At 39.9% G+C, this 288,358-nt stretch overlaps 2 protein-coding genes across 7 annotated transcripts; one reads left to right on the forward strand and one right to left on the reverse strand.

The window, feature by feature from the left end:
• Nucleotides 1-2,738: 2,738 nt before the first annotated feature.
• On the reverse strand, nucleotides 2,739-53,971 carry LOC131239898 (peptidyl serine alpha-galactosyltransferase). Its single transcript, XM_058237807.1, has 8 exons — nucleotides 53,432-53,971; nucleotides 49,226-49,396; nucleotides 34,433-34,676; nucleotides 34,106-34,306; nucleotides 32,883-33,355; nucleotides 10,047-10,211; nucleotides 9,372-9,615; nucleotides 2,739-3,893 (listed from the first exon to the last, which is right to left on the reverse strand). The coding sequence occupies exons 1-8, from the start codon at nucleotides 53,722-53,724 to the stop codon at nucleotides 3,237-3,239; spliced, it is 2,448 nt and encodes an 815-aa protein (XP_058093790.1). The 5' UTR covers nucleotides 53,725-53,971; the 3' UTR covers nucleotides 2,739-3,236.
• Nucleotides 53,972-95,544: 41,573 nt separating this feature from the next.
• Nucleotides 95,545-226,590, forward strand: LOC131239899 (uncharacterized). Of its 6 annotated transcripts, XM_058237808.1 has the most exons (20): nucleotides 95,560-95,899; nucleotides 95,988-96,074; nucleotides 96,921-96,989; nucleotides 97,129-97,261; nucleotides 97,356-97,402; nucleotides 102,604-102,690; nucleotides 122,375-122,436; nucleotides 135,696-135,738; nucleotides 135,840-135,920; nucleotides 152,506-152,622; nucleotides 152,951-153,056; nucleotides 155,570-155,633; nucleotides 201,679-201,721; nucleotides 201,933-202,199; nucleotides 202,286-202,447; nucleotides 203,075-203,203; nucleotides 212,300-212,452; nucleotides 214,585-214,671; nucleotides 226,053-226,121; nucleotides 226,233-226,590. In XM_058237808.1, exons 1-20 carry the CDS (start codon nucleotides 95,768-95,770, stop codon nucleotides 226,338-226,340), a joined length of 2,046 nt encoding a protein of 681 aa, XP_058093791.1. In that variant the 5' UTR covers nucleotides 95,560-95,767; the 3' UTR covers nucleotides 226,341-226,590. The 6 variants fall into 6 exon arrangements, 5 of the variants coding, with proteins under 5 accessions (XP_058093793.1, XP_058093794.1, XP_058093795.1 ...); XR_009168471.1 differs by lacking the exons at nucleotides 226,053-226,121; nucleotides 226,233-226,590 and having other exon boundaries at nucleotides 95,545-95,899; nucleotides 212,241-212,452; XM_058237809.1 differs by lacking the exons at nucleotides 212,300-212,452; nucleotides 214,585-214,671 and having other exon boundaries at nucleotides 95,548-95,899.
• The last annotated feature ends 61,768 nt before the right edge of the window (nucleotides 226,591-288,358 follow it).

Raw genomic sequence — 288,358 nt, forward strand, 5'->3', positions numbered from 1 at the left:
TAGACTGATGGTTAAGTGTTTGTGAATAAACTCAATTGACTTATCATAACGTTATATTGGACTGATATTTGCTTATGACTATGTGCGTGATAATATATATCTGGATTGCTGTTGATTAAGCTCTGAAAAATTGTTTGAATAGTGGTATGTCTATCTTTTGAATGACCATCGTAGGCTTATTTGGTCAACCAACAATAATCAAGGCTACACCTGTTCTTTTACACCCAATACCGGTTTGTCGAAGTTCCCTTTGGTCCACCGGATAGGTTCCATCCATATTTGTTTGTTCAATTGTTTGTTTATTGCTATATATCTTGTTGAATCTAAGATAGCATGATTTTCAATAATTTATAATGGCTAATTACAATTGTTAGTGTGTAATACTGATGTAGAGCGGGTCGCAGACAGTTACATGGCCAAGATGGATCAGAAAAGGCCCGGTCGACGACAGAAGTGATCCAGACCATCGGACCATAAATCGGGCGTATCTTACAATCCGGAATAAGTTATCAGACGTAAAATATATGATTTTGGGGTAGAACAAGCTACTTTAGCCAACCAACCCAGCTATGTCGGGTTACCCAAGCCAGATTTGCGAAATCTTTTCACGTTGGATGCAACTCCTAAAGCCCAACGAATGAAGAGTTATAATCAAACTAAAACTTACTATTTATAGTAAAAACAAAATTAAAATAGGGAAACGACCGTCAATCTAGCAGTATTTCACAAATCCGGCTTAGGCAACCCGGCATAGCTGGGTTGTTTGGCTAAAGTAGCTCGTTCTACCCCAAAATCATATATTTTACGTCAGATAACACCGCCAGATTGACAGTCGTTTCCCTATTTTAATTTCGTTTTTACTATAAATAGTAAGTTTTAGTTTGATAATAACTCTTCATCCGTTGGGCTTTAGGAGTTGCGTCCAACGTGAAAAGAGCATAGAAAAATTCGGAGAACGGTTTGATGAAGCCAAATAGGACGCTTACTATTTTTGGCCGAAAAACTTGCGCACTAGTAGACATCAAATACAATACTATATACTAAATCTCATGGGCCGAGCATGGTGGTATGGGACACTATGTTTGAGTTGTCAGCCTATGCTAGGTGATGAACTCCCCATAGTATTTAATGAGCATTAATGATGATGATGAGTCTACCATTCTCTTTTTTGGTCTGGGATAACGAGCCCTTACCGTATTGATTAAGTCTTTGGGTGACAAGCCCATACCTTTTGATTGATTATTCGTATTTTATATCAGGTAACGAACCCTTATTATGTTGATTAATTCTTTGGGCGACGAGCCTGTAACTTTGGATTGATTATTCATATTTCATATTTAGGTGATGAATCCTAATTTAGATTATAGGACACGGGCGATAAGCCACGTGATCCTGTTTATTTGACTCGTAATATAGTTGTGGTATCCTAGCTTTCTTAATACGACTGTTTGTGAATGGATTAATAAAGATTTGGTTAAAGCATGCATATCATGACATTTGCAGGTAATGTTGGTGGCGAGACACATTACTATCGGTTCTATGTGCATTGCGGGTAATATTGGTGATGAGGCATATTATTGCCGGTTCTATTATTTTGCAGGTGATTTTAGTGATGAGTCATATCATTGTTGGTTCTTTCTCGAGACATGTATCCGCATATCATGACATATATGTATTTAATTAACTAGATTATAAAATTGTGTGCTATGTTGTGCTATCATTGCATGTACTTGATTGTGTTGATATTATAAGCAACTTACGAGAGTGGTAACTCCCTCTCGAGAACGGTGTTTTAAAAACCACCTACATGTCATTGATGTAGGTGCCATTAAAGCTGCCATCTTAGATAAGACTTACATGGACCTAGTGGAGAAAGTGTCCTACTTCCAAATTTTTTAATGAGCAAGCCTGGTTCCAGCGTGCTTCCACTTCGCTATTGTCATTGGAGTAGTTATTTAGGGTTAACAGACATTTAGTATATTCTTAGGCATATATATTAAGTCCCTAGCTGAGTAGACTCCATTGTTTGGTTGGATGACTGTATGGATATGTTTTTGATTGATGTGGCCCCACTTTATTTTCAGACTTTATACATTGCTTGGTTCTTCACAATTAGATTTGATGCCATTTTGATTTGATATTAAATTGCGCTTTTAAAAGATAAAAGTAACACTTGTAATGTCGGAGACCGAGTGTGTACTTTTCTTTTTATTTTACACACGCACGCACACCCCACACACTCATGCTAGTGGAATTTCACCACTATGGGTACTCAAACCCTTGACCGGGAGTTGAAACTCCTGAGAGTCTACCACCCGAGCAAGAGTAAGGACCCCTCAAATTCGGGACATTACAATAACCCCCATCTTGTCCTCCACCTCTCTCCCTTCTCCTCGGACGTCCATGTACCTTGCACATGCCATGCCCCTAGTCTTATTAACTGCAACATTAAATGCATTTTGAACAAGACCAAAACAGGCAGATGAACATTGCTTGGCAAAAAACTTATTCCAAATTGACCTTAAGCCTGGAATTAGCTATCTAAGCAGAGCCACCCACATAAACATTTGAGTTTTGGAGCTGCAGGAAGGCAGAGCTTCCCATATAGACATTCGAGCTTTGGATCTGCACAAAGGAGCAGCACAATCCATTGAAATTTGGGAGAGTCGCCCCCTGAATATTGCAACATAGAGGTTCAAATTGATGAAAATGGTACACAAAAGAGGGTCAAAATTCAATGGACAGAATCAACATCCCTTTGCCTCTGGTATTTCTTACAAGAAAATGTGAGATTATACCTAAAGTTTAAAACGTCAAAAGGGAACTCAAATCTCAAGGCCCCTGTACAATGAGAATACAGTACAGGAAACTCAAATACAACATGACATGTTCCCAAAATTGAACTGGATCATTTGGAAGTAAAACGTCAACTGGAATTCTCTTAAGAATACTTTCCAGGAACCTGACTCACATGGAAACAATAACCATCTGATCAAGATTTCTGACCCCCAAACAGGATATGGAAGCACATCAACAAGCATATGTTGTAGATCTCTGCCTATCGTCAGTGCTCTAAGAGCTCAGGATACCCGTCTGGACCATATTGCCTTTTTCTCCATGCACCAAATGTGCAGATAAATAGTTGTTTTCTTCTGTGGAATATTATCCGCTCAACACAAGCAACAGATTCCTAGGCTTTTGTAAGGTTTAGAAACCATTTCAGCACTACACAAATGCTAATCCTGAAATTGCTGAGAATTTGTATTTGTATCTGAAAATCCAGAAGAAGATCTCCGTTTGTTTCTATAAGGCTTGCTCCTCAGCCCATCCCCTTTACGCCCCGATAGTACCACTGAGATAACAGCTAAGAAGCCCAATACTGAGATAGCCCATAGGCCAACCATCCAAAATCTTAAAGAACTAAAGACTTGGTCCTTCGCATCTAGGAGCGATGAGTGGGATGCAAAATCTGGCAGGGATAACCTTCTTATTCTGCGGAAGCTTCCGTCAGTTCTCCCAAAACTCTGTGGCAATGCGACTTCCCTCTTGATCCCTTCATTTGAGTTGGTTTGGGCACTCGGGTCAAGGCAGTTCCTCCTTTTGTGGTGCAAATAGAGAGCCTTGTTCAGTGTCTTCATGCATTCAATGCTTAGCTGGTCCCTCCGTTGGATGTTTACATCTGTTGAAGCAACTGATGAAGGATCAGGTGGGTCCTGAAACTTGGCCCAGCACGTGTTTACCACATCAGTGTTCCTCCAATTAGCTTTGTCGAAACTCCAGTTTCCTACACTGAATTCTAATCCATAATGGAAGACCCTGGGTTCAACTCCTGGTCCAGGAATGTAACCTGGGTAGATCAGTATGTCACTGTTTATAGAATGCCTCAGATTCAACTGCATCAAGAGGGAATTGAACATCAACATTACTCGTAGTTTAAAAAGAAAAAAGAAAGAACGAAAATTATGTCAGCATTAAATGATTCACTGGATAATCTAATTTAAACAAACAGACAACAAAAGGAGGAAATTTCATTCACATTCAACTCATTTGTGCATCTCATTGGGCAGGTGTACAGTGAAGCTTATGAGAAAATCTAATCAGATTTCTATCAGGAAAATATGGCGCAACTTTCATGATGAGGTGCTGTTTAGATGCACGTAAAGTCGTGTACACCACTTGCTGGCAAATACATGCAATGCAGGTCATACAATGCATGACTACTTGTATTGTACCCCATTTGTCAAGCACTTGGTACATGGAGTGGTAGAACAAGTTGGGAACTTAAGATGGTTGTTAACAGGCTTAGCATTATGGTGCCTGTGTAGGAAAAAAAAACCTCTTGTTTGTGTTAGTCTTTTGGGCTACAACACACAACACTGAACTTGTTGCCCCAAACTTCTCTTCTCTCTCCCTTCTCTAGCTCCATCTCACCACTTTCTACTTGGTATTAGATCTGGTTTTGGACCTGATCGCAGTATATGATTGTGAGGCCCACTGCTGATTTAATCGGACTGAAGGGATGACATTAGTAAGGTATGGCCAGGTAGCCCTTTAAAGTAGAAATTACGGAATTTGGAAGAAAATGATTTTAGAAGAATACTGGTGCTTTTCTAGAATTTTTATTAAGTTTTTTGTGGTGTTTCAATGAAAATAGAGAAAAGTCTTTAAAAATCCAGATTTTGGCTTTCTTGTTGTATTGATTTTCTAGGGGATTTTGGGCAGATCTATCACACAAATTAGGTGATATGATTTTTTATTTTTATTTTTCTGAGAAATGGATGCCATACAACCCTTGTTTTTCATTTTTTTGCTGAAATTTACTTGTTTTCATATTCTAACGTTGTGAGGATATGAAATGAGGTGTGGATTCATGTCGAGGATAGTGATGTTTTCCTTCCATGCTTAGAGGTAATGCGAATAAAAACTATTTGATGTAATGCTTGACCCAACTTGGCATGGGAGATTTCTACAAGCAATGTAGCTTTCCTTTTCCTTTCATCATTTCTTTCTTTATTAGGCCTTTGTTATCGGTTACAGTGTAGTTCATTCATATGTTGTATACAGTGTCTTAAATAGCGAATAGCGTGAAGCGTAGCATTCACCCCTCTGAAGCGTGACGCGTAAGCTACACAATACTTCTAGATTTTTAATCAAGGATGTGATTGGTCGCGTCAATTTCATGATATTTTGCACCAAATTAGACAAGTTAATAATGAAATTTAACAACATTTCATGATATTTGGAAAATCATCCACGGCGCGATCCCGGTGGACGTCAAAACTCAAGCAAAAGGTATCTCTTTAGCATCAAAGTGTAGTTGTTGTCCCCTCCCCTCTATGCCCAGCGTCGAATCTATTGACCACATTTTCTTAATGCAGGGGCATTTTCACACCAGGCTCGAGTGGGGTCGCTTGTGGGATGCAGGGGCACACTCGGGGTAGGTGCGGCCTATGGAGGAGGTCTCGTGTTTGAGACTCCTCAGCGAGGGTGATTAATGCGCATTTCACACCAGGCTCGAGTAGGGTAGCCTGTGAGATGCGAGGACACACTCGGGGTGGGCAGCCCATGTGATTTGGGGCCCATGTAAGGGGGTTTGGCCAAGGTCCTAACCCATGCGATGTGGGGCTTGAGCTATGAGATAAAGTTATTAATTCGCTAAACTCTAACAGTTCGAGCTTTTAGAGCAAGTGGTTAATTGTCCTGCATCAAATTGGTATCAAAGCAGGAGGTCTCGTGTTCGAGACTCCTCAAATTGGTATCAAAGCAGGAGGTCTCGTGTTCGAGACTCCTCACTGGGGGTGATTAATGCAGGGGCATTTGCACACCAGGCTCGAGTGGGGTCGCTTGTGGGATGCAGGGGCACACTCGGGGTGGGTGCGGCCTATGGAGGAGGTCTCGTGTTCGAGACTCCTCACCGGGGGTGATTAAGGCGCATTTCACACCAGGTTCGAGTGGGGTAGCCCGTGAGATGCGGAGACACACTCAGGGTGGGTGCCCGTGTGATTTGGGGCCCACGTAAGGGGGTTCTGCCGAGGTCCTAACTTACGCGATGTGGGGCCTGGGCTATGAGATAAAGGGATTAATTTGCCATACTCTAATAGTTCAAGCTTTTAAAGCAAGTGGTTAATTGTCATGCATCATTTCTCCTCCGGGATCATAGCCAGGAAGGTTTGGGATATCTTCGAGATGTTATTCAACATCCACTCCATGGCCCCCGTCTCAGCATCCGGCAGGGCAAATAGATGGTGGTCGTTAGCTGGCTCATCAGACCATCTTCAAATCCTAAAGCAGCTCACTCCCTACTTCATTTTCTAGGAGATCCGGTTGGCCAGAAATGCAACACGCTTTGACGATTCCCTGATTATTGTAGCCAAGGTGACTGGCAGGGTCAAATTCTAGATTAATCTTCTCGATTCTTCCCTTCCCCACCCAAAGGTGGTTAACGGATCCTCCGCCACTACCCTTTCTACATTAGGGATGTGTGGGGCCATTGCGGATGCGAAAAGGGTCCATGTTGTTAAATGGGCTAGACCGTCAAGGGGCTGGGTCAAAATAAACGTTGATGGCTTGTCCTTGGGTAACCCAGGCCTCTTAGGTGGTGGGGGTATGGGGAGAGACAGCTCGGGGAACCTCCTTTTTGCCTTCTCGTCAAGGTATGGTTTCGGATCTAACTCGCGGGCCGAGATCGGGCGATCTGGAAGGGTCTTTCCCATTGTGCCTCCTTCGGTCTTTCTAAAGTGGAGGTGGCCAGTGACTCCAACTTTATGATTGGGACACTGCTCCAAGTTTCATCTCCTCCGTGGGCCTTGTGGTACTGGTGGGCCAGGATTAAATCGCTCATGCTAACCATGGAGGGTGTCCTATCCCATACTCCTAGGGAGGCAAATGTTGTGGCTGATGCTCTAGCCCGTAGGGGTAGTGCTGGCCAGTCGAACAGATTCTTCAATTCTCCGGCGGAACTTCCCTCTACCATTTCTAGTCTCCTCTTCCTCGATAGAGTTGGCCTAGGGAACTTAAGGGAAGGCTAGCCGTTGTCCTTTCGTTTTCTCTTGAACATGATAGGCGGGCCTGTTCCCCTTTTTTTTATGGGCCCGCCCGAATCTGCTTTGTACATTTTACTCCAATCTATGAAATAGCTTTTGAAAAAAAAAAAAAAAAAAAACTAAAGACAAGAAAAAGAATCGAAGAGCCAAAAAAAAAAAAGTATAAAGGTAAAGGAGCAACAAAACTGACTTAATACTACTAATATTATTTTACTAAAAGCATTGAAAAGATTAACAGAATTTTATTGAAAATGGAAAAATGTAATAATACTACGTAACGCGTAGCGTGGTCTATGTGGCGTGTAGGTTATGCAAATTAATCATGTAGTGTAGGCTACATGCCACTTAAGCTATTTTCATGAGCTATGTAGCGTTAAGGCTAAGCTACGCTACATAGTGTAAGCTACACGTTGCATAGCATAGCAATTCAAAACACTGGTTGCATAGTATCACACGTGTCTTCACATGTTGTTGTGGGTGTAAGCCCCTCTTAACTGTTGGAGTGTAGTTCACTCACCCGTTGTGTGGTGTTGCACATGTCTTTGAGAAGATTTTGCTGCGTTTTTGAGCTATTTGGGAGAAGATTTGTCACATGGATTAGGTGTAGTTGATCATTAACAATCACCAAAAATAAGAATTGTGAAAATTTGTTGAGATTTGGAGGCACTATATATATATATATATATATAGAAGAAATGGGGTCGTACAACCCTTGTTTTGGGTCCTTTTGCTGAAATTTCATTGTCTTCATGTTCTGATGTTGTCAGACTGTGAAATGAGGTGTGGATTCGTGTTGAAGATGGTGATTGTGTAATTGATGTTCCCCTTCCATGTTTAGAAGTACTATGCACACAAACCGTTTGATGTAATGCTCGATCCAACTTGACATGGAGGAATTATATTACCCCCCCCCCCCCCAATTTAGGCATTTGTTATCATTTGTGGGTGTTAGTCACTCACATGTTGCATGGTATCGTGTGTCTTCACATGTCGTTGTGGGTGCAGTCGCCCTCTCAACCATTTTGAGTTTAGTTCACTCACTTATTGTGGAGTGTTGCATGTGTCTTTGAGAAGATTTTGCATATGAAAGGCAATTTGGTGACTTGGTTGCTGAGTTTGGTGATGGCCTTCTATATGAAGAGAAGATTCAATGGACAATGAGAGCTCAGTCAACAAACAAGTAGCAATTGACGATCGTGTATGCCACCATGTTGTGTTTGAGGGGAAGTTGTCACCCAAGCTAATCAATATTATCTTTTTCGTATGTGTTCCAAGCTTGGCACGATCAGTATTTATTCTCCAGCTTGTTATTGTGTAGGAAAATATATGTTATTGTGTGTGTTATCCATGTACTTCTATGGAGCACTATATGCAAGTTTTGCTCAAGTCAATATGTGTGTGTATTAGTCTTTTAGGCCACAACACACAACAGTCACTTGTTGCCTCGAACTTCTCTTCTTCTCTCTCTCTCTCCCTCACCACTTTCTACTACATGTGCACATTGATTGACACAAGTAGCACATGTGATGCACTTGAGGATTGATGGTGGTACATATGGCACATGTTGGTAGTTAAATATAGATGGTTGTACATGTAGAGCATTTGGCACATTTGATGCATGCGCATGGAACATTATGTTCCTACATGCACCATAAAATACTTTTAGCATGTATTAGTCAACCCAAACTTTTGAAAAAGGATAGCCTATACTTGAGTAATGGTCATATTGGCTCTACTTGTCCTCATTTTTCTCATGTGCAGAAGGGTGCTCGGCAAATCATGTGCAAGCTGATGTTGCTAGCAAGTGCAGTACATGATTCTACTTGCATCCAAACAGCCCCTTAGAAAGCTATGGAAACTCACAAACAAGGGAGACAGCGAAACTTGAAGAAAAGGAAAAAAAAAAAAAAAAAAGGAAAGAAGCGGCCACTTTTAAGGAGATTCATTAAACATTTGCCTGAGAAAACCAATATCTGAAAAGGTTAAAAAAATCCCAAAGTTCATGATAACAATACCTATGCCAATGTGAAACCAAGAAAATGTGGAAATCAAGCATGCACACGTGCGTGAATGAATCCACCTGGGTGCATCAGCATGTGCTTTTTTCCAAGAAAAATTGAGTACATGTAAGTATGCATATGTGACTATGGATTTATGGGCACGAGGTATGTTTAAACATATAAAGTGCACATGGGGGTGCCTGCATCTGAGCGGCACATGGACACATGTAGATGCACAAGCATGTCTTTGCATGCACACATAGAAATTGATTCATGGATTTGACTTTGATAAGCAATAATGGATGACAACAACCCACATGGCACATACCTCTGCTGCACCAAATGAGTAGCCATACATCTCACTAATCCAGCCACTCCCGTAAATATCTCCAGTAAAATTAGTTGCATAGTGAGCTTTGTCAGCTCGGACCTCCTCTGTTTTGTGCAGCCACAGTAATGCAAACTTCCGCAGATCATCAATGTGCATGATTATTACACCACCAACCTTGTCACAAGCTTCAGGGTTGCGTGTATGAATCTTGGCAAGCTCATTATCGCAACCAATAAGGTAACTAGCATGCAGAAAGAACAAGTCAGGGATTCATAGAGATTTAACAGCAATTAATAATTAGGGCATGTTTCAGTGCACCACACTTGTGATCAAATGGACTTGCTAAGATAGATAGGACGCTTGGTGTCTTTGGGTAGTGATGCAGGCCAGGGTGGGCCGAAAACCCATCATGGAGAACCCAATCATTTAGTTTCTCCTCTTGGGCCGGGCCTTTATGCATGTGGATTTACACACATTTTGGCCTCCATCAAGCAGCCTGGAAAATGGCAACCATATTAAGCTGGCTTTTATCTTCTAGAAAATTTTGTCCCAAATCACAAGTGAGATAAGACTGGGAAGGCATCATGACCACTATTCAGATTCGATGCATTGAGTCCGGCTTGGGAACCGGGAACACCCAAATCTACCCTCCAGAATGTCCTATTGTCTTACTCATAGGGAGTCGAAACTGGACGGCCACGTTCTGCTTTGAACTCCCATGGTGTAATAGGGCCTCTGAGAATCATGTCTGCATCCAGAATTACTATAAACTCAGCGTCAGTCTCCACATGATTAAGCCAATGAAGAACAGCGGCTGGTTTATTAATAGCCGGGTACCTGAAAAGGCACAAAGAAGAAACATGGTTTATAGTCAGAAACATTAATCTACAAAATCAGGCCAACAGATCTTTGAGAATGATCAAAGAGATCCGGAGAAAGTAAGTGTTCTTTAATGAATCAAGATCAGTTAAGTCTTTTTTCATGCAATAATTTCATATACTTTTATTTAGTGATGAAGACATTTGAATACATGAGAGAATTATGGAGAATAATAATGTAAAGAAGTGATGATACTACAAGAGAAGAAAAAAAGAAAACGAGGGTGTGGTAATGGGCTGGTTTCAGGCTGGGGACAACCGAAGAGCAATCCATTCATCAATCAGGCCTGAGAATCTCAGCCCCCAGCCGGGCCTTAGGTTGGCCAGCAACAGCCATAAATGGGTGTGGAGGCAAGGCTCGGGTTGGCCTTAACAGAAAAAAGTTGTGAAGCTGATGCAGCCCCAGGGACTAATCATAACCAAATAGTAAACGGGGTGTGTTTCAACATTGAGGTCTTGGGTCCTAGCCCAGATTACCAATCATCAACATCATCATAATCACAGCCTTATCCCAATTAATAAAAGTTGGTTTTAAAAAATAAAAAAATTAAAGAGAGAGAGAGAGAGAGAGAGAGAGAGAGAATCACAAACCATGTGAAGGGCCAAGGGCAGGCTCAGCTAATCACGTGAATGGTGGAGGGACATAACCCTTTATTGCAAAAAGTGGTGCTATGTGACGTTTGAGAGTGCATGTTAAAATAACAATTCTACAGTAGTAATATAGTACTTTTAGTCAGGGTCAATTTAGAGTTTTTTTTTTCTCAATATGGAAACCGACAGCAGAGATTAGAATAAATTAAGGTCTAAGATTAGGTAGGGTTTTAGAGTTAAGACTTATTTATAGAGCCTTAAATACTCTTTATGGTCATGCTTGGACTGGTTTTCATGTTATCACTGGATTTTGAAGGCTTCAGAGAATTTTCTTCTTTCTTGTGAGTTCAATTGATTTATTGTGCGTTTTCCCTCCCTCTCTCTCTCGGCTCACCTTATCAAAGAGTGGAAAAGATCCAATTCTGCTATTGGAAGGCATGTCCCTCCCTTCCTATCGGGTAAGGGAGCTTCATTTCTTTCCCTTTCATTTCAGAACCAAATGGGTTCTGATATATATGATGCAGTAAAGACGCCGTGTCTTTGTGATCGGGCCAATCATGTATAGAGATTAATCAACACTGGGTTCAGTGGGTCATTGATCTCTTTGTTGCCTGATTTCTGTTGCTGGTGTGTCCCTCTGTGACTAGCCTGTGACACAGTGTTGTTGACGCTACTTGATCAGCATTGGATATCTGCATCTCTGTGACCAGCGTGTGACGCTGTTGTTGATGCTGCTTCATCAGCATCTGATATGTGCTGAATGGTATCTGAATGATATTTGCTGAATGATATTTGATCAGCATCTATGATTCCTGGACGTTCATCATATTTTCTATTTGACACTCCTATTGTTAACGTTTATCATATTGTTGCCAGACAGCCCTTGTTGATTGCAGCTGAACATTGCGGCCATCTTGCTTTGATCTGTGTTTGATGTGGCTATTGCACGCTGTCTATTGATCATTCCCTTCAACCAGTGTGACTATCCTTCTATATTTGGAGACAAGTTGGGGTTTGCTACTGAAATATTGTGTTTTGCTGCTCTGGTTGTTTGAATCCATTGTGCCTAGAGTAATTTATGGATTCCAAGCCGGAAACCTGAATAGACACTCAACAAATTTCCTGATTTTTTTTGGGGGGGTCGAGATTTATCTGCAATAGGCTTGGTCTGTCAGAATATTTCTTACATCGAAGTGAAAATTGTAGCATTTGACTGATGCTGGGCCCACAGGACTCTAACACCTAATCTCAATGGAAAGAAGACGATTCTCAAGTCATGAGTTGGCTTTATTATAATGTTATGTATGGTGATAGTGCAAAGGAAATTTCAGTTCTCTCCAATGGTCATACTAAATGAGAGGGACATACAACACCCATATGATACCTTCATGGAGTTTCAAACCATGAAACAGGGAGAGAATTTTCATGAACATTGTCTTCACTTTAGAGGGTTATTTGATGAATGGAAGCTTAATCATCCGTTTACCACCGACGTTGCTCAACAATAGTGTCGATGGGAAGAAATTGGAGTTACACTTTTCCTTGCAACAGTTTGCCCATATCTGGACCCGGTTAAGGCCCAACTTCCATGAAGCGATCCTCTATCCAATATTTTTGCTTAAGAGTGTTGCAAGTGTCAGCTCCTTCCTCCTCATATATGTTGCCTTCATCTAGTGACAACGCAACACCTATCCCAAATGGGGGCAGCAATGCACACTGTGGCTGTGCAGTGGCTGTGCAGGACGGAGTGGTGGCCGTACAAGAGGGAGAGAGCATGGGAATACTAGTGGGTAGCAACGCTTTTGTGTCTATTGTAAGAAGGCAAATCATACAGTTGATAAATTTTAGGATTTTCTTAGAAAGGGTGGTACCCACTCATCTCCTCATGCAAGTCCTGTCGGGTATATGGAGAGTCTTTTATGACTTCAACTGGTGAAAGTTCTTCAGGCACAAATGATTCAGTGGTGATCTCTTGCACTGATCTCGAGAGGTTCCTCAATAGGAACACTACTGTTGAATCTCTTCCCCTCCCTCAACCTCTCTAGCCAACTCAGGTAATGCTTTAGCTGCATCCTCTGGTTCATCACCTTTAGGTGATTGATTCTGGAGTCACCAACCACATGATAGGTAGTCTAAATCTTTTCCACAATCAACATCTCAGTTCAATGCCCTCTTGTTCCATTTGTTGATGGCTCCTTGTTTGCCATCATTGGAAAATGAGTTGTCTCACCAAGTACAAATATAGCCTTACCATCTGTCCTTTATGTTCCAAAGTTTCCCCTCAGTCTAATCTCTGTGAGTCAATTAACCAAGCTTTTAAATTATTTGATAACCTTTTATCCGTCTCATTGTGTATTTCAGGACCTTAGGACAAAGGCGATGATTGATGGGGGGTGTGAGTTACGTGGCTTCTACTATCCTGAACCAGCAAGCATTAGAGCAGTTCTCAGTGTGTCACTTCTCTACAATGGCATGATCGGTTTAGTTATCCTTGAGTCTCTTAAAAAACTAATTCCTTCAGTATCCAATGTGACTTCAATAAATTATGAGGCCTGTTAGTTAGCTAAACATTGTCAGTCTACTTGCGTGCCTCAGCTTATTAACCATAATCACACACCTTTTTCATTGCCTCAGCCCATTTGGGTACCTAGCTTACATAACTTTCGATACTTTGTTATATTTATTGATGACTTTTCTCATATGACATGGGTGTTTATAATGCGTGATAGATGAAAAGTGTTTGATATGTTTAAGTCCTTTAATGCTAAGGTTAAGAATCAATTCAATAAAGAGATTCAATGTCCTTTAATACTGAGGTTAAGAATCAATTCAATAAAGAAATTCAATTTCTTGATATGATAATGCATTAGAGTATTTGTCCAATTCATTTCAAGAATACCTTACCTAAGCCGGTATTACCCATCAAACCTTATGTGCCTACACACCGCAAAAAAATGGAGTTGTAGAAAGAAAAAACCGTCATCTTCTTAAGGCAACTAGATCTCCCTTAACTCACATGAACGTTCCCAAATGTTTCTGTAGTTATACAGTCTTTACAGCTTGTCATTTGATTAATAGGCAGCCATCAACCATACTTCATGGTCAAAAACCTTTTTCTATCTTGTTTCCCAATACTTCATCGTTACCTCTACCCGTTTATGTGTTTGGTTGCACAGCCTTTGTCCAAAAAAATAGTCTGCAGATAAACTAAACACATGTGCCACTATGTGTATTTTCTTCAACTGCTCACACACACAAAAGGGTTACAAGTGTTTTGATTTGGTCATTGGTCGTATTCACACTGGTGTCCATGTCCCCTGCCTGAACGTCTCAAGTTTTTTTTTTTTTTTTTGAGAGATAATAGAGACTTTCATTAAAAGGAAAACAAGGGAACAACCAACCCGCTGAGATAGCGAGTCAGTTAGCTCCACACAAAAGCACATTACAATCTTTTAGAGGGATAACAATAGAAGCCCATTCGAAAATATAAAACTGAACCCTTTGCACAATGGAATCCCGCCCTTTAGATTCCCCTCTAAAACATCTCCCATTCCTCTCTTCCCACACCGCCCACTAAATAGCCACAAGAGATAATCTCCAAATAATAGAATTCTGCTTTCCAAAGGAAGCGCCATGCCAGGCCTTAAGCAGCCGACCCGTCGAATTGGGAAGAACCCAAGACAGTTGAAACCAGGAAAAAATACAAGACCAAATATGGCCTATAAGAGGACAGTGAATAAACAGGTGATTGACAGATTCTGCATCCTCCATGCAGCAAAGGCAAATGTTGGGAAGAATCATACATTTTTTCCTCAAATTATCTATCATCAACACTTTGCCCTTACCTACCAGCCACGCAAAAACCGCAATCTTTGGGGGGATCTTGTATTTCCACAGCTTATCAGTCCACACTTCTTCTGTCACCTGAGTGATCCTGATGGTAAAGTTATAAATAGATTTAACCGAGAAAAGACCCGATTTGTCTGGAATCCACACCAACCTGTCAATGTCTACCTAGTTAGGTTTACCATTGCTAATGCACAAAAGGAGAGCCGCATACTCTTCAATCTCCCAATCTTGGAGATTTCTTCTTATGGGAGGGTTCCACACAATATCATTACCATGAATATCATAACTGTCAGCCACCGATATGTATCTGTTTGGAGCTAGACGATAGATGTTTGGGAAAGCACATTTAAGGGGTTGATCCCCTACCCACACATCTTCCCAAAACTGAATTTAGTCTCCATTGCCGATGGAGAATCGAATGCCTTGTTGAATCTCCCTCTTCATGCCTAAGATATCTTTCCATAGGGCTGAGGCCCTATACACTGAACTGTCTCTCGTCCACCACCCCCTATAGACTGACCATATTTACTCTTAATTAAACGATTCCAAAGAGTATCCGGTTCATTTCCAAGCCTCCATATCCACTTTCCTAATAGGGCTCGGTTCATGCTTCTGAGGTCCCTGACACCTGCGCCACCCTTGTGCACATTCTGACATACCGTCTTCCAATTCACCAAGTGAAATTTCTTCCTGTCTTCCTTACCATGCCAAAGGAAGTCCCATCTGAGTTTTTCGAGCTTGCCCAAGATGACATTCGGACATTTGAACAAAAACATGAAGTACAAGGGCAAGTTAGAGATGACCGCTTTGACCATGGTGAGACGGCCCCCCAAAGATAAGTACTTGCACTTCCATCTAGCTAGGAAATGTTCAAATCTATCGATAACTTTGTCCCACAAAGACTTAGGAGGCTTTCCTAAGCATAACGGAAGACCAACAAAGGTAGTCAGAAGGTTACCAGTCAGACAATCGAAGGAGCCTGCAAAAAAAAGAGGTCTCAACTTCTTACATGTTAACACCAAACATTTTGGACTTGGAGAGGTTGACTTTGAGACCCGATACTGCCTCGAAGCACCAAATTACCATGCGCAGATTGTTGATTTTAGACTGATTAGCTTCACAGAAAAGGAGGGTATCATCCGTAAATTGGACATGAGAGATTGGAGCGTCCATCCCTCCGATTGCACACCCTCCTATGATACCAGCTTCTTAACCTCTTTTCAGCATTCTAGAGAGGGCCTCCCTGACTATAAGGAAAAGGAAGGAATATAAAGGGTCCCCTTGCCGCAGCCCCCTTGAGCTCCAAAAGAAGCCTTTGGGGGACCCATTGAGAACGACCGAGAACATGGCAGAGCTAACACATTCCTTAATCCAAAGACACCATTTAGCCCCAAAACCCATCCGCTAAAGCATGTATTGAAGGAATTCCCAATCGACATGATCATAAGCCTTTTCAAGATCAAGCTTGCCTAGCAGAGATTTGGACCCGGATTTGTGAATGGAGTGAAGACATTCGTTCGGAATTAAAGCACTATCAATGATCTGCCTTCCTGCGATGAATGCACTTTGATTCTCTGATATAATCTTCCCCATGACCTTTCTCAACCTAGACGCTAGGACTTTAGCCAGTATCTTATAAGGGCCACCCAGCAAACTTATTGGCCTGAAATCCTTTAGAGAGACAGCACCTTGGATTTTAGGAATGATAGCAATGAAGGACACTCCGAGAGCCTTAGATAGCCTGCCTCTTTCGTAAAATTCAGAAAAGAAATCCATGATGTCTCCTCGCAGCATATCCCATAAAAAAAAACTGAAAAAACGCCACCGGGAATCCATCAGGGCCAGGGGCTTTTTCTCCTTCCGTATCTTTAACAGCTTCGAAGACTTCCTCATCTGAGAATTTGGCTTCCAGGGCGAGCGCTTCTTCTGGAGAAATCTGATTGAAGGGAAGAAAATCAAGTTTCTGTCTGCGCCAGCCTTCTTTGCAGAATAACTTGCTGAAATACCCTACAACCTCTTCTGAAATGCACTGCTGACCTTCAGTCTGCTCACCCTCAATCTCCAAGCAATTGATCCTGTTGACTCTAACACGCATGGAGGCCATAATATGAAAAAAATTTGTATTCTTGTCCCCCTCTGCAATCCATTTATGACGCGATTTCTGTCTCCACGAAGTCTCAGCTTCGCTCACCCTCAAAGAATAGTTGTGGATTAGCTGGGAGATAATAGAGACTTTCATTAAAAGGAAAACAAGGGAACAACCAACCCGCTGAGATAGCGAGTCAGTTAGCTCCACACAAAAGCACATTACAATCTTTTAGAGGGATAACAATAGAAGCCCATTCGAAAATATAAAACTGAACCCTTTGCACAATGGAATCCCGCCCTTTAGATTCCCCTCTAAAACATCTCCCATTCCTCTCTTCCCACACCGCCCACTAAATAGCCACAAGAGATAATCTCCAAATAATAGAATTCTGCTTTCCAAAGGAAGCGCCATGCCAGGCCTTAAGCAGCCGACCCGTCGAATTGGGAAGAACCCAAGACAGTTGAAACCAGGAAAAAATACAAGACCAAATATGGCCTATAAGAGGACAGTGAATAAACAGGTGATTGACAGATTCTGCATCCTCCATGCAGCAAAGGCAAATGTTGGGAAGAATCATACATTTTTTCCTCAAATTATCTATCATCAACACTTTGCCCTTACCTACCAGCCACGCAAAAACCGCAATCTTTGGGGGGATCTTGTATTTCCACAGCTTATCAGTCCACACTTCTTCTGTCACCTGAGTGATCCTGATGGTAAAGTTATAAATAGATTTAACCGAGAAAAGACCCGATTTGTCTGGAATCCACACCAACCTGTCAATGTCTACCTAGTTAGGTTTACCATTGCTAATGCACAAAAGGAGAGCCGCATACTCTTCAATCTCCCAATCTTGGAGATTTCTTCTTATGGGAGGGTTCCACACAATATCATTACCATGAATATCATAACTGTCAGCCACCGATATGTATCTGTTTGGAGCTAGACGATAGATGTTTGGGAAAGCACATTTAAGGGGTTGATCCCCTACCCACACATCTTCCCAAAACTGAATTTAGTCTCCATTGCCGATGGAGAATCGAATGCCTTGTTGAATCTCCCTCTTCATGCCTAAGATATCTTTCCATAGGGCTGAGGCCCTATACACTGAACTGTCTCTCGTCCACCACCCCCTATAGACTGACCATATTTACTCTTAATTAAACGATTCCAAAGAGTATCCGGTTCATTTCCAAGCCTCCATATCCACTTTCCTAATAGGGCTCGGTTCATGCTTCTGAGGTCCCTGACACCTGCGCCACCCTTGTGCACATTCTGACATACCGTCTTCCAATTCACCAAGTGAAATTTCTTCCTGTCTTCCTTACCATGCCAAAGGAAGTCCCATCTGAGTTTTTCGAGCTTGCCCAAGATGACATTCGGACATTTGAACAAAAACATGAAGTACAAGGGCAAGTTAGAGATGACCGCTTTGACCATGGTGAGACGGCCCCCCAAAGATAAGTACTTGCACTTCCATCTAGCTAGGAAATGTTCAAATCTATCGATAACTTTGTCCCACAAAGACTTAGGAGGCTTTCCTAAGCATAACGGAAGACCAACAAAGGTAGTCAGAAGGTTACCAGTCAGACAATCGAAGGAGCCTGCAAAAAAAAGAGGTCTCAACTTCTTACATGTTAACACCAAACATTTTGGACTTGGAGAGGTTGACTTTAAGACCCGATACTGCCTCGAAGCACCAAATTACCATGCGCAGATTGTTGATTTTAGACTGATTAGCTTCACAGAAAAGGAGGGTATCATCCGTAAATTGGACATGAGAGATTGGAGCGTCCATCCCTCCGATTGCACACCCTCCTATGATACCAGCTTCTTAACCTCTTTTCAGCATTCTAGAGAGGGCCTCCCTGACTATAAGGAAAAGGAAGGAATATAAAGGGTCCCCTTGCCGCAGCCCCCTTGAGCTCCAAAAGAAGCCTTTGGGGGACCCATTGAGAACGACCGAGAACATGGCAGAGCTAACACATTCCTTAATCCAAAGACACCATTTAGCCCCAAAACCCATCCGCTAAAGCATGTATTGAAGGAATTCCCAATCGACATGATCATAAGCCTTTTCAAGATCAAGCTTGCCTAGCAGAGATTTGGACCCGGATTTGTGAATGGAGTGAAGACATTCGTTCGGAATTAAAGCACTATCAATGATCTGCCTTCCTGCGATGAATGCACTTTGATTCTCTGATATAATCTTCCCCACGACCTTTCTCAACCTAGACGCTAGGACTTTAGCCAGTATCTTATAAGGGCCACCCAGCAAACTTATTGGCCTGAAATCCTTTAGAGAGACAGCACCTTGGATTTTAGGAATGATAGCAATGAAGGACACTCCGAGAGCCTTAGATAGCCTGCCTCTTTCGTAAAATTCAGAAAAGAAATCTATAGCCACTTTTTAATATGTTTGCTGTTTTAATCATGTCATATGATGTGTTAATCATAGTAGAACATGTTAATGTACATTTACAGATTTGGGGTGCCATTTAATAATTTTTTAATATTTTTTCTATTTACGCATGAATTTTGGCCCCTTTTTTAAAATTCGAAAAATCAAATTTTAATGGTTGTTTTGCTGTTTTAATCATGCCATTTGATGTGTTAATCATAGTAGAACATGTTAATGTGCATTTTACAGATTTGGGGTGCCATTTTATATTTTAATATTTTTCTATTTACGCATTTATTTTGGCCCTTTTTTTGAAAATTCGAAAAATCATTTTTTAATGATTCTTTTGCTGTTTTAATGACATCATATGATGTGTTAATCATAGTAGAACATGTTAATGTGCATTTTACAGATTTGGGGTGCCATTTTATATTTTTTTTATATTTTTTTCTATTTACGCATTTATTTTGGCCCTTTTTTGAAAATTCGAAAAATCATTTTTTAATGATTCTTTTGCTGTTTTAATGACATCATATGATGTGTTAATCATAGTAGAACATGTTAATGTGCATTTTACAGATTTGGGGTGCCATTTTATATATTTTTAATATTTTTTTCTATTTACGCATTTATTTAGGCCCTTTTTTTGAAAATTCGAAATCAATTTTTAATGATTCTTTTGCTGTTTTAATGACATCATATGATGTGTTAATCATAGTAGAACATGTTAATGTGCATTTTACAGATTTGGGGTGCCATTTTATATTTTTTAAATATTTTTTTCTATTTACGCATTTATTTCGGCCCTTTTTTTGAAAATTCGAAAAATCATTTTTTAATGATTCTTTTGCTGTTTTAATGATGTCATATGATGTGTTAATCATAGTAGAACATGTTAATGTGCAATTTACATATTTGGGGTGCCATTTTATATTTTTTAAATATTTTTTTCTATTTACGCATTTATTTCGGCCCTTTTTTTGAAAATTCGAAAAATCATTTTTTAATAATTCTTTTGCTGTTTTAATGATGTCATATGATGTGTTAATCATAGTAGAACATGTTAATGTGCATTTTACATATTTGGGGTGCCATTTTATATTTTTTTTATACATTTTTTTCTATTTACGCATGAATTTTGGCCCTCAAAAATAATTGCAAACACCTAAATGTAAGATATTTTCATATTACATTCATTCTAATATATCTATCATTGATAGTAGATAGTTAGAAAATTAAATATATGAATTTTGTAGTCAAATTCAGGTTATCTGGTTCATAAATTCATCAGATAGTCCGATACAACTTCTCACCAAAGAGTGGACCGTTACACCACCATAAACATGTTCCAATTTATAAATGAATGCATATTTGGAATGCTTAGAATATTCCGGATTTAATCCATATTTTTTCATATTTTTTTGACAAAAAAAAATTTTTGCACCGTTACGGGCCGTTACGCCCCCGTATCACCGTTACGCCCCCGTATCCGTATCGGTTTTGGAGGTCACCGTTACGCCAACCGATACCGATACGGGATACCTTGGGCAGAGCTAACACATTCCTTAATCCAAAGACACCATTTAGCCCCAAAACCCATCCGCTAAAGCATGTATTGAAGGAATTCCCAATCGACATGATCATAAGCCTTTTCAAGATCAAGCTTGCCTAGCAGAGATTTGGACCCGGATTTGTGAATGGAGTGAAGACATTCGTTCGGAATTAAAGCACTATCAATGATCTGCCTTCCTGCGATGAATGCACTTTGATTCTCTGATATAATCTTCCCCATGACCTTTCTCAACCTAGACGCTAGGACTTTAGCCAGTATCTTATAAGGGCCACCCAGCAAACTTATTGGCCTGAAATCCTTTAGAGAGACAGCACCTTGGATTTTAGGAATGATAGCAATGAAGGACACTCCGAGAGCCTTAGATAGCCTGCCTCTTTCGTAAAATTCAGAAAAGAAATCCATGATGTCTCCTCGCAGCATATCCCATAAAAAAAAACTGAAAAAACGCCACCGGGAATCCATCAGGGCCAGGGGCTTTTTCTCCTTCCGTATCTTTAACAGCTTCGAAGACTTCCTCATCTGAGAATTTGGCTTCCAGGGCGAGCGCTTCTTCTGGAGAAATCTGATTGAAGGGAAGAAAATCAAGTTTCTGTCTGCGCCAGCCTTCTTTGCAGAATAACTTGCTGAAATACCCTACAACCTCTTCTGAAATGCACTGCTGACCTTCAGTCTGCTCACCCTCAATCTCCAAGCAATTGATCCTGTTGACTCTAACACGCATGGAGGCCATAATATGAAAAAAATTTGTATTCTTGTCCCCCTCTGCAATCCATTTATGACGCGATTTCTGTCTCCACGAAGTCTCAGCTTCGCTCACCCTCAAAGAATAGTTGTGGATTAGCTGGGCCCTTCTATTCCACAAATCAGCAAACAGAGGAGCATCATCTGAAGCATCATCCAGCGCCTGAAGCTCAGAAATCATAGCCTCAGTTTCCTGATCTCTAGCGTGAAGGAAAGTTGCTTTCCAGTCATTGATCTTGACTTTCAGGAGCTTAAGCTTTTGAAGAATTCTGAACCTAGCGAAACCATCTACTTCGAAGCCTGCCCACCACCCTTTAATCAGCTGAGGGAAACCTTCGATCTTCAGCCAGGTGAGGTCGAACCTGAAAGGTTTCGGCCCCAGTTGTCTTTAGGCATAGAGAGCTTTATCAGCCAGTGATCAGACGTGGGTCTTGGGAGGGAGGATTGAGAGGAAATAGGGAAAGCTTCAATCCATTTCGTTGAAACAAGAAACCTATCCAATCTTGCAAGGATCGGGTTCATCCTACCATTCGTCCATGTATATCGAGCTCCCAACAGAGGCAAATCAATCAGCGCCTGATCATCGATCCATTCCGAAAATAACCACATACCCGATTTCACCCTTCCCCCAGTAGATTTCTCGTCCGAGTATCGAGTGATGTTGAAGTTGCCGCCTATCCACCACGGCCCATCAAACCTCTACCTAGCTTCATTCAGCTCCTCCCAGAAATCTTCCCTTCGATCAGCTTGATTCGGCCCATACATAGAGGAGATGAGATAGTTGCGGTTGGAATTAACCTCAACAAGGATAACCGAAACCGAAAATTCACCTATCTAGCTCTGATCCAGGGACCAAACAGCTGAATTCCACGCTATTAACACCCCATCCGCACTACCTTTAGCATTCAGGGCCACCCAAGAACCATCTTTCACCTTCCACAGGGATCTAAGGATATTGTCGTTGAAGGATTGGACTTTGGTCTCCTGCAGGTAGATAATGTCCGCGTTACTTCTGGAGCAGATATCCTTAATCATGCTTTTCTTCTGTCTGGAACCCACCCCTCTGATATTCCGTGACATGATGATCATTAAGCAACTGATCTACCCCTACGACCAACTTTGGTCGTACCCTTCTCACTAAAGAATGTAGTATTTGGACTAGCTAGGAGGCTCCGGAGTTCCCTGTTGTGACTTGTTTGAGTGTGAGCTTTTCTCGGAGATACCGACGTTGAGAGGGGCCGACCGCGCGCCTCGATGCACTGAAATAAAGCTACGAAATCTTCCGGGTTGTCACCGAAAGATAGGCCAATGAACCTACCAATGTGACCAAGGGCGTCCCGTATCCAACGTTTCTTCTAAATGCATTTCGCGATTTGGGCTTTGTGTTCTTCGGTTACCTACGCAGATCCCATACTCACTGTTACAGTCCCCACCCGCATCTGAAGGGGTTCGGCTTCCAGAATGCCTTGAGCCTCGTCTTCAATAATGCCACTACCAGCGTCTTCTTGGAATAAGGGTACAATGGCCTGATCGCATGCATCGACCGAGCAGGGAGAGTATGGCAGAGAACCGGCATAGGATTGGTCTCCCCATTCTGACGATTGAAGAAAGAATTCCGAAGATAGCTCGTCTTCTCTATCTGGGGCCGCTTTCAAAGGCGAGGAACGATCCGAATATGACGACGAAATAACATTTGGCCTTTGAAGAGGTTTGGAGCCAGGGACCACCTGTAAGGAAAGGCTCATATTTAACAACATAGATGGCGTTGAATCCAAGCCCCCTGATGAGGTACCGAGGCTGGTTCCGATGCGCTCTCTGACATCCCGCCCCAGTCTATCATGATCGTCGTTACCGCCAAAGCAACTCCCGAAGCTACAGGTGTCAGCCCGACCCTCCCTCGCGTTGCCAGCAAGATGCCCGAGGGAGCAATGGTCTCGGCTTCCGCATCGCACCCGAGGAGGCAACGTGGCGCCCTACTAACGACGCCAGCGTCACACATAAAGGCGCCACATGTAGCGTCTCGATCAGAGGAGACACCACTTTCCCAAGGTCGTTTACACGCCTGCTCTGTGTGAAGCAAGACCGGAGTACGAATTGTAAGTATTTTGTGAGGTTCCTCTGTTTATATAGAAATTCTAGGCTTAATTACAAGGCTGAATTGCAGCCATTAACATCAATCTAGGCTAATAAACAAGGAAACAATAACTGTACAAGATATATACAATCAATAACTGTACAAGATATATGCCATAAATAGATGACCTAATTATGGCTAAATATATGCTGTCCTGATTGACTTGCTGTCAGGCTAAATATATGTTGTCCATGCTGTCCTGATTAACTTACTGTCTAGCTAAATATATGTTGTCCATGCTGTCCTGATTGACTTGCTGTCAGGCTAAATATATGCTGTCCATGTTGTCCTCATTGGCATGTTGTCCATGCTGTCTTGATTGACGGATTGACATGCTGTCCATGCTGTCCTGGTTGATAGATTGACATGTGTTGTCCATGCTGTCCTGATTGACATCCCCCCTCAAATTGATGTTGGTCGATCAAGAAGCATCAATTTGCCCACAAGGAACTAATGGCGTTGTCGTGTCATGGCCTTGGTAAACACGTCAGCTATCTGGAGGTCACCGGAAACATGAGGAAGAGAAATGATACGAGTGTCTAAGGCTTCCCGAATAGAATGACAGTCCACTTCAATGTGCTTCGTTCGTTCATGGAAAACGGGATTAGCAGCAATCTGAATGGCACTAGTATTATCAGCATGGAGAGGTGTAGGTTCAGATTGGGAAAAATCAAGTTCAGCCAGAAGCCCACGAAGCCAGACAATCTCAGAACAAGCGCAGACATGGCACGGTATTCGGATTCAATAGAAGATTTAGAAACACGAGGTTGTTTCTTACTCTTCCAAGAGATCAAGGAATCACCAAGAAACATACACCAGCCTATGATAGACCGGCGAGTATCAGGACAGCCGGCCCAATCCGCATCACTATATGCAACAAGGTGAAGAGGAGAGTCGGTTGGGAAGAACAACCCATGGCTAGGGGACCCTCGAAGGTATCGGATGATATGACGAACGGCAGCCAAATGTAGATGGCATGGAGTCTGCATGAACTAGCTAACCTGCTGGACAGCGAAGGAAATAGCAGGCCGAGTAATAGTCAAATAGTTCAAACTGCCTACCAGCTGTCGAAATAGAGTAGGATCATACAGCAGATCACCCTCCTCACGACGATACTTCGTGTTTACTTCTAGAGGAGTATCCACAGAAGAAGTATCCTGAAAACCAGCTAAAGCAATCAAACCCTGTGTACTTATGTTGATTCAGAATGATACCAGAAGGATCCATGTGAACTTCCAACCCCAAGAAGTATGTAAGAGAACCAAGATCCTTCATATGAAATAAGGCCTAAAGATGCTGCTGTAGACGAGCGATCAAGTCTAAATCCGTCCCGGTGATAACAATATCATCAACGTAAACAAGAAAAAGAACAATACCAGCAGAGGTCTTACGAAGAAACAAAGAGGAGTCATATTGACTCTGCTCAAAGGAAAACTGAAGCAAGATAGACCGGAACTTATCAAACCATGCCTGGGGAGCCTGTTTCTACCCATACAGAGATCGCTTCAATTTACATACATCAGAAGAAGAAGAGGAGGTCAAGCCAGGCGGCAGGGCCGTGTAAATTGCCTCTTTGAGATCACCATAAAGAAATGCGTTTTTAACGTCCATTTGATGAAGTGGTCAGCCTTTGGACGCAGCAATAGAAATAACCATCTGCACCGTAGTCATCTTGGTGACTGGAGCAAAGGTCTCCTCATAGTCCACCCCATATTCTTTTCTGTTACCAAGTGCAACTAAGGCCTTATAGCGATCCAGAGCACCATCGGAATGCAGCTTAATCGAGTAAACCCATTTACAACCAATGGCTTTAACATTTGCCAAACAAGGAACAACATCCCATGTGTGATTGTCCTGAAGAGGCCGAAGTTCTTCGGACATCGCCTCACGCCAACATTCATGCTTAACAGCCTCGGAATAACATGATGGAATTGAAATAGAGGACAAAGTAGTATGAAGAGATGTCTGAAAAAAGCCATACCGATCAGGAGGACGAGAGACTCTAGTAGACCAGCGAGGAACAATGTCAGAACCCAAATCATCCGCAGAAGGAACAATCTGAACAGGCTCAGATGTCGGGTCAGGCTCAGGAAGAGGCAAAGTCGGTCGTCGGCGTTCATACACAAATCCAGGTTTGAATCACTCGGGAATAGGAGTCAAGTCATCAAAATGAGGAAGAACATTGATCTCAGGCAAGGATGCAACATGAGTAGAAAAGAATGATTGATTTTCAAAGAAAACAACATGATGAGAAATACGAAATCTATTAGAGCATGGATCATAGCAAACATAACCTTTGTGTGAAATACTATAACCCATAAAAGCACATTTAACAGATTGGACAGAAAGTTTGTGTCGTTCATGTGATGGCAAATGAACAAAACAAACACAACCAAAGGTATGCATGTCAAGATAGTTGGGATGCTGATGATGAAGACGATAGTAGGGAGATTCAAAATGCAAGACACTTGAAGGCAATCTATTAATTAAATAAACTGCCGTGGATAAGGCTTCCACCCAAAATTTATAAGGAACAGAAGATTCAAGCAATAACGTTCGAACAACCTCCAACAGGTGACGATTCTTACGTTCAGCAACACCATTCTGCTGACGTGTATAAGGACAAGAACGCTCAGAAACAATTCCTTTCTGCTTAAGAAAGGCATGAAATTCATAAGACATATATTCACCACCTGAATCAGACCTTAACACTTTAATGCCTGAAGAGAATTGAGTTTCAATATAAGCCACAAATTGTTGAAACATAGAAAATACCTCAGATTTAGAACGAAGAAAATAAATCCAGGTATACCTGCTATAATCATCAATGAATGTGATAAAATATTTCTAATTTGCATGAGATATAACAGGAGTAATAACCCACACATCACTATGGATCAAATCAAAACAGCTTTCAGCACGACTACCATGTGCAAGAAAGGAAAGGGATTTACTCTTACCTAATTTACATGTTGAGCAATCAAAAGAGAGATGAGAGGAAAATTGATCTTTATTACCCAAGAAACTAGAGTTTACTAAATGAGATAGAACAATAGAGTTAGGATGACCCAAATGTTTGTGCCATACTTCACCCTTATTGTTTACAATGGTACAAGCCAAAGAAATGCAAGAAGGAATGGAAAAATGTAGAGGAAACAATCGTCCAACTTTAGGCCCCTTCGCAAGTATCTTCCCCGACACCTAATCTTGTACGATAGAACCATTACGAGAAAACCCAACATTACAGTTGTTATCAACCAATTGTCCGACAGAAATGAGACTAGTAGAAAGCTCAGGAGATACAAAAACTTCTTTAACTAATGAATTAATATCCCCAACAGCATGAATAGGTAATTGACTACCATCAGCAATCTAAATGTACGATGAGCCATGATAATTCCGAACATTGGTAAGAGTGTTGGAGGAACTAGTCATATGATTAGACGCAGCAGAATCAACAAGCCAAGGTAAAGATGGTAGTGTACTGTTACCTTGAAACCCTAAGGCTGAAAAGGCTGAAATAATCATCTACTGAACTGTTTCAGGAGTAAGAACAAAGGGATTACCAGCTGTAGAGGAATTAGCAGAAGCAGAAGTACCCACCGCGGCTTGATAGGCATTAGTTTGGCAATTCTGGGGACGAGTTGGACGGTCTTTGATAAAATGTCCTGGCTTCTTACAATAATCGCAAGATTTCTTAGCACAGTGAGCAGCAATATGCCCATATTCCTTGTAGCTGAAGCATTGGACCTTCCGCATATCCCTACCCTTGCCTTTCCTATGAGCTGCATAAGCGACGTCATTAGAGGTCATGCGGTTCTGCTGAAAAGTAGCCTGTGTTGCAAGACGCTGCTCTTCACGAAGTAATTCCCCAAAGCACACATCCAAAGAGGGAGGAGGATCACGATTCATCAAATTGGAGCGAGTTGCCTCAAATTCCAGCTGTAACTTCATTAGAAACTGATCTCTCTTGCTCTGTTCATGAACCTCCTGAACAGCAGAGAGAGATGCAGCTGGTATCTTAGCATAAATAATTCAGCAAATTCACCCCACAAGTTCTGAAACCCAGAAAAATAATCTCGTATGGAGAGATCACCCTGAGTGTAATTGGCGATCTCATATTCCAACTAAAAGCTTCTGGCTGTGTGGTCCTGATTGTAAACCTTTTTTAAATACTCCCACATATCTCTTGTAGTCTTGTACGGCCTCAGATTTAGGACAATCAAAGGATCAACAGATCCTAAAATCCATGTCATGACTCTAGCATCTTTCACTTTCCACTAACCCAATTTAGAGAGGCCAGTTGGAGCTAGATCACTTCCATCTATGTGACCCCATAACTCTTTCCCCTAGACAAATAGGTGAAATTGAAATTCCCAAGCTAAATAATTTTTGCCCGTGAAGCGCACACCAAAAGAATCCGAGTTGCTAGTAAACATGGTGCCCGGAACACAGTAATAAAGACAGAAAATACTAAATCCACCTCACCACTAGTCCAAAAACAAGCCTACAACCAGCAAGCCTAAAACAAAAGGAGATCAAGATGGAGTTTCCAGCAATAAAGAAACTTCCTACCCTCAACAGAAACTGCTGAACAGCAGTTTATAACCCACCAGAATTGTCTACACCTTCCTTCGAAGTTATCGATAGCCAAGGAGACCAACAGATTAGTCCCAACCCAACCCAGAAATCTCAGAACAGGCTCTGATACCATGTAAGTATTTTGGATTGAATGTCCTCATTGTGAGGTTCCTCTATTTATATAGAAATTCTAGGCTTAATTACAAGGCTGAATTGCAGCCATTAACATCAATCTAGGCTAATAAACAAGGAAACAATAACTGTACAAGATATATACAATCAATAACTGTATAAGATATATGCCATAAATAGATGACCTAATTATGGCTAAATATATGTTATCCTAATTGACTTGCTATCAGGCTAAATATATGTTGTCCATGCTGTCCTGATTGACTTGCTGTCTAGCTAAATATATGTTGTCCATGCTGTCCTGATTGACTTGTTGTCAAGCTAAATATATGTTGTCCATGCTGTCCTGATTGACATGCTGTCCATGCTGTCCTGATTGACAGATTGACATGCTGTCCTGATTGACGGATTGACATGTGTTGTCCATGCTGTCCTGATTGACACGAATTTCATCCAGCAGACGCATGTCCAGAAGGGAGCGCTTGTGGGTCTGCATCTCTTGCTCGATCGTCACCACGTGTCCGAAGGCAGTTCTTAAAACGCGATGCGTGTGGGAAGGGGAATTCGGTAGGATGTTGGAGTGTGTAACCTGTGCCTCGTGGAGATTAGGTGATCCTGCGGTGCATTGAAGTTGTGCACCATCTTCCTTCTCCTTCTGATGCTGACCCTTCGGATTCGACGAGTGGATCTCTCTGGCTCGCCAGAGATCTCCCCACCTAGGGATGGGATCATTTTTCCTCTCCTATTGAATGAGCAAAATCAGATGCCTCTCCTCCGATGAAATCTTCAGGAATGGTGGTAGCGTCGTCCCTTTCTTCCTTCGAATCTGAGCTCTAATGACCCCCAACTCTTCCCCTGAGGTTGTTTTGGGGTCTATCTCGATAAGATCTCCCAGACGAGATATCAAGATATGAAAAAACTCTACACTCCACACGTCCAAGGGAATCGACCAGATCAGCACCCATATCTCTTCATACCCAAAGGCCGATAACTCCTCCCATTTGAGGATTTGAGACACCGGGCCGTCGGTGTGCAGTGCCCCTGCCATCATCACAAAGTCTTCATTAAATCCTGGAGACCCCTTCATCCAGAGGTCATTAAACCCAATCAATCTAATGGTATAAGACCCCGCTTTCATCCCTCCGATCTCCTCTAGCCACAGATTAACCGATTGTAAGGATGCTCCTTCCTTGGTCATAACCACTACCGACCCTCGTAGATCCATCTTGGACTTCGAGAACGAGTCCGGATTAATCTGAATAGTTGAGTCGTCAACCTAAGTAGGAGACGTCTCTAGACTACCTTTTCCTATCAGTGAATCTTTCTTAGCCCTGCAATTATCTGTCCTACCAGGATCTGCATTCCCAAAAGATTTAAGAAGCACCTCTATGAAAGAGGATGATCCTAGCTGATATTGAGGGGTAGTAGCCCACTGAACATCTTGAGGCAATTTTGCCTTTGTCTTCAGCGCAAAGATGCGCTTACGTTTGAGTTCCCAAATCTCGCTCGCTGCACCACCAGTTTTTGTCCCCCGAAACGTTCGCCATGAAGGCTATGAATCGCCTATAATAATTCCTTATCCATGCTCATCCTGACCAACACAAAGCCCCAGATAGCTCCTGTCTCTCTGTTCTTTGGTAACACAACATCCATCACTATTCCAGCTCTACCGAAGACTCTAGAGAGATTGATGGGAAGCCATCCTTCAGGAAAACCCTTAACGAACAGAGTCGGGTAGCTTGCCACATCTCTTACCCGACTGCTGGACAGAGGATCCCTCTTTCTCCTCACAGGGATTATCGTCCAATCCCCCTTCTCATTAGAATCAGAATGTGTCCCCTGCGTCAGATCCTTAGAGCCGAATGCTCTTGCTTTTTCCCCGTCCCCTATTTCTGCCGCTAGTTCCATCGTCATCTCCATTTCCATCTCTATCCGCCGCTCAGTCATCTCTGTTTCCGTCTCCATCCGCTAGTTCCATCCTCAAATTGACAGAAATGGAACAACCAATTCATGTTCCCCACCACCATCACCCATGGTGTGGCCGTAAAGGCTGTTACATAAAGGTATGGTGGCAACCATTACACATTATGAAGTCGTAACAGCCAAAAAATAACCCATAACAGCCACTACAACCCTCATAAAGGCTGTAACGATCCATTATGGGGCCAATATAATTTTTTTTTTGGATTTTCTTTCAATAAAAAGAGACTGTAATGGTCGTTATGAGAACAATCAATGGTCGTTACAGTCCGTATGATAAAGGTAACGATGGTGGCCATTACGTAACCGTTACCATTTCAGAAAACCTTGCCAACACTCTCTATTGAGGTTCTTGTATCAACACAATCACACCCAGATATATATACCTACCTATTCTACCCTGGAAAGGTACCCACTCTTACGCCTTACACCTAGTATCTAATTATGTTTTTTACCATCGCCTTAGCCCTTCCTCCCAAGCCTACACTCTAGCCTTGTCATGGGAGGTGGTTCCCTTTTCACATGATGATGAGCTAGCTCATTGTGGGTGATAGAGAGCCATGGAGGAAGAAATTTTAGCAATGCACAACACTGAAACATGAACACTGGTCTCACTGCCTCCTAGAAAGTGAACAGTTAGTTGTCAGTAGGTATACACCATAAAACACCAACCCGATGAGTCCATTTAACATTCAAAGGCGCACCTTGTTGTCAAATGGTACACTTATACCGTAGGGCTATATTATGAGAAAATCTTTTCTCCGGTTGTTAAACTAAATTCCATGCAAGTTTTGATCTATGAGGCTGGCTGGCAACGAACAAGTCATTGCCTCTTTACAAGTTAGAAGTCAAGAATGCCTTCCTCACTGGCAAAATAATTGAGGAAGTTTACATGGAGCAACCTCCTTCTCAGGGGGAGAATGGGAAGGTGTGTAAACTTTGGAAGGCCATCTATGGACTCAAGCAATCTCCTAGGGCATGGTTCGAGAAGTCTCATCGAGTTTTGGTGGATTTCGGCTTTCACAAGTGCCACATGGATCGCTCCGTGTTTGTGAAGCAGGCCTCCAAAGGAATTGTGCCATTAGTTGTCTACGTAGACAACATAATCACCATTGGAAATGATGAAGACGGCATATTAGCAGTTAAGAGCCACATCAAGGAATAGTTTCAAACCAAGGATCTTGGACCTCTGAAGTATTTCCTAGGGATTGAAGTAGCCTGGTCTGCCATGGGATCAACCTATATTGGAGGAAATATGCATTGGACTTGTTGGAAGAAACTGAGTGCAAACCATGTGACATTTCAATGGATCCAAAGTTCCAAACAGTAAACTATCTAATGATCAAAGTGAGCTGTTTGAAGACCCAGAGTGGTACAGGAAGCCTGTTGGTGAACTTATTTATCTGATTGTCACTCGATTTGATATCTTGCTTGTCGTTGTGTAGTGAGCAGAGTCATGCATCAACCGAAAGCATAACACTGGGAGGCCATCAAATGTATCCTTTGTTATCTGAAGAATACTCTAGGACAGGCCCTTCTTTACAGATCTCTTGGACATCTCAAAGTTGATTCCTATAGAGATGCAGATTGGGTTCGTTCAGTCATAGACAAAAAATCCACGTTTGAGTATTATACTTTTGTTGGAGGAAACTTGATAACCTGGAAAAGCAAGAAACAGATAGGTATTGCCAAGCCTAGTGCAGAAGCAGAATACAAAGCTATGGGCCACGCAGTCTGTGAGCTATTGTGGATTCGATCTCTCCTCCAAGCGCTTCAACTTTTCGATGCAGGGCCAATGGTACTCTAATGTGACAATTAAGCCATGTCCATATAGCTACTAACCCAGTCTACCAAGAACAAACAAAGCATATAGAGGTGGTTTGTCACTGTATTAAAGAGAAGATTGCATCCAAAGAAATCATTATCAAGTATGTTCATGTAAAGCTCAATTGGATGATATATTTAGCAAGCCATTGCACCCTTCTCAAGGATCATTTATAAGTAGGAAGCTGGACATGTTTGATAAGCTTGAGAGGGAGTATTGCAAGGCATGTGTGCATGCATTATTGTGTTTGTGTGTGCGTTATTGGGCCAGGGCCAAGCTGGGCCACTGGCCTTCTTTTGTATCTCATTGGATTTTTTTATAAAACAAGGGGGAAATGTGAAACCCTAGTCACTCTCTCCCTCCCTCCCTCCCTCCCTCCAACATGGACACTTAATCATCATCTCCACAGCTGACAGAAGCGGCGAGACATCTCTGTTGAAACACAGACATATTTACCATTAAACTAGAGGCTCGAACCCTGGTTTGCACATTTTTTATTTCACATAGGATAATCAGCAAATTAGAGGACCAATTTGAATAATGATCACCCAAGTTTGCACCAAAAACTTAAATCCCAGGTCACCCTTTGCTGGGTCTAAAAGCAAGGCCTGAGCCATGTCATAATTTGGAGTACACAAAATGGAAAAAGAAGTGCTCACTAAGCCAATATTCTGAATGGTAAACTGACTGCAGCTACAACAATGGCACAAGACCACCGAAATGGGGAAACTTACCAATCGCCTGTCAACGGATGCTGGCTCATTGATGGAACATAATGAGTAGGGGCCAGATCATGGCCTGTGTATCGCTTCAAGCCTTCATCTGTGCAGCTGAGAAGCCGTGTGATATTGCCAGGCTGACCACTCAAATGGAAGCTATGGACAAGTCCTACAGTTTGCCAATCAAAATATGGTGAACACTCTGTGGAGAAAAGTGTATGGATTTTGGGATGCGGCCTTTCCGGTGCATCAATGGCTGGTTGTTTTTCAGCCTTTTGACTTTGTGAACTGTTATGAGTTAAATATTTCGGCTTGGTAAGCTCAGAAAATGTCTTGCTCTTTAGGAAACTTAAGTATTTCGACCAAATTCGCTTAGGACACCCAACTGATGCATGGTGTAACAGAAGGCCTTCATTTAACGTGTTAATGCATTCTATGCTAAAAAATAAGCCCCGCCTTTTGTTTGGGTTGGTTTCCATCATTTGAACCTGCATAGAGAAAACAGCTATCAGAGGTTATACATAATTGGGCGATGCAACATTCAAGTGCATGGAAGGAGCCAGTGGGTGAAATAGGTTTGAGTTTGAGTCAGTTCTGTAGAACTATAATGGGCCACGTTTCTGGCACAAGCCTGACCCAAAACCTGATAAGCTCAGCCCAAACGGCCAAACCTGTCTTTTAAATTGGTCAGGTTGGTTGGCCTGTGTTCCAACCCAACCCATTGCCAACCCTAAAAGAGTCCCATATGTTCATTTCGTATTTCTTGGGTGCAAGGACATTATTTACTTAATAAAAATAAGTGGAACTCATTTTTACCCAGTTACTAAAATGAGTCATCATATGATGCTTCAACAAAATAAACAACACTTTTTTTGTCCAACCCAGCAATGGTAGAGATGGGACTCATCTTTAGGTAATCTAAGCCGCCAATCTGGGAGGCGCCATCATGTCCACGTCCCAATACCTCCCTTACCAGGATATCCTCACCATATGGTCCACACTTGATGGGGGCCCAATTGGTTGCTGGAATCATTGATTTCTCTGATCCACCATGGGCTCCACAGCATGAACTATTTGGATCACAAAGAACCAGGCATTTTAATTTTCACAACTGTGCAGGGATTTACTCAATTGCAGTAGTAGAAATATGAAGATTACATGCAAACTACTATTATCCTACTATATGACCTTTGTAATCAAAGTACTGCATGATATGACAATTTTTGGTGGATTTGTACCTCTCTAGGAAAAGGTGGAGGGGGGAAAAGATGATTGCACTGATAAACAATATCATCCTCGTGGTGGGTTAATTTGCTGAATGACCAATTTCCAACAGTAAATGGCAAACCATAGTGTAGAAGTATAGGTTCAACACCCTCTCGAGGAGTATAACCTGGGTAGATCATCAAGTCATCGCTTATCTTGTGGCGAAGACCCACCTGCTCAAACAGATAATAGAGCCAAAAATTTGAAAAGAAAAAAAAGATTTAGTATTAAAAAAAAAAAAATTTGAGAAAAAGAACTACTAACTTGTCAGAATCTTAATTTATGAAGCAATTACTCACTTCTGCAGCACCAAACGAGTAGCCATACATCTCACTGATCCACCCCTGGCCATAAATGTCACCAGTTATGTTGGTTCCCCAGTGGGCCCGATCCTCCCGTACTTCTTCCGTCTTTGAAAGCCACATAGGTGCCAAGACCCTCAGGTCATCAATATGCATAGCTAGAAGTCCTCCAACCTTGTCACAGAGTTCAGGATGCTTTGTGTGCAAACGGGCAAGAATATTATCACATCCAACCAAGTATCTGAAAGATAGTGCAAATTACAAACAAATATGCATGATAAACCAAATAAGAGGTGACAAAACAAAAAGTGGAATAAATAGAAGATAATGCGCAAGACGAGTCCAATGTTGCACGAGGGAAAATTATGGTGGAAACAATCATAAGGGGCTCTATGTAATATCAGAGGTGGTTCACACAGACGCACGCACGCGCACGCACACACACACACACACACTGGCAACAAGAGGCACAGTTACCTCTGCCAATAGCAGAAATCCTTTCCTCTGCAGTTGCTTCTCAAACTTCAGAGTAAAAGGTCAATGGCATATCTTAAATGTGATCAAACAACTATGAAAATACCACGACATATCAGAAAGTATTACAACATAGAATTATGACCAAACAGAAAACATTGATCAGAAGATGGCAGGATAGACCAACATGTCTATTAAACAAATCAGAGGGAAGCAGCTTTTCTTTTCCTTTTAAACAAGTGTAATTAATTTGGTGTGGTACACAATTTTACCTGCACACCGAATGTAATGGAAAGCTGAATATGCTACCTAGTGTTTTAAGAATTGACAATATCAGCCGATATATCCCATGATATATCTTGTATCTTACATATGCGATACAAAATGCACAAGTGGTGGGATATATCCCACATGTTCGATCCAATGAGCATTTTCAATTTTTGATCTTTTTTTTTTTGTAAATCATGTTAAATCAGTGTCAAATTGTTACAAATCCACAGTTTTTCATGTTTTACATGAAAAATCATGTAAAACAATTTCCCAATTTCCCAATTTGTAAATCATGTTTTAGGAGCTTTGATTTCGAGATTTGGAGGAGATGGGCCGAGTTGTGGAAAATTGAAAAAAATCAAAATTTCCCAATTTCTCGCAAATCGGTTGTAATCTTTGTCCAAACATAAAATCAAACATTTATGTAACTTGATCTAGTGATTCTTCTTTTGCTTTTGAATGTATTGCTTGTGTTTCCACACATCTTCTTACATTTATAAATTATATGAATATGCTTTGAATATAATTGCAACAATTCAATTAGATAACGCATAGATTAGGACCCCATACAAAGAAAACCTATTATGTGCACTTTTTTTTTGTATTGTTTTGATTTACAAGTGTGTATTGATGTCTTTTTTAACAATCATCGAAGTTTCATTGAAAATTTTGACCAATTTCCCAATATTTCCCCATGTTTCCAACAACGGCAATACATTATGCAATACAGCCGATATATCCCATGCAATAACTGATATGTATCCGTATCCCAAGGGTGTGATACGTAACACGATACCGATATTTCAAACACTAATGCCACCGATCAACAGTGTGATTGATAAAAATGAATGGAGCAAGAAACTATGCAGGAAGCCATCATACTTCCGATGTATGCACGTATGTATGTCTGTATGTGTAGGGGAATGATCCTATGTGGGTGTCAACATGGTAAGTTACCATATTGGCACCTCATGTGGGGCTCAATATGGCATTTTTATGACATCCAAACAATGCATTAGGCGCATCCACCATGGATACCCGGTGCAAAAAACCAGAGCCATGCAATCATCAGGAGGGCCACACCATTGAATCAATGGACAGCTACCCAAACACATCCGAGTTCACATGGGGGCCCCATGGCATCCAAGCCGTCTAAAAGGAAACCCACCATAGAAATTGGGCGCACCAAAAAAAAAAAGGTCGATCCATCATCATCAGGCGGGGTATCCATTAATTTCAAGTTTTTTTTGTGTTGTCCACTGTTTTCAATGGTGTGGCCCACCTAATAATGCGGGGGCATTTTCAAACTAGGCTTGAGTGGGGTGGCCTATGAGATGCAGCGGCACACTCCAGGTGGGTTGTAAGACCCTAACCCAAGTGTGCACGCCGTTTCTTTAGGTCATGCGGTCCTACCGGTCGAATTTCGGCAACCCGCGACCTACGGTTAGCGTTTACGGTCGTCCCCAAGTTCGGTCACGTCAACCCGACTCGGATCGACCCGAAACCCATGCCATCTTGTCCGTATTGGCGCCGCGGTTCCAACGCCGCGTCCCGTGCGTAAATCCAACGTGTACATCATGAGTTATGGGCAACGTTCGATTTGGGCCTTTGATGTGTGATGGTGGACCCCACCCCACACGTTTTTCCTAGGTGTTTGTGTAAGGATGATGTCACCCTATAGTAGGTTTGCTAGAAAGCCTACTAGCCTACCACCCTAAGACCTACTAAAGCCTAACACTTTGTTATTGTCACCATAGGACATCATGGTTTCTCTAACCAAGGAGAGAGAGGCAATGATTGCCTCCCTACAACTCCCTCCCTCTCTCTTTCTTCTCATTCTCTCTACCTCTCCCTATCCTCTCCCTTTGCTAGGACGTCCCACCTCCCCCAAAAATTCCAGCCCTCTCACCTCCCAACACCTCCTAATCCACCCATCATCAACCAATCTCAACCATTGAACCATGATTGTAACGTCTCGGAAAAATCCGTACAAAGACCCGAGGACCACCTCAGGTAGAAATCACTAAGGACCAAATCCTTCAGAAATTAAACGAAGGTTAATTAAGGGCTAAACAAAACCACCTGTCGAATTAGCCTGGACAACTTTCAATACAAACTGCAAGACCTAAAACCAGTAAAATCGCTAACGATACGTTGCCTAGAAATCTAGGATCCATCTCAAAACCCCGTTGCTCTCAGGAGCATCACGAAACTCCATATCGGACCTGGACCGCGCGTCGAAAGTCCGATTACCGCAAAACTATACAATTATGACCGCCTTACTGGGCTCGATGATCATCTCGGAAATCAAGTCCGAATAGTATCTAGAAACGCACAACTTGAGCCCGGAGCAAAGTGTGCAAGAAACGCGAGTATCTTTAGAAAATGAACAGAAACTTAAGTGAATTGAGTCGTTCGCTTGCAGGCCAAATCTAAGGACTCAGACCGTCAGGATTTGGCCCAATTACACCCTTGGATCAGGAAAAATTTCCAACACATGTAAGTGTACTTGTGGCCCTGATCAGGTATCGGTGACCGTTGAACTGAAACGGGTCCCCCGCGGCCAATCCACTAATCCGATCAAACCGAGATCTTAACCTGGCGTAGATCCATCGTCAGGGAATTTTTTCCAGACCGTACGCAGAAAAGGGGCCTCCATATGTGCTCCGTTGGACCGAAACAGCCAACTTTTGGCTATAACCTAAGTATACCATGGCCCTGGGGCCATTTACATTAGTCCTGGGCCTATATAAGTGCCTTAACCTACCCCTCTCATCCCATATGAATTTGGAAACCTAGGAGAGAGAAGAGAGCAAAGAGAGAAGGAAAGTGAGAGAGAAAGTGGGAGAGAGTTCCTGGGATTCGATCCCATCGCTCCACGTGCTGAATCGGTCTGTCTGTGTCGTTATTCCAGCGATTCCGACTCAGTTCTTGGGTAAGCAATCCTAACCCTAATCTGTTCTAGGGATTAAAATAGAGTAGATGATGAAATAGCTAACCTATTTCATGATATAGGTTGTCATTGTGCCGTAGACAAAGACAAAGACAAAGAGTTCAAACTGAGCTCGTTACGAGTCTACCGGCGAAAGGTGCGGACTATAAATGTTTAGGTTATGGTTTTTTAAGGCTTTCAATGTCAGTAATGATTTATGACTGGCTTGATTGCTATCACATGTGCTTAGATACGAGGCTTTCCTTATAGCATGCCTATATATAAATTATGTTGATTTATAATGCATTCTATGTGTTTGTTGAAATGTTTGAATGAATCTAGAATTTTGACTTGTGCTCGCCAGGATTATTGATTGTAAATACATGATTGTTGTGCATGTGGCAACCCCTATGTGAAAGGATTTGCCGTAATATGTGTTTTACTAATTTATTACATATGTGTGATATGTGTAGCCTAAGTGTTTGATAAAATGCTTGAATGAGGAAATGCTTGTTGAAAATGCATGTAATGAGGGCATTGAGATGGGATTCTCAGTGACCTTATCTATAGTTACAATTCCCTTTATGGAACCTATCTTACTACTACATGCTTTATGGATGAATGCCTATGCATGTTAACATGTTCTCTATGTGATCATAAAAATGCTTATATGAGATTTACATTTGAATTGGTTGCTACATGTTATCTTGACTATCAAACATGAATGCTTATTGTGTTGAGAATGACTGGGGCTACGATATAGCCCAGGCAATCGGTAATGGTTTACGATCGATGGCCGAACAGTTTACCCACAACGGATACGCCCAATGAATCCAAGTCGTACGCTGCTTGTCGATAGCGGTTAGGCCACGAGGAGTGCTTACGCGCTCCATGTCGATCAGCTCGACATACGCTCGTACTAGTCGAGCTTGTCAAGTAACCCGATTGGCCTAATGTATGTTCACCATGTATGGACACTACTGCTTGAATCTAAGGTACCAACGTACCAGTGAAAAACCCGCTTAACCTTGGTACCTCAATCCGCTAAGACTCATGAGCCAGGCATGGTGGTATGGGACACCGTGGTCGAGCTGTCGGCCTACGCCGGGGCGACGAGCCTCCTCGTAGTGACCAGTGAGCAACCCAAACTCGTGAGTCGAATACGGTGGTATGGGACACTGTATTCGAGCTGTCGGCCTACGATCAGGTGACGAGCCCGTAGTGACCTCGAGTATACACTAGGACTACGCTAAGGTGACTAGCCTTTCTTTAGTAACCTCGAGTATAAACTAGGTCTGCGCTAATGGTGACAAGCCTCTCCGTAGCGACCTAGAATTGTCTATCGTATGTGATTAACTAAAATTGACGACCCTAGATGGATCATTGTTTGGGTCAATGATATAAAGGGAGGTGCCTTAGCTTCCCAATCCTGCTGTAAGAATATGCTTATCTAAGAACTTGGCTAATCACGCACATGCACCGCATTGCATGTGCCTTTGGCGTTGGAGTTGAGCACAACGAGAGTGTTGCATGCCGCGATCGTGAGATGATGTCGCAGAGGGAGTATAGGCGAGGGCATACATCATTATCACATATTATCCTTGCATTAACAAGGTGTTGTATTGCTTTATCATTACTATTTGACTGAGTTGATAACATGTTAACCTTTGCTTTATAGCTCCACTGAGTTGATCACTCACTCCCACGTTCTGGGATGGTGCTTTAAACACCAACCAAACACTGTTGTAGTTGCAGATGATGGCGATGCTTACGTAGCGGAGCCGGACTTTTATGATGACAAGGAGTTCTCCTACATGCAGTTATCAGGCGGGTCTATGTAGGCCCTGTTCTGATCGACGGGGATTACTGGGATGCTGACTAGATGACATTACACATTTTGTATATTTTGTGAATTTTACATGTAATTAACTGACCTGGTAACATGATCATACTCAGGAGACTTACAATCACTTATATGCTTTATATACTTATCACAGTCTTCCACTTGCGTAAGCCAATTATCTCTGGAGTATGATATGCTGTTTTGGTATAATCTCACTCATGTTTAATGCACTAATACGATAAACATTTAATCATCATTATCTATGTTGCATAAGTGATGTGTTGGAACTCGGGAGTTGGGCTCCTGCTCGACCCCTGATTTTCAGGGCGTTACAATGATCCTTGAAGCTTCTTGATGCTAGTGGTGTAGCTTTGGAGTTGTTCTGATAGGTGGGTGTGTTGCATTGTTTAAATTTCAGATTTCTTCTTCCTCTTGATTCTTCATTCTCCTTCCATTGATGGAGCTTGTGGGACCCATCAAGTGATGATGGTGGCCCCAAAACTCCATGAATATGGCTCGAAGCCTATCCTACATTGCATGCATGCGCATGCAAAGGACCATTCTCCATGGATCCCTTCATGCTCCTTTCTTCCTTAGATCAGGGATCTTTGGGTCATCTAGACTCTTGATCCTTGGTGGAGATTGGATCTCCACCATAAATCTCAATAGATAGTCTTGATCATGTAGATTGTATATCTTATAGTAATAAAATGTCTATGTATGTGTGTGATGAAGGGAAGGGCCTCATTAAGGCAGAGACCCTTCTCTTGTGGTCGTTTTCTTCTCCTTTTCTTGTTAGAAGTTTCTGATCATGAGTGTGTGGCCCACCTTGTGGACAGACAAGATCCAAACCGTCCATAGAGGAAGGACGTTTTTCACAGTCCATCCCTTGGACGTGTGGCCCCTAAAATCACTAAAATGGGGTGTATGCAAGGATGATTTGGATGATGGGATGGTTTGGATGTTTGTGGGGCCCACTTGGGTGGACCACACCATGATTTTCTGGGGTTAAATCCCCATTTAAATAATGTTTGCAATTTATTTTTATCAGACATATGTTGCTATCCAGACTTTCTGGACAGATTTTGGGCCATCTTGAGGCCTGATTTTTGGTCATTTGGTGGGGATGTTGATATCATCCAATATGTGATTCTTGAAGGTGTATGCCCCACCTATAAGCCTACCAAATTTTAGCCCCAACTAACCCCATTTGATCCTCCAAAAGAGTGAGCCAACATGGGTGTTCAACCAGATTTCTGCTGTAATTTCCAACACTACAGGTTGTTGTAACCCATAATTTAAAAATATTTTCTCTGATGATGGGCCACCTTTCTGGGTCCCACCTTGTTCTAGACTTGATAAGGGACCTTGGCCCCCAATTTCATAATTTTTGGAGACCCTGGACCCACTCCATTGGGGAGCCCAAATTGGTACAGCAAGATGAATATTGCTGGAATTTTTTAACATTGCTGTATTTTTGTGTTTGAGGAGATAATTGGGCCTGGCCCATTTGGGCTTTTGTGTATATCTATGGGGCCCACCTTGTGATGATCCAGAGGCCACAAGGGGCCATTTTGTGGGGGCCAACCAACTGGACCAGCCATCCATGATAGACGTCCAGCTGGTGGACGTCCACCATGGGCTGGCCGTCCTTAGCCAGGCCCACCATGATGTATGTCTTTCATCCACGCCATCCCTCCATATTTGTGGGGCCCATGTGGGTTGGGTCCACCCTAGGTGGACGTCCCATGTGGGGCCCACTTGGGACGTGGGAGCCCACCTTGTTGCATATGTATGGGGCCCAGACCGTCCACACCTTGGACCGCCCAAGCCTAGGACGCCCCTGCCCTTTTGGGGCCGCTGCTAGGCCTGCAGTCCAGCAGCAGGCCTACCTTTCTAAGTATCAAATCCCTATCTCCAAATTGGTGGGGCCCCTATGATGTATTGATGGACACTATGGGAGTAACTCCCAAGTATTTTGACATGTTTCTGGGCCTCAATAAGTCCAGAAGATTTGGTAGACTAAAAGTCCAGCCATGGCCATTTAAATACACAATGTATGGCTGAATTTTTATTGGAATTGGGGGCCCACCACATTGATAAATTGAGTATTTGTTCCTCACCTATACCTTAGTATAATTATTTGGGCTTAATTAATGCATGTTTTGGGCCACCTTTGATAACCATTTGTGGGACCCAATGCATACCAGATTTTGGGGCTTCCTAGTGGGCCCAGGTCGGGCTGGAATGTCTCACCTTAGCGAGCCAAATGATGGGCTGACCTTCCATTTGCTGGACTTATAGGCTGAGGAAAAGGGGGATTTGGGCCCTTGAATGCCCACTTAAATGACTAGTTATTGGGCTAATGTAATGGGGCGTATTCCACCCAAAAAAAAAAAACTTGTTTTGGGCCATGTATTTGTATACTTGGGCTGCCCACTAAGTCCATCTAAATCCTTGGACTCTATGGCCTTAGGACTTGGGCTTTGGGCCTTGGTTCCCCTCCTTGGGTCATGATTGTTAGAGTTAGTATTGGGCCTACTTCCTTATGCCTTTTGTGGGACCTATGTGCATATGGTTTGGATATGGGCCTTGGGCCTAATGTTTACATGGTTTGTGGATTAGATGGCTTGAGGAAATGGTAGTTGAAAGTCCTCATTTGGACCCCTTTAGGCCTGTTAGTATCTAAGGGTGGTTAAATGCCCACCTAACTCCCTTGCTAGGCCCGTTTCCATATTATCTAGACCCTAACTTTGTATGCTTAGTCTCGTGGGCTACCCCAGGTAAATGGGTCCCCACTAAAGGTTGTATTCCTTGTAAGGAATTGGTTAAGTACCTACACCCTTCATGGTTAGGTAGAGAGTACATCTTCTCATTCGCCTCATTGGCACCCTTATTCATCATCATGGCCCACTCCCATACGCATCATATGCATGCTTGGTTGAGATATGATTGACCATGGTTGTGCCATTGTGTAGGACATGTTGGTATCTTCCCGAGGGATGGAGTTTACCCTCTTTAGCACGGTGGATGCTTGGGATTGATACATGGTTGATTGTGTGATTCATGCATCTAGCATTGCATAGCATGTAGATATTCGCCCTTGCTTCATCAGGGTCGTAGCCTCCACAGGGATATTGTGGATGGTCGTGTGTAGACACCGGAAATGATTCTTGAGCATTTGGGGTGCATAGGATATCCCTGGGTGAAAGCCCCTAAACTTCCACGATACCGAGGGGACGCCTCAACACCGAGACCAAGTGGAAAATATGAGCGCACAAGTGCCCTTATACTTTAAGGCCGCGTCTCCCACTGCAACGTGGTCGGTTGGGATGGGGTGTGGCCTTACCCGCCTGAGAGAGATGGCAATAGCTAAGCTGAGTTTAACCAACTCGTGAATGGGTCTGCTACCCTCGAGCCTCGCTGGTGATTGGTTGTCCACAGGCGGGTAGTGAGGTCTCCTACGCTCGTTTAACTATGCGGGTCTTGGAGAGCGGCAGTCATCCTGCAGCGTAGTTGACCCCAGTGGATTCCTTATGATGGAACTGTACTTGATATGTGGATTGGATATGAGGACTAGCATTACTTCGCATTGCATTTGCACCAGCTGTATAAGCCTTCTATTGCATCGCCTCGGTATGGCGTCCAGTACTCATATATTGCATTACATAGCCTTAGTACGGCTTACTGCATTCATAGCTTAGCATCGCTACGGCTAGTGGCATTAGTATCATTCATGTTTCCTCCTGCATCCTCCTATTTCTTCTGAGCACCATTGTCACACACCTTCACCGCCCTCTAAGCTTTCTATAAGCTTATGCACAATTGATGCGTGCAGGTGATCCTAGGTCGACGCAGTAGTGGTGGGGCATTGGATTGGAGCATGCTGAAGACCCGTTGTAGACTTTTCTCTTTCTTTCTTACCTTATGTATGTCCTTTTAAACCTTATGTACCCGTAAAACTTTAAATTTCTAGTAGATTTTGCAATGCGTTCCTATGGTTACTTTCTAAGACTTACTTGCTATGATCTTGGGTATGCTCGATTAAATCGGATTTATGATATAGAAATCCTCCTTGTAAAATCCCAGGATCGGAGCCTGTCTCAGGAGCCAAGAATGGGGTACTACGGAGGCTGTTGCGGCCGGAACCAGCTATCGGGTTTCTTGTGAGTCCAATCACCGAGTCCGGGGCGTGACATGGGTGGCCCGCAGAACCCATGCATTTGGGGTCCATGTGAGGCGGGTGGCTCGTGTGAGGTGGAACCCATAGATTTGGGGCTCATGAGGAGGGTTCAACCAAGAACCTAACCCATGGATTTGGGGTCTGGGCTATCAGATAAAGGGATTAATTCGCCATGCTCTATTAGTTTGAGCTTTTAGAGCATGTGGTTAATTATGCTGCATCACCTAATGATTGCATTGACCTTATTTTTGGGTTGGATGATTTTTAAGGGGGCACACCTGATGCACGGTTTGGATGTCATATACACACCATGGTAGGCTTGATGGGGACATCAAAGGACCTACTCAGGTGTACCAGAGATGGAGACGACCACCCACATTAGCACAGCTTTCTTTGTGGATGGGAGACGAGTTCCAGATGGGGCCCTCTGGGCCATTTTGAAGACCCCACATGCATTGGACGTGTATCAGGAAGACCCCACCTTGGGATGATGCATGTGGGTTGCTTAGGAGATAATTTTAGTCATAGCATTTCTATTTCGCGTCGATCCGACCGTTGGATCTTTTAGATCAGGCATCAGGCCACCAGATCTTTTAGATTTACACCCCTTGGACTCTGATCTTGCTTTCTTTATATTTTTTTTATTATCCTTAGGAGTTATTTGATGGTTGAGATTGATAATATATGTTTTAGTTTTCTTATTTTAGATAATGGGCCACTTTACTTAAGTGAGTGGCATAATTGTAATTATGTTGGATTTAATTCCGAATTTTTAATTATAAAAGCACAGGGGTGGTGGAGTTCCAACCCTAGTAGTACTATTGAGAAGAAAAAAAAAAGAGTAGAGCTCTCTTGTGTGAAGGAATTTTCCTCCTTATTTTCTAGAGTTTTTTTATTTTATTTATAAAAAAAAAAAAAAAAAAAAAAAAGACTCCCTTCCAATTAAATTGTAGAAGGGTAGAAGCTTGTTTGGTGGTGGATTCCAAGGTACATCCTTCCTCTTCCTCTTCTTCAAAAGGTATTCTTCTTCTTACATCCTTCCTCTCTGTTCTTTGAAAGGTATTCTTCTTCTTCTTCTCTTGTCTTCCTCTTTTCCTTCCCATTACAACATTCTAAACCCTAGATCTTCAATTTCTTATTTTCTCCAATTTTAAAAACCCTAATTCCAAAATCCTCAATTCTCATAAACCCTAATTTTCCTAATTTCATATTTTTCTCTTTCCTAACCCTAATCATAAAACCTACAAATATGACCATTGAGTGTGGAATGTGCCTATGCTAAATTGGAAGTTTTATCCTTCCATCGATCCTAGTTTTAATTGATTTATGTGAATTCTTAACATGTGGGCATGTGATTTAGGTTAAATCAGATTTTATTTCCTATTGTTTACTTTTAATTAATTGAGAGATTAACATCTTTTGTTAATTGAATTACTTTATGGACTCTTTCATCATCTCCATGTTACATGCTAGCATTAAATCATGTGTCCTGCATCAAGGCCCTACATGAGGCGCAAACATACGATTAAGTACATGTGTGCATGTGTGCGTACAAACACACATGCATACATAGAGAGAGTTTAATGTGGGGGCATTTTCACACCGGGCTCGAGTGGAATGGCTTGTGGAACACAGGGGCACACTCAAGGTGGGTGGCCCGCATAACCCATGGATTTGGGGCCCGTGTGAGGCAGGTGGCTCGTATAAGGTGGAACCCATGGATTTGGGGCCCAAGAGAGGGTGAAACCCATGGACTTGGAGCCCACGGGGAGGGTTTGCCGAGGACCTAACCCATGGATTTGGGAACTGGGCTATGAGATAAAGGGATTAATTCGTCATGCTCTAATTGTTTGAGCTTTTAGAGCAAGTGGTTAATTGTCCTGCATCAAATTGGTATCAAATCGGAAGGTCTCATGTTCGAGACTCCTCACCGGGGGTGATTAATGCGGGGGGGATTTTCACATCGGGCTCAAGTGGGGTCCCCTATGGGATGCAGGGGCACACTCAGGGTGGGTGGCCCGCATAACCCATGGATTTGGGGCCTGTATGAGGCGGATGGCTCATATAGGGCGGAACCCATGGATTTGGGGCCCACGAGAGGGCGAAACCCATGAACTTGGGGTCCACGAGGAGGGTTCGGCCGAGGACCTAACCCATGGATTTGGGGCCTGGGCTATGAGATAAAGGGATTAATTCGCCATGCTCTAACAGTTTGAGCTTTTAGAGTAAGTGGCTAATGGTCCTGCATCAGAGTTTTAGAGTTTTCTTCACCTCATCCTCGAATATTCTATCATTCTCCAAGTGCACAATCAATCGACAGGGCATGAATGGAACTATTCTACTACTTGTGAAATTGTTTTGGTTCTGTCCACTTCTTTCTCACCTTCGTATTGGACTCCAACGGCCACGTTGCATCAAGGTGTCCCGTATCCGTTACGTTTCGGCCATAACAGCCAATACGTAACGGTAATGGTCGTACCCGTTACGCGATACTAGGGCGTAATGGGCGGCCCCCCGATTTTGGTACCGTAACGGCCGTTACAGGGCGTAACGGCCGTTACTGCCCCATAACGGCTAGGCCGTAAAGGTCAAATAACGGCCATTTTTTTTTCTTTTTAAGCTCTATTTTTTTAGTTTTTTTTTAAACCACTTCCTTCCAAACTCTTACTAAATCCTTCTATTACTATTTTCGACCAATCTTGGCTTGGTATTTAGGATAAAAATACATTATATTAAGGATTTTCTTGAATCGAAGCTCCGTGGGCCATTTTTCAGAAATTCGTCAAAAATATGTATTTATACTTTTTATTGAATGTTTTGTTGTTTTAATCATAGAATATGATGTGTTAATCATAGTAGAACATGTTAATGTGCATTTTACAGATTTGTGGTGTCATTTATATTTTTTTTCTATTTATGCACTAATTTTGGCCCTTTTTTTAAATTCGAGAAATCATTTTTTAATGAATGGTTTGTTGTTTTAATCATGGAATATGATGTGTTAATCATAGTAGAACACGTTAATGTGCATTTTATAGATTTGTGGTGTCATTTTATATTTTTTTCTATTTATGCACTAATTTTGGCCCCTTTTTTAAATTCGAGAAATCATTTTTTAATGAATGGTTTGCTGTTTTAATCATGGAATATGATGTGTTAATCATAGTAGAACATGTTAATGTGCATTTTACAGATTTATGGTGTCATTTTATTTTTTTCTATTTACGCACTAATTTCGGCCCTTTTTTTTTAATTCGAAAAATCATTTTTTAATGAATGGTTTGCTGTTTTAATCATAGAATATGATGTGTTAATTATAGTAGAATATGTTAATGTGCATTTTACATATTTGTGGTGTCATTTTATATTTTTTCCTATTTACGCACTAATTTCGGCCCTTTTTTTAAATTCGAAAAATCATTTTTTAATGAATGGTTTGTTGTTTTAATCATAGAATATGATGTGTTAATCATATTAGAACATGTTAATGTGCATTTTACAGATTTGTGGTGTCATTTTATATTTTTTTATATTTTTTCTATTTACACACTAATTTCGGCCCTTTTTTTTTAATTCAAAAAATCATTTTTTAATGAATGGTTTGTTGTTTTAATCATAGAATATAATGTGTTAATCATAGTAAAACATGTTAATATGCATTTTACAGATTTGTGGTGTCATTTTATATTTTTTTCTATTTACGCACTAATTTCGGCCCTTTTTTTTTAATTCGAAAAATCATTTTTTAATAAATGGTTTGTTGTTTTAATCATAGAATATGATGTGTTAATCATAGTAAAAAATTAAATATATGAATTTTGTAGTCAAATTCAGGTTATCTGGTTCATAAATTCATCAGACAGTCCGATACAACTTCTCACCAAAGAGTGGACTGTTACACCACCATAAACATGTTCCAATTTATAAATGAATGCAAATTTGGAATGCTTAGAATATTCCGGATTTAATCCATATTTTTTTGGCCAAAAAAAAAAAAAATTTGCACTGTTACGAGCCGTTACACCCTCGTATCGCCGTTACGCCCCCGTATCCGTAACGGTATCGGAGGGCACCGTTACACCAACCGATACCGATACGGGATACCTTGCGTTGCATGCACAAAACCAACACATACCAAATTGTTTTTCCCCAGTGTCTAATAAATGTTCCAAGCATATTGAAATTGATTGTCACTTCATTTGAGGAAAAGTTCCACAAGAGAATCACTCACCCTTTGTATCATCTGAAGAGATCACATGTTGACATTCTCAATTGTATTCATGAGCTGAGACTACCGATATTTTTTCATTGAAAATTACAGTCTCATGGGAAATATTTAGCGGGAAAATATCATTAGCAATGCATTCTTGTGGTAATACTATATAGCACATCTGCATCAAAGCCACTTGGTAATGCAAGGTACAGCCCAATATAAGCAATCCCAATTATGTAAACTAAAGTTCAACTTTCCAGAGTTTGGGCAGCATTTTTTCTTGGTTGCTAAATCCCTCATTTCAGCCTTCCAATACTGCTATACAGCACCATAATGAAAACAACAACAATTCTATGGTATTGCATAGATTGCCATCTAGTTTACACTTCACAAAGATGGTATTCTATTGCATCTGGAACAGTTACCATCTTTGCACCAAATAATCAAGAAAAACAAATTAAAGAGACAAAACAGAAATCAATAAAAGGAAAACAAGAATGACTAATGCACTCATCAAGTAGGAAAGGAGGTGGATGCACCCTTAAATCCTTAATATCACCAGTAGTAATCCCCTACTATTGGACTAGTTAATGTGAGAGAGATACATCCTGCATCACATATAAATTTCTTTTTCATGGCAATTGAGATGCCAAGACGAGTGGACATCCCAGTATTATGACAATTACATTCACTAACTTTGGTGTAGGGGTGTAGGTGGTTAGGAATACAATTAGCTGCTCAAATGCTTCTTACATTGCATTTAGTTTATCAGTTACAGTTGCAATTAAATTAAATTTATTGATAAAAACAGTTAAATTCTTTCATGCATGATTTTTTATGATAATCAAGACAATAGAAAGCATCATAAGCTGTACCCGTAGTATGCAGCAACAGGCTTTCCTTTCTCTGCTCCAAGTTCCCAAGGTATAATTGGACCTCGGATGATCATGTCTGCATCCAAAATCACAACCCAATCTACATTATCTGCATCTTTGCTATGATTAAGCCAGTGTACAATCCCGGCAGGCTTGTTGATTGCAGGATACCTGCAAAAAAGTCTTTAGTCAGAATTACTTAGACAAATATGGCCAACCAACGGTCCAACACACTGAGGCGGGGAGGGGTTGTTGATAACTGGGAAAGGGGAAATTAACAAAAGATAAAAATGGTAGACAAGGATTTATTTGATCAGCTCAAGTGTCAAACATTATCACACAGAAAAACATAAGGTCAGGAAATCTCTTTCACAGCAGTAAAGCAATTGAAAAATGAAAACCCGCTTGAAGAAATACAAAACTAGGAAAGAAGGGAGAAAATGTACACAAAGGAAAAAAAAAAAAAAAATTTGATAGACAATATCGCATCAATTCAGTGAGCACATTTGAAGTTAAGCAATCCAATCCAATCCAAAACTGAATCAGTAAAACAAAGCAATCAAACCCAAAAATGAATGCCAATTTGAAGTCCAATTATTGTAGAAAAAGCAAAGAATTTAACAGAAAGTTTTAAAACAACAAAAATCAGTTATCTCAGAGAAATGGGAGGTGATCCAGTCCTCTGGAGGCATGGGAGGTACAGTATTTCCAAACATACGGCAAACATGGACAAGATTTTTTTTTAAAGCAAAGCAGGGGCAAGATTGGAACACTTCATTGAGTAGATCCAATAGTGAATGGGCCATAGACCAAACTCAAAATGTTTGGATGATCCTAACCCTTTCTTTGATTTGCAAACAAATGTGCAGTAACAGAAACATTAGTGGCACCTCACATTCTGGGAGAAAATGTTCATCGATCGGATGCTTATAATAGCTAATCAAGGCAACTTTTGGTTAATATCAATGCCGGTAAGATACATGGTTCTGATCATCACATGCATGTCCCATGTGTATGGTACACGATATGGAGGCACAAAAATTCTGTGCCTCTACAGGCTTTGGATCTCTTCCCCACAGAAAAAGGACTACAACTGCCTTTGGATCAAGGTTTCAGAAATGGTGTTACAACCTTACAGAGGCTAACTAGCGGCCATTGGGAAATGGAAGAATGAGAAGATGGATAGATGGAAAATGTGGGCCCATGAGCAATAACAGCTGCTTTTAACAAATAAGACCATAACATAACAACGATATATTGAAAACATCCTATGTAAATAACTGCAGCTATTCTGTTACTTGATGGCCATTATACTGATCTGATGGCCATTATTGAGAAATAACAGCAGTCATTTGAAAACTTTTAGCTGTTATTTACAGGCATTTTTTTTGTTATATAACACAAAGTAGACGTGACCAATCCCATTATGACCACTGTTATGACATTTTCCTAAACCTTGATTTGGATTCACTATCAAAATTAAATTGCAACAATAAGTCAAATAAAGTACAAACCAAATCATAAGTTCCTTAGCATTCATATTGAAGGTTGAGTTCTAAATTGCAGTTACATTACTTCCAAGTTGGACTGAATGGAATCAACTACATTTGAGGCTGCATTTTAAATAGCTTCATTATATAGTATGTAGCTTATGCTGAAATAACGGTTTTACCACTACAAGTGAAGCTAATGTCTTAAAGGGGGGTGAATAGGACTTTTCGAAATTTAATAATATAATTAACGTGCACTAACTTCCAAACACTCATGTAAAGTAATACAAACAAGAAGAAGTGCAAAGCAAAGTCTAATTAAGTGAAAGCATCATTAAGGCATTTTGTTAAACATGTTTGCCGCGATAAGTAATTCAAGTGTATTGTTCAGGAAAACATAACGGATAGGAATTTAAATCATTCAGCCCATTGCACAAGATGTTTAGTGGTTCCGCTACGTGCCTACTGCACTCCCGACTGACGCATTCTCTCCTAGAGTGTGTCGGATTTCACTATTCAGATGGTTTTAAATTAGGTTCACCATAAACCTTCACAACCTACACAAGGTTTATGTTTTTCATCCGTCGATGGCCTACACAAGGTCTTAAGAATTCCTATACAAGGATGACGATGTACTCTCCCATCAGAGGCCTATACAAGGTCTTGTCGAGTTAGGTATTTCAAACTCTGAAACCCAATCCTACACAAGGAATGGTTTTGCAGACACAACGGACTCAAAAATACTTTCTTACCTAAAAGTGGATGAGCCCCATTAAAGCACATTTGATGAAGATCTTCTCAAATTGTGAAGCATCTTCAGCTCCCTTGTACGGCAATCATATTGCTGATGTGCCGTTGAAGAAGCCGAGGTTTTGGGTCAAGGGTTTGGTGAATCCTAGCTTAACAATAATGAGTCTTTATGAGCAAGTCAAGGATTCCCATGGCTAAGCATTCAATACAATCTAGCATAATGTATTTACCAACAAGTGTGGTCGCTAGAGCATTAATAAATGTTAGAGTTCATTCTTCAATCCAAGTTTTGAATGCTCAATGAATGTCTTTAAGACATGGATTGAATGATGAACTCCATGAGAAAAGAGAGCTTGGAAAGTAGGGTATTAATTATGGTTACTCACACACAAAAGGCTCTCTCTATTTCTCACCAAATTGCCAAGAAACTCCTCTTTCGTATATGTAGAGAAGATTTGCAGTGGGCAAAAAATTGCCAGGTTCGAAGTCATCGATTAGTCTTCAATGGCATCGAAGTATCCCTTCGATGTCATCGAGAAAATTAATTTTTTCTTCAATATGTTGCTGGACAGTTTTATTCAATGCTTTCGAGTGGCATTCGATGCCATCGAAGGATTTCTCGATGCCATCGAAAAAATATCCATTTTTGACTTGAGGTTGCTTGACAATTTGGACAACAGTTCGATGTCATCGAGGAGGTCTTTGATGTCATCGAGAAAATCCAGATTTTTGCCTTTAGGTTGCTGGATATTTTGGAGTCCCAGTTTGATGCCATCGACAAGGCTTCAATGCCATCGAAGGACCTTCGATGCTATCAAGAAAATTCATAATGTTGATGTTTACTTGTTGGGCAGTTGGGTCTCCAAGCTCGATGCCATCGAGCTGTCTTCGATAACATCAAAGCCAATTCGATGGGACTTCAATGCCATCGAAACTAGTCGGTTTTTGTGTTTTTCTTTTTGAACAAACTGCTTCTCACATTCCTTACTAGCATTCTTTAAGTTGGTTTTTCCTATGGGGCTTGAGCTAGATTGAAGGTTTAAGAACAAGAAGATGAAAAAAAAAAAAAAAAAACGAAAAAAGTGATAACTTGCACCTTTTTTCAATATTTTCCAAAATGGTCCAAGTCAGTTCAATTCTTTGAATCCCACTCAAATCTTATGCTTTGATCCTCAAAATAGGCCTACATCTAGTCTAAAAATAGTTTGTAAGCTCCCTTCATGGTTGAAATGAAAAAAAAAAAAAAAAAAGTGGGAAAACAAGAGAAAATTCAAAAATAAAAATTTCAAAACTGGGCCTTTATGCCTGTGTCAGCTGTAAAGGCCCTGTATCGGTAGAATTGTAGAGTTAAATTATAATTTGTAACAGTGGGACCCATGTTTCGGTGATTGAATTGAAGCAGTTTATATTATGGGTCCAGTATGGATTACATATACATTAAAGGATGGACCCAAAAAAAAAATATCTATCATTCAATGAATGGGCAAGAATAGTTGATTGAGAAGGAAAATATTCCAACGGTGCACACTTGACCAATGAAGAGACAAATACTCAATAGGCAGGATAGAATTGTGAACTTTGAGGTTAATAAGGAAGAAATGAATCAAATTGTGAACCTTGAGATTAATAAGGAGGAAATGAGAAAAAACAATGATGCTTCTGGATGTTGGCGATGAGGAAATAGCCGTCGCATTGCAATTTGGAGAATTTTCCCACCCACTCGATACAAATTCCAAGAAACTACAATTGGGTTCTTTCCACTTTACTAGTCTAGTAATTGCAATTCACTTTGATAGGTAACACAAAAACTACAGTACATATAAAGAAGAAGAAGATGAAAACCAATTCGAAATCAAAACAAACAACACAAAATTCTATAGAGTCAATCCTCATTAACTGAAGAGAAGAAGAAGACGAAATGAAGAGAGAGAGAGAGAGAGAGAGAGAGAGAGAGAGAAGGGAATACCAATCGCCAGTCCTGGGGTGCTTGCTCATGGAAGGGACCTCAAAGGTGGGAGCAAGACCCATGCCCCTGTACCTCTTCCTCTGCTCGTCCGTACAGCTGAGGAGCCTGGTGATGGGCCCCGGCTGCTGGGCCTTGTTGAAGCTGTGGACCAGCCCCACCGTCTGCCAGTCGAAGTAATCCTGGCACTCCACCGAGAAGAGGGTGTGGATCCTCCATGGGGCCTGCTGTTTTCCATCTGCCTGGCCCAGTAATACCAAAGTTAGAAAAAGAAGCAGAGATCTGAAGGTGGGCATGATTTCATGAGCTTTTGTTGCAGAAAGAGAAAGGGAATCTGAATTTCATGAGATGGGTTTTGGGAAAGAAGATGGGCCGCTCCTTCTTCTCCAAGAGTCAAATCTTTTAATATTTTTTTAAAGGGGTAGTTGCTGAGGATTGGAGTTGGAAATGCTATTATTCTAATGTCTCTCTCTTTCAAACAGAGCTGTTGCTCTTCCTCCTGTTTTTCCTCCTTCACACTCTGCATGAGGTGGGGGGGGCCCGCATGCACGAGGACATGAAATCTGAGTGAGCGAGGATGGGACATTTTCCAAATAGAAGCACGGCACGATCTCGCACGAGTTTTTCATGTTTGCACGTATGACGCTATTCCCTTTTATTTTTATTTTTATTTTTCAAATTTTCTGCCAGATCAGATGAACCTCGACATCCAATCCAATTGGTGTGGCTTGACGTGGATTGCGACCTAGTGGCCCCACTCTGTGGGGCCACGGTGATGCATGTGTTTTATCCAGGCGTGGAATACATTTTTTTCCTTGCAATCAAGAATGTTAGGAAAAAAATGAATAGCTGGGAGTAGACAAGACCCATACATCATGGTAGCCACTTCTCTTACCTGTTTCGGTATCATTTTAAAATTTAGACCTAAAAATGTAAAATAGATCCAAAACTCAAGTAAACCGTACCAAAGGAAGCAGGGATCACGGCACCCGTTGAAACCTATTTTTAATGTCTACTACGGTATTTATTTGCCATCCAATATATTGAAAACTAAAAAGGTAAATATTAACTTAAGCCAAGATCTATGTCCTCGATGAGTTTTGGATGTAATTGTTCATTCCCCATTGTTTCCTATGGTCCATTTTATCTATAGATCTGCTTCAATTTTAGATTCGTGCCCTTGAGAAAAAGAGATGGAAAGCATAGATATAATATATATCTCGTGTTGGGCCACACAGAGTTGGATCAAGGACTCCCAAGCAATCCATGTCCCCTTGGATCATTTGGTTGAATCTAGCATCTTTCCATGGGGCCACTTGTTGAGTAATCTAATGATTGTTCTATCATATTTATGCATGTTCGCATGAGAGTCATGATTGTTTTACTATATTTTTGTTCATTTTTATAAATTTTATGATTGTTCTATCCTATTTTTGTCCATTCTCACAAGAGTCAATTAGAAAAGGATACATGTAATTTTATAAGAGTTGAATGATTTATTTGAAATCTGCGTAAATATTTAAAGATGATTTTCAATAATACAACTAATGTACAGCACTATCACATCATCCATATAGTAAGTGTGTTTGAGCAAACTGTTGCCGAGTCGATAAAAAGCCCTAGAACAATTACCAATATAAATAATAAGCTTAAAAAGAAGACTACGAAAGGTCAATAACATTGAAATGATTATAATACTTGTTAGAATGTGAGAATCATTCAAATAGTCAATTTAAAACTATAAAAAATAAGAGAATTAAGTAGAAAAAAACTTTCTATACCAACCAATTCAATTATTTTATGCTCCTTAATATTATTAGTCATTTACATTCCTTAATTTAATCAGTATTGATAATTAAGTATTTGTCAACTTTAACTGTAATTTGGATTTATAACTATACATTGGACACAGTTCAAATATCAAGTAATTTATCCACTCGTAAAGATACTCCGTAGTTGTTTCTCATGATTGACAGTAAAAAACCACTCTTTTTTATTTTATTTTAGTGAAAAATCCATCTCATGCCGAATGCAAACATGTAACCTATTTTCAGGAGAGGAATCCTGCCCTATCATAATTGCAACGTAATATTTTAAACACCACCGTGAAAATGACTGAGTACATGCCTACTTTTCCGCTTGGGTATTAGTTGCTCGATCTGAACTTAGAGCCGCATGTTCTTTTCTGATATGCCCGTACTAACCATGCCACTGACTTTGAAATATAGAGGCAACAATGATCAGAACCATTCATATCGTGGAATCCATGATATAGAGGCTACGGTGAATGCATGATCTGGGCAATATCTATCTGTCAATGAATTTTTGAGCAATGAAATGGAATTTTTCAATTGGTCGCAATGAAGATCAAAGGTCAGGATCACCGTCGAAGCGTGATTTTGAGACTGTAGCCTACTTACATAGGAGAACGAGTGTACGGACAGTTCAAACCAACGGACTAACTCAGCATCTGGGCCTACTTACACAAAAACAAAACGAACTCTCTAGGCCGTGGCCCTATGTGGACGCGTTAGGTCTCCAGACACGTGCAGCGCACCTGCTCTGATCATCCACGCGAGAAAAACTTTCATGCTCCTGTAGAATATTGCGACGCTTCACGCACATGCACACAGGCACTGTACACGTGGCATGTATGTAACTCAAAATTACACCGTACATATCATGGGCCCATTTCAGATGGGCTAATTAAACAACAGTTACACTGAAGTAATAATCAAACCAGTCTATTGGTCGACAATTATTGAATTGCGGAACGAGAAAGAAAAAGTCAAGGATCCCATTTCAACAACAGATGTCCACCAATTACTTGGACTGTCAGGTTATGCCCTCTCATCAGTGGGTCCCACGATTTGGACGGTCTAATTTGAGAAACATGCGTTCAATGTTCGATGTGTATTTGAACCATTGTACTCGTCCCGCGAGAAATTACCTACTGTACGGACCATTTATGGCTCAGGAACCTTTTTAAGCCTACTTATTTTTAGCTCCCCGGATAACCCCGCAGGAACAGTTTTTCACATGTCGAAAATACCCATACTTCGTACCAGCCACACCTTCGAACGCTGCCAGCCCCACCTCCTTTGAAAATTAGGTTTTTTCTTGTTTCCTCTCCCTGATCTTTCACCCCATCTGAAGAATCTCATTTTCTGATTACCTCTCTTCCTCTATGCCAGTTCACCCTAGTAGTAAAATTCTCCTTTTATTGCTTTCTTATTTTCCCTTTATCTGGTCGAGAATACACACTCCACACATATCATTTTCGACTTTTGTGAACTTAAGATAGAATGAAAATGGTCCTTTCATCTAAGAAGCTTCGAATAATAGGTATATTCAAATGCCTACTTTCTTTTTGTGGACCACACTATATATTGTACTATATATGTGCACGGTCCACAATCCATTTTCATTTTTTTTTTAAACACCGAATGGTATGACATGTCTTGATAAATGAGCAAATTCAATGCTCAAATAGCCCACATTGAGGATTTTTGAAACAAAAAACGAAATGAGATGTGAAACTAAACGAAGATTGAGTGAAAGAGACCAGGTACCGATTGAGTTAATAAACCAAGGACCCACTAAGTTATTGATGAAAACCACGAACTAAGTTAAAATGACCATAAATTAAGTTAAAATGACCGTGAACTGAGCTAAAATGATCGTGAACTGAGTTAAACTGACTGTGAACTGAGCTAAAATGACCGTGAACTAAGTTAAAATGATCATGAACTAAGTTAAAATGACCGTGAACAGAGCTAAAATGACTGTAAACTGAGCTAAAATAACCGTGAACTAAGTTAAAATGACCATGAACAGAGTTAAATTGACCGTGAACTGACTTAAAATGACCACAGAGTGAATGGAATTGACTGATGACTAAGTAAAATTCGACTCACGACTGCAAGAAACATATAACTCACTTCACGGTCAATTCCGGTCAATTCCCTTCACTTCACGGTCATTTCCATTCATTTCACAATCAATTCCCTTCATTTCACGCTCAATTCCATGCATTTCACGGTCAATTCCCTTCACTTCACAGTCATTTCCATTTATTTCATGGTCAATTCCCTTCACTCCACGATTAATTCCATGCATTTCACAGTCAATTCCGGCAATTCCCTTTCACTTCACGGTCAATTCCATGCATTTCATGGTCAATCCCCTTCACTTCACGGTCATTTCCATTCATTTCATGGTCAATTCCCTTCACTTCACAGTTAATTCCATGCATTTTACGGTCAATTCCGGCAATTCCCCTTCACTTCGCGGTCAATTCCATGCATTTCACGATCAATCCCCTTCACTTCACAGTCATTTCCATGCATTTGACGGTCAATTCACTTCACTTCACGGTCATTTCCATTAAACTTACGATTAATTCCATGCATTTCACGGTCTATCCCCCTTCACTTCACGGCCATTTCCATGCATTTCACGGTCAATTCCCTTCACTTCACGATCAATTCCATGCATTTCACGGTCATTTTCAGCGATTCCCCTTCACTTCAAGGTCAATTCCATGCATTTCATGGACAATCCCCTTCACGACACGGTTAATTCCACTCATTTTACAGACAATTTCCTTCACTTCACGGTCAACTCCATGCATTTCATAGTCAATTCCCTTCACTTAACATTTTCAGTCCTCAGTCAAATTCACTCACGGTCAATTTCACGACGTTCTCGGGCCAAAATGCAACATATAACTCAAAAAATTAACCGATAACTTAGTGAAATTTGGCCGCAGGCTTGTTGAATGTCACCTATAAGTCAACTACTTTGACATGGAATTCGTCAAAATGACCGATAACTGTTTGATATTGACATCTTTTTTACTGACAACCTTATATAAATTTACCGACAACTTCATGAAATTAATTGATAAATGAGTGAAACAGGCCCAAAACTTGTGAAAATTCACTTATAAGTCTTGTACTTTCATTTGAAATTCGCCAAAAACTGACCGCCGACTTGGCAAACTCATACCATACTTTATGATTTTTTACCACAACAAGTCAACTTTCACATTATGCTTCGTTAAATATTGAATGTTATCATTGATGTAATTTCTAATTCATCTTTGCAAATGACAAACCCTTGCATAAGGGATTTGGCGAGTCAACCCCCACCCTGTCATGCAGATGTTTTTTGACAAGGTGGTTCGATAGCGTGAAGCATGGTTTGGAGAAGAATAATAGTAAATTAAATATATTTAGGCAGACCTCATTCTCATTTTTATTACACATTCCATCATTTAGGTTTATAGGCATTGTTTTACTCACTTATTGAGAGATATATAGGCAATCTTGTATTCGAGATAAAGGGAAACCGTATAAAAATTTCCAAGATGGACTTCACCATAATAACAGGGCTGAAGACCGGTGACCTCTCCATACCTAATATCCACCGTTCGAAGAAGTCAATAAGAGAGATGCTTTAATGAATATCCTATCATAAAGAAACATGTACAAGAAGTGTTTAATAGGATAGTTGATAGCAATAAGCACGAAGATATCGTGAAGGTAGCCCTAATATTATGTGTAAAGTGGTTTGTTAGGGGAACCGACATGAATATTACGTATTGTACAGACTTTATCGACCTTGTGGACTCGTTGGAAGACTTTAATATCTACCCTTGGAGTAGTTTGACCTTTCAAACGATGACTAAAGGGATCGAGAGTGCCTTGATGGCATCGCATGGGCTTCATTACAATGTCATTGGTTGCATATTTCCCCTACAAGTAAGGATTCTTTCCTTATCTATTTTAATTTATAGTTTATACGAAACTATATTTATTTAAGATCATCTTGTCATTTCATTGTAATAGATATGGGCCCTTGAGAGAGTACCGGCTCTCCGAGAATGTATCATTTTATACGTTCCCTCCCAAATTCCAAGATTTATACAATATCGGGGATGGCAGGGTATTAAAGATGAAGATGATGAAGATATGACGTAATATGTCACAAAAGTCTTCTTTTATGTTGATATTTTATATTTACTTTGACATGTTATATAATTGATACATACACTGCTTTATTTTGTAGGGCATTAAAGATGAAGATGATGAAGATATGGAAGAGAGATCGGGACAGGGAGAGGCAGAAGAAGGGGGAGAGGAAGAGAGTGGTGATGAGGGAGAGGGAAAGGGAGAGAGATTGCAATTGACTAGGGAGTCGAGGGAGGATAGGGAGGAGCCAGAGGCGGAGAGGATTCAGTTGGAGAGAGATAGGGGAGAGTTGAATCTAAAGGAACGCATGCTAAAAGCAGTGTTTTCAGTAGCGCTTGTAGCATAGCGGTAGCGTACGCTACGTAGTGTAGCGTAGCGAAATCGTTACGTAGCGTAGCAAATAGCGTTTATCCCCTGTAGCGTGTGTTACAGGGGTCGTAGCGTACGCTACGGATACGTAGCGTGTAGCGTAGGTAGCGCGCGCTACCTGTCTGGTTTTTTTTTTATTTTTTCACTGCATGAAACAGTGGTGAACTCAAACCACAAGCCACAACTAAAGTTTTTTTTTTAAAAAAAAAAACCCTATTCGAAAGGGCTTCCACACCCAAACCGACACAGCCGACGCAGCTCCTCTCCCCACCCTTCCATCTTGAGATCAAAAATCCTCTTATAGGCCCAAAACGATGTTGTCGATGCTGCTCCTCTCCCCACCCTTCAATGTCGAGGTCGAAAATCTGCTGTCAGGCGCAAACCGACGCTGCTGACGTTGCTCATCTCCCCACTCTTCAATCTTGAGTTAGAAAAACTGCTTCCAAACGCAAATTGATCACTGTAGAGCTTTAACATTTGCAGTTTTCACTGATTCAATCTCATCTTGAGACAAAAATAGGTATGCTCGTTCCTTTTTTTTAAAATTTTTCGATGTACAATGAAAAGAACTTGGTAATTTCAGTTTTTTCCTCATTTTTTCCCTTTTAAAATGTCGTTTACTGTCGATTTTTTGTTATTTATACTTTTTTCCTATGATATGGCCCACGTGGGCCCCACTAAGGTGCGTGAAGGGGTGGGATGTGCATTATTTTCTATGGTGTGGTCCACGTGGGCCCTACTGAGGTGCATGAAGGGGTGAAATGAGCATTATTTTCTATGGTGTGGGCCACGTGGGGCCCACTGAGATGCGTGAAAGGGTGGATATGCATTATTTTCTATGTTGGGGCCCACTGAGGTGCGTGAAGGGGTGGATTTGTATTGTTTTCTATGGTGGGCCCATTGAGGTGCATGAAGGGGTGGATTTGCATTGTTTTCTATAGTGGGCCCACTGTGGTGTGCATATGAGTGTAAAATTAAAAAATAGAAGTATTGTTTTATATATTTTGCTTTTTTCTTACTATTTAATATTTATTATATATATATATATATATTTTTAAATTAAAAAATAGAAGTATTATGTAGCTTACGCTATACGTTACGTTATTTCGCTACATGCTACGGAGGGTTGAACACTACGCAACACGCTACCGCTATTTAAAACACTGGCTAAAGAGAGAGAAGAATCGATGAAGAGGGAGAGAGAAGTAGTACTCAAGGAGGTGGAACTAATACTAAAAGTAAAAGAAACCTTGAGGTTAGAGAATGAAGAGTTGAATGAGAGGGCAGTTTTGAAGATGGAGAGGGAAATGCTAATGAGGGAGAAGGAAGAATTGAGGATAAAAAATGAGGTATTGAAGAAGGAGAAGGAAGAGTTGGAGGAGGGTAAGGCGGAGTTGAAGCAACAGATGGAGGCGTTTCTTATAGAGAAGATGCAGTTTTGGAATGAGAAGGAGTTAGAGAAGGAGAAAGAAGAGTTTGTTGAGGAGGATGAGGAATTGGAAGGTAAGAACCAGGGGAACAGAGATGTGGATGTTCAACACTCGGATGCGTTAGGCGTTGATATATGTAAGAAATCACTGTATTTCATTCAAGTATATAAGAGGAGAACTAAGGGGCTGGTGAAGCTGTCTGTCTATAAGTGTTCTCCATTCACTTCCATCTCTGCTATTCAAACAACTTCAAGCAACGCTGCCAACACTGAGAAATTGAGAGAACTGTGTACTTTTCTGATACCCTTCCAAGTCAAGATTGATCCATTTAGGGTAATATCGGAGAACGAACTGCATGAATTGGATAATTGGGCCAACGCAAACAAAGATTCGACGGATTTTGTTTGGTTCAGGACCATATGAGAGAAAAATGCATGGGTTGATAGTATGATAAGTAATTCACACACATACATATATGGTTATTGAATACTTATATTAAATTAGAGCTTAATTTGCCATCTTTATTAATTAGGCTATTGACAAGTACATCGAATTCTTGGAGAGAATGCACAGTTCATTTCCTACTTTATATATAAAGGACTGTAAGTCCCGCCCCACATTTTTTCTAGTAACTGTATGAATTGGATCATGGTTATTATGTCATTTCATTATATGATATATGTTCTAATTTGGTATGTTGTCTGTAATAGCCATATATCGACATGTAAATGTCGGTATTGAGAATGTATCGGGATATTGGCAGCGACGAAGCGCATTCATTATTAGAAGTGGAAAAACTTACTGTTCAAGGCATTGTTAAACATCGTGAAGGGCAGAAGCCCATGTGGTAGTATGAATAGGTAATGGTGTCGTTACAAGTTATCAACGCTACGTATACCCATTTCTATAATGTTTATAATGATATCCTATCTTGTCAAATATGGACAGGCATATGTACGAGTCAACCACGCCAATAATCATTGATACTCGATGGTCATCCACCCTCGAGACCGAGAAATCGTTATACTCAATGATTTATATTCGAGGGCACTCAGTCGATACAAAAAACATATTGAGCTGATGAAGGAGGGCTTGCCTATATTATTCCATGCCGCATGAGATATGTTTGCATTGGATGGGAAGGCTTGGACGGTCAGAGAAGAGACTTACATATCAAAGCAGATAAACGGATATGATTGTGGCATTTTTGTCATGAAATATATCGACATTTTGTGCAGCGATATCATTTTTTCAGGAAGAGACTTGCAGGAATTCATTTCTAACTTTAAGAACTCAATATCTCATGATTGCCTGAGTGACCACAAAATATGATATATTTATCTTAGGCATAAGAGGAATTAGAAAATTTTGTGAAATGTTGTAAATTATTGTAAATGATGTCTTGTAAAATATTCAGGGTGAAATGATGTAAATGATGTCTTGTATATTTTGTCATGATTTTATAGTAAATGATGTCTTCTTAATAGTAATTTCATTATGAATGGTGATTTATTTGTGTATTAGATAATTTCATTTACTCCGTGGTCAATTTACTTCACTTCGTGGTCAATTCCATGCACTTCACAGTCATTTCTATTCACTTCACGGTCAATTTCATGCATTTCACGGTCAATTCACTTCACTTCACGGTCATTTCCATACATTTCACGGTCAATTTCCTTCACTTCACGGTCAATTCAATGCATTTCACGGTCAATTTCCTTCACTTCATGGTCAATTCAATGCATTTCACGGTCAATTCCCTTCACTTCACGGTCATTTCCATGCATTTCACGGTCAATTTTCTTCACTTCACAGTCAATTCAATGCATTTCACAGTCAATTCCCTTCACTTCACGGTCATTTCCATGCATTTCACGGTCAATTCAATGCATTTCACGATCAATTCCCTTCACTTCATGGTCATTTCCATGCATTTCATGGTCAATTGGCATCATTTCATGGTTAATTCCATGCATTTCATGGTCAATTTGAGAAATCAACTTATCAGGGCCAATTATGAATCCAAATGGTTCCAAAGAATCACTCAATCAATCCTAACAATCCTATCTAGAACATGTCACCCTATGCATGTATTGGGCCGTCTGATTGACATTAATTTAATGTTATCCCATGAATGCTATATCAAATTGGAAGTCCAGATTGAGCAAGTGGACTATCTAAGTGCCCAAATGCAACTCTGATCTCTATAGTTTACTTTGTTTTAAGCATTAGATCATCTCGCATATATAATTATCAATTCCCTTCACTTCACCATCAATTCCATTCATTTTACGCATTTCGCGGGCAATTCCATTCACTTCGCGGTCAATTTATTTTGAAGTCAATGAATTTCACTATATATCGAAGAACCTTCGACATATGATTCTTCGCCATATCAAACGTAATTCGATATGATTGAATAAGTGAAAAAAATGTCTAAAGACCTTGTGTTCAGTACAAATGAATTCTCGATTACAATTCGATATCATTGAATGTCAGTTAAATACATGGACCTTGAGTTTTGAACAAAAGTTATAATTTTGAAGGGCTCTTCGATGTCATTGAAAACTACTCGATGTTATCATCAGTGAGTCTCTTCATTAAGTAACGAATATTTTCGTAACTAAATCAGTTTCGTCGAGCAATTGTCTCATGAAAAATTCACTGAATTTTACGATATATTGAATACACTTCGATATGATATTCTTTGATATATCGAATTCCATTCGATATATAGAAAAAGACCCAAAGCTGTCCAGACAGTTTGTGTTCATTTAAAATGAATTATCGATGTTATCAAAGACTACTTGATGTTATTGAGCTTAACTTATCGATAACATCGAAACCTATTCGATGATATCATACTAAACCACTCACTGCATTCCACGATGTATCGGAGCTTCTTCGATATCATATTGTTCGATATATCGAACGTCATTCGATATTATCGAAAATGACACAAAACTGTCCAGAGACTTCGTGTTCAGATAAACGAATTTTTGATGATATCGAGTGGCATTCGATATATATCGAAGATCGGTTCGATATCAATCGAAGTGTACTCGATTACAAAGACCTTGAATTTATTGATGATGTCAAAGCTAAAATTATCAAGTGCTCTTTGATATCGAAGTTACTTCGATATTATATTCTTCGATATATCGAAGTCCATTCGATATATTCTGTTCATTTAAAACGAATTTTTGATGAAATCGAGTGATCTTTGATATATCGAAGAACAGATCGATATCACTTGAAGTTTACTCGATTACAAATTCCTTGAATTTATTGATGATGTCAAAGGTAAAATTATCAAGTGCTCTTCGATATTATCGAACACTACTCGATGATATCGAGCTTAAGTGATCAATAACATCGAAGTCCATTCGATGCTATCGTACTAAACCATTCACTGCATTTTACGATATATTGAAGCCTCTTCGATATGATATTCTTGGATATATCGAAGGCCATTCGATATATCAAAAAGACCCAAAACTGTTTAGAGACCTTTTGTTCATTTAAAACGAATTTTCGATCATATCGAGTGACCGTCGATATATCGAAGGACACTTCGATATCACTTGAAGTTTACTCGATTACAAATACCTTAATAAACTATCAAACCTTTTGTCCCGACCGTTGGACTCCCTTCGATATATCGAGTGACCTTCAATATTTCGAAGAAACGCATGTATTTATAGCACAACGTGTCCACTTCACTTCATTCACTCCATTTCCTTCTTTCTCTGCGACACATCCACTCCCAGAAGCTAGTGGAGGTGCATTCGAGTCATTTTCCCGAGCTTTTAAGATTGGTAAATCGTTTTTGTTGTTCAATTAATCAAAACTCTAGATTTTCCTAGATTTTCCTTTAGCTGGTAAATCGTATTTGCTGTCCTTTTCTCCAATCTCCTATATTTCCCTTTAGTTTCTTTGAGAATATCATCTGAGTTTTCCTCTAAATGGGAAAAGACAAGAGTAAATCTGTTCATCAGGGAGAATCCTCCAATCCCAGGCCAAAATGTTCACAAACAGTTGCCAGGCGAAAGTTAGCTCAACCACCGACCCAAAATGTCTCTCTATCATGTACAAACGATCCAGCCCCCGATCTTGAAATCCCTACTATGCCACCACCTCCTGAGACTCTATGTGAAAAGTTTAAAGCAAGGAAGATGGTGTATGAAAGACAAGTTGACAGGTCTTGTCTAGCTCCATATGGGATTGAACCAATACTCAAGGCCATTTGCTAGTCTCATATGCTTGACTTTGGTGGAGTGACACGAAATGAACAAATATATAAGTTTTTAGCCTACTGTCATTCACCAGTATCTGACCCCCCGGCCATAAATGTCACCATTGGTCAAACCACAACTCACATCACTCCTGCCATTATCGGTCAATTAATCGAAATTCCTACAAAATCCCAAGGCTTTGCAGAATACGACTTCAACTCACTTGAAGTTCGTTCAACTCACTTGAAGTTCGTTAAAAAATTACATAACATCTCTGCAATGGGCAAGACATTCCATGGCATGAGAGTAATTCCCTGCGTGGCACCCACATGTCTATATAATTTCGCATTCTTCACGCAATTTTTTCTACAAAGGTCTATCCCAGGGGTACCAACAAGTCTGATCTTATCCCATTCATGTTGGGGATTCTCTATGCCGTCAGCCAAAGAGTGGAACTATGTCTGCCTACTCTCATGTTGCATCAGTTGGCTGTAGCAATCCAATCCACTAGATATACGTACATTCCATTCCCTCATCTTATCTGTCTTTTGTCCCGACATGTGGGATTGCTTCCCACCAGTGACCATCCTCGAGAGCCTTGCAAATTTACCAAATTAAACATCAAAAGAATGGCTCCACTTGACAAAACAACTTCCTCTTCCGCACGTCATCAGAATGATACTATGGGCGAAACCGAAGCTGAAGGAGCTGAGACTGAATCAAGGAGCTGACACTGCAGCAATGGACACCGAGGTAGGAGAGACTAGAGATGAGAGGCAACAACACAATGACGCTTTGTTCTCGCCAGTCCCACACACCCGTCATCATGCTGGCCACTGAGAGCGTCGAACCTCGATTATATATCAACTTCGACAACAAGATGAACTATTGTTGAAGATTGAGGAGATTATAGGTGCAACGCAAAGAGGACTCGAGCGAGTAGAGAAAAAGTTGCAGGACCTAATATCGATGATCACATGCAGACGAGGTGACACTGTCCCACCCGAAGCCGGTCCTTCTGCCTCGCCTGATGCTTAGTTGAAAATTGTTGTTAAAGAAGTTTTTTGATTTTTTCGATATTGTATGTCCTTAAAGGGCTTCTTCTTCTTTTCTTGGATGATGATTATACTACCCAAACTTGGGGTAGTCATTTGGTTATTCCCTTCAAGTGAATGAATGATGATATCTGATGGTACCTTATCTGATTGCCCTTTATATACAAATCTTGCCAATGAACATACCATTTTAGGATTTTAGGATGACTTCATTTGTTGATCTTTTGATCTATTTCATTTTGTTGCTGATTGATTTAATTATGAAGATTCTGTTCATTAGCACGGATTTAATTCTGAAAATTCTGTTCATTGGCACGGATTTAGGATTTAGAAAAAGTGATACCTCAATTTCACTCACTTATGTGCAGATATTGAATGAAAGAGAAGTATGAAAGATGGTAGCTAAGGGGTTGTTTGCAAGTGTCAATTTCAGGGAACTTGGATTAAAAAATGCCCCTTTTAAGTATTTTATATTTGATATGCTATAATTTTCCCGCCTCAAATTGTTATGGTAATTGAACACTATGATACACCCTAATTACAAAATGGATTCTGTACATGTAGTTACAGCAGGAAGTTCAAATTCATACTAAATTACAATAGGATGTCCAAAGTCAATGAGTTGGGGGCCCTTCAATCCTGGCCTAGCAGCAAGAGCAAAAGTTTTGGATTTTATTTACTGTTGAAAAGTGAATCCGTAGTTCTTACAGTGGAACTCTGAGTTTACAACTGGTGCATGATTCTTTATTGTCGCTTAAACTCATGTTAAGGACTTCTTAAATAAAGCAACTATGCAGTGATATGCTATGTGTGTTTTGTAAATAGTACAAGGTGCTTTACCAATATTTTCAACTATGTAATTCTAGGCGTCGCTTGTATTACCTACATTTCCGATTATCAACGATATTATCGACGATATCGATATTGTTTCTGTATCCTTGGCCAGCGAAACTTGTAGCGATACTAATATTTCCGGTTATCAGCGATATTATTGATGATATCGATATTGTTTCCGTACCCTTGGCCAACGAAACTTGTAGCGATAATGATATTTTCGGTTATCAGCGATATTACTAATAATATCGATATTGTTTCTGTATCCTTGACTAGCGAAACTTGAAGCGATACCGATATTTCCAATTATCAGCGATATTATCGATGATATCGATATTATTTCTGTATCCCTGGCCAGCGAAACTTGTGGCGATACCGATACTTCGAACACTGGTCCCATGACTTTCTCCAGCTAGAAGGCCTGACTCAAATAGTTGATGAGTTTTTATAGTTGAATGTGGACCATATGCAACTCCAACGAATTCCAAGACAATTCCCTTCAAGTGACTGAATTGACCAAGAAATGCATGGAATTGACCATGAAGTGAAGGGAATTGACTATGAAATGCATGGAATTAACCGTGAAGTGAAGGGAATTGACCGTGAAATGCATGGAATTGACCGTGAACAAAATGTCTTATTGGAAATTTGAATCGTAGTGGTAAGAAATTCACAATTTCAAAGAAAGCAACATATGTATTATAAGAAATATATACCATTCACAGTCGTATTACAAAAAATGTATAACATTCATAGCTGTATTACAAAAAAATGCACTACAAATTACATTATTCCAGAGGTATTGGAAATTTGCAACTCCGACGATCATGCCCTGTTTGTTTGCAACGTTCGCATTTTTTTATTGTTCGTTCCTCTCAACGGGAAAGGATCCGTGCCTTCTTGGGTCTTCTAGCTGACTTCATCTATAGCAGGGGCTTGATACTTGAACAATACTCCTTGAATCTAGAAGATATTTCCCATGGATTCTTGTCTCGTACTAGGTACACGGAATATTCATACGTGATCTGGTAATTCCTCGCCGTGTACAACAGGGAGCAATACGAATAATAAGGAAGATTATAAGTTATACATGCTGAAAGAACATGAAAACAAGGGAATCCCTTTGCTTCAAACTTGCGACATGTACATGAAAGCTCATTGAGTTTGACAGTATCATTGTAGTCTCCCACAATATAATATTCATCCCAAGAAATTATATGGCAACGAACTTCTCATGCCTTTAGTATGAGATCCTTTAATTATTTCTCGGCCCACGGTGTTAACGGTCCAACGAATAATGATACTGATTCTCTTCTCTTATAGAACATCTCTTGAATTTTCATTTTGACCGTCTCTATCAGCATAGTCATGGGATATTCTCGTGCTTCTTTGAATAGAGCATTAACACACTCAAATATATTTGTAGTGAGCAAATTGAATCTTTTTCCTGAGAGGTTTGAAGATGCCCACTTTTCATACATTATTTCCCTCAGCCATGCATGTATCGGGGGGTTGGCAAGTTCGATATCATGCATTAACTTTTTGAACTCAGCCCTCCTACAAGTCTTTACAGCTTACCAATAGTAGATTTCTAACGACTTGTCATTAAACGTGTTCACCAAGTTTTGGTATATATGGTACGCGCAGTAGCCATGGATTGCTGCTTGGAAGACCTAGGGAACTTCTTTCATTAAACCTTTATGCCGGTCTGATATGATCACAAGATCAGGTAAATCCCCTAACGAATCGCTAAGGTAGGTAAGGAACCAGTTCCAACTGTTGCTGTTCTCTGATTCTTCGATTCCAAAAATGACTAGAAAGATATGATTGTCGCCATCCAAAGCCGTAGCAACGAACAGAACACCCTTGTACTTACCTTTTAGATGCGTCCTGTCAACGGCCAAGACCCTTCGCAGAGATGTTTGAAAACTTCTAATACACTGTCCGAGTACAACAAAACATCTCTCACACCTCATCATCTATTGATTCACAAGCAAGGCAGTCACTGTCCCCGGGTTTGCCATCCTCAACTCATGCAAGTACATCAGGAGTTCTTTGTAAGGGTCTTCATAAGACCCCATTACGCGATCGATTGCAATCTCTTTAGCGCGTCATGCCTTCTTATAGCTAACAAGAATATTATACTTCTCTTGCATTGCCAATATAATGTCCTTTGGCCTTAATCCCAGGCGTTGCTTAATGCGATTGACAACTAGTTCACTGGCCAGCTTACTGCTTGTTTGCCGATGATTGCTCTTCATTCATGACATTCCACATGTATATATGGACCTGTAAGTCTTAATATTGAATATCACCCCACCATTCACCCTAGATGCGTGTACCCTCTATTCATACTTATCTTTCATACATGCTACGGTGAATTTCTTGGATGTGGAATATAAGACCTTGTATTGAAAGTTGTTGCGAATTGCAAATTGGCTCAAAACATACTTATACTGGCTCTTGTCCTTAAACATTTGGCCAACGGATATATCAATGAGGTCACCAAGTGTAACGCCCCGATTTCTAAAACCCGAGTACGAGACTCGTTTTCAAAAATTCGGGAGTTAATGAATCAGAGAAACAGCGGAATGTAAACTCAGAGTGCGATAGCCAAAAGAAGCATGCATATTCATGAGAGCTTAAAATTTGACCCGCTCAGCTGGGGGGTCTTAGTTACAAAAATCCATATGTCCAAAATACCAAACCACTAAAATATAAAGTATCAACTACTGATTAACACCAAAATACGCCGCTGCATCCTGATGCGGCTCGACATCGTAATACTCCTCCTCTGGCTCCATGGTGGCATCATCAAGGCTGGCATCGATACCTTCTACGTTTGTCCCTGCATGTTCTGTACGGTTGGATAGTTGATGGATGAGTGGCCAGCTCAGTGTGAATTCCCCTCAAGATTACACATATCCGCCTTAGTAAACATAGTTAAAAGGAGAACAAGCAATAATCCAAAACAGACAATATGCAGTCTTATTACATGCATGGATGCATGAATGCACATCGGCCTGGGGATGCACATCCAGCCGGACTTGGGCTCGTCACCCATGCAAATCATCGACCTGGGAAAATCCTCCAGTCGGACAGGGGTCGATAGTCGATGGTCTGGGAGCTAGCGAAACGATACCCCAACAACTCTGGGGCACGTGCTACAGCATCCAGAATTAGCCATCCGTCATCGCCAATATGCTATGAATGCATGATTAGCGGCGTTATTAATCCAATTACAATCAGCCAACTTAAGCAACTCAATGGTCACTACGGGGGGCTCAACACCCAGCGTAGGCCGACAGCTCGAGCATAGTGTCCCATTACCACCATCCCCGGCTCATGAGGTCCTCCACCTTGGGATGTTCTAATAGGGTACCTTGATCAAATGACACCGGTTCAAGGTCCCTATTTCCACACATTTGTCTAATTGCACCCCAAGTGTGGCTTGCATACAATCATGGAATCCTCCATGTGTCGCAACAAGAGGTTATATACAGAGGCAAATCATATTATCATGTGACAATTCATGGCATGTAAAGAAGTATCAAGAGTTTAACAACTCATGGAGATAAATTACCAAGTCATGTGAATAGTGATCAAGGGTTAACTAGCATGTGAGCCTTTCATATAGTGGAAACAAGTATCACAATAATGATAATCTAGTGCAAACTAGGTTTAGCTAATTAAGAAATGGAAAGCTCAAGGGGAAAGTCATCACCTGTATGATAGTGTTCTTGAACTTGGTCTGAGCCTTCTTGTGGTTCGGGGTTACTCGAAGGATTTCCTAAAATTTACAATTTACGTATGTCAGGTGTTTCTACGACTTTGTACAAAGTTCAAAGGAATTCATCATCGAGGCCTTATGGGCTTTGTGTTAGCTCCAGTTTATTCACCTAAGTAGGGTAGCCCAACTGGGCTCACTACTATAGGCCGAACTGGGCCCGATTTGGCCCTAGGTGTTGGGTCCAAATTTGACCCAAGTGAGATTGGCCTGTGCATCATGTTGGGTAGACGGTGTACATATTCCATAGGCCAGTGAGCTCATCATGATGTTTTAATTTCCATTCAAGCCGCTCATAAGGTCTCAGGGACCTAGAACAGGGGAAATTTAATTACCATATTGCTCCCAAGACTTTTGTGACATGGTTGGTTTCAATACAGGGCGTCTTCGATTTCCACTAATTACCGCACTGAGGTCCTCCTGATAGATCTGTCTTATTTTGTCTCAAGCCTTCACCAGATGGGATGGACGGTTTGGATTACTGCACACACACCAGCGTGTGGTCAACTGTCCAATTATTTGGGCGGTGTGGATCACAACATAGACGTCATGGTGAGGCCTACGGTACTAGCTGACGTCATTAGCTGGCGATGTGGCTGGCCCATCGTCCATGTGGACGGTCTAGATTCCACGAAAGTGTCAGGTGGGATTATACCAACGTGGGTCTCACACGGGGCCCACTACATGTATTTAACATACTATGCCCCTGAGATATATATAAATATTAAATATCCATGCATCTACTATATATTTAAATAATACATTACCGTTACATACATTGCATATTTAAATATTATATTTTCCAAGCATCTAAGCATCTGATATCATGCCACGTGGGTCCCTCATGGGTCTCTCATATATATATACCATGTATGTATATCACCTCAACGTGGGTCTTACACGGATGTGGGGCCCATATAGTATTTTATTACACTTATACCCACTGGAGAGTACTCCTGCTAATCACACGATAGGTGGGTCCCACTTACCCTGCTGACATCAATCAACGGTGAGATCCACCGTCAAAGGAAAATGGTTGGACGGCTGGATGTAACGTTATCATAAAATATTATTTTATGTATTATACTCTCTCCTCTTTCTTTCTTTTTTTTTTCTTTTTTTTTTTAGGCAGGACGTCAGGGCCTGAAGAAATGGGTGGACGGGTAGGATGAATTACGGCATCAAGGTGGGATGACCCACCAACTGTTGTTAGGTGAGGCCCACTTGCATTTTTACAGGGCCCACCTGCATTTGGTGAAGCCCATGTGCAGCCCTCCTTGGTCTTTAACGTGTACAGCGCCCTACTCCCTGTCAAAGTGGAAACAGCCACCGCTGCAGACCACTTTCGAAGGCTGTTTCCGGCCCGATCTTGGCTCAAGCACAGTATCCAACCAGGCCATTTTTCAATCCATCTCAGCGCACAACGGGACACAGTGGCAGCCACCACTATCAGCCAAGGGACGGTCCTGAGCAGAGGCACTTTCTTCCTGATTAACGGACTGTTTTCACTCTATCTTTTGGTGCATGTTGCAGCTCAAACAGAGCTCGTTTTCAAGATGCTCTCCCCGCCATTTTCAATACGTTTTCTCCTGTTTCATAGGCTATTTATGTGGCTGATTACAGGCCGTGTTCTCAGCTAAGAAACCCATCGTTTACATGTCTGTTGGGCGTCTGATTTTGCTCCCTGTGTGGCCTACCTCTGGGCCATTTTTTTTGGTCTGGTTTAGAGCTTAAGAAGGTCCTGTTTGAGGGCTGCTCCAGGGCCGAGTGTCAGCCCACAGCTGGGGCCATCTTCATGTCCGCACTTAGGCTGGTTTGGCCTTAAAACAGAGCCTGCACGAAGGTCACATTCGGCCTTCAAACAAAGCCTGTTTTTGGCTCCACGAATGGTCCTTGTTGATGGGTGTCTTTCAGCCAAGGTGAGGTGTGATGGGGCTTAGTTTAGGTCTATCTTAGAGTTTCTTTAATAACAAGGGAGGGAAAGATTCTACCTTTCACTGTTGGGTCCAATCCGAACTCTGGGCTGGCGCACAAGTACCCACTGCTTCCTACTCCTTCCTCTCCTTTCTCTCTCTTTTCTTTCTCTCTGCCACTCAAGTGGTGTGACTGCAAACTCACACTGACTCGGCTCGGTCCATCTTCCACGGACTGAGTGGGGACAGTGCGCGTTGAGCTCACCAAACGCTCACCCTATCACTCTGTTTTCTCTCTTTTCTCTCACTGCTAACCTCTTCTCTGTGTGGAGGCTGGGAGGGCTGAACCTTACCTTATATAGGCAGAGAAGGAGAAGGCTGACGGTAGGTGTTATTGTAGCCTCGGGAGACAGTGGCTGCGTCGCCGCCCTCCCCATCCTAAAAAAAAGAGAAGTTTCAGACCTTCTGCCTATCCTCATGATGGGGAATGGACGGTCCATCTTCATCTCTCTTGTTCCTATAAGCAGGTCTAAACCCTTATATGGTTTTGATTAGGGGACCCATGTGAGTGAAATGGACGGTGTGGATCGTCCGGAAAATGACCAGGGTGGGCCACCTAGAAGCTCAAAGGTCGATTCTTTTAAACAGGGCGCTGGCGGGAACGTTCCTGAGAAATTTGTTTGTAATATGGTTCGGTTAACCATGGTTTGTTATTAAGTAATCATCCAATACACCTTGTGCATTATTATTTGAGGTGTACGTGCGCCTAGCTTTGGGGGCTCATCACGACTCTGGTGCTTGATCCGCCCCACTCAACTGTCTTGGGGACTGATCATAAGGGTCCCAGCCCAATTTGGGGTGGGGCCAAGGCCCAGGTGGGTCGTATCATGCCTTTCAGGGCTGAATTTGGCCCGAATGATGTGATCTGTTGGTTAATTGAGTTCGATACTTGTTTTCAATGATTAAATATGTGTCTTCAACGCAAAGATACCCTATTGCCTATCCGTTGACTCTCGGGGATTTAGTCCTTGAAATAATGCCAACACAAGTGGTCTTAAAAAAATGATCTAGCTCAGGTTATTTGATCATGCTTACCTCTTTGATTGGTGTGGAGTGTAAGTTGAGTCTCCCGAGTTGTGGCGGATGGTCTCAATGCTGCTTGAAAAATCCTAACCTGTGTGTGTTAAGTTAAGTCATTAGGTTAACGGGTCTCGAGTTTTAAAAGGGTAACACCCGAGTACTGAAAGTACGGGGTGTTACACCAAGTGGATATGAATATAGTGACAGGTCTACATTGGTAAAATCAGCATCCTCAAAAGGCATAATGAGAAGACCGGTGGTGAAGTCTGATGTTCGAACCTGCTCGGGCAATGGAATGTCGCTTCAACTTACGTTTCTATTGTTGGATGTTGAGGGCAAATCTACTCAAGGTGATGTCGTATATTCACTTCTAAGCTTAAAGTCAGCCGACACGCTCACTTGACTTGTCATGAAGTTTGATATTTGAGCCGGCTCGGGTACTGGAGTGTTGCTTAGAGGAACCTGTGAAGTTGATGTCATATATTCATATTTCAAGCCATGTTGCTCACCTAAACTTCCAACAGCTGGGGCGTCATGTTCGAAACCACTGTAAGCCACCGGGTCTTCGAGTATTGCCTCATTAACGCATTGCATTGTCTCGATGAATAAACGGATGTAGTGATCTGAAACCACTGTATGTATTCAATATATAACATTCACATCGTATTACAAAAAAATGCACTACAAATTTACAATCGTATTACAAAAAAATGCACTACAAATTTACAATCGTATTACAAAAATGCACTACAATTTTACGGTAAAATGCGTGAAATTGACCAAGTAGTGCATGAAGTTGACCGATCAATTTAGTAAATTGACTGGGAACTAAGTGAAATTAACAGCGAAACTTCGTCAAATTGACCGCGAACTTCTTGAAGTTTATTGGATAACCACGTAAATTTGACTTAGCAATACATGAAATTGACCACAAACTTGTAGGTAATTTCTTAAGAATTTACCTAGAATTTAAACTTCTAGGTAATTGACCGTGAACTCCATTCACTCCCTTGCACTCAGTGAAATCCGTGTTCGAGAAAAAGAATAAGAGTGAGTTGATGTGAAACACGTTCTTCAGAGAAAAGCCTACAACATTTCACATTTATCAATGCATTCACGTCTTCTCAGAAAAAGAATGCACTTAGCCTTGAGGAGAATGCAATATGGAAGATGTAATGTGATAGTAGGATGGAGATTATATGGAGATTTAATGAAGAAAATGGGTGAAAGGAAGGAATAGGGATGATAGAGATGAGTTCAGAAGTGTATTTGGGTGTAAGGGAGAGAATGGAGTGAAATTTATAAAGCATGGGCATTTTCGATCTATGAAAAGTTGTCCGTATGGCAGGAGCTTATTCTTGGGATGTAAAAATAAGTGGGCTTAAAAAGGTTCGTGGGCCATAACTGGGTCGTATAGTAGGAAATTTCTCGTTGCACATTATAATCAGTTTATTTTTATTTTTATTGCACATTGAATTACAGTTGTTGCATACGACCATGCTCCAAAAATTTTATTTGTGGCCTACAAATATATGGTTGGAAAGAAATACCATGATGGTTGTGTATTCCACCGGGGAGCATTTTGGGGCCTCGTTCATCAAACAGCATTTTGGGGCCTCGTTCATCAATGGTTGTGGGACAGACGGTCACAAGGTATCATTATTGAAAACCCGAGTATATATCCAAACCTGTTTATGATTCCTCTTGCCCAAGTATCAAACAGGTAAACCTAATGTGCAGAATACCATTGAAACAATAAAGGTTCATACCCATGCGCTAAAAACTTCTACACTTTAATATATTAATTCAAACTTAAACTTTCGGATTGTGGGACCCAACTTAGATGGGCTGTAAACCATAAACTACACTAAAACGATGTCCTATTTCGCCACTTGTCAAAAATATAATGGATGGTGGAAGTTAAAAACAGTGGTCACACCAGGTCCTCAGCGAGTGTTTTGGCAATTCAATCAAACAAGACCACATGTGTAAGCAAGAGCCTGGATTAGTTATTCGTATGAGGGTAAAATACACAGGTGTACCAGAGTATACTTGACTTAAAAGTTTTAATTGAATTGCTTATGTCCCCCGCTGAGATGGATAGATTGGAGGCGGGATCGGGATCCAGTTATCCTCTTAACTATGAGTTTGCGCTCTGATCAATCGATTTGTAAAAGGGTAGGAGTTAGTCCTTTCGAATGAGGTATTTTTTTTTAAAAGCTTAAGACAATAGATATGAGTGTACAGACTTAAAGGATATTAGGCGGATTCTGCCCCCGCAATGCCCACGCCCAGATCCTGCAGTCAGGGTGGTCGACTTGTCTATCTAGAAAACCATGTCGTTGCCTTAAATGACAATATGAACTGACAGATGCAGATTTTGAAGAGACAAAATTCACATCCCGCCCACGAGGCAGAGGTCGACGCTTTCATAGAGCAATCTTGACCTCCACGGGTCCTCTAGAACCTCTACTGAGCCATAATACAACTGGGGCAGCATAGCCACGCACCTACTCACAGTGCAAGAACTACTGAGCTCGACGACTATGATTTACGTCATACGCTGGAGAACAAAAGACGTGGGAAAGCCCCTAAAGCGATAGGGGAAAACAAAGTCTTCGAGAGGCAAAACTCAAAGAACTAAGGGATCATATTGGCGACATTTGCCAAACCTACCACACACAAGTCCCGACCTCCATCGATGCCATGATGAAAGAAAAAGAACCACCCTTCACCGATGACGTCATGGGAGCTCCACTCCCGCCTAGGTTTTGGATGCCACAATCGCCCCCTTATTTTGGGTCTGGTGATCCAGTCGAGCACCTTGAATCCCTCAAGGAATGCACAAAGCTTCATGGTGCTTCGACATCGATACTATGCAGAGCTTTCTCCCTGACCTTATTAAGAGCGGCACGAAAGTGGTACCAACAACTAAAGCCAAAGTCCATCAGTTCTTTCACACAACATATAAACATCATAATGGACCAAGGATGGTTTTAAATATACCATTATCATCACTGTTTCTAGCCCACGTGAGACTTGAACCTCCCTCAGATTGCGCCCCACGGCCTAAATGAATTGGAAAAATGGATGGACAAAATGGATATAACATATGCATCGTGATGGAGCCCACAAGTGAGCCGTTTTAACATAGAAATGGTTGAAACCTAGTTGTCTTCACGTAGAAACGGTCCACCATTTTCATGTGAAAATAACCTAACCCCACACAAGCATAAGTCTGGGTGGCCCAATCCAAGGAACTTTCCAACATCCAGAACTGTAGGATAGATGATTGGAAAGGAAGATGCACAACAAAAAATAAAAATAAAATTTTAATGTTAAAACACTCACAAATGTTGAACGAATGGCTTAAATCTTCGGGGTAACTCCTTTAATAACTCTCTCTTATCTTAACCTTTCTTTCTCTCTGTGTCTAATTCCGAGTGTGGGTACTCCTTTAAATAGATGGATTGGGGGTGACAAATAAGGGGGTAAAAGATAATATTTGCCAAAGCCACACCCATCTAAACTTGAGCCAGACACAATTTTGCCAGGCTCGAGCGAGTTGAAGTAGTAGATAATTTATGGAAATTAGGGATTATTCTCTTTTGCATATCTTATCTTAATCCGACTCCATCTGACCCAAGAGTGGTCTAAGTAGTATTATGTTACCTGTGAAAATGTTTTTGTTGGGTTTTATGTGAACCCTAAAGTGTCTATAATGGACGAGATGGTATTTTTAAAGGCCTATGTGTAACTATAATTCAAAGTAACATGTGTGCATTTCCCATAAACAAACTAACCGATGGTTTTTAATTGTACCACATATGCTTCGTAATGACCAATTTATTTTGATCTTTGAGCGGCCCACTTGGCAGATATAAGTACGATATATGGTAAAATAATGGGAAAAAATTAAAGGAATTAGATGGTTAGAACCTTGATCAAATAAATGGATTATTGTACTGTCAATTTTATAAATGGACAAGCACATCGTGGACTTTTGGGGTGATCTATGTATATTGATAGATAAAAGTGATTGTTCACATGTATAGGTTATCTAAATCATTGTTCTGTCGATATGTTAAGCATATCCCTTCGTGACAAAAAAGATGAACATATTTGAATCTTAATTTGGTGTGTCAATGAGCGGATATGATCAAATGTTAGTTGGTTTATTATGATTGGGTGCAAAATCGACATGAACGATTAGATATCTTCATCTAGTGGCGAGTAGTTGATTGGACGGTCGGTTTTTGATAAACAAAAGAGAATACCATGGTACGGGTTTAATACATAGCATGTCTGAGATCAATATATTGAAAACTCAACTGCTAAGATATTTGAAAAGAAAGATTCGAGGTTTACAAAGAGGATTCTCAGCATAGACATACACAGAGATAGGGAGAGGAGCATATTACAGTTGTCTCAAGCTAAATAGCTTGAGAAGGTATTGGTGAAGTTTGGGATGGACCAAGCTAAACCAGTTATCACACTCCGTTCTACTCACTTCAGGCTTTCTTCAGACCAATGTTATACTATAGATGAAGAAAAGTAGGTTATGTCTCATGTGATATATTTGAGCGCAGTTGACAGTTTGATATATGTCATGGTCTCTACAAGCCGGATATTTCACATGTAGTCGATGTTGTGAGTCAGATACATGTCAAACCCTGACAAGTATTCACAACCTTAAGTATAGGGTCACGATATATTAAGAATCTCGGTAAAACCGAGGTCGAATCCACAGGGACTGATCTTGTGCATTTCTGAAATTGACTAGAAGAAGATGTAAAACTAATTCTGAAGTGATTGAGAGAGTAATTTCGAATTAAGTAATTAAAACTAAGAATTTAAAGGTGGGAACTAGGGTGCCAAGGATCCACTTGTAGTGATCAAGGAGCCCTCTTGCTTGATTCAAGTAACATAATTAGAATTGGAGTCCTATCTTATCCAATTGCAAAATATATTAATGAAACCAAATATGAACTTCCATTGACCTAATTCTCAATGAAAGAGAACTATAATAATTGGCAAGGATTCTATCACCAAACCATGCCCAGGGGACAATGGCAAACAACAAGATTTACCAATCCCATAATCTGAAAGCAGGAGAATTGTGAAGATTAAGAAAGATTCCATCACCCTACCATGCCTAAGGGACGATGGCGAAAAACAAGACTTATTAATTTCACAATCTCAGATCAAGAAAGAAAGATACTCAAAGCTATTGTAGATCTACTGTAATTTAGTCGCAATAAACCATTAAAAACTGAAAGTATTCCTTAAATGTCAAATTAGAATCTATGGAGTTCAACATAAACATGAATCAAAGCAATAGAAATATCCCATCAAGTTACAAGCTTCACCTCTTAGCCCTAGCTAAGAGGATTAGCCAACTATAGATATGATTGGACCAAAGTCTCTTAAGAAAAACATGAAAACAACTAAGGAAGAAGAAGAAAAACTCTTGGCGACGACTTCTCCACTCCTTAAACCCTACAAGATGCCTAGGAACATCCTAGGGAGTTTTATTTTGTAACACCCCGTACTTTTTAGTACTCGGGTGTTACCATTAAAATCAAATCTAGCATGAATGTATGATAAAACACACATAACCTATAACTTTCTCAAAATAGACTTCAGTCTGCGCAATTTCACAAAATGACCCAGAGTTTAGAATATACTTTTTTAGGATGATTTCAGGATTCCTTTTCTTCATTTCAAATCTTTGATTCTCTTAATTCTTCACTTGATTTTCTTGGATCTTTGGCATGTAAATTCTTCGATCTTGGTCTCCTAAGATCCATCCCTTGCCTTGGTGATTCTAGCATCAAATCCATGCTTTTAGCACCCTTTTCAATCCAAGCTCTTAAATTCACCTTGCAACACAAATATGAGTAAAATAGAACATTAACCATTATCATGTTCATAAAACCAAGATATAAATGGGGGATAATATGCAATATTTGACCCTCAACACAATCCCCAACCAGCATTTTGCTAGTCTCGTGCAAAGTATGCGAAAAATATTTCGAGAACTACAATATAATTTCTATAAGCTCAAGTAGTTTAAACAAAAAACAATCCAGATAATAGAATTCTAAAATACATCAATGTTGTGCATTACCTTCTCCTAAACTCTAGCACTCGGTAAGTTTTGTAATCAAGTTCAAAGCGTTAATCCTTCAATTAGAACAATTCTAAACATTGAGTTCCATGGGTGTATAATGAAGTTTAGACTTATTACAATCAAAGGTTCAATTCGTCACTTTTATAATAACATTGATAATTAAAAGAGTATTCAAGACATCTAAAACCTAAACTGACTCTTACCTTACAGTTCATGTTTTTGTTCCCTCTTTTATCCTCCAGCTTTTGATTTTTCCATCGATGGCTTTCACGCTCTGTCAATCTTTTTTAAAGATCTTTAATAAATATCTTTTTTTGACGACAACTGTTTTTTTTTAGCTGAGTATTTTCTTTTTCTTTTTTCCTTTTCAATACTTCCCATTAAACATGATGGGCAAATTCTCCAAGTTGGTTCCTTCCATGCTTAATAATCATCAAGTTAACAATTCAATATCAAACTGACACTTTAATGTGTAAGTTGGATGTGACATGTGAAATCATGACTCAATCAATGTTTAAAACTTCTAATCGAGGATCAATGACTTAACTTAATTTTGAGATCTCCCAAGTGACTAAAATCCAAGAGATATAAGGCATCAACATTAAGTATCTTGTAATTCTAATTTATGGATTAACTTCGAGATTACTTAAATTTACAGAAATTTCATAAATTTAAAATTTTCTCAATTTTTCACAACATTACCCAAAGACTAAGAAAACGACTGATTAGCCTGCCTAATCCACACCCCCCAACCTAAAATCTACATTGTCATCAATGTAAAAGAAATAAGCATTGAATGGAAATGAGGCAACGAAAAGAAAAAGGGAAGTGGTGGAAAGGTAGTACTTGAAGAAGGAATTCTGATATATTTTTAAAAAAAAATATCTCAATGTGAAGATGGGTTAGCACAAGAATTAAACCATCAGAAAGTAAACTTTCCCAAATCAGAAAGTAAACTTTCCCAAACAGCAAAAAATAAACTATCTTAAACGGCGAAAAATAAACTATCCTAAATGGCGAAAAGCAAACTATCCTAATACTAAATTCTTTAAAAGTAATAAACCTGACTAAGAAAATAGGAAAAAGCTACTTAGTCATGTTGCAAGGTACTTCCTCCGGCCAATATCTTGATAAATTTCTCAGTAGGTTTCGTAACAAGATCATCTTAAAGCCCTTTTTGCAATAGGCTTGGATGCCCTAGAGCATGATTTTCCGTAGAAATTTGTGGACCTCAGCATAAAGTTTCCTTTTAATCTCCTGAGGTATCCAAAGTACATATGATTCACCTGAGACAGAGAAAGTTTTAGAGTTAGCGTAACATAGTGAATCAGATACTACATGTAGATAAAATTTAGAGAAATTCTCAATAGGTGATGTAGTCTCCTCATGGTTTCGGTTCAACTTTCAGTTCCTCCTCCCTTAATGGTAAACATTCAAGATCTGTGGAAGGAAGAGCTTCAGAATAAGGGTTCTCTCGGTAGTAACAACTATCGAGGTATTATTTTGTAAGGTATCCATTATTTCTTTCATTATAGGATCATTTGAATCTGCAAAATATACCAAGCGATTTTTCAGAGAGTTGAGATAATCAATTGTGGATCAGTAGCCGTATTGATGTGAAGACTTTGTTCATTGTTACTACTCAGTAGAGGCATTATATCGTCAAAGTGTTGACGGCTCAGAAGGTGGCCTTAACTGAGTGGTTTCAAATTCCAGAGTCATCTCGGGCAACTTGTCCATCTCCCTAATCATATTATAATCTAAATAAGGGGAGTGGTCCACACACGCCTTAAAAGAGTCCTGCGGTTTACTTGGAAGGGACTCTTCCTCCACATGTAAATCAAACGTGTCAGATGGGTGGAGTAGATCATTATGGTCGACAATGTCCTGTATCTCGTTATCACTTTTCTAAACCATGATTGAAATCAATTCCAGTGATTCTTGGGCTGTAAACTCGTGATTCTTATCCCAATACTTATCATCTTCCAAATCAATACAGTTCACAAGTAGGATGAGATCAATTTCCTCACACTGTTTTCCTAGGTTGAGTCGAGGCTCAAATAAACTAGTCACTTCCTCCTCATTGAAGTCAATTATGTCATATGACCGGAGCGTGTTAGTATCATTATATTTGACAGACACCCATATCTCTTGATCATTCCTTTGGACGGTCATCGAGACCAACTCTTCAGAAAATTGAGTCGTATGCTCGTTAACACAATCCAACTCTTCATTCTTAATTTTAGTAATCTCCATAAATGAGTTAGGATCACTTTCCTCGCATTGTGCTTATTGATTGGGTTGAGATTGTGATAACCTAGCCTCTTTAACCTTATCGAAGCACAATTCAATCGCTTCCAATGATTTCATTATGCCTGCGACAAGTTGGTTGAACTGTACTTGATAGTCCGTGAAATTTAAACGTGAATCCTCTTGGATCGTTTCTAGTTGGTTTTTAAAGGTAGGGGATCCATGAGAATAGTCACTATAATCAATTGTTTGTTCATCTCTCCAATGTTGATGTTTCCATTGATCACAGTTGTATGGGTCATAAGTGGGACAGTCTAATGGTTGTTGGTACATATTATCACCCATAATATAATCTCTCATTATTTTCTTCTTGTCTGATGGGTGATAATAGTTCTCACTCCCCTAATAATGATAATCCCAACAATCATGTATTGTTTTCTTAATTTGTGGGGTATAATTATTCTCCTACCTATGATTGCGTAAGGACTTCTTAACTAGTGGAGCATTGTATTATAGTTGGTTCTCGATGATGGTTTCAGAAAATTTTTGAGACATAGGTTGTTTCCTAACATAATCATCTGACAACCCTTCACAATTTCTCGCATTCTCTAAAACTAGCTCAGCATACTGACGTTCCCACTCTTGCATATGCATGGTGAAACACTAATCCTGAAACCAATCTTAAAATAGAAGAAAAGAAAAATTCTACAGCAATATAGAAAGTAAGTAAAGGAAAAGTTAGAAAGAGTTTACCGGTCTGGAGAGTTTTATGTTAGGATCCTACAAAACAGAAAACAATGTTAGTTTCTAAAAATAAATCAGAAAAAATCCTAACCTAAAAACAAAACAAAAAGTTAGTCCTAAAAACAAATTAGTTTCTTAAAAAAAAATTAGGTTCTAAAAATAAATTAAAAAGGCTTTTAAATCTAGAAATAGAAAGAAAAGTTAGTTTCTAAAAAACAAATTAGGAAAGTTTTTAAATCTGAAAATAGAAAGAAAAGTTACTTTCTAAAAACAAATTAGGAAAGTTTTTAAATATGGAAATAGAAAGAAAAGTTAGTTTCTAAAAACAAATTCAGAAAGTTTCTAAATCTGAAAATAGAAAGAAAAGTTAGTCTCTATAAACAAATTAGAAAGAACCTTAACTTAAAAATAGAAAGTAAATAAATCTTAATTTTAACCTAATTCCAAAACTAATCAAATTCAGAAAACGCAGCCATTAATCCCTAGCAATGATGTCAAAAACTTGTTCACAACCCCAAGTGTAGGGTCGCGATATAGTAATAATCTCGATAAGACTGAGGTCGAATCCACAGGGACTGATCTTGTGTGTTTCTGAAATTAACTACTAGAAGTGTAACTAGAAGAAGATGTAAAACTAATTCCCAAGTGATTGAGAGAGTAATTGTGAATTAAGTAAATAAAAATAAGAATTTTAAGGTGGGAACTAGGGTGTCAAGGATCCACTTGTAGTGATCAGGCAGCCCTCTTGCTTGATTTAAGTAATACAATTAGAATTGGAGTCCTATCTTATCCAATTGAAAAATATATCAGTAAAACCAAATACGGACTTCCATTGACCTAATCTCAATGAAGGAGAACTATAATAATTGGCAAGGATTCCATCACCAAACCATACCCAGGAGACAATGACAAATAATAGGATTTACCAATCCCATAATCTGAAAGCAGGAGAATTGTGAAGATTAGGAAAGATTCCATCACCTTATCATGCCCAAGGGACGATGGCGAACAACAAGACTTATTAATTTCACAATCTCAAATCAGGAAAGGAAGATACTTAAAGCTATTATAGATCTACTATAATTTAAGTCGCCATAAACCATTAAAGACTGAAAGTATTCCTTAAATATTAAATTAGAATCTATAGAGTTCAACATAAACATGAATCAAAGCAATAGAAATATCCCATCATGCTATAAGCTTCACCTCTTAGCCCTAGCTAAGAGGATTAGCCAACTATAGATATGATTAGATCAAAGTCTCTTAAGAAAAACATGAAAACAACTAAGGAAGAAGAAGAAAAACTCTTGGCGACGGCTTTTACACCCTTTTTCTCCACTCCTTAAACCCCACAAGATGCCTAGGAACATCCTAGGGAATCCTATTTATAGTTGTGGAACTCCAACTTTGGCTCCAAGTTGGAAAACTCTAGAAACCGCCTCAAATTTATGCAGTTTGCTAAAATAGACTTCACTCTACGCGATTTTTCAAAATAGACTTTGCTCTGCGCAATTTCACAAAATGACCTAGACTTTCAGAATATGCTTTTTCAGGACAATTTCAGGATTTTTTTTCTTCACTTCAAATCTTTGATTCTCTTTATTCCTTACTTGGTTTTCTTGGATCTTTGGTATGTGAATTCTTCAATCTTGGTCTCCTAAGATTCATCTATTGCCTTAGTGATTCTTGAGTATTAAATACATGCTTTTAGCACCCTTTTCAATCCAAACTCTTAAATTCACCTTGCAACACAAACCCGAGTAAAATGGAACATTAAGCACTATCATGTTCATAAAACCATGATATAAATGGGGGATAATATGCAATATTTGACCCTCAACAGTAAGCAGCATTGAGAAACAGTGGTGATTAATTTTAGGCCCCGACATGGTATATGTGTTTTATCTACACCATCTATCCATTTTGTAACTAATTTTAGGGCATGTGCCCAAAAATGAGGCAGATCCAAATCTCAAGTGGACCACACCACAGGAAACAATGGTGATTAAATGGCCACCATTAAAAACTTCTCGAGGGCTACAAAAGTTTTATATAAAGTTGATATTTGTGTTTTCCCTTCATATAGGTCCGTGTGACCTAATCAGCAAGTACGATGGCAAATAAATACTACATTGGCCTAGGAAGTTTTTAATAGGGCTGTCAATAGAGTTGGGTGCGTGACAACTCAAATCGGCTAACTCAACTCGTCCGACTCGTTCAGACTCGACTCAACCCGAACCGAATGGGTGAGTCAGTTTGAACCAAGTAGGGTTTGCCCAATCTGAACCGGTTAGACTTAACTTGATCAGAAATCCAACTCCACTCAAGTTAAGGTGTGTATATGTGTGTATATGTGTGTGTGTCTATATATATATATATATATATATATATATATATATATATATATATAAAACTAATTTCTATTATAACTAACCCTACCATTGCACCCGACCCTGACCCGATCCCAAACTCTCTCCCTCCCTCCCTCACCTGCTCGTCTTCCAAGCCCGAGAGCCACACACGCTGCCGCCGCCACCACCTCCTCCTCCTCACACTCACTCCCTCCCTCATCTATCAAGCTCGAGCCCCGATAGCCACTCGATCAATAGTTCGCACCCACCCCACCGAAGATGCTTGATTAGTAGTCCGCACCCACCCTACCGCAGCAGCTCGTCAAGGTTTAAAGGTAATTTACTATAATTTAATTTTTTTAATTTTAATTTGGGAGGGTGCGGCTAGGCTGGCTCGGGTGTGGCTGGGTTGTCTGTGGTGCGTCTGGGCTAGCCTAGATTGAGCCATTTCTAAACCCTAAACTAACCCTAAATCCAAACCCTAAACTTAAACCTCAAACATAATCCATAAACCCTAAAACCTAATCCCTAACCCTAAAACCTAATCCCTAAAATCTAAACCCTAACCGTAAACCCTAATCCTTAAACAACCCTAATCCCTAATTCCTAAACCCTAAACCCTAAACCCAAACCCTAAAACCTAAGCCCTAAACCTAAACCCTAAACCCCAAATCCTAAATAGCTAACGTGTTTTATTTTTTTGAAATAAGCAATTAGTGATTTATGGATTACATTGCTTATTGCTTACTTATTATTGTGCATTAAATAGTTAGCTTAATATGATGTGGTTTATTTTTGTGAATTAGACAATTAATTACCCATTTGAGGATTTCTATGTGGCCAAATATAGATATAGTGTGTTTTTAGTGAAATGAAATTGCTCAAATAGTCCCATTTTAGACAATTCAAGGTCAAATAGACAAGATAGTTTCATATAACCTATTTAAATGCTCGTGCTTGATTTACACTCCATCTGTCTATTTCTCTCTATATGTGTTTCTTCTTTTTTATTTCTCATGTCAAATATCTTCACATTGCTTGGATATTTGACATGAGAATGAGATGGAAGATCAACTTATCTAAAGAGACATGGGGAAGCATTTTAGTGAAAATATGAAAGTATTATAATCTATCCAACCTTGGATGGGTGACTAATTTAGGGTTTATTATAAACTTTTAAGGCATTATAGTGCTAATATGATTTAGTGTCTTTCAATTAGCAGATGACTAGTGAGGAAATTCTTAATACCCCCGGCGGTTTGTCAGTCACTTCACTAATGATCTTGGATGAAGGATTAGGTCTATAAGATGAAGAGGTGCCCATTGAGATTAGTACCTCACAGAGTTCAATAAAAGGGGAAAAATGATTAGTAGTGTGGGAAGATTTCGAAGTAACCATTAAGAATGGCATAGTGAGGATATGGTGTAAGTACTGCAAGGTTCAACATGCTAAACAAGTAGATGGGTCGACCACAACTCTGAAGAAGCATCTTTTGAAGTGTCATAAAAAAGGAAGAAGCCATACTTTAGGCCAACAAACATTTTCATTTACCCAATCTTTGATGGGTCCATTGCAAGGTACATTGTCCACCTATAAGTATAACAAAGACCATATGAATGAGTTGACGGCTAGATTTATTATTGTCAATTAAAAAACTATTTTAGATGGTAGAGAGTCATTTTATCGTATTAGCCAGAGGCCTTAACACCAGATACGAGAAATTTTTCATACAATAATAAAGAGAGTGTGCATGAAGATGTATGCAAGCGAGAAGGTCAAGTTGAAAGGACATATGAAGTCGGTTTCCAGAATCAGCCTGACATTAGATTTGTGGATGACATTCAATCAACGAAATGTGTATATGTTACTAACTATCCACTACGTTGATGTTGAATGGAGGCATTGTAAAAGAGTTATAAACTTTCGCTATCTTTGCCTCCTCATGCTGGTTTGATATTTCATATTGCATCTACAGATGCCTTTGTGGAGTGGGGCATTGAAAAGAAAATCTCTTCGATAACTTTAGACAATACCTTTACAAACGATAACGTAATAACAAATTTGCGGAACCAGTTTAAGGCCACTAGTGACTTGTATTTTGGTGGAAAAATATTTCATGTTAGGTGTTATGCCCACATCCTAAACTTGCTTGTATAAGATGGACTTACAATAATTGAGCCAACGATTGAGAAAATAAGAAAAAGTGTGAAGTATATACGGGGGTCACCTTCGCGATTAAATATATGGAATGTGATCGTGAAACAGTTGAATTTGTCTTATTAAAAAACGATGAAGCTAGATGTTATGATACATTGGAATCTACCTTACGAAATGTTGGATTCAGTATAGCTTTTAGAGATGAATTCTCTCATTATGCGGAGTGTGATAGTACATATCAATGGTTGCCTTTTAATGATGATTGGACAATAAATGAAACAGTTCACAAGTTCCTTTCAATTTTTTATGACACAACGTAAATCTTTTCAAGAAGCAAGTATCCAATAATAAATATATTTCTACAATAATTTTGGAGAGTAAAAGATGTTTTGTACAAAAGCTATAGTGGACCAGACTTTTTACAATTAATGACTGTGGGTATGCAGTTAAAGTTTGATAAGTATTGGTTTGAGTGAAGTATGGTAATGGCTATTGCAGTTGTTTCTTAATAAAAGATGTTCATGTTTATATTCATTTTTTAAAAAGCTATATGGTGAAAAGAGTGCCACTGAAGTCGATAAGATTCGTGATGTGGTTGAAAATTTGTACAAATTTTACGTAGAAACTTTGGGCCGCAAAAGATAATACCACAAGTTAGACTCCTCAAGTGGGTTATAGTTCTAATATTGATGCACAACGAAACACGATCAGCGATTTCATCTATTTCATTACACAAGTTGAGATTCAAACACATACAACCTAAACAGAACTTGACAACTATCTCAAGGAGACACTCGTAAAGTAAAAAGGCGGCGAAGAATTTGATGTTTTAGACTAATGGAAGTCAAAAGCTCATGAATCACTGTGAGAACCGCATCCCAGACCGTACCGTTCCGTAAGCTTCTGCGGTCCTCTCGATCGAATTCCGGCAACTTGTGACGCGTAGATAGCATTTGCGCACATCCCTGAATCGTATCTCGTATTCAAGAGTCGGCTCAATCCGAGACTTGCACCCTAACGACCACGATTCAGATGCCGTGTCTCGCATGCCAAGGCGATACCCAAGTCAGGAGTTGTGGGCCTGAGAATAAATCGAGGAAACACTGTGGGCAACGTGTGCGTTGTTTCCAGGAAGATTCCTGGTTGAGAGAATGGAATCTCTACTCATACGCCCCTCTTTCCACCAAGTCAACCAAGACCTTACCTCTCCCATACCTTTCATGCCAACAAGGCAATGCTACCCATACCCCATCTCATCTCATGCCCAAAAAGTCAATTAGCCCCATCCCTCACCCATACACTCCATGTCATCCATCCTTACAACTCTCATTACTCTTTCATTTCTCTCTTCACCCAATTCAAGCAATTCCCAAAGGAGGAAACGTCCATGGCTTCCAAGGAGAAAATGAGAGGAGCTAGTGTGGCTCACCTTCCTACCTCCCATCTCCACCATCCAAAGATCATCTCGACCGTTGAAATCATTCCCTTGCAGCTCTAAGACGCGTTGGTGGAAGAAGGAAGAAGAGATCAAAGGTGGGTGTCTTTTTAGGATTAGAATTGTATTTTGCTTGGATTAGATTATTTGAGGGCCCGCATATGGTGGGACCCACCTTGATGTATGCTTTGTATCAAAGAGGGGCCCATAGTGGCGGGGCCCCTCCGTCATCACCGATCTCTCTCTTTCTCTCTCTCTCTCTCCTCTCTCTCTCTCCTTCTCTATGATCGATGACCCACCTATGCTGTGTATTTTATCCATGCCATCCAACAAGTGGGCCACCTTGATCCCGAATTGGGGCCTACATGATCAAACGGTCACAAAGGCCTGGATGAAAGGGAAAAATACATATCAGCTTGATCCAAATCTGGTGGCCCACTACGTGGGACCACCATAATGTATGTGCATCATCCAGCTTGCTGGACGGTGGGCTGGACACTGGATATATATATATATATATATATATATATATATATATATATATATATATATATATATAGTATGCATATATTATAATATTATAGTATGATATAATATAATATTATATACACACACTTATAGGTGTTTATCTGTATGTGTGGGCCCCATGTGGGACCCACCTGTTTTGGGAAAGGGGATTGGCTGGCGTACGTTTACAGCAGCTGTATACCTGCTGTATTGATGTCACCCAGCAAAGTGGGATCCACCTTGATATATGTTGTATATCCCCACCGTCCATGGGCTGGGACAGTGGGTCTGATCGTGAAGTGTGTGTTATATACACACCGTCCATCGGTTTTAAATCCGAACCATCCATCTGCCAGGGACGTGGGTCCCACTGCTAATTAACGTCAGTGAGCTCCATGACCACCCATATGATATGTGTGTTATGTCCAAGCCGTCCAGATGGTGGGACCCACCGCTGGACTGACGTCAGCAAGATCTGTGGGTCCCACGTGTGGATGTGTTCCATCCAAACCGTTCATCCATTTGGTAAGCCTGTTTTAAGGCTTGGGACTAAACTGAGGTAGATTCAAATCTCTAGTGGGCCACCGCGTGGACACCACCATGATGTATTATTTCATCTACACCGTCCAGATTATGCTGGACAATGTTGGACAATTTTTGGATGGTGTTGTCCAATGTTTGGACGTGCTGGACAATGTTTGGACGTGCTAAGTAATATTTGGCTGGTGCTGATTTACTTGGGCAATCTTTGAAAGGTGCTGATTTGCATAGGCAATGTTTGGACAGTGCTGATCATCATTAGTGGGCCAGGTGCCCCATGGAATGATAGTGTACAGTGGTACACATGTTACACCTACAACTATTGAAATGATTTTTGATATGGTCCAAGCCCACTTGAGGCCCATTGGTGCGGCCCATTGATACGGTCCACTTGATGTATATGAGGCCCGTTATGATATGTTTGGGGCCCATGGTTGTGGCCCATATGATGTATATGAGGCCCAATGGTGCGACTCATTGATGTGGCCGACTTGATGTATATGAGGCCCAATATGATATGTTTGGGGGCCATGGTTGTGGCCCGTTATGATGTATATGAGGCCCAATGGTGCGGCTCATTGATGTGGCCAACTTGATGTATATGAGGCCCAGTGATACGGCTCATTGATGTGGCTGACTTGATGTATATGAGGCCCATTGGCGCGGCCCATTGATGTGGCCCAATGAGATGTATTTCCGGCCCATATGATGAGGTCCATTGTGATATATTTCTGGCCCATATGATGTGGCTCATTATGATGTATTTAAGGCTCATAGGTTGTGGCCCGTTGTGATGTATTTGTGGCCCATTTGGTAAGGCCCATTGTGATGTATTTGTGGCCTTTAATGAGGCCTATTGTGATGTATTTCTGGCCTATGGATGCGGCCCATTGTGATGTATATTAGGCCCAGGTATGTGGCCCATTGCGATGTGTATGGTGATGTATATAAGGCCCAAGAATGAGGCCCCCTGTAATGTATATTTGAGGCCCACTTGCGATTTATTGAGGCCAATGGGTTGTGGCCCATTATGATGTGTATTAGAACCTTGTGCCAGGCCATGAGCCCACTATATGTTTAGGCTTTAGCTCTATGTGGGCCACTCCTTGGGGGCAATATTGGTTAAATGTCCACATTGATTGGCAATGATGGTTAAATGTCCACATTGTGACCTTCCCTTAGGCCTTGATAGGTCCATTCTCACCGATTCCGATTATCGAGGCCAATTGTCGAGGCTGATTCCGATTGTCGAGGTCGATTGTCGAGACCGATTCCGATTGTCGAGGCCAATTCTGATTATCGAGGCCGATTCTAATTATTGAGGCCAATTCCAATCATCGAGGTCAATTGTCAAGGTTGATTATCAAGGCCTATTACGATTGTCGAGGCTGATCATTGAGGCTGATTCCGATTGTCGAGATCGATTATCGAGGCCTATTTCGATCGTCGAGGCCGATTCCGATTATTGAGGTCGATTATCGAGGGCGATTCCAATTGTCGAGGTCGATTATCGATGCCGATTATTGATACTGATTATAAGTATGTGACAACATAGCATTATGATACATGCCCATACGCATTATCTGCATGTTTGTTATGAGATGTTATTGACCATTGCATATGTCATTGGCAGGTTATTATATGACAGTATGTGACAGCATAGCATCATGATACATGCTCATACGCATCATCTGCATGTTTGTTATGAGATGTGGTTGTTATGAGACACCCTGATAGGCGGAGATTGTCTCACGTGAGAGCGCGGTATGCGCAAGATTGATACATAACTGGATTGTATGACTCATGTGTCACGCCCTAAACTCGGAAAAGGGGTTCACAAAATTCCCGATCGCCGAATCTGGCTCCAACAGCCTCTGTAGTACTCTATTCTCGGCTCCTGGCACTCGTATGCCTGATTCCAATCCTAGGATCTTACAAGGAGGATTTTCAGTATGATTTTTTTTTGTAATGGAACATAACCACAAGCATAACCAAGTCACAAAATAACATCATCACATATCCACTATATCAAAAACTTTAAGTATAATGCGGAAAGGAAAATACAAGGTGATAAAAAAGCTCTAAAATAATCCGATACGCACTCTTGCCTCAGTGCTGCTGCGATACAATAATGGACCCCATAGCTTGAGATGCTATGTACTATCATCCCGACTTCACACTCCAGCTTGATCATTTCATTCGCATCGCATGTTGGATTACATCCGCAGGCATATGACATTTTGGATTGCTATGTTTTTGCACTTATATGGCCTAAATGGACTTAACAGGATTTACATATTGCATTGTACCATCGGCATATGATATTTGGCTCTCTATGACTCCTCATTTGCATAGCTGATCTGTACTGTGTACTCTGATATTATATGACTCATGGACTGGTTAGTATTTTCGCTTAGTCTGACATCATATGATTCATGATCTTGCCAATATTTTCGACATTGTATGATTACGGCATTGTATTGAATACTTGACACTTACCTTGTGCACACACTTACACCACTCTCTAAGCTTTCTATAAGCTTATACACGATAGATGTGTGCAGGTGACTTTACGTTACAGCAGAATTGAGCTTGGAGCGTGGAGCTGTCTTCTGGAGCTTTGATTTTTGATATATGTATTTCCCTTTCAGCACTGTATTCAAATGTTTATATTAGTGGATATGTGATGATGATGTTGCCTTTGTGATTTGGGTATACTTGTGGTTATGCTTCTTATGAGATAAATTGATGTTAAAAATTCTCCTTGTAGGATCCCAGGATCGGAACTCGGTGTATGCGCACTGAGAGACGAGAATGGGGTACTACGGAGGTTGTCGGTACCGGATTCGGCGATCGAGAATTTTGTGAGCCCGGTTTTCGAGTTTGGGACATGACAATCACAATACCTTGTGCTCTCATTAATAGCATAAGGCATATTATCAATTACAATTTCAACTTTAGCAGCATAATTTGCTTTTAGTATGGGGAGTAGGGTTGTAAACAAGTATCAAAGTTCACTTACACTAGAATTAGTTGAAGCTCTCATTTGTACATAGGATTGGTTGCATCAGATCTAGGGAAGAAAGAACTCTGTTGATGAGGAGTTCGAGGAAGAGGAGAGTGAGGAGGAGGTTGAGACATTACTTGCAACAATTGCATGAAGCAGGATGGGACACTGCCTTATATTTCCTTTGTATTTGCTTACAACAATTTGACGGTTATTATTTGTGGGCTTGAATTGTAACATTTGATAGGTGGATGTATATTTTTTTATGCTTATTACTTATTAGTTTATGTATTTTAATGTTTATTTTTTTTATATTTTTCATCTTTTCATTTATGCTTTTAATTGACTTAATATTGCTTAAATCTCATACGGTTTGCTGGTTTGATTTATTTATTTTAATTCCTTAATTATTTATGCTGCATCAACCAAACCAAATATTATTTCTTTCAAAATATACACTTATAGATATCTTATTGGAAAATGATCCATCGGTAAATATTTGGGATTATGGAGCCCAAGTCTACTCATAGGATGGAAAGATAAAGTTGTAATGCAAATTGTGTGGAAAATAATTTGTAAACAAAACAAATCGGTTAAAATTACATCTGACTTGCCGAGAAGGAGACTGTCCCATGTAGCAGAGCTCCTCCAGAAGTCCAAAATTTATTTTGAGCTATTCTTGACTTAAATACAAATGCTTTCACCACCCATTCTCCTACAACCAATACAACTAGTCATAGAAGATATAAGAGTTGGCCTATTATAATTGAACAAGGGTCAAGCAGATGAACTGCCCCCATAGTTAGTAGAGAAGAAGAAGACACTATTAAGAGAACCAGAAGAACATGATCATAAAAAAGTTGTAAAACGAGGCTTGAAATAGGCATACATGACTAGACAACAACATCAAGCCCCTTCGAGATAACATGATGCCGAAACAGGTATGAGTATGAGACATAAGTCAAGCGATAAATCATCAAAGTTTATTAAAAGTCTTACGACATTTATAGGCGATTGGAAATCTCATACAAATCGGATAATAAAAAGAGAGTGAAAAAACTTGTTGAATTTATGAATGAGTACGATGAAAATGCATCTCTACCACTTGATTTAGCAGAGGTAAACAACTATCTTTTAGACACCTCCAGCTCGGACTCAGCCCAGAGTTCTCCCGCAGTTTAAGCCGTTAAAAGATAACCAAATGATGATTTTGACAATGATGGTGGAGGGGGTTACTATTATTGACAAGGTCACTCGGGTTGCATGCCACAAAGGCATTCATCATATAGAGGATATTAAATGAATGAATGGTATATTGGTTTATATGTGTAACTCCATATGAGATTTTGAACATGCTTTTAATTTTTAACAGTGTTTATTTAGTTTGTTCGTTTTATAGACGTTGTTTATTTACTTTTGATTTCAAAACCGGATTAAGTTGGGTTAAACCCAACTCGGTTCAACTTGACTCGATACATACCTCTAAGAGGCGTTTTCTTTGCATTATAATATGTTGTAAATGCAATTGGGCTCATTTTAATTTTTGCATGACTAATCTCATACCGCTAAATGAGAGAGGAAAGGAGAAGTGGTCGAAAAATGTAGATTTGTTTCATACACATAATTTTGATAATTGAAACATCAGTGGCAAATCCAATAGTGCTTTTAAACGACATCTATATTTGAACAGGGTAGGTCATCAATTACTTTTAAACTATTCATTCTTTTTGTATAAGAGTGAGCCACTTAATGATTGCATCGAGCCATTCACCACTAGCATAGTCTAGACACCCCAGTGCTAGATTTTTAATCCTAGGCTCATTCGTCAGGTCAAGTGTTTGAGCCCAAGCCCTTGTCCTAGACAGCCAGCCTGGCAACCTGATCTAACTCGGTGCTGACTTGACCCGACTCGGTACTTCTGATTAGGTCGGACTCGGTTCGAATTAGTCTACCTGAACTCAAATTGGGTTAGACATACAGGATACTAGACTCAGTACCAAGTCTGGTCAAGTTTAGGTCAAGCCTATTTCAAAACCGGATCGAGTCGGGCCAGCCCTAATTTGGTCCAACTCAACTTGATGCCCTGCTCTAGCGGTCAATGGGCCAGCCCAGGTAGGTCTCTACCCGGCTATTGAACACTTTTGGGCTGGGCCTATTTAAATTTTTTATGCATCATGCCTGAGCCCGGCCCATGGATACCTCTAGTTTTTTAGGGTGGGCGTTCCGTCACCACTGTTTTCTGCAGTGAGATTTGGATCTGCCTCATTTTCGGGCTCATGCCATAAAATGAGCTGAAAAATGGATGGACACATACATCATGATGGGGCCCACAGAACACCGTCCAGTAACACATCCATCACGGTGGGCCCTACTGAGCTTAGGGTTGCAGGAATCCCCTTCAGCGACTGACTGCAGGACATCCGCGTCCGGCCGTCTGTGAGTCACCAGTCTCTCTCTCTCTCTCTCATTGATTTGAACTGGGAAGGAGCACCGTTGCAGCTATTCACACCAAAAAGCAGCAGCAGAAGAAGAGATGGGGAAGAAGACGAAGAAGCCAGGAAAGGGTAAGGAGAAGACGGAGAGAAAGACAGCAAAAGCAGAAGAGAAAAGAGCCCGCAGAGACTCCAAAAAGATCTCTCAAGAAGACGACATCGACGCCATCTTAGTACTTCTCTCTCTTTCTCTCAATTCCATCACCACTTGTTCGATTTTCATTGCTTCTGAAATCTGAAATATGCGATTTCTGTCGGCAGTTGAGTATACAAAAGGAAGAAGCCAAGAAGAAGGAAGTCCATATCGAGGAGAATGTCCCAGCGCCGTCCGCTCGTTCCAACTGTTCTGTATGTCTTCGCTCTTTTTGTTTTTCTTTGTAATTTTGATGGGTTAGGAATCGCTCAATGACTATTTCTTTTTCCGAATTCTTACGTCCCAATGACTATTTCTCGAATTAAGATGATCCCAGCCCATTTCGTTCGAGCAATTGGTTATTTTTGATAGGACATGTATAATTATGCTCCACCTAGTGGCAATTCCATTCAGGGCAGACGTGGCCCACCTTTTGGTGGTCCGGATTTTTTTATTTGCTGGTGGATGGCAATTCTGCAAAATGTTCCCCATGGACAATGGATAGTTAGGAAAATGTAACCAATGTGGTCCACGTCCTATACGAAAACAATGCCTGCTGATTGGATGCATGAGATTGCTTGATGGACAGTCCTGGTCCATTGCGTATTTTCAGTTGGGCCCACTAGTTGAATGATCTCGATTGGAGTCATTGAGATACCTACAGGCTCTACTGTCATCAATTAGTGCTGAATTATTTTATAATACCTCTAATCAGCATGGATGCAATATATGCACTTTCTTGTTGCTGGTTTTGAGAAGAGTATGTATGGAATGGCAAACTGCCAGAATATCATTTCTTGGGAGATACAATTGGAAGCCAGTGATTGGTGTGAAACTATCACAAGTTTGTTCTTGAATGCAACACACCCTTTTCTTCCATCTCTGGTTTTGCAGCTGATTTTGCTCTTGCTTCTTCTTTTCATCATGCTTTGTTTCTAGAAGCTGTATGCACTATGCATAGAACAATTCGCAGCCTCTTCTATGGAATTATTTCAATTACTGCTCTTTTGAACTGAAAGCATCACGGCATTTAAGACCTGACGATTTTATATTTCATGCAGCTGAACATTAATCCTTTGAAAGAGACGGAGCTGATTCTGTATGGGGGTGAATTCTACAATGGTAGCAAGGTGTGGGCTTTTATGATCTTTAGAATATGAAATATGTTGGATGATTGTTTTGAATGCGATTAGTCTTTTTATTTTAATGTTTTATTTGAAAGACAAATGATGTTTTTCACTTAGTTACTGACCAAGTTTGTTGCGGTAGACATTTGTATATGGTGACCTTTATCGGTACGATGTAGAAAAGCATGAATGGAAGTTGATTTCAAGCCCTAATAGCCCACCGCCTCGGAGTGCGCATCAAGCAGTTGCTTGGAAGAATCATCTCTACATTTTCGGTAAAATTTATAATGGCTCAATCATTGCTTCTAGTAACCCATTGCAAGTAAAGGGATAAAATGCTGTATTCTTTTCCTTTGGCTTTTACTGTAGGTGGTGAGTTTACTTCCCCAAATCAAGAGCGTTTTCATCACTACAAGGTAACTTCTTGGAGCTAACATGTTCTTCTTATCCCCCTTTTGCTAGCACTTGCCCTTGGCATCTTCTGGGTTCTCTTATTCCTAGTTTATTCACAAATGTAAAACAACTTATGAATTCAATCAATTTTCAACAAACTCCCAATAATGAATCAACTACAACATCAAATTGATGGCTCTTCATCTACTTGAGATGGGCCTAATGTTAGGATGAGGTCCTGATAAACCTGGGACTGAGTAATGTCCACTGGAGGTTTGTAATGCCCTGAAAATCGGGGGTCGAGCAGGTACCCAACTCCCGAGTTCCAACGCATCACTTATACAACATAGATAATGATGATTTGATGTTGTCCATGTTAGTGCATAAAACATGAATGAGATTAAGCTAAATCAACAAATCATACTCCAGGGACAGTTGAATTTACGCAAGCGAAAGACTGTGATCAGAGTATAAAATATATAAATCACTGTAGGTCCCCAAAGTATGAACGCATTGCCAGGTCAAATATTTACAAATATTGTTTCAAAATACAAAATATCCAAAAAGTATTGGTCCACTACAAGTATAAGCCCTGAAGCCCCGTCGATCAGAACGGTCTATAGAAACCCGCCCGAATACTGCATATATGAGAATGCCTCCTCATCATCCTCAAAGTCCAGCTCCGCCTCGCAGACTGTGCCATTATTTGAAACTACAACAGGGTCTGGTTGGTGTTTAAAACACCGTCCCGTAACGTGGGAGTGAGTGATCAACTCAGTGGAACAATAAAGCAAAGGTTAACATGTTATCAATTCAGTCAAGCAATAATGATAACGCAATACAACAATCAGGTCCTAAGTACTCTTGTTAATGAAAGAATGATATGAATTAATGATGTGTGCCCTCGCCTGCGCTCCCTCAGCGACTTCATCTCACGATCGCGGTATGAAACACTTCCTCAGTGCTTGACCTGCTACGCCAAACGCACACGTAATGCGGTGCATGAACGTGATTAGCCAGGTTGCTTACTTAGGTTTATTCATACAGCAGGATTGGGAAGCTAAGGTACCTCCCTTATATCATTTCCCAAACGATGATCCATTCTAGGGTCGTCAGTCCTAGCCAGTCTCATACGATGTTGCGGTTACAGGTCGCTACAAAGGGCTCGTCACCTCGATGCATGCCTGGTTTATACCCTTGTTACTATGGCGAGGCTTGTCACCTCAGCGCAGTCTTAGAGTATGCTCGAGGTCACTACGAATGACTTGTCACCTAGATATAGGCCGACAGCTCGAATATAGTATCCCATACTACCGTGTTCGGCTCACGAGTTTGGGTTGCTCACTGGTTACTACGGGGAGGCTTGTCACCCCAGCGTAGGCCGATAGCTCGACCACAGTGTCCCATACCACCATGCTCAGCTTATGAGTCTTAACAGATCGAGGTACCATGGATTAACGAGTTTTCACTGGTGAGTTTGATACCTTAGATTCAAGCAGTAGTGTCCATACATGGTGAACATACATTGGGTCAATCGGGTTACTTGACGAGCTCGACTGGTACGAGCGCACATTGACTTGATCGACATGGAGTGCGTAAGCATTCCGCGTGGCCTAACCACTGCCGTCAAACGACGTACGACTCGGATTCATCGAACACGTCCGGTGTGGCGAAACAACCTCAGCCACCAACCCAGGACCTGTTACCGATTGCCTGGACTACATCGTAGCCCCACTCACATTCCTCACAATCGCACTGACATATAATAATCCAAAACAGCATGTGACAACCAGTGTAAATATAAATCTTACTTAAGCATTTAAACAACCACATCATACACATGTTATCACATATAAGCATTTCATCTATAATCATGTAGTAGTAAGATAAGCTTCACACAGGAAACTGTAACTACGTATGATGGGGATCGAAAATCCTATCTCAACACCCTCATTAGATACATTACATCAAGCATTTTCTCATTCAGGCATTTTATTAACCCCTTAGACTACATATATTACATACATGTAATATATTAGTTATAACCCATATTATAGCAAATCTTTCCATATAGGAGTTGCCATACGTACAACAATCAAGTATTCCCAATCAGAAATCATGGCAAGCACAAATCATAATTCCATACTCATTCAGACATTTCAACAAACACATGGAATGCATTTAAAATCAACATAGTTCACATATATGTGTAATTTACGGAAACTCTTATATCTAAGCACATGTGATAGCAATTAAGCCAGTCATAAATCATTACTGACATTGAAAGCCTTGAAAACTATAACCTAAACATTTCTAGTCCGCACCTTACGCCGGTAAACAAGTATCGAACTCAGTTTGTATACCGAGTCTTTGTCTACGGCACAACGGCAACCTACAATATGAAATAGGTTAGCTATTTCATCACTTACACGATTTGAAACCCCAAAACAGGTTAGGTTTAGGTTTTTCTTACCTAAGAACGGCGTCGGAATCGCTGGAATAGCGATACGGAAATTGTGGTTAAGCACGTGGAGCGTCAGGGAAAGATCCCGACAATTAACTCCCACTCTCACTCATTTCTCCTCACTTTCTCCTTCTCTTTTCTTTCTCTTTTCTTCCTAGGGTTTGGAAATTCGTATGTGGTGAGAGAGAAGTGTGTTTAGGCCTTTATATAGGCCTAGGTCTGATGGAAATGGCCCCAGGGCCAAGGTATACTTAGGTTACATCCAAAGGGCGTCTGTTTCAGTCCAACGGTGCACTTCTGGAGGCCCATTTTCTACGTGCGGTCGGACTTAAGCTCCCTGACATTGGATCTAGGTCAAGCTGAGTTTTCGGTCCGATCGGATTTACAGATCGATCGTGGCGGTCCAGTTTCAATTCGACGGTCACCGGTACTCGATCAGAGTCACCAGTGCACTGACAAGTGTTGGACATTTCCCCTGATCCGAGGGTGTAATTGGGTCAGATTCTGACGGTTTGAATCCTTATATTTGGACCTGCAAGTGAACGACTCAGTTTACTTAAGTTTGGATTTATTTCTTAAAGGTATTCGCGTTGCTCACACACTTCGCTTCGGGCTCAAGTTGTGCGTTTCTGGTTACTATTAGGACTTGATTTCTGGAATGGTTGTCAAGTCCAACAAAGCAGTCACATTCGTATAGTTTCATAGTTATCGGACTTTCGACGTGCGGTGCAGGTCCGATACGGAGTTTCGATGTGCTCCCGAGAGCAACCGGGTTTAGAGATTGATTCTAGATTTCAAGGTAAAGTAGCGTCAATGATTCTACAAGTTTTTGGTCTTGCAGATCGCATTTAAAGCGATTAGTGCTAATTTCACAGGTAATATAGTTTACCACTTAGTTAATCCTCGACTAATTTCTAAAGGTTTAGGTCCTAGGTGATTTCTGCCTGAGGTGGTACTCGGGTCTTTGTACGGATTTTTCCGAGACGTTACAAGGTTAGGTATTAAAATACACAGAATAAGAGGATGGTTGGTAAATGCATAGAGAACATTATATTACAACAAATTCCTCCATTAGTTCCATATTACTGGCTCTGAATTTTGGTTGATTATGCCATTATGTAACTGCTTAATTTTTATGCATTCCCATAATTAAAGATTGTGAGCAAGAATACTTCGTTGAAGGGCTTGGTTAGTGAATATGCGTCTCTTTAGCAGTGTTATCAGAATCGTACGATTCATGATATGAATCGTACGATTTATATCATATCGTATGGGTGTACAATTTAAATTGTACACCCAAATCGTAAATCCTAAATAATCGTATGAATCATATGATAATTATATTGAATGGTATGATAATTGTAGATTGCATAAATGGGCCAAAAAATTACTTAAAAATAAAAAATTAAAATTTTAATTTTTTATTCAAAATTTTCTTCTTTCTTTGTACCCTTTTGCTCATAAAACATAAAAACGGCACTCCCCTATTAAATATATCCTCATTATTTTTTCTTTTGAGAGAGAGAGAGAGAGAAGAGGAGATTTGTGGATTTTGATATTCAAAAACCCAAACAAAGAAATCAAGATACTATTCACAATGGAATTGAATGCCATTTTTTTCTAACATGACTCTACACTCAAGAAAGGTACAAAAGAACAAAATTATTGAAGGACTCTTGTATGTTTTTTAAGGTAAATTTTTTGAAAGACAACAAAAAAGGGAAAAAGATGAGAATCCTTTACTATCATGATATGTATACAATATATATTTTCTCAATTGATAATATCATGATATGTATTACTTTTTTGGTACATGTTGATGGGAAATGGATGATTAATGAGTTTTCAATCTTTTCTGATTTGCTCATATTTTTTCATGTGTTGTATATATTATTAAAATCAGAAAAAATCTTATGATTTACGATACAATTGTGGTTCAATACGATTCAGCCCCATTTACGATTTGTGATACAATAACGATTTTGACAACATTGCTCTTTAGGGTCACATTTAGTGTTTGGTCACAGTAACTAGTTATTATTATTAGTATATTTTTTAACGAGTAATAGTTTCGTTAAAGACGAATACTGATTACTTTAATGGTGGGCTTGCCTCTCTCACAAGATAAAATGCAAAGCCAATACCATCTCTATCCATATGGTTAAATGAAATATTTAACCAATAGGAGAAACACCAAAGATTAAGACCCTACCGCTATCAACTTTCAATGGCTCACTAAAAATGAGAGTTGCTCAATCTCTGTTGAAGACTGAATAGTTCTGGTTATGTTCCCTCATCCAGAGTAGGCACCATCCCTTGTCCTATTGGGTAATGAAGGTGACAAAGCGTACATTTTTTCTTTACTTGTGAAATGTTTCCCTTTTATTACCAATCACAATGTAGCTAAAGTATTATTTGGCTTGCACTCTTTTTGCAATTTGAATTTCTTTATTTATTATTTATTATTTATTTGAGAAAAATCGAAGAGCTAGTGTCCTCATCATCTTTTACTTATGACTAATTAGACTGCATTACCTTTCACTAAACACAACATGTTTTTTAATTCCTTATATTACTTCTCCTCAACATGTTTTTATTTTATTTTATTTTCCGCTGGATTCGATTTGAAAGATACGGAAATGTAATTGCTTAGATTCCTATTTGCAAGTTGATCTTTTACTTGGAGACTTAGCAATTATGTTTTCTGAAACACTGTTGTCATCATGGTTTGTTTGCCGCCTTATTTCTTTCTTGTTACAGGACTTTTGGATGCTGGATTTGAAGTCAAATCAATGGGAACAACTACTTTTGAAGGGTTGTCCAAGTGCACGCTCAGGCCATCGCATGGTATGTTTTGTTTTGTTTATGATTAAGTAAAGCCTACGCCGTTGCATGGTATGTGTTGTTTTGTTTATGATTGTATAAAGCCTATCAAGTTATTGCGTGCATCTTTTGAGAAAACAGTTTAGTTGATTTCTGGGAACTGTGTAACAACTGTAGTTTGTAACCTGAACAACTTTCATTTTGAAATGAGTGATTTCCAAATCAGATATGCATGTCAGACATGTGATTTAACTGGTTTCTGAAAGGAGTAGACATGCAAGTATCAAGCTTTGAGGCTCATGTAACAAGGATATCTCCATTCATTACTCTCCCTACACGTCATGGATCGGCCGGTGAAAGCAAGCCCCCTCTTGTGGAGATGACCAGCAATGGGGATTTTGACTGACAATTGGGATTTTCTTAGCCATGGTGATGCAAACGAAAAGCTTGAACTCTACGCAGGTGCGAATCTTCTACACCTTTCAATGGGAGGTGTGTAGCCGTTTTGAATGGAAACACATTAGAGAAGGATTTGGTAGAGAACTTGCTGTCCACCGACCATTCCAAACCTACCTATCCTTGGCTGAATGACCAAAGTCAAACTTGTGCAACCTGGAAATAAGCTTGGAGAATGACTCAGTTTCTTCCTTGCACAAATTTCTTCTCAGCATCAGCTTTCTTTTCCCTGTGAGAAATACCTCCACTGATGTAGCCTATTGAAGGTAATTCAATCCATTGAGTTTGGTCAATGTAATCTGGAAATTCATTGACTCAGATGGAGATAGAATACGTAACTTGGCTTCATTCTTGTATCCATAAGTTTAGGGAATGAAATAAATTACCAAGAGGAGAATACTTGATTTGAACTTACCCAAAAAGTATATTAGAATCCGATGTACATGCACGGCAACGGACACGATGGTTTGACACCGCTTCTTGCTTCAATACCTTGACACACTCTGCTTCTTCAGCACTAGTCATACCCACGTTCAACATGTATAAAAACTTATTCAAAAATGACCGTCGCTCTGGCCAGACGTACGATATTGTACTTTTATCCATTACAATAGATTTAGCTGAAAGAGGGCATCACACACCTTCACAAGCCACAAGTATGCAACCCACCAATATTACAGTGGGATGAGAGATTTGTATAGATCAGCCCCCCAAGAAGAGGTAGTAGATGACAAAGGAATCAATATTGGATCACGTGGGCTCTGATACCATATGTCCTTGGAGAAGGAAGAAAGGACGCGCGCGAGAGAGAGAGAGAGAGAGAGAGAGAGAGAGAGAGAGAGAGAGAGGTGGGACGTCCCCCGCTCTCCCAACATGTCCTGCAACTAAACTTAAGTAAAAATAGGCTAAGTGAAGAGAGCTAAACACATAGTAATGGGCCGAGATATGGTTCGTTACACATATGTTCATTGCTTGTGTTATATTATTTGTATTGTATAACATTTGAATTATAGGAACTCATTTAGGATATAAGTGCATCACTTATGGCTAACATCGCATATTTAGGTTTAATTGTAGGGTTTAGGTTTTAGCATAAAAGTTCGATTTGAATTATAATAGTTGAGGTTTTTTGGTCAAGTTAATGAAATCTTTAAGTTTTTTTTTTTTGGGAGACGACTGAAAATTTATTAAGAATCTGCCCAAGGGTGGGAAAAGTGAAAAGGCCGAGCTAAGAGTCCCGGGGGGGGGGAGCGCTTTGACTATACCAAATTAAAAATTAAATGCGGTATTTAAAGAAATATAAATAAAGATAGCAATTAAACAATCCCACAATGCATAAATGTAAAGCAACCTCAAGTGTACAAGTATTGAGAGGTTGATACAGATGTTGTTCTAAGGACAACCTTACACCAAAAACCAATGGCTTATGGTAGGACAACTTGATTCCTAGAATGGTCTGTGTATCAAAATCTCAAACCGATACAAAGGAAGGAAATAACAAAGCTATTACAATATTCCCACACTTGCATAAAAGAGATTACAACATTCTCCACAAATGCATAAAGGAAAATTTCAACATCCACAAAATGAAATAATCAATCAATCACCACAAGACCAGAAATTATAGTGGTTCGCTTGTGTGTACACCAACTATTTAGAAAAACAGCTACACAACTACTCAACTCCTAATATCCTCACACGGTGGATATTAGCGTTCACTATGAAAATAGGTTTTTCAAGGTTCACCTAAAACCCTCACAATTGTGTCTTTTAAGTGGGCTTACACAATTCAAAAACCCCACACTCTGAGTTTTCTGATTCACCTCAGACAAACCAAAAGAAAGAGATTTTTCTGGCACAATCTCAATGAAACCAAAAGAATGAATTTACAAAACAGTAAAATACTTATCTGGATATTTTCCTTTTGATGCAGATCGGAAGAACCAACTCGGAGTAGAAGTTCAACGTAGATGTTCAATGTTCATACTCACTTATGAAATGGTTCTAAGTTCGAAATTGATTTTAAATTAAATCACTTTGGGCTAGCTTGATTTGATTTTGATTCCAAGAAATGGGAATATTTCAATTCCTCTTTCAAATCAAATTGGAAGGCAGAATACAAAATCAAATACAAAAAGCTAATTAAAGAGAATATGAAATGAGCACTAAATAGCTTAAGAGTATCACTAACTTCTCTCAGAGCGGCGTATTGATTTTGCTTGAATTGGATATCAAACTCTGAAATTCGTGCTCTATTTATAAGTGCAAAAATCGCATCTTCAACTGGTCCTGAGGTTGGCTCGACTGGTCGAAGGACCAACAAACTTTTGAAAATTTGGGCGCGATAAGATCAGACCGTTCCACAACTGGTCGAAGGACCTGCTCGACCGGTCGAGTGGCCTTCATGACCGTTCGAGTCCTGTCTACGACTGGTCGTGTGAGACTCAATTTAGTTGGTGGACTTTGAGTCGAGCCTGCAGGATTGGTCGAGCACTGTTCACACGATCGGTCGAGCAGTCTCCAGGACTGGTCGAGGCTTTAACAAAAAATTCCGAAAATAAGTAACAGACTTAGGAGTGGTCGAGGATTTCTTGGACTGATCGAGCTAGTGCTAGGACTAGTCGAACATAGTCTAAGACTAGTCGAAAAACAGACTATGCACTTATAAAGTGACCCAATTAAATTATGTATTCAAAATGACCTATCCTATGGTCAATCTAGGGTCATTCATACCTTATAAGAAATATATGAACATTGAATCTTCTTTTGCTTCAGTTGATAGTTGTTCTTTGAAGTTCACGAAGCTTGAGATCTTGACATATGATGAAGCTTGAAATTGAAGTACTTGACTTGTATTCCAACTTGAACTTTGAGTACCAAAGTAAAGACCATTGCCTTGCCTTTAGATGTAGCTTTGAAACTTTGAACTTTGAAGTTTGAAGGAGTGAACTATGTACTTGAACCTGTATATCTCTTGATCTTGCATTTGAAGTTCTTGAGGTAAAGACCTTTGATCATGTACATGAGATGCACAGTCTTAAATATGTAGATGCGCTACACAAGACACAGATTCCAAGAGGTTTTGGTACTACAAAATTTGACAATCATAGGAGCTAGAAAACATAGCACTTACAAAAAGAATATAGCCCGACAACTAGGACAAAAACCAAGAATCAAGATCAGCAAACTTTGTTACTTTTACATAAGGGGCCCATTCTAAAATAGTAAATTTCACTAAACAAAAATCTCTTCAATGGAGGGGTTCTTGTTTTGGAAGCATCGACTGTTGCGGCCTTTCCAGATAAACCATAAGATTCCCAAAGCGACAACCCTCCACACAGGTCTCCAAGAATTACCCATAGTAGCTCCGTGCAAAGCCCATAAGAGATGATCAATAGATTTCTGCATCACCCAAGATATATGGAAAACCAAGATGAAGTGATCCCGTACTCTGTGCGCGAAGGAACAATATATGAAGAGGTGATCAACCGACTCCCCATCTTCCATACACATCAGACAAATGTTGTGGAGAAAATTGGATCTCCTCTGAAGGTTATCTATGGTTAGAACTCTCTTCCTCCCAACAAGCCAAACAAAGGCCGCAATCCTCGGAGGGGTAAGACTAATGGTGAAATGGAATGGGAGGCATGGATGTCTGCTTAAGAGATCAAACTATAAAACGATCTTATTGAGAAGACGCCAAACCTAAGAGCTTTCCAAATCATTGAGTCTTCTCCTTGAGGTGACGGCATGAAGGGCTTCAAGTAGACAATGAGACTAAGAAACTCCTCAAATTCCACACATGGCATATTTCTCCGACATGAGGGAGACCAAACAATCAATCCATCCTCTATGGAATAGCAACAATCGGCAAAAATAAAGTTGTCTGTAGCAATACTAGCAATACTCAGAAATAGCTCTTGTAAAGCCCTATCCCCACACCAATGGTTGACCCAAAAGAGATCCGATTCCCCTTTCCAAGAGAAAAGGAAACACCTTCACAAAACTTATGCTTGGTGGTGACAATCACCTTCTAAACATGAGAAGCTCGATAGCAAGAGGAGGGTTTTATGCTCCAATTGCCCACAAGGGTGCTGTATTTAAAAACCAGGAGATCCTCCACAACTTCCCCACCTTCGACTCGAACCTCCAATGCCACTTACCAAGAAGAGCATCATTTATAAGGCTCAAATCTTTCAGCCCAGTTCCACCCTCGTTAATAGGATTGCAAACTTTCTCCCAATTGAGTAAGCTAAATTTTCTGTTTTTGTCAGTCCCTTTCCATAAGAAATCTCTTTGTAATTTGTCAAGCCTGTCCAACGCTGATTTCGGGCATTTAAAGAGTGATATATAGTATATTGACATGTTAGAGAGCCGTTTTGATAAGAGTTAAGCGTCCTCCCAACGAAAGATACTGGCGCCTCCAAGAAAACTTCCTTTCAATTCTTTTGACAACCTTATCCCATAAGTGCTTAGGAGGTTTCCCAATATAAAGCGGCAAACCAAGGTAGGATGAGGGGAAAGTGCCACTTTTGCACCAAAGAACACTCGCAAGCTGAGATAGCTCTTCCTGGTCCACATGGATTCCCAACACCTTGCATTTCGAAACATTAACACGTAGCCCGAAAACTGCTTCGAAGCACACAATAATCTTTCAAAGATTATCAACTGCTAGCATGTCAACATCACAAAAGAGAATCGTGTCATATGCATATTGGAGGTGACTAACTTGCACCCCCACGCTTGCCACCTCGAACCCCTTGATTAAGCCCCATTTCCCTCAGCTTTTTGAAGCATCATACTGAGCGCTTCGCCTACCACTACAAAGAGATGTAGAGATAGAGGGTCTCCTTACCTAATACCACGAGAGGCCTTGAAATAACTGAAAGGGGATCCATTAATCAAAACAGAATAAGATGGAGAAGAGATGCAAGATTGAGTCCGACCTCTCCATTTTGAGCTACAACCAAGCCTCTTAAGCATGTAGCCTAAGAATTGCTAGTCGACATGATCATATTCCTTTTCAATTTCAAGCTTGCAAAGTAGACCTCTCTTTCCTTCCCTGTGTCTGGAGTGAATGCATTCATATGCAATAAGGGCGCTATCCAGAATGTAGCCTAACATTGAAGTCATTGATTTTGGTCAAGATATCAGCAAATTCAACCTCTCTTGCACCCATAACTTCTTTTTTCCATGACTAAATTCTTTCTTTGAACAATTTGAGCTTGCGGCCGAGATGAATCCAATGAAACCTTCACCTGAAGAGAGGACCACGATTCCTTGATCAAATCCTTGAATCCCTCAATTTTCAGCCAAGCCAATTCAAATCGAAAAGGTTTGGGGCCCCAATTAGCATCCGCCACTTCCAAAATTATAGGCATATGATAAGAGATTACATGTGTGAGACCATGTTGATTAACCAGTGAGAGTTTTTGCAACCAGTTGTGCGATACCGGAAATTTGTCTAGACACGACATATAGGTTTGTTCAACCTGATTGTTTGACCAAGTGAAATTGGCCCCTCCCAAAGGAAGATCAACCATTTCATGAGAAGCTATCAAGTTGGAGAAATTTTGCATGCTAGTAGTAACCTGACCCCCTTAGGCTTTTCGAAAGCGAATTGCACAACATTAGAGTCGCCTCCCACACACCACAGAAGATTCCATCCTTATCTGACTACAGGGAGCTCGACCCACAGCTGGTCGCGGAGAGACAGAGAACATGGACCGTACACCACAAAGAAAATCCAGTGAAAATCAAAGACAACATCTCAAAGGACCAGATATATTGAATGGGAGCCAGAAAAGGAGTCTACCAATTTCTGGAGATCTGTGTTCCAAGCAACTAAGATCCCCCCCGTAGAGCCAACAATGTCCAGAGAAACCTTGTTAGAATTTGGCCTACTCCAAATAGAATTCAACATACCTCCATCGATGTTTTGAAGCTTCGTTTCTTGTAGCGAAACAATATTTGCCTTTTGACTTCTTGTAAATCTTCCTCACTTGGGCCCTCCTAAGCTTGCAGCCCAAGCCCCTAACGTTCCAAGAGAGAACTAACATTGATCACCAGCCCTGCTCGTTCTTGTCCTCTTGTTGCCGTTAGCCTTAATCGAAGAGTTGTAATTGATCAAGCATTTTAAGCTCAATAGTTCCCTCCAGCCCCTTGGAGACTTCTTGACCTTTGACAACTGTTCTTCATGGATCCTTTAGGCTCCTTTGAATGAATTGAATGAAGTCGTAAACATCTTCCTCTCTAGACCCAAAAGACATGCCAACCATACCACCTAACTTGTCGACAACATCCTGGACCAACGAATTTGGGCTTGAGAGGATGTTTATCAATTTTCTCAATCGACCTGTCTATGTTGAATATTTTTTCTTGTATAGCCAAAAGAATGGGTTGGCTTTAGAAACCATTTAAGGAATGAGGCGTTAAAGAATGAAGAAGACTTGGTTTTGTTGGTTGTTTGTAAGCCTAAAGTTAAGGTTCTAGGATTGTGGGGAGGACTGAGGTGGTGGTTGTATTGTGGATATGAGTTGAGGCTTTTGTTTTAGATCTTGACTGTTTATACAGTAAAGACGCACCTTAATTTCAGCATGGAGTTTGTGGATGGGGATGGTTCCAATTATTTGGAATGCATTTATGTATTTCACAGGTTCAATGACATGCATTATGCTAAAAGTGCATTTGGTTCCTTGATTTTATTCAGTCGGACGTCTAGGTTGGTGATTTTACATCTCTATAACTTGCCATGGTTACCTCTTCCGACTTGTCTTGAGCTGATTTGTGGTGGATATCTTAGAGAAGTGGATGGTAGATGTCACTCCTAGCTTTAAAGTTGCTTGGGGTGGAATAGTGCTTTAGAAGATTTTTGGTCCCCTTTTGACTCCATAAAGGATTTGAAGTGGCCTGGCTGGAAATTGATAGGTTCAATCAGTTAGTTGCGGATTGGTGGTCCTCCTTTGAGGTTGCTGGATTCGCATGTTTTAGACTCAGTCGAAAGCTTAAGATGCTGAAAGATAAAATTAAAATCTAGAAGAAAGAAGTGTTGGGGGCTAGAGAGGTAGAATTTGACTCTATTTTGCTAAAGATTCAAGATCTTGATGCAAAAGAAGAAGCAAGTCTTCTTTCAGAATAAGATTAGGAAGAAAGAATGGTGTTAGCGGCAAAGTATGCTTCTTTTGCTAAGGAGGAAGAAATTAAATGGTAGCAAAGATCTATAACCTTATGGTTGAAAGAAGGAGAGAAGAATACTAGTTTCTTTCACTCTATGGCAAGCACAAGAGCTTGGGTAAACAAAATTTCCTCTTTGGTATTGAATGGTGCGAGAACTACATATAAAGGCGAAATTGGCAATTCCATTATCTAGTTTTATGAGAATCAGCTTTCTTGTGACAAGTGGCGAAGACCGAGACTAGATAATTTCACTTTTCCTCATCTTTCTTAGAAGAAGCAGATTTCCTCGAATCTCCTTTCTCAGAAGAAGAGGTTAAATCCACTCTTAATTTTGTGTGGAGGTAGCCCCTAGGCCCGATGGCTTCCCGATGATTTTTTTCCAAATTTTTTTTGTAGTTTGTTAGCAGGGATGTGATGGACTTCATGTCCTTTATTTTATTTTTTGGCGAGAAGTCATCTTTCTAGTGACTTGGGAGCAACCTTTATAGTCCTCATCCCTAAGATTGATGGTGCAGAATTGTTGAAAGATTTTCTCCCTATTAGTCTTATTGGAAGTCTATACAAAATTCTAGCCAAAATTGATGCAGGACTTGAAAATTAACTATGATATGCAAGATCTCAGGCTTTAGATCAAACTAATTCAGAAACATTCACATAAAATTTCTACATCCCACACGAAAGTTCAAACATTCAAGCAAGGGGGATCTGTGCGGGTCTAGGCCTACACATGTTAGGGCTGGATCAATACAAATTATGAACCAAACGATACTCAAAGGGAAGTAAAAATCATCCACACATGCACAACAATTAGTCCCTAATCCAAGGGATTCACCAATTCCAATTCAGAGAACCCTAGGGTAAGAATAGGGGCAAATAAATTGAAAGTAATGCAATCTAGGGTTAGGATTAGGGAGAATAGGTATGAGAGGAGTAACATAGGCAGAAATTTGAACATGTAGATAGTCCCCGCGTACGGATAGTGAGCTGGGCTTATCGCACGTGCGCAGGGGTTTGGCCGCACGTGCGAGGGGGCGACAAACGTGGAAAGCGCCTCCTTGGCTCTGGTCGGCCAGGGGAGGGCTTCAAAACCCCTAAGTTTCGTGTCGATTGGATGCGCGGTCTATGCGTGGTGCTCCGCCGAAGTTTTAGCCCTCCTGCAGGGCCAGAATCTGAAATTCTGCTGAAGAGAGGAAAATTGATGCAATAAATGACAACTTTGTAGCGCAGATGATTGTGGGAGATGAGAAGGGTAGATGGTGGAAGATGAGAGCAAATCGGGATACATGTGTCTTCGCACCACGGTAGTTAACCTTTCGAAGAAGGGAGGGCTTTGCACCCAATTAGGTTTTCATAACTTCGAAAGGAGCAGGAAAATATAGCAATTTTTATTAATCTTCATTGAGAAAAAAGTCTACAAGGGGTGCTTATTTATAAGAAAATCCTATACCCCTAAAACTCGCGCCATGTGCGCAACATATTATTTGGCGATGAAGTAAACACAAATAATAACCAATCAAAGTAATCTAAACCATCCATGATATTCTAAATAATATTAATAAGCAAAACCTAAAATATGAGACTAATCAGACTAGTGGGCCACGATCATGAGATCCCATGATGGGCTTTACTTGACTATTGGGCCCACTCCAACGAACCAAAATTCAATCTTCTAACTAGGAGGCCCTCTCTGGACATCGTCATTGATCTGGATCGATGGTGGGGCCCTTCGTCTTCTTGCGTTCGTGCGTAGGGGGGAGCGTGCATGTGCGCGAGATGCCTCCATCAATTCTCCCTGGCCGCGAAGGTTTCGCCACTGGTGAAACAAAACTCCTGAACTGCTCTAAGATGTAAGGATCAAGTCTCTGAAGCTCTTTCTCAGCGAGCCACGTACTGTCTGAAGCTGGACGTGACTTCCACTTGACCAAGAACTTCTGAAACCCGCCGTTCGACGTGGATATTATTTGATGGTCCAGAATATCTTCTATTTCCTCTCTAGGTGTGGGAAGGGTAGGTATGAGAGGTAGAGGTTGGGAAGATGGGTCGGGACGGGTAGGTATGGGAGGTAGAGGCTGAGAAAATGGGTCGGGAAGGGTAGGTATGAGACTAGTAGCTGAGAAGATGGGTCAGGACGGGTATGTATGGGAGGTAAAGGCTGGGAAAATGGGTCGAGAGGGGACCATGGATCAAGAGAATGGTCTGGGGAATCAGGATGGCTAGGTGATAGGCTGGACAATGTATCAGTGGTCCCCTGAAATGCAACTAGATCTTCCACATTGAATGTGGAACGGTGGAAGATTTACCACATATGCATTGAGACCGTTTCGTTTTATAATTTTGAATGGTCTAGCGTTACGCGCGTGTAATTTACGAATGGCTCCTTGAGGATACCGCTCTGACCTGATGCGGACCATCACAGAGTCCCTTACATTGAATTCCTTGAAACGTTTATGTTGGTCTGCAGAAAGTGTGTAATGTTCATTACTAGTCATGGTCTTCTGCCTGATTTCTTGATGCCATGAATGAATGTGATGCGCAAAAGACTCTGCAGACTTTGACTGCCTATGGGACAACGACATAGGGATAAGATCAATAGGTTTCCTAGGTTTATAACCCATAACGACTTCACATGGACCTAGACCTGTGGACCTATCGACAGAACTATTAAACGCAAACTCGGCTATAGGTAGTATGGTGTCCCATGTTCTGGTGTGCCTTATATCCCTCACATGGGGAAACTCATCCGGTAGATCATCAGGAAAGACATCACGAAACTCATCCACTACCAGAATGGCCTTAGTGGGTAACTCTACACCGGCCTCTGGTGCACTCTCCCCAATGGTGGGGTTTGTCCTGGCGGAGGTCTTTAGTTGGGTAATGCGCACATCAAGTTGTTCAAAGCATTAGTTTATATGTTATTCCTAGCGCTTGCCCAAAGACTCAAACTGCTAGGACAACTTGTTTAGTGACCCTTGCAATTGTTCCATGTTTAGTGTAGGGTGCAAACCAAAACCACGACCCGTACGTGTGGGCGTACAACTGCTAACTCCACCTAAGAACTTTCTACTACGACTATATGCAATTAAACGGGACTAAATGGTCCTATGAGACTCTATATAAGGGAAACTATGCAGTGTTACCAAAATTCAGCAATATAGTTGTCAAAATATAAGATTTTTTTTTTTTTTTTTTTAAAGAAACAACCTAGTTTCTAAAAACAAAAAAGGAAAGTTTCTAAAAACAAATTAGGAAAGTTTCTAAAAAAAACAAATTAGGAAAGTTTCTAAAAAAACAAGTTAGAAAAGTTTCTAAAAAAAACAACCTAGTTTTTAAAAAAAGAAAAAGGGAAGTTTCTAAAAACAAATTAGGAAAGTTTCTAAAAAAACAAATTAGGAAAGTTTCTTAAAAAAACAACCTAGTTTCTACAAAAAGAAAAAGGGAAGTTTCTAAAATTAGAAAGTAAGTTTCTAAAAAAGAAAAAGGAAAGTAAACTAGTTTCTAAAAAAAGAAAAAGGAAAGGAAATTAGTTTCTAAAAACAGATTAAGAGAGTTTTTAAAAATTAGTTTCTAAAAACAGAAAAGGAAAGTTTTTAAACGTATAAATAGAAAGCTAAGTTAATTTCTAAAATAGTTCAAATAAGGGGATAATAGAAAATTTCAGCAACTTATGTCAGGGTTTATGGACCTCTAAACAGGCATATATGATGAGAATTGATGAGTAATGGACATAAACAAGTAAACCCTAAACATGTAATGCATTCCCCTATAAGAACCCTAAATTCTGATACCAAATTTGATGCAGGACATGAAAATTAACTATGATATGCAAGATATCAGGCTTTAGATCAAACTAATTCAGAAACATTCACATAAAATTTCCACATCCCATACAAAAGTTCAAACATTCAAGCAAGGGGAATCTGTGCGGGTCTAGGCTTACACATGTTAGGGCTGAATCAATAAAAATTATGAACCAAACGATACTCAAAGGGAAGTAAAAATCATCCACACATACACAACAATCAGTCCCTAATCCAAGGGATTCACCGATTCCAATTCAGAGAATCATAGGGTAAGAAAAGGGGCAAATAAATTGAAAGTAATGTAATCTAGGGTTAGGGTTAGGGAGAATAGGTATGAGAGGAGTAAAATAGGCGGAAATCTGAACCTGAAGATAGTCCCCGCGCGCGGATAGAGGGCTAGGCCTATCGCACGTGCGCAGGGGTCTGGCTGCACGTGCTAGGTGGAGTCGAACGCGGAAAGCACCTCCTTAGCTTTGGTCGGCCAGGGGAGGGCTTCACAACCCCCAAGTTTCGTGTCGATCGGATGCGAGGTCTGTGCGTGGTGCTCCGCCGAAGTTTCAGCCCTCCTGCAGGGCTAGAATTTGAAATTCTGCTGAAGAGAGGAAAATTGACGCAATAAAGGACATATTTGTAGCACAGATGATTGTGGGAGATGAGAAGGGTGGATGATGGAAGATGGGAGCGAATCGGGATAGATGTGGCTTCGCACCATGGTAGTTAGCCCTTTGAAGAAGGGAGGGCTTTGCACCCAATTAGGTTTTTATAACTTCAAAAGGAGCTGAAAACGTAGCAATTTTTATTAATCTTCATTGAGAAAAAAGTTTACAAGGGGTGCTTATTTATAAGAAAACCCTATACCCCTAAAACTGGTGCTATGTGCGCAACCTATTACTTGGTGATGAAGTAAACACAAATAATAACTAATCAAAGTAATATAAACCGTCCATGATATTCTAAATAACATTAATAAGCAAAACCTAAAATATGAGACTAATCAGACTAGTGGGCCACGATCATGAGATCCCATGATGGGCTTTACTTGACTACCGAGCCCACTCCAACGAACCAAAACTCAGTCTTCTAACTAGGAGGCCCTCCCTGGACATCGTCATCGATCTAAATCGATAGTGGGGCCGTCTGTCTTCTTGCGTTCGTGTGTTTGGGGGGGGGGGGGCTGTGCATGTGCGCGAGATGTCCCCCCCAAAAAATTCTCTCTTAAGATTTAGGAGTGTGCTCTCCAATGTCATTTCGGAAAATCAAGGAGCCTTTGTTGTGGGTAGACAAATTCTGGATAATGCCTTTATAGCTCATAAATGCATCGACTTTAGGCACAACCGCATAGGGAAGGGACAAGTGGTTTTGGTTTGCAAGCTTGATATAGAAAAGGCTTATAACCACGTTGATTGGAAATTCTTAGATTACATGCTGGATAGGATCGATTGTGGCCCAAAATGGAGAGGCTAGATTCATTCTTGTATTCATTCGGCTTCTTTCTCAGTTTTGATTAATGGATCTCCTTATGGTTTTTTCAAAGCCTCTCGTGGTCTAAAGGCAAGGAGACCCTCTTTCCTCCTACTTCGTTGTCGTCATCGAAGAGACGCTTAGTAGAATGCTCTATAAAGCCGGGGAAAATGGTCTAATTTTGGGATTCGAGATTGCAAATGCGGGGGTTCAAGTCAGCCATCTCCATTATGCGGATGGTATTATTCTCTTTTGCGATGCGAATACAAATTCAGTCGGCAACCTTCGAAAGATAGTGGTGTGCTTTAAAGCAGTCTTGAGCTTGATTGTTAATGCATCTAAAAGTGAGATGTTGGGGATTCACGTAGATAGCGAAGATTTATTGCATCTAGCTAATATTTTTTGTTGTTAGAGAGGAGGCTTCCCCTCTTCCTATCTTGGCTTACCTCTTTGTATTGGAAAACCGGAAGCACCCATGGGATAGGGTAATCGAATGAATTGAAAGCAAGCTCTCCGCCTGGAATTGTCGCTACCTATCTTTAGGGGGTCTTTTAACTCTTATTAAAACAACATTTTCCAACATGCCGATATATTTTGTCCCTCTTCAAATGTCCTAAGTTGGTTTTGGATAGGCTTGACAGGTTGAGAAGAGAGTTCTTGTGCAGAGGGGCCGATGATAAGAGGAAATTTAATCTCCTTAAGTGGGATGATGTTTGTAAGCCAAAAAATGAAGGGGGAGCCGAATTGAAAATTTTGGGGTTTATGAATGTGGTTCTTTTTGGTAAATGGCATTGGAGATTTGGTAACGAGGTGGGTAAATTATGGAGAGAACTCTTGTTCTCCAAATATGGTATTCAATTGGGAGGGTGGAGTATAAGGTCCTCTTCCCTTTATCGGACCTCTAAAGTTCAGAAGTTGATCATTTCAACGCAGCATATGTTCTGCAAGGGTGTGGCCTTCTTGCTTGAAAAAAGTGAATCACATTCACTTTTGGATAGATGAGTGGTGTGGGGATTAGCCTTTGCAAGAGTGGTTCACATCAATTGCTAATGTCGTGGTAGACCGGTCCATTCTCGTTAATTGTTGTTACTTTTTTTTTGTGGTGGGATTTATATTTGGTCCCCTTCATGTCGTAGGAACCTCTTCGATGATGAGCTCGACAAGTTTATTAGATTGCTTGACTTCATTAAGCTCTTTGCTCCTTCGCCTTGGGAAGAAGACTCTTTGATTTGGAAAGCCCAAAGTTCGGGGACCTTTTTGGTGCACTCTTTCTACGGATTGATCTCCAAGCCATCCACTCCATCTTCCTTCCCTTTTCATCATTGGTCTTATGGTGCCCCTCATAGGGTCAGAAAAGAGTGCTAACTATCGACAATCTTCGATGAAGATCTCTCATTCTTCCTAATATATGACTCATGTGTACGAGGAATGCTGAGTCTATCGACCACCTCTTCATCCATTGCCCCTTCGCTTGTCAAGTGTGGGACCACTTCCTTTTTCTCTTCCATACCTAATATATGCCCGAGTCGGTTGACCATCTTTTGTGGTCTTGGGATTGAGGGGTCGTGGTTACTTCTCATAAAGCAGTTTGGGGGCTGATTGCAATGCCAATCTTTTGGTTTCTTTGGAAGTCTCAAAATGGTTGGTGTTTTCAAAATAAGGATTCTTTAGTTGAAGAGGTCATTTACCTTGTCAAAGTAGTGATTTCATTATGGGCTCCTTATGTAAAGGCAATTAATTCTGCCAATCTTTCCATTTTACTTTCTTCTTCGCTTTGTTGTTCTCTTCCTCGCTTTTTAGGCATGCTTCTAATAAAATTTCAGTTTTCTTTCAAAAAGAAAAAAGAAAAAAGAATTTAAATGTTAGAGAGTAATATGTTAATATCTTCATCTGGTCGTGAGGAGTTTTGTCTTCAAACTCTTCTTTTTTATATTGTCTCTCACATATCACCGAATTTTGAGTTCACGGTTTTTGTGATAATCATTCTTCTTTCTATCCATTTTCTTTGTATAGGCAACGAAATTCCATAGACTGTAATTTGATTCATAAAATGTTAATGCTTTCTCCTATTTGACTTAAGCTTTGTACTAGCAGTGATCCATATGCTCCAATTTGAGAGGGTGAAAATTATATGCTAGTGTATATTATATAGGCACTTTAGTTTTCTTACATTTTGCAATTAAATATGTGCCCTATGCCCATGATTTCTTTGGCTATTTGACCCATTCTAAATCTACTACACCATTATCAATTGCGTGGTTACCATTAAAAAACATTTTGTATGTTTCTCTCATGTATTGATTTTCTTCGTAATTTAGATTAAGAGCTCCATAGATTTTGCTTTCTATAGGGTCTGTTTATGATGCAACCAAATGGCTACACAAGCCAATTGATAAGATTTGAAGAATCCACCAGTATCCCACACGTGCACACTCCACGTGTGCACAAGAAAATGCCCAGAAAATGCCCAATTTTTTTTTTTTTAGCCCATCTCTAATTTCCTTTTCTTTCATATCACTATGTTAGTAAATAAGTTATCTTGGAATTTTCTTGCTTAAGTGCTTTCTTATTTTAAAGATTCTCTGTTAGAAAATAAGCATTATTTTTCCTATTTTGGAGATCTATGCTATATAGGAATCCTATTTTGGAGAACCTATTTTTAGAGTGATCTCTAGTATAAACTAGAGGGCTGTTGATCTTGCTCACAGTCATTGCATTCTTTTTTTTTTCCCTCTTTTGTGGTTTGAGCTTCAATCTGGTATGTTGAGTCTTATTTCAATTCGTTTCTTCCCTGATCTAGTTGTATTAAATTGATATCAGAGCAAGTTCTATTCTTAGGAAATTAAAAGAAGGTAATTTCCTTATCTCAATTCTTCGCTTTCATCTTTCCCCTCTTCCTCAATCTTCATCTTCCATTTTTTATTTTTTTTTGGTTCTTTTTTTCCCTTTTCCCTTTTCCCTTTTCCCCAAATCCTTCAAACCCTAATTGTTTAAAACACACACACACACACACACATCAAACCCTATCCGCACCCATCTCTAACCCTACCAAATCCTGATCCTATTCCAACCCATCAATTCCCTTGCCCCTTTTTTTTCCCTTCCCCAAAGCCCATCCCAAACCCCAAAACCTTTAGATTGGAACTCAAGCCTAAAGTTCACCCTATATTCTTTCATGTTCTGTCTTAAAGATGTCATGGATAAAAGATGTTCATATGCCTCGTACAATTATCCCTATTCAGACTCCCATGCCCTTCCATTTCCATTTGTGTTATTCTTATCCGAGTTACTTTGATGATTAAGAACGTCCTTCATATCACCCTGAGTCATACCCATCTTCATATGCCCCTTATTGGCGATTCCTTTGAACACCCCGCTCAATGTTATGAACGATGGTAGCCGCATGTTAGTTATTCAAAAGCCTCCTATTGCATGGTGTTAACAGTTGGGTATGGGTCCATGGCCCGCTTGGTTTTGGTTATGGGCCTATGGTCCACAAGTTTCATAGCGTTTTTAGCCTTGGGATATGCTGGACAAAGTTTATGGTACAAGGGTATTTTTGTCATATTTGCTTTTTATTAGTTTAATAAAAGGGGGTGGGGATGTGTAACCCTAACCCATTCATTTCTTCCTTCATCTTTTCTTCTCTTCTCTCATCTTTTCTCTTTCTTTCTTCTATTTTTCAATCTCTATACCAATCTACACAGAGATAGGATGACTAAGAATGTTCAAGAGATGCGGGAAGAGAATCTATGAGAAGTCAAGAAGGAGATTGGAGTGTTCAAGGAAGATATTGCAAAAGAATTCAAGGAATTGAAGGAGGCTATAAGAACTTACTTCAATCCCTTGATTGAATAAGAAAAGTGCTATGGACTTCAATCCATTCTCTGGAGTTCCGTAGAACGTCATGTTTGAAGCAAGTGTGGCAACTCAAGAGGAATTCACCACTGGCTTAATTGATGGATCCATGAACACACTTATTGATGGATCAACAACTCGATCTAAGAAAGCGCCAATGAAGTTGGATGATCAACCATCAAATGACACATTAGAGGAGAATGAAGGATTAATAAGTATGGATGATTCGATAATTGAAGAAATGGATAATTTCATGATCACCATGGTACCATCTCAATGTCAATCAAGGGTCACAAATCGAAAGCCAACTACGACGAAGGGGTCATAATTGACATCTAGAACATGGAGGACCACAAAGACGCGAAAGAAAATATGGTGCGTATTTCGACGCTGTATTATCAAGGTGTACCAAAGCAGTTACTTTTCGGCCATAACAATTGATTCGTATTGATAACAACCATGGTTGTTACGTGATACGGGTCTAAAGTAGGGTGTGGGGGAAAAAAGGGATCGTAATGTCTGTTATGGCCCCTGTATTGGCTGTTACAGCAACCGTATTGGCTGTTACGAGTTATAACGGTCGTTATGACCCCTATATTGGCCGTTATAGGCTATAACAACTGTTACGGCCCTATGGCAGGCAAGTAAGCGAAAAAAAGAATAATAAAAAAATTACCTCTTCTTCTTATGCTCTATTGCTGCGGGCCTGCGGTGGTAGTTGTTGTCGTGCTGCTTCTTCATCATCATCATTTGTAGGCTGTGCAGTTCTCAACCCCCCAACCCCACCCCACCACCACCCCCCCCCCCCCATTAAAATAGAAAGCGACATGAGTTGATTTTTTTAAATAGTTTGAGGTGTAAGATGCTCCGTGCACTTACACCCGTGGGGTTCACCTTGATGTATGTGTTGTATATCCATGCCGTCCATCAGTTCTTCCAACTCATTTAGAACATGGTCCCTAAAATTAAGCGGACCCAAATCTCAAGTGGACCACACAGTAGGGATTGAATTTCCACCATTAAAAATTTCTTGGGGGCCATAAAGTTTTATATCAGGTAGCTATTTGTGTTTTCCCATTCATCTAGGTCTATGTGACCTTATCAACAGGTTGGATGGCAAATAAACATTACGTTGGACCCTAGGAACTTTTAATGGTGGGTGTTCAATGACCACTTTTTACTGTGGCATAGTCCACTTGAGATTTGCATCTGCTTCATTTTTCAGACCGCGCTCTCAAAAGAGTTGGCAAAAACAGTTGTATGACATGGATATACAACACATACATTGAGGTGGGCCTTATGCTCAGGGCCTTACACATGTGGATTGCCTTCTAGTGCTACCAGTAGCCAGTAGCTATTTGACAATCTCCGTGGGCCCCACCATGATGTGTGCCTTTTAGCCATGTCGTCTATCCATTTTTCTAGATCATTTTATGCCATGAGCCCAAAAATGAGGCAAATCCAAATCTTTGGTGGACCACACCATAAGAAACAGTGGTGATTGAATGCCCACCATTAAAAACTTCTTTGGGGCCACAAAAGTTTTGGATCAAGCTGATATACACACTTCACATGTGTGCACAAGAAAAGGCCCAGTTTCCTTTTTAGCTTCTCTCTAATTTCCTTTTCTTTCATATCTCTATGTTGGGAAATAAGTAATCTTAGATTTTTTTTTTTTTATTTTCCTTTTTTAGCCCATCTCTAAATTTCCTTTTCTTTCATATCTCTATGTCGGGAAATAAGTAATCTTAGATTTTTCTTACTCAAGTGCTTCCATCTTTTATAGATTCTATGTTATGAAATAAGCATTATATTTCTTATTTTGGAGATCTTGGCTAGCTAGGAATCCTCTTATTAAATTATATAGATTATGCTAAAGATTAAAAGCACTTGTTATAAATAAGGCTTAGGCCTATGAAATAAGACATGGTTGAATGGTTTTCTCTTTGAGCAAATTCTCTCGTCTTTTCTCGTTTTTTTACAGTAATTGTTGAAGGGGTGGAAGTGATCCCCCTCTTTGTGGTTCAAACTTCAATCTGTTACTGTTGAATTTTATTGCAATTAGTTTCTTCCTTGATCTAGTTGTATTAGTTTGTTTTGCCTATTTCTCTGGTAATGTAAAGTAATTGTGTCATCATTACTGTTTTACCATTCCAAAGCAAACGCAGGAATGGCTAGTCAAATGCAGATGTTTCAACAGACAAGTAATTTTGTGTTTGGATTGTGAATTGCATCAGTATTGTAATGTAAAAGTGCCACAATCTTTTACAATGTTTGTTGAAGCACGTAATTCAGCAGTGAAATGCATTTGTAATAGGAGACGTGCAAATGAATTTGTAATCATTACAAATTTACCATGTATTGTAGTCCAAACACTTGAACCAGTGTATTTTTCCTGTTGATTTGACATTTCAATAATGTAAAAGTATCATCATTCCGATTTTCCCACGCCTATCCAAACACGAGAATTATTGGTCAAATTACTGTCCTTTTCAGGAGACAGGTATTGTAATTTGTAATCATTGCATTTTTACAATACAATTCAGATGTAATTCGTAATCCAAACAGTATTACACTTTTCCTTGTAATTACTGTAAAAATATCCATTCAAACAGCAACATCAATTTATTTCAATGATAATTTGACATTGAAGTAATGTAAAATTGCCATCATTGCAGTCAAATTCAGTTGTTGTCAGGAGACAATTAAAGTAATTTTTAATAATTGCTCATTTCCTTTACATTACTCTGGTAATGGGCAAAACAAACAGGCCATTGCATTTTTGTTTTTGGTTTTTTTGGTTCTTTTTAGCATTCTATTGCCTTTACCTGTGTTATAGTTTTCATGATGGGGTTTTACATGTTCCAAATGGTTGATATGCCTGATTTTTCTGAGCAATATGTATTTTCAGTGAAGTTTTCTTTCATTTTCTTATTTGTTAATTTTATGTGTAACAGGTACTGTACAAGCACAAGATCATTGTTTTTGGGGGCTTTTATGACACTCTTAGAGAAGTAAGGTTGTTATTTCAGTCCTGTGAAACATAGAGTTTTGTAAAGGTCTCACGGATCATTTTTAACTAAATAGATCATCTACAAATTTACAGATTGTTGGGCGTTAGATGTGCTGTTGCGAACCAATGTCTAAATGCCTTTTCATTACTGTTTTCTGCATGTCTCCAAGTTTGTTCAATGTATTTAACTGTATCTCCACTGATTTCAGTCTATTTGCTTGTTTGTTGGATCAGAATGTCCATGATCATTTAAGTCACTGCATTTTTCTGTCCATGGTAGAAAATGGCAAGATCCAACTGGATACATTGGAGTCATGGAAGGGGCAATCCATGGTTCAGCTTTATGCTAGATCGCTTCTGTTATGCAGGGAGTTATGGAAACTTGGACAGTACCCACACTTTTTTTGAGAAATCGGTAATTTAATAGTTATGATAGAAGGGTGTTGTTTCATGAATATCAGGTTTTAACACTCATTTTTCTCAACCAAAAAGGAAAAAAAAATCATAAAAAAATACTAGTCTCTATTGGAGTCTATATGTTCTCAGTTAAGAGTTTTAGAACAAAAAATCTGTGTTGTGGTCAGTATGTGCCAAATCGGTTACGTATCGGCCGATACATAACGGTAACTGCATATACTGTTACGCGTTACGGGGTTGAAATAGGGTGGCCCTGAAAAAGCAAACCGTAACGGCCGTTATGACCGATACAGACCATAACAGCCATTACCCCGTATCGGTGTTTTCAGAAAAAGAAAAAAAAACAAAAACTGAAAAGAAAATGAAAAAAAAACTGAAAAAAATCCAAAAAAGAAAAAAAGAACTTACCTTCTTCGATACTTCTTCCTCTTCTGCTGGCTGCGGCTGTGGATGTGGCTGCGCATGCTGGTGCTACGGCTGTAGCTGTTGTGGCTGCGCATGCTGCTGCTATGGCTACAGTTGTGGCTACGGATCCTCATCTGCTTCCGCTTCTTCTTCTTCCTCTTCTTCTTCTTCTTTTTCTGCGATGCCCTCTCCCCCCCCCCACCTTTTCTTTTTCTCGTTTTTCCCTCTTGCTTGCTCTCTTCTCTGTAAACGAGAGGAGGCTATGTGGTTGTTTCACAGCCATGTTAAAAAAAAAAAAAAAAAATACTCCGGTGGTATTTCATGCTAAATGCACACACTGTTTTATGGGACCCACCTTGATGTATGTGTTGTATATCCATGCCGTCCATCAGTTTTTCCAGCTAGTTTTAGGGCATGATCCCTAAAATGAAGCAGATCCATATCGCAAGTGACCACATGGATTGAATTTCCACCGTTAAAAACTTCTTGGGGGCCACAGGTTTGCATCAAGCTGCTAATTGTTCTTTTCCCTTTCATCCAGGTCCATTGGACCTTATCAACATGTTGGTTGGCAAATAAACATTATGTTGGACCTTGGCAAGTTTTTATGGTGGGTGTTCTATGACCACTTTTTCATGTGGTGCAGTCCACTTGAGATGTGCACCCGCTTCATTTTTGGGACCATGCCATAAAATGAGATGGCAAAACAGATGTACAGCATGGATATACAACACATAAATTGAGGTGGGCCCTATGCTCACGGCCTCACCCACACAAATTGCCTAGATGCAATCGCTACTGTACGGTGCTATCTGGGCCCCATCATGATGTATGGGTTTTATCCACGCCGTCCATCCATTTTGCCAGATCATTTTTTGGCATGAGCTAAAAAAGGAGGCCGGTGGACCACATCACAGGAAACGGTGGTGATTGAACGCCAACCATTTAAAAATTCTTGGGGGCCCTAAAAGTTTTGGATCAAGCTGAGATTTGTGTTTTCCCTTCATCCAAGTCTGTATAACGTAATCAACAGGTTGGATGGCCAATAAATATTACAGTGGATTGTAGGAAGTTTTTAATAGTGGACATTGAATCACAACTATTTCTTATTATGTGGTCCACCTGAGATTTGAATCTGCCTCATTTTTCAGACCATGCCTTAAAATGCGATAGCAAAACAGATTGACCGCACGGATATACAACACATACATCAATGTGGGCTCCACGTTTAGGGCCTCGCCCACTAGTGGTCTACCTGAGATTGTATGGAGATGTTAGTTACCATATGCTCTCTTCGATACAGCTTTCTCACCAAAGAGTGGACCGTTACACTACCATAAACATGTTCAAAATCATAAATGAATGCATATTTGGAATATTTAGATTTTTCTAGATTTAATGGATATTTTTTTGACCAACAAAATTCTGACCGATATAGGGGGTGTAACGGCTGTTACTCCCCCATATTGGCCGTTACACCATTACACCGTATAGGTAACGGCGGGCACCGTTACGCCCACCGTTACTGCAATGAGACACCTTGGTTGTGGTAGTGATGTGGATTAGGTGATTGCTTAGCACATGAAGATTCTTTTCTAAGAAAAAGAAATCTATTTTAAGAAGGCAATTTAATGATCCCTTCAATCATTATGTAGTAAAATGAAATTTAGAGAGGAGAAATATGTTAATGATTGATTTAAAATTGAGCCATCCCCACTTCTGGGGCCATGCACTCATTCCATGAGAATCCAGATTGCCAAATTACACTGTTATTCGATAGTGAGCACATGAACCAAAATGATCCAATGATGCAGGTCAAAATTGGGTTAAGATATCAGGAAGTCTTGACAAAGAAAAAACATGGGAACTTTCCCAACTAGAAGAATTGTTCTCAAGCGTTCTCAAGGACCACGAAAAGACTGCACACGTTTTGGCATTTTGTCGATCACCAAGAATGGTCTTGGTTTTATACTAGAGAGAAGATGAAAGTTTTCTTCTTTTCTTACAAAGAAAATAGCTTTGTTTTTAGTATTTACTGTGTGTAAAATAGAAGGGTGAACTCCGTTATATAGAGGAGAGCCAAGCCTACTTTAACCTCTCTTTTTCATGTGGGACTAAAGAGTGGATAGAGATAAATCAAAGCAGCTAAGCATAAGCAAATAATTGTCAACATCACCATAGCCTTGTCCCAGCTATTCAGTGACGGCTTTACGAATCATGTTTCACAAATCAGTCCTATGTAAGGTCCTATCCTCAGCAAATGAACAAGCCTTCACATCCCTTGTGTCTGCTCCAATCCAAGTTCTTTAGGTCTTCCTCTTATCCTTTTTTTAGGCCTTCAGCCCTAATCAATAATCCCCTCATTAGAAGAGCCATTTCAGGCCTTCATTGCACATGAGCCAACCATCCACATTAGTTTATCTCTTGTTGGGACTACTCTTAGGCCACTTTGCATAACTTCATTCTTAATTCTATGCTTGTCTTCCACACATCCATTTTTCTGTGCATCTTCCCACACATTCATCTCAACATCCTCTTCTATTACACTCAAATCTGTGCTAATGTTGCTTTCTAACTGCACAACAACCTGTTCCATATAGCATGACTGGTCATGTAGCTATCTTACAAAGATTTCCCTTTAGTAGGCCTATGACAATACTCAACACTTCATGCACCCTGCTCTAATTCTATTTGAAACATCCTTATCAATCTCGCTATCCACTTGAATAATATAGCTAGTGTTATTGGAATCCTATGATTCACGATATGAATTGTCATATCGTGTGGGTGTATGATTTAATCTTGCACCCAAATTGCAATTCTTATCTACGATAATTGTTGATTACATAGATGGCCCCCAAAATTACAGAAAAACCAAAAAATTGTTTACTCATTTTTGTTCTTTCATTTACCCCTTTGCTTACAAGACATGGAAAAGGCCCCCTCCCCTATTAAAAATATGTTCATTTTGAGAGCCGGTGGGGGTTGAAGTGGGCAATAGATACATGCATGGGGAGGGGGACAGAGGGAGGGCTGCAATACTTTATCGTCATTGTGGTTAGATTATAGTTGCACAAATCGTGAGGCAAAGTGGGCAATAGATACATGCGTGGGGAGGGGGAGGGAGGGTGGCAATACTCAATCATCATTGTGGTTAGATTATAGTTTCACAAATCGTGAAGTGAAGCGGGCAATAAATACCTGTGTGGTAGCGGGGAAGCGTTTGTTTCAAAATGGAAACAAGTATAAATTAGTTGGGAATCGATAGTCCAAAGTGCAATTTGAAGTGAGGGAGACACCCAGTTAGAGGGATCTTGTAGCTTAGGTTTAGATAACATCTTGGAGTAGGTGATTTTGATCCCATACTTTGTAATCCTTGTGTTTGGTTTAATTATAACATGGAAATCATAGATGTTGGTCATATTACAGAGATGTTGAGCATTGATCTATAGACCAACCATCATTTGGGTCCCACCTAGGGCTGTACACGAGTAGAGTTAGCTTGGTTAGCTCACTCGACTCGACTTGAAAAAGCTTGATTCGACTCGGTTCGAAACTTAGTTCGAGCCGAGTCGAGCTGATTTTTTGAGCTTGAAAAAATTTTGAACCAAGTGCAAGCTTGCCCGAGCTCGACTCGACTAGGATCGAACCCAACTCGAATCAAACTCGGATCGAACCAGTTCGGTGACTCTGTTACTTTGATATTGCTGTTGCTTACCAAGTGTTTGATGAAATGACTCAATGAAGTGTGGCTGGTGGCAAGGAAGGTACGTATATGAAACAAATACCCTATTTTTCTTGATTTTTATGTTGCTTACAAGGTATTTGATAAAATACCTATAAAACCATTGTTGCTGTTCTATATACAGTGAGATTTGGAAAGTGTAGATCATGTGTTTATGAAAATGCTGCACAGGCGAACTCGGCTCGAACTGGCCCGAGTTGCTGACCGAACCGAGCTGAGCTGGCCAGTCAGGCTCGAGGACCTAGCCGAGCCGAGTTCAAGCTGGGGTTAGCAAGTGGCTGAGTCGAGTCGAGCTGTACCAAGCTCGACTCAGTTCAACTCGTGTACACCTCTAGTCCCACCCTTGATTGACCATCCCTCCCTCTTGATACATCACCTTTGGATGATCCTTAATGGTAGTAGGGAAATGGGTAGTCCATATTGTTCATGTTACGATGGTCCATATTGACCATACTACAAATGATGATCCAGACCCTCTATCATGCGGGTCCCACCTTTAATTGCCTATCCCTCTCAAAAAATTGCTTTATGGGATGATTCTAACCATCACCAATGTCCCAACTTTTGCCCATCGCTCTCAAAAGAGGGTAATTGCTAGTAGAATCAAGAATGGAAGTAGTAGTTTTTTTTTTTTTTTCTTTTTTTTTTTTGGGGCATTGTGATTCCCTAATTTTGGGGAATTGGGAATTTGAGATGCCATTAGGCATTTGCATATATGAGGAGTCGGGATTCCTGAGAATCTAAATGCCCGCAATCTAAACAGCCTCCAAATTGTTGGGACGAAGGCTGAGTTGATGATGATGATGTCAAAAACACATTTTATCATGCTTATCGAGCTCCTTTGGCATTGCATGCTCAAACCCATAGTTGTTCTCATATTCTCCTTTTTGGTCATGGTAGTTAGGCTAGTGCAATGTTGGATGTGGTTGTGTTGGCATGCTAGTGGTTTTCAGTAGACATATTGTTGGGTTCCTAGCTATTCTTTGCAGCCAACTACTTGAGCATGTCCTTCCTGTTTTTGGTTCAATGGTGGTACATATGTCCCTTAGTGCCAACTTGGGTGCTATGTTTATTACCTGATATGAGGAAAGTCTGTGTGTGTGTGTGTGGTTGCCTCGTGTTCAACAATATGTCTAACTATTGGCCCTCCATGACCCTACTTCACTTGCTTGCCCTTAAGGTCTATGTTTGGTTTGGCCCATGGTTAATATAGTTTGGGACGTCATTGACGCTGAATTGTTGTCAATGTGGGCCTTTGACATGGTTGGGTTCTAGAGCCTGGTAAATGGGGAACGGTGATGCCCGTAAATTGTTGCCAATCCACAATTTAAAAGTTGGCGCCAAATTGTTGAGAGAAAGAGTAAGGTGATGATGTGATAAATGAAACACAAATTCCCACTCCTTTTCTGATGGACCTTAATACCTTAGTAGAACAATGCAATGACCCTTCTCTAGAGAAATCCTTGGAAAATTTTGCCACTTTTGCCAATGAAGAGATTGGCTTGTAACACGAGGATATGGTTTGGTGCATTGTGGAGTCCTGAGAAAGATAGGAAACTTAGTTGCGTAATCCTTCTAACCATGTAGTGCTTGTGCTTTAGATTGACTCACGCTCCCTCTCCAGATTGTTGTTTATACTTGCTAAGATTTTGAAGCAGACACTTTGCTGCTCCGGCATTCAAATCTATGTCGCTTCATGCAACTATAGTCGGGGGATAAAGGGTGGGCCTTTGTCATGCTTTGTGCAACTATAGTCAATGGATAAGGTGGGCCTTTATCATTAATAACCAAAGAAGCCAAAATGGTTTCACATGGCCTGATGCAATAGTGAATGATTTCATAGTTAGAAGCAATGTTTTAAATATTGACGATATCGGCTAATATATCCAATGATATATCTTGTATCCCACTTGTGCGATACAAAACACACTAGTAGTGCCGATATTATCCCACATGTTCGATTCGGTGGGCATTTTCAATTTTTGATCCTTTTTTTTTTGTTGAAATATGTTAAATCAGTGTCAAATGGTTACAAATCCATTGGTTCTACATGTTTTGCACAAAAAATCATGAAGTTGGAGCTTTGATTTCGATATCCATTGGTTCTTTATGTTCTCAATGTTTGTTTGTTTTTTTTTTTTTTGAAAATTTCCTTCAACTAGCTATCAATTGAGACTAATTTTGAAGTATTTAGGAGTATTTGATGAAATGATCATCACATACACTCTAATTTCGAAATTCGAGTGTAGGTGGTCTGATTTGGGTAATTTTCAAAATTTTCTTAATTTCTCCCAAATTACTTGCAATGTTGCAATCTAAACATGAAATCAAGCATGTATAAGGGCTAATCTACTAATTTGTTAAGTCTTTGTCAATTTTTGAAAAATAAAAATAATTTTTTAATTAAAAATTAATAAAATTAAGTTATTATTATTTTTTCTAAATTTCCCTTCAACTAGCTGTCAATTAAAACTAATTTCGAAATATTTTGGAGTGTTTGATGAAATGATCATCACATACACTCTAAATGTTATGCATTCAATTTGAATATAGTTGCATTAGTTCAGTCACACAACGCATAGCATAGAACCCTATACAAAGGAAACGTATTATGTGCACTTCTTTTTTGAGATATTATGATTTAAAAATGTGTATTAAGGTCATTTTTAACAATCCCTGAAGTTTCATTGAAAAATTCAACCATTTTTTCAAAATTTCTTATGTTTCCCATAAAGTGAGATAAATTACCCGATACAAACGATATATCCTGTGCGATAATGGATATTTATCTATATCCCAAGGATGCGATACGTAACGTGATACCGATATTTCGAACACTAGTTGGAAGTTAATGTTGGAGTGTCTACATTTCACATAGGAGCAAGGTATATCATAATGGTAACAATGGCTGTAATGGTCACCGCCTTACTGTTACAATACGACCTGTAACCTAGGTATTCCATAATGGTAATGGTGGCCATGATGCCTTTTGTTTTTTTTTTTTTTCGAAAAAAAACTATTTCAGACCCATTACGGGCTGTTACAGGTCCTTCCGGGACTGTTACAGGCAAATTTTTATTTTCCTTATAACAGCCATTCCAGCCCCATAACGTGTAACGGTTACAACTTACAACTGCCCCATAACACGTAACAGTTACAACTTACAACTGCCCCATAACACGTAACGGTTACAACAGTTGGCGTTGCTTCATGGCTGTTACGTATCCGTTTTTGCATACCATGGCTATAACGACCATTATGTAACTGTTTTGGCATACCATGGCAATAACGACCATTATGATTTTTCGGTCTCGTAACGGACAGTTACAGGCCAATTTTTTTTTTTCTTTTCTGTAAAGTGTAATGGTTACTACTGTTACCGTTATGTAATTATTTTGGAATACCTTGTCTTGGAGCACCCTTGAATATCTTTTTTTTTTTTTTTAAAGGGTGAATCTGTGTTCATATCATTAATCAACAACACCTGTACATTCGGGCTCCCCTTTACATAAAACAGGGGGCCTATCATAAGAAAGCAAAAAACTGCACAAGGGAACCGAAAACATCACCGCATCTTAATCGAACCTAGACCAACTTTATCAAGAAAGATGGAACCTCTGACCTGGTGTGGAAGCTCTGATAGTTTGTCGAACCAAGAATAGGACTGGGAGCCACTTCCTTGCCTGGCCATGAAATCTGTCGGAGAGTTCCCCTCCCTCAGAATGTGCACAAACTTGATTCGACCCTGCATCTTCAACTGGTTTATCCTGAAAATCCATGCTTTCCATTTCCATCCAGGCTGCGTCACACCATTAATCATATCTATCACTTGCCTTGAATCCGATTCGATGATGATTTGAGACATGCCCCTTTGAAGACCACGGGATAGACCATCGTGAATCGCACGTAAATCAGCAGCAGTGTTAGTCTCTAAACCATGACCAACAGAAAAGGCGAAAATAAAGTCACCCTTTTCACCTCGACAGATTCCACCCCCACTTGATCTGCCCGGATTTCCTCTATCTGAACCATCAACATTGACTTTAAACCAACTTGGCGGAGGTCTCTCCCACTTAACCACTAAGGCACGACCACCATTAACATTACCAGAATTGGAGATAGGTACCTGCGGCCAAGACTGCCTTCCCAGATCCATGTTACCAACGTCCTTAGTTGAGCTGTTGACATAAGCAATCCACCACCTGATTTTAGCAATAACAGTTGCCGAGGACACCGCCGCCGTTTCAAAAATTGCTGCATTTCGAGCTCTCCAAATCTCCCAAATTATAATACAAGGGGCCAGCATGTGTCCTACCATCTTCCTGGGCTTCGACGATACCACCGCCCACCACTGATTTAACCGAGCCTCAATCGAATTTGCAGCCATGACCGTAATTTGAAAACATCTACCAATAGCAATCCACACGCGCTGCGCTAAACTACTAGAAACAAACAAATGGACAGCCGATTCCTATGCGAATACCTGGGGGGCTTGGACGTCTTGAAGTGTGCAACAAACGCATCTGGATGCAAGCTGAACACCGCGAGATTGCACTGCACAATCGACCGGGACTGCCTTTTGTAAGACTTTCCAAGCTAGAAGCGAGATTTTGGGCGGAAGTTTCGCATGCCAAACCCATCGAGACCAACTCCGACCCAAACTCGGAATCCTACTCAAAGCCCAGGCAGATCTAACAGAGAACTTCCCATCTGGAGTGAATGACCAGATTGGCGAGTCTGTGTCCCTTGTAATACAGTATCTGGCCTGAAAAATATGGTCGATCACCCTCTAGGGGAGGAAGAGCCATGCAGAAGAAGGGGGAATAGGACCAACTGATCTAAACACATGACGCACTTGGAGGTCCAACAGTCCATCCGACACGTCAGATTGAGTAAGCTGTGAAAGCGGCCCAAAACCGGTCCAATTCTCCTTCTAGAAGTTACAGTTGCCAGTTCCAATTTGCCAGAATACTCGGGATTCCACCATAGGGATGAGATCCATGATGCACTTCCACAGAGGAGAGGAGGGACGCGTTGATCTATCTGACATGCGAGAAGATAAATCATGTTGATACTTGGCCTCCATGAACGATTTCTATACATTCTATGCAAGACTATTTTGGTAAAAGGTTATTGTTGCAAATGATTTTGTTCTGATTTTGTTTATAGGGGTTATTGAATTATTACTTTAGGGACCTAGCTGTTGTTTTACTTTTTTGTTTTTTCATTAGTTTTGAGTAGGTTTTGGGATTCGGGTTTAATTGTTCAAGATAATTCCTATTTTATTTAGGGTTTCTTTTAACTTTAATCAGTTTTTAATTATGCTTTGTTACTAATTGATATGGTTTAGAGTAGTGATGTAAGTATTGGTATTGATGCATGTATCACACCCTTGGGATAAAGAAACATTTTGGGTATTGCATGGGAAATATCCCTTTATCATATGATGTATTGTTGTTTTTGGGAAAATTTTGGATATTGGTCGAAGTTTTCAATCGAACTTTAGGGGATGTTAAAAAAGACATCATTACACACTTAGAACTCAATATCACAAAAAAAAATTACACATAATAAGTTTCCCTTGTATGGTTCCTAAACCATGCGTTGTCAGACAGAAGTGTTGCAACAATATTAAAAATTGTTCATATAATTTATAAATCATATTAGACATGTATGAAGACACAACCAATACATTCTAAAGCCTCTAACCACTTTAATGTGATTCTTCCACACTCTAATTGCAAGTTAAATGGGTGAAATGGGGGAAATTTTGGATTTCCCCCAATTTCTTCAAATTTGAGGATCAAAGTGTGGCTGATGTTAAGATCAACCAACACTCGTAAACACATAAATATTAAGGCTGGATAACATCTGGTCGATCTTTTTTCAAATGATTTATTAATAATTTTTGATAATTTTTAATTAATTTTTTTGTTCAAAAATTCCAAAAACGTCAATCTGTAGGTCAATCTTTTTTTAAATGATTTATTAATAATTTTCGATAATTTTTAATTAATTTTTTTGTTCAAAAATTCCAAAAAATTCCATCAATCTGTACATCTCTAACCACTCAAATGTGAATTTTCCAAATTCTAATTACAAGTTAAATGGGTGAAAATTTCAGATTTCCCCAAATTCGCAAATCGGAGGTCAAAATCCATGATTGATCATGCAAAACATGCAAAATCATGGATTATGATAATTATTATACTGATTCTAAGTGATTTAAAGAAGACCACTGTTTAATTTTCAAAAACTCAATGATTTCGTTTCTGGCCCATCTGCTCTTCGATGTTGATTTCCGCACCCAATTTCTCTCCAAATGGTTGGAAAGGAGTTCTCAAAATCATCTTAGGAGGGTAATCAAAGAAAAAAAATTGAGAAAAAGGGATTTTTGGAAAAATTGCAAAGGGGGCTGATGCTGTTAGGTATCGTTGAAAGTATCGACAATTTCGATGATATGAGGAAGTTTTAATTGCAATATTGACAAAATATCGCAATGTATATCTTATCAATACATTGCAATATTCTAGGAAATATTGTGTGATATTCAGAACTTTGTTAACTTCATATGGGTTTCATATCACCCATGTGTGAGCAGCTGATACGATCGATACTCAAATCAGTGGTTCAGAGATTTCGAGAATCTTTAATATTAGAAATTCTAACTTGTCAGGTTTCTATTTCCCTATTTGGACTGTGACTAAAACTTTGAAGAATCCACAAGTGGTTGTTTGTGGGTTCAATGACATATGGTTATTTGAATATAATCTAACATCTTTTTCTTTTCTTTTCTTCTTCTTATTCTTCTTCTTCTTCTTCTTCTTCTTCTTCTTCTTCTTTTTTTTTTTTTTTGCATTTCTTTGTGAAACTATAACAATGGTGACTTTTCTCATGAGTCAAACTCTTTCTCCGGTCCTTAGATTTGATGACATGTTGAGAAATGGATGTCTTATTATCCTTCACTGTCAATGATTTCCAGAAGCAGGTTTCCATTCCTTTTGTTTTCCGTCTCAAATAGATAAAGAGGCACAGGGGGTCACAAACCTTCTTGCAAGGCAACGAGTGATAAGAGGGTAACTCTGTCACATGACTCACATCCTCTCCTCCTCTCTTATAAATCTTTTTTCCCCCCCTGTTTCTAACAAATACAATTTGTTGGGATTGGGATGATCTCTCTCAGCCCCGTCCTCTTGTTTCATCTTCTTGTTCTTAAAAAAAAAAAAGAGAAATTTGTGGGAAGCAAATAAATATTCTAGGATATAGGCTAGCTCCTACTTGAAAGGTCCTATAGGGGGGAAAATCAATTACAGATGTGCCAGTTCATATAACAGGAAGAGGAACATACAATGGCACTAGATGAGAATTTATGGCACCTACCTCCCTGATTGATAAAATCGTTTAATAAGTCCAACTTGAAAAGTGATTTATTTATGTAGCGGGGCATGTACATGTCATGAGGGGTACAAATATCATATGTATTCAGTTAGCTGGTGTTCAGAGTATTGGTATCATTACATTGTATCGATGACTGGGGATATGGAAACGTGTATCGATATTGCTGATATTATCGCTGATACTTGGAAAAATATCGTCATTTGAGGGAAACATTAGGGTAACTTTGGGAAAAAGGTGGAATTTTTTAGTGAAACTTCAGGAGATGTTAAAAGACATGTTTACACTCGTAGGAATCATGGTATTGCGAAAAACAACTATTCATAGTAAGTTTCCATTTTATATGGCCCTAACAATGTGCTGTAAAAAAAATCAGTATAAAATAAATATAAGAATTCGTAGCCAATCAATAGATTGGCTGACACTCATTAATATATGAAATTTCCACATTAATTAACAGTGAAGATCACATTTGCCAACATAAAAATGGAAAAATTAGGATTTCCCCAATTTCCCAATTCTTCACTGAAATGTTAAATTTTTTTCGCTTCAAATCCATGTAAATGCATGAAAATCATGCATAGATTTGGATTTCCATTCCAATCCATGCTAACATTTGGAAAAAAAAAGAAGAATGAAGTTTGTTTGGATTTTTCGTCACCTTTTGAGTTCCAACCCATCTTCCTTACAAGTTGGGATTTCTCCCCAAATCCAAAGTTTGATTTAATAAAAACCAAGAGTGATCGAAATCACTTAAAGAACAAAATGCCAAAAGAAAAAACCCTAAAAATGGAGGGTTGGAAAAATTTTCAATTTTCTTTCAATTTTTGCTTATTTACAGATTTCTTCAAGGGCCAATTATTTATCGATGTTTCCCTGGTATCGGATATATTATTGCTGGTATCGGGGATATTATCAATGGTATTGTGATACCAGGGAACCTTTATAAGGGATTCTTCTCAAAGTATCACTAGTATCGATAATATTGCTAAGTATCACCGATATTATCGAAAATATTGGCATTATTTGAAATGTTTTACACTTCCAGCATTTTCGGTATTCCCGAAATATCGGCGATGTTATCGATAATATCGCCAATAGTTGGAACACTCAACTTATAGAATTTATTTGCTCCTTCAACAATGATTTTCTTTGGTTTCTTTGGCATTATAATCAGTTGTATTTTGTTTACCTTGCAAGGCTGTTTTTTTCTAATCAATAATAAAAATATATGGGTGGTACTTGGATAGGTTTCTCTTTTCTATTTAAAGTTTATAAGAACTTTGGCCATATATATGTGCAGGTATTATAATGATTTGCATGTATTTGATCTGGATCAGTATAAGGTGAACATTCTTTGCTTCTATAGTAGAATATTGCACTCAATTTCCTTTAATGTTTGTCTTCTGTTTGTTATTTATCATGTTTCTGTGATTGTACACTGTAGTGGCTAGAAATGAAAGGCAAGCCTGGATGTATGTGGCCAAGTGCTAGGAGTGGTTTTCAGTTTTTCGTTTTTCAAGATGAGGCAAGTCAACCAGAAATATTTTCATTCTACTTGTGTTATCTACTATTGATGGAATACTTCATGTCTTTTATTCTGGTTTGCTCATTAAAAAAAAAAAGAAGCCTTTCGATGTTTCTGTTGATCCACCGAAGTACTTTGTTAAGATGTGCTGGATCATGCTTCCAGTGCATTTATGCAGCTGCTAATTATCTTTCATGAGTTTTGGGTAAATTTGGAAAGACTATTTGGGATCTTGTTGGCATTTGTAGGAACTGTGGAATAGCAGATCAATTATCTCCAGTGCTCTATTTGTAGTTTGTTTCTTAGGATGATGATTGTTTATTACTTCTGATAACGTTTATGATACTACTATCTTAAAAAAAAAAAAAAAAACGTTTATGATACTGCTGACACACATGCACGCACACGAACACGCACATACATGCTCAGATATATGTGTATTCGTGCTATTTTCTTTGTTTTTCCTCTCTAATTTGATGTACAGTACAGATCAAAAGGTACCCTCAAGCATTAATATTTTTCATGATGTGTGATGATTCATCCGTGGGATGAGATAATTCCTTTCTTTAAATGAAAGGCTTCACCTTTTACACATGGCGGGGGTTGATAGAGTTTGCATTGTTAATTGAAGTGCAATTTAGTCAGTTCATAACCCTATCATCTTTGCAACATGGAACCATGATTTTCTCTCCTACTCTCGTCAAAGGTTTTCATGGTATTAGAACCAGAATGTTGAAACTTTTAACTCGGATAAAAATTCCTACACCCAGTTTCATAATTATCTTCTCAGTGATACCTTAACTTCTTCCTAATTGTTTCTTCTTCTTCTTTTCGAGAAGGAATGGCCACCTGAAGATGTTAACAACCATATGGATAATGTCAGCTGATGTACAATGTCTCTGAAATTCACTCCTGAGATACTACACAATAGAGAATAACTTTCTAGCATTTTTCAGTACATATTCATGATTTTTTGCTTTCGTCATTGGTGGAGTTTCTGTTGCTTTTGGAGACAAAAGAAACAAGATATTCTCTTTTTGTGTTTTTGCATTTGAATCCTTAATTGCAGCTTTTGCATAAAGGTTGGGGCATCATTAATTACACTTGATGATCTGATGCATCATCATCCTATTATTCCACTCTACAGGAAGTGGATTGTTTGTTATGGTTGCTTGCCCATCAAGGAAGAATTCTGATTCCGTGTAAGCTAGCAAATATTGTTGATGAGATTTGTGAGCTTGCTAATGAGTAATGATAGGTAGGAAGTCTCCCTTAAAGAGTATGGGGTACTCTTCCAAAAAGGTCTCGGGACGTTTTTGTGTAATGGGGAAACTCTGTGATTTACTTGATTGATTTTTTTATTATTATAATGAACTATCATTTGTAAAAAAAAAAGTTGTGGATTGTTCTATTCACAGCCCATTTTGATTTTCATTAAAAGGGACTGTTGAGTGTTGATGCTATTCAATTGCTGAAAGACACACCTGACCTCAGTAATTCACATTGGTCGAGTTTCCCATATTCATGGTGGTAATTAGCAAGCAACGGGCTGGCAACTAAAGCCAACCTGAAATAGTTGGTTCACAGCTATGATGATGATATTTTTGATTCGTTTTCAAAATAAATTAACTTGATCAGCGAGAAAAAAAATGTGGGTGGCTATCCTCTGTTTAGTATGTGATTCCTATGAGATTCTGTAAGACAGAAACTAGCCACTATGAACAGGTCTTGCCCTGTAGCTTCCATTTTCAGGTAATGGTCTCCACTGCTAGACATCTAGTGTAATGTCTTGAGCAGATTTGTTTTAGGTAGGGTTCGCCGAGTTGGAAGCTTGATCCATGACTCCCCCAATTGACCATATTTTGATGCTTCATCGAGTAAAAAAGTGTAGATTAGGTAAGGGTACAAAAGCAGTGTCTCTGGTGAGTGTAAGACAAACTAGTATGAACAGGTCTTGCCCTGTACCTTCCATTTTCAGGCAATGGTCTCCACTGCTAGACATCTAGTGTAATGTCTTAAGCAGATTTGTTTTAGGTAGGGTTTGGCGAGTTGGAAGCTCGATCCATGACTCCCCCAATTGACCATATTTTGATGCTTCATTGAGTAAAAAAGTGTAGATTAGGTGAGGGTACAAAATCAGTGTCTCTGGTGAGTTTTTGATGACGTGGACTACCAAATGTTGATAGATTGGGCTGATGTACTTGCCGAGGAGTTTTGGAATGGATTAGAGCATGGAAATGAGCCCAAATATCTTCCATAATGGGCCAAATCTGTAGACCCATCATTGAACTACACATTGTGGCACCCATGGTATACTTTTGGTGGCATTTACATAAGTTACGAATTATGGTTTATTTTTTGACGAATTTTAGTTTATTTTTCTTTAAATAAAGTAGATAGGGATATTTTAGTCATTTTACTTTTAAATAAAGTGTGTAGGGCTGAGATTATAACATTTAGTCCACAGTTTATGCTTAATGTGAGGCCCAGATTAGTGCTAGGGCTTCTCTTTTATTTTCCTTCATATTAAAACTCAATAAACAAAAAAAAAATTCCAGGAGCTTTTGAGACATTTTTTTTTTAATCTTCTCTTCAAGCCTTGGGCTAGGGTTTATGTAAGTGCATGTTTTCACAAGTGGGACATATGATTTAAGCCATCAAAACTGGTGAGAGCTTCGATTATGTCCTGGTTATTGCATTAATTTTCCTTTCTTTTCAAGCGGAAGAATCTCTATTTTTAAATTGAATGTGTTTGGGCATGATTTGGTCTAGGGTTTGATATAATTGCTTGTGGTTAACGATTCTCATTCGTTAGCTACACTAGTTTTTTCATGACACAATGACTCGGCTGAGTTGAAAGAAACTCATCCAAGTAACATTGTGTTGTGTTGTGGTGATGGTGTGCCATATAGGCCGTTACAACTTACAGGGCTATAAAGGTCGTTACGTAAAGGTAACAATGGCAACAATTACATATTACGGGGTCTTACAGGTTGTAACGGCCGTTAGAGAAGAAATGACCCGTAAAGGTCGTTACAACCCCCGTAACCTCCCGTTACACTTCCCGTAAAGGCTATATCATCCCCGCAATGGACCGTTATGGGGCTGATATAGGTTTTTCGGATTTTTTTTTTTCAATAAAAAACGAGACCGTAATGGCCATTATGGCCCTCATAACGGCCGTTACACCTTGTATCGTAAAGGTAATGGTAGTGGGTGTTATGACCACTGTTTTAAATATCGACGGTATCGGCCGATATATCCCATGATATATCTTGTATCCCACCGGTGCGATACGAAATGCACAAGTAGTGCGATATATCCCACGTGTTCGATCCAGTGAGCATTTTCGAATTTCGATGCTCTTATTTTCTGTAAATCATGTTAAATTAGTGTCAAATTGTTACAAATTCATGATTTTCATGTTCTGCATGAAAAATCATGGATTGGGAGCTTCGATTTCGAGATTTGGAGGAGATGGGCCGAATTGCGAAAAATTGAAAAAAAAAAAAAATCCAATTTCTTGCAAATTGTTTGCATTCTTTGTGTTCAAACATCACATCAAACATGTCTGTAACCTAATCTAGTGATTTCTTCTTTTGCTTTTGAATGTATTGCTTATGTTTCCACTCGTCTTCTTACATTTATAAATTATATGAATAGACATTGAATATACTTGCATCAATTCAGTTAGACAACGCATAGATTAGGATCCCATGCAAAGAAAACCTATTATGTGTATTTGTTTTTTGTAATGTTTTGATTTATAAATGTGTATTGATGTCTTTTTTAATAATCACCGAAGTTATATCAAAAAATTCAACCAATTTCCCAATGTTTCTAGCAACAGCGATACATTACACGATACAACTGATATATCCCATGCGATAACTGATACGTATTCGTATCCCAAGAATGCGATATGTAATACGATACCGATATTTTGAACACTGGTTACGACCACCATTACCATTATGGAATACCTTAATATGATTAGAAAACATGAAAGTTACCTAACATGCACCTTAAAAAAAAGGTTACCTAATATGTGCACTATGAATGCTATTCTATAACTGTGAAAATATGATATATGATGTACTATTTTTATGATGATAAAAATTGTTATTTGTTTTATTTGAACTTTTCCTCATTTTCATCTCTCTTTCTCTTTGTTCTTCAATTGGGGTTTGCAACTCCAGTGATGATTGTACCGGGTTGGGCAGTTGGACAAGAAATGACGATTAGTGTGAGGAATGGTAAATGACTATAGACTAAGGGCCTGTTTGGTAAAACTTATTTTCAGCACTTATCACTTAAATAGACTATTTTCAGTGATTTTTTCTCATTCAGACCGTTTGTTTGGTCACTTTTGACCAAAATATCCTTAAATTCTTTTGTAAATGACAAACTTTACCCTCTTGTAAGTGACTTTCATGGAAGCTTTGAAACAACTCAGATTGCGAAACACTTGTGATGAGGACATCCGAGCTCCTTTTAGAGTTTATTAGAGGAGGAGAGCTGCCCTAGTTTCTTATGGTTAGGTGATCATTACATGGAGCACAATGGGCTCAATTCGATTTCATAGCCACGTTGAAGACCCCACAAGCATGATCGTGCATATTTGAAGACCCCACACTTGGAAGATGCATGTGGGCTGCTTAGGCCCCGTTTGTTAAATCTGAAGTCTAAAGCCCGAATCTAAAATTTGAAGCCTGAATCTGAAATCTGGAGGCTGAATCTGAAATCTGAAGTCAAAAAACTTGTTTGGTAATTATGGCTGAAGTCTGAAAATTAAGTACTGAATTTGAAAAACCTGTTTGTTAACAAACATCTGAAATGTCTAAAATATGTTAATTTGACACATTTGCCCCTTTCTCCTGTTTGGAAATGTTTTACATTATAAAGAAATTATTTTTTATTAAATGAAAATAAATTATTCTATTTAATTCAAATAAGCTAAAATACTTAATAGAAAATTAAAATATCATTATTCATAAAAAACTATAAAAAAAAAATTAATGATTTGCATGTATAAGTGTGGCGGCAATTTCTTTTCACATATTAGACATAATAGTTTGTTCGAAGTTTCCAAATACTCCTTCCACTTCAGGCATATCATTCTCAGATTTGATATTCATCTCCGAAAGAACATTTTCATCATTGTATTGTTGGAAGAGTGGATCGGAGATGGATTCTTTTCTGATGTAGTTGTGTGAGTCATGCATGCAATAACCGTCTCTTTGTGTCAGGAAGGAATAAGGTGCCATCCGCTTCAAAATTGCAAAACTTGCCTTCAACACGCCAAAAGCCCTTTCGATTACATTTCGTAACTTTGCATACATATGATTAAAAACCTCCTCTTTACTAGTAGGCTGCCCACCACTACGAAAGTCACCCAACCAATACCGAACATTACGGTATGGTGCCATAATTCCTCTTGTGTGAGTGTAAGCAACATCAACCAGATAATATTTATCTATATAAAAACAAATGACATTTTAACAAAATTTCAAGTTATAATTTTACCAAGTTATATGAAAAAACATTAAATATAATTTTACCAACAAAATTCTCCAGCTATGACATATGTAAAAATCATATTAAAGTCAATTCGTATGGCTGTACAACTGTATGGTCAACCACCTACTCCCCCTTTTCTTCTTCCCTCTCTTTGACCTTTCTTCCTATCCCTTGAACCCTATCTAAAACCCTAATTCCTATTCATCTCTAAACCCTAGTCTTAATTTTCCTAAGCCCTACTCCCCAATTCCCTATAAAACCCTAATCCCTATTTCCTATAAAATCCTAAATTCCCAAATCCTTCCAAAGCCTTAATTCTTTTCAAATCCCTAACCTTATATACACAAACCCTAACCCTAGATTCTCATATCCTTAATCCTAGAGAAACCAAATCAACCCCTTTGAATTAGGCCTAAGCCTATAATAAAGTGGAAGTTCTACCTTCCATTGATCCTTTGAAATTAATTTTTTATGCCGGCTTGGCTTATTCCTAGGACTACTTCAGCTTATTCCTAGGACTACTTCAGCTGTACTTCACTCGGCTCGACTCGACCTTCCAGCTCAAAACTCTAGCTTAGTTCCACTCAACTACTTGAGGCAAGCAAAACGCGTCATGTGACCATAACCCAGATCCAGTTTAATCCAAATCATGCTCTGATACCATTTGTAACACCCCGACCCCTCCGGTAAGATATTGTCCGCTTTGGCTGGCACAATGTCCACCTTCACGGCTTTGTTCTCGCAGGTGGAAGCGGTTAGTGAACCACCCGTAAAACGCATCTTACCCTTGAAGGGCAAAGCCCCTCCCTACCGTGCTGGTTTGGTGATGAGCCAGCTATCAAGGAGGTGGGTGTCCAGTCCCACATCGGAAAGGGAATGCCTGAAGATCTAGGCTATATGTGGGGCTTCGGCGATACCATTTGTAACACCCCGACCCCTCTGGTAAGATATTGTCCGCTTTGGCTGGCACAATGTCTACCTTCACGGCTTTGTTCTCGCAGGTGGAAGCGGTTAGCGAACCACCCATAAAACGCGTCGTACCCTTGAAAGCTGAAGCCCCACATATAGCCCAAATCTTTAGGCATTCCCTTTCCGATGTGGGACAGGTGCCTGCCCAGCCAGGCGTGCGCCTGTCCCACATCGGAAAGGGAATGCCTAAAGATCTGGGCTATATGTGGGGCTTCCGCCTTCAAGGGTACGACGCGTTTTGCTGGTGGTTCTTCGCTTAACTGCTTCCACCTGCGAGAACAAAGCCGTGAAGGTGGACATTGTGCCAGCCAAAGTGGACAATATCTTACCGGAGGGGTCGGGGTGTTACAGTTATTGTTTATTTGATTTCTTAGATTTGTAGTAGGTTAGTATATCTAATGCTTTGAATTGCTCTTTAATCCATTTATAATTTCTTTGCATCATATTTAGTCTAGATCATAAGTCTTGCATAAACTCCCCAGGGAGCTAAGCCTAATTTTGGGAGTCAATCCAATGCCCCTGCTGGTACTCAAACCATTAATAGGGATGTTAAGGGCAAACGTCTAACTAGTACCTCGAGGGTAGGTGAATAAGTGTGGTATTACAACTGCCAATGATATGGTCATTTCTCATACCGGTGCTTTGCGAAAGAGCGAAATAAGGGCCTTGTGATTGGCAAGTTTGATGAGGATGCAGATGATTAGGGCAATTGTGAAGAAGAAGAATATCAGCCTAAAATTAGTCCTAGTGATGAAGAAGTTGAAGGAGTTGAGACCGTGCCATTTGCAGTTGTCAGATGTGCCTTGGCCCAGGCTAAAGAGAGTGATTATTGGCGCAAGAATTCAATTTTCCATACTTGCGCCAAGTGTGGTGATAAAAACTACAAGGTGATAATTGATAGTGGCAGTTACACCAATGTGGTCTTTGCTAGCATTGGATCTCGTTTGGGTTTGAAACCCATCCCTCACCCTCAGCCTTATCGAGTTTAATGGGTTAATGCGTCCTCAAAACCGATTTCTCAGCGGTGTCTTATTCCCATTCAGTTTGCTTCCTACAAAGACATGCTGTGATGTTTTGCCTATGGACGTAGGCCACATCATCTTGGGCAGACCTTGGTTGTATGATCGTGATGTGACACTATTTGGCCGTTCAAATATGTGTTCATCTATGTATGAAGGTAAGAGAATAAAGCTAAATCCTCTTCCACCCAAGAGCACCGCACAGAAGGAGGACGTCAGGAAGGGTAATTCAAAAGATGTGAGGTATTCCAAACCTAAGTCTCTCTAAATAATAAACGCCAAATAATTTGAAAGGGAGACTAAGGCTGATTCGATAGTGTATGCCCTCGTGGCAAGAGAGGTCACACCCGAGGTTAGCATAGAGCAATGTTTTAAATAGCTACGCTATGTAGCGTAGTTCAACCTTAAAACTATATAGCTCATGAAAATAGCTTTAGTCGCATGTAGCCTATGCTACATGATAATTTGCATATGCTATGAGCTACATAGGCTACGCTACACTCGACATACTTCACATCACAAGTTATTTTTCATTAAAACGTTAAAATCAAATAATATTTTCAATGATTTGTTACATTTTTCTATTTTTAATATTTAATGCTTTTAGTAAAAATAATACAAGTAATAGTATTAAATCAGTTTTGTTGCTGTTTCTTTACTTTTATACTTAATGATTACCCTTTCCTATTAGTTTAAGTTCTGTTTGGTTGCACCAAATATCATGAAAATTTGTTAAATTTCATTATTAATCGATGTAATTTGGTGAATATCATGGAATTAGTGCAACCAAGTGCAACTTTGATTAAAAATCTAGAAGTAGCATGTAGCTTACGCCTCACGCTTCAGAGGGGTGAACGCTATGCTATATGCTATTTGCTATTTAAAACACTGGCATAGAGATGCCACCGGAACTGATTCCGGTGGTGGAGTTTAGTGATGTTTTCCCTGAGGACCTATCGTATGAGCTTCCACCCATGCGGGACATTCAACATGCCATATATCTTGTCCCCGGGTATGAACCTCGCAAAGCATGTGGAGTTGAAAAAAGCAAGTTGATGAGCTTCTTATAAAAGGGTTCATTAAGGAGAGTTTGAGTCCATGTGCCATGCTAGCCCTCCTCACACCTAAGAAAGATGGCACTTGGCATAGCCCGGCCATAAAGAAGATCATGATCAAGTATCGATTTCCTATTCCGCATCTTGACGACATGTTGGATGTGATGGCCGGTGCCACGATCTTTTTCAAGATTGACCTCAAGCGGATATCATTAGATATGTATTCACAGAGGAGATGAATGGAAGACAACCTTCAAGATGAAGGATGAGCTATACGAGTGGTTAGCCATGCCTTTTGGCTTGGCCAACGCTTCGAGTACGTTCATGAGAGTGATAACCTAGGTGTTGAGGCCCTTTATAGGTAAGTTCCTGGTGGTATATTTTGACGACGTCCTCATTTATAGTACCTCCAAGGAACAACACATCCACCATTTGAGGCAAGTTTGCGGGGTCCTTAGGATAGAGAAGTTATATGCCAACCTGAAGAAGTGTTCTCTCATATTTGACAAAGTTATTTTCTTAGGGTTCATTGTTTCATCTGAGGGCTTGTCTGTAGATCCCGAGAAAGTCAAGGCCATAGTATATTGGCCCGAACCGTGGAACATTCACGAAGTGCGTAGCTTCCATGGGTTAGCTATCTTCTATATTAGTTGGTTTATGCCTTCCCTAGCTTTTTATGAGTGGAAGTAGATTTAAGGAGAAATCTAAATAGGAAGTAGGGAAGAATGAGGAGAGAGAGAGAGAGAGAGAGAGAGAGAGAGAGAGAGAGAGAGAGAGAGAGAGAGAGAGAATTAGTGAACATATCAGCTAGTTGCTCTTCGAACAAATGAATGGAGTTTCAATTTCCTTAGTGACTACCTTTTCACGAATGAAGTGATAATCTATCTTAATGTGTTTAGTGTGCTCATGAAACACAGGGTGCCAGCAATATGAAACTTGATTGTCATTTTAGAGAGGAATAACACCAAGAGGAGGGTAACCAAAATCTTGTAGTAGAGTGGGGAGCCACATGTTCACACGTGGCATGCGCCATCGCCCTATATTCAGTCTCTATAGTGGACCAAGCAACCCTGATTGCTATTTACTCTTCCAGTTGACCAGATTTGCACCCACAAAGGTGCAATAGTCCGTCGATCATGAAGACTCCTGACACAGTCAACATCAAAGTAACCAGAGAGATGAAGATGATCATGTCGATGAAATCGTAAGCCTCGACTAGGAGCCAATTTCATATAACAGAGAATTCGATACACAACAGAAAGATGAGCCATACGAGGAGCATGCATAAACTGACTGACGATGCCCACCGCAAATGATAGGTCAAGCCGTGTAATGTTCAAATAAATGAGATGGCCAACTAAGCAATGATACCTGCCGCGATCGGATAAGAGGTCTCCGTCATCAAGACCAAGTTTCTGAACAACATTCACAGGAGTAGCAACAGGTCGACACCCAAGCATGCTAGTCTCTAACAAGAGATCGAGAGCGTACTTTTGCTGCGATAGAACAATCCCAACCTTTGACCTAACAACCTCAATACCAAGAAAGTAGTTAAGAGTACCCAAATCTTTGATTGCAAATCACATTTGAAGAAAAATATTTTATGGTAGTAATGTCCATAACATCATCACCAACCAAGACAATATCATCTACATAAACGAGTAACACCATAATCCCAGAAGTGCAGTGACAGATGATGAGAGAATGATCCGATTGGTTGCAAACAAAGCCAAAGTCTAAAAACACTGCTAAACTTGTTGAATCAGGCCCTGAGGGATCGCTTAAGACCAATCTTCGAAATATCAGTGTCACGTTATGTATCACACCCTCGGGATACATATACATATCGGTTATCGCATGTGATATATCGGTTGTATTGCTGTTGTTGGAAACATGGGGAAACGTTGGAAAATTGGTTGAATTTTTTGATGAAACTTCAGTGATTGTTAAAAAAGACATCAATATACACTAATAAATCAAAAAATTACAAAAGATGAGCACATAATAAGTTTTCTTTATATGGGGTCCTAATCTATGCAGGTCTAACTGAATTGATGCAAGTATATTCAAAGTCTATTCATATAATTTATAAATGTAAGAAGACGTGTGGAAACACAAGCAATGCATTCAAAAGAAAAATCACTAGATTAGGTTACATACATGTTTGGACGCAAAGATTGCAACCGATTTGTGAGAAATTGGAAAATTTTGATTTTTTCCAATTTTCCGCAACTTGGCCAATCTCAACATCTTAAAATCAAAGCTCCCAATTCATGGTTTTTCATGTAAAACATGAAAAATCATGGATTTGTAATAATATGACATTGATTTAACATGATTTTAAGAAAAAAAGGATCGAAAATCGAAAATGCTCATCGAATTGAACATGTGGGATATATCCCACTACTTGCGGGTTCCGTATCGCACATGTGGGATACAAGATATATCGGCCGGTGTCGTCGATACCCAAAACACCGCTTAAGACCACAGATAGTCTTCTTGAGACGACAAACCCAATTTGAGCTACTGATCATGGAGAAACCCGGTGGCGGATCCATATAGATTCTTCAGTAAGATCTCAATGGAGAAAGGCATTCTTCATGTCCAGTTGGAATAGTGGCAAGACGGATTTGTAGCCAAAGATATGATCGCATGAACTGAATTAAGTTTAACCACTGGAGAGAGTCTCGAAGTAGTACACAACATAAGTTTGAGTGTACCCCTTGGTGACTAATCGAGATTTATACCTGTTAATTGATCCATCTAAAAGGAACTTTATAGTAAAGACCCAACGGTGCCCAACTATTTGCTTTCGCTTAGCTAGGGAACTAGCTCCCATGTATCATTTTGCTCAAGAGCTTGCATTTCTTCCATCATAGCTTGCCTCTAGTCAGAACTACTAAGGGCCTCCTTCAGAGTGCGAGGAATAGAGGAAGATGAGTCCGTGGCAGCAAAGGACCTAAAAGGAGGAAAGGATAGGATGACGAGTACAAGACTGACTAAGCTTGCGTAAAGCAATTGGGAGATCATTAGAAGAGGAAATGATAATACTTGGATTCCTATTAGAAATGGATGGAATGATGGCAGGTTGATTGGTGGAGGATTTCTTCCTTCGCTGATACACAAGTAATGGATTGAGAGGGTCAGAAGGATGGGAATCCTCATCCAACAAGGGGATTGGAAGAGGTATACTTTGTGGTAACAGGGTCTCCCCATGATTGGTGAGATGATTATGTAGCAAATGTCCTTCAGATGAGAAGTAGGGGACATCCTTAAAAAAGGTGATATACGTTGGCATATATCTTTTGTGAGTAAGAGGGTTATAACATTTATACCCCTTATGGGATCGTGAATATCCTAGAAAAACACATCTTTTAGACCGATGACTTGTCATTACTGCCATCAACTTTATGAACAAAAGGGAAAGGCTTTATCATGAGGATGTAAAATTTTAAAGGAAGATTTATTCTGTAGAATTCGCGATGGTAATTCGATTAATAAGAAAGATGACAGTAAGTAAAGCATCATCCTAGAAATGTTTAGGAATACACATACCAATGAGAAGTGCGTGTGTAACTTCGAGAAGATGACAATTCTTCCTTTCAACAACACCATTTTGTTGACGAGTTCGAGGACAAGAAATTTGAGATAGAATATCATAATCCTACCAAAAAATCAAGAAAGCTTTTAACATTTATTCATCCCCATTGTTAGAGCGAAGAATCTTAATGGGGCATTGAAATTGAGTAGCAATTTCATTATGAAAGGCCTTGAACATATCAAAACTTCATGTTTGAATTTCAAAAGATAAATCCATGTCTTGTGTGAATGATCGTTGATAAAGGAAACAAAGTATTTGTACCTAAAGATAGAATCAACAGGCTCATGGCCCCAAACATCAGAGCAAATCAACTCAAAAGGTTTAGACTTCCTCTTAGTTGAATAGGGAGGAAACACAATTATATGATGCTTAGAGAATTCACAAGTGTCATATCATATTGGTTTTATGGAAGTAATAGAAGGAAAAACAAGCTTCAGTCTTGATAAAGATGGATGCCTGAAGCGATAATGCCATCCAAATATAGGCTCCCTATCTAATGACAAAGCACTCATAGGACTATCAAGGGAATCGTTGAGGAAGTAAATCCCTCCACGTTCATTGCCCCCATCAATTGTTTGCTTTGTTTGGAGATCCTGAAAGACACAATAGGAAGGAATGAATGTTATGGAACATTATAATGATTTAGTAGGGAAACTGACTGACAACAGATTCAATGGAAACGAAGGAAAATGGAGAATGGAAGATAACTGCATGTTAGGAGAAAGGGTGATGGATCCAGTTCTAGATATGGGAAATGGGTTACCGTCGGCAAGTGTAACAAAACTAGACTGACTAGTGGGTTTATAAGATTGAAAAAGATGGGAGCTTACCAATAATATGAGAGGTGGCTCTAGAGTTGATGACCCAGGAAAGAGATGAGGAGGACACATGGAGGGCGGCACCTAACTGGGCTAACCTAGCATTGGAAGAAGAGATTGGGTCACTAGAATGGCGGTGCGTCAAGGCATCATACGATTCTTGAGAGATGGTAACCAAGTCACCTGAAATAGTCATTCCATGGGGCAATGTTGAAGGTGCTTGAGTCTTCTCAGAATCAGAGGATATGACACTAGCTATATAAGCTCCTGCCCATGAAGGGCACCCAACGATATCCCAACATCGATCAACCATATGGTTAGAGCCACCACGAGTACAAGTATGAGAAGAGCCACCATGACCACATCCACGTCCACAAAAAAACATGATTCCCATGGCTGCCTCTGTCAAGAGGTCGACCCCTGGCTCGACTACCATAGCTAGGAGCATGATTGGTGCTTGGGGAGCTCCAACTTGAAGGTTGGGAACTAGCACCAAAAGAAGGATGATCACTATCTATAAATGCAAATCTATCAGTAGTGATAGATGCAACAAAAGATGAGATTATAACTCTCTGAACAACATAATAGACAACTGACAGAGAGGGGAAGGGCTCCATAGTTAAGATCTGACGATGAACACTTTGATATTTTGAATTGAGTCCAGAGAGAAATTGAATGATCCGAGTCTCTTGATGTTGTTTTTGAATGAGTTTATGATCTTGAGTACAATAAGATGGGAGATGATTGTACATATCCAGCTCATCCCACATACCACACAAGATAGTGAAGTGCTCTTTTAGGCTTCTAGATTCTTGTTGAAACTTACTTATGTTTGAAATCAACATGTACACCCTGAATATATTGCAACCTTCAAAATACTTGTCTCGTTGATATCCCATATCTTCTTAGCCGATGTTAGAAACATAACAAAATTGCTTATGGTACTCTCCATACTATTTTGGAGCCAAGCCATGATCTAGTAATTTTCCATTGTCTAGGTTTTAAATCGTTCGTCTGTTGAATTTGGAGGGTCATCCAAGATATAAGAAAGTTGATCCCTTCCCAAAAAAGCTTGATGGATTGTGCCCATTACAAGTAGTTGTTCCCATTTAAATTAACAGTTGTAATCAATAAGGAGTGAGAATTAGAGGTGTACACGAGTCGACCTGAGCCGAGCTTTGCCCAGCTCGTGCTCGACTCGGACAGCTTGGGTCTCAGCTCGTGCTCGGCTTGGCTCTGCCTTCGAGCTTGGAATAGCAGCTTGTGCTTGGCTCGGCCAGCAGCTCGGTCCAGTTTGAGCTAAGTTTGAGCTGAGCTCTGACTGTACCAGAGACTCCGTCTGACTGTACCAGAGGTTTGTTTGGCCAGTGGTCGCTGGTCAGATGGGTTCGGACTATACCAGAGGTTCGTCTGGCTAGTGGTCGCTGATCGGATGGGTTCGTCCGACCAAACCAGAGGTTCGTCTGACTGTACCAGAGCTACCCGGCCAGTGGTCGTTGGTCGGATGGGTTCCGCTACTCATATGGACGCTACTTGTCGAAAAAAATGGAGAGGGGAGGACTCACTTTGGGAGAGGAGGTTGTCTAGACAGACGCTGGAAGGAGGAATTTCGCCGGGCGGTGGAGAACGACAAGAGTATTGGGCGAATGGACGGCCGATTTGGGCGAAAGGGAGGGAGAAATGGGTTAGGGTCGGGCGATTTGGGTGCTGGACGCTCACTGGGTTAGGGTTGCTGGGTTGGGCGACATGGGTTAGGGTTGGGCGAATGAGGGTTTTTTTTATAAAACCCTTATATATGCACTTAAAACTCGATCGGAGTCGAGCTCAGTACCGAGTCGAGCTAGGTCCTGCTCGGACTCGACTTGAAATGTTCCGAGCTCCCAAAAAATGGCTCGACTCGGTTCGAACGGAGTTTTGATCGGAGTCGAGTCGAGCTTTTTCGAGCTAAGTCGAGCAAGTTATCGAGCTAACTCTGCTCGTGTACAGCTCTAGTGAGAATCGAAAGGCCACATAAGAGCTCTAGTAGTGAGTTTGTCTTCCATGCTAGGTCGAAAACGGGGGCAGATATACAAACAACACACCAATTATCCAAATCACACAAAAATGGCAGATACACCCAACTTTTAGTCTATAGCCAAGGGTGTACATAGTTGAGATATAAGAAATCCCCACATAACAAGCTCAAGGCTGAGAGGAATAGGTAGAAATATGTTAAAAAAGATGCTGGACAACAACCTTCCACAAACACAAGTGATTTCACACAGAAAATCCCCAAAAATGGTTGAACCGCACCATAAAACCCCCCAAAACCACAAATAATCCAATCTTTGAGCAAAAAAAAAAAAAAAAAAAGACCTCTTATGGGTGGTCAATTCTAGCCAAACTGACCAACCCCATGTTGGCCTTCCTCAAGAGAAACTATTTTGATTGGAAGAAATCTCGAAAAAACTTGATATGGATCATTTCTGAGAAAAATCCACAAAAATCACTATAAATCTTCTAAAATCAAGATCCATCAAACCATAGCCTTCATTTACCACATGGTCGTACAGATGGTACACATGCTGATGCCAGCTGTACGATAGCTGATCTCAGCAAAATGGGATGGCCGGAAACAAAATAGCAAGTTGAATCTTGGCTTTGATATCAAGTGGAAGTAGATTTGAGGAGAAATCCAAATAGGAAGTAGTGAAGAGAGAGAGAGAGAGAGAGAGAGAGAGAGAGAGAGAGAGAGAGAGAGAGAGAGAGAAATAGTGCTCCAGCAGAGTATACAAGATATGTACACACACAAAGGTACAAAATATACATGTATGCTCAATATTATGCTCTATTCATGGATAGTGATATATGAGTACTTGATGACAACTCAGTTACAACATGTATTTTGGCATAAATTAAGCATTTCTTGAGCAAGTAGTTGATTTTGTCTATTCATGTTGTTTGTGTACCTACTGACTGCACTATTCCTGTTAACTTTTGACTTGTTTCCCCCAGTTTGTGGAATCTAAAGATAGAATCTTGGCTTTTATTCAGATTTGGAAGCCGAAGGTCTACTTGGGGAGGGGATCCTGTATAATCGGGATTAAACATAATCCCGATTTTAGTGGGCCCCATGCCGTCCACGTAGAATTCCTAGCGCTATGCCGCTTTTCTTCATATAAATGCAAGTAGCAGAGTTTTAATTTTTTTCCCTAAAACTTCGGTAATTGCAATTATGCGGAGGAAAGCGACAATGAATCTAACATGGAAGGCATGGGGCCTACCAAATTAGGATCAGTCTTAATCCTGAAGTAGTAAGATCCCATACCAAAATTGTCACTTAATTGCTATGTAGAATCACATTTGGATCCTGTTTGTAACCATGAGTCGAATTCCATCTCTTTCTCTCTCTCAAAAAATAAAAATAGACCATTAGTTGGGTTCCTTCTAATTGTGTTGGTATTTGATATTCTAATATTTTATTCATGATCATGTTGTAACATCTTTTCCTATGGTTTCCTTCTATGACATTTCTGTTACAATTTCTAGTTCCAAAACCTTATGATGAATTTTCATTAGAAGCAAAAACTATACATCTTTATTGGTTACAGCTTTCATGTGCAGATATTTCTATATGGTGGATATTCGAAAGAAGTTGCATCTGATAAAATTACCTCTGAGAAAGGAATTGTTCATTCGGATATGTGGTCTCTTGATCCAAGGACTTGGGAATGGAACAAGGTTCTAATGCTTTAAACTTCTAAACTTTCTTCCATATGGCCAATTGACCATATGATCTTACTGTTTTCTCTATGTTCAGTGTTGGACTTTTGGGGTTATTGTCCGCTCTTGGTTCTTTGAGTTCCTCAAATTTATGAATTAATGAAAATTTAGTTCTCAATGTTAATGAAATCTTAGTGAAGACTGTTTCCATTATGAAGAAAATTTTTTCCTCTTCTGATAGGTTGACTTATTTTGACTATCATGCAACTCATTCCATACCATGGTTCGTTTGTTATCTCCTCATCATATCTTCTACTAATGGAACAAAAATTCCCTTGATTATTAGGTAAAGAAAAGTGGGATGCCTCCTGGACCTCGTGCTGGATTTTCCATGTGTGTTCATAAGAAGCGTGCTTTGCTATTTGGTGGTGTGGTGGATATGGAAGTCAAAGGTTAGTTCTTCTTCTTCTTCTTCTTCTTCTTCTTCTTTCATTTATTTATTTTTATTTTAAATTTAAAATTTAAATTTGGAGGATGGAGCCACTCTACATAGTTCTATTAAACTTGATTGTCCATATATATTGTTTACGAGCTCACTAAGGATCTTCCCTGATGTTTCGATATTACTGCAAAAGCTTGTGGTGGTTTATATCCCCTAGGAGGAGGATGATAGGAGAGTTTGGTTGTTAGGTCCTTATGGCCCATTACACATTCATTTAGGAAGGGGAGGGCGAAAAGCATTCGAATGTAGCCTCTGTTGGAAACCCATCACCTCCCTTGATAATATATCGTCGGAGAAGTACTAATTGCCAACACGGTGGCATACCAGGACTAGGGTGTCGGCTCGAGGCCTACCTAGCGGACCTCCGATGTTCATAGCCTAATGAGGGGGCATGCACACCACAAAGCAGATAAAGCAAAGTTCCACAAGCATTGTCGTGTGTCAAGTGTTGAAATGTTTTAAAAAAGAAAGAACATTATGATTGTACGGGGAAAGACCAATTATGTTTCTTGGCCTTTTTTCTTATCAAAAGAATTTCCTACTTGTGCTATAAAGTTTGGAAATAGTTGTTTGAAATAAAATTTGAAAAAACTTATTCCACTATGCTTTGTTCTTCTCCATTTCTTGTTGTTTTTATCGGATAGTTATAGATTTTAATTAATTTGATTTGTGTATATGATGTTCGTTATTTGTTACAAATGCTAATAAGTTGATTGTGTTAGTTGCCTTTCTTTAAGTTTATTAGATATTATTAGCTGGCACCGGGATGCACATTTTTGTGTGTGTGTGTGCACGTGTGTGCGTGTGTGGATGTAACACTAGTAAGCACATGGTCGCTTGTATGCTGATGCAGGACCAATGCATGAACTAAGTAACATGTGAGATCAAATAGCTGAATTAAGATATTTAACAAAAAAACACAAACATCGCTATAATCATCGCAAATATCATGGAAATTAAAAGAAAATCATGCATAATCTTAGCCTAAGCTACCAACATCGTAACACAAGATCATTAAATAAAAAGAAACTAGGATCTAATGGATGTAGGGACATCCAATTAGCATAGGGTATAGTCTATTTCAAAATAGGAAACCTAATATGGCATAGAGTGAAAATTAGGGTTTGGGTAATTTGAGAAAGTAGGAAAATTAGGAATTTTAGGTTTAGGGTTAGGGTTTCGGGGATGGAAGAAAGGGGTTTTGATATAATGATGCTAGGAAACCAAAAGGGGCAGGTGGGATTCACCCGTGTGGCATGGGAGGATGGGTTTAGGTTGGTTAGGGTTTGGATTGTGGATGGGTATGAGAAAGTAGGGTTTAAGAGAATACGAAGATCTGGGATAGAGATAATGAAGAACCTGAAGAAAATACCTGGATAGGGGAGAAAAGAGAAGATGGTGTGGGGATGGAGACCTCGCACCTCTGTTGATAAAGATTAGCTTCGCTCCAATCTTCCTTCCAAATCGCATGAAAGTATCTTCAAATCGCATGAAGATGGGAGAAAAAAGCAAGAGCTTTTTATTTTCTCTCTATCTTTTTATTTTTACTTTTATTTTTATATCACAAAATCCAATGGGGTTGGATCTCCAATCCCCTGTGCTTTTATTATTAAAAATTCAGCATAATTACAACTATGCCACTTAATTGAAGTGTCCCATGGTCCAAAATAAGAAAACTAAAACATTTATTATCAATCTCAACCATCAAATAAATCCTAAAAATAACAAAAAACATAAAGAAAGCAAGATCAGAGTCCAATGGGCCCAGATCTAAAAGATTTGGTGGCCCGATGGCCTAATTGACAAGATCCAACAGTCGGATCGATGCAAAATATCAATCTTATGACTAAAATGACATCCTAAGCAGCTCACATGCATCATCCCAAGGTGGGGTCTTCCTGATGCACGTCTAATGCATGTGGGGTCTTTAAAATGGCCCGGCGAGCGCCATCTGGAACTTGTCTCTCATCCACAAAGAAAGTTGCGTTGATGTGGGTGGTTGTCTCCGTCTCCGGTACACTTGAGTAGGTCCTCCGATGTCCCTGTTATACGCTGTGTTGGTTCTAAGGTTAATTAACAAAGATATATTTAGATGCATGTAATGCTGTTGAACTGGAGTCAAATATTGATGCTACTATGCTTGCTTTATTGTAGTTTGTGAACTTTCTTGTTTGATGACCAAGCTTATGTCAAACATTTGGAATTATTTATATTTCATAGTTATTTGTTCCACCAATAGTCCAGGAAATTCATTTCACCTTGCAAATGCCAACATTTCTTGCTTTGGGTTTCCGGTACTCATTTCATGCTTCTGGTTAAATGCTATTCCTAGTTTAAAATGAGACATTTTGCATCCCTTATGTTGTTTCCCTTATTCAGTTTCTCAGTCTGATAACTTCAGCTTAAATGTTTTTACTTAATTTCATGCCTATGTTCCTTATAATTCTGTGCATATTTTTGCAGGTGATGTGCTAATGAGTTTGTTCTTGAACGAGCTTTATGGCTTCCAGTTAGACTGCCATCGATGGTATGGCCTTCTCTTCTTAGTTATTTAGATTTTTCTGTGGCATATGCGACTTTAGATCTGAGCAATTTATTTTTCTTAAATTTTATTTATTGAAACAATTTTAAAAGGAAAAGAAAAAGCTAGTATTAACCAAATCTAGTTAAATGATCAATGCTCTGAATATCAATTGCGAAGGGCGTATCAGTCCCCACCCAAAATAGTCTGTATCGGACATGTATCCGCACATGACAGTCTGTATCGGCTGATATTGTTTTTTGCCCACAAAATTATGAAATATTTCATATAAATGAAAAAGAAAGAGAAGCAAAAGAATCTCTCTCTCTCTCTCTCTCTCTCTCTCTCTCTCTTGTTTTGAACATGTATTCAATCATTTATTGGACCATTCTATGGTAAGAATGTTGTCTGTTGGCATGCCATTGAAAACTGAGTTTTTGAGACTTGGGACTTCTAAATTTGGTGTTAAAGCATTTGGGAAATAGGTCTTAATTTTCAAGGATTCTTATCAATTGATAAGAAATTATCAGCTATTATCTATGATCTGTCTTCATGGCTCAATCTATCACCAAATACGAACTAAAATTTAGAATTTGGAGTCTATTAAAATGTAAGCGATTACTTTTTTGTTTTTGAAAGATTAAATGTAAGTGATTACAGTAAAAATAAAGTAATTATATGCACGTTATTACATTTTATCAAATACTGGGTTATGTGGAGAGGGGGTGGGCCTTGGCAGCAGTAGGGCTGTGTAACATTGAAATTTATTTGTTTAATATGTTCAATTCTAACTGATATGTAGTTATTATAAACATGACTAGCACATGAGTTCCTCTTCCCTTCAATTCATCAATTCATTCTTCACCTGTTCATGTTGCCTCTTAATTGCCCAACACTCCGTCGCATATAGCATAATGGTCTAATAGTTGTCCAAAATTCCACGTGTGCACTGGGTGGTAACTGATGACAGTGATGCAAGAAATCTGCTGAAATCAAATCTGAACGGTTTCAAAGCAAATCCTTATCCAAACTTCATCAAATCCACTACCAAGCTTTAGGAAAACAGAAAATAAATGACTTCAGATGGAATGAGACAACCTACTGGCTGCTATGCTGTAAGGCCCGTCCCCACAACACATGATATTGTCCGCTTTGCCGAAGCTCACTGATTTAAAACGTGTCATGCCTTTTAAGGAAGGAACCCAACGTATAGCCACCACAACTTCGGATGACGCTTCCGATGTGGGACAAAATTCCACCTTCACTGTGTGCACAACAGCCTGCCAGCCACACAGCAGCCTGCCAGCCACTTTGGGGCCTGCCCACATGTGCGCCCGCCCACGTGTGACCACAGTGACGGGGCGTCACATATGCTACTATTCACAAAGCAAGTAACCCCACTTCTTCTACTGAATAGGAACACATGCTAGAAAACTCTTTTCTTTTATTCAATCATCATAACTACCCACAAATGTGGCCCTTTGAGGCCCTTCTATAGGCTGTATACGGAATTCTAGATTGTTTTCCAGATTCGTATCTACATTTTCTTTGTAATCTAAATGATAACAAATCCCTTATTTGCTGTAAAACTTCTGTAGTAGAAAATCTAAATATCTAGAGCCCTATATTATTAAAACTGTTGGATTTCTTTCCTTATTGTCTGGGAAAAAAAAGAAAGAAAGAAAAAAAGAAAAGAAAAAGAAAAAGAAAAAGAAAAGAAAAGGAAAAAAAAAAGAAAAAAAAAGAAAGAATAGAGAAGAATGCGATCGTTGGTTAGAAGCTGAAGGCCAGCTGAGAGAATCAGACAAGGTAATTCTCGACACCCTCATGGGTTTGGTCCGGTGATTGCGAACAGAGACTCTTCGAAGGAGAATGACAAGTGGAGTATGTCAACCAGTAAAAGGGGGCTTCTCTTTGCCTCCAGCCAAACTCTGAGCGAACCAAGTGGAGAAGTATGCACGATTTACTTGGTGGTCATGTTGAAATTCTAGGGAAAGCTCCTCGTTCTTGAGGCAAGGATACTGAAAGAGGGGAGAAAAGAAGACAGGTGGACAGTTGTCACGAGAAGAAAGTCAAGGGTGGTCTGTCGTCTTGAGAAGAAAGCCCCAAGCTCTAGGTATGCTAGATTCTCTACCCTCTTTGTTTCCAAAATCCCCCTCAATTGGGACATATACATGCTCTCCTGTGTTTTCCGAAAAATGGGGGAAATCAAGGAGGTCGTCCTACCTTGTAGGAAAGGGACGACGATACACATGGGACTTGCATTCATTCAAATGGGGTCACCGAAGGAAGCCTCCGTGGTCATCTCTTCCCTCCACAACTTGGGGTTGAATCTCAGTTCAGAAAGCCCGGTTTGGGGCCCAATCGGAACAGTTGGAGGCAGCTTTCCGCTCATCTCCCTCTCCTACTGTCTAGTCCTCCGCTCAGAGGATAGTGCATGCTCCCATCTTAGGGGGCCGGGTTGGCAACCGCAACGACAACCTCTCACACTCATACTCCCTCTTGGACGTACACCTCCAACTCCGAAGAAGGTCTAGTCAGCTTAGTTGACTACTCCGTGATCATAGAGGCGGAACCGTTGCTTGCTCATAGCCTAGTTATCCGGAGCAGCCGCAGTGGTTCCCTATATGATATTCAACATTGCCTTATGTCCAAATGTAACTTGATTGATGGATTTTACGGCTTGAAGCCTCTCTCAGAAATGGAGTTCCTCTCCTCAATCTCGAACCAATCCTACTTAGACCTCATTGTGGCGGCTGGAGCTCTACACCAAGATGGTCTCGTGACCTTCATTGGCAAATGGGTGAACTTCTCCTCCTTTCATTTTTCTGATGTTTGTCTTCATTTCTTTGGAGTTCCGATAGAGCTATGGAACTTAGAATTCTGCTAGCCCTTAGCTCTTTCCTTGGAGAGGTTTTGCCTTTTGACCTGGCAACAAAATTGGGGTGGGAGCTTAGATCGGCTTGCATTCAAATTAAAAAGAAAAATCTCGATCTCTCACCTTCCATTTTCGTCAAGACAGGTGGTGTAAAGGTCAAAATTTTAGTGTAGCCGGAATCAGATAGTGATAGTAAAGGCGGAATGCATGGTGGTGACACCCAACTATTGATCTCACTAGAAGGAGTACAACAACTTGTGTGCTCCGGCATCACACCAGAAGCCCATGTGACTCATCTGCCCAACACATGTCCATGCAACGTGTCGATCATCCCCCCATCACCTGCCACAGCTTCGCACTCACACCCTCATACATTCCAATGACTTTACATCCTAATCCCAAAGGATGCGTGTCTCCTTTCAGCATCATTGATCACACCCCTCCCTCCATTAGAGAAATCTCCACCCAAGATTGTCTCCCCACACAAGACTTGTGTGACCATCGACTGTGATTTGAGGGATTATACGCTTGTCCTCCCTTCTTTAATTCCCCACCAAAACGACTTTACAGGTGGCTCTTCTAGAGAGCTTGATGGAGGGCTTGAGGTTTCTCCCTCGTTGGATATTAATAGACTTGCGTAGGCTTTCGTCACCAATGTCAACATCCCCCCCTCCCCATGATGCGTGTCTCCCTGTCATCAGCTTGACCCATCTCCATCGTCATCTCGAGTTAATTTTGACAGCGAGGGACTCAAGGGAGAGGAGTAGATTGACGTGGATTCAACTCCCTACTCCTCGCCTCTCTTAACTATTCATCTCGTGCCACGAAATCTCCTCACGACGTGCCTAGCCTCTCATGCCATCATATCCTCACATGCGTCTTCACCACGTGTCCAACCATTTTAGTATCCCGCCCAAGTCGACCGACCAACTTCCTCCAGTGTTTTTGGTTTTATTCCTTAGTTAGAATTCCCTCACTTGTTTCAACCTCTTCCCCCACCTCCAGAAAACCACCACGCTCAATCACAACACCCCCCATGCTTTCTCACTCCCTCTCGGAAATTCCCAACCTCCATTCTCTCCCCTTCAGTGGATTGGGCTATGGTTCTTGTTGGGGGAAAAATAATACGACCTCTGAAAAGGAACCAACTCTACAGCCAGCACAGACCCAATGGGCTAAAACCACTTGCAAAACATCTACTGGCAAAGAAAGGCCGATCACAAAGTAGGTCATCATAGCCATAAGTCCACCCAACAAATGGCCGATCTATCGAATAAGTCGGCACAACTACATGTCGTTTTAGGTCGGCTATAGGTTGACCCGATTGTAGGTCGGCCATAGGTCGGCCATAGGTCAACACTGACTCCAACGAGGTCAATAGCCATTGGAGTTCAACTAAGGTGAATGCTGATTTGTCAATCAGCTCGATACTACTTCCATTATATCCGGCACCTTCGTCGCCCGATCATGCCCCGAACGAATAGTCCGAGAATCTCTCCTACATCCCAAAGATCTCTCCCAAAATCTTTGGGAGATAAGATTAGATCCCGGGGATCCCGGACGACCGTAATCCCGGGAAGATCCTCGGGAGATCTGAATACTCATGTGGGAAGATCTCCGGTACAACAGGAGTCCTAGTGGGGGAAGGCTTCTAACGGTGTTATCTTCTCTACTAAATGGGGAAGATTTCCCGCTCGTATGATCTTCCTCTTGACTATTTAAGGGGATCCTTAGACAGCGAAAGGTACATTCATAATGCTTAATCAGATACACGACTGGTGACTCTTTTCTCTTAGATCATCTTCTACAAAGACCAAGTTCCGGACTTAGGCATCGGAGGGTCCTTTTCTCTCGCTTTCTCCTGTGCAGGTCCTCAAGGGTTCACCAAGGAGGGTCTACTTGAAAATTGTATCAATAGTTCCTATTCACCATCCTATTTCTCCTAACTCTTTTATTATGGATATTCCTCCTATTCAAGTTATACCAGGAGTGTTGACGGCCTCCTTAGCTCATTAGCCTTGCTCCCCTGTAGGATCCGAATTCAATCTTGGCCAAATGCAATGATCCCCAAAAGGTAAAGGAAGGACTAATGGACTTTGGAACTTCAGTAGGCTTATCTTTTAGGGATAAGGAGGAAGACTACATTGCCCTCATGCAGTTCTTTGAGGAATGCGAAGCCAAAGCTACAACGAGAGTGAGAAATACTAGATCTCCTAGGGGTCTGAGAGAATTGACCAGTCTAGAATCCTCTATAAGCTATGATGATTGTTCAAGCTCGCGACCGACAAAATGTGGCTAAAAGGACGGGTCTGTTGGTTAATGAAGATTATTTCTTGGGACGTCGGGGGGTGGGGGGGTGGTGTTTCCTTTGCAGCCCTCGTCGTTCTTAAAAGTCCCTCCAGATTTAGATGGATTTTTCCTCCGTCTATTGTCCATGCTCTTCTTCTTCAAGACATGATTTGAACGCCATTAGATATAAATGGAACCTCCCTTGGTGCATTGGAGGAGAATTTTATGTTACTCGTTTCTCTTTTGAAAAATCTAATGGTTCTCATACATATCTAGAAGCATGATACTTTTTTCGGATTAGGTTGGTGGGAATAATTTGATTGATCTTCCTCTCATGGATGTTAAATTTACTTAGTCTAATTGTCAATCTCCCCCCAATCCTCTCTCGCCTTGATAGATTTCTGGTTTCCTTGGACTAGCTGGATTCCTTCCCCTTGGTCTCCCAGCGTGCCTTCCCCCGCCCAATCTTTGACCACTGCCCCATCCTTCTTGAATCAGTGGAGGAGAGCTAGGGTCCTAAGTCCTTCAGATTTGAAATATCCTGGTTCCAAACAGAAGGTTTCTTTGACCTTGTCTCCTCCTGGTGGACCTCCTTTCAAGTTACTAGTAGCTTGAGTTTCATTTTGAGTTGGAAGCTGAAAAAGCTCAAATCCAACTTGATTAAATGGAGAAAGGAGACTTTGGTGGACCTTGATGCTGTGGCTTTTAACTCCCTCTCTGCTATTCAACTTTTAGGGCTTGTTTGAATTTCCAAACCAATGGTAAATACATGGGAAATGAGTAATAATGATTTCCTTGAGGAATTATAGCAGCAATACCAATGCTTGATTTGACGTTGGCTTTTTTTGCAAAAAAATTGATAATACTATGAAATATATGTGGGGCCCACGGTGATATATGTGGCTTATCCACACTGTCCATTCACTATCCCAACTGAAATTAGGGCATCATAAAAAAAATGAGGAAGATCCGAAGCTCAAGTGGGCCACACCACAGGATTTAGGAAATCAAATAACTACCTTTAAAAACTTTTTGGGGCCACTGTTTCCTTTGGTGTGGGTACCTTGAGTGTTGGATCGCCCTCATTTTTTGGCTCATGCCTCAAAATGTTATGCTAGAATGGATGGACGGCACAGATACATTATATATATATCACAATGGGGCCCACAAATTTAAACCAGTCCATTTGGACCGGTTTTCCAAGCGGAAATACCTATGAGTTTTCAAACAGATGTGAGAGTAATCATTTCTCATTTGCCATGTATTTACCATTGGTTTGGAAATTCAAACAGGCCCTCAAATATTGAGGAAGAATCATCTCCTCTCTCTGAGAAGAATTGAACCCTAAGGGACTCCCATAAAGCGGACTATGCGAGAATTTCTCATAAGCAAGAGGTTCAATGGAGACAAAGATCCAGAGCCACCTGGCTGAAAGTAGGCCCCGATTTTTTAGTTAAGCCAAAATGATATGGGAGTTGATTAATAGAATGAAAACATCAATCAATCTTCTTTGGCCCGGAGAGTTTGTCATGGTGGCTTACCATGTAGGGAAAAAAGTGGTCCATATTAATGGCTTCTGTATCTCCTTGCTAGATAGAGTTGACCTACAACATAAATGCTAGAAGATGTCACTCTCTTCTAGTCTCTAATGTATCCGCATTTATGGTCGGAGACAAAAGAACAACATTCTTCCATGCTATTGCCAATGCCGGGGCACGTTCTAACACAATACATTCTATTACAGTTAATGGCTCTAAGTTAGAAGAGCAGAATTAGGTATCTAATCACTTTTTCTCCTTCTATTTATCTATCTCTTCTTCCGAATATTTGTCGACACCCAATCTGGACAACCTGTAGATCCCTCACCTTTCGGCTGAGGTCTCATCTAGTCTTAAAATTACTTTTTTAGAGAAGTAAAACATGCAGTTTTCTCCTTGGCTAGCGACAAATCTCCAGGTCCAGATGGCTTTCCTCTCGCCTTTTTTAGAAGTTTTGGATCTTAGTTAAAAAGGATTTAATCACTTTCATCTCTAAATCTCATTTCATTGGAAAGGTCTTGTGTGCCATGGAACCTCTTTCATTTTCATCATTCCAAAAATCGAAGGGGCTTTTGAGCTTAAGGATTTCCAACCCATTAGTCTTTTGGGTACCCCTAATAAAATTTTGGTTAAACTCCTTGCTTCAAGATTGTGACCTGTTCTATCTTCCATCATCTCTGATGCTCAGGGGGCTTTTCTCGCTAATAGAAAGATATGGATTGTGCTCTGTTGGCCCATGAATGCATAGACTCTCACCATAGATCCGGGGAAAGGGGTCTAGTTTGCAAACTTGATTTCGAAAATGCCTTTTACCATGTTGATTGGAATTACCTTGATTACATTTTGGGTGTATGATTTCAGACTGCCATTCTTCGGCTGCGTTCTCAATCTTGGTTAATGGCTCCCTTAAGGGATTCTTTCACGCTCCTAGGGGCCTCAGACAGGGGGATCCCCCCCCCCCCCATTCTCTTTGTCATTGCGGCGGATGGTCTTAGATGTATGTTGTCTAAAGGGGCCTTCGTAGGATACTTCAAAGTCTTTAATATAGCTAGATCCCACCCTTCTATCTACCACATTCAGTTTGTCGATGAAACTTCATTATTTTGCGAAGCGTCAGAGACTGCTGTTCTTAGTCTAAGAATGATTATTAAATGCTTTGAAGTAATTTCCGGGCTCAAGATTAATCTTTATAAAAGCGAGACGTTGGGCATAAACATCACTAATGGTTCTCTTTGTTCACTTGCAAATATTTTTTATTGCAAAATTGGATCCTTCCCTTCTAAATACTTAGGCTTTCCTCTTTGTATTGGCAGGCTTGCCAAGCACCTTTAGGATGCTGTTATAGAGAATGGAAATGAAGTTTGCCCCTTGTAAGAGCAGACACCTCTCTCTTTGGGAGGGCATCTTACTCTTATCAAAATTTCCCTTTCAAACCACCCATCCTTTTTCTTGTCCCTATTCCGATGCCCAAAATCCATTATCCAAAAGATAGAAAAATCATAACTTTCTTTCGAATGGTAGCATGCCTCATCACAAATTAAATATGTTTAGTTGGTCTAAGGTCTATAGATCTTATATAGAGGGAGGGGCTGGGATCAAAGTCCTTTTACTTGTTAATTCTGCCTTTTTTTTGCTGGGGGGGGGGGGGGGGGGGGACATCGTAGCTAAATAGCTAAAGATGGTGTCGAGGGAGTTGGTTGGTTCACAAACTACCTTCCCTTTATAGGGCTTCTTACATCAAGAAAGCTATTTCATGTGTTAGGGGGTCCATAGAGGGAGTCTCTTACAGCTTGGGAAGTGGCAATAAGATCATATTTTGGTTGGACGATTGGATATTAGATAGGCCCTAGCTTATGTATTTCCCAATTTGGCCAACATCTCCCCTAGCATCTTAAGATCTATATTTGATTGTTTTTCTCCTGGCATAAAAGTGCTGTCTTAATCATCCTCCTTGACCTCTTACAAGGGATGCAACCCACTCTAGATTTTGACGACAACCTCTCCTGGACCCTCTCCTCTTTTGGGACTTCTATAACCAAGACTCTCTACACTTGCCCCCCCCACCCGCGTTCACCTGGTTTGTTGGTTAGAGGGAGAACTCTAACCACAGATAACTTACAAAAGGTGTGGAATGATCCTCCCTAATGTTTGCCTTCTCTGCCTAAGGAATGTAGAGACTATTCCTCATCCTTTCCTCCTCTACCATTTCTCGTCAGCCATCTAGATAGATATTTGTTCGAAATTCTTTGTGACCTGGGTGATGCTAGGATGCATCTTTCTGTTGCACCCTGAACTCGGTGAACGGGCTCTCCAACTTACCGAACTCCGAATCCGGTGCCGACAATGATTTTTTTATTTTTTTTCTTCTGAATGGTATGCAAGCACAACATGGCACAATCTTAATATGAAATATCTGTAGAGTCTTTCATTGAATACATTGTTCTCCTTACATTCCCAACAAATTACAAAATATACACCGTGTGGGACCCGTTGCCACCATTGTGTATTTGTTTTATCTATGCCATCCATTTATAAGCGGACCGTGCTGTAGGGAATAGTGGGATTGATGCTCACCATTAAAAATCTCCTAGGACCCACTATAATGTTTGTGAAAGTCCACCATTTTGCCCAATCATGTTAGGACATGATTCCAAAAATGTGGCTGACCCAAAGCTCTATGGGGCCCGCGATTTGTGATGTTTATGTGCCATATAAACCCTTCATTAGGTCACTAGGACTTGGACAAAGGGATAACACAAATACAGCTTGGTTCGTAGCCCTTTAGCCCACCTTGGACCCAACATGACATCAATACTTTCTCCATGTATCAGATGAGACGATATGCCCACTAGCCATGAACCTCACCTTGAGATATGCATTTTGTTTACGACATCCACCATGACTCGATCACAACGTATGTTTTGGACTCAATTAATGGAAGGTGTGGACGACCCTATTATATATGGTTGATTGTGATGTATGGTTTTGATGCTTGTGATGAAATGTGTGGTTGTGATGATGTGAATTTCCTCGTATCATGTATGTTCCATTCAGCCCCATTTGGCATTGTAATGTAATAAGGGTGTTGAGGTAATTATTATCTCTTGTAGTGATTATGCTATGCACCTTGTGAGCCCACTTATTCTATTTGGTGCTCGAGGGAGGCACTCGGCCTATGGGCTATAAAATAGTCCCACATGTTACGGAAATTGGGCCTATGGAAAGCTCACTTGTGTTATGGGTCTTTATTAAGCCCACTTGTTCATAGGCCTTGGTTAAGCTTGTTTGCTCGTGGGATTCGGGCCTTGAAGCCAACACATAAAAGGAATTGCCAAGGGCCTGGGAGGTTGCTTCCGTGATCAAGTGTGCTAAATGCGCAATGATGAATAATTTGGTGCACTTTATTATTGCAAAATGAAACCCAATGACTTGGGCACATGGCTACTTGAATGTCGTATGTAGATGATTCGATGATAGTCGGATCCATGCATGAATAGTACATGATATTTGTCTAGCATCTGTGTAGCATAGCATCCCCATGCATACATCCCGGGAAGTGGAAGACCGGACTTTAGCCCTCGTGGTCAAAGGAAATATTAGGTCGTCATGATTGGCCCGTATTGTATTGGAGACGCATGATGCAGTGTTTATGGTGGCTCTCATGGTGGCCAAGTGTATGTTGGATTGCATGATTGTCAGGCTACTTATCTTCGTGATGTGGTGATGGGACCCAAAGCATTGATATATGGTATGTTGCCGGGTTGCCCATTTGTGTGACGAGGTGACAAGACCCAAGGGGGTGCTCTGCCCAAGATTGATTCCTAAAAGGCCGGGCGGCCCATCGTACACGGTTTGGTGATGAGATTCGATGACTGTATTGTATATGAATGGGCGGCCCATCAATTTCCCCAATGTGGTGACGAGACCCATGAGTTGTGTAGATGTTTGTTGACAGCACTCGTGTTGGTCTAATTGAATTTGTTGAATGGTTAAATGTAGACTGGGAACCATGTGGACACCTCGGGGGACGTAGGAGTAATCTTCTTCTTTCTGAAGAAGCCTCTGTTTCCTAGCTTAGGGAGGTTATTGGGTCCCTAGGGCACGACACCCAATAATTACCCCAATTGGCCATTGGGAAGCCTTCTGTCTTCATATGCATACGTGCTGCGAGCAGGGGAGAGTGGTGAACCTCCTATAGGGGAATGGTGAATTGCGCCCATCCCCTGACCTTATCAGGATGGATGTGAGGCTGTCCTTTCTATTGTTATTTGGTGTATTTCGGAGAGGTAGTGCATAGCATACATCTATGCATATGCACGCATCTTGGCATTCCATCCGTTTCCTCTCAGTAGCATATGTTATATGTGGTTATCTGCGCTACTCTGTTGGTTGTGAATGCTACTTGTTTATGATATGATATGATTGTCTGCGCTGTAATCTGACTGTCATTGTTATGCCACTTGATAGAAGTACCCACTAAGTTTTCAAGAAAACTCATCCCATTGTTTCCTCTTAAAAGTGTTAGGGAGAGGTCGTTAGTGAAGACACGTGGGTGCAATTCCTTTTGTTTTATGTTCTAGGAGGGTGATGTATATTTTGTAATATGTTGGGAATGTAAGGAGGACAATGTACTCAGTGAAAGACTCTACATATATTCCATGTTTAGATTGTGCCATGTTGTGCCTGCATGCCATTTAGGGAAAAAAGTCACTATCAATACTGGATTTGAAGTTTGAGCAGTTGGTGAGCCCGTTCGCTGACTTCGGGGTGCCGCAATCTCTACTTTCTTGCATGCTTGGCACAACCTTGGTCTTGTTAAGGACTCTTTTGCTCTGTGGAGACTTTCAGGGTTAGCCTCCTTGTAATTTGGTGCAAAAGGAATCTGCATTGCTTTTAGAACTCCTCTAATTCGCCTCTTTCTTTTTCTGCTCATATTGTTAGGGATGTATGGGATTTGTCAATTAGTCTCTCTCTCAAAGACAAATCCATTCTTTGGGTTAATGTTGTTTCATTTTGGTTTAGCAGCCTTGATGCCCTTCCTGGTCTCCCCGTGTTTTGTTTTGTTGTGTTTTCTTTTCAATCATATTCATCCTTAGAAAAAAAAACCTACATATCTCTATATTCTTTTGGTTTATAGAAGACCCTATTTATGGGCTAGCAATTGCAATTGTTTTTAGAAATATCATATCCAAATGTGATTCCTTCTAAGAAAATAGGTCCTTCTAGATGTATGAAACCTTGCAACTGTTGCCTTGTAATAGATACTTCATAACGGTACCTCTACTAATCATCTAGAGGACCAGATGGTTGCATATGATTGTGCAAAGCAAGGCATACCAAATCGGTTATGTTTCGGTTGTAATGGCTATGATCGTCATGCGATATGAGTTTGACTAATGGATATGATCGGTATTGCATCAGCCGATACGGCCATATTGTATCCGTATCAGCCCGATACAAAAAAAGGACCCGTATTGGCCTGTATTGGCCGATATGGGTCGTATCGGTACCGATACGGTCGATATAGGCTGTTACGCCCAGTGTTCGAATTATCTCTGATATTATTGAAATATCTCCGATATTATCTTTATCTCTAGCTCAGCGATATCGATAACACTGGTAGTGATACCGATAACGCTCATAGTATAAAAAATTCCAATTATTAGCAATGCATCACTAAGTATGCCAACATTTCAATATCGCTAATGTAATCGCCAATATTTTCAACTATGTAAATTCTAAGTGTCGCTTGTATTGCCAATGCATCAATATCGCCAATGTATTGCCAATATTTTCGACTATGTAAAGTCTAGGTAATGCTTATATCATAAGTGTATCGACGATATTTCAATAATATCACCAACGTATTGATATCATCAAAATTTTGTTTATTGAAAAAAAATTATTTCAATTTTTTTTCATAGGCACATGGTTGTATATAGTGTTCAATTTGTCATTGATAATATTGATAATATCTCGATGTTATCGATATCACAACATGCATGATATTTAGATCGCAATCGTTTGTTTCCTTTCCAATTGTTGATGATTTCTTGGTGAAATATCATGTATTGTTGATAACTTGATATTTTGCAATAACGATGGATGTTTGAATGGAAGGTTGGATGGTTAAATAGGACGGATGGAATGGTTGGACTGATTTCTTACAACAACAAATGCTTTTAAGGCCCTTCTTGCAATTTTTTAATTTCTAAATATGCAAGTATGTACATTTTAACATCTCATGAAGTTTAGCTGAAAATTCGATCGTTTTTCCCATGTTTCCTTGCATTTCCTATTATCAGCGATATTATCGGTGATATCGATATTGTTTCCATATCCCTGGCAAACGAAACTTGTAGCGATACCGATACTTCGAACACTGGTTACGCCTGATACAGGCCGATATGCCCATAAAAGCCCAATTTTGAAATTTTTTTTTTCAAAATTTCACTCGTCTTCTCTCTTTCTTTTTAATATTTAAACCATGAAAGAAGCTTAGAAACTCATTTTAGGCTAGATCTAGACTTGTTTTGGGACAAAAACAAATGATTTGAATGGAATTTGACAAATCGAAGCGAAGTGGACCATTATGGGAAAAAATCAGAAAGAAGGGTAAACTTTCACTTTCTTTTTTATATTTTCATTTTCTTTTTGTTGTATTTCAATGCAATGGGCCCTAGTTCACCAAATCATGTTTGATTTGTGTTCAATTAGGGCCCATTTAGTTGATCTTTAACAAGTCAAATCGACATACAACATTCTCATCAAAGAATGGTCCGATACACCATTGAATACATGATTAAAACACAAAAAAGATAGATTCGTGGATATCTCATTTTTTCCTATTTTTCTAATATTTTTCATATTTTTTTTTTGCTTAATTTTTTTTTACCGATATGGGTCGATACGACCCCGATGCCGATACACGACGTCGCATCATATCATATTTTTATGCCAGGTTGATTCACCAACCGATATCGACATTCAAAACGATGGTTTGAATCGAGGCTGGACTGAAATTTCGGGTTGTAACAACTATTACAGAGGTTGTAACAATGATTTTAAAAAAATAAAAATTGAAAGGAAATAATACATACCTTCTTCATCTTCATCTTCTTCGGCTCTCCTTCTTCTTCCCTCCCTCTCTCTCACTCTCTCTTTACCCCACTATTTTGTTTTAAAATCCGACCCCCCCCTCTCTAAACAAGAAAGATGTGGCTTTTTTTAGATACTCCAGTGGCATTAAATGCACTTTGCACTGTTTTGTGTGGCCCGCCTTGATCCCTAAAATGAAGTAAATCCAAATCTCAAGTGGACCACACAATAGGGATTGGATTTTCACCATTAAAAACTTCTTGGCGGCCACAATTTGGGTCAAGCTGCTATATGTGTTTCCCTTTCATTGAGGTCCGTGTGATCTTGTCAACCCGTTGGATGGCAAATAAACATTACGTTGGACCCTAGGAAGTTTTAAATGGTGGGCATTTAATGATCACTTTTTCCTGTGGTGTGTATCTGAGATTTGTATTTGCTTCATTTTTTTTGGATCATGCCCTAAAATGAGCTTGCTAAATAGATGGACGGCATGGATATACAATGCATACATCAAGGTGGGCCACATGGTCAAGGTCTCACCCACTAAGCTGTTACTCATATCCCAACTAATCCGTTTCCTAAAAAACTTGTACACTTGGCAAATATTAATTAAAAAATTAACTAATTAAATTACGGGCCTCATTGTTGATAAGTCACAGTCCCAAAATTAAATTGTTTGAATGATTCTAATTGTTGATTTGTAGTCACTTGTTTTTTAAAATAGGACCATTGAATTTTTTTGTTCTTCATCGTCCAATAACTATCCATCAATTTGGGGCCAATTGCATTAGTGAATTGAGTGCCATAATTTTTTAGATTTATTGGAGGAAATGATGTCAAATGGTTAGGAATATGCACTTAATGGAATGGGTGCCATAGTTTTTTTTTTTTTTTTTTGTTTAATATATATATATATATATATATATATATATAAAAATAAATAGGACCATTGAATTTTTTTCGTTCTTCACCGTCCAATAACTATCCATCAATTTGGGGCCAATTACATTAGTGTAATGACTCATGAGTGCCAATAAATTCCATGAATTTGTGGCTGATTTGGGGCATCGAGCAGTCCCCTAAATCAGCCCAAATCAACGACACTATTCATCCAAATTTAATTTATTTTTTTGTTAATTTTATTAGGGGAAATGATGTCAAATGGTTAGGAATATGCACTTAGTGGAATGAGTGCCATAGTTTGCATGAATTTGAAGTCGACTTGGGGGCATTTGAGTGGCCCCCCCAAATCGGCGACACCATTTATCCGAATTTATTCTTCTTCTTTTTTCTTATAATTACTTAGGAGTGATGGAAATGCCTAGGGATATGCATTAGTGGGATGAATACCATAAATTACATTAATGTCAGAACTATTTTGGGGCATTCAAATGACTACCTAAATTGCTGACATTAATTTTTTTGGAGGGTTAATGGAAAACTTTATTAAAGGCCTGCTAGCATAGCTAGGCGGGAAAATAATACTAAGGTGAGAAAAAGGGACAAAAGATTTACATCCCTAAGACCATCTTTACAAGATCTGGATCTACACTCAAAAGGGCTGACCATTCCAAGATGAAAATTTTAATGTTCAGCACAATAGAGATCATAGATCCCGCGGAATCCTAGAACCACCACCTATTCCTCTCCCCTCATATGGCCCACCAGATTGTTGGAAGAGACAGATTCCAGATCGGCTTCATCTTCTTGCAAGCCCCATATCTAGACCAGGCCCAAAGGAGATCAGAAGCTGACTTTGGTATAACCCATGGCACATCGAAAATGGACAAAAAGAGGGCCCACACTTTGGCAGTAAAAGGGCAATATTAGAAAAGACGGTCCACGGATTCAACATCTTGCTCACATAAACAACACATGTTGGGGATAGGCATAGCTTGCTTTTGAAGGTTTTCGATAGTTAGCACCTTGTTTCCACTAACCAACCATAGGAACTTTGCCACCTTGGGGGGCGACACTATTCATCTGAGTTTAATTTTAAATTTTTCTTAAATTTTTTTGGTGTGAGATGTTTTGGTATTACATTCATTCTAATATATTTGGTGTTTATATTACATAGTTTGAAAATTAAATGTAGGAGTTTTGCTATCAATCCCAGGTTGTTAGGTTCATAAATTCACCAGATAGCCTGATACAACATTCTCACCAAAGAGTGGATCGTTACACTACTGCAAACATGTTTAAAACAAAAAAAATGAATGCATGCATATTTGGAATATTTTCATTTTTCTGGATTTTCTGGATATTTTATAGAATTTTTCAAAAAAAAATAAAAAATAAAATCCCCCAATAAGGGGGCATAATGACTGTTACACCGCCCTGTATCGGCCGATACGGAACACCATGGTGTGAACTCCTAAATTTACCATTAGTTTGCTGTAAGTAATCCCCAGCTCTATAAACATTCTAGAGTTACCAGTTTGCTGTAAGAAATCCTCACTTGTATCAACATTCCCAAATTCGTGCCATTGCTTATCAGAATAGAATCTAACAGAAAATTTATCCATGAAGTAGTTGATCCTCATAAAAAGAGTGTACTAGCCAAAAGTAAAGCATATGTTGTGGAAAAGATAAATGATTATATGTGTTCCATCCAATTGATCTTGTGGGCCCTATGGATCCATCAAAATGGGGTATCCACCATTTTGATTGATCCATAGGGTCTACAGGATCAATTGAGGTTGCTACATGAATCCTTTTTTGCCATTCCACTCTGTCAAGGGCCATAACTTCAGCTAGACCATAGGTCATCAAGTCTTTTCTTGCTACCTCTACCCATGTCCCTTTGGGCCTTCCCCTTGCCCTTACCTTTAACTTGTACTCAGTGATTTAAATATCAATATTGATGCATATATCACTCCCTTGAGATACAAATACATATGGTATCACTATGGAAATATCGCATGTATCACAAATGCATCTCTCCTTTTGGGAAATGTTAGTAAATTGGTCGAATTTTTCAATGAAACTTCAAGGGATGTTAAAAAAGATATTATTACACACTTTGAAGAAAAACGATCATAAAAAACAAGTTCACATAATAAGTTCCCTTTGCATAGGGTCTTAAAGTATGCGTTGTCTAACTACATAAGTGATGCAATTCCACTCAAAATCAGTTCATATAATTTGTAAATCATAAAAGTCATGTGTGAAAACACAACAAACACATTCAAAAGCCAAAAAAGAAGTAAAAAATATGGCCTCAATACACCCGTGTGGCTATGTCTCTACCCATATAGAGTTACATGACTGCTCAGAGTCCCCATCTCCATGGGTGTGGCCATAGTATTGCTTTTCCACGAATCGTCAATATTGTGCCCATGTCATAGTAGAATGATACCAATTAAGATTCTCACAAATTGCTTATATTCATTTTTTCCGAACTAGATCAATATGCCTATCCATGGATACTATGTAGTCGTCATCGTCTGTGGCTAATGTGGATTTGGAGTTGGATATGAGATGGTTATATATGCAACCTCTAGATGCATTTGCCCATAGTTGTACTCTGGATATCCCTGCCTGTAAGCATAGTCTTGCTTGTATTGACTGCATTTGTATACTGTAATTGTTGGAGTCGCTCGTCGCATATCCATGGGGTCTATAACCATATCTATTCTGTGACACAAAACTAGAGCTGTCTTGCTCATCATTAACGTCCATGAACTCCATGCTCCCTGTTGAAGAATCCTCCTTAGCACCACTATGCCGCTTCTCGTGACGATCATACTTATTCTTTGGCTAAGAAGCTTGTGTTGGGATAGGATGAGAACCATGGTATTCATCTTGGGTGGCATGCCCAAATTCTCTCTCCAGTGAACAAGCTAAGAGACCTTTGACTATGACTCTCGCTATGAACATCATCATGGTCGTCACACTTGTCGCCACCGCCATCATCACCACCACTGGTACTCGTGTCGCTCTCGGTGTCAGAGAGTGTGGCCACCACGTGTCCTATGTGATAGTGATGCTGGGCTGCCTCCAACACTTCTCATCAATTGGTTGAAAGCTTCGTGGGGGGCGCATCTTGCCTCCTCTACGGTTGTATCAACGTTAATGCCCTATGATGTTGCCTCCTTTACCATCTTCAGATCCAGTCGACCATATGCTTGATCTAGGTCAGTTGACTCCCACTTGTAAAGTGGGTCATCTATATCCCCTTCATAAAATGCATTTTAACTGATCATCATGTTATAGTGGCATAATATTATCTTTTGGAGCCTCACGTAACCTGGCAAATTTTTGCTTGTTCGTTTGGATGGGCAAGAACGTGATCCAATTTAGTTCACACGGTGATGATAGACACTGTTCATGCAAGCATGGGAATAGGTAATCACTGCAAGGTCTCGTAGTCACTTTCATACATGGCCCACCAATCGCCTAAATCTTTATTTTTTTTTCCTGTTAGTTCCATATGTACTTTTAGAGCATGAAAACTAACTCTTAACTAAAATTCTGAATGCTTGAACTCACATGGCATCTTCGTCTTCCTCAACTCTCTCGCGGCTTCACATCTAAACATTCCCTTCACATCTTGAAAGGCAACAATCTGTTGATGATGTTTAATAGTAATTGTCAGTATAATGTGTTGCAGGAACTTAGATAAGAAATATATGCAACGGTTTACCTCTTTCCCAAAATGAGCTTTTTTCCAAAGAATTGGGGAACAACTTCTATACTTTGTGCATCGCCCTCTTTAATTCATTATCCTCACTGAGTCTATGATTGTAGTGGTACTTGGGGTTTAAGAAGTATGTTGAAACCCATCACCATGCACATATTTACTTATTAGTGTCAAGAAGATAACCATTCCGGTCCATACTATGTAAGCAACCAATAAAGTATTGAAACGTATAAAAAATTAAATCTAATTAGTTACCAGCCTTGTGAAGTGGCCACTTGAGAGTTCTGTCCCATTAGTCATCAATGGTTGTGTGCACCTATTAATATGCATTCGGTGCTTTAGCCTTGATGACGTCTTTCATGCACTGCGTAGACTCATACATGTAACATCAATGGATTTCTCGTTATCCATCGTCTTTAACACTTTATATATGTGCTCCAGAATACCCACCATGACACGTACGTGGTCCTAGAAAGAGTGGATCATAATAATCCCCTCAATCGTAGTCATTTGTTTAATGTCGCTGTTATTCAAATCCACACTCTAGAAGCAAAGAGCTCTCTGATTCTTGCTTGTGTTTTTGGAGGCTTTCTAAGGCAATGGAATTAGTGGCAAACCTTGTCACTTGCATTTCTGCTAATAGCCATATGTGATTGTAGATGAAATTTGTTATTGCTTGAGCATCAATAATCACACTCCTGATTGCCGGCCTGTCCCCTATTGCCTTAAGCATCAAATTAATGCAATGGGCTACACACGGGGTCTACGAGTCATGCTTCCTTATCAACTCCTTCCCTGCCTTCACGAATGCACTCCCATTGTCCATAACAAACCGTACTACATTCTTCCTCCCCACCTCTTTCATCACATTTTTCATTAGGTGATGTATGTAATTTTTGTTCTTAATATTATTCGACGTATCAATGGACTTTAAAAATACGGTCCTCCCTCTACGCTAGATATAAAATTTATGATGGCCAACTTCATTGGGCTCGTTCACCTGTCAGACATTAGCATGAACTCTTTAAGTCTCCCTTGACTAAGGTGTTCCATTACGGTAACGGTGGGCGTAACGGTCCCCACCGTTACTGATACGGATACGCCTCGTATTGGCCGATATAGGGCCGTAACGACCGATACACGGTGTGTAATGGTTGATTTTTTTTTTTTTTTTGTCACAAATATCTGGAAAAATATCCATTAAATCCGGAATATTCTAAATATTACAAATATGCATTCATTTATAATTTTAAACATGTTTATGGTGGTGTAACGGTCCACTCTTTAGTGAGAAGTTGTATCGGATTGTCTGATGAATTTATAAACCCGACAACTTGGAATTGACTGCAAAACTCATATATTTAATTTTCTAACTATCTAATATCAATGATAGATATATGAGAATGAATGTAATATCAAAATATCTTACATGTGTAGGTGTTTGCAATTATTTTTCATAATTTATTCTATATTAAGTTATTAACATACCTAAGGAGTGAGGTCTCCAGAGTCCAGACTTGCATAAATTACAATGTTCATTTTATTTTAAAGTCTTCAACATGTCAGAGACTTCTCCTATCCTATGATTCCCATCCTGTCATCCTCAAGTCAAGAATAAAAATAAATAAATAGTAGTGTCTGATATACTCCCCGACAACTTGATTAAGGATTATTTGATTGGTTGTCAGGGAAGTTATTTTAAGTACAAGTTTGGCAGTGTTAAGTATGTGCTTGCTTGGTGAATGTGTGCGTAATGGACTAATGGGTATATAACAATACTTTAATAAAATTCTATACTTACAGTTACCATAATAGAATTCATGAGTCACCACTCACCACCAAATTGAATATCTGCTTTATTGTGGTTGCTCGACGCAACCTCTACATCATCATCGTCATCATCAGGCCGCGACTGTGGAATAGGTGCTGCATATCCTTAATATCCAGTGCCAGAAGGAAAGACCAGGTCAATGAAATTAGAGGATGACTAATCCTGACTACGCAATGACTCTGACCTCGAGTAAGGTTATCTACCAGTGCCCGTCGAATAGCCGTATTGGGGCCTGTACACAGGCTGTTGAGAATCTTGAGATTGAGAATGTGTCTGTGATGACTGATGAGTAACTTGGATTTGGATTTAGATATCTATAATCATATGGATATGGGTAAGGACTACTCCAGCATGAATGTGATGGAACGTGCTTAGTATAATCATAATCCTATTGGCCATAAGAATATCCATCATAATGCCCAGGACCACGGGCCTGCTGATGTTCCGGACCTCCCGATACACCACTAGACCTAGCCTCATCCTGCTGTGTGTATCGTGACTCAGTGCACTCATAAGTCTGACCTCGTGTACTACCTTGTTGATGTTCATCGGCCTCGTGATCTGTAGACGACTGTATGATGTCCTGAGCAACACCAGAAGTTCAGCACCAGGGGCATCATCACCATCATCCGACTCGGTCTCGTTGCTACTATTGCTCGTACTCTTCCGTTGAACTTGAGCTGGACTTTGCAAGAAAGCTGCCCCTGTTTCTAGGTTCAACACAGCTACATGACTCTCTTGCTGCGCTGTGCGTATTATTGGGTCATCAATTTCCAATTCTTCACTATCCTCTTCAATATGTTTTTCCCTTTCTTCCAACCAAGGTAGAAGCGGGTCATTCTCATCATGAATATTGTCCAAGTTTATTGGATAGTAATCCGTGTCACCGACACCTGTAATGCTCCTATGATGTCATCGCATTCTTGTCCTCATGTTGTTGTGCATGAAGACAAGTCTATCCAACGTCTTAGTCTGCAATCTATTCCTATTCTTTGAATGAATAAGTGCAAAACAACTCCAATTCCTTTCGTAGCTAGAAGAAGTTGTCTGGCTCAAAACTTTTATTTTAATTTTTTGGAAAGCCTTTGTACTCTCTCTGAAATTCATCCACCATTCGGTCGGTTACAACCTAGATATTGCATGATGTGCAAGAGCATCTCCAAAGCTACCCTGGCGATTTTCAAATGTATCTAATTCATTCAAATCCTTTATTTGCATATCTAAGTCAGGCTCTAATTTCTTTATCACATTCTTTAGTCCGACACGAACTTCATTATCCGCAACAAATGATTGGGCATATCTGTACCTAGGAGTAACCTGCTGCATGAAGATCGTGATAGAGTTGTGTTGTCTATCTTTTGTCGATCATCTTCCAATAAGACTCCTAGCTTGTATAATCACGTTGAATTGCCAACTTCGCCTTATCCATGGCATCATAGAGGAAGCCCATGGTAGGTGCTTCATTGGTTTCAACAAGGCGGAGTACGCTCAGTAGTGGCTCCATCACCTTTAGGATTCTCTTGACCTTCTTCCAATATTTGTTGTCCCGTATAGTGTTCACAACTTCAACTGGTGTCCCTGATGTCTTCTTCCTATGTTTTGTGTTGAGCCAATCTCGGGAAACGAACATCTCACTCAACTCTCTCCTATGTCGGTATAAACTCTCCAAGGCTATAAAGTTTGTTGCGAATCTAGTCGCTGCAAGCCTCAACAATTCTCATCCCTTTGTGAACTTCCTCATTATTGCGACTACTTGATTATGGTCGTAAATAAATGTCGTCACTTGTCTTGCCCTTTCGACCATTTCTCTAACACTCTTCTTCCCAATATCTTCCAATATAAGATTAATACAATGGGTAGCATATGGTGACCAAAATATATGTGGTCTCGTTATCATCAACTTATGTCCTCCAACCTTATATGATGCTTCGTTATCTGTCACAATCTGCACCACATTCTCCTCTCCAATCTCATCCACTACTTTATCCATTAGGAAAAAAATATAATTAAAATTTTTTGTCGGCCAAGGCATCAATTGACTTATGGTACACAGTTCCCAACTGGCATTATACCATGAAGTTGATCATGCTGCGTCTGATTAGGCCAGTCCAACCATCACACATGATCGTGCATCCTCTGGCCTACCATATGGGTTTAAAGGTAGCCATGAATGCTTTCACATCCACATATTCTGCATCTCTGTCCATTTCCCCATAATCTCCCTAGCTGTGGGAGCTTTAATTCCTTCACCTACTTCTGTTGCTGTATCAATTACCACCTGCCAATATGGAGAATTGGCCACGTTAGGAGGTATGTTGGCATGTATAAATAACTTTGTTGCCGCCCTACTTAGCTTCTCAACCGAAGTACTCCACATTTGTTTTATCTTCTTTTGTTTAGTTGATTCTTTCTTAAACAGGATTGGATCAATAAAGGGTCTCTTGGGCTCATTTACTTCTTTGTCCAAATGTATAGGGACATCACGTGAAGATGCCTCCCACCGGCTGTCAAACATACGCCGTAATCCATCCAACCTATCCGCACCCCCACCCCCACCCCCACTTGCAGATGCAGTCGCACTCCCGACTGCACTCCCACTGCCCCCCTGTATCACCTATAGACTCCCCGCCAAACATGCGCCGACGTTCTTCCTCTTCACGAGCTTAACGCAAGCTCTCTCTCTCTCTCTCTCTCTCTCTCCTAATTATAGGTACTTTTCGATTTGAATCTTTGTCAAAATCAATAATATCTTCATCACAAATGCCCATATATTCATGACCAAATACCTCCTATCGGGTTGCCTCTAAAATCTCATATTTCTTCTTCTGCCTAGCAGCATGTTTACCCTTCGACTCATCCAAACTGGCTTGCATTAAGGTCATTATCCCTTTTGGTACTCTAGTACATCCCACAACTTGACCCTTTTAATGTGCCAAATGTTGTTTGAGTTGCATAATTCCACCAGTTATTAGTCTGTCACAATAGTTGCACTTCATTTGGTGCCTAGTACCGCCTACCCTCTGACAATGTTGTCATGCCAGACCCAGCCATTTTCTTAGTTTAAATACAGTTTTTATAGGAGAATGAATTAATTAATTTAAATCTCAAAACTTAATGTAAATAGATTAATAACATAAAGTTCAAACTTCTAAATCTAATCAATAAAGAAAAAATTATGTTCTAAACCCTAAGAAGCTCCAAAACCTGTACAAAATAAGAAAATATAAACATAAAGTCACTAATCTGAAAATTTAAAAAAATACAAAAAAATATAAAATTAGTAGCATAATCTGTTAATTGCACATTAATATGTTATACTATAATTAACACATCATATTCAACCATTAAAATAGAAATACAATTAAAAAAAATGATTTTTCGTAATTTTTAAAAAATCGGTTGAAAATAAATAAAAATAAAAATAAAATCACTAGCATAATCTATTAAATACACATTAATATGTTCTATTATGATTAACACATCGTATTTAATCATTAAAACAGAAATACAATTAAAAAAATGATTTTTCGTAATTTTTAAAAAATCGGCTGAAAATAGTGCGAAAATAAAAAAAATAAGAAACTAAAAAATCACTAGCATAATCTGTTAAATGCACATTAATATGTTCTACTATAATTAACACATCATATTCAACCATTAAAACAGAAATACCTTTAAAAAAAATGATTTTTCGTAAATTTTAAAAATTGGCCGAAAATAGTTTGAAAAAATATAAAATCACTAGCATAATCTGTTAAATGCACATTAATATGTTCTACTATGATTAACACATCATATTCAAACATTAAAACATAAATACATTGAAAAAATGATTCTTCGTAATTTCGAAAAATTAGCTGAAAATAGTTCGAAAATAAAAAAAATATAAAATCAGTAGCATAATCTATTAAATGCACATTAATACGTTTTACTATGATTAACACATCATATTCAACCATTAAAACAGGAATACATTGAAAAAAATAATTTTTCGTAATTTTTAAAAAATTGGCTAAAAATAGTTCAAAAATAAAAAAATAAAAAAAATAAAAATAAAATCACTAGCGTAATCTGTTAAATGCACATTAATACGTTCTATTATGATTAACACATCATATTCAATGATTAAAACATAAATACATTGAAAGAAAATGTATAAATACCTACTTTTGAAGATTTTTCGAAAAATGACCCATGGAGCTTTGAATCAACAAAATCTTTAAAATAACTTATTTTAATCCTCAATTTCAAGCTAAGAGTGGTCGGAATTTGCAATAGAATGGTTTAGGAAGAAATTGGAAGAGAAGTATCAAAAAATGTCAAAAATCGGAACTTAAAAAGCCAAAAAAAAAGAAACCGTTTTTTGTCTGTTACGTCCCTGTCTAAGAGCTGTTATGAGTCGAAAAATGAGGGGGTCACCGTTACGACCTCGTAAGGTGTAACAGTACCAGCCATTATCGTTAACGGCCAATACGTAATCGTTTTTGTATACCTTGCCCACAATAGCCTTAATTCAGTGATATAACGATGCATAACAACAACATCATCATCTAGGTAAGGCTCAATAATCTTATGTGGTGTAGGTCGCACCACATCCTCGTCCCCATGTTGCACTTTAATGGTCATATTCTTGAAGTGTGAGCCCACAACTACCTTAGTTGGCACGTGGTCATTTGTATAAGTCTTGGCCACATTTTCTTTCCCTCTTTTTCATACCCCCTCCACACCACAAATCCTTCAACTGCTTCTGCTTCCCCCTTCTTTATATATTGATGGATTTGAAGGTACATCTAGCATCCGTACACTACTATTGCGACACATAGTACTTAGCCCCCAACCTTCCCTCCTACTACCATCACCATGACTCCCCCCTACTCCACCGTGGCCCTTCACTCCACTCCCCCCACGAGCCTCCCACATAGACCCCTCAAAAGTGGGTGTACCCACTTCCTACCGCCTCATCTGGTCCCTATTCCAATCCTCCCGCAAAGACTCCTCAACAACCCGTCTATAATTGGCCATCTCTTTTATTGCTACAAGACCTCCCACTGTACGTATAAACTCTTCCCCGAACTCTCTCTCACACTTAGCGTGCTTATCTCTCATTTTCATCTATTTCTGTAAGAGCTCCTTCATCTGTGTTCTTACCTCTTTCGGAACAAGTGGGTAGTACATAATGTTCTGATACCCCCCTTGCTCGGTGTTTCTTCAAATAGGACAACCCATCGTTTTTTGAGATATGCCTGCAATACTTGCACTTGGACCCATGGAAATTATTGGGAAACATGGTCTAGTGTTGCTAACCAATGTTGGGTTGCCTCCCCTTTTTACACATTTTCTACTTGCATGACCATATTAGGCAAAAAAAATATTATGAATAACGAATGCTATCATCTCAAATATTTTCATAATTTTAATTATTTTTAAATTAAAATTTAAATAATAAATATAAAAATCACTAATATTTCTATAATTCATATCATTTAATAGCACATTGAATATATTAGTTACTTGCGCTAAATCTATCTAATCGATGCAGTTCTTGGTCTTGCTGCACATGAGGAAATCATTTAAGTCTACTTTCCCTTAGCTTGTTACCTATTGGTTGTTCACAACCCCAAGTGCAGGGTCACGATGTAGTAATCACTCAGTGAGACCGAGGTCGAATCCATAGGGACTAAACTTGTACGTATTCTGAATTTAACTAGAATCAGAACTAGAAGAAGATCTAAATCTAAATCTGAAATATTAGACAGAGTAATCGTGAATAATTGTTTAAACTATCAATTAAAAGGTGGGAACTAGGGTGCCAAGGATCCACTTTTAGCAATTGAGATGCTACCTTGCTTGATTCAAGAGATCCAACTGGAATCAGAGTCCTATCCTATCCAGTTGGAAGAAGAGACGGTCAGATCTCTAAACTTCTCATTGATCCAGTCCTCAATGGAGGAGAATTGTGATGATTGGAAGGGATTCCGTCATCCAACCATGCCTAGGCGACAATGGCAAACAATAGGATTCACCAATCCAACCTTCTCAAATTAAGAAAAGAAGATATCTAAAGCTATCGCAGATCTATTGTAATATAAGTCACAACAAACCATTGAAAACTAAAAATATTCCTTAAAATCAAACTAGAATTCAATGAAGTTCAAAATAAACATGAATCAAAGCAAGTAAACATCCCAATCACACTACAAGTTTCACCTCTTAGCCCTAGCCAAGAGGTTTAGCCAACCATAGACATGATTGAACTAAAGACTCTTAAACAAAACGTAAAAATCAACTAAGGAAGAAGAAGAAAAACTCCCGGACGGTGGTTCCACCCTTTTGCTCTACTCCTCAAACCCTAGAATATGCTTTGGAGCATCCTAGGAGCTCCTATTTATAGTCAGGGAACTCCAACTTTCGCACAAAGTTGGAAAAGTCCGGAAACTGCCTCAAATTTACACCGTCTGCGCAAATTCCGTGTAACCCTTGACTAGTTGAGAGGAGTCCTCGATTGGTCGAGGGTCACCTTTGACTGGTCAAGGATCGGTTGAAAACTCATAATGTTAGCCATGCTCATCACTTCAAGATTGGTTGAAAACTCAGGTGCTGATTCCGAACTTATCCTCTTTTCCTTCTTTTTCCAGTTTTTGATTTTATATTGATGGTCACTTTTTATTTATTCCTTCTTTTCAGTCTTTCAGAATTTTTCATTCTTTCATTCTTTTTCATTCTTTTTTTCATTCTTTTCACCATACATGACCTTTTTGTCGATCTCTTGTTTTCTAAATGGTTCCTTTCATCTTTTAAGGTGGATAAAATTCTCCAGACTCAATTCTCATCATCTTTCAATGATCATCATAATAATAATCAGAAATTCTAGTACCATTTACAGAAGGCAAATTGAACGTGTCGTGTGATTTGGATTAACATGATATTCAAACTTCCTCTTAATCAATTGAATGTGAGAACCATAAGTGATAGGCTACCTAGTTGATCAAACTCCAACAATTCAAAATTCGATTTTTATCTTATCATCATACTCAAAGCATTCCTAAATACACAAATTATCAATTTCCAAACAGGTTTTATCTTGAAAAATTGAAAAATTTCCACAAATTTTGCTCAAAACTAAGAAAACGCTGATTAGTTTACCTAATCCACACCCCCAACCTAAAATCTACATTGTCCTCAATGTAAAAGATATGAGCATGTAATGCATATGAGACAACCAAAAGAAATGAGTAGTGATGGAAAGATAGTACCTGAAGGAAGATTTTAGACTTCTCCTAGGTTCTCACCATGAAATGGGTTATCACAAAGACTAAACAAATGGAAAGCAAACTATTCTAGTCCTATGGAAGCAATAAATTCTAATCCTAAACTAAGAAAGCAAGGGATAGCTACTCGATCATGCATCCTGATGATAGCATTGGCAGTGGCCAGGAACGGCCAGCGTAATATGATCGGAATTTGAGCGCTTACATTTGAAACTGAGTGTGTCCAAGACAATGAAATCTATTGGATAATAGAATCTATCGACTTGGACCAACACATTCTCTATCATCCTCTCGATATTCTCGTTGAGCGGTCGGTAAATTGCAATGTTGTCTTGGTGGGTTTCAACTCACCAAGACCTAACTGTTCATACACCGAGTATGGTATCAGATTAACACTTGCCCCAGTGTCTAGTAGTGCTTTATCAACCCTGAAGTTTCCAATCACATATGAGATCGTAGGACTTCCAGGATCCTTATATTTTGGGGGAGTGTTTTGATCGATTATGGCTCTCACTTGTTCAGTCAAACATGCTTTCTTATGTGCGTTCAACTTCCGCTTTACCTCACACAGATCTTTCAAGAATTTGGCGTAGGATGGGAACTGTTTAATTTCATCCAACAAGGGAGTGTTGATCTTGACTTGTTGAAAAACCTCTAGAATATTTTGATTCTCACGTAGCCTTTTTGATGTGACGAGACGTTGGGGAAATGGGGCCATGAGTTTGTATCCTTGCAATGGCTTTGTCATATGGAGCATTGCTAGATTCACCACCATCCTTTGAATTTTTAGACTCCTTAGATTTCTCAACCTTCCTTGGAATCTCAGTCTATTGCGTTTCCACTTCTCAGGGTGGTGATGGTTTTAACATGTTCCATATGTTGAGTTGAAGAGTTGAGATCACTTATCTCAAATTGTCCTTTTGGGTTAGGTTGAGGCTGGGTCGGAAAAATCCCGATCTCCCTAACATTCAATTGTCTCAAGTCTTGCAACCAAAGTTCTAAGCTCATTCATAGCCTGCAGTTGCTCCTGCCTAAATGCATTTAATGTATCTTCAAGGGTTCTCTTTGGTGGAAGTTCACTAGATGGCCCTTGTGGATAATTGGTTACATTTGTAGTTGGTTCATTTCTCCAATTAAGGTTTCGCTCATTAGGAATGTGCGTGTCAGAATTTGGTGCACTAAGTAGCCGTTGAGACGCGTTTGTAGTATCTGCTTGAACGTGAAACACCTCTTGAAAAGCTGGGATTGTAAGACAATCTTTGATTGGGTGTACATTGCTCTCACAAATTCCACATACAGTTTCGACGACTGCTTTGGGCTAAGTTGATTCCTTCCTAGATTCCAAGTCCTCAATTTTTCGTGTGAGAATTACGAACCATACGTTAATATCCTCCTCCTCCTTGAGTACATGTATTCCTATCTCTCTTGGCACTTCCTTGGGAGTAATAGCTTGGTTTGATGTGTCCCATGATTGAGTGTTTTCAGCTAGCATGTCAAAGTAATCTCATGCATCTTTTGGTTTCTTATCCATGAACTCGCCATTACGCATCATCTGTACGGATTGACGCATGTTTGGACTGAGTCCGTCATAAAAAAGATCAATTGTTCGCCAAGTTTCGTAACCATGGTGTGGGCAGGCAAGAAGTAAGTCCTTTAACCGTTCCCAACATTCAAAGGTTTCATTATTTTTCTAGGAGAAGTTTATTATTTCCCGTCTAAGAGCGTTGGTGATGCAGGACATGAAAATTTAAATATGCTATGCAAGAGTTCAGGCTTTAGATCATACTAGTTCAGAAATAATCACACAAAATTCCACATCCCACAAAAAAAGTCAAGCATTCAACAAAGGGGAATCTATGCGGGTCCAGGCCTACACATGCTGTGGCTAGATCAATTAAAGTTATAGACCAAACAATGCTCAAAGGGGAGTAAAGTCATCCACACATTCACAGAAATATTCCCCCAATCCAAAGGATTCACAGGTTTCAATTCAGGGAACCCTAGGGTTGAAGAAAAGGCCATAAAATTGGGGATTTAGGACAATCTAGGGTTAGGGTTAGAGAAATAAGGTAAGATAGGAGGTAAAAAGAGGAGAGAGTGAACCTGAAGCCAACTCGTGCGTGGACAGTAGGCCAGGCCTGACGCACGTTCGCTGATGGCTGGCTGCACGTGCGTGGGGCCCACAAACCCCAAAAGTGACACCTTGGGTCTGGTCGGCCAGGGGTGGGCCACACTCCTACCAAATTTCAGCCCGATCCGACGTCTGGTCCATGCGGGGTGCTCCGCTGAAGTTTCAGCCCTCCTGCAGGGCCAGATTCTGGAAATCTGCTCTAGAGGAGGATTGGCTGCAAAGTGGTGATGGATTTGAAGGTTGAATGGCTGTAGGAAAAGTTGGATGTGGATGGTAGAAGGTGGGAGCGAATCAGGATGGGTGTGGCTTTGCACCACGGTAGTTAGCCCTTCGAAGAAGGGAGAGTTTCGCACCCAATTGGATTTTCACAACTCGGAGAGGAGCAGGAAAACGTAGAAATTTTATTCAATCATCAATGAGAAAAAAAAAGACCACAAGGAGTGCCTATTTATAATAAAATCCTATACCCGAAAACTCGCGCCATGTGCGCGCCCTCTTACTTGGAGACAAAGTAATAAAAAATAACAACTAATCAAAGTATTCTAAACCGTCCATGATATTCCTAATAACAATAATAAGCAAAACTCAAAGTACTAGATCCTCTCGAATAGTGGGCCACGATGATGAGATCCCATGGTGGGATTCACATGACGATCGGGTTTACTTCAAGGAACTAAAACATAGTCCCCTAGCTAGGGGGTCCCCCTTGGGTGTCGTCATCGATCCAGATTGATGATGGGGCCCTCCTCTTTGCGTACGTGCATAGGGGGCGTGCGTATGCGCGTGATGTACCCATCAGTTGGTTTTATGAGCTGGGAAGAACTTTTTAAGGAACTCCTGGCTCATCTTTGCCCATGTGCCAATGGATCTAGGCCTTAATGAATGAAACCATGATTTGGCCTTTTCTTTTAGAGAGAATGGAAATAATTTAAGACTAATTGTATCAGAAGGAACATCATTAAAATGTATGGTTGTAACAATCTCTTCAAATTCTTTAATATGCATATATGGATTTTCTGAATGAAGTCCATGGAAGTTAGGAAGTAATTGAATTATCTCAGGTTTGAAGTTCACGTTTCCTGTATTGATTGGGAGAATTATGCAGGAAGGTGAACTTGTTCTCACCGGTTGTAAATAATCTCGTAAAGTTAGAACCGGTGGAACCAGATGCACTTCATTCTCATCACGCACCGTCCTAATAGGTGGTGTGTGATGCACAGGATCTTCATCAACCTGATGTTCTCGAGCCATGCTCTTAGATGATATTTCAAAAATATTTGAGGATTTTCTAACTTGTCAATGGATTTTTCATCCAAACCTTCTTCTCTCAAAGGTCTCAGAGTATGGTCCCTTACTCATGTGGGCATGAACCACACCAAATTTTTAATTCTATTTTCTAATTCCTACAACAAGTATGGAAAGCAAGTAGAGGGAAGAAATTACCGGAAGAGAAGAACTAGAATTGATGTTAGAAGAAGAAAGAAGAAGGAAAGAAAACAATTAAAGATGAATCCTAAAAACCCCAAATTAGAAAAATTCAAAAAATAAGAAAAATCCTAACCTAACTAACCCTAATCTTAACCTAATTCTAATACCAATTAATCTCAGAAAACGCAACCGTAGTCCCCGGCAACGGTGCCAAAAACTTGTTCACAACCCCAAGTGCAGGGTAGCGATGTAGTAATAACTCGGTGAGACCGAGGTCGAATCCACAAGGACTAAACTTGTACGTATTTTGAATTTAACTAGAATCAGAACTAGAAGAAGATCTAAATCTAAATCTGAAATATTAGAGAGTGATTGTGAATAATTGTTTAAACTATCAATTAAAAGGTGGGAACTAGGGTGCCAAGGATCCACTTGTAGCAATTGAGATGCTACCTTGCTTGATTCAAGAGATCCAATTGGAATCAGAGTCCTATCCTATCCCGTTGGAAGAAGAGACGGTCAGATCTTTGGACTTCTCATTGATCCAGTTTTCAATGGAGGAGAATTGTGATGATTGGAAGGGATTCCGTCACCCAACCATGCCCAGGGGACAATGGAAAACAACAGGATTCACCAATCCAACAATCTCAAATTAAGAAAAGATATCTAAAGCTATCGCAGATCTATTGTAATATAAGTCACAACAAACATTGAAAACTGAAAATATTCCTTAAAATCAATCTAGAATTCAATGAAGTTCAAAATAAACATGAATCAAAGCAAGTAAACATCCCAATCACACTACAAGCTTCACCTCTTAGCCCTAGCTAAGAGGTTTAGCCAACCATAGACATGATTGAACTAAAGACTCTTAAACAAAACATAAAAATCAACTAAGGAAGAAGAAGAAAAACTCCCGGATGGCGGCTCCGTCCTTTTGCTCCATTCCTCAAACCCTAGAATATGCTTTGGAGCATTCTAGGAACTATTTATAGTTTGGGAGCTCCAACTTTCACACAAAGTTGGAAAAGTCCGGAAATCGCCTCAAATTTACGCAGTCCACGAAAAATCTGTGTAACCCTTGACTAGTCGAGAGGAATCCTTAACTGGTCAAGGATCACGCGAATTTAAAAGATAATGTTGCTGGAGTTCGAGCTGAAGTTTCTTAGGCTAGTCGAGCCAGAGCTTAGGCTAGTTGAGATTTATGCAAATTCACTTCAAATCTTCAAGTCTCTTCATTCCTCACTTGGTTTCCTTGGATCTTTGGTATGTGAATTTTTCAATCTTGGTCTCCTAAGATCCATCCTTTGCCTAGGTGATTCTTGAGCATTAAGTCCATGCTTTTAACATTCTTTTCATTCCAAGCTCTCAGATTCACCTCGTAACACGAACACGTATAAAATATAACATTAAGCAGTATCATGTTCATAAAACTAAGATATAGATAGGGGAAAATATGCAATATTTGACACTCAACATTGGTGCTACTCCTAAATTCCCTCCAATGCATTGATTTCTAATTCTTTCCTTGTTTTTTCTCTCATCCTTCTCCGCATCCTAATTTCAGCTACACTCATCCTATTGACATGCTGTTCCCTAACTACTCAACATTCCATCCCATAAAACATGATAGGTCTTATACAGTGTTTTCAATATCTTGCGATATCACCAATGTATCCCACGATATATCTCCTATCCTAGCTGGGCGATACGAAACCTAGTATTAATATCCATTTTTCATGGTATCGTGCAATATATCGCACGATATTGCGATATATCGTGGATATCACAATATCATGCGATATATCTGCAACCCTCCTGTTAAGGCATAAATAAATGAAGAAGGGATTGAAGCAAAAGAAGATTGAGAAATAGAAAGGAAATTGAGAAAGAAGAAGAATGAAGTGACTTAAGGGTGGTTTGCGCAGGTCCGCGCAAACGATATCCGTTGCGCGGGTCCGCGCAACGAATTCCAGAACTGGTTCTTTGTAAAAAGGTCTCAAGCATTGGGAGGGTCCCATGGTGCCAAAATCGAGGTGCCACACGTGCGAGGGCCTATAAATACCCCCTCCCCTCCATTTTGACGGATTGAAGATTTTGGAAAGGAAGTGGAGCAAGGAAGAAGACTGAAGGTAAGAGAGAGAAGGCTCCGGTGGTTTGCGCGGGTCCGCGCAACCAGACTGCCCTGCAGTCTGTGAAGTCAAGGAGCGGACATGCTGCTGAAATGGCTAAGTCTTTAGACTTCTTCTGTTCAAGCTTCAAGGGGAGAAATCAGTAGAAGAGATCAATCCAGTAATTCCTCCTAAGTACTAGGAGATGACCGAAGCAGGCGCCGGAATGCTGCCGAAATTTCTATCTCCTTGGAGATTAGTTGATCGATTCAACAATTCCTCCTAAGTATTAGGAGATGACTGAAATAGGCGTCGGAATGCTGCCGAAATTTCCATCGGACTATCTTATCTAAATTTGATTGATTGTACTTTGTTTTTCAGAATCAAGGGAATCAGAGGATGTAAATGAACGCAGAATAAATGTGATCAATGTTCTCTTATCAAATTCTTTGTTAACATTGAATAAATTCCCCAAATCAAACACATTTGTTTTCTTGTTGAAACAAAATGGCGACTCTGTTGGGGAACTTTTTCAATGGTAACTTAGAAAATATTCAGAGAACATTTATCACTTTTTGGCGTCAGCTAGACGCCAAAATGGCAACTCTCAGTGGGAACATCCTCCCCTTCATCTCTGAGATGGAATGTTTTATCACTTAGATGCTAATTGCGATTTCGTATATGAAGGTAAGTAGAAAGCGTCAGAGAAAACAAAGTCTGCTATGATCAAGAGTAGGGAATTTCACGTGATGGACGGAACGATCTCTGTTTCGCCACTAGCTCAACAAGATGAGGGAGGATGGAGGATAGTAACATCCAAAAGATGAAAAGTTCGATCTACTCCCGCAAGAAGCATCATCTCACCAAGTACTGGGTCAATTATGCGAAGTGTCATGAGACACAGTCCTGCTTCGGTTATACAAACATCTCATTTGAGCAAAACAGAAAGGCCCGTCACTCCAAAAGGTTTTTCGATACCGTCAACTATAACCGTAAAGACATCTTCCACAGAATCATTGCGAGTTCAGAAAAATAAAGGGAAGGCGACCGTAACCAGCAAATGTTCACTCACAACACCTCTTGCAAAAGATTTCAAGCAAACTCATGCATTAAGAATGCCATAATTTGAGTCAGCTAGTCCTTCGAAGCGACAGTATGCTGGTTTCAAATCAAATGATAGTTCATCCTCTTTAATAGCGTCAGCAGGGCGACGCTCGTTTTCTCCCTCAATATCAAGACAATTGAAGTATAAAGAAACAGAAAGCCTGTTGATAGATATTAATTAGTCTGATCAGTTTTCGTTAGATGAACATGCGGCTGAAGAAGTCCCTAATATTCCGACAGCGACTGTTGTGAACAACATTGAACCGCAAAAGAAAGGCCACAACCGCAATCGGTTAAATTTCAAGAACCGACGCCTAATATTACTCAGAATATAACGCAGGAAGAAATTCGACAGAAGGTCATTGAAGCCATTCATTTAGAGAAGAAGCAAGGTCAGAATAAAAAATTTCGATATCTGACACCATATCCTCGTGAAATAGAAAAGATGCCATTTCTCGCTAATTTCAGACACCCAGACTTTCAGAAATTTAATGGGAACGGATCACCGGAAGAGCATATGATGCATTTCATAACAAAGATGGGAAATTTCTCTAGAGTTCCTCAATATTGTCTATGATTATTCGGATCTTCTAGTAGAAGAAGATTTGATGAGGATAATGTGAAGAAGAAGATTTGATGAGGATAATGTGAAGAAGAGATGAGAATATTGAGAGAGGAGGAGGAGAGTTTGGGAGAGATGATGTGTGTTAGGCTTGCATGCCCTAACACATAATATTTTATTATGAAAAAGCATATAGTACACTGCAGGGGAATAGGGAAGTGTGCACATGCACTTACACTAAAAGGACACTATAAATATAATACACTAGTATTCTCTATACTCCCCCTCAAGTTGGAGCATAGATGTTGATCATGCCCAACTTGTCACGAACACGATGAAGAGCATCTCGACTCAAGGATTTTGTAAGAACATCAGCAAGTTGATCCCCAGATCGAACAAAAGGAGTGACAATTTCCTTAGAAGCAACTTTCTCCCGAATAAAGTGACAGTCAACCTCAATATGCTTGGTTCGCTCGTGGAAAACTGGGTTACGAGCAATATGGATAGCCGCTTGATTGTCATAGTGAAGAGGAATAGGACCCGAAGGAGGATAGCCAAGTTCTTCAAGAAGATTGCGAAGCCACACAAGTTCACATGTCGCATGAGCCATAGCACAATATTCAGCTTCAGCTGAGGACCGGCTGCTTTTTGCTCTTCCAGGTTATAAGATTGCCACCTAGGAAGGTACGAAGCCGGATGTAGAGCGGCGATCAAAAGTACTACTTGCACAATCAGATCGGAATAGCCCGAAAGATGAAGATGACCATGCAATTGAAAGTAGAGGCCAAGACCGGGGCTGATTTTAAATACCGAAGTATGCGGTAGACAGTCGTGAGATGAGAAGTACGAGGAGCTTGCATGAATTGGCTAACAACCCCACCGCAAATGAGAGATCTGGCGAGTAATAGTCAAAGTAAATAAGCCGGCCTACAAGTCGTCGATACATCTCGGGATCGGTAAGGAGAGCACCACATCTGGTCGAAGCTTCCGTGAAGTATCCATGGGAGTGGTAGCAGGCTTGCACCCTAACATGCCGGTCTCCATGAGAAGATCGAGCGCATATTTTCGTTGTGACAAGACCAATTTGGATGATGAGCGAGCAACTTCAATTCCGAGGAAGTAACGAAGAGGACCAAGATCCTTGATTTCAAACTTGGTCTTCAAAAAATCTTTGACCTCCCTCATTCCAGCAGAATCACTACCGGACAAAACAATATCATCCACATAGACAATGAGAACCATGATGCCCGTCGATCGACGACATATAAAGAGAGAATGATCAGCATGACTACGAACAAAGCCAAACTCCAAGAGAGCGACTAAATTTTTCGAACCATGCACGTGGAGATTGTTTGAGTCCATAAAGAGCCTTCTTCAACCGACATACAAGTGCAGGGTTGTGAGAAGCAACAAAGCCAGGAGGTTGATGCATGTAAACTTCCTCTGTAAGATCCCCATGGAGAAATGCATTCTTAACATCAAGCTGAAACAAGGGCCATGATAAATTAACGGCCAAGGAGAGCACAACACGAATTGAATTAAGCTTAGCCACTGGAGAAAATGTCTCGAAGTAATCCACACCATGAGTTTGGGTGTAACCTTTAGCAACAAGACGGGCTTTATAGCGATCAATTGAGCCATCTGGAAGAAACTTGATTGTATAAACCCATCGACAGCCAACAGGCTTATGGCCTACAGGAAGTGGCACAAGATCCCAAGTATGATTCTTCTCAAGAGCAGACATTTCTTCCATCATCACCTTTGTCCAATCAGGACTCTGAAGAGCATGTGAGAGAGATCTAGGAATAGTCTGTGATGAAAGGGAAGCTGCAAACGACTGAAAAGACGGTGAAAGATGATCATATGAAACGAAATTACTAATGGGGTGTTGAGTACAAGATCGTGACCCTTTGCGCAAGGCAATGGGAAGATCTAAACTCGAGTTAGGAGAGTCACCTGAACCAACATCCAAAGTAAGCGGAAGGGTAGATGACTGAGCTTGTGAAGATTTATCTCGACGCTGATACACCCGAAGAGGCTTAGGCTCAACCATATCACCAACAGGATGCTGAATAGAGGGGAGAGGAGTTTTCCCATGATCATTAGTGGAAAGAGGATAACAGTTATACTCCCCCTGACGCGCAAGAGGATCACAGAGGGATCGGCCTGGAGAGGAGAAAAAAGAAAGATCCTCAAAGAAGGTGACATCGGCAGAGACATATTTCTTGCGAGTCAATGGGTCAAAGCATTTATAACCTTTCTGACTCCGAGTATACCCTATAAAGACACATTTAATCGCCCTGGGACTAAGTTTATCATTACTCCCATCCAAAATTTGAACAAAGCATGTACAACAAAAAACTTTAGGTGGTAGAGGAAATGGGTTATCATGAGGATACAAAATAGTAAATGAAGATTTATAAGACAGAATACGTGAGGGTATACGATTAATAAGAAAAGTAGCAGTTAAAAGAGCATCACCCCAAAAATGTTTGGGTAGATGCATACCAAGTAGAAGGGTGCGAGCAACGTCAAGAAGATGACGATTCTTTCGTTCTGCAATACCATTTTGTTGAGGAGTGCGAGCACATGACGTCCTAGATAAAATACCACGTTCCTGCAAGAAGGACAGAAAGGCAGTAGACATGTATTCTCCCCCATTATCAGAATGGAGGGATTTGATGGAACAATGAAATTGAGTGCACACTTCATGATAAAACACTTTAAATGCATCAAATACTTCACTTTTAGATTTCAAAAGATAAATCCAAGTCATGCGGGAATAATCATCAATAAAGGTAACAAAATATCTAAATCCAAAAGTCGAGGTAATCGGAGCTGGTCCCCAAACATCCGAGTGAACCAGAAGAAAAGGTTGAGATTTCCTCCCAGAAGAGCTAGGAGGAAACGTAGCACGATGATGTTTAGACAATTCACAAATATCACAGCATAATGGTTTAGTGACAGGTAAGGAGGGAAATAAAAGTCTCAATCTAGCAATGGATGGGTGGCCTAAGCGGCAATGCCACCGAGTCATGGACTCTTGATCTAAAGAAAGGGTATTAGAAGCGGCAACAGGTGTATCATCGAGAAGATAAACGCCTCCTCGCTCATGCCCCCCACCAATCACTCTCTTCGTCTGTAGGTCCTGAAACAAACAATAAGAAGGAAAGAAGGTGATGGAACAATTGAGTGATTTAGTAAGAGAGCTAACAGACAATAAGTTTAATGGAAAACGAGGCACATGCAATACGGAGGACAAAGACAAGGAAGAAGAGAGAGGGATGGAACCAATCCCAGAGATGGGAGATTGGGTTCCATCTGCGACTGTGACATACTGAGTGGGAGAAGAATAAGAATAAGAAGAAAAGAATTGCAACTTACCAGTCATATGGGAGGAAGCTCCAGAGTCAATGACCCAGGAGGTAGGAGAGGATGACGCAAGAAGGGCGGTACCTGACTGGGCCGAAGCTGCATGAGAAGGCTCAGGAATATCCCGAATGTGAAGCCGCATAAGGGCATCATATGCCGCCCGAGAAATAATAAGAGACTCTCCTGAAGTGGACTGCTCAGCTGTTGGGGTGGAAGACTGTGTCGCAGAAGCAACAGTGGAAGCAACAGAAGCAGCGGCATAAGTAGGACGACCATGTAGCTGCCAGCAATAATCAATAGTGTGATTAGTTCCACCGCAATGTGAACAAATGCGGGAACCATCACGTCCTCGTCCACATCCACCACGACCACGAAGACTACGGCCGCCGTGACTGCGATCTAGATCGCGGCCTCTACCACGACCACTAAAACCAGAAATGCGCCCTGAGCTCAAGGATGGTACCCTAAGACCAAGGGAGTACTGATCGCCAACAAGATGTGCCGAATGCTCGGGTGGCACAAATGAATGAGAAGGAAGAGTAGAGATCATAGCACGCTGACACATGGCATAGACTGTCGTCAATGGGGGAAGAGGATCCTGCATAACAACCTGATCGCGAACGTGAAGATAATCAGAACTCAACCCAGCGAGGAACTGCATGATACGAGTATCATCCCGTTGCTTATGAGCATGTTCATGATCCTCTTTACATTTGGAAGGAAGAGGCTGATACATATCCAACTCATCCCACATACCCCGAAGCATCGAATAGTAATCTTTTAAGGATCTGGAGTTTTGTTGAAACCGACCAATTTCTTGAATAAGCTGGAATACCCGTGAAAAATTCTGAGATTCCGAGAACATATCATGAAGCGTATCCCAAATGCCTTTAGCCGAGGATAAAAACATCACTGAGTGGCTAATCGAGGAATCCATGCTATTCAACAACCATGCAATAACTTGATAATTCTCCTTTGTCCAAGACTTGTAGGTAACATCTGTAGAGCTTGGGGAATCATCCAAAATATACGACAACTTGTCACGGGCTCCTAAAAATACTTTTACAGATTGTGCCCATTGAAGATAGTTGTCACCATTCAACTTAATGGAGGTAATCTGCAAGGGGTTAGATTCAAGAGACCCTATGCCAAGAGATGAGGGCCATTTGTCAGCCATAATAGAGTCCAAGAGAAATAAACCTATGCCAAGAGACCCCCTATGCCAAGAAAGATTGATTCAAACAACTCTATCTCACTCAATCCTTCAACATAACAAGAGATAAACCTCAAACAAATGTCAATCATCCAAAATACCATGAAACGCAGTCAAATAGGGCCTGACCGAGTGAAAAACGGCCCAGCCGCACGCCCATTTGAGGTTAAAAACCTCTCAAACATTGATTTTAAGTAAAAAATCCACCATGGATAGCTTGGGAGGAAGATTTCGGTCCATCTTGAGCAAAGAACCGAAGAAAAGCTTACCGATTTGAGGTAGATCGAAGAAAAACGGAATCTGGAACCGATTTTCGAATTTCTCTATTTCGCCCAAAATACCATGAAATGAGGTCCAATAAATTCTGAAAAAATCATGACAAATCTTCTAAAATCAAGATCTATCAAACCCCTAAACTTTTAGCTCAAACGAAGTCCATGGTGTCCATACAACGCTGACATCGACCGTACGGCTGCTGACGTGTCGCCTCTCAACCTGTTGGATGCGGAATGCCTTGAACTTTCTCTGATACCAAGTAGAAGAAGATTTGATGAGGATAATGTGAAGAAGAGATGAGAATATTGAGAGAGGAGGAGGAGAGTTTGGGAGAGATGATGTGTGTTAGGCTTGCATGCCCTAACACATAATATTTTATTATGAAAAAGCATATAGTACACTGCAGGGGAATAGGGAAGTGTGCACATGCACTTACACTAAAAGGACACACTATAAATATAATACACTAGCATTCTCTATACTTCTCTGATAGGAAGAGCTTTCAGATGGTATTCAGGTTTAATTCCAGAATCTATTCATACCTGGGAACAGATGCAGGATGCTTTTATGTCAAATTTTTTCTCTTCGGATCGAGAAGTTAGTTTGATCGAATTGGCCTCTATTCGTCAAGAAGAAAATGAATCAGTTGAAGAATTCATCAGTCGATGGAAGGACTGGGCAACATCATGTCAACATCCTCTGCGGGAATCAGAACAAGTAGAATTATGTTTAGAAGGCCTGAGATCAGAACTGGCATGCCACCTAATTAGTAAAGATTGGAGAACTTCTAGTAATTTTGCTACGAAGGTTTATGCTCTTGAAAAGATGATGGGAATAGTGTCTGCTTTTCAGTCAAAATCAGCCTACATAACTCGAAAAGAAGAAACTAAAGAAGATTATCAAAATGTTGAAAGAGATAGCGATGAAGAAGATAGAAATGGTCGTGCGGTTATAATGACATATAAAAGGTCCAGGCAAAATAAAGACCATATGAAATATGCATTCTCAAGAAAAGATATACTTCCTATGCTGAATCAATTGTTGGCTATGAAGCGTATTGAATTACCTCGGTTAAGACACCTCGAAGAAATTGAAAATACAAGAGGAATGGATCATTGCCATTATCACCGTAAATTTGGGCATCATACGGAAAATTGTAATTCCCTCAGGAAAAAGCTACAAAAGATGATTGATAAGGGAGAAATTGCGATGAAAAGAGCATGACAGAAAGAGAAAAATGGAGAAAAATGATAGAAACTCAATAAAGAAAATTCTGGGGGCATCCGCGTTAAAAGACGATAACATGCTTCGTATGGTGAACCGTCAGTAATTGACAAGATCGAGCTGTCATAGCCTAAATACTCAAATGAAAAGATGCGAGTGAGGCAAAAGATGTAAAGCCGCGATAAAAAGCATATTTGTTGCAGATATGCATTGCAATACTTGCCAGTTCAGGAGATGACCGCTATTTTGATTTCGAAAGGTATCGGTATGATACTTCCAAAATCAAAAGGGGGCAAGACAGGTGAGTAAAAAAACTGTGAAATGTATTTCTCACCATGGAATGTATTTCTTTTGTATATGAATAAAATGCAGGCTTTCAAGCATATCAAGTCATCACCAAATGCGAAGCGCCAATGACAATCGCCAAATGCAAAGCGCCAATGACAATCGCCAAATGAAAAGCGTCGATGATTATTGCCAAAATTAGTAACTATCACTATTGTCATCAATTGCTGATACAAAATTATCTTATCTCACCTTATTGAAATTGATATCATCGCCAAACTGATACACTATCCTAACCATAAGCATTGTCAGAACATATCAGCAGTGGCGATGTATCAATTATTGATTCACCATTCATGGCAGTGAAAAAAGCAGTGGAATAAGCCTATATGGCCAACCACACAAATCTTACGATAGCGATGGCAAATGATCATTTAAGGCAGCCTAGCCAAGCCTATATGGCCAACTACGCATAAGACCTACAAAGCTTCAACGATTTAAAAAGCCCAAAATTGGCTTGCCCGAAATCGGCGGTAAACTATCTTGCTCCTTGAGCCCTGCCCGAAATTGGCGGTAAACTATCTTGCTCTTTGAGCCCAGTGTCAAGTCTAGTTCAGTCATATCTAGTCGTCTAGTTCAGTCAAGTCTGGTCGAGTCAAGTTCAGTTCAGGTTAAGTCTTGTCCAGACAAAGTATGGCCAGTCAAAGTATACTAGTACCACTGCTCAAAAAGCATAAACTATATGTGCAACGTTCAAAATGTTGCAGATACAATTAGAAATGCTCAAATATGCAATTGCCTAATGGAAATTTTAAATATTGAGTAAAAAAAATATATGTGCAAAAATGCGTTTCTTTTGAATCAGGTTCAAATTATAGCGACAGTAAATGCCTTCAAGATATTGGTAGTTATCTATTCAAAAGTTCAAGTCTTCAAGGTCAATTAATATATTGACAAGAGCCGTAAGGTCTTTTCGTCTCTCGTCTTCTTGATGAATAGAGAAATATTATCGCACAAGATTCTCAAAAGGCGGTAGAGAATAAACTAGTGAAGAATTATCATTCTCTCCCGAGTAATATAAGGATTCGGATATATTCTTCAGATTCGTTAAAGGAGCAGTAAAGATTATCCATCCTTCAGGAGTGTCAGCAGGTTTCACTTCGGAAATATTATCTTCTAAAGAAATCTTTATGCGACATTGTCCAGGAAAAGGGGCAGGATCTATGTCTTCATCAGTATTCTATGCCTTGGTTTTTCTGATAATCTCTTATACACGGTGGAGAAATTTATATGCCGATATCGTAACTTCTCACTATCCTAGTAATGATATCGCAAGACTCCAAGTACCAGATCTGATGGAGACAAAGAACAGACGGAATCATCATCAGTAACTTCTATGTCCTTTGAAAAGCTAATAAGTGAAAATTGAGAGAAGTCTTGTCTATTTTTCAGAATCAGCAAAGATCCCAGGCAAAGTCTATGAAGAAATGCTAAGGAGCACAAACTAGAAAAGACTCGACAAAAGACTCAACGGTTGAACCTTTGGAGCTGGAGATAATATCTCCAAGAGCACGATTTAATAAGCAAAAGATGCAATGTGAAGCACGATGACAAGCAACGATGACAAGCGCAAAGATGAAATGATTAAATCATTATCATTTTGCGAATATCACAATCAGCCTAAAAAGAAGAGAAGTTTTCAATATATATATTTTAAAATTATCAATACTTCATGAAGCTAAAAGTGAAAAATTATAATGTCTTGAGATACTAATTCCGATTAATTTGGCAGGAAAGATCATCATTTGAAAAGTTGGGTTATGCAGATCATGAATAAAGGAAACAGTCGAAAAGTTGTTGCGGCAGGAGCAGCATTAAAGAACAACTTTCTAGACACAGAATTGAAGGAAAAGTCGCTGGAGTTGATCAAAGAGACCATTGTAGCAGCAACGGTGTTGAAAGATAGTTCTCTGATCAAGTTGCTCAAAGACAAAGTCGTCACAGCTGTTACAGTGGCAAGTTTCAATGAAAAGAGAATTTCATCTTCTCTAGTGAAGCATCCGCTCGATACTGCTAGCAGGGGGCATTCAAGTCTTCCGTTTAAGCGCAATCATTCAAATCTTTCGTTTAAATGTGAGCATTCAAGTCTTCCGTTTGAACGTGATCATTCAAGTCTTCCGTTCGAGCGCAATGATTCAAGTCTTCCGTTCGAGCGCAATCATTCAAGTCTTCCATTTGAACGTGATCATTCAAGCCTTCCGTTCGAACGCAATCATTCAAGTCTTCTGTTCGAGCGCAATCATTCAAGTCTTCCGTTCAAGCACAATCATTCAAGTCTTGCGTTTTAACATGATCATTCAAGCCTTCTGTTCGAACACAATCATTCCAGTCTTCCGTTCGAACATGATCATTCGATCTTCTAGACAAAGATGATTATCTAGTCTTCCATGCAAGCATGATCATCCAGTCATCCTTCAGTTGCAGTTCATTCAGTTCTTTGGTCGGAAGAAGATCGATCCTCCATTTGATTTTATGAATCAATCAAAGAAGGATCGAGGGGGCATCTGTTAAGGCATAAATAAATGAAGAAGGGATTGAAGCAAAAGAAGATTGAGAAATAGAAAGGAAATTGAGAAACAAGAAGAACGAAGTGACTTAAGGGTGGTTTGCGCGGGTCCGCGCAACCGAATATCCGTTGCGCGGGTCTGCGCAACGAATTCCAGAATTGGTTCTTCGCAAAAAGGTCTCAAGCATTGGAAGGAGGGTCCCATGGTGCCAAAATCGAGGTGCCACACGTGCGAGGGCCTATAAATACCCCCTCCCCTCCATTTTGACGGATTGAAGATTTTGGAGAGGAAGTGGAGCAAGGAAGAAGACTGAAGGTAAGAGAAAAGGCTTCGGTGGTTTGCGCGGGTCTGTGCAACCGATATCCGTTGCGCGGGTCCGCACAACCAGACTGCCCTACAGTCTGTGAAGTTAAGGAGCGGACATGCTGCTAAAATGGCTAAGTCTCTAGACTTCTTCTGTTCAAGCTTCAAGGGGAGAAATTAGTAGAAGAGATCAATCCAGTAGTTCCTCTTAAGTACTAGGAGATGACCGAAGCAGGCGCCGGAATGCTACCAAAATTTCTCTCTCCTTGGAGATTAGTTGATCGATTCAACAATTCCTCCTAAGTATTAGGAGATGACTGAAACAGGCGTCGGAATGCTACCGAAATTTCCATCGGACTATCTTATCTAACTTTGATTGATTGTACTTTGTTTTTCAGAATCAAGGGAATTCGAGGATGTAAATGAACTCAGAATAAATGTGATCAATGTTCTCTTATCAAATTCTTTGTTATCATTGAATAAATCCCCCAAATCAAACACATTTGTTTTCTTGTCGAAACACCTCCTTTATAAATACGTAATGTATCGTGCGATATATCAACATCGAGTGTGATATTGAAAGAGATAAAAAGATACCAACGGTGTTTTGTCTGGAAAATCCTATAAAGTTCACAAAAATCATTTTTTTTTTCTTTATAAAAAAAAAACACTTCTTCCTAGTACATTGTAAGGTGATTTCAACCAGTCCACTTTAGTTTGTTGGAAGGAAATTTTTGAAATTTCTCTGAACTTACGATCGGAAGCGTCTCAAGGATGGATTTTAAAAGATGAGTATTTTTTAGTTTTGAAATTTTTTTTTTTAAAATTTTTATTTTCCGTTTTCGTATGTTGTAAATAATATCAAATGGTAAGAAATCAATGATTCTTTATGTTTTGCATGAAAAATTATGGATTTTGACCTCAAATTTCAAGATTTTAGGGAGATGGGCTGACTTGCGGAAATTTGAAAATTTCCTAATTTTTGTACAAATCAATTGCAATCTTAGTCTCCAAACACGAAATCAAACATGTATATAACCTGTTCTATACATTCTTGGTAATTTGGGGATTTTTTGAAAAAATAATAATTAATAATTCTCGATTAGGACCCTATACAAGGGAATCCTATTATGTGCACTTGTTTTTTGTGATTTTTTAAAATTTATTTTTAAGTGTGTAGTAGTGTATTTTTTAACAATCCTTGAAGTTTCATTGGAACATTCAACCAATTTCTCAATGTTTCCCCATGTTTCCCAACAACGGTGATAAATTATGCAATACAACCAATATATCTCATGTGATAACCGATATATCTTGTGCGATAACTGATATGTATCTGTATCCTGAGAGTGCGACACGTTATGCAATAATAATACTGAAAACATTAGTCTTATAGCCATCCTATAAAATTTCCCTTTCAGTTCGAGTGGTACATGAAGATCACATAAAGCCCTAGAGGCTGATTGGATATGTGGGTTCGACAGTCAAATTTAACCGTTGATTTGTCTAGATCTGTCATCAGGCCATGGATCTAATCGTGCTTCTTAATCAAGCTAATCTGGACCCTTGATATGGTCTAAATATACACTTTGGAACAGTTTACTGGTCCAGATATTTAGTCTGGATTGCTGGGTGGTCCATACTTCAACCTTCAAGTTTGGATCTTTAATCAGGATCCTTGGATGGGCCTGATCTTTAATCCGCCAGCTTGCAGGGCCATCTGGGGCCATTTGATGGATGTATGGTCTGGATGCATCAGCTAGCCATCAAATTACATGGGAGATGGCTATAGAACTGTTGTTAGTATCCTATATATCTTTTTATCTCATCATATTTGCATAGTTGCATCAGCCGAAGAAGCACATGGATGTGATAGACGAGAACTTACTGCAGTGTTTCCTTCTTACTCTCTTCTTACTGGTGTGTTTTAGGTATCCTTTGGAGCTGCGGAAGGATAAATCAACCAAAGATAAGGTAGTTATGTAGATAGCTTTGAAATGCTGAGCATGTGCTCAGGTCATTCCATCCTCAAAGTTTTGACAGAAGTTTCTTGATGCATTGATTGTAGTTGTTAGCTCATACTTTTACATTGTTATTTCCTCGTAGGCAGATTTAGTCATTCCTTTGATTTTTAGTTTTCTGATGTGGCTGTGTTTTTTTAATGTTCCCTGAATTCTCTCCGTAGTCAAGAGGGAGTAAGAGGTCAGGCCAACAATATAATGACTGCCCTCTTGATGACAATAATGGTCAAAATGATCCCGAGAAGGCCGATGCAATTGGACGAGATGAGAACTATGAAGCAGCACCTGATAAAGAATATGGTGTTCAAGATGTTTCTCACAATATGACGAGGAATCTTACTTTTGATGATGGTGGGTGTGCCAATGTATCCGATGAGAAGCGTCAAGAACAGAACACTAGTTCTGATATGCAAACATGCAATTTATCTGAGGTTGGTTACTCTTGCTGATGTTGACCCTGTATCTTATACATGTTTCTTCTTCAATAATTAACTTGTGAAACTTTTGCAACTTTTAGACAGTGAAGCCTTGTGGAAGAATCAATGCTTGCATGGTTGTGGCAAGAGATACCTTGTACATCTATGGAGGCATGATGGAAGTTAAAGATCGTGAAGTTACCCTTGATGATCTGTACATGCTTAATCTCAGCAAACTTGATGAATGGAAGTGCCTTATACCGGTGTGTTACCTTTCATTTCATACTGTGCTCAGGATACTCATGGTTTTTTGTTACGTTTCATCCTTATATGCTGTTCAGTTGATGACAATGTGTTCAAAGAAATTATTTTTTTATGCCATAAACCACATGAATATGACCACTTATTATCTGATGTTTTAGAGCCGATAAATAAGATACCCTGTGTCACCCCCTTGAGTATTTTCATCCTTTTCACAATTGTGAAATGACATGATTGAAAGTTGAAACATCTGTTAATTACTTTAATTTTGTATCTTCTTTGGGAGGCTTTTAGTCAATTTATTGTTCTTAATTCTCATACCAATCAGTGTTTTGAATTATTTATCAGAATGCGATGTATATTTCCAGCATTTCTTGGAATCCGTTTTCTGCATTCATCAGGTTGAGGAAAGAACTTTCTATATACCATATTATATTATATTATGAAATTCCATTTGTTTGGCAAAGATCTATGCACACATTATCAACCACGTAAATGAAGAGCATGCTAGTGATGATCATGGTAAATAATGATATCTATGCCAGGGGCACTCATTGCTTCTTGAATCCTTATCTTGCGAAAGTTTACTCTTTTCCCTTTAACTGTTTCTCTTTCTTGCATGCTCTCAGGCGTCTGAATCTGAATGGTTAGAGGTTTCGGAGGATGAAGATGAGGATGAGGATGAGGATGATTCTGAAGGGGAACAGAGCAATAGTGGAAGTGACAGCGATGAATCAGATGAGGAAGATGGTTTGGAGGTACCTCTCCATTCAGGTTTCTACCCCAGCATGCATATGTACATGTTTGTTTTCTTGTGATCTTTTTTCCCCAAAAATGAGATCCATTATTTCCCTTGTTGTTTGTTACCTTTCAAAAAAAAAAAAAAAAAAAAAAAAACCAAAAACAAAACAAAACAAAATTCACTTCTTTTTTTAATCCTGAATCTGTTCAATGTTGCATTTGTGTTTCAGAGGATCTAAGAGGGTAATTGTCCAACTTTGATATTCTCACTATTTTTTTCTATCAATTTTGGGATGTCTTTTGTAGTTTTTTCTAAGAGGTAAACATATCAATGTATGATTGCTCATTATTATTATTATTATTATTATTATTATTCTTTCCAAATGTTCATTTACTGAATTTTAAGTGATATTGGTTATTTCCATTTCAATCAATCATCACAATAAAAGTGAACCCTATATGCTATTTTCTCTTGTGAGTTTTGGGAAGGAATTTTTTCTATGCTGAGGTAATACCAATGGAGCACAAGAGTGGCCATAACCAAAATATCCAATCAATGGATTACTCATTGATTGCATCCATTAAACTATCTGATAAGTTAGTGGACCCACGTGATGTAGTAATAAACATTGTTTGAAATATCGGTATCGCGTTACGTATTGCATCCTTGGGATACAGATACGTATCGGTTGTCGCACGGGATATATCATTTCTATTGGGTAATTTATCGCACTTTTTGGGAAACATGGGATTTTGGGAAACATGGGGAAAATGATTGAATTTTTCAATGAAACTTCAAGGATTGTTAGCAAAGACCTTAATACATACTTTTAAATCATAACATCTAAAAAAAGAAGTGCACATAATAGGTTTCCTTTGTATAGGTTCCTAAGCTATGAGTTGTCTGACTGAACTAATGCAACTATATTCAAATTGAATGCATAACATTTAGAGTGTATGTGATGATCATTTCGTCAAACACTCCTAAATACTTCGCAATTAGTCTCAATTGACAACTGGTTGAAGGGAAATTTTGAAAAAAAAAAAAAATATTTTAATAATTTTTCTTTTAAATTTTAATAAAAAATGATTTTTATTTTCCAAAAATTGAGAAGGACTTGACAAATCAGTAGATCAATCCTCATACATACTTGATTTTATGTTTGGACTGCAACATTGCAAGCAATTTGGGAGAAATTGGGGAAATTTTGAATTTTCCCCAATGTTCCCCAAATCAGACCATCTACACTCAAAATTTGAAATTAGAGTGTATGTGATGATCATTTCATCAACTACTCCTAAATACTTCGAAATTAGTCTCAATTGATAGCTGGTTGAAGGAAAATTTCGAAAAAAAAAAAACCCGGAGAAAATGAAGAACCAATGGATATCGAAATCAAAGCTCCAACTCCATGATTTTTCATGCAAAAGATGAAGAACCAATGGATTTGTAACAATTTGACACTGATTTAATATGATTTCAATGAAAAAATGGATCAAAAATTGAAAATGCTCACCGGATGAACATGTGGAATATATCGGCACTAACTGTGCATTTCGTATCGCACAGGTGGGATACAAGATATATCGTGGTATATATCGGCCGATATCGTCGATATTTAAAACATTGGTAATAAATGACGACCGAATGACATGAACGTGAACTTAGTGAGCTGTGACTGATTTCCAGAAAGGTTGTTTGGTTATGACAGAATTTAGGGATTTTTTTCATTGGTGTTAATATTTTTATTAAAACAGATGGATGAGATTAGAAATAATGGATTGTTAGTTAGTTAGAATAGGGTTTCTTTCACTTTCAAATATATGTGCATGTAAAGATTCTTTTATGAATGAACTGTGAACCGCTAATAAGCAAAGTCTTGGTTAATCCTATGTTTGAATTTATTTTGGGGTTTGATGCACTTACCGGTGGTATGATTAAATTAGCACCTCTAGGTTTTATGTGGCTTCAAATCAAAACTATGAATCAGGTGTCAGAGCATATTGTTTCAATTCATCTGTCCTGCATCAGTTTTGGTACTAGAACCAGTTCAATTCCATGGGATGTATTTGATGTCAATGATACCATCGCTTCAAGTGGTGATCTATTTGGTACTAACTTTTTGGTGTAAGGCTTTTGAGATGGTAATTAATGGAAACAGGTTTGAGAACTTCTCATCCCTGAAGAAGTGGTAATGTGATTGTCCAAGTGGGGATATTTTCTAAGGTGGGTAAACATCAAACTTAGTGATACATGTTAATGTGTCACTTTTGGAGGAATTATTTTAAATATGTTTGGTACATTGTCAGAAGAACCACTGCTATATTCTTCTTGAAAACTGTGGATATAAGATCAAAACATTATCCATGATGAAAAAATGAATACTTGGTCATTCAAGATGGATTTGAAGGAATTTGTCATGAAATCATTCACTAAGAAGGCCACTAGTCCCAAGAGGCCATCAGAAGAAGAGTTACTTGAGAAATTGACCGACAAACTGAAAGAAGTGCCAGTGGACGAATCTGTGGGTGGATCTGCTAATTGATCTATGGGTTTTTTGATGGATCAATGGCTGGATAGGGAGGAAAAAGGGGAATGATCATAGAGATCGAAAGACAAGTCGATGGATTGAGTAATGTACAGATTGATGACAAAATTAACTGTTCTATTGACCGGATGTATCAACAGAATGAATGCGTTGATCATGCCCCAATGATCTGACAAATGATTCATGGTCTAAATGGGAGATGTGATCACAATGACTACAGTCCATTATCGGATGGAAAAATCAGCTGTGCACCTTATCATGGAGTATGGTGACGGGCAGGCCAATCTAACAGGTCTGGCCTGAATAAAATCTAGGCTGAAGCCAACCTCTGCCCTGGTCCATTGACAGCCCTAGAAGCAGGTATACTATGAAATAAATGCAGGCCAAGTCAATGGACATGTACAATGGTTCTATCTGAACAATAAGTTTCTTCCAAACAGGGAGGAGTGGTGCAGTCCAAGAGTGGCCATGATCAAAATATTCAATCAGTGGATTAGGTCCATGAAACTTCCTCAAATTGGACATTGAAAAGGCATACGATCACTCTGATTGGGGTTTCTTATACTATATGTTTGACCGGATGGGTTTTGGCGACAAATGGAAACGGTGAATGCGGGCCTGTGTCGAATCGGCTCATTTCTCAATTCTCCTAAATGGTACTCCCAAAGGCTTCTTTCGTAGCTCCAGAGGGCTTCGCCAGGGCAACCCCCTCTCTCCTCTCTTATTCCTCATGATTGGGGAAGTATAGATACATGTAAAGAAAGTTTTAGTTAATCTTGTGTTTGGATTAATTTTGGGGACGTTACTCCAATTGGTGGTGTGATTCAGCCAGGAGTTGGTTTGATGTGACTTCAAACCTAAGCTTTGAATAAGGTCTTAGAGTGTTTTACTTCGATTAATCTATCCTGCATCAAATACCCATTTCACCTGTAGGCTAAAATAGTTCTGAATATTACACAAAGTATAAAGAGCTAGAATATATATATATATATATATATATATATATATATATATATATATATATATATATATATATATATATATAAATCTAGCAAAAAGAAAAAAAAAAAAAAGGGTGTAGCTTAGCTAGAATATCTTCTTCAAATCTTCGTTCACAGACTTCTTCAGGCAATGTTGAAAAGATAATTAGCATCTCCCAAGTTGACTGTGCTGATCAGATGCAATCAGTGTTCGAAATATCGGTATCGCGCTATGTATCGCACCCTTGGGATATAGATACGTATCGGTTATCACACAGGATATATTGTTTGTATCGCATAATGTATCGCACTTTTTGGGAAACATGGGGAAGCATTGGGAAAACTTCATGGATTGTTAAAAAGGACCTTAATACACTTTTAAATCATAACATCTCAAAAAAAAGGTACACACAATAAATTTTCTTTGTATAGGGTCCTAAGTTATGCGATGTTTAACTAAACTAATGCAACTATATTTAAATTGAATGCATGACATTTATAAATGTATGGAAGACGTGCATGAAAACACAAGCAATTTATTGAAAAGCAAAAGAAATAAAAATGGATAAATATACATATAAATGATAGGGACGTTGTGGCCTACTGTTTCATGCGCTAGAAACTTAGGTAGGGCTCACTGTGATGTTTGTGAGAAAACCATCCTACCCACTTGTTTTGTGAGCTCATTTTAGGACCTGGTACCAAAAATGAGCTGATCAAATACTCAAGTGGGCTAAAAATGTGTATATTTTATATCCAAACAGCCCGTCCATTTGGCAAGCTAGTCGTAACGCTTGAGACGAAAAATAAGTCAGATCCAATTATCAAGTGGACCACACTGCAAAACGTAGTGGATGATTGAACGTCTACCATTGAAACCATTTTGGGGTCACAAAAGTTTCGGATCAATATGATATTTGTTTTTCCTCTTCATCCAGGTATGTGTGACCTTATGAACAGATTGGATGGAAAATAACTGTTATGGTGAGTCCTACAAACATTTTAATGGTGAGAATCATTGTTCCCACGACTATTTGTGGTGTGGTCCACTTGAGCTTTGGATATGACTTATTTTTGGGCTCATGATCTAAAATGATCTTGCCAAATAGATGAACGGGGTGGATATAATAAATACATCATTATGTGGCCCATGTAACTTTGATATCATTTGAACCATTCGTATAAGTCGGAGCGCCAGCGCTTGTCTTCACACCATACAACCTGTGTGGTACAACAGCCAGTCTTGTGGGGTCCACCTTGCTGTATATATATTTTATCCAGGCTATCCATTTATTTTTTCATATAATTTAAGAATATTATTCCAAAAATTAAGCAAATTTAAATCTTGGGTGGACCACACCAGAAAAATTAAGCAGATCCATATCATTTAATGGTAAGTGTTGAATAATCACTGTTTGATGTGGTGCGGTCCACTTGATATTTTAATGTGTTTGATTTTTGGGATGACGTCATAAAATGGGCTATAAAAACGAATGGATGGAGTGGATCTACAACATATCATCAACGTGGTTCCCACAGTAAGCGTAACACCCGATAAGTTGTTTCTCACGTAGCACCGATCCACCAAGTGCATTTACGGGTGCATTTTATTTTATGCACTTAGTAAACACCGTGGGAACCACCGTGATTTATATATTTTATCCACTCCTTTAATCCATTTTAACAGATAATTTTAGGGCTTGATCCCAAAATTGAAGCATATCTAAAGCTCAAATGGACCGCACCAGGGTAAACAATGTGAATTGAACATATACCATTGAAAATTTCCTGAGGGCCACTGAAGTTTTGGATCAAGCTTATATTTATGTTTTCCCTTCATCCCTATTTCTGTGATCTAATAAACATGTTGGATGACAAATAAACATCACTGTGGGGCCTGGAAAGGTTTCAACGGTTGACATCATTATTCCCACTGTTTCATATGGTGTGGTCCACTTCAGCTTTGGATATGCTTCAAATTTGGGATCAACCCCTTAAATGAGCTGTAAAAACGGTTGGACGGCGTGGATAAACCACATACATTCACGGTGGGCCCCACGGAGTTTCATCAGTACGTTAAAGCGTAGGAGTAACTCAGTACGCAATTGGATTTCTAAAGGGATTTCAGCAGAGGAAGCCGCATTTCGAAAGAGGGAAGAGGTTCTGGAGATTCCGAACCCTAAAAATCTCAAATCCTCTCCTCAATATGCCCGATTTCTCGCCGAAATCTCGGTTGCAGAAATCCCTTCGCCGAAATCTTCGTTGCGATGCGAAATCTCCATTGCAATGTGAAATCTCCGTTGCATTCAAAGAAAAAATAAAGGGGGAAATCGAAATTACCGCTGTTGATGGAGTGGCCCATCAAATTCGACCTCCGATCATGCAATCTGAGTCTACAGGTACTAAAATCCTCCTCCAGCTTCTCCTCTTTGTTTTTTTTTTTTTTTTCTTTTTCTTTTTTGGTAATTACGAACCCCACAGATCCAACGACGAGTGATAGTATCGATGATATCCACGATATCGATCATAATGAGGCGATATCCTACGATATATCGCGCGATAGAATCATTTTTTCTCTTTTTTTGAACTTCCGAGTGGTTTCGTGTCACTGGACAGCGATAACGATAATATCGGCCGGTAGTATGAATATTGCGAACACTGGATGCAATTAGTTCAATTTCTTAGAATATACAAACAAGGATTCCATTATAAGTAGCACAAGAATTAGAGCAGATAATACACAATCTCTCTTTTTAGTCCTGTTAAGAAACTTTCGGGAATTCTTGTAGAGAACTGCATAGGACTGCCAGCCCTATGGTAACTGTAGTTACCTAATTACCTTAGGTTCTCGAGACAACTAGATAACATAACAGCTGTAACTTGGACAACCTTCTAAACCTCCAGCCACAATTCACCCATGTACATTCCAACAAATACAGCAAACTTTATTGGACAGCAACTATGCACAATGCCTGATAGTGAAAACACAACCCTCTGGGCTTTTGTTTTCATCTTACGTTTTTTCTGTTTAACCGCCTGCATTTTAAATATGTAAGATGGGGATTGGTTTAGCATTTTAGCACTTTTTCTGCAGCTTTTATTTCTTTATATGACCAAGTATCCTCCAACATAAGCATCTCTTCCTATGGATGCTTCCTCATTCATTTACTATATTGAGGATTTCCTTGAAACTTCTTTATTCTTTGGTGTTCAGAGCTGAACTGATAAAGCCCACATTGGTGAGGTAGCTAGTGCAGTTTGAACCTATCTAGAGTGGATCCGATGATCAAGATTCTACTTGCACAAGAAAGGAATGATTAAATAGTAGAAAAATCACTGATTTTTTTGGTATTTTAAAATTGTATCCTCACGATTATAAGGAGAAATGTTGGCTCTTCAACTTGTATAGTTGCATGTTTGGCCTATATTTAATTGCTCTAAACCTATACACCTGAGTCATAGATAGAGCTCGGAATTTTCCCAGTGTCAACCTCCCAATAAACCCTCTTTTCAGATTGCAATGTTAGTAAGCTGCTCCTTTTTATATTTGTGATATTTCCAAAATTTCATCACCCATTAGAAATGATTTTCACTTTCATCCTCCTGTCCACTTGGTTCATGCATGCCAAAAGAAAAATTTTCTACCCTGTGTAAATATTTCTACCATTACTACAAAATTAGCTCCACGTGAGTCTCTGAACTTCAGCCTTCTTATACTATCTATCAGTAGAAAATGTGATGCATTAGATTGAAAATTATCAACTTTCCTTGTCTCAATATAGATGCTGATTGAGTTGGATTCTTCATTCCTGACTTTAGTGTGGCAAGCAGAGGCTCCCCTAGAGTTGCAGCCATCAAGGGTAGGCTGATGAGAGATGAGAAACTGCTCGGTACTTCTAAAGGATTCTTCATGCCTAACATGTGCACTATGTGTGAGGCTGATGAGGAATCTGCTCGTCAAATCTTCCTTCACTGTTTGGTGTGATCTGCTTTGTGGAACCATTTTCTTTGCCTCTTTGACATAGAACGGATCTTGAGGGAGAGGCTTCTCAAGTTGGTTTTCAATTGGGGCAGGGGTTCCTTCACGATGAGGTGATGTGGAGATTACTCCCTTTAGCCGTGTGCTGGAGATATGGAAAGAACGAAAGAGCCGCAGCTTCAAGTACGAGCAGATCTCGTTGATCCGTCTATTCAACAAAATCAAAGCCAGTAGCATTTAGTGGGCCTTCAATTCCCAATATGTTATGGTTGTTCAATTTCAGATTTGTGCTCATAGTGGAGTAAAGAGGTGCAGACTGAGTGCCATTAGCTGGCTGCATTTCTATTGTCACCTTTAAGTTCTGTCCTGCACTTTGTTGTTTGTGGCCCATGTGTCTTTTGGGTAAATATTCTTTTAATCTTGTGAGATGCGAGGTCATGTTTCTATAGTTTTTTTTTTTTCTTTTTAGCTTGCTGTACCGGGAGTTTTTCCATCTTCTGCTCCTTTAAATAAATTTTTGTTGCTTGCTCAAGAAAGAAAAAGAATGAAAGAAAAGGAGGTCGTGATTGCATGCAAGCGAAGGGGGCTGTCCATATGCGCAGCCCCAGATCTTTCTTTCTTTTGGGGGATGAAATTTTTGGTGCATGTGTGTGTGGAAAGAGAGGTCAAATGGCATAAGCGATTGCATGCGAGCGAAGGGGGCTGTCCACATATGCGTTGCACAGACCCCAACTCTTTCTTTCTTTAGGGGGAAGAGTGATGTTTTCAACATGCTACTCTTTCTAACTATATCAAACAATTTCCATTAATAAAACATGTAAATCTATTGGAAAATACAAAAGACGCATGTTCGATGAAATGGTTGTTGCTATCTGCTGGACATTTCCACTCACTATTCGTACTCGCATACATAAGAGACATCTAGTGTGGAGGTTTTAACTTCGCCTATTGGGTGTAAGAGTACTAGCAATGTTTTTGTAAGTTGGTTCTAGGTACAGAGAAAAGAAACAGGTAATTCTAAAACATCATAGCTATTTTCTGATTATCCATATGAACTTTATCATTGAATCCTTAACCCCTTTCAAGTTTCAAGTCCTATATCTAGCTACCTAACAGTAATTTTGTGCCTCTGCAATACATTCTCTTAATTTTGTATTGTTGTGAAATGCTTTCCCAGCATTGTTTTCTGCATGCATAGAAGTACCCAAAATTTTTAGACAACTTGATGATAGTCTTCAGCATTTTATCAGTCATCTTGCATGAATTGAATGGATCTAAGAGTAACTATTTAGCTAATTTGACCTTTCAGAAACATGAGTTTTGGTTTCTTACTCATTAGTCGTTATTTCTTGGCTCTATGACTTTATTTCTGGCTTCTATTCATTTATTAATAATATTGGCCTAATCTTCTGTTATGATAGGTTTCTGGTATTTGCAAGCACGTTTCAAAAATGGGAATGTGTTGATGATATTCCATTGGAAAAAATTCTGTTTTACTCCCATAATTATCATTGATATTCGTTAAATGTTTGCTTCTGTTATTTAGAAATTGGTTGAAGCAACGTCAGTTCCATTGATCTCTCATGTTTTTGGCATGTTTGGAAGACAATGGATGAAGGTGAAAGAACTCTCGAGGTGGGAGATGCTGTTGCTATAATTAAGGGTGAGGGGAAGAATCTCCGAAGAAAGGAGAAACGAGCCAGGATAGAGCAGATCAGAGCCAACCTTGGCCTTTCAGATTCGCAAAGGACTCCAATGGTAATTCCTGTTTTCAATTTTTATCAGACTGTTTGGCAAGGAACTTTTTTCTTTTTTCATTGCTTGAATATATTTAATGCAACTATATTCTGAAGCACATGTAGCTATTTATAAATGAGGTTGTTAAAGAACCAAATTTGTTTTGGTATCATGTCATTCATTATGCTTATACTTTACAAGTGAGAATTTTAGTCCCAAGTTGGTTGGAGTTATGTTTCGAGTCCTTCCCCTTTTCTATAGCACGTGGTTTGTGTGGGGGTAGCTATTGCAGGACTGAAGGGTTCTTCCTCCATTAGAGTGCCCCATTATATTTGCATCGTTCTGTTAGATTCCACATTTAATTGTTTGCGTTGTTAGATAATACTTATGCACGGAAAAATAGTTTTTTCAAATTCTTGTGTATGTTGGCATTTTGTGCGTCTTTCATATTTAGTCTTTGTTCAAGTCATTCACCTATAATGCCAATATATAGATACAATTACAGGCACCAAAATGTGGAGTGCTCTTAGTGGTCCATTTCAACATGCTCTGAATGGTCCATATTCAATGTGCTCTGAATGGTCCATCTAATCACCTCAATGGCATGATTTTCCTGCCATGCACTCACTGTTAGTTGGAGGTACCGCATGGCTGAATCTCACACCTACCTGCCCTATCGGCTCTCATGCAGTAGCATTTCAAGATCATGTTCCCATATTGCATATGGGTGTATATGTGCCTGGTGTAAGACATTCACATATTGCATGTATAATTGGGGGAAACATTACATATACACAGAACGTCAGAAATCATGAAGAGGTTGCTGATCTCAGCCATTCATCAGGGAAGAGTACACTGTAAACACTCCATGGACCAAAAATAATGTCGGTCTGGTGATAAAAGCAGTCAAACTTGTATGAAAAAAAATGGGCAGTTAAGGAAAAATAAAGTCCAGCCCAAATTCAACTTACATGTGTGGCTCACTTGATCAGTGTGCTACCCCAATTTTTTCATTTTGGCATGTTCACAGTGTGCCGTACCTGATGAATGGCCTGGATCTTTGACACATTGCCATGTGCACTGATCTTTGGCACATGTTCCATGATGTGCTATATTACTTCAAGCCTTTATTATGATTTATTTATGTTAAAGAATGTGATATAGATATGGGCCTTCATAGGCCCACTTAGATGGGTTATTTTTGTCTAGGACATGGACAAAATTTTTCATCAGGTTTCTCTATGGTCAGATATCGCAAATTTCCCTTGGCCGTGAGAAAAACTTGGATTGACTTGGACCATTATAAATAATTTATTATATTTAACTTAATAGAGGTTATCTAGAACCCCAAAAAATCATATGGATTTATAAGTCCAGATTGCGGATCTCTTCTTATCTCCATAACAAATAAAAGAGGAGTACCTCACAGGCACAAATGCGAGCTAACCTAGAACAATTGATGAGCATCATTCTTGAACACTTCACACAATGGATGCGTCACTTCTGACAGAAGAATCAGCCCACATGTCCACTGCTTCCAACCGGCCACAAAGAAATACAGTTATGAACACAACATCCAACACAGATAAATAGCCCACAGGTTTGCAACAATCACACGTGAGGTGATATCATTCAAGAAAGCTTATGTTTTCATTCGCGTCCACACATACGGAACAGTACAAAAGGTCTGTCACACAAAAGAAACAAAAAAGAATCACTAGGTTTATTGAGAAATTTTCATCACAAGCAAGATAAGGGACACCGAGGGATAAAATAAAGAAGAAATAAGAAGATTTGGAGAAGAAACAAGGAAGCTCTAATACCAGGTAAAATGGTAGAGAGGGAGGGAGGGAGGGAGAGAGAGAGAGAGAGAGAGGGAGAGAGGGCTGAATTAGGTTCCCCCCCTGCTTTCTTCTTTTGTACTATGAAAGTTTAATAATCACAGAAATGCCATTAATAACAAAAGCAAATATCCCTTCTATGTCCTAGACTAAAATAACCCATCTAAGTGGGCCTATGTATGCCCATATAAATGTCACATTCATTAACAGTTTTGTTTTACACCCAAGTGTGCTTGTTAAGTTGGTGTCTGGGTCTTCGTCCTAATGCTCTATGGTCCACTGTTTTATTTTATGACTTTGTCTTTTTTGAAGCCTGGTGAATCTCTCAAGGATTTTTACAAAAGAACAAGTATATACTGGCAAATGGCTGCGCATGAACATACGCAACATACTGGAAAGGTCAGATTTGTCTTTTACATTCTTTTGTTTATCCATTATTGTAGTTGGGAGAATTCTCTCTAATGTTGGGTTTGAAAGCATTTTTCTTGCAATTTATGTTTGCGTTAGAAACATGAATGGTATGAATCTTGTACCACTATAATATTTGTATCATTCTTCATGAAGTAAATCACGATCCTTGAATTGTGTAGAATGTTGTGGTGCGAACTGTTATCATTATAGTTTTAATTTCGTATTTGTTTTATATCAATGACTGAGTTCATGATCTTCTACAAGATGTGCTATGAACTGTGCAAAGTATTCAAGATTGTAACTGGAAATACAGTGATTTAATAAACTGATAAGAACTAGGATTAATGAAAGGAAAAGTTTCGAGAGATTAGCCCAGAGCATGTAAGGTTCTTTTAGGGCAGTACTTTGAGTTGAAAATCCAAACCTAGTTTTTCATGTTCTAGAAAATTCAAAATAGTGCAAAGCTGTGTTCAGTTCATGGGGAAATTTGAAATGTTAATAATAGGACTAAGATAATTTTGGCATATTAGAGGATGTTTGTTACCTGTGTGGAGGAAAGCGTGGGCTATTTTTTTATGGTGTCACTAAGGGAAATGATGTTGTGATCTCCATTATGGCACATTGATGCGCTATTTGACAGATCGGGAGTATTGGTCAATATATCGGCTGATACTACTGGTATCGCAGGTCACCAGTATGAAATCAGGGGAGTGTCACAAAAATTACATTGTATCAATATGATTATATCGTCGATGCATGCTGATATATTGTGATATCAATATTATCGGACCATATCAATAAGAAGTATGTGTTACAATGCATAGTATGTGAAAATCAAATGGGAAAGAGAGAGGAGAGAAAGGGAATGTGAGAGGAGGGAGAGAACTTGCTTAATCTCCCTATCTCCATAATCCTTTATTTATATAAAATCAGACTTGTAGGAAGAGGTATTTAAATACAATAGGAGACCTTAAGAGATGAGAACAGAAGTGTAATAAGGAAATCTAAGCCTAATTGGAAAAATTAAGGTACACCGCAGGTGGACGAGAGTGCGTCCACCGTAGTTGAACACAATTTGTGTACACTAACACTCCCCTCAAGTTGGCGCATGGATATCATTCATGCAGAGCTTGATACTGATGGTCTTGAGGCACACTGTTGATGTGGCTTTGGTGAAGACATCTCCCAACTGATCTTTTGAACGAATAAAGGGCGTGTATAGAAGCTCAGTCGACTTCAATGTACTCTGTGCATTTGTGGAAGACTGAGTTGGATGCAATATGGTTGGTCACTTGATTATTGCAATGTAATGGAATTGGGGAAAATGTCGTGAATCCCATGTCCTGAAGGATGGCCTTTACCCATAATAATTCACAGGCTGCATATGACATTGCACGATATTCGACCTCGGTAGAGGAGCAAGTGAAAATGGATTGTCTCTTACTTTTTCAAGTAACTAGATTTCCTGTAGCAAACATGCAATACCGTATAGTGGAGTGCCGATTAGAGGAAGAACCAGCGCAATCAACATCGTAGAAACCATTGATGTTCAAATGACCATGATTTGAATAGAGAAGACCTCGACCGAGTACCACTTTAAGTAACAAGGATCCATTAGATTGCTTCAAGATGATGGCGACATGGTCGTTGCATAAAATGACTTACAATTCCAATATAAATTAGGCGAGTAACGCTAATATAAATTAGGCGACCCACTAGTCAATAATACATGAATGGATTATCAATTTCGGTTGGTTCTCTTATGCAATTTATGATTTACTTGAATAATATGTCAATAGGGTAAGCACCAAATAAACTAGCCTAAGATAGATTGTCTAGCACACACTTCTGTTGGGATTATAAGATTCCATCTTTTGAGCAAGCCACTTCAACTTCAAGAAAGTATTTTAGCAGCCCTAAATCTTTATCTCAAATGACAAGCCCAAGAATTTCTTAACATTTTTCCATCTTTGTTGTGCTCATACCAATTAGAATAATATCATCAACATATACGACAACAATTATTGTGTTGCCATTCATATGTTTTATAAACATAGAATGATCAAGGCATTTCTTTTGAATTCAATGTTGGAAATTGTATTAGCAAGCTTTTCAAACCAGGCCCAAGGTATTTGTTTGAGGCTATACAACGCTTTTTTTTAAAGATGACAAATTTTGATAGTCTACCCCATAAGCCAAAAATCAGGCTGTAAAAAGGATGTAGAAATGCATTTTTGACATCTAATTAATGCAGCGACCAATTATGATTCACGACGATGGACAATAGGATGCAAACCAAGTTTAGTTTCGCTACCGGCACAAAAGTTTTTTCATAATCTTTACCATACTTTTGAGTGAAGCCCTTGACAACTAGTCATGCTTTGTATCTGTCTATTGATCCATCTGCTTTGTATTTAACGCTAAACACCGATTTGCACCCAACGATATGTTTTCTTGGTGGGAGAGTGACTAATTCCTAAGTATTCTGTTTTCAAGGGTAGACATTTTGTCTACCATAGCTGCTTTTCATTTAAGGCCTGTTTGATTTTCAAATTACAATGTAAATATGTTGTAAACCAGTCATCATTACTTACAATGGTAATTACAACTCTTACTCGAAAGAAGATGTTGACAGGATGGGCGTTTTGGTGCAAAACAGAGAGGGAAAATGATTTTGGGCGCAAAAATTATAGGGCCCACCGTGATGTATATGTCATATCCATGTCGTCCATCCATTCCATCAGCTCTTTTAGGGCATGAGCCTAAAAATGAGGTAGATCCAAAGCTCGTGTGAACCACACCACACTAAACAGTGAGAATTAAACGCCTATGGTTGATAACTTCTTGGGGGCCATAAAAGTTTTGGATCAAGCTGATTTTTATGTTTTCCCCTTATCCATTTTTGTATGACCTTATGAACAGGGTAGATGACAAATAAACATTAGTGTGGGCCCTAGGAATGTTTAAGCTTTCAATGGTTAAGGACCTAAGGTCCGTTAGGACCACTGTTTCATGTTGTGTGGTCCACTTGAGCTTTTGATTTGCCTCATTTTTGGACTCTTGCTCTAAAATGAACTTGTAGAATGGATGGACGGCATGGATATGACATATTCATCATGGTGGATCCCATACTTTTTGGCCGTATAGAAGTGCATAAGATTCACATAGGATTTACACAGTTTTTGAGACAACAATCCTCCTTCAACCAAACAACAGTGACAAGCGATTATGCCCCATTTTCAGGCATTTAGAGTGAGGTTGGAAAAAATCAAACAGGTGCTTAGGATCATCCAGTGCATCTGCAATCTTAGTCGGTATAGAGATAGATGATATAGATGAAAGGTATGACCGATAAGATGGAGAGGGGCATTTGAGACATAGTTACCAATGCGATGATGTGTATAACGCCGAGTTCCTTTGTGAAGGGCAATTAAGAGATCCACTTGTTCTGGTGCAACCGTCGAAGAGTGGTGTTGCTTGGGAAGAGTAGGGATTTTCTTCCTTCGAGAGTAGAGCATGAGATCTTTGGTTGGAGTGGAGCTTGTTACATCTTGAATATGAGAGTCGTCTATGACAAGAAGTGGAAGAGGAGCAAGATGTGTACTATCTTGTGAATTGAAATAGGGTACATTTTTAAAGAATGTTTCATTCCTAGAAATGTATCCTTTTCAATTTACAAGGTAGTAAGTATCCTTTCTGAGGGTTTGAGTATCCTAAGAACACATTTTATTGATTGTGGCCCTAGCTTGAAGCGGGATGGTGAAACAATGTGGATGAAACATTTGCACCCAAACACTTTTGGTGGTAGGTCATAGAGGCACATGAGGTTGCTAGGTTTGTAATGGATAGTTACCTTTGAGAATATCGGTCGGAGTTTGATTGATTATATAGGCAGCAAGAGGAACAACTCCATCCCAATATACTTTTGGTACTGACATGCCTATCAGTAAAGATGAGGTGACCTCCAATAAGGATAGTTACCTTTGCGAATATCGGTTGGAGTTTGATTGATTATATAGGCAGCAAGAGGAACAACTCCATCCCAATATACTTTTGGTACTGACATGCCTATCAGTAAAGATGAGGTGACCTCCAATAAGTGTCAATTTTTACATTCAGCCACTCCATTTTGTTGTGGTGTACTAGGGTACGAGGTTTGAAATTTTATACTGTGATCTACGAAGTATTTTTGTAAATCATGGTGTAAATATTCTTTGATATTGTTAGATAAAAAATGTTTTAATTTTGGTATATTGTATTAAGTAGAAACCATTCGATGAAATATCTTTATAATTAATGGGACCACATCACTTATATTGTGAAAAATCATCAATAAATGATAGGAAGTATTGGAACCAAATACAAAGACTACTAGAGCGGTCCCCATGCATCAGAATGGGTAAGTTGATGATTTAATATCTTTGTATTACTCAATGGAGAAGTAGTTCAACAGTGCTTGAATAATTGACGAGTTTTGCATTGTAAGTTGTCAATTTTATTGAACTTTCCAGGAAACAAAAGACATAATGGTTGCAAAGATAAATGACGTAGACGGTTGTGCCACTGGGTCACCCAATTTTTAATTTCAATTGCATGAAACTGAAACATTCGCAAAACTGGATCATCACAACTACCACCAATCACCTTCTTCATTGCTAAATCTTGAATAACATAATGGGATGGATAAAAAATGACACAGCAATTCAATTATTTGGTGAGGGAGCTTATAGGAAAAAAAATTAGATGAAAATGATGAGAACACGAACTACTGATGAGATAGACAAGGATTTAGAAATACGAAGACTTGTGCTTCCCCAGTGCTTTATAGAAGGAACCATCAGTCAATCTAATATTACTAGAGATAAGAGAGTAGGAAGTATATCCATCAGTTGTACCTGTGATATGATTAGATGCCCTTGAATCAATGATTGAAGATGTCTGAGAAACATGATTTGCAGTTATAGAAGTAGTTGACTGCCTTATCTGGCCAGTAGCTGAGATGAAGGCTTCAATGGCTTCCACTTGTTGTAGCTACTGATTGTTTTGTCCCTTAGGTTTTGGTCATTATGGGTGAAAGTTTCTTTAGTGGTGCTCAAATTAGTAGTAGACTTTGTCCTAATATCCTTTGGCCGAAGGTTGGGATGAAGAACCCAACAATATTCTTTTAAACGTCGTCTCTTTTCCATAATGTGTGCAATGGAGTTTATCTTTGTCCATGTTTCCACGTTTAGTTCCTTGCCTCTTAGCATATTTAGAGTCTGTAGTCAAGGCTGGTCTTTATGGAAGTATGGTTTGAGAGGCATTCCATTGTCTAGCCTCTTTGTATATGTAAAGTTATGTACAAATTTGAGGCTAGGAAGAGATTCTCCCCCACAAATTTGTATACATTGAGGTTTGAAGTCCGATCGGAGACCAATGAGGAACTTAAAGGTTCTAATTTATCTTATTTGATTTTTCAGATCTTCCAATTCCGGAGTTGTTGATTGATAGTTACCCAGTTCCTCTCATTTTTATTTTTTTTTGTTCAAGTTAACAAAGCACTCTTCCACAGTTCCATCATCTTGTTCGAGATTATTAATATCTGTGGAGTTGATAAAGGTGGCTAAGTCTTGATGGTGAAATTACATTTTTGCTACTTTATCCCATACATCCTTTGCGATTTTCAAAAGATAGAGACCACAACTAATGTTTGGTTGCATCGAATTTCGCAACCTAAACATTACAAGCCAGTTCTCACATTCCCATTCATCAAAAGTGGGATCATCATGATTGGGTTGTTTCTTGTTTCTTGTAATGCATCTGGGTCATTTCTGAGCTCCACTATACATTCGGGTTGCCTGGGACCATAATTTGTGCTATCTAGTCTTACTGTAGTGATTGTAAGATTAGGGCTGTCCATTTGTCCAAAAGGAATCTGAGTGTGTTTATTATCTCCCATAATAATAATAATAATAACTTTTTAGAGATGATAACGTGTATGTGGAAAGGTCATGGGGGTAGACCTAGTGCCTGTCGGCATGACAGATTTGGTACCAATAGAGGCCACCGAACCTGAATATAGTGTTGGAAAGAAAGAAGAATAGGGGATCCAACAACGCTGGTAGGATTCTGGCTTAGATCCGGTACTTCCGGCAACAGTATAGAGGTCCAAGCTAGATTCTGATGACAGTGAAGGAATCCAGACGCAGGACCTGGTGGTTCTGATGCAAGTGGAGGAAAAATCCGGTGGTCCAGAGTTTACTTGCTCAGATCTGTCACTAGTGGCAACAGTGGAGGTGGATGCTCTTGATTCAGACAACAACGAAGAGTTCTTAACTTGATTCCGATGACAGTAGAGTCCAGGCGCAAGATCTGGTGGTTCCAATGCTAACAGAGGAAAAATCTGGCAGCCTAGAGAGGTTTCCCACTCAGATATGGCACTTCCGGTGATAGTAGAGGTGGTTGCGCTTGATTCCAGCGATGTTGGAGAAGCCTTGAGTCAGATCCAGAGGTCTAGAGAGTTTTCCGACTTAGATCTGGTGCGGAAATAGGGTTTTCCAATATTGATTCCGATGACGATAGGCAGTTCTGGACCCGAAAAACTAGCCAGCAATGTTGTCAAAATCGTTATCGTATCGCGAATCGTAGTAGGGGTTGAATCATATCGAATCATTGATCGTATCGTAAATCATAAGATTTTATTATTATTTATGATTTTCTTAAAAATATGAAAAATATAAATAAATTAGAAAAAAAAATTAAAAACTTCGCAATCATCCTTTTGCCATCAATATGCACCAAGTAATACCATGTCATGATAGTGTTAGAGGATTCTTATCTTTCCTTATTCTTCCTTCTTTTTGTCTTTCCAAAAGATTTCCTTAAAAAACATGCAAGGATCCTTGAATTATTTATGTTCTCATTACCTTTCTTGAATGTAAAATCACATTGGAAAAGCAGCATTTGATTTTGCAGACCGACAAAAAAAGATATGTTGATTTTTAACCATCATTCCACAGTACATAATAAGTCAACATGATTGTAACCATCCATAAAAACATTCCAGATAAAGCATACATCAATTTGGTGTCCCCAATTAAGAAGTAAGAAATCGTTAAAAAAAATGCTCTATAATTTAACATTGAAGAGAAGATATATCATTTAATCTCTTATAAGAACAAAATAAAATAATTTACCTTTTCTAAACAATTCTTTTCTATTCTTTTGAAAGGTTTTTCTTTTTTCTTTTCTTTTTTCTAAATGATTCTTAAAGCCCCCACCAATTTAAAAACATAAAATGAAAGGGAAGTGAAGCTTAAAATAGAAGAAAACATATATAATTTGAATCGTAAATCGGGTTTTGAATCGTAAATCGTAGGATTCAAATTTAAAATAAAAAATAAAAAATCGTAGGATTCATAGAAAAAGGGATTCAAATCGTTTTGCTTAAGATTTGACTCAAATCGTAAATCATTAATTGTAAGTTGTAGGATTTTGACAGCATTGCTAGCCAGAAGATGATTCCTGATAGAGTTGCAGTTGAAGAGCTACGATGCCACTTTCCAAATAGGATAATCGATGGAAAATCCCTTCCGATTTGGGTCAATAATGCATTATACTTGCATATGTTGGATGGTGATGGAGGATTGTCTCAACTTTCACCACCTTACAAAGAAAAGAAGAAAGAAAAGCTTTGATCAACTTTCAAAATTGAGGTGGGAAGGAGAAGAAGAAAGAATCTGAGAAAGAGGAAGAAAGCTTAGAACAGGAATGGATTTGTACAGCTCCGATACCATGAAAATCAAATGGGAAAGAGAGGAGAAGGAAACATGGGAGGAGGGAAAGAACTTGCTTAATCTCCCTCTCCTTAATCCTTTATTTATATAAAATCAGACTTACATGAAGAGAGTTAAATAAATAGGAAACTTTAAGAGATAAGAATAAAAGTGTAATTAGGAAATCTAAGCTTGTATCTGAAAAATTAACGTACACTGCAGGTGCACAAGAGACTGTACACCACAGCTGCTATGTACACCACCGGTGCACACAATCTCTGTATACTAATAGTATCAATTGGTACTTCTGATGTTTCACAAGTAGTGTTATTAGTGATATTCACATATTCAATAAAAAGATGAAAAATCTAAGAACGGCTTATCTCCCTAAATTTTTGTTGGGGGTTGTGTTTCTTGGTTTATGTTAACAACTCCACTCAAGTTTTCACATCAAAAAACAAATTTGGTGGAGAAATTGTGATCCAAGTGTGGATATGGGCAGGGACCCTAAAGTGAGAAAGTTTATTTAGTTCATTTTCTTTTTTAACAGATTAACAAGAAAACAGGTAGAAATCCATATCTATGCATGAGTTTTATGCATTGACATGGATTTCAAGCAGAAAATTTTTATTTCGAGATTGAAAATGGGAAGGGATTGAGGAAATTCGAAGTCTTCTATTTCCACCCCTTAAAATCCCAATATGTGGAAAATAGGTTGATTGATTTTGCTTTATTGCTTATATTGTATGACATTGGAATCATGTGAACTCATTTTGGATATAGATCCATCACTTATGGGCGAGAATACTTAGGTTGTCTGTTAAACAATGGGAAACTTGGGCATGGTTTTTCTTTTTTACTTTTTCCTTTTGTAATGTTTTGTGTTCTAAGTATGTAATCATGTGTCCTTTCTCCTAAAGTTTTGGAGAAAAATTCCACCATTTTCTTAAAGTTTCCCTAATGCTTTCCTTAGATTGTGATACATTATGCAGTACATGCGTTATTTTCCGAGCTTCATACAATATTTCCGTATTCCTAGGGTTCAATACATAGTGTGATAACGATACTTTTCTGTGGGTGGTAGCATATCACTATGATATCAATTGACAGTTCCTGTTTTACACAAATTTTCTTTAATTTTCATGGATTACCTGGTCTCTTCCATGTCACTTTGGCTACAGGATCTGCTATGTTTCTTGGAAACTTTTAAACAGTAGGAATATTCTAACCCAAAACAAAGGCTGGTTTGGATGCATGTAACGCTGAACCTAAGTTCCATTGAAGCGAACTCCATAGAAAGGGAAATCTTTACTTTTACAGTCTATTCTGTGGAATTGAGCTCAAGTGGGCAGTTCTGTGGAACTCTTGGAGCACCCAAATGCTTGAACCCTCAAGTTCCATGGAACTCCAGTTCTTAGGTGGAGTGCTCCAAGTATCCAATAGACCCCTGACATTTTCTCTTTAACCTCCAAGGAACTATTGGGCCCTGACACATAAGGAGTGAATCCTGTCCTGATGCACATATACTATAATCATCACCATAACCATCCACGTTCATCTGTGTGTGTGTCGTATCGGCCCCAGGGGAAAGAATGGGCCATATCATCTTGTATCATATAGGGCGTATCGGCACTGCTACAGGGCCAACGCGGCCATAAAGGCTCAAATTTGATTTATTTATTTTTTCAAAATTTCTCTCATTTTTCCTCTTCTTTTTTCATTTCAACCACAAAGGAAGCTTAGAAAGTCATTTTAGAGTAGATCTAAGCCTATTTTCGGTATCACAATAAAAGATTTGAGTGGGATTTGAAGAATCAAAGTGGAAGGACATTATAAGAAAAATTAGATATAAGGGTAAACTAGGGTAAACTATCTCTCTCTCTCTTTTTTTTTCTTCGTGTTTGCATCTTCTTTTGGTTTATTTCAGTGTAACAGGCCCTAATTCACAAAATCTTGCTTTATTTGTGTTCAATTAGGGCCCATTTGGTTGACTTTCAATAGATCAATCTGACAGACAACTTTATAAAATCTCAAAGATCTCATTTTTCCCCTTTTTCTGATATTTTTCTGTAATTTTGTGCTTAAAAAAATCACAACCAAAGAAATCCAATACGGGCCGATCCGATACGCGATGCCCATGTTGTATTGTTTTTCAGCCAGAATGATATGGCTGCTGATACCAATATTCAGAATCATGATGCCATGTCTATGCAGCATATATGGTGTATCCTTGCCTTGTCTTGCTATGATGGGTCCTGAATCCTGATGCATCTGGACCCTATAATTCCTCTTAATTTCCAACAAGATGAATGCCACAGATCCAGCAAGGCACAGGAACAGAAGCATTGCTGTAGTTATGATTTAGCCAATCAAAAAAAAAAAAAAAACCTAAAATTAGGCGGAACAAGCATGTAGATTGGCACAAGAACATGACATTGGAAATGAACCGCTCTGGAATACAGCTTTTAATGGTCTGCAGTCTGTGTTTCCAATAATCTCCACATTGTTCTGATATTGAAAAACTCCATCCTTTTCCAATTCTTTGGTTAGTTCACAGAATTTTTTATTAATAACAAGCCTACTTTTTGCATGTCAGTGCATTCACACACTAACATGCTCCCATGCATTACTTGTATGCTGCAGCTACCTAGTAATAAGGTTAAATTTTTGTTCTTCACCCATTGTTATTCTTGTTTGCTAGAAGTTCAGAATAGGAGCACTAGTTCAGGTCTTGCTGCATATAATATGCACTCACAAACCATCAATATGGTCATATCTGTTTTCTCAAGAAAATCTATGATCTCTGCCATTTTGTGTTTCTATTTCTTTTAGTTTTTCTATTCAGCAATACTTCCAAGTAGACATCATTCTAGAGGGAAGGAGGGAGGGTAGTAGTATTATATAATATACAAACATAGTATTTATCAACAAGAGTGTAAATAAATTCTGGTTTGTAAGAATTGAGATCCAGGTTGCAGATGACCCATTCCTGATCGCTCGATCCAGAATCAGTAACATAGGGCGGTTGGTGATTTTGGTAACATTGGGTTAGACTGGTTGGCCTGAACCACCCACTAAAATGGATCAGGATCCAGTCCACGCTTTCGAACATTGTTTCATCCATTGCAGGAATTATAGGATCCTTGTGGACCAGGACACATACATCTTGACGTGATTGGTCTTTACAAGTGGGCCATTGTTCAGTGATCCAAACCATTGACATGAAGGGCCGCACTGTGGATGAGCATAGCCTCTTTTTATCCCCCAGATTGGAAGATCTTAGCACTTTGATCCATTGCATACAAACTAAGTCAGTTAGGAAAAGAAATGCGGAGGGACCAGAAAAAGTCCGAAGACCAGATGACTAGGATATTCTAAATCTGAAAGGTCTTAGGAGACATCCCCTATCCACTACGGGACCTGGTCAATGGTTTTGATGGCGGAACCATGCGACCCACTTTTATGGACTGTCTGCATCAGGAACCTATTATAATGCCTCCATTTTTATTGCCCACATCTTGTTCATCTCCACAATATGGTAACACCACTATGCCATTTTAAGTCATAATATCAATTTTTTTTTTCTAAAACTTGGGGTGCATTTTGAAACTGTAGGAGCTACGTAAAGATGGTTTTGATCTTGCTGAGGCTCGATTCAAGGAGCTGAAACCGATCCTTGATGAGGTGACTATTCCACTTACAACATTGCAGCTGCAGAGCATTTTGACTGATGAAAAACCATATGATTTGGTGTTGTTGGGGATTCTTATTTTATTATTATTGCATGTGTTGCAGTTGGCTGTATTGGAGGCGGAGCAGATAGCTGAAGAGGAAGAAGCGGGAGAGACAAGTTCAAGAAAGAGAGGCAACAAGAAAAACAAGCATCAAGCTTCACAGAGGTAGCTGTATCTCCCATTTCAAAAATATTCTTGCAAATTTTCTTATATAGAGTTAAGATATCAGATTTTGTGCAGACAAGAATTAAGATAGTGTTTATTGAGTGATGCATCTTCCAATATTTAATCTTTTGAATAGAGACCTGAATTGGTCAACACATCGTATATTGTGATATTTGTCAGATGAGCCCTTGACAGGTATTGCATTTGGATATGCTGATATTAATGTGTGATGGATTGTGAGCAATGTTATGTCACCGGCGAGAATGAGAAGTACCGGAATATCCCTTTATCTAGGCCCTCCCAAACAAACCGACCGAGACCTTCCCGTGCACTACCCCGCATCTCACAGGTCCCACAATGTGACCCACCCCGTGGCCATTCTGCATCTCACATACCTCACCTCGTGGGCCATCCCACCCTAGTGTGGAGATGCACCTGCATCATCCACTCACACTAGTAAGGAGACTCGAATACTGGTCTCCCGCTTAGATATCACTTGATGTTGGGAGTATCGGCTAACGTACCAAAAGCTTTAGAGCTGTTGAGAAAGCATCAAAATATCTCTTTATCCAGGCCCTCCGAGGCAAACCGACAAAGACCTCCCTGTGGGCTACCCCGCATCCCCCATCCCACTAGTCCCACAGTGGGACCCACCCTGTGGCCATTCTGCGTTTCATAGACCCCACCTTGTGGGCCACCCCACCCTAGTGTAGAGATGCACCTGCATCAAGCTGGTCCTATCCTTATGCTTTCCTTGGTTTATTTTGGTTCTACCATGGACAACAAGCGGTCCCCCGTTTCCCCATGCCATACCATTGGGTCACATGAGGTTCTCTAAGCCACACATTATGGGGCACTACCTATCCCCATGCAAGCAGGCCTTTCAACAAGTGTGTGATCCCATCTTTTTTTCAGATGTCACATTAGATCTTCTGGTATAAATCCGGTTTTCCAATCATGTTGGTAGTGGTTTTAGAAAACAAATAGATGGCTAAAACGAAACATCAGGAGAGTGATGCATGCCAGGTGGGATACGAAGTTTGGTGGTCCAGCCGTCCATTTGTTTAGTATTGTGACTCACTTGAAGAATGAAATGGCTTGATATTTGTCCTGGAACTAGTAGGACTCTAAGTCTACTAGTGAGTTTTTATTCACCATTGCAGGTAGAGATGTTTCATGGAAATTAAAAAAAAAATAAAAATTGTATAGCTCGCTCTACTATAGAATCGGAACTAGTTGCTCGTGTAGCAGCTGGTGAGAAAGCAGAATGGTTTAAAACTCTATTGATAGATATACATTTCTCAGTGAAATCGGTATTAATATTCATTCACTATGATAGTTCGACAACTATGGAAAGATCTAATAATAAGTGTTATAGTGGAAAATTCAGACAAATCCATTTGAATCATGATTTTGTAAGACATTTGTTAAAAATGGTATTATAGCTTTACATTTTGTAGGATCCGATGAGATTATAGGATAACCATTAACTAGAGGCCTAGTTAGGGAGAAAATCTAGAAAACATTAAAGAGAATGAGACTTAAATCTATTAAAAATGAGTCACTGGAGATAGTTGTCAGTGCACCTTATTTGTCAATCGTGTGAGTCCACATGTCACGTAATCAGTTGAGCCATTGAAAACTAAATACCGAAGATGCAAAAGGACGTGAAGCATCAATGAGCAAAGAATATGTATATATATGAGCTACCTCGATATATCTAATCGTTGACTCAAAACAACCTAAACTTCGAGATGATCTTAACTCTAATAGGGAAATCTTTTATTAATCATCCATTAGCTTTAGTAGCCTTAATTGAACATGTTTAGATTAGCTTTAGAGGTCTCGAGTTGCTATAAAACAACTACACAATTTTATGCTACCTTCGGTCCCATCGAACCCCTCATTCAGTCTCACCGAAAGTGCTCAAAACAGGACAATAGCAAAACCCTGAAATTCATGTAATTCGGCTCTAGTTGAAGAATCCTTCAATTGGCTTCAATGCGATTGAAGACTATATTCGGTCCGACCGAATATGTAAAAAATTGTCCAGCAGCTTTTGTGGGTTTTCCATGGGTTAATTCAGTATGGTCAAAGCCAATTTTGATTCCTTTATAAAGAAGATCCAGTCTTTGGGCATTTTGATGGGTTTTTGGTGCAATAGAAGCTTACGTGAATCCCCACTCATATTCCACATCCTAAGCCTCTAATTCCATGAGATTTTATTCGTCTTTTTGAGCTTTACTACTGATTCCAACTTCAATATTGAAGATAAAGTTAATCTCTACCATTTCTCTAGAGATTAGACCGAAGCTTATTGGCATAACCCCTATTTAAATTCTTTAGAAGACCAATTTAGGAGAATTCCTTAGGATAACAATCTTCCATTAGTTGTAGGAGATTTCACCATCCTCCCATAACCTTGGTTACCTTAATGGAGCATTGCATGCAAGGGTTTGATCTTGGAGCTGAAGCATTGACAACGCATCGACATCAAAGATTAGGAAAGTAAAATGAGAGCTGAATGAAGCACGAGAGAGCATTGATCAAGCAACCCAAGAAGTTGCGTCAAATGAGCTCAATTCGACAAGTGTCAATTAGTGAATCCATATCCTCTTTCCTTGTGTAGGATTGATGGTAAGAGTTTGTGACACACTGTTATGATGTGCGGTTGCATATGTGCATATTTATGCCTTGATTGCATATGCGAGAATATGCAATCACATATGTGATGTATGCGATTTCATTCACTCAAGCTCTCCTATACTTTCATACTTTCAAATCTCTCTATCTTACATTCTCACTACTTTCAAACTATATTGTCGAATGTTGATGACTTGATGTTTAATTCATTATTTAATTGGTTTTATTTGAGTAAAACCAATTAAACATATAAAATTAGTTATCCATCAACTTAAGAAAGTTCTCCCTACATTTTTTTTCTCTTATTTTTCTGGGGCAGTCATCTAAGGTAAGACAAAATAATAACTCTCTTGGAAGAACGTTATTATTGGCCACAATTGAAACGAAATGTAGGAAAGGCAGTACAACGGTGCCACATGTGTTAGGTATCCAAGGGACGGTCACAGAATATTGGCCTATACACTCCATTACTTGTCCCTGACGGCCCTTGGGGGGATATATCTATGGACTTTATGCTAAGACTCCCACATACCCAACGTGGTGTGGACTTAGTGTTCATTGTGGTCGATAGATTTTCCAAGATGACCCATTTTTTACCGTGCAAGAAAACTCTTAATGCTACGCATGTTGCAAATATGTTTTTCCGAGAAGTTGTTCGGTGACATAGGGTCCCGAAATCCATCACCTCATATTGTGGCATTAAGTTCCTCAGTCACTTTTGGAGCACTTTGTGGTGACAATTTGACACTAAAATTATAGTTCAATAGTGCATATCATCTACAAACTGATGAGTAGACCAAGGTAGTGAATTGTACACTTAGAAACCTTATATGATACATCTCAGTAGATAAGCCCAAGTAATGAGACTTGGTGTAACAACCCACGCCCATACTGTATGATATTGTCCACTCTGGGCACAGTCCGCACGGTTTTGTTCTCGAGGTCGCCCCCAAAAGGCCTCATATAGTATAGGGTGGTAACTCTACATATAACCACCACAACTTCAGACGACACTTCCGATGTGGGACACAGTTTCACTTTCACTGTGTGCACAATAGCCTGCCAGCCACACAATAGCCTGCCAGCCACCTTGGGGCCCGCCCACATGTGTACTCGCCCACGTGTGCCTGCCCACATATGACCATAGTAACGGGGCGTCACAATATCCCCCACCAAGGGCAGAGCTGTCCTCGGCTCTGATACCATTTGTAACAGCCCACGCCCACATTGTATGATATTGTCCGCTCTGGGCACAACCCGTACGGTTTTGTTTCCGGGGTCGCCCCCAAAAGGCCTTATACAGTATAGGGTGGCAACTCCACATATAACCACCACAACTTCACTGTGTGCACAGTAGCCTGCCAGCCACCTTGGGGCCCGCCCACGTGTGCCCGCCCACATGTGACCACAGTAACGGGGCATCACACTTGGCCTTGACTCAGACAGAATTCATGTTTAATAACATGCTAAACTGTTCCACCAGCAAGTCCCCATTTGAAATTGTGTACGAACCAGTGCCTTGACATATTCTCGACTTGTTTCCTTTGCCCAAACTCCCGGGTATAAGTGTTGCTGCAAAACATGTGGCAGACTGAATCATAAGTGTATACGCTGATATTCAAGCCCAGTTAAAGGAAGCCAATGACAAGTACAAGGAAAGGGCTAACACGCATCGATGTCTCAAGGTATTCAATCTGCACAGAGAGATTTCCAACTGGGACTTATAATATGCTGAAGAACAAGAAGATTGAACCAGTGCATATCCTCCGTAAGATCAATGACAATGCTTATGTTGTTGATCTTTCTGAGGATATGGAGATCTCACGCATGTTCAACGTGACAGACATATACGAGTATCATGAACCGAATCCGGAAGATTCCTCAAGGATAAGTTCTTTTGAAGTAGAGGGGACTGATGTAAAATGGGTCATGGATTCGTTCATGGCCAAGATGGACTGAAGAAAAGAAGCCAGGAAGGATCGACTACGCTCAACATGGTTCGACCAGTTGGCCTTTGTGGTCAACAGGTCCAAATTCTGCCAAAATTTTCAAATTGCTTGTTGGCTGATTTCTGCTAGTTTAGAAAGGTTGAAATATTGTCCACAGGTCTGTTCTGTAGGTCGAAATACTGTTCACAGGTTTGTTCGAAAAGTTGACAAAATTGTTCAATAGGTTGAAATATTGTTTGACAAGTTGACAGAACAAGTCGACAGGTCAAAAATCACATAATTTTCCATTTAAATCTCTAGACACTTTTTGGTTGTTTCGACTATTTGACTGGACATGTTGACAGACGATGGAAATTTACACATATTTTTTTTTGAATTTGTTTCCTTATTTAATTAGAACTCTTTAATTATGTTTTTAGGATTTGTTTAGGGTTTATTTAAAGGGTGTTTAACTCATTTTTATTCATTTAATCTATCAATTAAAACTTCTTAGAAATTCTAATTCTTCTTGTAGATTTGAGATTTTCTTTTGTGGATTAAAGAGCACCTTATAAATTCAAGGTATTTATCAATCGATGATGATGGTGATCGACCACATCACGTCCTTCCCTGCTTCACCAAATAATAGATGTGTTGAGATACATGTTTATTTAAAAAGGAGCGGTAGATATTGTCAACCATCCAATACATGTCCACAACAATCTATGTCACAAGGTAAATCTAATCTTGGAGCGAAAGTGTTTGTCATGACCCGCATGTGAATTTTTAAGTGCCTGCGTATCATCCATCACTCTCCCAGTGTATTAAAGTTTCTCTTTTCGTAACATGGTGCAAGAGAGCTCCGTGGGGTTACTTCAAACACGAGAAGATCACTGCCCATATGCAACGCCCCAACATGTATGGTTAATGCGTAAAATATCACATCTATTAGATAATTCCGTGCATATATGATATGTGGCAATTAAAATGACGGTGCACACCTGAAACCTCTAAATTAATTCAATGTAGCCCACCTTACTTTTAGACAGATCATGCTGTATTTTTATATTTAGCCTCATAGTCATGGGATAACCCAATGAATGGATTGAATGGCATATAAACAACATGGTGTGCCCAAGAGGGTATTCCCATCCCCTTTGTTTCATGTTGTGTGGCACACCCGATTTTTGGTTCGTACTCATTTTATTGTAGTGTGGCCCACCTGAGTTTTGGTTCCTACTCATTTTTAATAATGTCCTAACACAAGCTTTTATTAGTTGAGTCTTGATGGGCTTAATATGCCAAGTCGAAATGAAGAAGAAGATTGGAGAGGTCCTCTTGTGGGTTATCTTCAAAGCCCATTGACTAAAGTCAGCGGAGATTTAAGGAGATTGGCCATTAATTATGTCATGATCGATGGTGAATTGTACTGAAAAGGGGCCGATAGTGTTTTGCTAAGGTGCTTAGCCAAAAGGGAAGCCTTGCTGGCAATGGGTGAGGTTTGTGAAGGGTTATGTGAGTCTCACTAGACTGAGAGAAAAATGAAGCTCACCTTTAGGTGTTACGGGTATTTCTAGCTGACAATGATGGCCGATTACATTCGATACGCCAAAGGGTGTGATGCCTGCCAAAAAAATGGACCGATTCAACATGTGCCTGCGATCGATATTCACTCAATAATCAAACTTTAGCCTTTCCGATGGTGGGCAATCGATTTGATAAGACAAATCCATCCACCCTTAACGTGCATGGATTCTTTCATCATCGTAACTACCGACTATTTCACCAAATGGGTAGAAGCAAGACCCTATGAAAGGGGTCTGCTACAGAAAGATTATTGAATTCATTGAGAATAACATTATCCATCGGTTCAAAATTTCAAAATCAATTACTATGAACCGATGTACCGTGTTCTAGGCAAAGGAAGTAAAAGTCATGGCCAATAATTATGGAATCAAGATTTTACCTACCACGTCATATTATGCATAGACTAATGCATAAGGTGATCAAGAATATTTTGAAGAAAATGATCGAAGAAAATTCTCGTGAGTGGCATAGAAAATTGTCTAAGACACTTTGGGCGTATAGAAATTCACCTCGTACTAGTACTAAAATGAGTATGTTTGCATTAACATACAGACACAATACAGTGGTGCCTTCAGAAGTTACTATGCCATGATTGAGAGTTGCACATCAAGCTGAGTTAACTCCTCCTGAGTTCACAAAAGCAATGTTGGTTGAGTTTGAAGGATTGGACGAAACTCGAATAAAGGCCCTGAATTTCATTATCACCATCAAAGTTGTTGTTGCCTAGGCATATAATAAAAGGGTGAAAGGGAAATCATTCGGGGAAGAAGATAAAGTCTGAAAAGTGGTGCTACCAATGGGTACACAGACAGTGCCTTGGGTTTTAAAAAAAAAAATGGTCACCTACATGGGATGATCCATACGTTGTCATTCAAGTCCTCAAGGGTGGAGCTTATCTCTTACGAGACTTGAATGGAAAAGTTACAAAGGCTCCGATCAACGGTCGATAATTGAAAACCTACTATCATTCCTTATGAGAGACAGTGTGAGACCAGGCCGAGTAGTATGAAAAGACAGAAAAACGTCCAACTATAGACAACAGAATGAAGAAATTTTTTTTTTTATTATTGCAGGAAGAGAGCCTTGGGTCATCAACCGTTTAATTTTATGTATAAAGAATAAAAATAAAAATAAAGTACAATTGACCGATTGGCCAATTCAGTTATAAGCTACCCTGTTGTCCTCGAACTCCTTGAGAACTGACTCATTGGCCTTCCAAGCCAATGCCTGCCTGCTCCTCCATGGTGGGTGCTCGGTCGTGGACTAGTGAAGAAAGTCTATCACCATGTCAAGGCGGTGCTCGATCATGTCGACCTCATTCTTGGCCTCCCTCTCGCCAACACCGCTTGCTCACAACCAAGTTCCATAGAGTTCTATCTAAGACTCGATGAAAGCCAGAAGCTCTTAAAAGTCTGGCTGATCCCATCTGAGATGTAAACGTGCGGCCTCTGAGAGATCGATGGTTAGATCGTTGCATTAGGCTTCCAACGATCACAACATCACCCTATCAAAGCAATGCCGACGAGCCCAGTGCAATCGACCCTTCCAAGCGGTATCATAGTGGGTCGAGAGAGACTTGGACTCAGCACATATGGTTGCCTGCTCCCTCAGTGGGCATGCACATCGTTGCAGTTCCAAGTTAGTCTTGGAATAAGCATCCCCAAGATGTTGCAATCTAGTGAGAACCTCTAAGATTTCTCGTAGAGGTTCATCCAACCTTAGCCTCTTAGCGGTAACTGAAGGGATAGACACTATGAAGGAGAGGGGACTTGGAGAAGTACTCAATCCCCTCGCTGAAAATCTCCTTCAAAAGGGTTAGTGATTGTGAGTAAAACATTGTAGGGGCCATGGAGTTTGAGGTATATAATTGAGCAGAAGCAAGAAATGCAATACAAATATAAGGAGAAGTGATGCTTTTATAACGAGGTGTGACAATTGGGATGACTGAGTAAAGCAGTGCGATGCCGATTTGATTCCTAGAAGGTTGGGATGCGTGGCCACAATAATGTGGATTCCTTGGAAAGCGATGTGTGAATCCCTATCCACATCGACCCAATCAACAAATGGTTATAGTTAAAGAAGGAAACAAAAAGACTAAGTACTAGGTGGTCGAGCTTTGAAGAAGAAATTCTATCGATTCAATGAGGATCGTCAACAACCCATAGCCCGGTCGACATCACTACTTTGCATTTGATCGGTTACAAAGGTAATCATCCAATGAGTCTATTAGCCCAATTCATTTGATGAAAGGAGTAACGAAAGGTTTTGGTTGGCTGATACCCCATTCTCGAGTCCTAGCGTCCATATGCCAGATTCCGATCCTGGGATCCTACAAGGAGGATTTTTTTTTTTGTATATATATTTAACTCGTAATAAGCATAACCACAAGATTACCCAATTGACAAAGGCAACATCATCATCACATATCCACTAATATAATCATTTGAGTACAATGCTGAAAGGGAAAATACATATATCGAAATCAAAGCTCCAAAATACAACTGCACGCTCCAAGCTCAACGCTGCTGCAACCTAACACCTGCACGCATCTATCGTGCATAAGCTTATAGAAAGCTTAGGAGGTGGTGTAAGTGTGTGCACAAGGTAAGTGCCAAGTATTCAATACAATGTCATTATCATAAAAACTGGAAGTACTGGTAATCCATAAATCGTACAATATCGGAATAAGCAAAGATACTAGCAAGATCATGAATTATCTGAGTAAGCAGAAATACTGACAAGAGCAGGAATTATCAGAGTAAACAGAAATACTCACAGGATCATAGATCATACGATAACAGAGTAAGCGGAAATACGAGCAAGTCCATGAGCCAATCAATATCAGAATACGCAATATATAACAGCTACGCAAACGAGGAGTCATAAAGAGCCAAATATCAAATGCCGAGAATGCAATGGGGTATAGAATTCCTTATTTGTTCACAAATACGTCATCCATATCTAGACCATATAAATGCAGAAGCACAGTAACCCAAGATGTCGTATGTCGCGGATGTAATGCAATATGCGGTGCGAATGGAATGACCATGCTGGAGTGTGAAGTTGGGATGGTAGTGCGTAGTATCACAGGCTATGGGGTCTATCACAAGGGACTTCTATCCAAACCAGTCCCATACCTAAATTTGGATAGTCAGATTCAATGTGGTAAACTCCTGATCTCAGGTTAGTCGCGCGCCCCAACCGAAATCCTGGCCATTGCGAAGGCACACGTAACAACTAGTTGCATACCACCAACCCGAGTAGATAGTGAATGAATGAATGCATGAATGAGTATGCAACTCCTGCTCACTAAATCCACATATCGGTACAGTTCATCTCTGGGATCATCACTGAGGTTTAGTACACTTCAAATGACACTACCGCCCTCCTAGCCACACAGTCCAAGTGAGCATAAGAAACCTCACTATCCGCCTGGCTAATAGTCTGTCAATACCTATCCGGCACGTCGATAGCGGACCCATTCACGAGCTGGTCAAACTCAGCCTAGTATTGCCCCCTACCCTCGGGCGGGTAAGGCCACACCCCCTCCCAACCGACCACGACACAGTGGGAGACGCGGCCTCCTGGTATTTGGCACTCGGGCGCTCATGTATCCTCTCGGTCTCGACGTTGGGGCATCTCCGGCCACGGAGGTTTAGGGATTTTCACCCGGGGACATCTATGGCGCCGTATGCTAGAACCAAACATTTCGGTGTCCTATTTGGCCATCCACGATATGCCCGTGGAGGCTACGACCCGATGTCGCTAGGGCGTATAGTAATCATAATGCGAGATGCATGAGTCATAAAATTCGTCATGCATCGATCCTGCACATACCGTGTGCTCATGTGAGATAACCTCCACCTACCAAGGAGTCTCATAACAACATGCTCAATGACATATGCAATGATCAACCACCTCTCATAACAAACATGCAGATGATGCGTATGGGCATGTATCATGATGTTATATGCTGTCACATACTCATAATTGGTATCCACAACCAGCATCGATAATCGACCTCGACCATGTGGACACTTAACCAACATTGCCCCCAAGGAATGGCCTACATAGAGTCAAACATATAATGGGCCCGCGGCCTCACACAAGGGCCTAATATACAACACAATGAGTCTTACTCAAAGGCCACATATACACAACAGGTGGACCCTGCTCATGGGTCTAATACATATCACAATGGGCCTTGCCCATGGGCCATGAATACATCACAATGGGCCTTGCCCATAGGCCTCAAACACGGGACATGTGGGCCCTACACATGGGTCTTGAATTCATTAAATGGACCATGCATCATAGGCTTAATACATATCACAATGGCCCTCAACTACGGGTCACATATACATCATGCAGGTCTCGACAATCGGCCATGGCAATCGAATTCGATACTCAGAATCGGCCTCGACAATCGGAACCGGCCAATACAATCGACCTCGACAAATCAACACCGATAATCTACATCGATAATTAGCACCAACAATCAGCTTCGATAATCAACACCGACGACCGGTCACATAGACAAGACTGGGTCCATAGATGAACATCTGATCAATCATAATATAAAGATCAGCCCTCGACCATGGTTTTATCAAATCTGGTAGCATGGAGCCATCCGTCCATGGTAAATGGGGCCCACTTATTTGGGTTAACCCACTAAGAGAATGATGAGAATGGGCCTGATAAGGCTTAAGGAAGGGTCACAATGTGGACATCCAACCATCACGCCCAACAATGTGGACATTTAACCAACATTGCTCCCAAGGAGTGGTCCACATAGAGTCAAACATAAGATGGGCCCAAATATCCAACAAGTGGGCCTCAAATAGTCATCACAGTGGGCCTTACACATACAGCACGTGGACCTACACATCACGGTGGGTCGATACATTGGGCCGCACGCCACACCAATGGGCCTCAATTCAACAAGTGGGCCGCATCAATGAGCCGAAATACATCTCAATGGGCCTCATCACAAGAGTAGGAATATTTCACAATGGCCTCACTAAATGGGTCGGAAACACATCTCAATGGGCCACGACGTATGGGCCGAGTATATATCACAATGGGCCACGACCCATGGGCCGCAACCCGTGGGCCTCAAATACAAGTGGGCCACATTAATGGGGCCCATATATAAACCTCAGGTGGGCTCTGCTCATGGGCTTCAAATACATAATATGTGGGCCCTACCCATGGGTCTTATACACATCAAATGGGTCACGCGTCATGGGCCCAATACATGTCACAATAGGCCTTGCATCAATGGGCCGCACTAATGGGCCTCGTACACATCAAGTGGGTTGTATCAAATAGGCAGCACTAATGGGCCTCGACCCTTGAGCCCTGATATATATCATAATGGGGTGCCTACCCTGGATGGCGTGGATAAAAATACATCAAAGTGGGCTTGACAAATGGGCCACAACATACATCAAAGTAGGCCTCATAACATGGTCATACATACATCAAATGGGCCACACCAATGGGCCCCATATATATCAAATGGGCCACACTCAAATATAAGTGGTGATAATGATTTTCACTACTAAAATTTTCAAGGCCCGCCATAACATTTATTTCCCATCTAATCTAATCATAAGGTCTCAAGATTTCAAAGATAGCCGTTCAATCCTCACCGTGCACTATGGTCCACTTGATAAATAAATCTGTATTATTTTCATCCTAAACCTTAAAATCATTTTTTCCAAAAATGGTTGGACGGTTGGATGAAACACATGCATCGTGGTGCGTCCCATTGGGATGGAAGGCATAGATAAGTCACATATCCCGCTATGGAGGTCCACAATTGTGGACACAACACATGCATAAATGGGTCTTAAGTAAGACCCACCAAAATGTTTATTTTCCACCCATCCTAGGGCCCAACATACTGTCCATCCAAACTGGGGCCAACATGATGTTTATTTTCCATCCAAACTAATCTGGTGATAGGGTCACATGGGCCTAGGGCCCGCTATAATATTTATTTGCATCCAACCTAGGCCACTGTAATATTTATTTGCATTCAACCTGGGCCACTGTAATATTTATTTGCATCCAACCTGTTAATAAGGTCATATAGACCTGGGGCCCACTACAATATTTATTTATTTATTTATTTATTATTATTATTATTATTATTTTAACCTGTTGATAGGGTCACACGACATTGGACCCACTACAACATTTACTTGCATCCAATCTGTTGATAAAGTCACATGGGCCAAGGGCCCACCGCAATGTTTACTTGCCATACAACCTCTTTATAAAGTCACGTGGACTAAGCCACTGTAATATTTATTTGTCCACCAAACTTTTGGTACGATTATGTGATCTTGGGGTCCACCATGATGTAGTTCACAAATCCAACCCATTCATTGTGTGTGTCCCACCAATTTAAGGGTCCAAACAGAGTTTCAGGTGGATCCAAGCTGCATGTGGACCCCAACAGTTGATTCCATGTGGCTTGACATACCACCGCATGAAAGATGATGGTGTGGGCCATACGAGAACGTTTTATAACTGATTTTTAGAACCAACGTATCAAATAAAGGGACCTATCAAATGAATGGCGTGGATGTAGAACATACATCATGGTAGGGTCCACCATTGGGGCCAATGGGATCCTCCCTACTTAACGTTGGACGTCCAGAGAGTCTGGACGTCAATGTACATGCATGCATATATATTTATATTTTTTTTAATCCTAGGTGGGACCCACATTAACCAGATCTACTCCGTCCATTATATCTGTCCCATAAAGTTAGGGGTCCAAACCAAGTTTCAATCACATCCAAAACTCAAGGAGGCCCCACCAGATGATTTTATATTTTTAGGCATGTTATCACATGATTTTAGATGGTATGGCCCACATGAGTTCCGTATACTTTTTGGGATGGACGGCTGGTCCATGGGGACCCATCAAATGCACGGTTTCGATGTTCAAAATGCATCACGTGGGGCCCACGGCTGGAGCCGTGAGGTCCAGCCAAGCCGTCCGCCCGCCCATGCAGTCTTCTGACAGCAGCAGCGTTGCTGCCTTATGATTCTGTGTTTTTTTTTTTTCTCTAAATCCAATTTTTCTAGGGAATTTCTTAGGTGGGGCCCTCATCAGGAAAATCTATCCTGACCATTGCATCTCACAGCTCAATATTGACCAAACAAGACCAATATTGAGTATTTTTCAGCATGTAGAATCGTTGGGTGAGTTTTCAACGGTAAAAATTTCCATTTCCTACAGTATGGCCCGCTTGATTGTCAGATTAGCCTCATCTTTTGGCTCAACGCCTAAAATGAGATGAGAAGTGAAATGGGCGGCGTGGATTTTATACATACATCAAGGTGGGGCCTGCATGAGCAGCCCACCTCCAAATACTATTCTTCTTCCTTATTAGTACACCACCATTTCAGTGCACGCACACCACTTTAGCCACTCTCTGTCCAGCGTCCCTTGGACGTTGGACCATAGGTATAACACAATCATCATAGTGGGTCCTACGTGTAGGTGGTCCACGTGTCACCAAGGTGGGTCCCACATGAACGTGGCCCACCATATTTAAATCAACTTGATATTTGTGTGTTTCCATCACTATAAAGTAGGGTCCACATGACTTGTACGGTTGGGATAAAACATACCTCAAGATGGGATTCATCCAAGTGGGCCACACATCGCAAAAAAATGAGAGGAAAAGAAAGGAGCACCCACCTCGAGATCTCTTCTTCCTTCTTCCGCCAATGCATGATAGAGCCCCAAAGAAACAATTTCAATGGCGGAGATGATCATTGGATGGTGGAGATGGGAGATAGGGAGGTGGGCCACACTAGCTCTCTCATGGGAGCCATGGACGTGGGTTGCTCCATGGAGGGATTGCTTGGAATGGAGAGAAGTGAAAGAGAGAAATGATGTAAGGGAGTGATGGGAGAGAGGGATGGTGAGGTAATGGGAATTAATGAGTTGACTTATGGGGAAAAGGGAAGGTAAGGTGGTATGGTAGGGTGATGTCACCCCTAGGGTGACATCATAGTAATTAATGTTTTTAGGGAAGTACAACAATAGGGATAGGTGGGTCCCATAATCAAGCGATCAACGGCCTAGATAATGCACGGGCCGGATCTTATAATCTGAGCATCGTATTGACGCACAAGACGCATCGTCGGAACCGCGGCGACGGCACGGTCAAAATGACATAGGTCTCATTTTGAGTCGGCTCGGGTTTACAGGATGTGACTCAAGAGCATGCGTCAATGCTATCTACTCGTCCCGGTTCGCCGAAACTTGACTAGAGGGAACCGTAGAAGTTTATGGAATGGTACAGGCTAGGTAATCATCCAATGAGTCTATTAGCCCAATTCATTTGATGAAAGGAGTAACGAAAGGTTTTGGTTGGCTGATCATTTTGAATATCTTGAGCAGCGGCCGATTGAAGTGGTAATGCCATTATTCAATATTCTTGAATGATGATTCAATAGGGAATATGTTGTTCTACTTTAATGGACAATATAGATCATGGAAAATACCCGAACAACATGAAAGTAAATAAAAGTAAACTTTATTCAAAGTAAGTAGGCCATCGACCACATTACAGGGATAGACAAAGCAGGAAAAGCAAAGTGAGAAAGGAAAGCAGCCAAGCAATGCAGGTGTTTAGGCATGTTTTGCCTTTATTTCTTCAAACTCCTCGAGGAGTATTGCTTCTCGACCTCAACATGCTCTTGCTGTAATTTCCAATCAGCTCCCTCTTATATGAAGATGGGTAGGAAATGCAAGAGCTAATCAACACAATTGCCATGTGAGGAAACTCTACCCTCGACCTTCCTCTTCTTGGCAAGGCTCGCCTTCAACCAAGCCTGGAATTGGCAATATGCGAGTCGATGAAATAGAGGAGATCCTCTAGGACGGCAGGGTCTTTAGGAGCATAAGAAATGCTCCTTCTCCTTGATATCATTGAGCAGCTCGGTGCTTTGTGCCTACAGCACATAGAGAAAGGTAAAGTTGAACCGGTGAATCCTGTTCTACTGTAGTCAGTCATTCCATGCCAATTCGTAAGCTTCATTTACTGACAAAGAATCCTCCCATGCCGCGACTTGCTATCGTAGATGTTCAGCAAGCTGCTCGAACTCGAAGATGAGGTATAAGTAGCGATTTTCCAGAAAGTACAGGTTCTTTAGTACTTTCATAAGTTCTCCAAGCACATCGTCCAATTTTGCAGCCTCCGAGGCCTCTCTGAGGAAGAAGTTGGTGTCAAATAGCAGCGAGGATTGGCTAAAGTCGATGAGACCCCAATTAAAGATATCTTTAGATAGCTCTTTGCGCCATCAATGAAGGAGGAACTTGGGTTGGTGGCCATGGCTGAAGAGTTAGGGAACTTCGGAGGTTGCTTGAGTTGCAGCATGAGTTCAGAACGGGGTCCAATGTGATTTAAATAGACAATTATGGAACCCAAGTTTGATGCAATTATGGCGGGCAAAGATGCTTCATGTTCTTGGAAAGTTGGGACGTGCAACCTTCGTGTCTATTGTTTTGGAGAGTTATGCACGACTCCTCGTACTCCGAGCTTCACATCACCAATATATATTTGGAGAATAGAAAAAAAGAAAAGAAAAAAGAAGTGCTAAGTACAGCTACCGATAATAAAAGAAGGCTCGACAACAGATTTCATAGGTCAATAGATACAATACGAAAGGAAAAAGAGCTACAATTCAAAGGTAAAAAACTATTGAATAACAACATCTATTATCTCCAATTGACCCCTCATCTTGTGCAAAACAGCCTTGTGTTTTAAGACCACTTGTCAAACCCAACCAATAGCTTCTGTTTGAGCCTTAGTAGACATGGCCAAGTCCCTAACCGTTTTCCTCTTTCGATCGGATTCAACACTTTTCTCTTCGAAATCTCTCTTCAACATCATCGGTTGTGCTTCCAGAGTAACAATTTGTACACTCATGTCTTCTAAATCGTCATATGAATTCTTCAGAGTTCTGTGTGGCTAGCCAAAAACTTCTCGACAATATCATTGGCTGTAGCTACTTGTGATTCTTCTATTACGTGCTCAGCCTCGAAGCGCCCAATCATGGTACAAATCTTGTACTTTTCTCTAATGTATTCCAAGAAATACCTGAGTGTTAGCAGCTTAGTCAAGAGGTTTGCGTCCGAGTGAGAGAGAATTCGATATTGATCGATCGACTCGGTAAGCTTATCAATTGTCTCGATCAATACAATCTCTGACAACCCCGAATGTATAAGGGTCTGGATCTCTTCCTTGAGATGTTGTAACTCAGTGGAAGGGGCATGAGACTTGGCCATTGTGACATCGTTGATAAGAACCTATCAGAGGGAAGAGATTATGTCTTCAACTGGGAGCGAGTCTTCGGTCGTTGTAGTAGAAGACAAAGCATCATTGGTCGGCATCAGCACCGATACTGGAATTGGTGTGGAGCAAGGGAGGGAGATATTGGTCATTAGGACCTCCTCCATTGCCTAGTCAAAGATGACTACCTTGTGTGTTGCGCTTTGCCGAAGAGGCTCTTCAATTTATGTAGAAAAAGATTTTACGATCAAAAGAAGTTTTTGAACAGACGGAGGAATGGGTCAAGGAGAAGATCCTCTTCTAGAGTTCTGAGGAGTAACAGTCAGGGGACGCTCATCTTCTTCCTCATCTTCTCGATCAACAACAATGGTTGGTGTTTGAGGGATGTTGACCATATATTCAGAATCTGTGATGACGATTGTAGCCTCCGGAGAAGGACGAGAAGGAGGGGCTTCAGTGCTAATGACCCCTTCAGAGTTGATAGTTTGCACTTCATCTATCTTGGGGATATCGGTTGTTGGCTACATTTATTGTAGCGGTTGTGCCACAATGACTTGCTTTTCCGTCGCTAATACTATTTGAGTAACTACAAAAAGGGTTAGAATCAGCAAAAAAAAGAAAAAGAGGTGAAGGACTTGGAATAGTTATATAAGTGAAAATGCTCTCTACTTAAATCATAATGGACAACGAGGGTGATGAATCGTCTATCCACAGATTGAGAATTTTTTTTTAAACCATCGTTATCGCTCGAGTAGAAGTTGGGAATGGTGGTGGATTGAAGTGATAGAGAGTAAGGTATTTCTCATCGAACTAAAGATCAAGATTATTTAACCTTTCCCTATCCTGCCACAATTTATTGCAGCATTTATTATAGTGAGCTTCTCTGTGACGTTTTGGACCTTCTTCAATTTCTTTGAAGTAGTCTTCAACGGACAGCCCTGGCCAATATTTGGTTTTGAAGTATTTTTCAAAAGAAGACAGCCTCGGTCAAAGAATTACCTTATTGTCGTCATCCTTTGTTTGCAGTCGGCAACGACCAACTTGTCATTGTTGGCTGAGAAGGCGGATTGGCACATGTGAAGACTAGAGTTGGAGGTTGCGGGGTAGGGCCAAGAGGAGCTCCTAAGTTAAGGATCCTCTTTGGGGCCAATGGAGATGGTTGAGGTGGTGAAGATTTCGGAGGAACATGTCATTTCACCATAGTTTGTTGGCGCTTTGGTTGAGGAGTTGTCTCGATCGATGGAGCTTGCGGGACAGTAGTAGCGGCCGATTTGGTCTTCGTCTTATTCAATTTTTGGCTAGGAGTTGTGGCCGATTGAGGCGCTACTCTTTTCCCCTGCAACTCCATAGAAGAGAGGAGCTAAGTTATGATGACTTGAGGAGTTTTATTAACCAACCTTTTGTAGTGACTCTCCCACCAATCAGCGTAGGTGTCCATCATCTAAGGCTGATTCAGATAGATGGGAAGATTGAGAGTCAGATTGGTTAAGTAGAAAGTAGAATGAAGAGAATGATATAGGTCAATTTGATCAGCTATCAGCTGAGTGAAAGGAGGTTGGTTACAAGTTTTTTGGATGAATGGACATGGAATGCATTATACAAGACCGAACTGACGGGCAAGCAGGTTTGGACAATATTGTTCGATTCCAACCTTGGCATTCTTGTCAGCATCTATTGTGCCGCAATAGGGGAGATCCCTACAAATGAGGTAGCTCTCTCAAGCTAGGTGCATCTGAGATGCCTCCTTGCTGTCTTCATCCTTGTATCGGCTGATAAACCAGGCTGGACCAAACTCTCTATCATGAAAGGGGGTGAACAATCAACTGTATTTACTTTTATTAAGAAAAGAAGAATAGGGAGTCCATATAAACGAAAAATGCGTGGATCTCCTAAGGAGAATGATTGATGAAGTGACCGTAAGAAAAATAAATGATATCAGATTGAATGGGGGCATGTACAACGGAAATAATCGTAGATCCACATATGGAGAATCCATAGCGATCATCCTCTAAGATATAGACATTTAGTGGTAATTTCAAAAATACATCTGTACAGGTGGCCAAGTACAAAAGGTGTCAGAGCGAGTTTTCGACCTTGTGCAAGCATCTCGACTAGTTGAACATACTCATTCGTGATCTGGAGAGCATTCACGCAGAGTAAATGTCGGCAGATCCAAAGTAGTAGGAAGGTTGTGTATTCTTCGTAATTGACCAGGCCTTCATGTTTGCAGTACACTTGCATGAAGTGTGAGTAGGCCTTAATGACCTTATTGACAAAGTGTCTTGGTTTCATCTGAGCGAATCTTGGGAAGATTGTCTCGTCGAAGGGACTGAGTTGGGTCAGAGCTGCAATGTCCAAGATTATTGGACTCATATGGCCGCATCCGAAGAAGAAAGTGTTGGCGGATGGGCTCTAAAATGTCGACATCGTTGTAAGCAGAGCAGGGTTCGACGAATATTCGTATATGGAGAGTTTGATGCATTCATAACTGACAGAGTTCCTCTATGTTGCCTCATATTGGGAAGAAACGTGAGTGAACCAAACGACCCATTCTGATAGTGGTTTCGACTAGGATCGAGGGTTCTTTAGAGCATTGGATAGCTCAGGGACGGATTCAGATTGGATCAATATGGTTTCACCTGGTGAGTGATTGCCTCTAAGTGCAGAGGTTCATAAGTAATATCCTGTGAATATAGGGTTGATCCCATAGGGAGATAATCTATGAGAATAAGAAAATCAAATGCAAAACTAACTAAGGAATGGAAACTAAATAGATTAAATGATTTTAAAAGTATGAAATTCAATCGAATTAAAACAACACCCAAGCTTCAAAGTTCCACACATAGGTTAATGATCAATAAATGATGACTTTGATAACACAACTAGGATTCAAGCACTATGGTCGGCCTAATCGAAAAATAAAACAGTTTAAATATTTTAATAAATGATATAAAAGATTAGAGAGTCATGGATTAGCACTATTAATTTATATTCTCAAATGTCAGTGATTTTAAGCATTCAATATCCATGAGATAATGTATTAAAGAAATGTACCAGGTTGATAACATCTCCCATCTAAGAAATCTAATTGATGCAGGTTAAGCCTATCCATCAATATGGATCTCACATGATGAAAACATATGGATCTCACATGAGGATCAAAAACCGAAACCTAGATAATTGATAACATGCATACAGTATTCATCTCATCATTAAAAATAATCAATCATCATAAATTATGATATCATTAAACCAATGTGTTTCCCTTCTAGCTTGGGCTAGAGGGAACTAAAAAAACTTAACTAAATTGCAAAATAGAAAAGCAACAAGAAAGCAAAAATAAATAAATTAAAAAAGATCTAAAGGACTTGTAAAGATCTAAAAACCCTAGATCTTGCGCTTGAATGTTCTGAATGATGCCTAGGAATGTTATGGGAAGCCCTAATTATAAATGGGGAACTCCCTCCTTCAAATTGATTTGAAAAATCTGGAAACCACCTCAAATTTTCTCATTCTGCATAGGCTCCGTGTAAACCCTTCGATGACATCGAACTGCTTGCGATGTTATCTAAGACTGGCTTCGATGTCATCGAAGACTGTATCCAATTTGTCCAGCAACCAAACTTGATTTTCCTGTAATTCTTCGATGTCATCGAAGACTGACTTCGATGTCATCTGAGCTTAGATCTTGTGAATTTCTGCATTTCTTTCCTTTTCCACTTGGTTTTCTTGACTCTTGGGGTCTTAAAATCTTCAATCTTGGTCTCTAAAGGTCCGTTTTTTACCTTGGTAATTCTTGAGCATTAAATCCACACTTTTAATATTGTTTTCACTCTGAGCTCTCAAGTTCATCTTGCAATACAAACATGAGTAAAACATAACGGTAAGCAGTATAATGTTCATAAAACCAAGATATAGATGGGAGAAAATATGCAATATTTAAGTCTCAACACCCAGGCAGTTGGGAAATAGAGGGTCCATCATACTGACATCATTAGTATCAATCTAAGGAAAGAACATTGGTCCCATACAATAGTAGTCTTCAATCGGTGATTTGAAGACTATTTCATTGGAGAATTTCTTAGAAAGAGCGTTCATTACAGTGACCAGGTTGTCTTAGTGGAAAGATGAGGCTGAGGATGATAAGGTAGCCATTGTTAAGGATAGAAAGAGAAGGAAGCGTGGAGTGAAAAGAGTGTTTAAAACGACGTTTATATCGGCCGAGAATATGGATTATTTATTAGGCCATTATTATTATTATTATTTTTTGTACAATACGAGTACACGCGATGCAACGGGGTTAGCCCTTATTTTTAAAAAAGGTGGTTAGAGCTAACATGTAGGGGTACATCAGTCAAAGATGGTTGCTATGACATCGCCACGTGTGTCAAAGGACTGTTTCATTAATGAGGGGTCGCATGTCGCTTTCAACTTTTTTCAAAGGTTTAGCGACGTGGGGGCAATGTTCATCCCCATTGTTGCCAATTCCTGTGAAAGCCAATCAGAGTGGGTTGTGTGTGATCTGCATGGATTTGCGTGGTGTATTTAGAAATCTTTGGGAATATACGAAGAGGATTCTACGATAATACAACTAGAGTGCATTGAGCGATGCCACGTCATCCACTAAACGGTCGATTGAAGAGCAATCATGTAGAAGCAGTTACTAGGACAGATGACATGAGTAGAAGCAAAGAGGGTTAAAACGTGCTAAATAGTTATAGCAACTATTAGAACATAAGAAGCATCCAGATGGCCGGGTTAAGACTATAAATAGCAAAGGAATTTAGTAGGAAGATTTGTGTCATACCAACACAGTGAAACCCAACATATCTTTCAATTACCCATCTTTCAATTACTTTAAATATTGCATGATCTTTTTTACATATTGTGCGAGTGGCTGAATAGATAACCAATCTCATTATTCAATCTCGATCATATACTACTTATCTGCCTACCTTAGAGCTTGGGGTAATAGTTGTTGGGTTTGAATTGAGGCTACAAATTCAATTATGGCACGCCTGCACTTGTCAAGTGGCAGAAAACGAAAATCCAACGTCAACTGGACTCACATACAAGTTGTTCCCCACAAGTAGATCCACCGACCTATATCTAATAGAGGTCGTCAAACCCGCCCGAGTAATGTTCATGTTTGAGTCCTACCGAGTCTACACCTATTCTGACTCAGTAGGACTTAAAAAATGGGTCGACTCGACCGAGGCCCAATTGGACTACACAAGTCAGCCAACCTTGACATTGAGTTAGTCTAGTTTTGGAGCTTTTGAACAATGATTCACATTTGTTGTAAGATGACTATCAAGCGATGGTGACATGAGGCGTCTTTCACTTGCTTCAAAGGCATGGATGGGGTCAACACAACAACCAGATTCATACTTGGACAATCTGGGTGGGCCCATTGCATCATACTGTAACGGTGGAAAGTATACACTGAATATTCAGTGTATAAGCTATTCACAGGGACACTCGTCATTTGAAAAACCCTGTATATTCATTTCTTTACAACGAGAAAAAGTGATTATATATATATATATATATATATATATATAAAGTTTCTTCATTTTCTTTTGGCAGGGCATAACAAAGTCGTACTGGTGGGGCCCATCATCCGAGCTAAGTGTGTGTGGGACCTTTTCTTCTTAAAAGAGTTGCCCCTTTCAAATTCGAAAAATATACCAACGGATACCTGGAGGATTTCTATATGATTGTTTGACACATTATCTTTTTCTCATGTCCTGTAGATAGCCTGCCTCTCAGTTGGTATAAGTGGGGCCCATGTTTCGGTTGATCCATACTGTTCAAAGAATGAGGAAGGCATTTCTCTTTATTGCATTGAAGAGCGTGGATTAGAGCCTCTAAAATGGATTAACAACCCAATTGCATTACAGCAGAGAAAATAGGACAAAAACCCAAGAAAATTCTACGATAAAGAATAATAAAATATCAAATATCCAGCAATTCCCAATCTCACTACACTTCCCTCCTGATTTTGGACATGCCCAACGGATCGATTTCTTAATCAATTTGAACCGTCCATTTAATGTGGCTCATTCATCTAGAGAGGAATATATTATGATCCCAGAAGACAGGATATGCGTACAGTACCCTGGAAGTCTTGAGTTTGTAGTTTTGTACATCTCGAACGTTGATGTGGTGGGCCCCGCCATGGATGGAGGTTCTAAAAAACCATTTGATTGCAGGCCAGCTGTAAGTAAACGGTTAAGAAGACGATGGAAAAACAGCCCTGGTTGAGCAAAGGGAAAACTTTGATAGTCTGGCAGAGGGTGGCGGTTGATACACAAGGCACTTTAGAAATTGCATACGTGTCACACTAATAATTTAATTATGAGTCCCGTTTTAGGTATGTCATGAATCAAAGTTACTTTTATTTTATTATTTGACTACCGGATTGGTGGACATTTATTGGACGGTTAAAAATGCAAAATATGCAACGGTATTATTTCAAACAAGCTGCTGTACCCTGTTTCTAACAGTTTATGAGATAACCAATTAGAAAAGAAAACGTATCATTGTGTGGAAATGTAGAGCGTGAAAGATCTTTGGAGATATTTTAGAGCTCTTTTTACATAATCACAGCTGTCATGGAACGGGATGGTACACGTTAGCTGATAATGGAGAGTGGCCGAAAAGTCCAAGAAACATAAAGCAGTCAAGCAGAAAGAAAGGTTAAAAAGAAATGTGCCAAGGGGAGAAGAAAGGAGCTGGAAAACTAACGTGGTGATAAATTAGCTATCATAACCGTTGAATAAAGAGAAAAATACCTAAGAGATAGCCGTGGAAGAGATTTATACATGACAATGAATCTAACAAAGCAAGTTGTCTTACACCAAACCAATCAAATTATCTTATCATATCTTAGCTCTATCCTATGAGTAGTGATAATTCAGTAGCCGTAATTATTAGTGCATTGATGTGTGCACATTATTTAACAATCACTTGTGTCTATGTGTCAGGGAGTCGGTTGAGCCCTTTGAAGTTGATGACCAAAGATATAAGAAGACATGAACATCGAGAAAGTAAAGAATAAGTAAATAAGGTACCTTGGTGACCCTAACCTTAATCCAAAATAACCCCAAACCTTTAAATGATACTAACCTTAATAGGTAAACCTAATTGATCATTCTTATCCTTAGGAACCTTAATTGGAACATGATAAATAAGGCTATAAGAGGTGCAAAGTTACTATAAATGTATATACCCACAACAACACTTTTCGAGTGGTCTCCGATCCTATCAACGGCCTATCGATGGGTCTCAATGGAATCGAAGACATTCAATCAATGAAACAATCTAGCAACCAATCTGCCTATTTTCTAGATTTTTTTCATCCCATTGAAGAGGAGTTCGATCGTTCGAAGGCATCGCTTGATTAATTGATAGGAGCTGTATCTGCCTAATTTTTCACCGTTGGAGCTCGAACTCTATATAAGGGCTTGGTTCTTGGGCATTTAAATGGATTTTTGGTGCAATAAAAGCTCTGATGAAATATATGTATGCATGATTAGATGAATGCTAGGAATTGAACAGTTAATACATCCCCCACACACATATACACTATTGATTACAGACTAGTTGCTTAAATTGGAATATTATATATGTAGTGTATATGATCGGACCCACTATTGGCTTAGAAGCCTTAGTGTTACATTGCCTTAGTTTAAATTGGTACATTAGTTTAAGTAGACAATTATGGTTTAATTGGCAAAAATTTTATTAGTCATATTTAACCCCTCCCCCCTTCCCCCAAGGACATAGCCACTCATTCCAAAGCTTCTATAAGCTTCCATGCATAGTCTTAGTATCCCACCATGTAATTTCAGTAATCTTTAGTGATAATTTAGTAGCTGTAATCTTTTGTTGTAATCCAAGTCTATGCTTTTGTGCTGGACTATTCCTAGTATTAATACAATCAATTCGTCTTTCAGTAAGGCATCTTACAGCTTCTCTTTATGATCAACCATAAGTATTTCTTTTTTGTTTGAATGTTTTTGCTTATAAAATTCTTTCATACGAAAGGCAAGGTACAACCCATCTTCAGAAGAAGAACCCCACCCTCCAATAATCACCTAATCTTCTTAATAACTATCTTATGAGTGCCTAAATGGGCGATTGATCTTCTCAGGGCTTCGTCATATATGATCACATTCAACGAATCTACCTATCTTGGCGTTTGGGGTTATTTTGTTCAGTTTGAACCAAGTTGTACAATCGGTTTTGGCATGCCCACACACACCACATGTGACTAAAACAAACTGAGTGCCAACAATTTTTGGCACGCCTGGCGAGACACCATTTTTTTTTATAAACATACTAATGCAATAGTAAAATATGAGCCAAATAAATACTCATAATATTTCTGTGGCTAATGAACCTCTTGCACCAGAGGAGGAAATTCAGGTGTAGCCAACACCTGAGCTGTTAAATTCACAACCAAACCAAGTGTCAAATCCTCCAAATCAAGATAGGACATCTTCATTACGGACTAATCCTCTTAAGATAATGTCAGCTAGGCTACTAATATGCAAATAGGGATTTAGCATATTACAGAGTAGTCACAAGCTCAGGCTAAGCACTCATGAATTCAAGATGAAACTTTCAACAGTTGAATGGCTAGTCAGACTAAGAGTTTGAATATGATGATGGTTATTTTTGCTGAAAGAATACTTGTCGTGCCTCAACAAACTATTGAAACTAGTTTTGTCAGAAATCTTGCCCGGTACCACCAGTGCTTTTTTAACAATGGAACATACATCCTGCTCCAGTATAGGAAGTGCGGAATGTTCCTCCACCTATTGAGTTCAGACAACCTGAAAGGGAGAATAGGAATTCACTCCTAAGGCCAGAAATTAAGGAATACCCAATGGATAGCCTTTCCCTAAAAATATTTCTCAGAATGAGGAACAACACCTGATAGGTTTTGAGCCACCTTTGATGGCTGAACCTCACCATTTATACAGTGACTAAGTTTTACAACCGATCGAAGAAGTGGCAGGCCAAGTTCTTGAATGAACAACTACTCCATTCTACCTCAAAGCTTATCCTAAATGGATCAATTGGCAATATCCATTGCCGAGAAATTACTAACATGATTTTTCATTATTTATAGGTGACATCGGTCAATCGATCATACAACACAGGTCGATTTACCATGCACTATGGAGAACTAGCTAATAATGATTATTACAAATTGCAACTGTTTGGCCATTCTTTAACCGCAGTGGCTTTCACTCGGTACCCTAATTTTTTGTCGAACTCCATTCAAATGTGGTAAGAAATGGAAGAGAAATTTCATACCTAATTCTTTTATACGAATGGGGAAATTTTTATAGCTGATCTTGCACGCTTTCAGTAGTTGCTAGGTGAATGATGTAAAAACTATATTGGTCAGTTTAAAAGAGAAAAAAGACAATGCAAAGTAGTCACGACTAAGGCTGAATTTGTACAACTCGCCCAAGATGATTTGAAGTATAAACTCTGTAAAAATTTTATTGAAATTCAGTTTACAGATTTATATGATTTAACTAGAAAGGTATATCGGTATGAAACTTTCCATTAAGAAGGAAAAAGGCAAAAGAACTCATCAATTGGGACGTACTACTATGATCCTAACTACGAGGTGCTAGTGGCTGAAGTAGCAACCAAGCAGACATTCGTTTGTTCAGTGCTAGTTAAGAAGAAGTAACTGCGTCGGCCACACAAAACACTCAAAGGATATATACATTTGATATTACCTGGGTCGATGGGATCTTTGATATAATAATGGCCGGAAATTTTATTAAAATTCCTATCAACCATAAAATACTCATGGTTGAAGAATTGAAAAAGACTGAGTATTGCAAATGGCATGGAAGTCGTTCCCATTCCACTAAAAAATGTGTTGCTTTCAAGAACGTCATCGAAGATAACATTGACTGATGATTGCTTAAATTCCCTGAGAATGAAAAAAATGCAATGCATATTAACGCCGATCCATTTCCACTTAACATAGATATCAACATGACCATGGTCATTCCTGAAAACTTGGTTTGACCGCGACAAAAAGTTGATTTTGGGCCTTGTGATGACCAGTTTTAGGTGCAACAACCCAACAAATGATCTAGGATGCCTTCGCAAGCACATATGAGCACAATAGTACAGTCAAAGCAACATCGTCCATGGACCACATGTCGCATTTATGCAAGTAATGCACAATGCCAATTCGACTGATCAGACAATTTCCTCAACTGAATAGCCAAACAAAACCATGGGTCATGTAAAGGATGGAAAATGACTCTTATCACTAACAGAACAATCGATCGTCTTCAACCGGCTTTAATACTACGACATAGAATGGTCAAACCCCTTCCTACCCAGGAAGAAGTTTGGAGGAGGGTTAGTAACCCTAAGTTCCCATCCATGCCTAAAAGAATGACCCACACTCAAAAATGGTGTTCGCAAAGGCAACAAGCTGCTAAGCAAAGGCAACTAGCCACAGTAGAGAATCAATCTCAAAAAATGGCTACTCGACCATGGCCGATGACAACGATTCTGCAGCTAGGTGATTAACAAATAACTTTGAACATTATGGATTTGACTGTAGAACCTATTTCACATGAGTCAGCTTTTAAGAACCAACAATCTAACAAAGAAGGTGCTGACCCTGAAGGATTGTCTAAATACCTTAGAAATTCATGCTTTTCCGGCGATGATCTATTGATTGAAGAACTCCTTGTAAAAGAAAAATTGTTGGAGAAACTTCACCTAATCTGGATGAAAAGAGATCAGTTCTAATAATGAAAGACATTGAAGAATGACCGAATTTGAAAATGCCTGGGGGGGCAATGTTTGAATCATGTGATACAGTATGGGTCACTTTCACTACTTGTAATGGACTGCAATATGGTACTCACCTTACCTTGAGTTCTCAGACTAAACCATCTCAGCCAAGCAAGATGGAAGGAGGATGAGGAGGAACTTAGTCCTCCTATAATCATACAATATGGCTCCTTCCATTTTGAGAAGAAATTTAAGAGTGCATTGACTGTCATCGTTGAGTCAGGCATTGTCAGGCCCGTATCCTAGTCCACACCATTCTATAGACTCTCGCGATCCTCCTCGTTGAATTCCGGCAACCCATGACCTGTAATCAGCATTTGCGCGTGACCCTAAGTCGTATCCTTTAGATTTGAGTCGGCTCGACCCGAGACTTGTACCCTTGTGACCGCGCCGTCGCCATGGTTCCAATGGCGCGTCTCGCGCGCCAATGCGATACCAAGCCAAGAGTTGTGGGCCCGCGTTTATTTCAAAAAAACACTATGCATTGCAAATCCCGAGAAGAGAATCTCTACAGTCTATCAAATCAATCCCATCAATTAATCAAGTACAACACCCATCCATTTCTCACCAACAAAGCATGACACCTCTCTCTCTTTCCGATCCCCAAAGTCAACCATTCCTTACAACAACCCATCCCTCTCTCCTTACATCTCCTCTCTCTCTCATTTTCTCCACCATTATTTCAAGCACCAAGAGAGAGTGGATGTTCAAGCTTCCTAAAGAGAGAAGCTAGGTGTGGCCCACTTCCTACCCCATAATCTCCCATCTCCATCCTTCAATCTTCATCTCCCACCATCAAAGAAGAAGCCAAGGAGCTTAACTTTCCATGAATCCAAGAAGAAGAGTAAATGGTGGGTGATTTTAGGATATCCACCATTGATTTTATTTGAGGGCCCACTTGTGGTGGGACCCATTTAATGTTCGTGTTGTAAACGGAGAGGAGCTCATAGTGGCGGAGCTCCTCCCTCGCGCACACACCATCTCTCTCTCTCTCTCTTTCCCTCTTTGTGATGAAGTGTGATCCACCTGATCTAGCTAGCCTAGATGAAGGGAAAACACAAGTATCAATTTGATCAACTCGCGGTAGGCCATCATGCGGGACCCACCTTGATGGCGTGCCCCATCTAGGGTCGGCCGTCCGCTAGACGTCCAGCATCCTTAGACGAAGAGACAACACAAATATAAGCTTTATCCAAGGCTGGTGGATCCCACACGTGTGGACCACCTTGATGTACAGCTTCATCCTCACTGTGCAGCTACTAGACGGTGGGTCTCCACCATAATGTATCTGTTATAACCAAGCCGTCCAACAGCTTAAGTTGCAGATGACGTCAGCAAAGCTTTGTGGGTCTGAGATGCGGTACGTGTTATAATCAAACCATCCATCTGTGTGGGGTCCACCTTGATATATCCGTTGTACACGTGGACCCCACATGATGTATATGTTTTATATCCACATTGTCCAGTTATTTGGACGGTTGAAAAACCCACCATGATTTATGTGTTTTATTCCCATCGTCCATCTGGACGGTGGGGGCCACTGTGATGTATTTGTTATATCTATGTCGTCCATCCATATGCATGGACCCCCTCTAATGTATGTATTTTATCCATGTCGTCCACCTTCATGGGACCCATCTAATGGATGTGTTGGATTTGCACCGTCCAGCCTGTTATCAGGTCTGGACGGAAGGGAAAATGCAAATATCAACTAGATCCGAAGCTAGTGGGCACACGTGTGGCCCCACCTTGATTATCTATTGTATTCCCACCGTCCAGTCAGGTGGACGGTGGAGCCTACCTTGTTGAGATGTGAGGAATCCACACCGTCCAATCCCTGGATGGTGGGACCCCCTATGATGTAAGTGTTTTAACCATGCCGTCCAATCCCTGGACATGGTCATGGATCCCACCGTGATGTGTGTACTCTACATACACACCGTCCATTTTAGAGAGATCATTTTTGGACATGGGCCTTGGAGCTGGACAAATCTAGCCAACCAGTGTTGTCCAACGACAGCAGGCCCATCTGAGATGAATGTGTTTTACCGCCCAGGCCCACTGTTTTGGGTGGGAGTGTGGGGTCAGCCCACCTTATAGACGACCCACTATAATATATGTATTTTACCCATACTGCCCTTGGGGCTGGCCCAAAGCTCAAACAGGCCCACCATCAACTGGACTATGCGTCCAGTAATCTGCAGGGCTTGCTGTGATGTATGTGATTTATCACTCCAGTCCATTCAATTCAGGGCCCACCTGGATAGGTTCCACACCCCTGGTGGACAGTATACAGGTGGGGCCCACCTTATTTAAGTGTTTCACCCAGGCCATCCAGCTAGTTGGACGACCAACAAGACAAGGATGTTATTGGACTAATCGTCCAGCAGCCGGCCCATCATGATGTATGTGTTGTATGCAAGTTGGCCTGCCGTGTGGGGTCGACCATGATATATGAGTCTTATCCACACCATCCACAGGCTGGGAAGGATGGGATCCACCTTCATGTATATATTCTATATCCACACCATCCATTTGTTAGGGACGGTGGGACTCTTGATGCATGTATATGAGGCCCATATAATGAGGCCCGATGTGATATATATGTGGCCCATGAGTGAGGCCTGATATGATATATATGTGGCCCTTGAGTGAGGCCCATTGTGATGTATATTGGGCTTTTGTGTGAGGCTCATTATGTTGTATGTGAGGCCCTTAAGTGAGGCCATGGGCCCCACTATATGTTTAGCCCCATGAGGGCCACTCCTTGAGAGCAATGTTGGTTAAATGTCCACATTGATGGGCAATGATGGTTAAATGTCCACATTGTGACCTTCCCTTAGGCCCTTTGTTAGGCCGATTATTGAGGGCGATTATCGATACCGATTATGAGTATGTGACAGCATAGCATCTGATACATGCCCATACGCATCATCTGCATATTTTTTATGAGATGTAGTTGACCATTGCATATGTCATAGGGCAGGTTGTTTTTGGGACTCCCTGATAGGCGGAGTTGTCCCACATGTGTGCATGGTATGCACAGGATTGATGTATGATTGGACTGTGTGACTCATGCATCTCATATTTTGGGATATGACTACTACACGCTTTATCAATATCAGAGCCGTATCCTCCACAGGCATATCGTGGATGGCCAGATGTGACACCAGAAATCTTTTTCTACATGGGGTGCTATAAATGTACCTGGGTGAAAGTTCCTAAACCTTCGTGGGCAGGAGACGCTCCAACTTCTAGACTGAGTGGATACATGAGCATTCAAGTGCCGAATACCGGTAGGCCACGTCTCCCGCTGTGTCGTGGTCTGTTGGAAGGGGGTGTGGCCTTACCCTCTCGAGGGTAGGGGGCATATCTAGGCTGAGTTTGACCAACTCATAAATGGATCTACTATCAACATGCCGAGTAGATATTGACTGACTACTGGCCAGGCGGATAGTGAGGTCTCCCACTTGTAAGTTGCGCGTCTAGTGGGCGACGATCTTTGTAGAGTGTACTAGACCCCAGTGATGATCCTAGAGATGTACAGTACTGATATGTGGACTTACTGAGTAGGAGTTGCGTACTCAGTATTTTACTCATTCATTCATTCATTCACTATCCACTCGGGCTGGTGGTGTACAACTAATTGTTATGTGTACCTTCGCAATGGCCAGGATTTCGGTTGGGGTGTGCAACCAACCTGAGATCAAGAGTTTACCACATTAAGTCTAGCTATCCAAATTTAGGTATGGGACTGGTTTAGATAGAAGTCCTTTGTGAGCCTGCGATACTACGTACTATCATCCCGACTTCACACTCCAGCTTGGTCATTTCATTTGCACCACATATTGCATTACATCCGCAGCATATGACATTTTGGGTTGCTATGTTTTTGCATCTATATGGCTTAGATATAGCTAACAGTATTCATGGACTCGTCAAGATTTACATATTGTATTGCATCATCGGTATCTAATATTTGGCTTACTAGTTTCCACATTACATATCTGATCTACATTGCTTCCTCAGTATATGATATTGGCTTATTATGTTTTTGCATTGCATGGCCTGGATAAGGCTGATGGTATTTATGGACTTACCGGTATGTTTCCGTATTGCTCTGATATTGCATACTTAACACTTACCTTGCGCACACACTTACACCACCCTTTAAGTTTTCTATAAGCTTATACACAATAGATGCGTGCAGGTAGTGTTAGGTCGCAACAACGTTGAGCTTGAAGTGTGCAACTGTCTTCTGAAATTTTGATTTTCGATATATATATTTCCCTTTCAGCACTGTATTCAAATGTTTATATTAGTAGATATGTAATGATGATGTTGCCTTTGTGATTTGGGTAAACTTGTGGTTATGCTTCTAACAAGATAAATGTACATTGCAAAATCCTTCTTGTAGGATCCTAAAATTGGAATCTTGCACATGGGCGTTGGGAGTCGAGAATGGGGTATTACGGAAGCTGTCAGCACTGGATTCGGAAATCGAAAATTTTGTGAGCCCGATTTCCGAGTTTAGGGCGTGACAGGCATGCCCTCTGAAAGGTAGTTATAGAAAGGCTTGGTCACACTATGCCTTAACATCTGAAACCGTTATACATTTTTGTCCACTTGGAAGGATGTCTAGTCACCAGGGTCCTAGTTGACAATGACACAGTTGTGAATATCCTCCCTGCCAAAATGATGATGAAATTAGGAAAAACCTTAGATGATATAATTCCGACTAAAGTTACGTTCAACAATTTTGCTGGAGGGGAAAGACAAACAGATGGTGTCTTGGCCATCGAATTGACTATAGGAACTAAGAAGGTGTTGGCTGCTTTTTTCTTAGTTGACACTTCATCAAATTACAATGTCTTATTGGAAAGATACTGGATACATTTTTTCTCATCAATCCCATCATCCTTACACGAGTTCTGATTCTTTTGGAATCAAGACAAGGTCAAATTAGTATTGGCTAATAACAAACTATTTTTAGCCACATCCAATGTGGACGAAGCATATTTTTATGGAAATGAGTTTGGACTGTACATTTTACTGGAAATGATAAATATGGATGTCTAACTAGGATAGACACCATAATTAATCCAGACAATATAGTGCGTGATATTGTTACTCTACTATACCTAAATAATGATCTATCGAAGGCTATAGTGCCTTATCAGGTAGTTTCGCACTGCGCTATAGGATAAGTTCCATGATGAGTCCCTCATTAGCCAATAGAAGAAAGACCGAGTTCACGGCCAGAATATTGCAACTCGAGGAGAGGTTGAAAGAGTATGGCAATGGATGGTTCATTGACATGACTGAAATAGTAATACCAGTCAATGAGGTAGCTGAGGATGACATAGAATTGAAGGATCTTAAATGGGCCACATAAAAGTTAGATGACTCTCAAGCCCAAGTTCAGGATCATCTTATTAAAGTGAACTTAGAGACATAATAAAACCCTAAGCCTACTTTTATCAGTAGTTTATTGGAGCCACAAGTCCAAGATAAACTCTCTCATTTAGTCAGAGAATTTATTGATTGTTTCGCATGGGGTTACCATAAAATGCCTAGACTAAACTAAAATATGGCCGAGCACATGTTACCCATAAAAGAAGGGTATCGATTGCATAAGCAATCGCTCAGAAGAATGATGACTGAAGTTACTCAGAAATTAAAAAAATAAAAATAAAAAAATCGAACGACTGTTGAACGTAGGATTTATTAGAACCATCAAATATGCCGAATGGATCTCCAATGTGGTTCCAGTCATTAAGAAAAATAGTAAGCTCCGAGTCTATATCGACTTCAAGAACTTAAATCAAGCCACAACTAATGATAAATATCCAATGCTTATGGCTGATCAATTGATCGACCGAACAGTTGGATACCAAATGGTTTCCTTTATGAATGATCATTCAGGGTATAACAATATAAGCATTGCACTTGAGGATGTACCAAAGATGGCTTTCAAATATCCTAGACCTTTAGGGACTTTCCATTGGGTAGTGATGTCATTTGAGCTGAAAAATGTAAGGGCTACTTACTAAAGGGCCATGAATGCAATTTTCCATGATATGATTGATCATTCATTAAAGTATACATTGAAAATGTAGTACTCAAATTGGCCGACATGGTAGAACATTTCGCTCACTTGTGAAAATCATTTGAACGAATGAGGGTTTATGAGCTAACGATGAACCCCCGCAAATGTGCTTTTGGTGTATCAGTCGAAAATTTCTTGCAATCATGGTACATCGGCCAGGAATTAAAATAGACTAGAACAAGGCTCAAGAAATTATAGATGCTTGACCATCGAAAAACAAAATAAAATTACAACATTTTCTCGGTCAAGTTAATTTTATGCACATGTTCATTTCCAACTGTGCAGGAAAGACTATCACATTTTCTCTATTTGTGAAGTTGAAATGAAGAGATGAATTTAAATGAGAAGCAGAACATCAGTTAGCATTTGAACAGATCAATTAGTACTTAATGAAGCCACTGATGTTAATGCCCCCAGTCAAAGGTCAGTCGCTTTTGTATGGTGCAGTCGCTGGAAAGTCGATTGAAGCATTACTAGCACAAGACAATAATGATCGGAAGGAACGAATTGTTTACTATTTCAACTGAATGTTGTTAGATACTGAGAGATGGTATTATATAATAGAGAAATTATGCTTATCATTGTATTTTGCAGTCACTAAGTTATGACATGATTTAATGGCCAAATCAGCCAATTTAATTGCGATTACTGATTTGATTAAATATATGTTAAATCTGTCAATTTTGAATTGCTGAATCGGCAAATGGGTGTTAGCATTATCTGAGTTTGATCTTAAATATGTACCTCAAAGAGAAGTAAAGGGACATGTCATAACAAATTTGACCATCCATCTGATATTGAAAGTCAACTTCTTTCGGAAGTATTGGACCTATACATAGTACATTTGTCGCCTTAGAGATTAATATTTGATGGTTCAAAGACCAAGTTAACAGGTACAGGAATTATCCTTGTTGCACTAAATGGAAAATGGTAGGAATTTTTATTCTAATTTGAATTGGAATACACTAATAATCAGGCCGAATATGAAGCTTTGATAATTGGTTTAGAAATATTAACGGAATTGGGTGCTATCGATAATAGGTGATTCGCAATTGGTAATAAACCAAATAGTGGGTGTCATGCCCCAAACTCAGAAACCGGGCTCACAAAATTCCCGATCGCCGAATCCGGCACCGATAGCCTCCGTAGTACCCCGCTTTTGGCTCCTAGCACCCATACGCAAGGTTCCGATCCCAGGATCCTATGAGGAGGATTTTCAACATGAATTTGATTCGTAATAAGCATAACCAAGCATAACCCATAAACAACAACCGACACTTCATCACATAACAAGAGAGGGTTGAATCGATAGGCTTGATAGCTGAACGATAGAAGATTGCAGACCAAACTCGAAGTCATACTCTGATATATCCTCGAGCATCCTCCACTCCTGAATCATCATGGGCCTCGCTTATGGGGCATATACGCATCATCTACATGTTTATTATGAGATGTGGTTGACCATTGCATATGTCATTGGGCAGGTTGTTATGAGACTCCTTGATAGGCAGAGGTTATCTCACATGAGCGCACGGTATGCACAGGATTGATGCATGACTGGATTGTATGACTCATGCACCTTGCATTGTGTGCCCTATCAACATCAGGGCCGTAGCCTCCACAGGCATATCATGAATGGCCAGATGGGACATTGGAAAGCTGTTATTAGCATCGGGCTGCCATAGATGGCTCTGGGTGAAAATTTCTAAACCCTCTTGGTACCAGAGGATGACTCCAACGTTGAGACCGAGTGGATACATGAGCGCACAAGGGCCGAATACCAGGAGGTCATGTCTCCCACTGTGTTGTGGTCAGTTGGAAAGGGGTGTGGCCTTCTAGCGTAGGGGGCATTGCTAGGCTGAGTTTGATCAGCTCGTGAATAGATCCGCTATCAACATGCCGGATAGGTATTGACAGACTATTAGCTAGGTAGATAATGAGGTTTATTACGCTCACTTGGACTGAGCGCTTGGGAAAGGGGCGGTGTGTAAAGCCCGTATCTTAGATCGTGTCGTTCCCTAGGCTTCTGTGGCCCTTCCGGTCGAATTTCGACGACCCGCGATCTATTACTGACATTTACGTGCGATCCTGAGTTGTGTCTTGTATATCAGAGTCGGCTTGACTCAAAACTTGCACCATTGTGACCGCACCGTCGCCGCGGTTCCGACGCCACATATTACGTGCTGAGGCGATACCCGGGCCAGGAGATGTAGGCCCACGTTCAATTCGAGGAAAACACCGCGCGTCGTAATTTTCAAGAGAATCTCTATCCTAAATGTCACATCAATCCATTAATCAAGTCTAAGTACACAACCTTACTTAGCCATTCCCTTTTCACCAACAAGGCATGGCACCCATTCCTTTTTCACCCAAAAGTCAACATGCACCATGCTCCCTCATCCCATCACTCCATCCATCACCTCTCCTCTCTCTCTCATTCTCTCTCTCCATTCTCCCAAGCAACTCCCAAGGAGAGGAAACGTCCAAGCTCTCCATGAGAAGAGCCATGTGTGGCCCACTCCCTATCACCCTATCTCTCATCTCCACCCTTGGATCATCATCTTCACCATTAAAGGAACATTTTTGGAGCATTAGAAGGCTAGTGATGAAGAAGAATGAGAGGTGGGTGCTTTTCTCTCTCTCTCTCTCTCTCTTTTTATTTTTATTTTTGTGCGATGTGTGGCCCACTAGAACGGACCCCGCCTTGGTGTATGTCTCATCCACACCCTTCAGCCATTTTAATGGCCCACCTGAGCAAGGCCCACCTCTTATATGTGTTAAGCTTAAACCATCCAGTGTCCAGGACGCTGGACGTCAAAAAAAAATATTAGCATGATTCAAGTCCTTTTGGGTGAACTACTCGTGTAGACCCCACCTTGATGTATGGGACTAATCTACACCGTCCATTTCATTCCCTACTTGATTTTAGGCGTTGAGTTGAAAAATAAGGCCAATCCGATAATCAAGTGGGCCATACCATAGGGAATAGTGGTGTTTACCATTAAAACCCACTTTGATTTTTCTATTCGCCCAAAACACGTCCCATATTAGTCTCATTCGGTCGATTATGGGCCATAAAATCCAATGGCTGGGTTGGATTTTTCAGATGTGGGCCTTATATGTGGAAAACTACGAAATTACACAAAATAAAAAAAATGTGAAACATGCAGCAGCGCCTGCTGCAACGTCAGCAGCACAGGACGCTGCTGCCGTGGACGCTGTTAAGGCAGGGACTTGGTCCCACTTATGTAGGCCCCACCTTGATGTATGTATAAAATCCACACCGTCCATTTCACTTCTCAGCCCATTTTAGGCATTGAGCCAAAAGATGAGGCTGATCTGACAATCAAGCGGGCCATACCATAGGAAATAGCAATATCACCCTTGAAACCCACCTAGATCTTTCTATTCGCCAAAAATAGGCCCTATATTGGATTCATCTGGTCGGTCTTAGACCGTGGAATCCAATGGCTGGAGTGGATCTGCCCAATGCAGGCCCCACCTATGAAAATCTATAGGAAATCAGATTAAAAAAAGAAGAAGAAGAAGAAGCAGCACTGACGTTGCTGCTGGACGTGCCTGCGCCTGACGCACGGACGGACGAGGCAGCCATCACGGCCCCAGTTGTGGGCCCCACCCTGATTCGTTTCGACCATCAACACCATGCATTTGATGGGTCCCCTCATACCAGGAGGCCGCCCCAAAAATTTACTGTATATGGCACTCAGGTGGGCCACACCATTTAAAATCATGTGAAGACATGCCTAAATATATAAAAACACTTGGTGGGGCCTACCGGAAATTTAGATGCAGCTGAAACTTGGTCTGAACCCTCAGCCAAGTGGGACACACATAATGGGTGGGCTGGATTTGCGAACCACATCGCGGTGGGCCCCTGACTGTGACCTTATGGTCAGTTTGGATGGCAAATCAATATTACAATGGACCAAGGTCCACGTGACCCTATCAACATCACGGTAGGACCAAGGCCCATGTTACCTTATAAACAGGTTGTATGGCAAGTAAACATTGCAGTGGGCCCCTGGCCCATGTGACTTTATCAACAGATTGGAAGCAAGTAAACATTGCAGTGGGTTCCATGATCATGTGACCCCATTAACAGGCTGGGAGAAAAATTGGGAGAAAAATAAATATTGTAGTGGGCCCCAGGTCTATATGACCTTATCCACAGGTTGGATGCAAATAGATATTACAGTGGCCCAGGTTAGATGATAAATAAATATTACAGTGGGCCCAAGGTCCACATGACCTTATGAATAGATTGGATTGCAAATAAATATTACAGTGGGCCCTAGGCCCATGTGACCCTATGACCAGTTTGGATGGAAAATAAACATCATGTTGGCCCCAGTTTGGATGGACAATATGTTGAGCCCTAGGTTGGGTGGAAAATAAACATTTTGGTGGGTCTTACTTAAGACCCATTTATGTATGTGTTGTGTCCACAATTGTGGACCTCCATCACGAAATATGTGACTTATCTATGCCTTCCATCCTTATGGGACCTGCCATGATGCATGAGTCTCATCCCAACCATCCAACCATTTTGAGATTGTTATAAGGCCATCTGTTGAGGCTCATCTTAATGTATTTGTGGCCGCCCACTAAGGCCCACTTTGATATATATATATATATATATATAGGCCCAATATGATGTATATAAGGCCCATCTTAATGTGTGATTCCGCCATGATAAATGTATTGTATATCCGCACCATTTAGCCTGCTGGATGGTGGGACTCCCCCCTCGATGTATGTATTTTATATCCGCACTGTCTACCTATCTTGATGGTGCAGGGCCCGCTTGCTGCATGTAATGGGCCCGCCTACACTGTACAAGCCCACCATGCTGTGTGTACTTCACCCATACCTTCCACTTGTACGGCCCGCATAGATGTGCGTATTTTGTATCCACCCGTCCATAATGTTGGGATAGTGCTGGACAATGTTTGGTTGGCGCCGATTTACATGGATATGTTTGGACAGTGCTGATCATCATACGTGGGCTATGGGTGTAATAATACACATGTTATACCTACAACTATTGAAATGATTTTTGGTGCAGCCCATATAATGAGGTCCACCTTGGTGTATTAGTGCGGCCCATTGTGACGTATGTAGCCCATTATGATGTGTTTGGCCCATGTGCGGGCCATCTGTTTGTCTTGCTAAGTCCATGAGACGTGGCCCACTGTGATATATCTGAGGCCAGTGGGCAAGGTCCATTAGTGCAACACATATGATGCAACCCACTTGATGTGTATGAGGCCCATTGATGTGGCCCATATATTGTGTTTGAGGCCCACGGGTTGCAGCCCATTATGATGTAATGGGGCCCATGGGTCATGGCCCATTTAGATGTGTGCTCGGCCCTTACGTTGTGGCCTATGGAGATGTGTTTCTGACCCATTTGGTGAGGCCATTGTGATATATTTCTGCTCATATGATGAGGACCATTGAGATGTATTTTCGGCCCATGTGAGGCGGCCCATAGCGATGTGCATTAGGCCCATGTGATGTGATCCGCTTGATTTATGAGACCATTGTGTGAGGCCATGGGCCTACTATATGTTTGGCCTTATGTGGGTTACTCGTTGGGAATAATGTTGGTTAGATGTCCACATTGTTGGGCAATGACGGTTAGATGTCCACATTGTGACCTTCCTTTAGGCCTTGATCGGCCGATTGCTGATTATCGATCGAGGCCGATTACCGATTCTTATTTGTTGTGGCCGATTGTCGATAATTGATCGATCCCAATTGTCGTGACCAATTGCCGATTCTGATCGACATGACCAATTACCGATTTCGATTGATGTGACCGATTTACCGATTCTGATTATCCATCAATTTCGATTGTTGAGGCCTAATGTGATGTATATGCGGTCAGTATTTGACGCCCGTTATGATGTTTATTCAGCCCGTGTTTAAGGCCCGATATGACGTATATGAGGCCTATGTGGTGAGGCCCATTGGGATGCATTTAATGGTTAGGAGATGGAGTCCATTGTGATGTATGTTAGGCCTATGTGAAAGGGCCATCGTGGTGTGTACTACACTATTGAGAGGGACCTATGGTGATGTATATTTGGCCCTTATATGAGGCCATGGGTCCACCATTCCTTAAGGGACAATGTTGGTTAAATGTCCACATTGTTGTGATTGATTGTCGATGCCGGATATTGATACTTATTATGAGTATGTGACAGCATAGCATCATGATACATGCCTATACGCATCATCTGCATGTTTGTTATGAGATGTGGTTGATCATTGCATATGTCATTGAGCATGTTGTTATGGGACTCCCTGATAGGCGGAGGTTATCTCACTTGAGCACGCGGTATGTGCAGGATTGATGCATGACTGGATTGTATGACTCATGCATTTCACATTATGATTACTGTACGCCCTAGCGACATCAGGGCCGTAGCCTCCATAGGCATATCGTGGATGGCCAAATGGGACACCGAAAATGTTTGGTTCTAGCATACGGGCGCCATAGATGTCCCTGGGTGAAAATTCCTAAACCTCCGTGGCCAGGAGACGCCCCAACGTCGAGACCGAGTGGATATATGAGCACATGAGGGCCGTATACCAGTAGGCCGCGTCTCCCACTGTGTCGTGGTCGGTTAGGAAGAGGTGTGACCTTATCCGCCTGAGTGAGGGGGCAATGTCTAGGTTGAGTTTGACCAGCTTGAGGAATGGGTTCGCTATTAACGAGCCGGGCCCGATATTGGCAGGCGGATAGTGAGGTCTCTTCCACTTACCCAGTTGTGCGCTCGGATAGGGGCGGCAAGCTGGCGTAGAGTGTAATAGACCCCGGTGATGATCCCAAAGAGGAACCGTACTGATTTGTAGACTTATTGAGTAGGAATTGCATACTTATACATTCATTTCATTCACTATCCACTTGGGCTGGTGGTGCGCAACTAATTGTTGTGTACCTTCGCATGGCCAGGATTTCGGTTGGGCGCGCGACTAACATGAGATCAGGAGTTTACCACATTGAGTCTGACTATCCAAATTTAGGTATGGGACTGGTTTGGATAGAAGTCCCTTGTGGTGGACCCCATAGCCTGCGATACTACGTACTATCATCCCGACTTCACACTCCAGTATGGTCATTTCATTTGCATTGCATATTGCATGATATTCGCGGCAATACGGCATTTTAGGTTACTGCGTTTCTGCATTTATATGGTCTAGATACGGCTGACACTATTCGTGAACTCATCAGGAATTGTATATTGCATCGCATCCTCGGCATATGATATTTGGCTTTTTATGACTCTTTATTTGCATGGCTGTTCTATATTGCTTACTCTATCATCTTATGATTTATGATCTTGTCAGTATTTCTGCTTACTCTGATAATTCATGATCTTGTCAGTCTTTCTGCTTATTCCGATAATGCACGATTTATGGATTACCAGTATTTTCGGTATTGTATGATGATGGCATTGTATTCAGTATTTCTGCTTACTTTGATAATTCATAATCTTGTCAGTCTTTCTGCTTATTCCGATAATGCACGATTTATGGATTACCAGTATTTTCGGTATTGTATGATGTGGCATTGTATTGAATACTTGGCACTTATCTTGTGCACACACTTACACCACCCTCTAAGCTTTCTATAAGCTTACGCATGATAGATGCGTGCAGATGATGATAGGTTGCAGCAATGTTGAGCTTGGAGCGTACAGCGGTCTTCTGGAGCTTGATTTTTATTTATGTATTTCCTTTCAGCATTGTACTCAACTGATTATATTAGTGGATATGTGATGATGATGTTGTCTTTGTGAATTGGGTAATCTTGTGGTTATGCTTATTGCGAGTTAAATGTATAAAAAAAAAAATCCTCCTTGTAGGATCCCAGAATCGGAATCTGGCATATGAACGCTAGGAGCCGAGAATAGGGTACTATGGAGCTGTCGGCACCAGATTCGACGATTGAGATTTCTATGAATTCGATTTCTGGATTTGGGGCGTGTCACAGTGCCATTTAGAGTGTACTAAACCCCGGTAATTATCCAGACTGAGAACTGTACTGATATTTGATGCTCTAGTGATGAGCTACATTAATATATGGATTTGGATGAGGTTTGGTATGCTTGAGTTGCATCTTGCATCGCATGGTCTTGATATGGCCGATAGCATTCATATCTTGCACCGCATAGCCTTGGTACAGCTGATTGCATTCATGTACCCATCTGTATGATTCTGCATTACTCGGATATTACATTTTAAGCACGTTCACATTACGCATATACTTACACCACCCTCTAAGCTTTCTATAAGCTTATGCACGATTGATGCATGCAGGTGACACAAGGACGTAGCCGTAGCCTCACCGCGGTAGGAGCGTACAGTTAAGCTTCAAGAGTTTCCATTATTATCATTATTTTGTATTTCACTTCATATGTATTGTACTCAAAGTTTTTTTTATCATAGTGAATTTTGTGGTAGTGTTCTTGTGGTTATTGTTCATGAGTTATGCTTATGATTATGCTCATTATGAATCAAAATCATGTTAGAAATCCTCCTTGTAGAATCTCAGGATCAAAACCTGGTGTATGGGTGCCGGGAGCCAAGAATGAGGTAGTACGGAGGCTGTCAACGCAGGATTCGGCGATTGGAAATTTTGTGAGCCTGGTTTCCGAGTTTGGGGCGTGACAACCAAGCATAACCTACAAACAACAACCGACACTCCATCACATTTCCACTATGATAAAAAAACTTATAAGTACAATGCGGAAAAGGAAATATAAAGATATACAAAAGCTCCAAGATGATCTGTTATGCGCTCCTGCCTCAGCACTGCTACGATCCAACGTCACCTACACGCAACGGTCGTGCATAAGCTTACGTAAAGCTTAGAGGGTGGTGAAAGTGTGTACGCATTGTAATAATATAATTATGTAATATCAGAGTAATGAAGAATATGCTGATGAATCCATGAATACTATTGGTCATACCAAAGCTATGCGATGAAAGGCATGAATGATGTCGGCCATACCAAGGCCATGCAATGTGAGACGCAACTCAAGTATACCAATTCTCATCTGAGTCCACATATCAATACAGTTCAATTCTGGAATATCACCATGATCTAGTACACTCCAAACTAGATTGCCGCCCCATCGCGCGCAACAAGGTGAGTGGAAGAGACCTCACTATCCGTCTGCCAATATCGGGCCCGGCTCATCGATAGCGAACTCATTCGTCGAGCTGGTCAAACTCAGCCTAGCTTTGCCCCCTCCTCTCGGGCGGGTAAGGTCGTACCCCCTTCCAACCAACCACAACACAGTGAAAAGCGTGTCCTTTTGCTAATCGACAATAAGTGCTCATGCATCCACTCGGTCTAGACGTTGGAGCAACCTCTTGGTACCATAAAGGTTTAAGGAATTTTACCCAGGGACATCATAACACCTCATGTAGAACAAGATTTTTGGTGTCCAATCCTGCCAACCACGATATGCTTGTGGAGGTTATGGCCCTGATGTCGCTAGGGCATATAGTATTCATGTCACACAATGCGAGATGCATGAATCATGCTATCCAATCATACAACAATCATGCCCGTACCGCGTGCTCATGTGGACAACTCCCCTTATTAGGGAGTCCCATAACAATCCGCCCAATGGCATGTGTTATGATTAATCATTCCTCATATCAAGCATATATATGATGCGTATGGGCATGAATCATGGGGCTATACTAAGTATGTTATATGATGACGATGTACCCTCCTCTTATATCAAGGTTGAGCCTAAGTGGCCTACCCAAAGCCTAAGGATCCGAAAAGGGTTCTTTCTTCATACTATTATATAGCCCTGTTAGATGCCCTAGGGGGCCCAAATGAGTCCTAGATGGACTCCAAAATAAAAGAACTAATCCTACTTACAACTGATGGGAGCCCAACATCTTGGGATAGCCCAATGAGAATAGATGGATCATACAAATGGGGCCCAATAATTAGGGTCAACCCACTTAGAGAATGATGTGAATGGGTCTAATAAGGCCTAAGGGAAGGTCACAATGAGGACATTTAACCATCATTGCCCATCAATGTGGACATTTAACCAACATTGCTCTCAAAGAGTGGCCCACACAAGGGATTCATACACAACACAATGGGCCACACATACATCGCATTGGGCCTTACTCATGGGCCTCACATACATCACATTGGGCTTCATATAAGGGCCTTACATATAACATAATGGCCACGTCCTATGGGCCTCGAATACATCATAATGGGACTTGCCCATAGGCCTCAAATACATCACAATGGGCCTTGCCCATGGGTCTTGAATACATCACATGGGGCTCACCCATGGGCCTCAGATACATCTCAATGGGCCGTGCCCATGGGCCTCAACACTGGGCCTCATATATCAAGTAGGCCGCATGACCTGGGACACACCATAAATAGCAGTGGAGATGAAGACCAAAGATCATCTGGACTATACCGCAAATAGCAGTAGAGATAATGATTTCCACAGTTTAAAAATTCACAGAGGCCCACATAATGTTCATTTTCCATCCAATCTGTCAGGAGGTCACCAAGACCTGAATTAAGATGAAAAACAAGTTTCATATTGAAAAGGCCAAGCTATATGTCCTAGAGGGGGGGGGAGGGGGTGGTGAATAGGACTATGCCAAATTTAAGCTTTAACAGCAAAATAAAAGAATATGATAGCTAATTAAAAGAAATCAATTGACAATGCTGAAAATGAAAAGCAACCTCAATAATCAAGAATTGAGAGGTCGATACAAATGATGTTCTAAGGACAACCTTACACCATAAAAACCAAGGGTTTATGGCAGGACAACCTTATTTCTAGAACGTTCTTTGTATCAAGAACTGAAACCGAAAAGGAATGAATAAATAACAATGACTTGAAATAAATTGCAAGAATTTAAATCTAAATTATTACAACATTCCCCACTTACTTGAAATGAAAATATTACAACATTCACATCCACACAAACATTCCACAATTCTGAATAATAAAAGATAGGAAAAATTAAACGAACATTCAAACCACAAGACACAAGAAATTATAGTGGTTCACCTGCGTGTACACCAACTGTTAAACAACAGCCACACAGCTACTCCACTCCTAATATCCTCACACAAGGGATATCAGCGTTCACTATTAAAATAGGTTTCACAGGTTCACCTAAAACCTTCACAATTATGTCTTTTTAACTTGAGCTTACACAATACAAAAACCCCACTTTCTAAGTTTTCTAGCTCTCCTCAGATAACCAACATAATGAGATTTTTCTGACTTAACCTCAAACAAAACCAAAATAATGGAATTTACAATAAATGTGAAATACCTGGATTTCTCCTTTGTAGCAGCCCAAAAGAACCAATCGGAGTAGAAGTTCAAATGTAGAAGTTCAATGTCTAATACTCACTTTGAAATGGTTCGAGGTTCTAATTGATTTTAAATTAAACCATTTGGGCTACCTATATTTGATTTTGATTCCAAGAAGAAGGAATACAACAATTCCTCTTTTCAATTTAGATTGGAATATAAAAACAAAATCAAATTAAATAAGCTAACAAAAGAGAATTTTAAATATGCACACAGTAGCTTAAAATGAATACAAACTTATCTAAGAGTGATGCCTTGATTTTCCTTGAATTGAATTATCAAATTCTGAAATTCGTCGTCTATTTATAGATGCAAAAATCACGTTTACGACTGGTCTTGGGAACCCTTCGACTGGTCATAGATGAAACGAATTTTTAAATTTTTAAGCGGGATTGAATCAGACAGTTACACGATCGGTCGTAGGGTGTCTACGACTAGTCGTAGAATACCCACGACTGGTCGTAAGACTCAAAGATTGGTTGCTATTGTTTGAGTTGAAGAACTAGGACTGGTCAAATGACTAGTCGACACTGTTCACACGACTGGTCGAACAGAGTCTAGGACTGGTCGTAGATGAACAGAAAATTTTAAACAATTACAACAAACTTAGGACTGGTCCTAGATTTTCTAGGACTGGTCGAGCCAGTGCTAGGAGTAGTCGAACAAGGTCCAGGACTAGTCTTAAAACAGACTAAATACTTATAAAGTAATTCAATTTGAATTACGTATTAATTCAAAATGAACTACCCTAAGGTCAATCTATGGTCTTTCATACCTGGAACATGAAGTAATTGAAATACCATTTCTTCAGATGATAGATGACCTTAGAAGATTATGAAGCTTGAGATCTCTATTCTTGATGTAACATTGAGCTTGAGATCTTCTAGGGCTTATCTTACACTTAATTTTGTGTTGTACTTCCTGTAGCTTGAATTTCACTTGACTTGGGTCTTGAACAAGATCACTTCTTTGTAGCTTGTACTTGCATTTCTTGAAATGGATTGAAGTAGTTCTTTGTTCTTGACTTGAAGCAAAGTGTTTAGAGCGGTGATGCAATGTCTTGATCATATATACTAATGAGCTACATAAGACATAGATTGATATTTTTGCACCACAAAATTTGACAACCAAAGGAGCATAAAACCATAGCACTTACAATCTCCCCCTTTGTCAAATTTGTGACAAAACACACTCTAATAAAAATAAGAGAAGCACAACATGCTCAATAAAGAATCATGCACCAGTTATATAAGAGAACCAGTTACCGCCTGGTTAAAGAATCATGCACCAGTTGTCATTAACTAGCATAAATTCTTCCTTACTTATTTACTCCCCCTGAGTAGCACACATATAAAAAAATTAATGCTACTACCCTTCAATACATATTCCATTCCAATTAATACTTGAAATCTTCTCCCCCCTTTTGTCACAATATGACAAAGGAAGAAATCAAAAGGATAATTAGCAGGAGAGTAAGAAATGTATGAACTAGTCAAGATATAAGCAAGTTAAAAAGTCCACAGAATATAAGCTAGTCCAACGCGCTCCACGACCAGTCTTGAGCTGTCCTCGACCGGTCATACCACGACTGGTTGTGTACAGGAAAAATAAGTATTTATCATAAAAAATTATAATTTAAACACATAAAGTATCAAACATATATACACTATGATACATGCATGCATGAATAATCAATTATGAATGCACATACCAAGATCAAATTTTAATTTATTAAACCTGCGTTTGTTGAGCGGTTTAGTGAAAATGTCAGCAAGTTGAGTCTCAGTCAAAATGTATTCCAAAGATATTATCTTTTCTTCCACTAATTCACGAATATAATGATACCTGATGTCAATATGCTTGGTACGTGAATGTTGGATTGGATTTTTTAAAATATTCATCGCACTGGAATTATCACAATATAATATCATTGATTCCTGTGCAATTTCATAATCGCTTAATATATGTTTCATCTAAACAAGCTGAGTACATGCATTTCCTGTTACGATGTATTCAACCTCAGCAGTTGAGAGCGATATAGAACTTTGTTTCTTACTAAACGAAGAAACTAAACAATTTTCAATATAAAAACAACCACGACTGGTTGATTTCCTATCATCGATATTACCAACCCAATCAGCATTAGAGTACCCAGCCAATTGAACACTAGTATCATATGGATACCAGAGACCCAATTTAGCAGTACTCGCGATATATCTCATAATCCACTTAACCACAGTTAGATGTGACTCTTTAGGGTTAGACTGATATCTATCGCAAATACCAACTATTAAAGCAATATCAGGTCTAGTAGTAGTTAAATAAAGTAGACTACCAATCATACTTCTATACAGTTTAGGATCCACATCTTTAGCTGTAGAGTCCTTTGAGAGTCTTAAAGTTGTACTTATAGGAGTATCAAAATTCTTACTATTCTTAAATCTGAACCTTTTAATCAAGTTCAAGGCATACTTGGTTTGAGAAATAAAAATACCATCAGGTTGTTGTTTTACTTGCAATCCTAAGAAATAATTTAACTCCCCAACCATGCTCATTTCGAACTTAGATTTCATTAAATCTGCAAACTCAACAGTCATGTTAGTACATGTTAATCCATAAATAATATCATCGTTATGTTTCTTAACAAAGAGCGTCTTATCGACACTACCCATTTTAAAATTATGACTTAGCAAAAACTTAGTCAATTTTTTGTACCATGCCCTGGGAGCTTGTTTTAGACTATATAGAGCTTTTTTAAGACGGTATACATGATCAGTTCATTTAGGGTCTTCAAACCCTACAGGTTGTTCAACATATACTTCTTCATGTAAATCACCATTCAATAAGGCACTCTTTACATCCATTTGATAAATTTTAAATTTTCTAAAGCATGCAATGGATATAAAAAGTCTGATTGACTCAAGGCGAGCAACTAGGGCAAAAGTTTTATCATAATCAATGCCTTCTATTTGAGTGTACCCTTGTACAACCAGTCTTGCCTTATTTCGAATAATATTACCAAGTTCATCAGACTTATTTTTGAAAATCCACTTTGTTCCAATAATATGTTTATCTATAGGTCTAGGAACAAGGTACCAGACATCATTTCGAACAAACTGATTAAGTTCTTCCTGCATAGCTACTATCCAGTTTTCGTCAGAAAGAGCTTCTTTTATATTTACCGGTTCAATCTAGGATGTGAAGCACACGTAATTACATGTCTTCTAGTTGTCTACGAGTGTGCACACCAGTTAGAGGGTTTCAAAGAATTTGAGTAGTTGGATGATCTTTAACAGTCCTCTGTTCAGAATTATTTTGACTTAATGAAGTATCTGGTTTGTCAATCAAAAGAACTTCATCATTATCTGAACTAGAGGCAGGTGTATTCAAGTGATCATCAATGACCACATTAATTGACTCTTGAATCACACTGGTCCTATTGTTCAGAACACGATATGCACGACTGTTTAAAGAATATCCTAAAAAGATCCCTTCATCACTTTTTGTGTCAAATTTTCTCAAATTTTCATGGTCACGCAAAATATAGCACTTGCTGCCAAAAACTCGAAAGTATTTGACAGTAGGCTTCTTATCAAACCAAAGTTCATAAGCAGTTTTATTATTAGATTTACATATATAAACTCGGTTAATAATATAGCATGCAGTATTTACGGCTTCAGCCCAAAGATTTCTAGGGAGCTTCATACTATTCAACATTACATTTCTCATTTCTTGAAGCACTCTATTTTTCCTCTCCACAATTCCATTTTGTTGTGGTGTTTTGGGAGCAGAGAATTCATGCGATATTCCCTGATCGCTACAGAATTTCTCAAAACTGCTATTCTCAAATTCAGATCCATGATCACTACGGATTTTACTGACTTGAGAACCTTTTTCAGTTTGAATCCGTTTGAGCACTCTTTTTACTTCATCAAGGGTTTCTGATTTATCCCTTAAGAAGGCTACCCATGTAAATCTGGTATAATCATCCATGATCACCAGAATGTATTTTTTCCCACCTTAACTCTCCATCCTGGTTAGTCCTATAAGATCCATATGGAGAAGCTCGAATGGTCTCGATGTGACATTAGAGTTCACCTTTTTGTGAGAGCTCCTTATTTGTTTGCCAATCTGGCATTCGCTACATATTTTGTCTACTTTTTGTATTTTAGGTAGACCTCTTATTAGTTCTCTTTTGCTCAGTCTATACAAATTACGGTAATGTACATGTCCAAGACTTTTATACCACAAATCAGTCTCATCAGTGTGGACCATGTAACACATTTCACTAGATGAGCTGGATTCACTAACAATATAGCAGTTTTCAGAAGTTATGCGACCAGTTAATATTATTGAACCCTTATTATTTAGAATTTCACAACCTTGGTTAGAAAATCTTACACTATGATTGTTATCACATATTTAAGATATGCTTAACAGGTTGTGTTTTAGTCCCTCAATATATAAAACATTCTTAAATAAGGGAAGGTTATAGAGTTAAACCATACCTTGGCCAATAATCTTATATTGCTACCATCACTAAATGTGACTGACCCATCAGTCGTATCACTAAGGTCGGTGAAGAAAGCCTTGTCGCCTATCATATGCTTAGAGCACCCACTATCAAGGTACCACTTTGAATGGCTTGTAGCTTTGAAAGTAGTGTGGGCAACCAAGCAGGTAACCTTAGGAACCCATTTCATAACTGTTTTGGGTTTAGGAGTATAGTTGGTCTTTTTCTATCTGTTGTTGTAAGAATAACCTACTGAGTTAGATTTTAAGAGCTCCTTAAGTAAATCAACTATTTTTTCAACTAAAGGGTTTCGGTTTTAAGTTTTATAGTTGATATAGTTGCTTTTAGGTTTTTGAAAAGTTTTAGCCTTTTTAGAAAAACTTTGATTAATACTTTTCCCTTTTGAGTTAGAGGAGTATTCCTCTGTTTAGAAGGTATATTCTTATCATAGCCTAACCCGGATCTGTCGCCACATTTCCTAGATCGATAAAAGTTTTTCAAACTTTGGATCTCCTTGGGTATACCTCCATGTATCCTTTAAACTCAAAAGTGAAGAGTTTTCAAGCTTAAGTTTATCATTTTTAGATTTAAGCTTTTCAATCAAGGAGGTTTTAAATTCTAAATCACATTTCGTCTTTTCAAAACAATCTGAAATATGGGATTTTTCTAAAATAAGTGATTTAAAATTTTCTTTAAGCTTTGAAAATTTTTCTTTCTGTAGTTTAAGTTTGATAGCAATTTTACAACTTTCCTTGTATAAGGCATTGTAGGCATCTTGAAGATCATCTTCATTTTCACAGTTACTATTCAGATTTTCTTCACTTGTTGAATCATCGTTATCTGAAAAAGTGAATTTGGCTAGAGTCATAAGGGCTTTAACTTCATTGCCCGTCTCATTTTCAGAATCTTCTGATTCAGAAGTAGCTTCAGAATCAGAGGATTCATCCCAAGTAGCCAACATGCTCTTCTTTTTGGGTTTGTCCCTTTTAGGACACTTGTTTGCCAAATGCCCATATTCTTGGCAGTTATAACATTGGCTATCTTTTAAAGATTTTCAGGTTTTAGTTTTAGATCTTTTCTTATCATTTGATTTTTGAAAATCAACCCTCTTTTTACTTTTGAAGATCTTGTAAAACTTTTTTACTAAAAGCGCCATATCGTCTTCAGAATTCTCTAAATCAGAATTTTCTTGAGAAATACATTTAGAAGATTTAAGAGTGATAGATTTGCCTATAGGAGCTTTAAAATTTAATTCATAGGTTTGTAAAGACCCAACTAGTTCTTCTACCCTTATATTGTTGGTATCACGAAGTTCCTGGATCGCGGTTACCTTAGAGTTGAACCATTCAGGAAGTGAGCGTAGTATCTTTGCACACACTTTACTTTCTGGGATTTTATCACCAAGACCCCACATAGAGTTTACAATGTCATTCAATCTTGTATAAAAGTCCAAAAACATTTCATTTTCTTCTATATGAATTTCCTCAAATTTGGTTGTGAGGAGTTGGACTTTAGATTTCTTGACAATTGATGTACCCTCGTGTGTCATTTCTAAAATATTCCAAGCTTGCTTTGCAGTATCACAGGATATAATTCTTTTGAACTCATCCGGTGATAGTGCACAAGTGATTGCATTTAGTGCTTTTGCATTGACACTACTCTCATTTTTCTAAAGAGTAGTCCATGAGAAATACGGTGTTACTCTCATCAATTTTGAACCATTGATACCAGTCACTTCAGTGGTAGGTGGGATCCATTCAGTCACTGTGGATTGCCACACACTCTCATCCATTGATTTGAGGAAAATCCTCATCCTGGCTTTCCAATAGGCTGTAACGCCCTGAAAATCGGGGGTCGAGTAAAAGTCCAACTCCCGAGTTCCAACGCATCACTTATGCAACATATTTAATGATGATTAAATGTTGTGTATTAGTGCATAAAACATGAATAAGATTAAGCCAAATCAGCAAAACATAATCCAGGGACAGTTGTAATACGTAATCGGAAGACTGACTCAAATATGTATAGCGTTATAAATCAGTATAGGTCCCCAAAGTATGTATGCATTGCCAGGTCAATAATTACATGTATTGTTTTAAAATACAAAATGAGAAAAATGTAATAGTCCACTACAAGTATAGCCCTGAAGCCCCGTCGATCAGAATGGTCTATATAAACCCGCTTGAATACTGTATATATGAGAAAACATCTTCCTCGTCTTCGAAATCTGGCTCTGCCTCGCCAGTCAAGTCTCCATCTGCAACTAAGACAGAGTCTGGTTGGTGTTTAAAACACCGTCCCGTAATGTGGGAGTGAGTGATCAACTCAGTGGGATCATAGAGCAAAGGTTAACATGTTATCAATTCAGTCAAATAATAATGATAAAACATACATATCAGACATTCCTAGATATTCTTATTAATGCAAGGATGAAATGTAAACATGATGCATGCCCTCGCTGTAATGACCCAGAAAATTTCGTACAAAGACCCGAGTACTACCTCAAATTCTTTAGAAGTTGATTGTGGGTTAATTAGCGCTAAACTCAATTGCTTGTGAAATTAGCATCAATCACTTTAAATTTGATCTGCAGGACTCAAAACTTGTAGAATTTTTAGCGCTATGTTACCCTGAAATCTGGGATTCAACGCTAAATTCAGTTGCTCTCGGGAGTACTTGAAATCTTTGTATCGGACCTGGACTGTGCGTCGAAAGTCCGACAGTGATGATCTTAGACATTTATGGTCACCTGGTTGGGCTTGACCATCACCTCAAAAATCAAGTCTAGATGATGTCCTGGGTCGATTTGCTTGAGTCCGGAGTAAAGAGTGTGAGAAAGCTGAGAAATTAAATATGAAATTATGAAATCTAAGTCATGTCGCTTGCACGCCGATTCTAAGCTTTCTGACCATTGGATTCTGACCCAATTTCACCCTCGGATTAGGGAAGATGGCCCGGGCATGTCATAGTGCTTGTGGACCTAATCGAGTTTTGGTGACCGTTAAATTGAGATTGGTCCGCCACGGCTGATCTGTAAATCCGATCGGTACAAAAACTTAGTTTGACCTAGATCCATAGTCAGTGAGCTTAAGTCCGACCGCACGTGGAAAAATGACCACCGGAAGCACTCCGTTGGATCGAAAGAGACCCGATTTGGTTATAACCTAAGTATACCTTGGCCCTGGGGCTATTTTCATCAATGTTAGGCCTATATATAGACCTTAAAACCCTCACTCTCTATTCCATACGAATTTTCAAAACCCTAGCTAAGAGAGAGAGAGGAAAAGAGAGAAAGTGAGAGAGAAGTTGGTGAATCATCTTGAGATTCTTTCTTGTTGCTCTGCATCCCTAAACCATCACTTCTAAATCGTTATTCCAGCGATTCTAAGTTCATTTTTGGGTAAGTTAATCAAACCCTAGTCTATTTTAGAGCTTAGAATAGTCTATGTGTTGATCTAGTCGCCGTTGACGAAGACTTATCGTCTGAATCAGATCGGTGCGCTTTTTCTGGTTTAAGGTGCGGACTATATTCGTATAGGTTATGGTTTTCAAGGCTTTCAATGTCGGTTAATGGTTTATTATTGTTGTGGGTGCAATTTCACATGCTAAATGTGATGTTTATATTGCGTTCCTGATATATATGAGATAAATTGAGATTTGTGTATTCTATGTATATGTAGAAAGTACCGTATATGTATGAAATATGAACATGTGTTTGCCATGATTAATTATCGTGTACTTGTGCTAGTTGTATGTGTGTCAACTCCTTGGCAAAAGGAATTGTCCAAAGGTGTGTTATCACCAACATACGTCATGTATGTTGGAATATGTAGTCTAAGTGTTTGTAGAAATGTCTGAATGGTCTAATGTGTAATATATTATCCTATATACGGGCGTTGAGAAGAGATTCTCAACTCTCCTATTGGTATGTATAATTTCCTACATGCAATTTACATTCCTTGTTAGTTAAATTCAAGCATTTCTTATATGTACATTCATGTTAAGTTTATATTCTTTAAATGCTCACATACTGTATGATTTGAATTGTTGTTCCATTACTGTTCTAAATTGTTGATATGAATATCTGTTATAGTTGAATATGTTTGGGACTATGAATTGTCCAGGAAATCGGTAACAGACCTTAAGTTTGTGGCCGAAGTTGTTTTCGCCACGTAGGACGTGTTTGACGAACCCGAATCGTATTAGGGTTGTTAGCATGGTTTGGCCACACAGAGTGTTTGCGCACTCTATGTTGTTCAACTCAACGTGCGATCGTGCTAGTCGAGTTTGTCAAGTAACCCGATTGTCCCGATGTATGTATACCATGTATGGACGCTATTGTTTGAATCTAGGGTACCAAACTTACTGATGCAATCCCGTTAACTGTTTTACCTTGATCCGCTAAGACTCATGAGCCGGGCATGGCGGTATGGGACACCGTGGTCGAGCTGTCGGCCTACGCTGGGGTGACGAGCCTCCCCGTAGTGACCAGTGAGCACACTAGACTCGTGATCCGATTATGGTGGTATGGGATACTATATTCGTGATGTCGGCTTACATTGATTGGTGACGAGCCCTTTATAGTAACCTCGAGCATACCTTGATAATGCATTAAGGCGACAAGCCTTAGGGTAGTAACTAAGGTATGATAGGCATGCATTGATTAGTGACGAGCCCTTTGCAGCGACCTAGAACTATATGATCGTATGAGACTGCCAAGGACTGACAACCCTAGAATAGATCACTGTGTGAAAATTGATATGAGGAAGATACCTTAGCTTCCCAATCCTGATGTATGAAAAGGACTAATAACAACTTGGTAATCATGTTCATGCACCGCATTGCATGTGCGTAGGAGTCGTTGGCACTGCGGGAGGTTGTCATGCGTACCATAAGATGAAGACGCTGAGGGAGTGCAGGCGAGGGCATGCATCATTTCTTCATACATCCTTGCATTAACAAGAGTAATTAGGATGTTTTTGATTGTATTTCCTTATCATTACTGCTTGATTGATTTGATATCATGTTAACTTTTACTATATAGTTCCACTGAGTTGATCACTCACTCCCACATTCTAGGACGGTGTTTCAACACCAACCAGACCCTGTCTTAGATGCAGATGATGACGTGACCCCTGAGGCAGAGCAGGAGTACGAGGATGATGAGGACGCATTTTCTTTTATGCAGTTTTTTGGTGGGTTCATGTGAGTCGTGTCCTGATCTATGGAAATTTTGGGTTTTCTTTTGTAATGGATAATGTCATTTTGATACTGATATTTTGGTAGCAACACTTGTAATTATGACCTAGCAGAGTATACATATTACAGGGACTTGCACATGTACACATATATTTCTTTAAGTCTTCCGCTTGCAACTTTCACTTATCCCTGGATTATGTTTACAGTTTGGCTTAAGTTATTCCATATTTTATCCACTCATACAGACAACATATATCCGTCATTAAACATGTACTCTGATTAATGCAAGGATGGAATGTAAACATGATGCATGCCCTCGCCTACACTCCCTCAAGCAACACCATCTTACAGTCGCGGCATGCTTTCTTCCCTCTGTGCTCTTCAACTCGGGGCACATGTAGTGCGATGGAATGAGCGTGATTATCGAGTTATTATTAGTCCCTTTCATACAATAGGATTGGGAAGCTAAGGTACCTCCCTTATATCAATTCCCAAACGATGATCCAATCTAGGGTCGTCAATCCTAGTAAATCTCATACGATGATATGGTTTTAGGTCACTGCAAAGGGCTCATTACCTTATTAGTGTAGGCCTAGTTTGTACTCTTATTGCTACGTAAGGGCTCGTTGCCTCTACGCAGTCTTAGGGTACGCTCGAGGTCATTATAAGGGGCTCGTCACCTTATCAGTGTAGGCCGACAGCTCGAATACAGTGTCTCATTCCACAGTATTTGGCTCACGAGTCTGGGTTGCTCACTGGTCACTACGGGGAGGCTCATCACCCCAGCGTAGGCCGACAACTCGACCACGGTGTCCCATACCACCATGCCTGGCTCATAAGTCTTAGCGGATCGAGGTACCAAGGTTTAAAAGGGTTTTCACTGGTGAGTTTGGTACCTTAGATTCAAGCAGTAGCATCCATACATGGTGAACATACATCGGGTCAATCGGGTTACTTGACGAGCTCGACTAATACGAGCGCACGTTGAGTTGATCGACATGAAGTGTGTAAGCACTCCGTATGGCCTAACCACTGCCGACATCCCAAGTACGGCTCGAATTCATCGATCGCGTCCTATGTGGCGAAACAACCTCAGCCACCTATTCAGTGCCTGTTACCGATTGCCTGGACTATTCCGTAGTCCCAAACACATTCAATTATAACAAAAAATCATACAAGCTAATTAGAACAGTAATGGATCGACACTTCCAATCATACTTGCATATGAGCATTTGATGGATTTCAACTTAAACATGAATTCACACATATGTAGACCCTAAGTAAAATAGACAAAGAATGTAAGTTACATGGAGGAAATCATACACATCGTCAAGATAGTTGAGAATATCTTTTCAGCGCCCATATAACGTACAATTTATTACACACTTATTCATTCAGACATTTCTACAAACACTTAGACTACATATTCCAACATACATGACGTATGTTGGTGATAGCACGTATTAGGGCAAATCCTTTCATCAAGGAGTTGTTACACATACAACAAGGATAATCACATGACAATTAATCATGGCAAATGCAGTTTCAAATTCCATACGTAAACGGTCTTTTCTACAAATACATGGAATACACTAAACTCCAAATAGTTCATACATATCTGAAACACGAAACAAACGACGCATTTAGCATGTGAAATAGCACCCACATCAGTAATAAACTATTAACCAACATTGAAATCCTTGAAAACCATAACCTATATGTTTATAGTTTGCACCTTACGCCGGTAAACGTGTAACAGATTCATTTTAGACACTTAGTCTTTATTAACGGCAGAATAGCAACCTATAGGATGAATTAGGTTAGCTATTTCACCACTTACACTATTGGAATCCCTAAAACAGATTAGGGTTAGGATTCATTACCTGAAAATGGAATTAGAATCCCCGGTATAGCGATACAGACAGGTGGATTTAGCATGTGGAGTGATGGGCTCGGATACCAGGAACTCTCTCCCACTTTCTCTCTCACTTTCTCTCTCTTTCCTTCTCTATTTGCTCTCTTCTCTCTCCCAGGGTTGTAAAATCGTATGGAATGAGAGAGAGTGGGTTTAAGGCCCTTATATAGGCCCAGAACTGATGGAAATGGCCCCAGGGCCAAGGTATACTTAGGTTATAGCCAAATACGGGCCGTTTCGATCCAACAGAGATGTTCTGGAGGCCCCTTTTCTGCATGCAGTCGGAGTTAAGCTCCCTGACCATGGATCTAGGTCAGGCTAAGTTTTCGGTCTGATCGGATTTGCAGATCGACCGTGGCAGACCAGTTTCAGTTCAACGATCACCGGCACTCAATCAGGGCCACAAGTTCACTGCCATGTATGGGAAATTTCTCCTGATCCGAGGGTGTATTTGGGTCAGATTCTGACGGTCTGAATCCTTATATTTAGCCCATAAGCGACACGACTCACTTTACTTAAGTTTAAATTTTTATTTCTAAAACATTCACGTTTCTCACACACTTTGCTCTAGGCTCAAGTTATGCATTTCTAGACACTATTAGGACTTGATTTCTGAGAGGGTTGTCAATTCTAGCAAGTCAGTCATAACCATATGGTTTCAAGGTAATCGGACTTTCGACGTGCGGTCTAGGTCCAATGTAGAGTTTCAGGGTGCTCCCGAGAGCAACTGGGTTTTGAGATGGATCCTAAGTTTCAAGATAATGTAGCGTTAATAATTCTACACATTTTGAGTCTTATAGTTTGTATTTAAAGTAGTTCGAGCTAATTTTATTGATTGTTTAGTTTTGCACTTAACTAAATCGTGCCCTAATTACGATAGAATAAGGTCCTAGGGCAGTTCTACGCCCCTTTCTGGTACTTTTAGTTAGTATATTATTTTAATTATTTTTTTAATAGTTCATCATCAAGTTCACTTCATCCCTACCAAATTTTATCAGAATTCCTATTGTAGAAAAATTCTAAAAATTCCAGAAGCAGCAGCTGTCCAAACTAATTATTTTCGGATAGTTGTCACAACGACCTATATTTAACTATATTAAGTATTTTATTATATTTTTTATTTATCTTTATATGAAGAGACTTATCAAGCTTCAATATATCTTTCGAATCACCTAAATCAGATTATAACGAGGGAGATATGACTTTTCAAAGTTGGATGAAAGTCACAGAAATTTGTGAAAAGCGGATTGCCCGGCCCGATGCGGCCCAACCGGGCCCGCTGTACAGATAAGGCCTCGCTGAACTGGCGAGCCCCTTGCCGGTCGCTGGACTATGGAGCGATGTCCTCCTCCTCCCCCCCCCCCCCGGGGGGGTGCCGGATACATGCGGGACCCACCTCAGGTCCCCCCGAATTGTGTTATTTGGGCCCCCGAGTCTGTCGAGACATTATCGGGTCTCATTTGTAAACCAGAATGAGTTATTTGATGTGCAACATATGATTTTGGGGTAGGAGAAGCTAATATATCTAAATAATATATTTATTTCGTAAGATTCCAAAGGGTTAATAGTCAAAAGCCCATTTTATTTACGTATTTATCATTTATAGTAAGTTTTAGTTTAAGTATTGTTCTTCATCATTTAAACTTTAGGATTAGTATCTAATATGAAAGTACTTAGAAAAATTTAAAGAATAAGGTAGTGAAAGGTGAGATTTTTGAAGGAAATGAGAGATTTTGAAGGAAATGGGTTGAAAGGGGATTTGAGCGACTTTGGGATTGAGTTTTTGAGAAGTAATTAAGGTGTTAGTATTGACCCATTGCCTAAGTACATCTAACTCCAAGTTGGTAAAAATCCGGGGTGTTAGATAGGCATAGTTGGAGCCATCAAATGGTGGAGGCCTAGTAACTAAAAGGCTATCAAAATTTGACATCTTATTTATAGCTTAGATCGTTAGCTCAGGAAATGAATCCAAGAATAAAGAATTAAAAGTGAGCTATTAAGCTCTGATACCACTTGAAAAGGCCAACCTATATATTCTAGAGGGGGGGGGGGGGGGGGAGGGAGAGGGTGAATAGGACTATGCCAAATTTAAGCTTTAACAGAGGAATAAAAGAATGTGATAGCCAATTAAAAGAAATCAATTGACAATGCTGAAAATGAAAAGCAACCTCAATAATCAAGAATTGAGAGGTTGATACAAATGCTGTTCTAAGTATAACCTTACACCATAAAAACCAAGGGTTTATGGCAGGACAACCTTATTTCTAGAACGTTCTTTGTATCAAGAACTGAAACAGAAAAGGAATGAATAAATAACAATGAATTGAAATAAATTGCAAGAATTTAAATTTAAATTATTACAATATTCCCCACTTACTTGAAATGAAAATATTACAACATTCACATCCATACAAACATTCCACAATTCTGAATGATAAAAGATAGGAAAAATTAAACGAACATTCAAACCACAAGACATAAGAAATTATAGTGGTTCGCCTGTGTGTACACCAACTGTTAAACAACAACCACACAGCTACTCCACTCGTAATATCCTCGCACAGGGGATATCAGCATTCACTATTAAAATAGGTTTCACAGGTTTACCTAAAACCTTCACAATTGTGTCTTTTTAACTTGGGCTTACACAATCCAAAAACCCCACTTTTTGAGTTTTTTGGCTCTCTTCAGATAACCAACACAATGAGATTTTTCTGACTTAACCTCAAATAAAATCAAAATAATGGAATTTACAATAAATGTAAAATACCTGGATTTCTCCTTTGTAGCAACCCAGAAGACCTAATCGGAGTAGGAGTTCAAATGTAGAAGTTCAATGTCCAATACTCACTTTGAAATGGTTCGAGGTTCTAATTGATTTTAAATTAAACCAGTTGGGCTAGCTATATTTGATTTTGATTCTAAGAAGAAGGAATACAACAATTCCTCTTTTCAATTTAGATTGGAATATAGAAACAAAATCAAATTAAATAAGCTAACAAAAGAGAATTTTAAATATGTACACGATAGCTTAAAATGAATACAAACTTATCTTAAAGTGATGCCTTGATTTTCCTTGAATTGAATTATCAAACTCTGAAATTCGTCGTCTATTTATAGATGCAAAAATCACGTCTACGACTGGTCTTGGGAACCCTTCGACTGGTCATAGATGAAACAAATTTTTAAATTTTTAAGCGGGATTGAATTAGACAGTTACACGACTGATCGTAGGGTGTCTACGACTGGTCGTAGGACCTTTACGACTAGTCGTAGGACTCAAAGATTGGTTACTGTAGTTTGAGTCGAAGAACTAGGACTGGTTGAATGACTAGTCGACACTGTTCACATGACCGGTCGACAAGAGTCCAGGACTGGTCGTAGATGAATAGAAAATTTTGAACAATTGCAACAAACTTAGGACTGTTCCTGAATTTTCTAGGACTGGTCGAGCCAGTGCTAGGATTAGTCGAACAAGGTCCAAGACTAGTCTTAGAACAGACCAAATACTTATAAAGTAATTCAATTTGAATTATGTATTCAAAATGACCTACGCTAAGGTCAATCTATGGTCTTTCATACCTAGAACATGAAGTATGGACATTGCAATACCATTTCTTCAGATGATAGATGACCTTAGAAGATTGTGAAGCTTGAGATCTCTATTCTTGATGTAACATTGAGCTTGGGATATTCTAGGGCTTATATTACACTTAATCTTGAGTTGTACTTCCTGTAGCTTGAATTTCACTTGACTTCGGTCTTGAACAAGATCACTTCTTTGTAGCTTGTACTTGCATTTCTTGAAATGGATTGAAGTAGTTCTTCATTCTTGACTCGAAGCAAAGTGTTTAGAGCAGTGATGCAATGTCTTGATCATATATACTAATGAGCTACACAAGACATAGATTGATGTTTTGGCACCACAAAATTTGACAACCAAAGGAGCATAAAACCATAACACTTACACATATTAATCCAAGGCTTCTGTGACCCAAATGGTTTCAATGGTAGGCGTTCAATCCCACTAATTGCAGTGTGATCCACCTGATAAATAGCGTGGATATAGAATAAATACATTAATGGTAGGTCCCACCGTCCAGCCATCTGGACGGTGTGGATAAGACCCATACATCATGGTGGCCCTCACAGCACCGTCCAGATGGACAGTGCAGATAATAAATACATTACGGTGGAATCCACACTGATGGGCGGTGTGGAATACAATTCATACATCAGTGGGCCCCACGGAGCTTATTAACGACACTGCAGTTGAGGTTGCTGGTGTGGGGTCGACGTCAGATAGATGGACGGACGGTTGGGATATAACCTACCTCGTGATCAGGCCCACAGACCGTACTGGTGAGGCCCATGCAGATGGAGGGCGTGGATGAAATACATCAACGAGACCCACAGAATTAGTTGGCGTCTAGGGCAGCAGCAGCTGCCTGCTACATGGGACCCACCGTCTAAATAGACGGTTAGGATATAACATATACATCACGGTGGGTCCCGGATCTTGTTAACGTCCACAGTAGCTCCCAACTGCAACGTTCCCATCGTCCAGATGGATAGTGTGGGTGTAAAATACAAACATCACGGTGAAGGCCCACTTGTCCTGTTGACCTCCTACAACAGGCATGTGGTTGGTGTGGTCCATATAGATGGACGATCCAAATGAATGGACGGGCAGGATAAAGCACATACAATCCTCATAGGGCCCACCGTTCAGTTGGGTTGGACGACTTGGATTCCAACACATCCATTAAGGTGAGGCCCCATGTCCAGTGCACTGCACACGTGTGGGCACATCAAGTGGGTCCCACCGTCCAGGACGCTGGATGGTGAGGACGGCACATGCATCACAGCAAGCCCCATAATCATGACGACAGGGATGCAATCCATTCACCAAGTGGGTCCCACCATCAGGACGGTTGGATTCACACATAAATATCAAGGTGGGGTCCACGGCACATGGGAAAGAGAGAGATCAGCGGTGATGGAGAGGCCCTACCACTATGGGCCCCTCTTTGATATAAAACATACATCAATGTGGGTCCCACCATATGTGGGCCCTTAAATCACAAAAATAAAAATAAAAATGTAGATCCAAGATCACCCACCGTTGATCTTCTAGGTCTGATGGAATGCCGAACTCCTTGGCTTCGATCTTGATGAAAGATGATGAAGTATGAAGGGTTAAGATGAGAGATGAGAGGGTTAGGAAGTAGGCCACACACAAAACTCTCATGGAGGTTAGAAAAGCTTGGATGTTGGATTTTTTTTTTTTTTTGGATTGCTTGGAAGAGAAGGGAGAAATAAGAGAGAGAGAGAGAAGGAAGATGGGATGGAGTGATGGATGGGAGAGAGAGAGAGAGAGAGAGAGAGAGAGAGAGAGAGAGAGAGAGAGAGAGAGAGAGAGAGAGAGAGAGAGAGAGAGAGAGAGGAGATGGGATGGAAATGTTGACTTTTGGGTTTGTTGTGTAAGAGAGGTATGGGTTGTGATAGGGTGAGTGATGTATTGGGTGATGGGTT

This window comes from Magnolia sinica, chromosome 3, assembly GCF_029962835.1.
Source record: "Magnolia sinica isolate HGM2019 chromosome 3, MsV1, whole genome shotgun sequence".
NCBI classification, from domain to species: Eukaryota; Viridiplantae; Streptophyta; class Magnoliopsida; order Magnoliales; family Magnoliaceae; genus Magnolia; species Magnolia sinica.

Excerpts from the sequence above, each read along its gene's own strand:
- LOC131239898 (XM_058237807.1), bottom strand. The coding sequence starts at position 53,724 with ATGCCCACCTTCAGATCTCTGCTTCTTTTTCTAACTTTGGTATTACTG. Across the intron at positions 33,356-34,105 it reads CTCCACCTTTTCCTAGAGAG|GTTCAAATGATGGAAACCAA; the intron begins GTACAAATCCAC and ends TTCTCTATGCAG. Across the intron at positions 9,616-10,046 it reads CCAGTTTCGACTCCCTATGA|TTACCTTATTGGTTGCGATA; the intron begins GTAAGACAATAG and ends TCTGCATGCTAG.
- LOC131239899 (XM_058237808.1), top strand. The coding sequence starts at position 95,768 with ATGGGGAAGAAGACGAAGAAGCCAGGAAAGGGTAAGGAGAAGACGGAG. Across the intron at positions 152,623-152,950 it reads GGACTTGGGAATGGAACAAG|GTAAAGAAAAGTGGGATGCC; the intron begins GTTCTAATGCTT and ends CTTGATTATTAG. Across the intron at positions 202,200-202,285 it reads AAACATGCAATTTATCTGAG|ACAGTGAAGCCTTGTGGAAG; the intron begins GTTGGTTACTCT and ends TGCAACTTTTAG.